At 35.2% G+C, this 220,517-nt stretch overlaps 31 protein-coding genes, 1 long non-coding RNA gene and 2 pseudogenes across 46 annotated transcripts in view; 24 read left to right on the forward strand and 10 right to left on the reverse strand.

Annotated features, from left to right (window-relative positions):
• Positions 1-93, forward strand: part of LOC114535883 (patched domain-containing protein 3-like) — a 10,416-nt gene extending 10,323 nt beyond the window's left edge. The window contains exon 24 of the mRNA XM_028557211.1: positions 1-93. This exon is cut by the window's left edge and continues 633 nt beyond it. The gene's annotated coding sequence lies outside the window, so the exon portion shown is untranslated.
• Positions 94-1,090: 997 nt separating this feature from the next.
• LOC114535891 lies at positions 1,091-7,801 on the forward strand. Its single transcript, XM_028557220.1, has 3 exons — positions 1,091-1,194; positions 2,826-3,805; positions 4,168-7,801. The coding sequence occupies exons 2-3, from the start codon at positions 2,842-2,844 to the stop codon at positions 7,503-7,505; spliced, it is 4,302 nt and encodes a 1,433-aa protein (XP_028413021.1). The 5' UTR covers positions 1,091-1,194; positions 2,826-2,841; the 3' UTR covers positions 7,506-7,801.
• Positions 7,802-8,104: 303 nt separating this feature from the next.
• Positions 8,105-9,994, reverse strand: LOC114535895 (tRNA (guanine-N(7)-)-methyltransferase-like). Of its 2 annotated transcripts, none has more exons than XM_028557230.1 (8): positions 9,909-9,994; positions 9,556-9,677; positions 9,411-9,469; positions 9,026-9,151; positions 8,871-8,941; positions 8,603-8,645; positions 8,386-8,487; positions 8,105-8,254 (listed from the first exon to the last, which is right to left on the reverse strand). In XM_028557230.1, exons 1-8 carry the CDS (start codon positions 9,986-9,988, stop codon positions 8,126-8,128), a joined length of 732 nt encoding a protein of 243 aa, XP_028413031.1. In that variant the 5' UTR covers positions 9,989-9,994; the 3' UTR covers positions 8,105-8,125. The 2 variants fall into 2 exon arrangements, with proteins under 2 accessions (XP_028413031.1, XP_028413032.1); XM_028557231.1 differs by having other exon boundaries at positions 8,120-8,214.
• A 180-nt stretch (positions 9,995-10,174) lies between these two features.
• LOC114535892 (DEP domain-containing protein 1A-like) lies at positions 10,175-13,918 on the forward strand. Its single transcript, XM_028557221.1, has 10 exons — positions 10,175-10,306; positions 10,419-11,338; positions 11,575-11,678; positions 11,779-11,832; positions 11,942-12,080; positions 12,240-12,406; positions 12,568-12,684; positions 12,852-12,914; positions 13,225-13,389; positions 13,512-13,918. Exons 1-5 carry the CDS (start codon positions 10,244-10,246, stop codon positions 12,070-12,072), a joined length of 1,272 nt encoding a protein of 423 aa, XP_028413022.1. The 5' UTR covers positions 10,175-10,243; the 3' UTR covers positions 12,073-12,080; positions 12,240-12,406; positions 12,568-12,684; positions 12,852-12,914; positions 13,225-13,389; positions 13,512-13,918.
• On the forward strand, positions 12,344-13,646 carry LOC114535884 (DEP domain-containing protein 1B-like). The gene is made up of 5 exons (XM_028557212.1): positions 12,344-12,406; positions 12,568-12,684; positions 12,852-12,914; positions 13,225-13,389; positions 13,512-13,646. Exons 1-5 carry the CDS (start codon positions 12,344-12,346, stop codon positions 13,644-13,646), a joined length of 543 nt encoding a protein of 180 aa, XP_028413013.1.
• A 109-nt stretch (positions 13,919-14,027) lies between the features above and the next one.
• Positions 14,028-19,280, reverse strand: LOC114535893 (deoxyribonuclease-1-like). Of its 8 annotated transcripts, XM_028557227.1 has the most exons (10): positions 18,400-18,939; positions 17,432-17,536; positions 17,107-17,320; positions 16,317-16,405; positions 16,062-16,151; positions 15,833-15,933; positions 15,250-15,517; positions 14,889-14,985; positions 14,727-14,778; positions 14,028-14,636 (listed from the first exon to the last, which is right to left on the reverse strand). In XM_028557227.1, exons 3-10 carry the CDS (start codon positions 17,260-17,262, stop codon positions 14,224-14,226), a joined length of 1,266 nt encoding a protein of 421 aa, XP_028413028.1. In that variant the 5' UTR covers positions 17,263-17,320; positions 17,432-17,536; positions 18,400-18,939; the 3' UTR covers positions 14,028-14,223. The 8 variants fall into 8 exon arrangements, with proteins under 8 accessions (XP_028413028.1, XP_028413026.1, XP_028413023.1 ...); XM_028557225.1 differs by lacking the exons at positions 17,432-17,536; positions 18,400-18,939 and adding an exon at positions 18,980-19,280; XM_028557222.1 differs by lacking the exons at positions 17,432-17,536; positions 18,400-18,939 and adding an exon at positions 18,980-19,280 and having other exon boundaries at positions 17,107-17,323.
• Positions 19,281-20,111: 831 nt separating this feature from the next.
• Positions 20,112-23,189, forward strand: LOC114535924 (glutamine synthetase-like). The gene is made up of 6 exons (XM_028557258.1): positions 20,112-20,245; positions 20,550-20,757; positions 21,203-21,380; positions 21,483-21,710; positions 21,867-22,033; positions 22,549-23,189. The coding sequence occupies exons 2-6, from the start codon at positions 20,570-20,572 to the stop codon at positions 22,871-22,873; spliced, it is 1,086 nt and encodes a 361-aa protein (XP_028413059.1). The 5' UTR covers positions 20,112-20,245; positions 20,550-20,569; the 3' UTR covers positions 22,874-23,189.
• A 2,342-nt stretch (positions 23,190-25,531) lies between these two features.
• LOC114535907 (interstitial collagenase-like) lies at positions 25,532-30,074 on the forward strand. The gene is made up of 4 exons (XM_028557244.1): positions 25,532-25,701; positions 26,891-27,398; positions 28,613-28,891; positions 29,084-30,074. Exons 1-4 carry the CDS (start codon positions 25,576-25,578, stop codon positions 29,779-29,781), a joined length of 1,611 nt encoding a protein of 536 aa, XP_028413045.1. The 5' UTR covers positions 25,532-25,575; the 3' UTR covers positions 29,782-30,074.
• A 3,724-nt stretch (positions 30,075-33,798) lies between these two features.
• Positions 33,799-37,920, forward strand: LOC114535885 (collagenase 3-like). The gene is made up of 5 exons (XM_028557214.1): positions 33,799-33,931; positions 35,581-36,103; positions 36,384-36,656; positions 36,759-36,974; positions 37,427-37,920. Exons 1-5 carry the CDS (start codon positions 33,806-33,808, stop codon positions 37,918-37,920), a joined length of 1,632 nt encoding a protein of 543 aa, XP_028413015.1. The 5' UTR covers positions 33,799-33,805.
• Positions 37,921-38,793: 873 nt separating this feature from the next.
• LOC114535901 (translation initiation factor eIF-2B subunit gamma-like) lies at positions 38,794-42,517 on the forward strand. Its single transcript, XM_028557238.1, has 11 exons — positions 38,794-39,087; positions 39,239-39,396; positions 39,607-39,778; positions 40,108-40,216; positions 40,387-40,476; positions 40,562-40,692; positions 41,017-41,183; positions 41,261-41,335; positions 41,609-41,760; positions 42,055-42,158; positions 42,380-42,517. Exons 1-11 carry the CDS (start codon positions 38,937-38,939, stop codon positions 42,424-42,426), a joined length of 1,356 nt encoding a protein of 451 aa, XP_028413039.1. The 5' UTR covers positions 38,794-38,936; the 3' UTR covers positions 42,427-42,517.
• Positions 42,518-42,797: 280 nt separating this feature from the next.
• Positions 42,798-43,952, reverse strand: LOC114535886 (1-acylglycerol-3-phosphate O-acyltransferase ABHD5-like). Its single transcript, XM_028557215.1, has one exon. It carries the CDS (start codon positions 43,950-43,952, stop codon positions 42,798-42,800), a length of 1,155 nt encoding a protein of 384 aa, XP_028413016.1.
• A 264-nt stretch (positions 43,953-44,216) lies between these two features.
• Positions 44,217-59,633, forward strand: LOC114535887 (annotated as a pseudogene).
• Positions 59,634-60,290: 657 nt separating this feature from the next.
• Positions 60,291-67,795, forward strand: LOC114535906 (transitional endoplasmic reticulum ATPase). Its single transcript, XM_028557241.1, has 26 exons — positions 60,291-60,414; positions 60,722-60,836; positions 60,915-60,986; positions 61,211-61,311; positions 61,827-61,907; positions 62,020-62,081; positions 62,322-62,452; positions 62,527-62,604; positions 62,690-62,743; positions 62,947-63,005; positions 63,237-63,280; positions 63,359-63,412; positions 63,659-63,738; positions 63,934-64,069; positions 64,298-64,410; positions 64,673-64,744; positions 64,997-65,089; positions 65,279-65,614; positions 66,009-66,093; positions 66,195-66,288; positions 66,497-66,575; positions 66,681-66,731; positions 66,866-66,940; positions 67,142-67,222; positions 67,331-67,500; positions 67,596-67,795. Exons 1-26 carry the CDS (start codon positions 60,398-60,400, stop codon positions 67,690-67,692), a joined length of 2,430 nt encoding a protein of 809 aa, XP_028413042.1. The 5' UTR covers positions 60,291-60,397; the 3' UTR covers positions 67,693-67,795.
• A 522-nt stretch (positions 67,796-68,317) lies between these two features.
• Positions 68,318-77,067, forward strand: LOC114535911 (cyclin-G-associated kinase-like). The gene is made up of 24 exons (XM_028557248.1): positions 68,318-68,587; positions 68,692-68,753; positions 68,829-68,888; positions 69,471-69,585; positions 69,707-69,849; positions 70,045-70,170; positions 70,276-70,365; positions 70,460-70,595; positions 70,744-70,850; positions 71,167-71,212; positions 71,322-71,430; positions 71,541-71,590; positions 71,726-71,865; positions 72,110-72,232; positions 72,475-72,620; positions 73,009-73,122; positions 73,403-73,483; positions 73,818-74,015; positions 74,132-74,328; positions 74,532-75,713; positions 75,920-76,059; positions 76,170-76,298; positions 76,419-76,466; positions 76,616-77,067. Exons 1-24 carry the CDS (start codon positions 68,464-68,466, stop codon positions 76,715-76,717), a joined length of 3,768 nt encoding a protein of 1,255 aa, XP_028413049.1. The 5' UTR covers positions 68,318-68,463; the 3' UTR covers positions 76,718-77,067.
• A 1,388-nt stretch (positions 77,068-78,455) lies between these two features.
• On the reverse strand, positions 78,456-80,253 carry LOC114535910 (growth arrest and DNA damage-inducible protein GADD45 alpha-like). Its single transcript, XM_028557247.1, has 4 exons — positions 80,071-80,253; positions 79,835-79,942; positions 79,106-79,298; positions 78,456-78,963 (listed from the first exon to the last, which is right to left on the reverse strand). The coding sequence occupies exons 1-4, from the start codon at positions 80,106-80,108 to the stop codon at positions 78,862-78,864; spliced, it is 441 nt and encodes a 146-aa protein (XP_028413048.1). The 5' UTR covers positions 80,109-80,253; the 3' UTR covers positions 78,456-78,861.
• Positions 80,254-81,260: 1,007 nt separating this feature from the next.
• LOC114535933 (UDP-N-acetylglucosamine transferase subunit ALG14 homolog) lies at positions 81,261-83,049 on the reverse strand. The gene is made up of 5 exons (XM_028557277.1): positions 82,872-83,049; positions 82,406-82,536; positions 81,955-82,077; positions 81,685-81,744; positions 81,261-81,568 (listed from the first exon to the last, which is right to left on the reverse strand). Exons 1-5 carry the CDS (start codon positions 83,008-83,010, stop codon positions 81,398-81,400), a joined length of 624 nt encoding a protein of 207 aa, XP_028413078.1. The 5' UTR covers positions 83,011-83,049; the 3' UTR covers positions 81,261-81,397.
• A 55-nt stretch (positions 83,050-83,104) lies between these two features.
• Positions 83,105-86,090, forward strand: LOC114535932 (transmembrane protein 56-like). Of its 2 annotated transcripts, none has more exons than XM_028557275.1 (7): positions 83,105-83,233; positions 83,870-84,034; positions 84,350-84,439; positions 84,531-84,589; positions 84,723-84,817; positions 84,919-84,992; positions 85,335-86,090. In XM_028557275.1, exons 2-7 carry the CDS (start codon positions 83,880-83,882, stop codon positions 85,627-85,629), a joined length of 768 nt encoding a protein of 255 aa, XP_028413076.1. In that variant the 5' UTR covers positions 83,105-83,233; positions 83,870-83,879; the 3' UTR covers positions 85,630-86,090. The 2 variants fall into 2 exon arrangements, with proteins under 2 accessions (XP_028413076.1, XP_028413077.1); XM_028557276.1 differs by lacking the exon at positions 83,105-83,233 and adding an exon at positions 83,323-83,379.
• Positions 86,091-86,309: 219 nt separating this feature from the next.
• On the forward strand, positions 86,310-90,270 carry LOC114535860 (BRISC and BRCA1-A complex member 1-like). The gene is made up of 9 exons (XM_028557179.1): positions 86,310-86,549; positions 86,705-86,980; positions 87,459-87,523; positions 87,945-88,056; positions 88,207-88,294; positions 88,691-88,715; positions 88,869-88,998; positions 89,434-89,520; positions 89,898-90,270. The coding sequence occupies exons 2-9, from the start codon at positions 86,744-86,746 to the stop codon at positions 90,096-90,098; spliced, it is 945 nt and encodes a 314-aa protein (XP_028412980.1). The 5' UTR covers positions 86,310-86,549; positions 86,705-86,743; the 3' UTR covers positions 90,099-90,270.
• A 613-nt stretch (positions 90,271-90,883) lies between these two features.
• Positions 90,884-94,058, reverse strand: LOC114535859 (transcription factor AP-1-like). Of its 2 annotated transcripts, XM_028557178.1 has the most exons (3): positions 94,041-94,058; positions 93,617-93,670; positions 90,884-92,833 (listed from the first exon to the last, which is right to left on the reverse strand). In XM_028557178.1, the coding sequence occupies exon 3, from the start codon at positions 92,796-92,798 to the stop codon at positions 91,812-91,814; it is 987 nt and encodes a 328-aa protein (XP_028412979.1). In that variant the 5' UTR covers positions 92,799-92,833; positions 93,617-93,670; positions 94,041-94,058; the 3' UTR covers positions 90,884-91,811. The 2 variants fall into 2 exon arrangements, with proteins under 2 accessions (XP_028412979.1, XP_028412978.1); XM_028557177.1 differs by lacking the exons at positions 93,617-93,670; positions 94,041-94,058 and having other exon boundaries at positions 90,884-92,963.
• On the forward strand, positions 93,706-104,645 carry LOC114535858 (mutS protein homolog 5-like). 2 transcript variants are annotated; one of them, XM_028557175.1, is made up of 28 exons: positions 93,706-93,808; positions 94,054-94,231; positions 94,508-94,631; positions 94,866-94,946; positions 96,211-96,276; positions 96,583-96,707; positions 96,891-97,000; positions 97,137-97,172; positions 97,337-97,419; positions 97,817-97,862; positions 97,948-98,086; positions 98,291-98,353; positions 98,431-98,499; positions 98,575-98,631; positions 98,742-98,814; positions 98,935-99,044; positions 99,238-99,318; positions 99,402-99,447; positions 99,529-99,570; positions 99,880-99,976; positions 100,160-100,249; positions 100,664-100,790; positions 100,872-101,021; positions 101,376-101,450; positions 101,688-101,831; positions 102,091-102,228; positions 102,548-102,621; positions 104,522-104,645. In XM_028557175.1, the coding sequence occupies exons 2-28, from the start codon at positions 94,067-94,069 to the stop codon at positions 104,634-104,636; spliced, it is 2,526 nt and encodes an 841-aa protein (XP_028412976.1). In that variant the 5' UTR covers positions 93,706-93,808; positions 94,054-94,066; the 3' UTR covers positions 104,637-104,645. The 2 variants fall into 2 exon arrangements, with proteins under 2 accessions (XP_028412976.1, XP_028412977.1); XM_028557176.1 differs by lacking the exons at positions 93,706-93,808; positions 94,054-94,231; positions 94,508-94,631; positions 94,866-94,946 and adding an exon at positions 95,759-96,091.
• A 340-nt stretch (positions 104,646-104,985) lies between these two features.
• Positions 104,986-106,109, forward strand: LOC114535861 (ras-related protein Rap1-like). The gene has a single exon (XM_028557180.1). The coding sequence runs from the start codon at positions 105,094-105,096 to the stop codon at positions 105,676-105,678; it is 585 nt and encodes a 194-aa protein (XP_028412981.1). The 5' UTR covers positions 104,986-105,093; the 3' UTR covers positions 105,679-106,109.
• A 1,934-nt stretch (positions 106,110-108,043) lies between these two features.
• Positions 108,044-111,413, forward strand: LOC114535908 (pre-mRNA-splicing factor 38A-like). The gene is made up of 9 exons (XM_028557245.1): positions 108,044-108,181; positions 108,425-108,584; positions 108,950-109,071; positions 109,450-109,535; positions 109,728-109,769; positions 109,920-109,997; positions 110,075-110,139; positions 110,248-110,301; positions 110,535-111,413. The coding sequence occupies exons 1-9, from the start codon at positions 108,052-108,054 to the stop codon at positions 110,764-110,766; spliced, it is 969 nt and encodes a 322-aa protein (XP_028413046.1). The 5' UTR covers positions 108,044-108,051; the 3' UTR covers positions 110,767-111,413.
• Positions 111,414-112,724: 1,311 nt separating this feature from the next.
• On the forward strand, positions 112,725-123,979 carry LOC114535870. Its single transcript, XM_028557197.1, has 20 exons — positions 112,725-112,990; positions 114,647-115,289; positions 115,718-115,861; positions 116,053-116,235; positions 116,754-116,855; positions 117,277-117,342; positions 117,456-117,647; positions 117,956-118,174; positions 118,607-118,673; positions 118,747-118,842; positions 118,919-119,066; positions 119,388-119,520; positions 119,605-119,712; positions 119,878-120,021; positions 120,116-120,451; positions 120,680-120,991; positions 121,437-121,679; positions 121,902-122,027; positions 122,367-122,468; positions 122,540-123,979. Exons 2-20 carry the CDS (start codon positions 114,672-114,674, stop codon positions 123,833-123,835), a joined length of 4,635 nt encoding a protein of 1,544 aa, XP_028412998.1. The 5' UTR covers positions 112,725-112,990; positions 114,647-114,671; the 3' UTR covers positions 123,836-123,979.
• A 268-nt stretch (positions 123,980-124,247) lies between these two features.
• Positions 124,248-130,541, reverse strand: LOC114535850. The gene is made up of 3 exons (XR_003688367.1): positions 130,250-130,541; positions 125,767-125,966; positions 124,248-125,478 (listed from the first exon to the last, which is right to left on the reverse strand). It is a non-coding gene; the product is annotated as an uncharacterized LOC114535850 (long non-coding RNA).
• A 19-nt stretch (positions 130,542-130,560) lies between these two features.
• LOC114535849 (tyrosine-protein kinase transmembrane receptor ROR2-like) lies at positions 130,561-144,856 on the forward strand. The gene is made up of 11 exons (XM_028557163.1): positions 130,561-130,938; positions 131,430-131,478; positions 139,841-140,229; positions 140,655-140,960; positions 141,058-141,085; positions 141,244-141,599; positions 141,924-141,948; positions 142,035-142,453; positions 142,629-142,859; positions 143,041-143,282; positions 143,649-144,856. Exons 1-11 carry the CDS (start codon positions 130,878-130,880, stop codon positions 144,507-144,509), a joined length of 2,967 nt encoding a protein of 988 aa, XP_028412964.1. The 5' UTR covers positions 130,561-130,877; the 3' UTR covers positions 144,510-144,856.
• A 2,387-nt stretch (positions 144,857-147,243) lies between these two features.
• On the forward strand, positions 147,244-159,033 carry LOC114535847 (tyrosine-protein kinase transmembrane receptor ROR2-like). The gene is made up of 15 exons (XM_028557160.1): positions 147,244-147,556; positions 147,904-147,946; positions 153,336-153,373; positions 153,598-153,739; positions 153,975-154,132; positions 154,298-154,322; positions 154,527-154,999; positions 155,210-155,231; positions 155,403-155,788; positions 155,960-155,975; positions 156,176-156,606; positions 156,836-157,051; positions 157,128-157,355; positions 157,591-157,763; positions 158,067-159,033. The coding sequence occupies exons 1-15, from the start codon at positions 147,388-147,390 to the stop codon at positions 158,940-158,942; spliced, it is 3,396 nt and encodes a 1,131-aa protein (XP_028412961.1). The 5' UTR covers positions 147,244-147,387; the 3' UTR covers positions 158,943-159,033.
• On the reverse strand, positions 159,022-160,723 carry LOC114535848 (protein Asterix-like). Its single transcript, XM_028557162.1, has 3 exons — positions 160,533-160,723; positions 159,984-160,081; positions 159,022-159,907 (listed from the first exon to the last, which is right to left on the reverse strand). The coding sequence occupies exons 1-3, from the start codon at positions 160,701-160,703 to the stop codon at positions 159,841-159,843; spliced, it is 336 nt and encodes a 111-aa protein (XP_028412963.1). The 5' UTR covers positions 160,704-160,723; the 3' UTR covers positions 159,022-159,840.
• Positions 160,724-164,722: 3,999 nt separating this feature from the next.
• Positions 164,723-165,846, reverse strand: LOC114535903 (iron-sulfur cluster assembly 1 homolog, mitochondrial-like). The gene is made up of 4 exons (XM_028557240.1): positions 165,732-165,846; positions 165,450-165,503; positions 165,224-165,329; positions 164,723-165,015 (listed from the first exon to the last, which is right to left on the reverse strand). The coding sequence occupies exons 1-4, from the start codon at positions 165,816-165,818 to the stop codon at positions 164,867-164,869; spliced, it is 396 nt and encodes a 131-aa protein (XP_028413041.1). The 5' UTR covers positions 165,819-165,846; the 3' UTR covers positions 164,723-164,866.
• A 60-nt stretch (positions 165,847-165,906) lies between these two features.
• On the forward strand, positions 165,907-172,166 carry LOC114535902 (DNA-directed RNA polymerases I, II, and III subunit RPABC1). Its single transcript, XM_028557239.1, has 9 exons — positions 165,907-166,114; positions 166,357-166,445; positions 166,654-166,715; positions 166,859-166,916; positions 167,184-167,265; positions 167,376-167,456; positions 167,652-167,710; positions 167,829-167,907; positions 168,192-172,166. The coding sequence occupies exons 1-9, from the start codon at positions 166,058-166,060 to the stop codon at positions 168,255-168,257; spliced, it is 633 nt and encodes a 210-aa protein (XP_028413040.1). The 5' UTR covers positions 165,907-166,057; the 3' UTR covers positions 168,258-172,166.
• A 3,357-nt stretch (positions 172,167-175,523) lies between these two features.
• LOC114535896 (zinc finger SWIM domain-containing protein 5-like) lies at positions 175,524-181,219 on the forward strand. Its single transcript, XM_028557232.1, has 4 exons — positions 175,524-176,132; positions 177,710-178,197; positions 178,567-178,945; positions 179,134-181,219. Exons 1-4 carry the CDS (start codon positions 175,784-175,786, stop codon positions 180,912-180,914), a joined length of 2,997 nt encoding a protein of 998 aa, XP_028413033.1. The 5' UTR covers positions 175,524-175,783; the 3' UTR covers positions 180,915-181,219.
• A 4,121-nt stretch (positions 181,220-185,340) lies between these two features.
• LOC114535922 lies at positions 185,341-190,312 on the reverse strand (annotated as a pseudogene).
• Positions 190,313-199,682: 9,370 nt separating this feature from the next.
• On the forward strand, positions 199,683-208,761 carry LOC114535920 (tubulin polyglutamylase TTLL7-like). Of its 2 annotated transcripts, none has more exons than XM_028557256.1 (26): positions 199,683-200,318; positions 200,750-200,807; positions 201,284-201,347; positions 201,451-201,518; positions 201,687-201,749; positions 202,087-202,182; positions 202,351-202,423; positions 202,787-202,882; positions 202,973-203,020; positions 203,136-203,227; positions 203,458-203,530; positions 203,707-203,865; positions 204,014-204,108; positions 204,317-204,410; positions 204,492-204,539; positions 204,616-204,678; positions 204,817-204,910; positions 205,265-205,320; positions 205,447-205,536; positions 205,889-206,164; positions 206,313-206,423; positions 206,507-206,587; positions 207,026-207,186; positions 207,711-207,759; positions 207,923-208,026; positions 208,089-208,761. In XM_028557256.1, exons 1-25 carry the CDS (start codon positions 199,949-199,951, stop codon positions 208,001-208,003), a joined length of 2,559 nt encoding a protein of 852 aa, XP_028413057.1. In that variant the 5' UTR covers positions 199,683-199,948; the 3' UTR covers positions 208,004-208,026; positions 208,089-208,761. The 2 variants fall into 2 exon arrangements, with proteins under 2 accessions (XP_028413057.1, XP_028413056.1); XM_028557255.1 differs by having other exon boundaries at positions 199,684-200,318; positions 207,923-208,021.
• Positions 208,762-210,113: 1,352 nt separating this feature from the next.
• Positions 210,114-215,179, forward strand: LOC114535931 (spermatogenesis-associated protein 6-like). Of its 3 annotated transcripts, XM_028557274.1 has the most exons (12): positions 210,114-210,249; positions 210,389-210,529; positions 210,936-210,984; positions 211,271-211,318; positions 211,436-211,557; positions 211,781-211,906; positions 212,188-212,554; positions 212,939-213,282; positions 213,632-213,699; positions 213,797-213,886; positions 214,395-214,448; positions 214,760-214,852. In XM_028557274.1, exons 1-11 carry the CDS (start codon positions 210,202-210,204, stop codon positions 214,408-214,410), a joined length of 1,419 nt encoding a protein of 472 aa, XP_028413075.1. In that variant the 5' UTR covers positions 210,114-210,201; the 3' UTR covers positions 214,411-214,448; positions 214,760-214,852. The 3 variants fall into 3 exon arrangements, with proteins under 3 accessions (XP_028413075.1, XP_028413073.1, XP_028413074.1); XM_028557272.1 differs by lacking the exon at positions 214,395-214,448 and having other exon boundaries at positions 214,760-215,179; XM_028557273.1 differs by lacking the exons at positions 210,114-210,249; positions 214,395-214,448 and adding an exon at positions 210,268-210,369 and having other exon boundaries at positions 210,442-210,529; positions 214,760-215,179.
• A 289-nt stretch (positions 215,180-215,468) lies between these two features.
• On the forward strand, positions 215,469-220,069 carry LOC114535921 (ER membrane protein complex subunit 1-like). The gene is made up of 7 exons (XM_028557257.1): positions 215,469-216,872; positions 217,203-217,415; positions 217,563-217,823; positions 217,916-218,146; positions 218,246-218,407; positions 218,892-219,338; positions 219,563-220,069. The coding sequence occupies exons 1-7, from the start codon at positions 215,480-215,482 to the stop codon at positions 219,796-219,798; spliced, it is 2,943 nt and encodes a 980-aa protein (XP_028413058.1). The 5' UTR covers positions 215,469-215,479; the 3' UTR covers positions 219,799-220,069.
• Positions 220,070-220,517: the final 448 nt, after the last annotated feature.

Here is a 220,517-nt window from a genome sequence, read left to right on the forward strand (position 1 = left end):
GCATTGTGTACATTATTTCAAACTTTTAATTTTTAATCCAGTGTTTTAGTTTGTGTGCTTCTATTCTGAACCGCTGTTTGTTTTAAAACTTCAGAAAATATAACTTCTATCGTCTTAAATATATTTATGAAAAAAGCATGTTCAATTTTGTAAACAAGCAATTAAAAAATAAATGTAAAGATTTGCTTTAACCAAGGGCTTTTGAACAACCGGAACCCGGGTGTGGCAGGAATAATCTGGGTTCAAGGATGATCCGGTGAACTGGGATGATCTAGAATGTCAAGACCATACTGAGGTCAAGACAATCGAAGCATTTTTGGCCTGCAGGTAAAAGACCCTGGATACGAGGTTGGCATGGCAGTACCACTGTACCAGTGGCCTGATGGATCCAGAGAAAGGCAGGATAAATTACTACGTACAATTGTACCGTTCTGACTTATAATCACATTTGCTAAGCAAAAACGGTGTTATTTAGGTATTTTAAATTTAAATCTTTTCATTCGAAAAGATATGGACTTTGCATAATCTTATCAATTTCCCCTGCCGTTTCAAACCAGAATTCGCTAGCAAGTACACGAAAGAGATCTCTCCAACAGATTTTAGCGACGACATCCTTAAAGGCCTTAATGTTTAAGTTCTCTAGATTGTGTAAGCAAGTCATACCTAATTTTAGTGTGCAGTGACAACCAATTTGTGGAGTAATAAAATGAGAAATGTGCAGAGATAAATGGTGTTTTCTCAAAAGACCTCCCTCTGCTAAGATGGATTCGTCAGTAATTATCCCCCAACATGCTGGAAATTAAGTCCATAGGGACTGAAAAATACAGAGAAATCTCTGCAGAACCCCTACAATTAGCCCATCTTTAAATTACCAATTTCCAGTTAGGACCATTTTTATCATGCCCCCCTCCCCTTGTGATGATATGTGCGGTAGTTCAGTTCTAGGTATAAGTTATGGTGATTCTGGGAAGAAATTTTGCCACTTCAATTCCGGTAAAATTAATTGAGTTATAAAATTTGCATAATTTGGGTTATTAATTTATGTTGTACCTGTGTGGTTTGGATTTTTAACGAAATTACAACGAAGTTTATGTTGCGGTGTTTACTCCTAGCTTCTCTTTATTGATGTGGTGGCATTAAAAAGTGTTCAATATAAGTTACGTTTTCGATTGCAATCTGCGACCATTAGATTAGGTAAGTAATCGACAGCTGTTAAATATTGCCACGTACTTAGTTTGGTCAAAATATTTAGTAGGCGATAAAGAAGGACTTTGAATACAATGACAATCATCATGACCTTGGTGATGTTGATATTTCATAAACGTAGACTGGATATGAGTACTTTTATGGCGTTTTTGATGGCGTCCGGCGGCCAAACTTGGACTGGGACAAGCCAGACGTATATATGAAGAGAAAGCCTACGTCTTGAGATACTAAAATTAGGCCTATATTCTAAAAGCTCACTCGCCCTCAAACTCACTGAGTGGAGATCTCAGTCTTCTCATAATCTTCCCACGGTGGTATTTTCAGTCGAATAAAAGCTTGATTTTCAGTGTTTTGCCCTAAATCCCCTCATTCATTAAGGCCTATTTAGACTACACGATAAGTTGTATGCAATTATCATTCTGACGGATGAAAAGAGGGCCTATGCCACAATCTTTATTCATATTGTGCAGGATGGAATTTAAAGTGTCTTGTTTTTACGTGTGTTCAGACGTTCGCATACTCCAGGGTACGAATCGTATACGACAAACGCGTAGTTTAAATGTGCCTTTAAAGGTGGGCTACCGTCGGTAATTTAAACACACGCTTTGTTTACATATTGAATCGCTATTATCTCTTAAAATATCCTGTCCTATCGGAATATTTATTACCATTTCAGTTCACTAAATTCCTAAATGAATAACAGATAAAGTTTATGTTCAAAAATATTAAAAACATGCGAAATTTGGGCAATTTCCAAATCGTGGACGTGGAACCGGCCAATGTTTATATGGGCAAAACGATCGAGGCATAAAAGCCGCTGTAACCCCTAATAAAGGCCCAAGTCTCGACATTATATAAATAAAACTCGGCCATGTATAGCACCCTGTTATCACATAATACATACTGCGCCTGTTAGCGAGCTACCTAGCTGTGCTGCTATGACAATCTGACCGTCTCATTAGCATCGTGTGGTTCATGCTAAACTAGTTTACTCTTTGCTATTTATTAAAAGTATTGCAAAGATTAGTGGGATACAAACATTTCACTAAACGAGTGGAATTTGACATGCCGAAAACAATTTAGGTTATCAACTTCGATTGCATGTTTGTCTTAGGCTATAGTATATAGGACGCTATAGCCTATATGCTAATATTTTCGTGTTTGTTGACTGTACGCGGTTTTATAACTTTTTTATTATAATTTTATATCCCGATCACTGCCAAATAAGGAAGTTCTGTTCGATTTCATAATTTAACTATTAATATCAACCTTATAAAAATTAAATAAATGCCAACACTGAGTTTTCCGACGAAATGAATATTACATAGCGGGACGTAAATTCTGGCTACGCCACTCCTATATCGGTTTTTTTTGAGAATTTGTATCTAATAATATTTCTATTTATATTGAGCTATGGAAAATTAGTATACAAAATGTATAAAAAAGCTCAACTAAACTTTAGCGCTCTACTTGTGTGAAAAGTAATGGAAAGATAGAGGCCTAATATAGGCCGCCTAATTAATAATTATTAAGATTTAGGCTTTTCGCTGTTGAACGACATTGTTTTTCGTGTCGTCTGGAGAAGAATAGCGATGATGACTTTTAACATCTTTATTTAGTTTGAGCTCGTGATAAATGATGGGATCAACAATGGAATATATAAAGGACTTGAGGAATGATCCGGATTACCTTAACTACATCGCTGTAGGTGAAGCACTGAGAATCCTGAGTGCTGGTTTGCGTCATTTTACCTCGCTGACGGCTGAAGAACTACAAGAACGCTTAGTGAATAAATTAGCAGGAGAGTGTAATTGCCTAGTTACACCTGGAGTAAAACCCTGTCGTCATACGTGTAAATGGGCAAGAGCATTGGAAAAAATGCATGCCAATAAAAAGAAAAAGTTCGTCCGGTTTTATCAAAGTGACAACACAGTATGGCATGATCCTAATGGTTACTGGGAATTAGCGAAGGTTTTTATGAACGATTTAGGAGGAAAGTGGAACGACGTTAAAAGTCCCGAGGACACAGATTTAACTGGACTCTTAAATTTCTTAATATTTTATAAACAGTCTAAAGTTCAGCAGCACTTGCTTATATCAGTCCGAGATTTGAGAAATGATTTAGCACATACAAAAAGTTATAAGATCAGTGCATCAGAAAAGCAAGCAGCATTTGACAGTATTGACCGCTTAATGAATGATTTTGAATTATTATCGTGTAAAGAAGTTCAAGATTGCCGTCAAGGAATCGAGGAAGTAAAAAATGGTGATGTTTCTTTTATACAAGAAAGAGATGTACTTGTTTTGAAAGAAATAACAAGACACCAAGAATTTGAAAAGGAAAGGATGGCAGAAAATAAACGAGAAAAATTGATGGGCATGATTGAAATGATCTTAGCTACTTCAAATACAAACAACCACTATAACGACGATAGTTCAGAAAATGCTAAACACTTTGGCATCAAAATCATCGAGATCGTTGCATTTCTCATAAAAATGTTAAAAGATTGCTGTTACAGAAAACGTTTAACATTTTTAATCCTCTTCATGATACTGTTATCCTCTGCGAGTGATAATTCCGTGTTTGTAGTTGAAAGTGGTAAGTTTATAGGAAACAGTCATATGACATATACATATATTTAGATATTGACATGCAGAGTATGTAACAATGCTACTTCAACTCTATAGTTACTTTGGCATGCAACTAGCGAAATTTTTGTAGTACATACATCCATTTGCAGAAAAAATGACCAAGGAGTAATTCTTAGATTGAGAGGGAAGGGGGCGAAACATTCCAGGGTGAATTTTGGACATTGTTGTGAGTTTATCATGCAGTCAGACCTGCCGGAAATGCCATTATAAATTTACCATGCAACTATAACTTAGAACGTTTTTACAGGTTGGTGCGAAACAAAAATTATTTTATCGCCTTGTATAAGTTTTTTTTAAATTTTGTCATAGGTTGTTATCGTCCCATTAAGCTTTCACCAACTGGCTTCAACGAATTCGATTTCACTACTCATTTGTCAAACAATCGGGAGAATTTTTTTGGAAGAAACTGGTTCTTCAGAGACTTGGATGACATCTTTCTAAGTAATTCTGCTCCTCAAGGCGTTCTTATTATTGGAGATCCAGGATCTGGAAAGTCAGCTCTCATGTCACAACTGATTTGTTCACCCTTTTCCAGCTTGGCAATCTACGATAACATCATTGGGTATCATGTCTGCGACTATTCCGAGAAAGGTAAACAAAATGGCGCTCGCTTTGTGCGTAATTTAGTCGGACAAATTGCAAGTAACTTTCCCGAATACAAGTCTATTATACTTAGTAAGCAACCCATACAAGCTGAGCTGAAACATTGTTATGAAGACCCAATTGCTTGTTTTTATACAACCATAATTGGACCTCTACAACATTTAGAAAACCAGCCCGACGTCTTTAAATATATTGTAATTGACGCACTTGATGAATGTGTCGGAGATACGTCGGCAATACTAGATATTATTCACTACAAAGTGTCTTACTTCCCATGGTGGTTAAAAATTATCATAAGTTCACGAAACTCGACCGACGTGACCTCCAAAGTACCTCGTGCGATAAAACGAATATCCTTAAATCCTGAAAACGACCAAAATATTGAAGATATTCGTTCCTACATTTTGCGATATTTGAGGGGAAGAACCTCTTTCATTAACAAGGTGTTCAATGCAATCTCACCATCGAAAAGTACTCACGAACAATTTCAACATGCAGAGGGAAATTTCTTGTTTGTTAAAACCATGTTGCAGAATAACGACGGGACGATCAATTTTAATTCCTTACCCAATAGTCTGCATGATATTTACGACCAGATATTTCAACGATATTTTAAAAAAGAAGAAGTTGAAAGCTGTGAGATCTTTTTCGAAGTTCTTTTAGCCAGTGGTTCAATGGTTAAAGAAGAATTTTTTGGTGTTTTGAAACGTCAGTATCAAGGTAAACGGGTGCAAGATCTTGTGAGCCACTTTTCGTCCTTGCTACATTTTGGACAAGACGACACTGTTAGCATTTATCATCAATCTTTTGCTGAGTGGTTGATTAATGGCACGAACTACGGTGGGAGAGGGTTTTCAATCCTTAAAAATAGAGGTCACGAATATATCAGTAACTTCCTTCTTGACCGTGTAATGAGCAATCCGAATATCACATTCAATGAACTATCACGATTATGCATGCATGTTTTGAAGGCTGGTGGCCCAAACGACGAACATAAAAAGCAGCTAAAATTTCTCAACATTACCAATATTCGTAATCAGGAAAATGATAAGTGTATCTTACATGAACTTGCTGGAACAGAAAACGGTTTTCGGTTGCTGGAAATATTCATTAAAACCTTTCCTTCAATCGATATTTTTGATCTGGACGGGAAAACACCGGCATTCTACGCAGCATCAGAAGGATTTGTTGAAAACCTAAAGCCTTTCCTAGTTAAAGGAACGTGTGCAAATTGCATTCTAAACGACATATCTGCATTGGATGAGGCTCGAACCTTTGTACAAATGAAAGGGTATGAAGAATTAAGCACAATGCATATAGCAACGTATCATGGTCACATAAAAGTGATCGATACTGTCCTAAAACATAATGCTTCGTTAATTGAATTCGACAAATATGTACCGACACTGCTACAACTCGCAGCAGAAAGAGGTCATTTAGATCTTGTCAGATTATTGCATAATTACAGTGCTAAAGCGGACACTCTTTCTCTTCATCATGCTGCCGCAAGAAACCATTTTGACGTCGTGAATTATCTTTTGGAGTTCGCTAGTGTAAAAGATGAATGTCTGCCTAACTCAGTTCAGGATAAAAGATCATTCTACCAACTCCACGAGATGTTTTGTGAAACAGCTTTACACGCTGCTGTGTCCAAACGTCATTTGAACATAACAAAACTTTTATTGCAGTACGATAACTTGGCTCTGAACTGTAAACATTATTCAGGAAAGACACCCTTGATGGATGCGATAGAACGAAACGACACGGAAATGGCCTTGTTGTTATTGGAAAACGGCGCTAATGTGGAAGAAAAATGTGGTAAGGAAATGTCACCGAGTCTTCTTCGACCAAAAACGACGAACAGTCGGTACTTTTTCGGCAAAAAATTCTTGTATACATTTTATCGAGAGCAAAAATCTTGCCCGTGTGGGAATAAAGCCCTTCATCTTAGTGCGAAGTATGGTTTGTGGCACATGGCGAAACTACTGCTCAACTGGAATGCTACTATGACTGACAAAAATTGTATTGGCGAGACAGTTTGGAAAATTGCAAATGTTTCGCACAATCAGGACTTCATTTATCACGTGAATCGAATGTTGTTGCATTTGGACGAAACTCCCACATCAGCGACGCAATTAAAGAGAACTACGTTTAAGAAATTATTGAGAAAATTCTTCGTACGAACAAAACCTTATCAATCCAGTTTTCAATGTGATTCAACATTTGAAGGAATGTCGCCACTGCATATCGCAGCACTTATGGGTGTGGACATGCTAAAACGTGTATATAAAAAAGCTCAAGAAATCGCCCCAAGTATACCTATGAACTGCACGAATAAACACTGGATTACTCCAAGATATTTAGCGTATTTTTATGATAATATTCATGCTTTGACCGATAAAAGTAGCCCAAAACAAACTACGCATAATAATAATGAATACAAGAAGACCATGTTGCAATATCCTGATCGCGAAGCCGAGTTTCACATGATTTATAACTATTTCTTTTATTCACCGTCACCAGAATCTAATGTTCTCGCTTACCGATCGCTTCCTAGACTTCCAAATTATGAACCTACAAACTGTCCTGGATTCTACGATCTTCTACCTGAAAGTCAATTTCTTAGACCAAAGCCATACTGTCCCCATGTAAAGGAAAGGGATGAAAAGTATCGCGACCCTGCTAATGCAGACTTGCAGAAAGTGCAATATTGTGAAGAAAATCAACCTCATTTTTGTTTCTGCATCGATGAACTGGAATTAAGAATGATGATTGAGCGATATGCGATAGATTGCTTTTGCCCACTTTTTATGTGGGAACTACAGAATTGGTTTACCAGACTTCCGAAACACAATCGTCGAGTCAACCAGTTTATTGCGGAAAGAATGGGATGGAAAGATTTTCCAAACGGAGTCGGAGATTATATAAAACGATGGCCTGTGTACTTCCTTTACAAGAAAATCAAGAATGAATATGAATCATACAAATACCTCGAAATTTTAAATGTAGGCTATAAAATTGCCGACATGGATGAATATGACTGATAATAATGCATGCATGTCAAACCATGTCATGTCAAACAAAATCAGTTTAATGAAATAATAATATATACATATTTATATTCCGTACGCACCTTACGCAAACACAGAAAATAGAGTATTAATTATTCATGAAAAATGGATTTACAGTCTAAGCGCTGCTTTCCACTGTCGCATTTTTTGCACCCACGTAAAAGCTTAAACTTTGCCTAAAATTGTTGTATAATTAATTTTATGCCAGAAAAAAAACACACCAAATCATCAACAGAATCCAACCCTATGCATCTATTCAATCGTTGATTTTATAAGTATCATTAAAATGATTTTAAACTGTTACGTGTGTGTACGTACGTACAAAAAACAGGACATTGGAAAACAGCCCTTTAGTGTGTGTTATAAAATAGCTGGATAAAATTGGATTTACCGACAAAACAGACATGAACGGATCCCTCCATAAGACTTTTCATTCTATTCATTCTATTCTGGTCGCTTAACCAGAATCGTAAAACAGATTTTACACTCTATAGTTGTGTTCATAATTTCTCATCTCCCAAAGAGTACTCAACGAAACATGTTCACTGCATGCAAGAAAGACAATATTATTTTATTTTTTTACTGGAGTTTAATCAGCTGCCACTCGAATATTTATCTTCAATCCTCCGGAAAATTGCAGTTAATTTTAGTCCACCATTTCTTGTAACCTTCTTCGCTTCTTCTGAAGAAATACCGAGTTTTGGAATAACTGGATCGTTTGCCTAGCAAAAAATTCACGTAACTCAACAATTCTGGGATGGATTTACAACTGATACCCCCTCCCAGTTTGTAATAGCCGTAGATCATGAAACAAGAGACATTTAAAATGCAAGGTTGCTCGTAATGTTCTTACTTGTTCTTCAACTGGAATTTCTTCAAACAAAGGGTGCTCTGAAAAGTGTTTTTTCATCCATTCGTGTAAATCAGGTACATCAGTGATTGTGTACACAATACCCTGAAAAGTAAAAAGATAAGTAAACATATTTTGTATGAACCACTGATGCTTCTGGGAAAAAATGAACAAATGTTGACACTATACGATGTTAACAATAAATTGAACGAATACTCACGCCAACTGCCATAACGTAGGCATACTCCGCGAGAAGAGTCGGACTGAAACAAAATAGACACGAATAATTTCATGACATATATCGCAATATAAGGCACAGAATAGGAAACAAACAATGGGAAATGCAAACGCCGAAAAGCAGGGAAACTCTGCGTCTTCCGCGGTCAATTAAATTTGGCTCTTTATCAGCACGAACGTTCAGCATAACTTGCTAAATTTAATTTGATTTTAAAAAAAATATTGTCTCTAAGAAACTCGAGGTAAATCACCTTATTATTCTCCATTTGTGTTTCTTCTGTTTAAAATGTGGATCAGGAAAAAGGAAAAACAACTTCTTTAACTAAATATAGAGACAGCAACGTCAATATCGCGAGTATCAAGTTTAGAGCTGTTCAGCCAAAACGTTATTATGATCAATACTTACCTGACCTTTATTGAAGTAGTTTGGCAAATATTTCATGGCATTTCCACGAAGAACATTTATATTTTGATATTTTCCTGGATTTGCTTCTCTTAAAGCAATCACTCTGTCTTTTACGTAGTCACTGACCTGTGCAAAAACAACTTCACATTATTGAACATTTGGCCACAGCTCCATGTTATTACAAAAAGTTGATAAATATAGACTCTTGCAAGATCATGATGAACATGGTGTATATACTTCATTCTCTCAAATACAGTTGGCCTGAGGTAGTAATGCTGGTGACTATAAACACATTGGTGATTTTTCCAAAAATGCTTTTTTAATCTTTACAATAACTTTGATTGATAATTTAACCATCTAACGTCACACAAATCTTCCCAATAACCTTGATTCGTATTTCTAATCCAAGCATCAATGTGTCTGGATATTCTGTGGCTAAAGAAACTAAAAAAAAATTTAAAACATCACGTTGCACTTTTTACCAGGAGATTTTAGGACTAGGAATCATTCTCTAGGTATACAAGTCTCACCAAGTAATCCTCCATAACCACATCCTATATCAGCATATTCCACCTTTGGACACGAATCATTTTTGTCTTCAAAAAATGCCGGGTATAACGACAACCAATCCATATCATCAGGTGTTGTTGGGCTGGGAAAATACGTTTGAAATTTCTGTTCAAAGGGTTAAAATTTTAAGGGGGCTGTTCTAAAGGCCATATCCATATTCACGTTCCCACAAGAACATCAAATCGACGGGTGGGGATTACCCTGTAAGTAGTGGGGGAAAGACCTGGGTTCCCTAACCCCTTGCGTTTCGCGGCGCCTGATATAACCTTGATTTCACAGTTTTTAAAATTCACGAACTTGTTGTTCTACTTACTAATCAAGAGCATGGTCTGCTATCGGATTAGAATGAGCTCTTTGTCGATAATATTTTTTTTGTGGCATACCTGACGGCATCGTTTCGTCCGCCATATTGTTTTTTTTGCAAAACGTCATGTAAGCTGTAATAAACTGATTATATTTCCGAGACGTCACGAGTTATCAGCCAATCAAATGTCTTCGTGCATGGGCGGGGAACTTTTAAAATGACATAATTGAAATTCTTTCATGAAATTAGAACTAACATTTTATTTAAACCTTGGCGACGTTCTCTATAAATTCACGTCGTTGTTTTGAAGATTCCAACGTATTGGATCAGACTTAATAGAGTAAATGGAATCAGGTCAAAACATTGCGTTATTTGCCGAGAATGAACCTTTTAGGGCAACCAAAATGGTGAGTATTTGTGTTTTTTAATTCATCAAAAAATCGGCAAAACAATGATGTCCGACAATCAAACGGCTTGAGCTAACAAACGCGATTTAATGCAATTTATCTGTTGATTTAGTGGAACGAGCTTGTAAGGAACTTCAAAACTGGCATTCGTTTAAAAAAGAAAAGATGGCGAATGAAATATTATGAAGATTGCTTTAGTGGCTCAGATGCCTTAGCATGGATTCACGATTTCCTAAAATTAAATCCTAATTTTAACCAAAATGATGTGTCACGCACCCAAGCAAAGCTTCTGTGTCAAAAACTTCTACAAAATAATGTGTTTGAAGACATTGTCAGCCAATTCAAATCAATAAAACCAGCATTTGAAGAGAATCACCTTTATACTTTTGAGAACAAGGCGTCTTGTGATGCGAAGGAAAATCCAAAATATAAAGTAGAGATACGTTCTAAGAAGGCAGCATCATCTCTGAAGAGACATTCTAGTTTTTCAGACAGGTTTGAGTTGACAAGAAAACCTTTAGCTGAGAGAAAAGCATTGCAGAATATTTCTAAAGAAGAGAATGATAAGAATAACCCTAAACCCACACATTTGAAACCAACAGGAATTAGAGTAAAACAAAGTTCACGCAATGAAACAGGTGGAATTATTCTTCAAGATTTAGGCACAGATAGTGCAAACTCAAAATTATCAAATAAGCATTCAAGAAAGAAGCATAATGGTAAGAGTCCAAGTATCTCAGGGTTGACTCGGAAATGGAGAAGCGAATATGATGTTACTTTAATGGAAATCCATGAAGATTGTGATGAAAGAGAAGGAGACACTGATGGACATGATGGAAAGATTGCAAATCATAATAAATCAGGTGCTCAACAATCAATGGCTGACAAGAATGAACAAACAAATGTTGATAGTAAGAACACAATGATAAGTTCTGATAATCCACCAGATAAAGATGAGAAAAGTTGCAATGGTGAAATGCATCTTCCACAAGCTGATGCAAATGAGTTCTGGATGACCATTTGTCTTGAAAGGTATTAAAGGTGTACTAATTGCCAGTTTATCTATATAGCCTCTAATATACAAAAATATGTATACTGTGTTGTATGAAGCACAGAAGAAGATTTTTGTGCAGTTGTAATTGCTACTGTACTTGAATGCTACTGCATATACACATACACAACATATCATTAGTATAACACCACTGTTTAGTTTATTTAGATTACATATATTTTTTAATGTAGGCTGACAATTTTTATAATTTTTTAAGGTTACAGCAGGCGCTCAATGTTAAAACCCTCGATGGTATTTTGGATGTTAGTTTGCTTTGTTGGAGGAACGTTATGGAGAATATTACATCTGACTTAAGATGTGGTATGTGGTAATCAATCTAAGAAGGGAAATATCAACTTTTCCTGTAGTTCCATATGCATGGAACCGCTTCTCACTAAGTCTACATTTTTCATCATTTTAGTCACAGATGCTGTACCAAAATGGTTGGTCTCTGCAATGAAATGTTTAATTCATTGTATGTATATAATTGATTATTTAAAATGCAATCATTACTGTTAGTGTTAGGGCTGATTGTTACGCTCGCTTCCCTTTGAAATGTTTAACCAGTGTTTCTTAAATCTTAGGGCCACAGAGTGTTGAAGCTCGTGCGTCAGATTATTTAGGGTTTGAAAAAGACGTTTTCAAGACAGTTCAAGAATATTTCCAATTACTTCCTGAACCAATGATTCACCCAAGTTTTATCGAGTTTTACTAAAATATCGGGTGAGATATATGTGTTTTATATTATATTATACCAGAATTTTTAACAGCTGTTGTATGTAGAAAAGCAAATTCATGATTACAATCAAATAGAGCCTGGTTAGAGGTCGGCTAAAGCAAGTGCAGGGTATTTACGAAATATATTTCTGTGTCATTGGAAAGGTCTTCTAACAAAATGCAAGCTGTCCGGGATTCGAGCTCTTCAACATGCATTACTCTTGTTGAAGAAAGAACAACGACAACAGTTACAACTTCTTCTAAGATTTATGATTAAAATCTCAAATAATCATCAGTTGAACCTTAACAGCCGTTTACCAACACGAGAACTGGTAAGATTTCATTTATTTTAATTGTTACACAATTCTCACAAAGCACCAACTAATTTTGACCTAAATTTAATCTCTCCGGTGTACTGTTAGTTTATGAAAGTTACGAATTCTAAATAGTTCACGTAGGACCCGCAATTTAGCGGTATAATGCTTTATTTCAGGTAATTCAGTCGTTTGTTCCAATTATTTTTGGAGGAAAGGAAAGCCAGAATGTACATGAAATTCTTGGAATTCGAATTACATCGTTTATTATGGAGAATTATGCTGAAATTTTCAAGGTTTGGTAAACGTAAAAAACTACAAATTTTCCATTTTCCATTCATTTTTGTCAAGAACTGCATGTATAGCTACGTGTGATGAAAGATACGGCTTATCAGAGTCGAAAGCCAAAGTACAGTATATTGGCGAAGTGTAATAACTAGACTGATCTTCCTTTTTATAATAGGTTCCAGATGGTTTAAAGTTCCAAGTGGAACAGCAAATTGCATTTCATAAAGGATTACAAAATGTACGTTTCTTTTCAACTATAGTTATCATGCCCGGCCTAATTCTTCATTCCATGCAGATCAGCTGTGCATGATCAGAGATCAGACTTACTTCAAAGGCAATTTTACTTGTATGATGACTACATGCATGATGAATATTTTTGGCAACTAAGAGTTAAACTATACACATATTAGCCAAATTATAAGCCGAAACATATTCGCTTTAAAACATTTTGTCGTTCACTTCGAACATGAGTCATCTAGCTCTTTCCAAGAATTTAACTGTATGAAACAGTAATGTTAATTACTGGGTATAATATACCGTACATTCAGGTCGAAAACCAAAGCAAAGATGTCACGTTTTGTTTTCGAGTAACCAAACAAGACTATGACGAACAAAAGCAATTCGGGACGCAAAGATTTCTTGAGGATCTTCTTGAAAATATTGTTCAGAATGAAGAAATCGGTGATAAAGAGCGCAAAAAAAAGTTGAAACAGGTTTGTGATGCATATAGATACATATGCACTTATCAGTCTGCCACCTCATATCCAAACAGGATACATATGCACTTATCAGGCTGCCACCTCATATCCAGCTTATTTAACTAATTTTATTTCAGTTTCAGAAGACGTATCCTGAGATATATTTCAGTCGTTATCCAGCAGATGGTCTATCATTAATGTCTCGACAACCTATAAAATTACGACGTGTCATAAAACCAATCTCTCGTAGACATGTAAAGAATTTCCGCTAAAAATTTCACCATATATTAATTACTTCCATGCAAAAACTTTGAAATATCAAGCATGAAGACAGCAGAAAGCCAAGTTAAATTTTTTATGCCACCATGCACGGGTTGTACGATGAGATATTTACCTAAAACGATCGATTTGTGAACCATACATTTCACACAGTTCCCCGCGTAGCTCTGGATAATATATGCTATATACGTTTCATTTTGCTATACTTTTTTCTTAGTTTAATTTTGAAAAATAAAGTTAGATTGTTAGTGAGTCGGATTTTAAATTAATCGTTGTATTTTTCTCATAATTAAAAGTTAGATTTTATCGAAATATTTTAAGGAATACGGCCAGAAAAAATTGTTGTCGATTGAAATTTTTTTATAAATGTATATCACTAAACAGTTTGCATTAATTCCGTATTTTTTGATATGAGTTCACACTGCAAGATTGCTTTTTTCCCCGTCTGACAATATGTTTTATTGTAAGATGATATTTAACTTACAACTTTCATGTATATTCCAAAAAGTATACCAGAGAATGATCCCCATCATGCATTGCTAATGTAACTCTATTCCTTATTTAGGGTTCTTAAATATACTTTGAAATCACCAACTGGCAAGTAGCCGGTGTTTTTTCTATGTTCCATATCAATTTAACACCAATTTTAACATCAACGATATTTCTATATTCTTTGAACGCTTGATAAGGGTATTTGTTTGCCCAAGATTGGAGCCTCATCAAGTCCTTTTCCACATGGTCAGTGCGAATATCTCCCATAATATTGCCAAAACGCTGTTTATGCATTTTAACGCGGGTTAGTGTGGATTCGATGCTGTTCTCTGTCGTTTGAAACATGATTTCAGCCATACCGCCAGTTCTTTTATAGGAGGTCGGGATCAGCTTTTTCCTATTTTTACGAAGGACAGCTTTAACTTTCGCTTTTCCACCATTCGACAGTTTACTGCTGAGAATGTAGTCAATGGTTTCCTGATCCTTCCAGCCTGTGTAAAGTCATGAAAAATATACGTTCTGAAACTATATACTGCATGGCATGCATGCATCCTTCAAATATTTCATCATTTTATTTTTACCTTTTTGTTTAAGTTCAAATTCAATGGGAAAATGGTCACTCACATCTGCTGCCTATGTTCCAATGGAATAGAATATATTAAAGTGATGATAGTGTGTTTGTAACTCGAAGTGAATCACTCCAGCTGGTTTCATCAGTTTAAGCATTGATATAATATGTTTACCTCTTGCATATTCAACTTATAAGCTACTTTGAAATTAAATAATCCTGGACTTTCGGCGACGATATTCTTGAGTAAATTATTTCCAGTTGCAACAAATCTATAAATTTTCGAAGTGAGTGATTTTGATATAAAAGGCTGGTCTTCCGATCATGATTAATTCTGACTTCCGATGGGTACAGTTGTGTATCTCAAATCATTTTATTTTTCAACTTTACCGACAAATACAGCAATGAGTCGACTGTGTAACTGCAGTCAACCGCGAAAATACAGACAATCAATTACGTTTAATGTACGATAGTGAAAACCAGTCTTTTTAAAGTTAACTTATCATATATAGATTTATTTTACTTTGAGATAATACCTGTCATAGGCGCATCTTGAACCTTGTACTGACGTATCCTCACAGTCATCAATTAACCACCAAAATCGTTTATCAGTCGCTAAACGTATATTTCCCCAGTCTGAATCGCCAACATAATCACATGCTGCGTTCAGATCACCCATAATAACGACGTCGCCTATATTCCACTTTTTAACTGCGTCTTCATAAACGTCAACCAGTTTGTCAATTTCATTCACTGCGTCATCTGGCTTCGTGTGTAGACCGATGAACACCATGTCGGTTACCGCTAGATTAATTTATAAATGCACTTTTACCGGCATTATATTACTAAAGCGTCCTTGGCTGATATGCATATATCTTGGTTTTGCGTTCAAAGAACTTTGACAGAACCATGCCGGACCATTCCCTACCAGGCGATTTGATTCGCAAAGGGAAAACTGAAACCCGTCAATAACGTGATTATATATAGACATAAAAAATGTCCGCAAACTGACAAGAAGAATTGTTTTTTTTTTACTCTGTTTTTGGCCTCGCAAATAAATTCGCGCAGAAGAAATGGTAATTTCTCGTATATTTCACTAGATAAAATTAATATTCAGACCTGCAGAAGGAACATTAAAGTAGACAACAAAAGGCTCTCTTTCAAAATCATCATTCTTGTCGTTGTAAGTATAATTTCCCTTCACCGTTGCAATATTTTTCCTAAACCAAATTTCGAGACGTTAGATACAAAGGCCTGACTAAGGAGTCCGAGTGTGGCTTTGACGGGTTTTATCCTGAATAACACTGCGTCTAGTCAGTGAAGTACTATAACCAACTGTGACTTATACCTGTATAAAAATGCATATTGTTCTTTGCTTGCAGATCGACCCAATCTTCCACTAATTATCATTTCATACTGGTTGGAACTGTTTGCAATCCTGCAATATTCAAACTGATTAGTGGATGAAGGGAGATGAGATATGGCAGAAAGAAATTATATTTTACAGCATTTTTGCCCCCTCAAAAATGTGGATGAGTTTTAAGAATATATTCATAGAATTACTCCGTGATAAATGTTTCGGTTCCTTCAACATTAACATTACCTGACGTTAACACTTTTCAAAAGTCTTTCCATCGCATCTTTTTTATCTCTTATTTCTTGAATCAATATAATATCATAGCTGCTGATAATCTATACAAGTCAAGAAAGAATTTAATTTCTTTTTAAACTTGGCGAGTTGATGTGATGTTGGAAAAAACGGTGCATTTTATTTTAAAATCTACTGCCTTTTCTATCCAACATGGCGGAATAGGTCATGTGGCCTCCTAGTTCAAGTCGCTCTTATTGCTCAGGAAATATACTAGATAATATAGGTCAGACTGGTCAGTGGTTCACAAGCACTCAGTCATCCACCGAAGCTTTGCGCGCGCACACGTAAGATGGCGTGTTTGTCGTATATAGTTCCATCTATATTTTAGACCTTTAATAAAGACCTAATTTGAGGCTGAGGTCATAACGCCAACTATACAAAGTCTAGTTCTTGCTCCTCATGTTATCTTTATAAAAGCCAGCTGCATGTTTGTCTCATTTTTAAGTGCGGATTTCCACTATCGCCCTTTTTTTTACAGCCTACACGCAAGTAGCAATAATAAACCAAAGATGTTCAAAAATTAATTTTCATTGAGAAAAACGCATCAAGAGAGCGCGATCTGATACATTTATGCATCAGTTGATCTTTCATATGCCAACCACACGCACGAAAACGTCAAATGAGATCCGTTCAAATGATTCTTCAAAATATTCGTTCAAAATATTTTTCGTGCATGCATGCACAAAAAAAGACGAGTAATTTGAAAACAGCCATAGCTCCTGAATGAATCATAGCAACAAACCTTGACAAGAATATCAGTAACATGATTCTTAGAAATCTTTGTCTGTCCAAAAACCTGCACGTTGAATGCGGCCACCTTTACCCCACTTGGAGCTGCTTCCACATTTAATATTGTCAAACTTATCACAAGTGCAAGTGTCGTAATAAAATATGCCATTATCGTATATCTTTAAAGCTCCAGTCGATTGATGAATTGCCGTCTCAGAAATAAAACCCTGCTGAGAAATGAAGATAAATATCTATTAATATATCCTACCTTGTAGACCTTGCTGCAGTTACGATAATAAAAAAACTATATAATTTGATGAATGCAAAAGACTGCCTACCCTAAAGCAATTAATAAAGGATCATCGTACATCTTCGACTGATTTTTCCCAATGAGCTATTTAGAACTGCATGATAAGGATTTTTTCGCTGACTTTAATCACCCGCTGTTCAATCCAATTATAAAATTGGTCTCAAATTATATGATTTTACGATTAAAATGCTCGCCGCTTTAATACTCTACTTGAATTGTTGCGCTGAATGCTCGCCTGTTTGAATTCTCTTCTTATTCTCTTCCCTCATATCATTGCTATTTTACCATATCCTGGACAAAGTCATTTTAATACCAGGTTTCCTCACAGTCACAAAGCTTAAACAAGACCTGACTCAGTATAGCGGTTTACATTTACAAATACTTTAGTATAAGATCTCATCTAGATTCTAACATGCAGACTAGATATCATGAACTATGTTCACAGTCTGGTTTACAATGGAAAATATTTATTGCTCCTATATTAAAATAAATTTCAGTGAAACTTAGAAGAAGTTATCCCAAAAGGTGTAACTGCGCAATGACAGTTAATCACCCGATATTACACCAGAAATGGTTAGCTTACCTTCGCCTTCACGGTCAGACCTGTGAAAAAGTGGCCATCTTGTCATAACTGACATAAGGCACTCAAATTATCTGTATATATATATATATATTGGCTAGCGTTTGATAAAGCCTTAGACGACTATGGCTATTCAATATTCCATTCGCACATACAAAATACTCAGTGACGATGTTTTAAGAATGGGACGAAGCTTCGTCAGATTTTGATCTGCTCTGGAATAGATACTCCCGAATGAATCATCGATGATACATAGTGAACCTATGCAGATACATGCTAGGTTTCAAAAACGATATATTGTAAATTTATAAATACATAGGTATCGTAATTAATTCAGTATATTTGCATGAAATATTATAGACTGAGTGCTTTAGGTAGTTTAGTTACTAGTTAGTTATATATAGTTGCTGACTTACTTGCTGACTCTTTTCAAGAAAACTAGTCGAATTAAATGAATTGCAATGACAATGGCTCAAACTAAGCAACACTTCTAGAATTCCAGCCTTGTGAGAAAGTATCTATGGTATTGATGAATGTACAGGTGTTTGTGTAATGACTATGTTATGATATCTTTATATCAATATCACAAGACAAAAGTGAACAAATAGACGTAAATAGATAATATTTCCTCCTCTGCACGATGCTGTCTCCTGGTGTAAGTTTACATGTTCATGATTTGCGCCGTAAATCGCAAATATTTTCTTTTGGGCGACTGAATCAAATTCAGTCTGATTGCACCAGCTAGCTTTAGTGCAATCAACAGTGAAAAATCCTCGACCCGGAAAATCAGCTCCAATAACACAACTGAACCTGCTTTGGTTGAGACTTGAGGCTGAGTAATTAATTTTTATTTCAACAGACACCTACTTTCAATTCTAAAAGTTGTGCGTGTATATATAAATATGAATGTCGTTTGGTTTACGAAATACCAGAGAGTGTTCAATACCATACAGATACTATACTATTATATAGAGCAGATATAAAAGTCTTGTTTACCAAAGGTCGTCCACTACCGTCTGTTTCTTCCGTAAGGAACCTCAGATGGTAGACAAATAACGAAAAGATCCCTCTTCATTTAGCTTCCTGAATCCCGATGATTAACTGGTTCATTAAGGTGCTCTTAAAGTACTAACTAGCAACTTGCTAAAACGGTAAAATCTAAGAAAAGCTGTTTATGACGATATAATGGCTTCAAATCGGAAAAGACAGTATTTTACCCAGAACTGTCACACCAAAAGGGTTCCGATTGCAATTTTCATTTTAGGCCCGCCTAACCTCAATAGCAACCTTGATATTGCCATTGCCAACTTGGGACAATGAAGATCTTGAAGATCACATGCGTTTTTCATGACTTTTTGTGGTGAATATAAATTATCACAAAGCTTTGCGTGTCGGTCACAAGATTCATTTCTGGGTAATTGACTGTCGAAGAACGAAACGTATCGGGTGTTTTAATTTCTCTGAAGGCGGATTTCCACTTACAATGAAATCGTTTGCTAGCAAAATGTTTGCATATTTTCTTTTGAATTCTTACAGCATAAATAAATTAGTGCGACTTGACAGTTCTCAATTCAAAAGAAAATATGCAAATATTTCGCTAGCAAATGATTTCGCTGTAAGTGGAATCCGCCTTCGGTGAAATTAAAACACCCGATACGTTTCGTTCTCGACAGTCAATTACCCAGAAATGAATCTTGTGACCGACACGCAAAGCTTTGTGATAATTTATATCCACCACAAAAAGTCACGAAAAACGCATGTGATGTTTAATACAAGATCTTCATTGTCCCAAGTTCGCAATGGCAATATCAAGGTTGCTATTTGAGGTTAGGCGGGCTTAAATGGAAAATTGCAATCGGAACCCTTTTGGTGTGACAGTTGAGTTCTGGGTAAAATGCTGTCTTTTCCGTTTGAAGCCATTATATCGTCATATACCCGATTCGGCTCCAAATCGCTTCATGTGCGCCTGGCTTTGTGAATATTACCAAGAAATGCGCTATTTGATTAACCCAAATTATTACTCCAGTAACCAATAGGGAATAAATAACGAAGTCATATGACATGTTTTTATTGATTTCCCGCGGTTTAATAGGTTCAAATCCCGCCAAAACAGTAATAAAGAGTCTGGGAACGAAGCTAATTGATTAGTTAGTGCCACGAACACAGTCAACACAGTCGGTAGTCGTTCTTGTGATTTGGCTGGTAAAGACTAAAGAATTAGGCCAGAATTGTACGTTATTTCTTCATTGATCGCTTTAAATTGTAAGTATCGCTTTTATGTTAACGATATATACGATCTATATACATATAGAGTGTGTAGAGGCGAAATTTGAAGCCCATAATGACATAACCCATCGATACCCAAAACAATTTTCCATTGCATAAAATATCTGCTATTCACGTTTTACACCCGAAACCATGCTTTTGTTAATATCAGGGACAACGTTTTAAATGATAAAATTCGAATACCATACGAGTTAATTGTATACGGGGGCTTGTCCTCTTCGAAATAAAAGCGAAACCAGTTGAAATCACGTACATAATTTCATGTTTTGGTTTTTAACAGATACAATTTTCCAATCAATTATGACTACGACAGGAGTTATGAAACCAGACGCAGGACGTTATCTAGATTTAGACCAATGTGGGTTTGTCCAAGTGATGTATATTTGGATAGATGGAAGCGGTGAATTCTTGAGATGTAAAACGAAGACGATGGACTTTGAACCACAAGTTCCAAGTGATTGCCCAATTTGGAATTTCGACGGCTCCAGGTTTAAAAATCTAAAATTTTGAACAGAAATTAGATTATTTACTTAAATAAAGAAAGCACTGTTTTTTATAAATGCATTTGAATTTATGTATTTTGGGAAATATGTCAAAACATATTTACATATAAACATGCATGTCAGGCATGCGTGATTCACGTGTGCATTGCATCAGATTTCGACACAGAATATTGAATTGCAACTATTTCACAAAAAATTCTTTGTTACCAGTTTTTGTTACCAGTTGCAATTTCATGAGCTTGCCTGTACATGAATTTTGTTGTGAATTCCACGAACTGCAATTATCAGCATTCCTTAAATATATGTGGCTTTCCCTTACAAAAAAAAAACAATGCAGGCATCCAAGCCAGCTCTGAGGGGTTGCTTTTAATTTTGTAAGGAAACATTTAGTTAGTCCTTTATGTTTTCTGACATATTTGCTATGTTATAGTACTGGTCAAGCAACTGGCGCCAATAGTGATGTTTATCTACATCCAGTAGCTTTGTTTCGAGATCCATTCCGCCGAGGACCAAACAAATTATTGCTGTGTGAGACCTATCATTATGATCACAAACCAACTGCAACAAACCTAAGAAAAACGTGCAAGGCAGTTATGGAACTAGCAAAGGTACTAAAATACTATTGTTTCAAAATTAAAGTCAATGTTGTATTTTCTATGATATTTCAGATACAAGTTATGGATGTATTGAACGCTTTCTCTGTTATTTAGGATGAGCATCCATGGTTTGGTATTGAACAAGAATATACTTTGCTTGATACTGATGGACATCCATTGGGTTGGCCAAAAGGAGGCTACCCAGAACCACAGGGAAAATATTATTGTTCCGTTGGTACTGGAAGAGTTTATGGTCGTGAAGTTGTTGAAGCCCATTACCGTGCATGTTTGTATGCAGGTGTTAAAATTGCAGGCACCAATGCTGAAGTTATGCCTTCTCAGGTAATATGTCAGCAGTTGAAACAATGTAGTATAGGTCCATATCATGCCAGACCTTAATATTTTATTCCTACTGTTAATGAGATTTTTTTATCTACAGCATGTTTTGAAAAGATAACCTAATTGATTCCAAAAATTTAAAAATACATTGTTTTCTAGTGGGAATTCCAAGTTGGTCCATGTGAAGGTATTGAGATGGGAGATCATTTATGGGTAGCAAGGTTTCTCCTTCATCGTGTTGCTGAAGACTTTGGTATTGTTGTAACATTGGATCCTAAACCAATGACTGGTGATTGGAATGGTGCTGGGGCTCACACTAACTTCAGGTAAAATAATATGCCTTGCAAACCACTGCCATCTTCTACAAGGTTACCAAGTTTCAATGTTGACACCAGGTTATTTACCTGACTAGTTTTTTGACATGCACCATTCACAACATTGCTTTTACAAATTCTACAATTTTTTGCCCCTTCAGCATAGTCATGGGGACAAAACGTCATGTAGTTCCAAATTCAATACTATTTAAATAGATACATGTGTTTACATCTCTTATGAGTATTAGTGTCCTCTAAAACTAATGTCTATTCTTTCTTGATTTCCTATTCTTTCATTTTGGTCTTACAAAGAATAACACCTTTATCTTCTCTAAACAAGGAAGGCATTTTAGTGATATATTATTCATGATCAATCTAAAACCACAACCAACACCAGAAAATGAATTCTCTTGAGCAGATTTTAATCTTAATTTTTGGGTGAACCAACTGTGTTAGTGGCACGTTTATTCATTTGTAAGGATTGTCCTATAGTTGATGTTGTTAAAGTTGTTTTTCTGCATCCCTAGCACTCTTGCAATGAGAGAAGAAGGAGGTTTGACGTATATTTATGAAGCTATTGAAAGGCTGTCTAAAGTACACGACCTACACATCAAAGCATATGACCCAAAAGAGGGAAAAGATAACCTTCGACGTTTAACTGGACGTCATGAAACTGCTGATATTCATACTTTCTCTCATGGTGTGGCTCATCGTGGTGCTAGCGTAAGAATACCACGTCAGTGTGCTGAGGATGGCAAGGGTTATTTGGAAGACCGCAGACCAGCTGCTAATGCAGACCCGTACGGGGTTACCGAGGTTGTCGTGCGTACAGTCTGCGAGATTAAGGATTAACTTGCGAGATTAAGGATTAACTTGCGAGATTAATGATTAACTTGGTTATTTTGCGCACATTCGAATGTTGTTTGACTTTCAACAACTCGTACTGGCACATAGTAACTAGAATTTAGACACAGCGACGAGCAAACTTATGTACATCTAATTAGCCATGTTCAAGCACGTGATATACAAAATGTAGATAAATGAGACTTCCTCTTGCATATGTATATATTTATAAATACTAGTTTGATTGTATTCCTTTGATACATTTTAATTTGTTGCACTCCAATAAATCAATTACCGTATCCAATAAACAAAATCCTTCATCTTTTACTTCAACACGGTAGATACAAGAAGGCAGGTCTGTCAATAAAAAAATCCTTTTAAAGCATTCCCTATAGGGATATAGAGATAATTCTATTGTAAGGCAACGATAGAACGACCTGAGCTGGACTTATTCACGTAACCAAAGGCATGCCAAATGATTGCAAAATTGATTGGTCTAATTATACGACCCACATACAAAACAAGAATAAGCACGCTCATCTGCTAAGTTTGTTGTCTTGAATTATTTGTTTAATTCTTTGCGTCGTCGAATGGACATGCAAATTACGTGATGTACAGACAGCTTTTTCATCAGATTCTTCTTCAATCTTCACGTCACCATGGAGAACAATTTGTGGATAGAAAACATGCCTACCGTGATGAATACAAAATTAAATTAGCTGAATAGCGGCTGTAATTTAACAGAAGTGCTTTAAACATCTCACGAACACACGAAGCATATCAAATAGATGAATCATAATACAAAACATAAACCTTGCCTTTAGAGTTCAAATGTATCCTAAAATGAAGCAAAGACTAAAGGCTGTTTTCCACTGTCGCGTTTTTCATACGCACGTACACGCACGTAAAAGTCTAAATACTTATATAAGTTATCTTTAAAAAAACGAAATGAATAAATCGAAAGAACTTAGTTTTCCGCGTAGCTTAGTATGCATTTGCTGACCTAGATGCTAAATAATAAAAATTTAAAAGCACTTAAACTTTTACGTGCGTGTACGTACGTGCTAAAAACGCGAAAGTGGAAAGCAGCCTTAAGTGTGAAAAGTTTCATACCACTCCACTAATTTATTCATTGAATTGCCTTTCACGTCTTGCGTTGGAGAGAGACACTGGAAGCACACAATAAAATATGCAGCTTTGTTTTTGAAATATTTACCCTATTATAACATCAAAGAATTAAATCATCTATCTCGCTGTCGAACAGAATATACCGGCAACATTCAGAACCTCATTAACTACTTTTCTATATTTTTCATAGTTGTTGGGAAGGTATTTTGGATACAAGCCTTGCCTGAAAGAGCTACACTATTGAATAAAATATTACAACTAACATCCCTGAGAACGTTTTATCAACTGCAATGAATGGAAGAGACAAATATTAGAATTGTTATTCTGACGAAATCATAGAATATCAGAGAGTTTAAACATTTCCGATAAAAGCCAGAATGACGCAGAAAATACAAATCTGTATCATGTACGTCAATTGTGACGCATCGGGAATTAATTCCTGTTTGCCAACACTCGATAAATATCACTCCAGGATTTTAGATTTTCTTCGAATTAAGTTTTTTTCGACTTGTAGCAAGTCTACTACTTTTCTTGTCATTCAGCTGGTAACATTTACACATAACCTACCTCACACTGACTCAACTATACCCGTGATAATTTGGAAATGTGCCATAATTAGAAGATTCAATTAATGTTATGATGTCACGAATTATAAAATAGCTTTCCAATTGACGAAAGGGAACTGATATCCATTAAAAATGAGCCATTAACGCAAATAGATGATACTGTGACGTCTGCGCTCGTCATCCGCGCTAGTGTGTACAAGCATTGCTCATTACTTTTTTATATCATATATTATTAAAATGGTGTGTGGGAAGCCTAGCTTCAATTTGACTGGACGCATGCTACGAGTCATGCTGTCAAAATAGAGTTAAAATTCAAGTATGTTATATACCGACTGCCTAAAATAGACAAAAAAAACCTTCTTGACGTTTCTACCTGAGTGCCATCGTTAAGATCGTAAATTCAACCACGGTCAACATAAACGTAGTTGGCTGACATGAAATGCAACTCCAAAATAACTCTTGACAAGGTTTGGACAGAAAAATTATTCCAGGCGGTTTCATTCAAATTAATTTTGTAAATTAATCGGAAGTTTCTTGACAGACCAGTAACTAACCCCGCCACATACCCACACATGCAAATTGCACGCACAAGAACGTATGACGTAACGGTTTTAATTACGCGATTTATTCAAAATTGTACATAATCTTTTAAAATCTAATAATCTAATAATAATAAATTCCGAAACGTCGTTTCATGTTTAACGAAAAACTTTTATACAGCCTTATTCTGGTCATAATTCGTTTCAGCAGAAATTCTACCAACCAATAACTATTACCTACGATTGATAATCTTTCGACAACTGTTTCTTCTACTATTTCAACTTTGCTAACACATATTTACGTTGCTACAGTATTACGTTTGATCCTGGAAATGATCAACGGTTGTGTCGGCATTCCAGTTAATTTGATATCAGTAAAATGCCAAAAATTTAAACAATTTGTTTATAGGTTTTTAGGGCTGGAGTGACACGCCATGACATTCACAAGACGATACCTGACGGTAAGAAGAACTTCAAAATGACAATGATACAAATGTATCTGGCGATTTTTCTGACAATGGTACCAATCGTAACTGCTTTACCAATACACTCTTTGACACGTGACAATGTCGCTAAACATAACAAGAACCATCTCAAGGTTGTGGTAAGTAATACAATATTTGCTGGTGAAAAATACAAATTTTAGAATATAAGTTTTAGAACAATAACACTATTGATATAGAAATCACCGCATAGGTTAGACGGTAGTAATAATTTCCTAAGTTCATTTGGATTATCAAGCAGCAATATTAAAGTCGCAATACAAACACTCTTTCGGATTATATGCAGATAATCTTAGGCGCCAGAGGCTAGTCATATTTACAAGATTATGTAAACATTTCTTCCATTGCTGTAACGAAAATATTATAATTCATCCGGTGGGTGCAAGCTGTATATTAATATCTCGCGTCATTTGATTCAACTATGCGCAATACGCCGGGTGCATGTTTGTCAGAACACAAATTTAGTACATCCATGAAAGACGTAAAAGATGGAAATATAACCAGAAGAACATGAAATTTAATAACGATGAATGCCATTAGGATATTCCCATGCACGCAAAGAATAGGAAATAAAAACAATTTAGCGACTCTAAGGAGGAGAGCGAAATGCTCTTTCTTCATGTCTGTATGTATACGACATCAACAGTATGCACGCAGTGTTGGTGCTAAAAATACGCGCCCAGCAGACCTTTACTGGTGGTCAAACACGCAGCATGTTTTACAGTAAAACATGTGTTAAGAGTGACTACAAGATTAAAGATTAGTTTAAGAGCCATTCTTAGTTTCGTTTCTTTGAAGTAGATTAATGTTAAGGAGGTTGGCAAACGACTAGGATCACCAGCAGAGTTGCAGACTGTCAATGGTGTCTTATTTTGGCATTCATCTTGTTTTGGCATATATGTTTTGGCTTTCGGTTCCGATGCCTTGACACACTCTGCGGTGCATGGCGCCAGCAAAAATCAGTAGGGGAAATTATCAAGTCATATTAAAGCCTTCCGTTGATAGTTTTTTATTACCCCCTACAGTAATTTAAACATTGCAATATTATGACTTTTATTAACATCGAAAAGCCTCAAAGTCTAAATCAATAACTTTTTTATTATCAGACAAAACTGATTTAGTATTGAGCATAAAATCACAAAAACAATATTTGGTATATAGCTAAGTCCTTATTTATTTCTAAAAAAATTCTACATATATCATAGTTCTTGCTGTGAATTGAAAGGTTAAAATAATAAGAAAGGATTTATTCTTGAATGAATCAAGGAATTTGTGATAAATGTTTTCTAGAAATACCTGCTGCGATATGGTTTTTTACACGCGAAACCCGACGTGAGAAATCTTTCTCAAAAACAAACATCAAACGTGGCTGCAACTATCAGCAAAAAGACTAAATATTCTTCCACTGATGACGAGATCTCAAATGGATTAAAAAATTTTCAAAATACACTTGGTTTAATAGACCCAGGAGAATTGAATGATGAGACGAAAAAACTTCATGTTCCTCGATGCGGCGGCGTATCTGACGATGGTTATGAGAAACAGTTTCAACTGAAAGTGCACCATCGCAGCAAAAGATACACGATTTATCACAAAAGCGTCAATGGTTATAAAATTTTTAAATGGTCTAAGAAACTCATCACATGGCAAATCTACAGACCCTGGTCGGGGGGAAGCATTTCAAAAACAAAACAAGAAGAAATATTTGATAAAGCGTTCAAGCTATGGGAATATGCATCGCCATTGAAATTTGAGAAACGAAGTAAATGGCCTGATATTATTATCGAGTTTCTCACGGGTGAGTATTTTCCCCCCGCTGTTTTAACTGCATTCATCCTTTTCACTGACAATCATGCGTGCATATGGTTTAATAAGATCTATGGCTTTAGTCTAAGGAAGAACGAGTTGGGGGAGTATTAGTGATTTGGCATCTTCATGGCGTCTAAATTATGGCCATGAAAGACGATTTTCTCTGAAAAGGGATTTTAATTGCAAATTATCTCACTCTCTCAAATCTCAGGATTTTGATTTTTTTTTTCATCCTCAATTCTTGGTATTTATATTACCAAATTGAGTACGAGGGCATTTAAACGATTCACTGAATACTGATAAGTCGGATTGATATACGTTTGTCATTTAATCCGTGTTGAAAAACGTACGTTTTTTTAATGAAAGCCAAGAAAAAAAAATGGGAGCGGTTAAGTATTGAACCCTAGGGAACTCTACTTTTTGTTTGCTGGACGTGAGACTGGTCATAAAATAGACTTGCTTATATCATAGGCGTTGATAGATTGACGGTTTTGATTGGCTTACTTTAGATAATCGTAAGCAGTCTACCCCAAAAAATGAAGTTTCACAGGGTTTAATGCCTAAGCGGCTAAGCCGTTATTGGTTGCCTTGGAGAAATGATATTTTTACACATGAAGATTTCCTATTCTATCGAAGATAATGATATTTCGAAATGTGCTAATAAGCCTTTAGAAATCCGGCATTTAAATTTGGTTCTTTATATCTCCTGCATGTAAGTTTATTTTCTTTTCATTTGCCCCTGAACACAGTAAACTAATCGGGTCCCCTTTGGTTTTTGCCCGAGGACAGCGATAGTTAACCCGCCTCCCTTTCTATGTTGCAAAATCTAACCACAATATGACTACTGACTTCTAATCTAACGTTATCATTAAAAAATAAACGAAGCTGAGTTAGTACTCGGGGTTTCAACAGGGGGCTATAACGGCAAACTATTATCAATTAGAGACTATGATGGTAAACTGATCCTGAAACCAAACATGGACTATATAATGGTTATCTTAAATGACCTCATTTGATTTCATCTATATGCGTTAGAATGAGTGTAGTGGAGTGAGGCATGTTTTATTTATCGATAGCCCATATTCATTGACAGAAATTTATAGCTCATGCATAGTTATATTTTTACTGTTAACGTTGTTATGCAATCCAAATCAAGCTAGTGTAACCTGACGATAAGAAGAAATATAATTTTGTTTTTATCAGGTTCTCACGGGGATCAAAACCCATTTAATGATGGTCCTGGGGGAGAATTAGCTCATGCATTTCTTCCTGGAAGCTCAAAAGATGGGGATATTCATATGGATTCCGCGGAAAAATGGACAGAAACAACCATGTATAATGTTGCTGTCCATGAAATAGGTCATAGCTTGGGCCTGGGGCATTCCTCGTACTATGACAGTATCATGTACAACAGATACTCAAGAAATGGTCTCATAACCAGTCTGCATGAGGATGATAAAAATGGATTGAACAAAATTTATGGTAAGAATGAGGTTTATTTTACATCGTCTCAAAAGAATACTTATTTCCAAACCTACATGCAGTGCATAGATGTATTTTGAACATTTTCTAACTATAATATTTCTTTTAATTTGCATGCTCAGCTGCTTAATACAGTGGTAAAAATTATACACAGCTTTTAAAAAAATTAATATAATTTTAAACGCTGTCTAGGTGACTGCCAAACAAGGATTGATGCTACAATGTCTCTGAAAAATGGCGACGTCTATTTCATGCGGAAAGACTTAGTATGGAAATTTGACAGCACAAGTGACCGTGTGCATGTTGGTTATCCTAAAAAGATTAATGACGAATTCCCGTCAGCCTCTGGACCAAAAATACCATCAAATCTTGATTGTGCATCACGCTATTTGGCAGAACAGTCTAACAAGGATTACTATCTCTTTGTCAAAGATGATAAAGTTTACATTTATGACATGATAGCAAAGAGAATTACGCTTAAAACGACCTCTGAATTCTGGCCTTCACATGGCCGAGTACCAGGGATACCAAAGAACGTTTCTGTAGTTGTGTCTATTGCCGAACACCCGTCATCCGGAACGTGGATTTTTCAAAATGGATTAGCTTGGGAATATGATAATTTTAAGATAGAAATACGTCAAGGAAATCCGATAAACGTAGCAAATTCACACTGGAATGGACTACCAAATGACGTTGATGATGGATATTATGATGAAGTGCGAGATAAATTTTACTTTTTTAAAGATACCCAGTACTTTGAAGGGCATATGGATAACTTTTTTCCAGAAACGCGCTCGAAAGCCAAGCCCTACATCATCTCACGCGGTTATATTCATAAAAAGTGGAAAGGAATTTGTTCCGCTAAATATAATAATGATAAAAAGAATTAATGACATGTGAAAAAGCGAATTAGCCATATCCAAGTCGCGCAAACCTTCGTCATAGAACAAAAAACATGAAAAACATTTAATTTTAATGGTATTGTCATATTTTTGTTCCTTGTTGTTTGTGTGGATACTATTTGTGTTAAAAAGGTTTCTGTTTACACAGGACATTGACCATACATGATGCGTTTCTACCCATGTAAGTTTTTTAGGCGTTGCAGACAGCTGTGTAACCATGACAATAAACACGAATATTTATCAGGACAATAACTTATGTCGTGCTGTGTTCAGTATTAAACGAAGAGTAACTTGGTTTTGTGTTATACACTTGCAATGAAATGTATAACGATGCATTTCCTAGATAAAAATAATAATAATAAATAATATAATATGACAATAGAATTGAGAATCGACAAATACTTCAGACAACCAATTAATGCTCTTTGCGCTATATTGAAAAGAGGAAATATACTCGAAGAAATTTTGAGTTTTATTAATGATGATCCTATCTAAAACCATCCAATCAATGCTTTATAATGATGATCCTATCTAAAACCATCCAATCAATGCTGATAATTGCTTATAGGCAATTTCCATGAACAACAAACTCATCACCATGAGAGCTGCTGGAATTTTCTGATCATGGTAAAACTACTCCAAATACAGACACCTATGCCATTTTTGCGAAATTGAAATTTTGTCTCCTTTTCTCTGGAATACAGCAGCATACGTATATTATTTTATCTTATTCAACATCACAAAAACATATGAGGTTGTTTTGACTGTATATGAAATTGCCAAAATTGCCGATAATTTCATCTTCATCGACATCGTTTGATTCCAAACTACGTAACAACCTCTTTTATTAGGGACCAAAAATTCGTGTAGTAAAATAACTTCCATTGAAAGTAACTTATCAAATGGTGGAAGTTTTCCGGCATACTTTTACACATACTGTATTTTCATATTTTTTTATCCATGCATGACCAGAGCCCCCCGGTCATATATAAGTAAAGTGATTTAGTTAGTCACTATCCTGTATCTTTTACCACAGTTAACTTAACCCCGATGTTTTGGATACATAATTCAATAACCTTTTACAGACGTTTATCAGAGCGAAATCGTTTTTATTACCCGAGATTCCCTTTATCTGCCTGGGAGTAACAGGAATGGTATATAATATCTTGAAAGGTATATACTGGTTACTCGAAACTATATCAATTGTTTAATGTTGTATAAAATTAATGTTGAGTATTGAGCAATTTAGCTTATTTGTTTCGTACAGTGGACTCCGGCGCTTGAAAGGGAATGTAACAATATAGAAACACTGAACGAATGATTGTCAGTCGGGTGAATAATCGGGTCATTATATAAACGGTAGGTTATTCAATAAATGTGCTGATCTCTATGGGTTAAATATTTCAAAAATGTCGAAAGACATCTTCTTGATAATGTTTCTTATCATGAAAATTAATAAATGAGTCTCCAAAACACTCTGTACTTGCTGAGAGAACTTTTTTATATTTGTAAATCCCTTTGGCTTTTGCCTGCTTTGAAGCGTGAATGTCGGGCAAATTCACGATCACCATTCAAAACCCGTGTTCAAAACAATATCGTTGAAGAGTTTATAGCATTGATAGTCTAATTTCTATGGTTTAATGCAATTAGGTAATTAGATCATTAACTTTGCCGACGATGCAATTAGAATTACGTCCGGTAAGTTAACAAATCAAATTATCAAAGTTATTTCCTATACGCACTTGCCAAAAAACGCTAATGGCGATGTCCTGATAATATATACCACATATGATCCAAATACTGGAATTTGGGTAAATCTAATAAGCTCAGTTATCTGACTTAGTTTAAGAACCTAATACAATAAACATAGGTTGGGGTCAGTAACCGAAATCTGTAGACTGTAGCCTGTAGCATGCTTGCTTGAGGTCGAGGACACTTCGTTGGTTTGAACTTCGCTAGTCACCACTCTGCAGGAATTCTATCTCTCTGGCTAGCTGGGTGGTATGTACCATTAAATTAATGGATATATGCGTCTACTACGGCTGTGACCTTGGCTTAATTAATAAAAACTTGGCCTTGCCCTTGGCCTTGTCTTTGGCCTTACACATTCATTTACAAACTAATAAATCAAAACTTAAGGTCAGCACACGGAGCAATGGAGAACAGCAATCGTAGTTGCCTTTCTTGCCCTTTACTAGCAGAGGTAGGAAAAAAGGAAAAGATTTCTTTCAATATAAATCCAGGAATGCAGTGCATGTCGTTAGTATTCAGCATTATAAGAGTAATAAGACAACGTTAGAAATTTGACGAACTTCAAAAACACATAATTCGGCTGGCGTTCCTGATCAGTGATGAGACACTCAGACACCTGGTTACAATTTCCAAGCTCTCCGTCGGGTTGATTTAAGCGTAAATACAGGAGAATGGCTTCAATATTTAACCATTCGGACCACTTAACAATTACGCAAAAAAGGTTTTGCCATTTATTAGCTTTCAACTTTTGGTGCTGGTCAAAGGTATAGCAAGGAACAAACTTGTCTGGCAAGCAGATAGGAATACTGATCATTTATATCTGCCATTAACACGCTAAAATGAGTTCACTTAAAACAAGGCCATTGGCAGAAAAAGTGTAATTGTTCGGTTGAAGAAAGCGGAAAATATGAAAAATTGGAAATTGCGTTTGTATTCGCGCGCTACTGTGGCCTTGAGCGACCTCTTGATGAAAACGTGCTCTTGAATGAACGTTCAAAACATGAAAATTGACACTCTAATTAACAATTATGTGCGTAGTTTTCACAATTATATCTCAGTAATAGATAGTAAACTAAATCAACAATCACAAAAGTCAATCGCCAGGCTTGTTGTATATTTAAAGGAAGAAAGTATTACAAAATATTAAAAAAATGCAAGTCGTATAAGATCCTAACAAGGTCAATACGATTTTATGACGAAATAGGGCCTATCATTTTAAATTCTTGGTCTAACGTTTAAAAATTAAATTCTAAAAGGAATATAATATACAGTATTTTTTAGGTAATCATATAAATCTTTCTCAGTGGATCTTCACAGTATAACTTTAAATGGTGCAACCCCCTGATGATAATTCCAACGACTTTCCTGCCTTCGTAGCAACTGGAATAAAATACATAAAAGGTATAATCTCACTGAACTCTTTCGTGCGTAATTCTCTAGTTATATTTCCTGATTTGGGTAATTCTAGTGTTTTGAACAACACTGTTTCTCAATGGAAGTCAGTTCTCAAATGCGCTAAGCAGGAAAAGAAATTAAATTTTTACCGAAATTTAAAGACGAACGTTTGTTGTGATCAATGAACATTTGCTTTCAGATTAACAAATGATAAAACAGTTAAGAGTATTCCTAAAATACTATCAGAGAGAGTATTCCTAAGATACTATTACTTGTTTAACATTTCTTACGTGTGGTAAAAGTGAACTGAAGCTAGTTACTGGTTATCATCAAAAATAGAAGTGTAGTTAAACAGTCAAAAAACGTAACAAAAAAACCCAAAAACAACTGTTCTTATCTTTTGAAAGCAAGAAAAACCGATATATTATATATAATCTGCAAGAGGAAAGATGTAGAATGTAGCAGATTTGTAAACCACGTTGACGGGGTGGGGGAACTCTGCCAATATACATTCCACGCGTTCTTTGAATACATACCGAACGTTTTTGGGAGCTTCAAATACCACAACTCATAGCTCACAGATCACGGATATCAAAATAAAATAAAATTTTTGATATCGGTATTAATATCAATGAGGAGGAAATTTTTTTGTAACATTATGTGCTAAATGAAAACTGAAAATAAAGTAAACTGAGAACAGCTTTCATTTCAATCAATGGTTTTTAAACGATTAAAATTCAGTTCCAATTAATTTAACTGATTCAGGAAGTATTCGCGTGACCTCTGTATACAATATTTATTAAATACGACGAACACGCACTACGACATTCACAAGACGATACCTGACGGTAAGAAGAACTTCAAAATGACAAGGATACAAATGTATCTGGCAATTTTTCTGACAATGTTACCATTGGTAACTGCTTCACCAATACACTCTTTGACACGTGACAATGTCGCTAAACATAACAAGAACCATCTCAAGGTTGTGGTAAGTCCTGATGTCTGCACATTAATTACTATAGGCACTCAGAAAGGGAGTAAAATGTTTTTGCTCTTAAATTAGATACTACTATTGGATTAAAAATATATAAAGAAAACAAAAACATTGCTTTCACTGTCGCAAACTGCGTTACCAAAACACTGAATGATGGGGCTATAGGGTTATGCGGAAAATTTCTCAATTCATTACTACGTGCATGCGTATGGTTATGCAATATTTCCTGTTTTTACATGAATGGTTATTTTATCTCCGTCATTAAATCCTTCAAAGTGTGTACGCCAGAGAACATATGAATTAGGGTAGCAAGCACAAAATTCCCCTAATACCCCTGTGGGCCAGTTCTCCCATTAATGATATCATCCCAGTCTGTTGGCTGTTCGTGGGATATTTCTAAATCTCACCAGGGCGTGATCTCACTCTGAATGTTTTTATTTTAGTATACAATAACAAGGATTGCTTTTATTTCATGAAACAATAAGAGAGATATCGGACTTTCATAATATTGAATTCACTTGTTTTCTGTCAGTTTTGTGTTTTCAACCAGCAATGAAAGTAATGCCTTATCTGGGTGGTCTTGCATGATTTATGATGAAAACTGTACGTCTAAAGAAAGCGGCGTCAAAATATATTGAACAAATATTATTACGCAAATATAATGTCTCTACCTCGCCTGGCACAATCCATAATACGTCACGTCACTTACATTGCTTAACGCACGTATCTTTAAGACTTCTCCGCTGCTGTTGAAGAAGAACAATTTTCTTTTAAAAATCATTTTCACTTTTGGCCTTGCGAAATCAAACATTCTAGATGTATTTTTTGAAATGTGTTATCTCCTCAACGAAGAGGCGATAAGTTATATATTAAACTGAAATAAAAGACCGAAATCACTTAAAATATTCATCATATTTTTTCTTACTTTACTATGGTAAGTGATTTGAACTCCACGCAAGACGTCGTGTGCGATACACTAATGGATACTAATCCTATAGAATATTGAGAGGACCAGAAGGGCCACTCAGCGTTGCTCGTTTCTTTAGGCAAAAAATAAACTCGCTAGAAGGCGGAACAGTCATCCATGACAGTAGCGTCGATTGGGTGGGAAGCGGGGTGATTACCCCGGGGCCGGGGGCCGGGGGCTAAAGGGAGCCCACGGGCACATGTACTTTGTTCAGCACATATACTGAAGAAAAATTTAAAATTAAAGTAAGAGCTAATTCCTAATTCATAGAGAAACTGCGCAATTATATATTGCGTTATTTACTCAATTCTTAGCCTCTGCGATGGTCTTCGTTTAGTTTCTACCCAGTGGCCTGCAAAGTGGCCTGCATATGTCGCACAGCTACAGTGGAACTTAAAATACCAATAAGTTCCGGACCAAAACTTTAAAAAATTGCCCCAGGGCCCATTCACTCGACGCCTTTGATGGCGGAACACAAGAGCGACATGCACGCTACATTCACATAAAAAGTTTCCGACTTAAGTGACCCAGAGGGGTTCATTATTCCATGCTAATGCCACGGCTAGTGTGATTTACGATGATATCTAATTCATGATATTCTAGATCACTAAAATTGTGCCACGAACGTACTGTGAGGTATAAACAGCGTGACTATATCCCTGAACTTTTTCTGTAGCAATACCTTGGGCGATACGGTCATCTAGATGATAAACCTGACGCGAGAAGTCTTATTCATTCTCAAAGAAACAAAAAGTTTATGGCAGACGAGACAAAACCAAAACTTGATGTTTTCCATCCTTATACTGATGACGAGATCACAAATGGAATTAAAAGTTTCCAAATTTCGTTTGGCTTAAAAATTTCAGGTGAATTAAATGAAGAAACAATGAAAGTGATGGAGTCTCCAAGATGTGGATTTTCCGACAAAGGCGCCAACAACGCGTTTCGAATGACAATTCACGTTCATCGCAGAAAACGATATTCTATAAAACATAAACTCCCAAACGGTCAAATGAAAGAATTTAAGTGGAGCAAAAAAAAAATAACGTGGAATATCTTGATCTATTACAAACATTTAACAAATAAAATACAAGATGAAACTTTGGAAAAAGCATTTAAATTATGGGAGTATTCAACACCTTTACTATTCACTAAAACATCTAGCAAAGTTCCTGATATAAGGATTGAGTTTGCACCTGGTAAGTACTGATTAAAAATATCCACTATCACGAGTAGATTATAAATTATGTGACGTAAAAAGAGGGCGATATTAAGTTCCGATTTCTTTTCATGTGATCCACTGGGCAAAAAATGATTAACTACGCCTTCTTGACAAATGCTTGCGCCAGTTATGCATGTTACTGGGCAAAAATGATAACTATGCCTGCATTAGGAAATGCTGACAGTGCCTAATTCTGCGCTGCGAATCAACGTGGTCATCAACACAATGTCTTCAACACACTAATTTTTTTAACGCAGCTGTTCATGGTGACAAGTTCAATTTCGATGGCCCAGGAGGTGTGTTAGCCCATGCATATCCTCCAGTTAACCATAACATAGCTGGTGATATCCATTTTGATGCAAGTGAAAAATGGGATAAAGATTATGATTTATTTTCTGTCGCTCTTCATGAGATTGGACATAGCATTGGTTTGGCTCATTCCAGTATTCCACCCAGTATAATGTACGGTACTTATAAAAAGAAACCTGGACTTCATTGGGATGACAGAGATGGGATAAATGCACTCTACGGTGAGTCGACACCAACACTAGCAAAAAGCAATACTATTTTCATCATGTATTCTGTATACCTACGGGTCCGACCGGTAGTAAGTATATTTTATATAACAATAGGTCCGTGTAAGACGAAGCTTGATGCGGCTATATATCTTTGGGGTGACGTTTATTTCTTACGCAAAGATCTGATTTGGAAAATAGACGAATTTGATATGCAAAATAGCTATGATACAGGATATCCTAAAAAGATTAAAGATGAATTCATTGCCACAATGCCAAATGATGTTGACGCTGCACTTGTATGGTCTGACCATTTTCTTTACGTTCTTAAAGGTAAGTAAGGTAAATTACTTTATTTTTGTACATTCGGAATGTATATATAACTTCAATGTGTTTTTTGGCGAGATATTTTTTCATTAAAAATTAGTAGTTGACAATCAGGATTATAGGCAGCCTAAAATTGCGCGTGCACCATCAAACTTTATCATCGAGCGTATAATTACTGTAGGATATAAAATAATCTGAAGGAAATGAGGGGAGTCCGGGCCCCCATCTCTATCCTTCCTTGGCAACGATACTGAACTAATCTTTTTAATAAACGGTGGAGCAATGCAGAAAGCTTGTTTGAGTAAATACTTCAGGTTGATCACGCAAGGTATACATACTTAGGTTAACATAGCTTGATCGGTTTTGATCAAAGCAATGTTATTGATCAAAAGGTAAAGGCCTTCTATTCCTTAAAATATAAAAACCGATTGATTGTTCTTTGCATTCGTTATGTTTAGGTTCTCGCTCATATGGATATGACAGGTTTGCAAAAAACTTGAAATATGACAGTGCTATTTCCTATGATTGGCCTAAAATACCTAACAGCCCAAACGCAAGCCTGTGCTACACAGACGACAAAATAACTTGGTTCTTCAAAGGAGATTCCTGTTGGAAAATGAATGATTGGAATTTGAACGTTTTCCAAGGGTATCCTAAAAAATCACGGATGTATGGCAAGGTGTTCCCGACAATATTGACGCGGCATATTATTCATCTTGGTCCAAGGAAACATATTTCTTTAAAGGCACCGAGTATTGGGTGGTTGACAATAGGAAATATAAGCAAGAACCGTATAAAGCTTACCCAGGAGGTCAAATCCATAAAAAATGGAAAGGCGTTTGTTCAGAGAAATACTGAAATCAACTCTAATTTTTCGTACGAAGACATTCAGCCTTCTCTGTTGGGGCCTGGCGACCAGGAGGGGGTTGGGGTGTCTTTGTCCACCTCATAAACTTCAAAATAACTTGCATTGTAATCTTATATTCCTAGAAAGCCCTAATTTTAAAATAATTTTGTATAGAATATTGTGACTGACTTGCGTGAACAATGGTTTTGTCTGCGTGAAAATAATTGTAATATTTTTATTGATGACGTATGCAAACATTTCGTTTGCATGAATTTGAATTATAGTTGATTTATTTAATTAATATTTATTTTAATGTGCTTGTTTTCATGACTCGTTATTATCTTCTTTTTTTCAAGAGCGTCAAAACACATCAAATAAAAAAATACGTCAAGTTATACTAAATGCTGGAGATGGTTTAGACGTTCGTGACGGCCTTAGCGCGGTTTATAGAGGCATTTCTTTCTATTTCTTGTGATAATAGAAATGTGAGAAATTGCTTGCAGCTAATGCTTGCGATTACAAATTCATATCAAAGAAAATTTGCTAAATAAAATGTGTTCTGAAAAGAGGTTTTTGTTGAGCATCACAGAAATTGCTGTTTATGACGTTTCAACCCAATAATCTAATCACATTGTGCATTTCTGTATTGCATTCTGTATGTATTATGTATGTATATTTGTATTATGTCTAAATGTGTGCTGTGATAAATGATAATTCATGAACAACATTCTAAAATTGTTGTATACCAAAATATACCATCAAAGAGACTGCCGTGGGTATAACCCCTAAACTCTGTAACGTCCAAATAACTTAGAAATAACTGAGCTATGGAAATGATTCAAATGAATGCAACTAAGGATATAATCATGAACACGGAACACTCCCAGGATCCAATGTTGGTTCAAGACTTCAAGTCACTCTAGTAATTAGTTATTACATGAAGTATTTCTCACAATCAAATATGGCGGTGGTACTTGATTAGTGACGGTGATTTCATCAGCTTTTTTATCGGTTAATAAAATGTTGTACATTGGTTAACTGGGGAAACAATATACATATTTATAACAGTACATACGAAAAGGACTGTAGTAGACGACGTCGGTATACAAACAGTACATAAAATGTGCGAATTTCAAGCAATTGTAATGGCAGCTGGTCGTGGTTCGAGAATGTACCCACTTACTGAAAACATTCCCAAATCTATTCTTCCTGTTGGTAATTTACCACTCATCTGGTATCCACTTAATCTTTTACAAACGTCGGGATTTGAAGGTACCAAGATTTGATGTAAATGGTTCATATGTTTGTCCACGTGTTTTTTACTATTAAGATTTCAATATAAATGATATAATTATTCAGCAAAAAAGTTAGAAATGTAATTGGTTTCTATTATAAGCATAAAATGAGGCCAATTTTCTTACAGAAGTCATAGTTGTTGTGTTGGAATCAGAGAGAGATTTAATCAGCAACTCTATTGAAAAATGTTTTGATGCAAAGATGAAAATTGAAATAATACCAATTCCTGATAATAGCGCTATGGGCACTGCTGACTCACTAAGACATATCAAGGAAAAAATAGAGGTGAAATGATGTACTTATATGACAAATAGCTAAAGAATATATATTATACTTTGTCTGCATCAGATGTAACTGGTGCCTGGACATCAGTGAGTGATATAAATATCATCTTAACATTTTTATTAATTTCCATGCAAAAAGTATATTCACACTTGTACTATCCTACAAAGTCAAAAGACGATTCAAAGAGCATTTATTCCTGGCATTATTTAGAGAGATATTCTTGTCGTGAGCTGTGATATTATCGCAGAAGTAAAGCTACATCAACTAGCAGATATTCATAGGACATATGATGCAACTATCACTGTACTATTGTCTTCAAATGAAAGAAATGAAGAGGAGAAAGAAGAAAATACAAAAAAGAAAACAAAGAAAAATCTATTAAGTGAGTAGGAACACCCATTTCATGTAAAAACTATCTACCAGAGCCTTTAACTTTGACTTCCATAAATGCCATGAAATTGCATTACCCTTTATAAAATCTGCAGTCATTCTTTATGTCATTCATAGCCTTATTTGTCTAAATAGCCTGGCATAAGGCAAATATTTAAACCAGTATTTCAAATTGGGCAATAAAACTTTTTCACTGACAGAGTGTAAAGAAAAACAGTATTTAGAGATGTTTCAACAATCATATCAGGAATACTTCACTTTGGAAACCTAATATCATTCATATAGAACATAACATTGTCAAATTATTAACAACATTTGTAGCCCAACGAGATATTATCGGTTTGGATGGGCAACAGAACAGATTGTTAATCTTTGATGCAGAAGATGACCTGGATGAAATATTAACTTTACACAAATCATTATTAAAAAGGTACTTTAGTTATTCTTACATCTCCAGCTATTGAGTTGTCTTGGGATGATTAATAACAGTATTAATCAATGACCAGTAAGGTACTGTGATAAGAAGACATGGCAAGATGTTGCAGCATTTCAAACATGGTTTATTCACATAAATGATTAATTTTAGTCACTTTGTTGTAGATTTCCATATGTAAATATCAAGAGTGACCTCTTGGATGGTCATCTCTATATCATAAAGAAATGGGTTGTTGATTTTCTTATCTCAAACAAGTAAGTTTTATTATGTGGGTCATTATGACTGTCATTGTCATGGTGATATGGTGAAATTAAATTGTATAATGTTGTCTATTTTTAGATCAATTAATTCAATAAAAGGAGAACTTATTCCATATTTAATAAAGAAACAATATAGAAAAAAAAAAAAACGTGTTGAACCACAAGATTTAGCTTCATCCAAGGAGGTAATGGAGGAAGATACAAAGAACGGTATGAAATTTTATTTTTATTACTTGATCAAACAATATGCTTGAGTGTAGGCCATATTTATATGTACATAGATAGAGGCAGAGGAAAACTGGAGGGTTTGACGCACAAGTCAGAATGAATTACCACAGCTCTCTTTTGCAATCATATTGGTAGATTTTTATGTCAATATATTCTTTACAAATAAATAACCAATAGCATTGTTATTAAGGTATTTTTAATTGGAAATTAGGCTGTGCAATTTATTCTGACTAACTTTAAATGCTCCACTGGTGTCTGGCACTCTTATCCCAAGTAAGACCTTGATGCTGGTTTGTTCTATTTTAGACATTTTTAATTATATTGAGAGAAATGAACTGGATGAATGGACACAAAGTTTATCAACGTCAGATCGTATATGTACAGAGAAGATGAGATGTCATTGTTATATAATGGATGATGGTCATTGTTTACGAATCAACACAGTTCCCACGTATATGGAATCGAATAGATTAGTAAGTACACTTCAAAATCAAATAGAACATCGCTATATCTTTCCTTTTTTGATGAATAGATTAATTTTGTTGTATAGATACCAAAGCTTTTACCAACATTATCCGCCAAGAAAGAACTTGTTCATCCATTAGCGAACGTTAAGAAATCTCAGGTACTCGATGGTCACGACCGAAACTAGAGCGATGATTGGACCGGGCCGCAGGGGAGAATTTCTGCCCGACGGATTTCTTTTGTAAACGCATTTACGTAGAACGCAGAACGAATATATGAATATTCACCCCCTCCCCAATTATCGCATCTAGTTTCTTATCGATGTTATTTCACCACGTAAAAAAACTGTTGTTCTTTTTGGCAGCAACCAAAAAGGCTTAAAATTAACTAATTTTCTCTTTTCATAACATCGTTGTAATGATGAACCCACCAGGTTGGTTCTGACAGCATGGTTGGTGAGGGTTGCAACATTTCGGAGAGTCAAGTATCAATTAAAAAATCAATTATTGGCAAACATGTAACAATTGGTGATAAAGTAAAAATAACAAACTCTGTTATAATGAATCATGTCACGATAAAAGACAGGTAAGTTACACAAGAAGGATCAAGATTTTTCTCCGAATAGATCGGAGTTGTTTTTATTTTTTCATTGTCAAATTTATTGTCATTATTGTGAATATCGTCATATGAGTGATAATATAAAAACGGGGTCATTAGGTAAAAGTGAATAAGCAACCGTAAGGTTTATTATAATTGCCATACTACGTCAGCAGATATATTGAAAAATAATTATACAAATATTTCCCCCTCACTGAAAAAGCGTTATACTAAACCGGCATGACTCTAAAACTAATTCGAAATTGTTTTTTTTTCTTTTAGTTGTAACATAACTGGTAGCGTGATATGTAATAATGTTCTTATTAATGAAAATAGTACATTGAAAGATTGCCAAGTCGGAGAATCACAAACTTTACCTGAGGGTTGTAAGTACAGTATTGCCTTTTTTAGAGGTCATTTTCTTAAACTTGGATCATTGCTCAAACTCATGTAAACAAGGTGCATGTCAATCCAGTCTATTTCTATGTCGAAGCTGACAACTATTGCTTATATAAATCTAAAACCTCGCACAAGAAGGATGTGATGATACGCTATCGCATGCATATGAGTTGTTTTGCCTTCACATTTCTACATCTTTACTTTGCAGCTGACGTGAAAGGGGAAGCATTTGGTAAAGGACATATGAATATTTAGAAGGTTATATATCAACTGTAAAGTTCTTTGCTTTCGTATAAAGAGCAAACATGTTGTCTCTCGTTGATAAAATTTTGTATGTTGAATTGTTCGGGAAATGAAAGGGTTTATCTACTTTTGCTAAATGCACAACCCACACGTAATCGTTTTTTCGCTCATCAATAAAGACAATATGCTGGGTTTTTATTAAATTTTATTCATGGCAGTATAAATATCAGTGGGTGAACTACCATTGGTACAACCAAACATATCTGCAACAACCAAAAGTAATTACATAAAGAAAAATTCTTCACTCTTAAATTCACATGTTATGTTACCTAACGAAGTAAGTTCGCAGCTTTATTCACAGCTGAATGTTCAACTATAGTAGTTTAGATGACATTATTAGTTTCATCGTCTGAGTAATCATACGAGATCCATTCATCTTCTATCCAACCTTCGTCTTGTTCGTCCTCGTACGACGATAACGTTTGCAAAATTATATTTTCAAAATCTCTGCGGCATTCTTCGTGTATGGGCCGTTTACACTGGCCTTCAATAATGTTAACATTGACTGAATTTTGATTTAATCTTGAACACTTCACTTCATAAGCTGAGCGGTGATCAAACCATGATTTTGAACCAAAAATGAATGTTATCTGCACCTTCTCATCTAGTGAATTGATTCGTTTTATCAGAGGATCTCTTGCCCAGATATTTAACACACTCAACTTGCTATAAGCGTTTTTACCAGACGAGTTTTGAACTTCTTGACATAACTTTTTATACTGAGACCATGCTTCTTGTTTTTTAAACAAATTTTGTACAAACGTACAAGGATGTCTAATCATTTGATATAAATATTTTAATTGACGACAGTAAAAGCACGCGATTGCGTAAATAAATTTGAGACGTTGTGCGCAGTGAAAAACAACATCTAGTTTAGTGAGCCACCGTGGGAAGAACTCGGATTGTTCAATGGATTTCCTGTTTGGACTGCGATCAGTCATACCAAATGGTAGTATTGGGAATCCCCATGGTTCATACAGTGTTAAGTGACAGACTCTCCAAGGGTACATGAGAGTGTACAAGGTCGCAATGTATCCACCAAAGTCATGACCAAGTAGAAAACATTTTTCAATGGCCAGATTTTGACGCCATAGCTCTAACCATCTTACATATTTGCGTTCAATTTCGTCCACAGTTCCTGATACCGAAGGCTTCGAGCTGCGTGCAAATCCCGGAAGATCAATGGCATAAACAGTACAATTTCTACTCAATCTTTTCGCGTTATAAAGGAATGAACACAGACCGGTGTTAAGACCATGTAACAGGACTAGTGCTGGTTTATTAGGCACCCCAGGATTGAATACAACGGTCCGTATTAACACGTTATCTTCAACAGTAATAAATTTCTCTTGGTAGAAGCGCCTACATGATTTCAATAATAGCAATTCTGTCCTTTCCAGTTTCGCTTCTACTGTTTCAAATTTGAACAGCAACTTGAGGAGACAGTTTATGATAAATATCAAAATGAACCTTATCATTTTATCGATTCCAAATAGCATTTGGACTTTTTATAGAGCTTGATTAGATAGCATGTAAAAGCTATGTTTTTAAATTTCAATATAGCGACCTTTGATCTTTATATGTCATCATACTATGCTAATATTTAAGGTATCAAATAGCTACAGGGAATTTTAAACTTTCTTTGTTCTCTATTTTCGTTTTCCTTTTCCGGTTTGGGATTTTTATTCTCCATCCCAGTCCTCAAAATTCAGGTTGTTGTCGTTGCTATGACAATATTCAACATGGCGGATTACACAGCAGTAATGACTGTGACTAAAGAGTGCAAAATAAAAGATCGCTAAGTTTATTAATTTGGTGATAAATTTTTCATTTTTAAGCAATGACGGATATTATATGTCGCTGGCTAAATGACGATGTTAAACTCAGTTTAAATATCGGTAGGTTGCTATGAAAACAAAGCATCTGAAATGTAAATGTCCCTATATATAAGAAGTCTAACGCCTTTTTAGCTACGCAATATTCGCCCAACTGACGCACTAGTACAATATTCAAACTATTTTATATAAAGAAGAGGTCGACAATGAACTGCAAATAGTTGAAATAGATTTCGTCCAACATTGCAAACTTGTCATTTACTTAAATCAGTTTTGGTCGTAGACCTGTTCGATCCTCGGCCTGCAGCATGTGTGACATACCCACAATGTAGGGTAAAATATATTTGCAGAAACTGGAAGAAATAACAAATTAAGAGTCGCTATGCCCATAGGCGTTAAATGTTACATTTTAATCCAATTACAACTGCAATTCAATCTCATTGCAATACTAGTCCATTTGCATGCAACTGTAGACTGTGAACCTTTTTTCGTGTTTGTTTACGTTTCAAATATTAACTAAAAAAACCCCTGGAGGCACGGCTTGCAAATGTGTTTGACTCGCATTTAAAACTGTTTGAAGGGCAGGTTCAAATTAACACATTTTCAACTGTAAACTTCTGTGTTTGAAACAGAAGCAAACACGGAAAAAGGTTGACAAATAATGAATTAACATTTATTTAGAGTAGAGAGATGGAGAAATATTCATTTCAATGAGATGTTTGCATTAGATAGTTGTTCATATTAGAGAGTTGTTCATATTTGAGTGACATATCCATATTAGAGAGATACTCATATTAGAGAGATTTTTCTAAGAGATGTCTGACTGTAAAATTTTTCCAATTTCCAGAAAAAGAAATGTGTCAAAACGTTTAGCAGTGGATATTTATTCGGTGAAATCTTATATAATATGGGTTGCAGGACGATTTCTCGTCTTTTTCTGAGGAAGGTGAGTGCATGTCTAGCATTTTGAATATGGTATACCAGAATAAAACTGAAAGCTTAATATCTTGTTTACATGCAGTGACTGAAACAATTTCAGAATATTACCTAATGTTTACACATGTTTAATTTTTAGAACTGCTGATTCTAAACTCAATAATTTTACAAGGATTGAATCTGTAATGAAGTTACTAGAGATTCCTTATGATACAAATGTGGTAAGTATTTTCAATATTCAATCAACACAGGCTTTTTAATCTGTGGGTACAACTATGTTGTAGTTACAATATACATATATAGTGTAAAAAAATTAATATTAAATTTCTTTGGGGCTAGGCAAAATCAATAATGAATGAAAACCATGGTGCTGCAACCAAGTTATTGTATCAGTTGTTTATTGCTTTGGGAAGAAAAGCTAAGAAAAATCTAACTGGTGTTGCTATGGAAACAATGCGACCGAGTGCACCAGTCAAGTTAGAGAGTATTGAAAGTTTGATGCATAAAGAGGTACACTATTGCCAATTACTCTTTATATCATTTGCGAAACCTGTCGTGACTATGTTTCATTTTCTTAGAGATTAAAGCAGCTGGTTCCTAGACAAGTTGATGTTAATTTGAGACTTTAGTTGAGAGATATCAGAGCAAGCAGAGACTTCAAGAAGAAATGGTTGTTAGAGCAAAGTATGTTTTTATGCTATTCTTCTAAATGCCTGCAAGACCTTGTTAAAACTCTGATGGCAACTGGTATGGAACTATTTTGTCTCCATACATATATAGTTGTCACGTTGTGTCCATAAATTCATGAACTATCATACTGCAAAACTTGCCTTAGACATGAGAAGAAAGAAAAGTTAGACAATATCAACAAGATTTGCGACAACGGAGTTTAGAAAAGGTGATCTTCCACTTACTATGATTAGTGTATAGTGTAAGTCTGTGGTAATAAAGAGATAGAATGATCACTACTAACTAGCGTGCATGGCAGGCGGTCCCTAATACTAACTGACGCAAATATCTTTCTAGTCTCGACAATACGAGATAAACAAAATGAGGTCATGCAGAAAATAAGGTGAGTTCAAATTTTTTTGGTCAATGTAAAGGATAGTATGGATTCATCTCGTTATTTGTGAGCTGTATGTATTTATTAATATAAACTTTGCTTATTTCATCGTTCACGCTGCTGGCAGTAATACGTGTGTGAAATTAACGTCGTGACATTTCAAATCATTTCAGAGACGCTCAAGTTCGGATTCCCAAGCCTCCTGAATCAAAGGTGAGTTAATGGAGAGGTTTGCATTTCAGTACCGCTACCGCCGTTACTGTTGAGAGACCATAAACTAATTTTGCCAAACATTTTTCATCGAGATTTGAACAGTTGTATATTCGTTGGTTCATTTATTTCAACAGAAATCAGCAAAGACCAAACAAGAAAGTAGAAAAGAAAGAGAGATACAGGTAAAGTACTGTAAAAAGCTAAGGAAATACGATCCCTGTAAGTGTTAATTGTGTGACCGTAATGTTCATTTCATGTAGGAAGTAAAAGATCACATCAGTTCATTTGAGGAAAGTATGAGGACAAATCTACCCCAACAAGGTTCTGTGCAGTTTGACAGGTTGGATATCTCATTATTTGTCAGGTTTTGTCAAAGGTTACCTTTATAGAAATACACCCTTTTTATTTTTAGTGAAATGGAAGGAAGGCAAGATCTGGAGTTTAGAACAACTCGAAAGCCTCTTGAGCCCATATCATTGGTACGAGGATTAATTCTCATGTTTGTTTATCATTTTTCCATAAATAAGTTTTTAAAGATCAATATACAGCCAGAGCTAGTCGAACTGACGTATTCTTCCATAGAAAACAGCTGGAGATGATTATGTGTCAAAGATAAAGAAAAGATTGAACGAAGATGCTGTTGCGAGGAAGGTAAATATCATTTTGTTTGTAGACCAGGCCAACGTTGTTGTGTGAGGTGTCATTTTTTTGTTCAATTGTTTATGTAAAGGAGCGGGAAAAACGAAGACGGAGAGTTTTGATTGAACAACTGAAAGCTCACGAATCCCAAGAGGTATTTTGTAATGCATGAAACATATATCATTTGAGCTTTGGAGAACCGTTTATAAGTCGGGCAACATTGTACATGTATAAACACATGTTACACATGTAAACAGCTTAATTCGAGTGTACTAATCATGATGTATCCCGTAGGAACAACGTCGTGAGGAAATGTTGGTAAAACGACTCATGAGACAATCTCAACAAGAAAAACGCATAGCAGTGCAGCTTATGCAGGTATCATTAGCCTACAGTGATTACTACCACGGGCGAAGTTGAAGTTTTTGGTATCAATCTCAGTAGAATGATAATTTGTGACTGCATGGATTAATCCACAATTGAATGCGAAGATGATGATTAATTGATGGACATTGTATTCTTTTAATTAGAATGCATTACTGTTGATGTTAATGCATTACAGCCTGGGCTGTACACCATCACTGATCATCTTTTTCAGCAAGCGATTTCCCTCCACATCCGGACGTCAAAAGTTAGACTTGGTTTAGAGAATGAATGAAACCATTGCTAACTTGTTATTTTTCATATTATCTTTGCAGATCAGACACGAGAAACAAGTCATTAAAGAAAACAGGTTTATCTCTTTTTCATTTCATGCTGTTAAATAAAATGTACACGGAATCAAAAGGATGATGGGCGAATAAAGCCGTGGAATCTCACAACCAACGAATTTTCCGATTCCTAGAATTTTCCGAGAGAAACAGTATGCAGAAAGACGTTTGAAAGATTTTGAAGATGCTCTCAATCAAGAAGCGGTTGGTTCTCTATTTTGTTTATGATTATAAAGATATAACTTTGTCGTAATCTCAATCGCAGTGGTATGTAATGATGACTTTGTATCGTAGGAAATGTGTCGCCTCGCTCAAATTGAGTATCGAGATCAGATTAAGAAAACGAAAGATGAAAGGGAACAATTATTGGAGGAAAGAAGAAAACAAAAATATGAAAAACATTATAACATATGTGAACAGGTGATCTTTCTCATTTTATACGTTTTTGGTTTAAACCTGCTGCCTTTTTACATCATTTTACTTTTGTCTTGTCCCATTGAACGATTCATTTAGATCCTGTCTGATGTTGTCGACCTTAGCTGTAAGATTGGCGAATATCGGGAACTCACTGAAGGGTTTGTACCAAAAATCTTTCTTTGATTGATTTATACACCCTCGTTTTCATGGCGTATTTCCCAATGAGAGAAAGAAAAATACTCTGGGACAAGGATTTGATTCATGCGTAGTGTTTGGTCCAGTTTATACTTTATAGTTTCTATGAGCTCAGTTGGAATGTATTGCATTGCTAAAACACAGGGCAGGAATGCACTTTGCGGGGCGCTTCACCACCACTGGGGGGCGGTGTGAATTCAGAATTCCCTCCAATGGTAAGATCCTACATCATTTTGACTGTCTTCCAACAAGCGTTTTCCTGTGTTTTCAACCTTAGAAATGTTCCTGAGAAATTGTTTCGTGAATGGAAAGGGTATTTCGACGCTTCTCTGCCACTTTACCCACACGAGGTAACCATCATTGAAATAATTGAATTTAAGAGCGTGATAATCCTCTAAACACAACAATATTGAATGGTTTGTTTCGTCTGGATTGGTTTTAACTACATGTACTCCGCTACGCCGTCCAGACCAATTGGGAAATCTTTATATATTGGATTGTTCATGCAGTAATTTTGTTTTTTTTTTATCAGATTTTAACAGAGGAAGAAATTAAAAGATCCCATGAACTTCTGGTTGAAGAAGAAAAAAACAAATTGACAGACGAGTCTGATTTTATTGAATATAGAGTGAGTATAGGTTTGTGTTCACCGTGAGCAAGCTGACGGCCATCTGGCTCTGGAACAGTGTACAGCGGAACTGAGGAACTTCATATAGTCACACTTGTATCGTCTTTAGTATGGGCTCGTTCATCGTCTTATATAATAACACTTTCTCTTTTTGCAGGGAGCTGTTGGTGAGTGGGAACCAAATGACGAGAGTCTTGATCATGTTCTGCCAAAAGATAATCCTATTCTTGGTCATATTGTTCAGAAGTTATTTAACATCATATCTCCTCCTGAGGTAATCATGCATTCATCAATATATAAGACATCAAAATAACTTTCTCCTAAAACAAAATATTTTATTCCAGCCTCCACCACCAACGCCAGAATTTCCTCCGTTTCCTGTAAAGGCGTGCTTTCTTGGAAAGTTTTTTAGTGGAAAAACAACCGCTGTACAACGTCTTGTTGCAAGTATGAATGAATATTGACTATTAGTGGCGATTGGGCATAATTTCCGAGTTCATTTTCACAGCTATAACATAGTTAAAAAATTATGGTCATATTGAAGACATAAGAATTTAGATGAGCACATCTATTATAAGAATTTATATAATTGTTCTCAGGGCAGACTAGGGTGGTAATATTTTCATCATCTTAAGAAATGTTTCATAATAAATTATGCAATGTTTGAATGTTTAGGTCACAGAGTGGTGAGGTTGTGTATTGATGATCTGGTTCAAGAGGCAATTGAAGCTTACCAGACTGGTGAAACGAGAGAAGAAATTATAGAAAACAACGAGGTGCGTCTGCTTGTGTTGTCAAAGTTTATATGATTATGCAGTGTTACGGTAACTTCGCATACTACAATAACTGATTACCAAAATTGCTTAAAATTAATTCCGTACTGCTGGGTGAGCTTTGATATGATGCGAACGTTGATCAACTTTCTCGTAGTCTGGAGCTCACCTGAATCCGCAATTCTTGTGACTAATGAGACAGTAAACGGTATTTCATAACGAGTTTATAGGAATGAACCCAAGACGTGTTTGTATTTTAGCCACAAAATGAGAGATGTCTTGAAGATAAACCTTCTGCACAAGCTCCAGAAACGACAACCTCGGATCAAGCTTATCAATCACGTGATGAAACAAAAGGTAGTTTTTGTCTCGTTTTTCGTTTTCACGCCCTTTTTTCGCGCGATCCATTGGGTAAAACTGTTACAATATATTAAATTATATGTATTGTATTCGTAACACGTTAACCTCCATTCCCTAATAATAATTTAGAAAATGAAGATCCAAATAATGCAACTGCTACAGAGAATGTGGAAGCCAAAGACTGCGGTGATGCTGAAGGGAATGAGAATGAGCTAGAAGAAGAAAATAAAAGATATTACGTTGTGAGAAAAGTTAGTGAAAAAAAATATCTTAAAGCTATTGAATTGTAGAAATCTCTTTGATTGATGAATTGCACTTGAATATTGAGGTGCTTGTTCAGAGATTTTATATGGTCAAAATTTGTAAAATTTGACCTTAATAAGATCATGATATTTTTCACTATATTATATATTTGAGTGTCGATGTTTTTGTCTGGTCTTTATAAAAAGCTGTATCTGAATGATTCATCTTATGTTTAGACCACGTCACGGGCAATACTCGGTGAAAAAGCGTATGAATATTTAAGGAAAGGAAAACAAATCCAGGATCAGTTGTTGGTTGATATTACTGTTGAAGCAATAAGGTAAAAACACTTCTGGTCTCCATTACCGGTGTACTTACTATAGCTATGAATTTCGTGGAGATATTTCAGACTATTCTTTGTGCGGCTGTGTAGGCAGATATCTGGCTAACCGTACCCGCTAGTCTCAGACCTAGGTTACAAGTTTTCTTTGGAGTGCAATTGCCAATAAGAATTTTATTAATGTTTGTAGACAAGTACCAGCTGGAACAGGATGGATTTTGGATGGTTTCCCTTCAACTATAAGTCAAGCAAAGGTAATGAATGCGTATATATTCGCATCACGCAACAAATATTGTCATTTTGCGAAGTATTTGAGCTGCAGAGGTTTCTGATGCCCTTTGTGTTTGTAGATTCTTGAGAAATCATTAACTGGTTATGATGCAACTAAAGATGTTAAAACCAAAGAAACTAAGGGAAAAGGAAAGAAGTCGCGTATTGCTCCAGATCCAAATCCTGCTGTTGAGGTATTTTAAATTACACTCCACATCTCTGTTTCGTCATTGGAAATTTATAGTTTATACTATCCGAGGATTGTGTGAGACATGCGTGTAGCCTCAATGTGCATTATAAGTGATTCTTGATGATTAAGAAGAGTACATAAGATGTCTAAACATTCCACGACACGAGTTTTCATTGTTTTACACCTCCACCTCCTAAAAGTGGTATTGACATTGTTGTATTATTCGATGTTTCTGATGATGTTGTTTTAACAAGAGCCGAAGGACGCACTTGTAAGTAAGAATGTCTTCCCAACACATCAACCTGCATTATACTTCATGAAGGATGTAGTCAAACACGATACGTTTCCGATTACTATTTTAGATGATCCAACAAACAGCGAAATATTTCATCAAGAGTTTAATCCTCCAGTAGATGGCAGTTATACAGGATTAGGAAAACAAGAGAAAGTTCGCCCGGTTATTGATCCATCCAATGATAGAGAGCAAGTACAACAAAGGTACAGAAATCTTCGCTGTCACAACTCTGTTTTCATGTAGATATCGTACGTAGCAGTATGGTGCTGTAAGGGTAATCACTGGCATTGTCTCTTCTCAGTTACAATGTTTAAGTAAAGCTAAATAAATAGAGTCTTCAATTGATAAAAGGAAAGCAAGTTCCAGGTAGAGCATTGCACATGTCCCTAGTTTTTCATTTTAGTTTTTCATCGCAGGATAACTGGTTTTGATGATTCGTGGTCAAAACTTGAAAAATGGTTTAACAAATTTGGAATTTTGAGCAAAGTTGATGTTGATAATTCTATCGGTAAGTAATTATTTTTGATCAATGAATTACGACAAGTGAATTTTAATTTCATCTGGTAAATTTATGGTCGTTCATGGTTATGGTAATCGCGTTGTTTTTCTAATGTCAGATAATGTGTATGAAAGTGTTGCATCACTTCTTGTCACGACGACAGAAAGAATTCAAGGACCTATAAAAGAAGTTAAAAGTGTAAGATTAACGTGTTTATGCATGTGAAGTTAGGCAAAGTGTGATATTTTCATTAGATTTTCAATTAGATGCAATATACCCATAGTTATATTTTTTATTTACGTCTCATGTGCATCAATATATCCTGTTCTTTGATTTAGGAAGAGGTGACAAACACTGCCATAGAAGGTAGAATTCTTAAACCTTATTCTTCTGCTTTAGTGAGAATCAAATATTAAATATTGGTGATGAAGTGCATAAAGGTGGACAGTATAACGACATATTCAACGAGAGATTTGATCTTGTAATCTACTGATGATCGGCGGATTTTACTGAGAAATCACCGAACTCTGTATTATTCTGTGTTTTAGTAATTGAATCAACCCCTGTTAATGATTCTGTGGATGTAGTCAACACAGATGAACCAAAAGACGCCACGAGCCACGAGGATGTCGAGGACACAAAGGAAACTCCAAACACAAAGACAGGTTTGTAATAATAAATGCGTTGGTTTCCTTTAGTTTCGTGATTCTTGAGTTTGCATGTTTATTAAGAAATTGGTGAGAACTAAGTATTGATGATCGTCAAGTTCGATATTCAAATATATAATGATTCAGGCGAGCATATTTCTAGAATTAATCAAGAATTTATTGTTGTATTTAGTATCTCCTAAAGCGTCAAAAAAAATGTCGAAGAAGGATCGGAGTCCATCACCCCCAAGTAAAGCTGTCTCTCCTAAGTCATCCAAGAAGAACCTACGACCCGGTTCTAAGAGGAGTTCACCATCTCCTTCCAGGAAGCCATCAAAGGTTAAGTCACCTACTGCATCACGCACTGACGCAAAAAGGGCAAAATCTCCCGGTAAATATCATATTTTGTTCCAATAAAAAAATTATTGAACTTATTTTCCTTTTTAAAACCGACAATTCTTTTTACGCTTTGACATAATAGCTATTCTATCAGTTTATATAATGTAAAAACCCATTTCATTATTGTCAATATTGATTTAGTAAAGAAACAAGACGTTCCCGAGGAGTTACCAGTCGAGCCTGTTGTACCACCAGGTCCGGAGCCTGGGTCCAAGGAATGGGAATACGTTGATCAACCTATTGAAATGGTCAGTGTTTTTATTGCATATACATGAAAGTCATGAAATCTGAGATAGACAACTCTCGCATCACTAGAATTATGTCTCGAACGCAAGAAAAGCGTCGTAATGAAATTGATCACATTTATTTTATCATCCAGCCGTTGGTTGAGGTTCTTGCAAGTCGCTGGGAAAACCTGGAGAAGACGTACATTGATACAGCTAAAAATGTATTTCGAGAAATTCGTCTTGAACGGGAGGTGATATGCAGATATTTTTATAGCACCAGGTAAAACAAGAATTAGGTTAAAATATATTTATTTTCGCCCAGGTTTTTGTCCAACACATTGTTACACCATTTAGCTAGTATAACTTAATTAATGACATGATTATATAATATCCTGAAGGAAAGAATTCTTGTCGTTTTTACGACGTCCGGATGAAAAAGAAGAATATGTACTTCAGTGGCAGTCTCATTATAATGACGTGCCTGAAGACATGCGCAGTGATGACGAAGTCAAAGCTGAGTTACATCAAAAAGTTGACGTAAGATTGCTTTCTCTAATTCCCTTGTTATTTCTTAAGAATGCCACTTTATACCATCATTTGTATTACCTTCATATATGATAGTCGCATTATACATGACTGGCTCATATCATGTACAAAATTTGTAGCTTATAATAATAAATAAGATAGATAGGGTGCGTTGTATGAATTAGTCACACACAAATCACCTTCAGGACCTTGTAAATAGTGCTACATGCATTCGTATTGAAAATGTTTTACTGTGTTTTCTCTCGCATTTCCTGCAGGACTTATGTGATAGATTGTACTCGATTTGTGACAACCGCAAAGAAATAGCGGAAAACGAACGAAAAATTGTAATGGAAGAGGGCTGGCTGCAGGATCGCTTGGGATTGTTAACAAATCATTATTTAACGTTGATGCAAGTTGAGGTTGATCGTTATCAAGATACATACAGGCTGCTGAAAGATTATTACAACTCTGCTGAAGGTATTATACTTTTCTTGCTTTTTTACCTTTTTTAATAACGAGGTATATCAGTAAGACACGAAGACTCTAAAACCTTCGTTTGAACTATTCTAGTGTCTGCTATTTCACATGTATCTGCTAAATATTTAGGTAAAAATCCAATTGAAGCATACTCTGATATCTGCCGTGTTCCTCTGGTTGATCTTCCGCCTATTGTTCCCACGATTCCATCATCGTCCAGTGAACATGGAAGTCAACACGAAGTGAAACAAACATCGAGTAAAAAAGATCGAGAAAATATAAAAACTCCAGAAGGTCCGACATCTGAAGGAGAAGATCATCGCAGCAGGTGAACATTTTGATACAGAAACCTAAAATGCCCTAATATTTGTTCAATTCGATTTTATTTCTACATGAAAGTCCATATTGTAGATTACCTGTAAGCCGAGACTGGAATAATAAACAACTAAATATTTTTCCAGAATTCCTCTTGTACCTCGAAGACCCAAGTCTGGTGATGTTGTCTCAACTAAGGAAAAGAAAGACAAAAGATCATCCAAAGAAAAACGTGATAAAGGTGACAACCAATCAGAAACTCCCGTTCTACCGTCAGATCCGGATGAAAGAGTACGTTGAGAATTCTTATGTGTGATATTCATTTTACAAGTTCGTCGTAATAATGACTAAATCATTCAGAATTTCTTGGTGTTAAGTACCGACTGCTTGTGAGAAATGATACACGTACTTGTCGTTCATAGTTTATCGTACCAGTTCTTTAGATAATATCACAATAGAAATGTTATTATTTTTGTTTACAGTTGGTGTTTGATGGTTACTATCACGCTCTTGGTATCATTGATACTTTGGTAAGATCGGTTGGGATAACTAAACGTTGCTGGATCGTTTGGGATAACTAAAATACCTTTGTAGAACTCAACGATTTGTAATCAATTTAAACAGATAACCAAAATTTCATGGTGATTTTAAACCGATCCACGCTTTTCAAATGCATTATTATATTCTTTGCGTTACGACGGTCCAGGTTTTTGTAAAAGGATAGAGAGCAGTTATATTTTGGAGGTTTTGTTTCCGTTCAGGCAAATCTGGATCAAGCGGAACAGGAGGAGGAAGCGAACAAAATGGCTGAAACATTAAAAGAAAAAGAAAAAGAGAAAGAAAAAGATACTGGGAAGAAAGGAGGGGGGAAGGATAAGAAAGTTGAAAAGAAAGGAAAGAAGAGTGCAAACAAATCAAAACAAGAATCTCCGCCACCAGGTTCAGATCGTTTTATTTATGTCATGTACAAGATAAACACGTGTTATTCATTTTATCTCCAATTCTTCCTAAAAAACTTATTATAAATCTTTAATCTTCAGTACCGCCAAGCAACGAAGGGGAAAATGAGGAGGAAAAGTTGAAGAAAGAAATAAAAGACAAAGCACGTAAAGAATTCCTTGCGTCTGTTCAATTTGAAGGTAATCTCAAATTGAATGTTATAAAAATTCTTGAAGGTTTTAGTTGAAGGGTTTTCGTACCTGCACGAACTGACGTGTTTATGTGGAAATAAGCGTTGCTGTACCGTGGACGTGTCTCATTTCAGATACTGCGTTACGAACACGTCTCGAGATGACAAGGAATCGTTCAGTTGCTGTTCTGCAGGAACTAAAGGTACGATGAAGAGTTTTCACTGGTTACTGTCATGTACGTGGAACAGAATTTCAACTATACTCGACCATGGTCGAATACGCCGTTTTTCGGCGAACTCGCCTATGGAATAAAAATGGAATAAAAGAAAAATACGCCAGAAAACGGTATACTCGACCATGGTCGAATGTAGCGGAAACTTTCTCAACGTTGATGACAACACAGAGACTTGCATGCTAATTCATCTGGAACAATTTATAGTTGCCTTATGGAGCAAATTATTATATTTATTTTAACATGGATTCATAATGCATATAGATGAAGGCTGATTTAACTTACAAAGATATGGATGATTGGCTTGGAGCCAGGTTTCTTCAAGAACTTGACAGGTGGAAAATGTTTTCTATTTTATTTAGAAATATTTCATGAAATGAGACAGGCTTTGTTCATCTTAATTTCAAATAAATGCTTTTTATTGCCTTCGATATTTACATGTTTATAATACCTCGCAAAAAACAAACTACCTCTCTTGATATTAGATCAAGTTTTCTGTTTTAGACAAAACGTCAAAAAGGAGATCTGTATAAATTCATATTTTTTTATCCTATAGTATCCGTGCTATGGCAGACTTGGCCAGAACTGGTATAGAAAATCAACAAAAACTCCAGCAACAGTTGATATTGGAAGATAAAGATTTTGTTGTAGATTTGGTATGAATTGTCTAAAATTTTCACTTTATTTTACAAAAACCACGCAGTGACACAAACTCAGTAACGCCTATGATTAGCCCTGCAATACCCCTGGAAGTTAATGTTTCTTTGCTGTTTTTCTTTTCATTTTAATTCCCTCGACTCAAAGTCCTCTTAAAAGTGACGCTGCGGCAAAAATCTTACGAGTGAATGAGTGATTATTTCTGTTGTTATTTACTTTTTTTATTCGCAGGATGTGAACGTATTTCGTACGCCAAGTCTAACTCCTCCGCCAAGTCCAAAAGAAAAAACAACAAGTGATCATTTTACGGTTGTTCAACTTGAGCATCTTTATAATCAGGTAGTTAATACACACAGTTGTTAAAACTAAGGTTTTCAAAAAAATTAGTATGTTTAAGAAGATAAATTACAGTATTATCACTTATAGTTACATGGGGTATCAGCTAATGTATATATGTATGTCATGTTTGCAATAATTCTAATTTCTTCTTTAGTTCGTTTATGCTGCGCCATCCGGTCTTATTTCATGCCGAGCATTTGTCGATATATTTTTGGATCTTATGACCACTAGTGTAAGTCTATCTATTTATTTTTACCACGTTAGCCCTGGCTAACTAAGTATTGTAATTAGTAGTTTTAAACTCGCCGATAAAATCATCGATACTCTGCTGGTTCATAGATCTTTCTCACGCGGCCCCCCTGGTTGAAATTTGTTGAAACTTTTTTAAAACGCATATATATACTGCAGATGTGACAAGGGTTAATTTTCAATAGTTTGGTATGGAGATGTTGCCTGACGTTTGGATCAGTCAAACAAGTGTTCAACTGCATTCGTTAACAACTGTTATATCTGAAGACTCCGAGTTTGTTGATTGGAAAAAATTTTTAGTATTAGCGTCCAGTCGTCTACCAATGCCTTCTCGGGATGAAATATTTGATACGTTGTCGAGGTTTATGGAAATTGATGTTGAGAAGACAGGCTTTGTCTCTGAGCAACAATTTTTACAGGTGTGGTTTATATATATTGTGTTTCTCATAGTTTGTGGAGGCCCATCTTGATCTTATTGTGCATGTAGTTAAACCTAAAAAAGACTAACGATATTATATTTCATTAGCTTCGTCTCTGGTTTTCCGAATATCCCCATCGTGAAGATGAAAGTGATTCGACGTATCCTCGTCTTAAGTATCTTAAACAGGTGCGGATCACAGATTACGAAATCCAAAAATTACTGCTACTATAATGCAGCCGCTGTTTTATGGCGCTTCAAACTTTTTCTTGTTATACTTTGAAATATATGCGCGAGCTCAGTAGTTTATAACTTGCCGTTCTACTTTCAGCTTCTTTTCAAGATATTCAGTGACTCAAGGGAAACATCTTCTGTTTTAAATTATGAAAACTTTGTAAGTGCTATATTGATTGATCATTCTGTTGCATTTTATGTATTCAGTTTTCTGCAAGCTACCCAATAAAAGAGTCGTTCTAGCTATCTTCAATAAAAGAGTTGGACCACATGCATGCATGCAGCATCTTCCTTTATCCATTATAAACTCGTCTTTCTCTCTCGTTAGCTGTTATACTTTGCAATGGATGAGAATCCAATTGAGGGGATCTTGCGGGCATTGACGGTGGTGTGTGGTCAACTAATGCCGCCATCATCATTATTTCACATTAAAGAAACTTTAACAGAAACAGGAACATCGCTTCAAGTTTCAAGTGTGAGTAGAATTTTCGGTAATACAGTGAATATAATGCATATAGATGACCCCTGTGTGCCAGTAAGATTCGTGTTTCCCTGTCAGCGAAAAATCCTTGAAGATGGTCTGCACCTTGTATTCTTGTGCTTTACGCGAGTTTCAATCTGATCAGATTCGGTATTGAAAGATAAATACGGAAGTTGTTAAATTCTCTGTTGGTTTCTATAGAATATATCTGATGAACCTGGTGGTGATGCACTTATAACATTGCAGGATTTAGTTAAGGTACGCAATTTAAATTTTTCTCTCTACTCCAGATAATATTTTATTATTATCTTTTGTCACCCTGTTTGAAAGTGAAAAACGTATTTTGATTTGATTTAAAGGTGTTTCATCATGGTGAAAATGAGTCTTGTGAAAAACAACGATTTCAAGAAGCAGAATTATATTCCGCCAAACCATATTCCAAGGTATATGTTCAATTATTATAAAACATGGGAAGAAATATTTTATTTCATATCTCTGTAATAATGACTGTTGACCCATGTAAAGACTCATGCAGACACACTCGGGCAAGGCACAGCCAGAAATTATTTGTCTGGAAATTATCCGTAAAAATGTGTATGAATACGTTTCTAGCGTTTTAGATAATTTTGTTCTTATTTCACAAAAATATTTTTATTTTGTTCTTCTAGGACCGTTTGAGTGGTGTTTTCAGTGAACTTGGTGCAAGTGAAACAGAATCTTTGCCGTTTTCTGTTCTCTATCAACATCCTATTATTGAAGATTGCATCCATATATGTCAGATATATAAATACCACGTAAGAGACTGCTATATCCACGCTGTGCACCGCGAAAGCATTTAAAACAGTGGATAATAGAAATGCCTCTGATTATCTATTGTTCTTATATAATGAGACGGGCGACGTTTGACCTTGGCCTTATGGGTATTTTCCTGGAATATTTTAAACAATCTTTCTCAGTCTAAGTCGTAGAGAAAAGTCATTATTTAGACGTTCAAAGAGTCAGAACAAAAGTGGTTTACATCACAAAATAGATATTTTAAGAATTTCATTTATTCCTTTTTAGAACATCACGAATCTTCTAAAGTCCGAAAGACTTGATATCTCAATAAACGAAGCACAACAGTGAAGCTGTCTGTGGTACACCAAGGATTCTATATTTTATTTTTTTTTCATAAAGTAATTTCAATAATTTTAAATTGTACATTTGAAATACAATCAGCTGTTAAATGTGTTTGGACATATTTCTCTCAAACTGTACATTGAATCATCCCCTCTTCTTTTATCGTTGTTATCATGATCCCATTTACCAGCTTAGCGAGACCTGAGACCGCCGTTGGAATTTTCTTTTTATGCATAAGAAATTATCGAGGTTTAGCGTGCACAGACTTACTGGGACAGCCACAAAAATGGTCGCACCAATATTGAATGTATAGACGTTTCTGTAATGTAGCTAGATGAAGAACCTGCAAGTCTGCAACCTCAATCGAATTCATCGTTTCACGCTAAACACTTTTGTTCATTGAAAAATGCAAAGAAAAGAGTGAACTGGATGATGAGAGGAACAATCCTTGATCTAAACGTGAACATAGGATGCTTCACAACTTGGAGTTATTTCATCAAACTATAAGGACATCGGAAGCTAGAAGCTGAAATGTAATAGTTTCGTAAAAGGTTTCGGAAAAGTGGTTCCCAGTAAAAAGACTTATTCCAAACTATACGGTGCCTATCGTGTGTGGAGTAAGATCTAAATTTACCCCTCAGGGCCCAGGGCTTTCCTAAATTTCACCCTCGATGCCCTCCTCTAGAAATAGTGCTAATTATAGTCTCTCATGCTTGAAATGACGTCATTCTAGCACGTGCGCAATGTTAACTGGTATATGTTAGTCAGCAGATATTATAGTGAAAGTTCACAATTGAGAAAAAGGAAAAGATTGTTGTAAATTTAAACTTTTTTCGCTTCAAATTGCTCACTATCATATAGAATAATGGCATCACAAACACCGTAAGTCTTTCAATGTTCAAATCTCGTAATATTCGGACAAATTATGTATCGTTAGGAAGATTGTATTGTACCATAAAGTTTGTACATCACTTTTATTTAGTAATGGTCGATAAATTAATTTGAAGGCACTCAGTTCACATATATTATCGTAGATTTATAATCTTTTGCCAATAAATTTTTTTATTCGTTACAAGGAAGAATAAATGTATAAATCTACTAGGGGAGAGAAGAGAGAAAGGGGGCGTAATTGTAAATTTCATGTAAAATTTCACAAGGCTTTGTTCTTTAATATCCTTTGCAACCATAGGCAAGAGAAACAAGAGGAATTAGCCACCGCTATTTTAAAACAGAAAGCTAAACCTAACAGATTAATCGTTGATGAAGCTGTGAATGATGATAACTCAGTTGTAACCCTATCCCAGGTAACTTTAATTTATTTGTAGTTAGGTTAAACTTCCTCACTAAGTATGCATTACATATATCTCCATTGTTTGGTTTAGGCAAAAATGGACGAGCTGCAATTATTCCGGGGAGATACTGTCCTTGTGAAAGGAAAGAAACGTCAGGATACTGTAGGTTTCAATAATGAAAATGATTTTTTGGGTCATGCTTTTATTTTCAGTGATTATGATTTTATGTTTTTCATTGTTATGAATGTTTGTTGAATAAACTTCTCATTATCTCACCAGGGAAAATTACCTTTTTAAAATCTGACTTTAAAAAGTTTGACATGACAAAAAGCCAATACTGATTAATTGGTCAATTAAAAAACACCTGTTAAATTGCATATCTGTAGGTTTGTATTGTATTAAGTGATGACACATGCCCTGATGAAAAAGTAAGGATGAACCGTGTCATTAGAAGAAACTTAAGAGTTCGACTTGGAGATATTATAAAGTAAGTTCATTCAGATAACCTGAAGGAACAATATTAAAGTAGTTTTGTCTACCTTGACTAAGTTGGTATTAGATACTTTTCACTGGGTCTGTAGTGTAAATTTGGTGCGGGTGCCCTCACCCGTCTACCTTGACAACCTCCTCCTCTAGTGTCTCAGAAAGGAGCTTTCAGGTCAGTCTTAGCAAAGCCTTTTCATGAAAATTTCAATCAGTTTTCGAACATATTTTTAAAACTATGTTCGCAAAAAACTGAGGCAGACCCTTGATGTGCACTTCTGTTGTCAAATAGTGTCTGCAGTATCTGCAGCTACAGTAATACAAATTGCATGCATCACAGTTTCAGTGTTATTCAAGTTTGCAAATGATGTTATGATATAATTTATTTCACAATATGATTTATGGATACTCATGGTATTACCCTGTATGCCTCATGTTATAATACCCAAACCTGTTCACTTCTTGCTGTTCTGTTGCTTGTTTTTATTTCTAAGAAAGTGCAATTGAAATTTTTTCTAGCCTTCAAGCTTGTCCTGATGTAAAATATGGCAAGAGAATTCATGTTCTCCCAGTTGATGATACTGTTGAAGGCCTCACAGGGTATATTGTGTTTGTATGATGTCATATCATTGTAAAACAACTCATTTACTATTAGTTGCACTTGAAGCTTAATCATATATTACATTTTACAAAACATTTCTTCACTATATAGAAATTTGTTTGATGTCTACTTGAAGCCATATTTCTTGGAAGCTTATCGACCTATAAGAAAAGGTATGTATATATATATATATATATATATTATATATTATATATATAATATATATAATATTATATATATATATATATACAGTAAATAATTTTGTATGTTATGTTATCAATATATAATGTTGTATTCTCAAACTCAATGGCAATTGCAAGTTTGCACTAGCTTCAATGATAAACTTTGGATAAAGTGTATTGATTGTAAATAGAATTTAATTATTACAATGATGATGTTTTGCCATAAATTAGGTGACATGTTCTTGGTTCGGGGTGGTATGCGTGCTGTGGAATTCAAAGTGATTGAAACTGATCCATCGCCATACTGTATTGTTGCTCCTGATACAGTTATCCATTGTGAGGGTGAACCAATCAAGCGCGAGGTAATTTACTGTTGTTCTTAGGTTGGCTTCTTCTGGTGAAATGAATAATATGTTTCATGAATGGTACATTGTAGGATGAAGAGGAATCATTGAATGAGGTTGGTTATGATGATGTTGGTGGCTGTAGAAAGCAACTGGCTCAAATCAAAGAGGTATGACATTCAGTGCATAGATTCCTGAGCCTGATTATATACCATCATGATTTCATTATAATTTTCACCTTTTTGGTTTATTTAGATGGTTGAATTGCCATTGAGACATCCACAACTTTTCAGAGCAATTGGGGTCAAAGTAAGACACAATCTGTATTCAGTTCTATCCAATTATAGTACCCCATCATACAACTCCATGATTTAATATAGTGGCCAGCAAAACTTGCCCCATGGTCGACTATTAGACTGATGTATCATAGTGCCTTAAATCTATCAATAGGGGTAGTTGATCATATATAAACAATCTTTATCTAACTAATTACACAACATCCTTCATCATAGCCTCCACGTGGAATTTTGTTGTATGGACCTCCTGGGACAGGCAAGACATTATTGGCAAGGTGATCATGAGTAATGAATAAAGAGTAGAATAATAGGACATGTAAATGATGTAATTATATAGCAGATGTAATGCCCTCCATTGGTTTCAGTTAAAAATCTAACTTGCATGTAGTCAGGACACACTGTTCTCTACTAAAATATCCAATGTATGAGTACTTACTTAATTGAGTAGTAAAGGTGTATTGCCACTTTTTAGAGAGATCTTCATAGTTCATACTATTTCTTCTCAGGGCTGTTGCTAATGAAACTGGTGCTTTCTTCTTCCTAATCAATGGTAAATGTTAATTTTTTATGCTGTTCCTATGTTATGTATCTTTCTTGATGATAATTTCTCGGGACCTTTGTGCTTTAGGTCCAGAAATAATGAGTAAACTTGCTGGAGAATCAGAGAGCAACTTAAGAAAAGGCAAGTTTGTCATTATCATTAGCATCACCTTGGAAACTATTGTTTAGCTTCCTAGTGCAGGCATTAAATTCTATCAGAAACATGTATTTTCATAGACATTATTTAAAATATTTTCTGCCCTGAAACAACCCACCCATGGCTTTCTGAGAAACAGTTAACTGATGTCCAAATTAAAGATCAATTATGTGGTGTACAAATACTGAACTAACAGTAGACTGATGAAAATTTCACTTGTAATATTTGCAGCGTTTGAAGAAGCTGAGAAGAATTCACCTGCAATCATATTTATTGATGAAATTGATGCCATTGCACCGAAGCGTGAGAAGGTAGGTTGAAAGTCTTGCTCAGTGACTGTGGCAATGTATAAAATGTGATCAATTGCAAAAAGGACAGTATCAAATTAAGAAATGAAAGAAAACGATGATTGTAGCCAGAACAAAATAAATTAGTTTGATTTTGAAGCAACTTTTATTGCTCAATAATAACTGCCAAGTTCCAAGCAATGATTTTCCATTCTTCAGACCCATGGCGAAGTTGAACGGCGTATTGTGTCTCAATTATTGACACTTATGGATGGTTTAAAACAACGTTCCCATGTAATTGTCATGGCTGCTACAAACAGACCAAATAGCGTTGATACTGCCTTGAGGAGATTTGGTAAGTCCTCAGTTGTAAACTATCTTTGACTTTGGGTTTCTCTGAAGTTAGCTGAGTGTTGTTTCCTTTATGTCAAAACTAAATTACCCTTACTTGCACATCATTAATCGACGGTAAACGTGTTTGAATTAACCAACGCTGACAGGATGGTTATGGAAATGACAGGGATTCTTCCATTCCTTCATTCATCTTATGCTATCATTCATGGATAGTTTTCCTAATTTTCAGGTCGATTTGATCGCGAGGTTGATATTGGAATTCCAGACGCAACTGGAAGACTGGAGATTTTAAGAATTCACACAAAAAACATGAAGTTAGCAGAAGATGTCGATCTGGAACAAGTACGATCATTTTATCTCATTCCCTGGAAACAAAAATGCTAACGTACTGTTGTTGAGACCATATGTAGCAAGCAGTTTCGGGAAATATAAAACCGTCTAGATGATGACGATAACTTTGCACAATCAAGTCAAATATTTTCGCCTTTCTTGCTTTAATTCAAGCTTTATAATTTTTTTTTCAAGCTTCATTCCTCAAATTTTACTTCTTTTTATGTTGTTGTCGTTTGACTACCCGTTTAAAATTGGTTCAATATGATTGCAGATTGCAGCCGAGAGTCATGGCTACGTTGGTGCTGATGTTGCATCATTGTGCAGTGAAGCTGCTTTACAGCAGGTTGGAAAAAACTCTTTTTCATTAACTTTTTCTGTAAAAACAGCATAAAACCTTTGGGTCAATGTTGTGTAGGCTATTACAACCTTCCGATGTTATTTTTGTCTTGTTTAACTGCATTTGCAACACAACATTGTATTATTAACAGTGGTAACACAAACAGTAACAAACTATTTGTTTCAAGCAATTTCTCATTTAGTTCTATATTGTATTGTCGAAGAAATTCGTGATTTTAACTTCGCTTCTTCTCCTAAGATTCGTGAGAAAATGGATCTTATTGATTTGGAAGACGAAACAATTGACGCAGAGGTTCTTGATTCACTTGCAGTCAACATGGATGACTTCAGAGTAAGTAATTGTTTGTTGCTACTGACGTTATTCGACGTTATTTAACGTCGTCAGGATCCCAGGTTTGTTATCGTGGATTTTGAAATATATCACGAATACATGCATATGCTGCTTATGTGTTTAAACACAAAGTTGTGAATGAATGAATTGGAGCAATGGTAAGTTTAACAATGATGTTATTTTCTTCAGTACGCAATGGGCGCCTCTAATCCGTCTGCTCTTCGTGAGACAGTGGTGGAAGTTCCAACAGTCACCTGGGATGATATCGGTGGTTTGGAAAGCGTTAAAAAAGAATTGCAAGAGTTGGTTCAATATCCAGTAGAACATCCCGAGAAGTTCCTGAAGTTTGGCATGACACCTTCCAAAGGTGTTTTGTTTTATGGGCCACCAGGTTGTGGTAAGACGCTGTTGGCCAAGGCCATTGCTAATGAATGCCAAGCGAATTTCATCTCAATCAAAGGACCAGAATTATTGACAATGTGGTTTGGTGAATCTGAGGCGAATGTTCGAGATGTCTTTGATAAGGTGTGTGCAAAATATTTATAAATAGTAATGGTTATTGTAATGTTCATTGGCCGGGAAAGTGGTTGTGGCGAGACTCGTATCTGCATGCTACCCTGAGACTTCGTATAATTAGAGTGAACGTTGACTACCGAGATTGTCAAAAATATCTTCAGATGCTCTCTTTCTTGCATGGCACATAGTTTCATGATATCCTCTCCTCCTTCGCCGAGGCTGCCTCAAGACTGTATTCTCGGCTTCCATATCGTGTGGGTATGGTGCCTAGCACGGCCACTACCAGAAGAGGTAGTACTCAATATTGGGCACCAGTTCCTACAGTTCTCTATGCCAAGCTGTCATAACCTGTAAAAAGTCTCGCATGATTTGGAAAATATAACATTATAACTGCCTTCTTCAGGCTCGAAGTGCTGCGCCATGTGTTCTGTTCTTTGATGAACTGGATTCAATTGCTAAACACAGAGGAGGGAACGTTGGTGATGGTGGTACGTCGTATTCAGACTGTTGTTGTAATATTGAAATATTGAATGTTTTTATGAAAATAACTTGCATGATTATAATTGGATTCAAAAACTTTTGATATCAGGCGGCGCAGCTGACCGGGTCATTAATCAGGTTCTTACTGAAATGGATGGAATGAATGCAAAGAAAAATGTTTTCATCATTGGAGCAACAAACAGGTATGATCATTATCGATCACCAAAAACGTTTTTGAATAGAATTTAGAATGAAACAGCTAGTTTAGAATTCATAAAACAATAGACTAAAATTGCGTTTGTTACCTGCACTAAAAGATCCCTTTTATTGAGTAGGGTATTTCATAAACCCGATTGTGAAATTTATCTAGTACAAATTCATTGAACTCACTACGATGTTTTTTTTCAACAGGCCAGACATTATCGATGGAGCCATATTACGTCCTGGACGTTTAGATCAGTTGATTTATATTCCATTACCTGATGAACCTGTGAGTATCATCGCTATTGAGACGACCATGGATTTGTTTACCATGGATTTGAAACAAATTGGGCGCAGTGTTTCATGTTGATTAATTATATTTACTTTATTGTAGTCTCGAGTCTCAATTCTAAAAGCTTGTTTAAGGAAATCACCAGTTGCTAAGGTAAATGAATCTTTACCAGAACGTTCACTTCATAGGACATCAGTGATTGAAAGAATTACGTTTAAAACTCTCATTTCTGTTCAAAACATTGTCTGGTTGAATGTTCATTTGATATGGGTATCTCTTTCTTTCAGAATGTCGATATGAGTTATATTGCTAAAGTTACACGTGGTTTTAGCGGCGCTGATTTGACTGAGATCTGTCAAAGGGTAATTATGCTGTTTGTTTAGTTATTGTCATATGGTAAAGGTTGGGAAGTGTGTATGGTTCATGTATGGGAGGATTAGTGCATGGACGGTTCTAAAAAGCGTTTTGAGCAAGGATTCAAGATGGAACCCCATACAGTCATCTAAAAACAAAACTCCGCTGCTTCAAACGTGTGTTGTATGATGTATATATTGTGCTTTTAGGCGTGTAAGCTTGCTATCCGTGAGTCGATCATGATGGACATTGAACGGGAGAAAAAGCGAAGTGAAAACGCAGATGGGATGGTGAGTGATCTAACATATTGTTAACTAGTGATAATAATGCGAGCATTATGCAGACATTCAACTAATATTTGCGTGTTGGCTGAAATCATAGTCGATTTGTATTTTTAGGATGTCGAAGACGACGAAGATGTTGATGCAGTGCCAGACATACGTCGAGATCATTTTGAAGAAGCGATGAAGTTTGCTCGTCGTTCGGTCACTGATAATGATATCCGTAAATATGAGATGTTCGCACAGACCTTACAACAAAGCCGGGGCCTCGGAGGATCAAACTTCAGGTAATTATTGTGTGTTCATCTAAGCTTGTAGTTGGCCTCAACCTTTACAACAGGAGAGAGGGACCATCTCGTTTACCAAAATTGCTTGCATTTAGGTTTCCAAGTACAGTGGACAGCGGTTCAACAAATGAGCCTGCAGGAGGTGCAGGTGGAAATCAATATGATGATGGTGATGATGATTTGTATAGCTAAATTATTATTCTGTTATAAATCATACATAGAAATATGATTCTTTTTCTGTATTCATTTAAATTCGGTTAAACATAGTTGAATATTAAAATATTTTCTCTTCGGATATTTTCTCTTTGATAAGTCGTTCGAAATTTTGCAGAAACATCAGAGGAAAAACGTCTCTTCTTGCGCAGTGTTCTGAGGCCGGTTACACGAAAGTGTTTTTTTTCAGTCGCTCTAAAATTGGCCGTTGTTTGGTATTCCAGGATATTTAACGAAGTCCTGGTAGGTTATTATGGTAAAGAATATCGCCGTCTCGGAGAATAATAGACCAATTTGACTCAAGATTTGGATCAGCCTAATTTTTTCCCTCCTCTTCAGTCCTGTTTTTTTGCGAAGGGACAGAGATGTGTGCGTGTGCATCTCTAGTTACACCTCTGATAATACGTATTCTTCGCAATATTCTTCGCTTGCACCGACAAACCGGACGAAATTGAGCATTGGGAGCATGGGCTGGGCAGTTTATAACAGGTCACAATATTAGGTCAGAACACACGTCACAGATGTGAATATATCCATTTATATCCATATTCCATACTCTCTGTGTCCTCATCAGTCATCTCCACTGTGATCACGTGACCCGGACATGTCTCATTTTGTGATGGTCGATTTATAAATATATATTATTTTTATGGATTTTAGTATACTATTTGTTCTCTAACTATTTATTTTTATCTTAAATAACTTAACTATTATGTAAAAATAGCTTGAGAATATTTCATTCGCATCAAAATGGCTGACATATTTCGTTCAGCATTCGGTATTTTTTCGGGCAACAAAACTGACAGTGATTTTGTTGGCCAACGTGTAGACATTGCCTCAACCCAACTGAGGGTAAAGAAGTTAATAGCAGAAGGTAAGGAAATATAGATGATCTCTTCTTAACTATATCAAATATCTTATGTGTTACGTCTATCATGTGTGTGTGTTACATATGTCGTATATTTATATCTAAACTAGGTGCTTACGGCTTCGTGTTTGTTGCTCAAGATGTTTCTTCCGGAAAGGAATATGCTTTAAAGGTAAAATGTTTACGAAAAGCTATATCTGTTTTAAACAGATGTAATTATAAATCAATAATTCTATGCTTTATATAGCGTCTCATGGCAGCAGATGAGGCAGCCAACAACGCAATTATTCAAGAAATAACATTTATGGTATCCTTTTGTCACTTTAAAATTTATATCCTACAGTAGAATATTTAACACAGGTGATCAGATAAATCATTACCATCTTGGGATACAAAAAACATTTGTATCATGGGTAATACGTTAATAATAATTTGTAAAAAACTGAAAATGAAGTAAAATTAATACTATTTCACAATGTGTTCATGTAGAACCACCCATTAAGAATTGGGATATGAAATTTCAGGTGTCTGTTAGGGTGAGATACATCAGCAAGAAGTGGAGGTCACAATAATGATTGTTCATACAAATTTTTCATCTTCATGTTTCATAAAATAGTTGCTGTGTTGCTGCTAGGATTAACCATATATCAAAAGATTTTACATGGTTGATATATTAAAGATTGCAAACTACGTATAGCTGAAGGCCTGCATAAAATATGAGATTGGAGGATGTCTAGTCTTTAATATTTTTCACATGTGTTTGCAAGTTTCCTTACTGACCCGTTATGAAAGAGACTCCATAGTCTTCTATGTAGTATAGAGCTTATATTTGTGAAGAGCAATTATTTTATGTAAATAGTCTTTAGTTGTTCCTTTACTGATATGTCAGAAACGTCTTCGAGGCCATCCAAACATTGTGCAATTTCAAAATGCTGCTTCCATTGGTGCAGATGAATCTGAAAATGGATTGGCAGAATTTTTAATTTTGACTGAATTGTGTACAGGTAGTATACAAAGAAAACATTGTGGATCTTGTTATTATTAGTACTATTTGGTACTAGTTCTAATTATTAGTGCTATTGTTATTGTTAGTTGTTTCAAATAATAATTATGTGTTTTTGTTAGGAGGTCAGTTGATAAAGTGGTTCAATGATCGTCAAGGCAAGAGAATACCTGCCAATCAAGTGCTCAAAATATTTCATCAGATTTGTCGAGCTGTTGTTCACATGCACAAACAGAATCCACCCATAATTCACCGTGACCTTAAGGTAACCATGTGAACGTATATGTTCATCATTATCCTAAGATAAATATCAATGGCAAGCAGAAAACACATAAAAAAGCTATTTGGCCATGTTAAATCCCTAAATTTTAAATTTTTTACATTTATTTTGTACTGGGCCCAAAATTACTAAATTAATGTTATTTCATGTGATTGTTTTAATATTTTGGGTTTTTTTAAGATTGAGAATTTGTTAGTGAGCTCTCGTGGTCAGATCAAACTGTGTGATTTTGGTAGTGCCACAACAAAATCCCTATATCCTAGTGATTCCTGGACATCTGTTGAAAGAAGTTTGGTTGAAGATGAGGTGAGAATGATTACTTGTAATTATCAATTTTCAAAAAAAAACATATAATTATCCAGTAAACATTAATGAATATACCTTATCATCCATACTTTTCTTTGTTATTAGATGCAACGGAATACTACACCAATGTATCGAGCACCAGAAATGGTTGATCTGTACAGCAATTATCCAATCACTATAAAATCAGATGTCTGGGTGAGTGGTGTTTAATTTGCTAAGTTTAGGAACTTAATTATAATCACACTTTCCTAGGAAGAACATTTTTTAATATTTTGTATTTTATTTCTAGGCCTTGGGATGTTTATTGTACATGCTTTGTTATATGGAGCATCCATTTGAAGATGGTGCTAAATTGAGGATATTGAATGCAAAGTTTACTTTACCAGAATTTGATAGAGAATATGATGTATTTCACAGTTTAATATGTATGTTTTATGTAACAAATAATTTCTTAAAATATTTGGTTTCCACTTTTACACATGACCCCTGTTGATAAGCCGTAGCTGGATTGAATCCTCAGACTTGCTATACAACATACAATAATTTTTATGTAATTATATATCATATTTTTAGATAAGATGTTGCAGGTAGACCCGGCAAAGCGTCCTGATGTTTCAGAAGTTGTCACTAGTTTAGAATCAATTGCATTGTCGAGATATGTTGAGTTAAAAGGGTCCATAGTAAGTTGTATTGTAATTATGTATCTCAGGAGGATACAGATAGTAACACACTATGGAATCCTGTTTCTTCATCTTCATGTGAATATTGTTTTTTGAAATTTATTTTTAAGGAACCTTTCTTGTAAACAATGTTGTTCTAACTGTTTCTTTCTCCTTTGTACCAAGATGAATCATATCTTAGCATTTTATTGCATCTGATCTTTCTGCATTTCAACTAACTAAATTTGCACTGTGTTGTTCAGCTGGAATATTAAGAATTAAGGTTCAATGTTGGTTATGACTTACATCTATTGCAACCTTATTGTACTCACTGTAGTTTCAAGAGGAAGAATCAATTATGTCCGCAAGGCAAGATGATACAGGTATTAAAAACCTGCAAAGTTATACTGAAGATGGCTTGATTGGAGAATTTGTTTTCTACAGAAGTATCAGCACATTGTAGTGAATAAAAAATTCAATAAACTTTTTCAGATCAAGCTGGTGGTAGCAGCGCTGTGTTTGGTGGTGTTGTGAAGGGTGCAGGAACATTCTTTTCTAATATCAAGGATATGTCAAACAAAGTTGTTCAGTCTGTTGCAGGGTAAGGTCATTCCTACTCTTTTATGTTTCTTGCGCATCTTATCCTGCTTGAAACAGACAATCTTTGTCAATAATATGTCTATATAGTAAAAATATTTTTTAATTTTCTAGATATGTCAAAAGTGATCTGGATATCTCTTATATAACTTCAAGAGTATTGGGTAGGAACTTTAGTAATTGTACAGACATATGTCTTACATAATATTACACCATTGTTAACATGATTTTACATCTTTGTATACAAGATTACTCTTCAATAGTATACTATGGTAATAAAATATTCAATTCTTTTATAGTTATGCGAATTCCTGGAGAAGGCATTGAGTCAACTTATAAAAATAGCGTAGATGATGTTCAAATATTTCTCGATACAAAACATCCTTCGAAGTTTGCTGTTGTTAATTTATCCCAAAGACCGGCAAAATTGAAAGGCAAGGTAAGAAAACTGACTTTAGACTGATGCAACATATTGTAAGAATCAGTTATACTTTTATGATGCGACTTCGTTAGTTTAACAAAGACTTTCTGATCCCCTCCATAATGGTAAAACACAATATACATACGAGTCAACCCAAAGAATTGAAGCCATGATCAATGTCTAAGCATTCGTTAATCTAATAGTTGACAGGTTTTGTATGGCTTCTTAACCTTCATTAAGAATAAATGTTTATTTGTGGCAGATTTTTGACTGTGATTGGCCGTCGAAACGAGCGCCATCTTTAGAGAAAATTTTCATGATTTGTAAAAAGATCGTATCTTGGTTGAAAGTGGATAAAAGAAATGTTGTAGTCATTCAATGCCAGGTACGATAAGATCATAATTATACAATAGTTAGTGTTTGTTTCTTATGGTTTTCGCTCTTCTTTTTCCTGCTGGATTTGCAGTATTATTCCTCACAACCTCACAAGTTCTTATTTACACTGTACTCGCGTGAATATGAAGATATTTTGCTGGGTTATTTTCAATGCAAATACTTTTATACTTCCATCTTTTTTACACTTCTATCTGCATCGTTCTTATATTTCTTCAATCTTATCGTTAACAGGATGGTAAACTTACGTCGGGCTTGCTGGTCACATCGTTATTTATATATTGTCATCTTTTTATGTCGCCTGAATGTGCTTTTGAAATGTTCAATGTTCGTCGTCAAAATATGTCCACAAGAATTGTACCTAGTCCTTCGCAGAAGCAGTAAGGAATTATTGGGGTTTTTATCAAGCTTTTTTCCTCCATGCAAGAGTTAGTTTTGAATCCATACTATAAGTATGGAAAGAAGCTTTAGTGATATTGTCCTGACAATATATACGATTTTCAGTGTATGTGAACGAATCCTCGCCTTCAAAATTCCGATAATTCGAATGTATATTGTGTAATATTCTTGTAATTTTGCAAGGTGATATCACAATAGAAATAAATTAGCTTGTGGGTACACTTGTTGCAACTGATGAAGGCCCATTATTAAATACTTACGTGGTGTTGTGCCTACTTTACTGATATTGTATATTGTGTACATTTTATGTGCAAACATTAATTTGTATCTCACGTTCATTCTACTGATTTCCTGCTTTTATTTTTATAGTTATTTCAATTACATAACGCAATTAATAAACGATCCAGATGTGAAGCCTCACAAATATTTTCTTACTATAAACACATTCACCATGGAACCAGTACCTCTCTTTAATCGAGCAAGGTTTGTCAGATACATGTATTGTACACTGTATTTTAGAATTTGTATTCTTGCGTGCAATTGTGACAGGATTCAGTATCCTTTTATTAAAGTTACTGCATAGTGCATGTCCTAACTTTAACGATGTGAAAGTTATATGCATGTTTCGTTCTAAATTTTGTTGAAGAAGCTCCATGTATTCTTCTCCCGCCTGTCGCACAATGCATTAGAAGGATATTTCAACTGCAGCATAATTAAAGTTGTTATAAAAAATCTGATTTTTTTAATAATATTTTGTGTTTAGAAAGGGCTGTAGACCGTTTCTAGAAGTTTATAATGGTGACAAAAGAGTATTGTCGACTGCTCAGGAAATAGAGCAGATGAGGTAGGTTTAGATATTGACCTTTATAAAATACGCGGTTTTTTAATAGAGCGAACAATGGCACTACCTCCAGAGATGGTGCATGTCTTTGCCAGAATCGTTATCGCTTGTCATGGAAGGGCTAAATAACGAGATTCGACGTTTGACTGTTATAAACTCTGCTTTGGAAAAAAACAATCAAATGCTATTAGATTAACCAATCACGTGTACCAATACATCAGCGAAGTCATTGTTGGCGGGATGTTCAACCCAGTAGTTCAAATAAAGTTTAAGGGGGATGGCTAAATGATGATTGTCAATCTATACTGTGACTTGAAATGTTGTTTTTCTTACGTAGAGAGTATACCATTTCTGATCATCAAATTGATTGGAAACTTCGTCTTGAAGTCCAAGGAGATATAACCATATGTGTTTATCATGGACGATCTACTCTCGGTGGCAAAGTACAAGGAAAACTAACTTCTATTCCAATGTTTCAAATACAGTTTCATACTGGCTTTGTTGGAGTTACAGCCAAAAAGATGGTCTTTATTAAGTAAGTGTGGTTCCAAAAAGATGGTTCCAAAACAGCAAGGTGCATGTATATTAATACAGTGTTTTTAGTGATAATTAGAGATTATTCATATCAACAATTTTATTTTTATAATCTAGAGAGGACGTCGATGTTGTTGATGCGAATAATATGAATAAGTTTGCCGAAAATTTCAATCTTTCACTCGACGTTTCAGTTGATGAGAATCGCTGTAATAATGTCACTTATGTTTGGGATTCTGGGCCCAACGAAAAAGCAACAAGACAATTATTATTTACGACGTCTGAAGAATATCTGCAGTGTCAGGAGGATTTTGGTAATGTTAAATGTGTCCTCAATGTCTACAATAACCGACCATATCTTACTCGCAGTCATCCTTAATCGTCGTTTAAACTATTCTAAACTATAGTTCACATGCTTATAAACATTTTTTACTACTTTTGGCATATAAAACTGTTAGCATATAGTGTTGTGCTAATGGCTCTTCTCAAAGCAATAAACGTTTTATTTTTTCACCAGTTTTAGGTGATGATCGTGAAATGAGTTACAGAGAACAGTTCGAGCTTGATAAGAAATTAAGAAATGACAACGGTGATACAGTGAAGAAAAGTTCAATAAAGACGGATAATAATGAACGCTCATTAAATAAAGAAAGAAAAACTAATCAAGGTTTACTTAATGAGAAAACTGAACAAAAAGCTGGCTCATTTTTCCAGAATCTGAATTGGCAAGGCGAAGAAGAACCCCTAAAAGAAAGTGACGAAAGTGACGAGGAATGGGACGCATTACGAAGTGGAAACAGAAAAAATGAAGCAATATCTGGCGCTCCAAAAACGTTTGATTTCTTTGGCGAACGTGAATCACAAGGCAACAATAATGAATCTAGCTTTGATTTGTTTACCCTCAGAGGGGAACAACCTGTTCCAGTAAAAAGTAATTCTAGCGAGGACTTGTTAGGACTTTCTGAAGATAATAATGGCGATGAAAAGGGAAGTGCGGGTGATCATAAATCTGGTCAAACATCACCGCGTCCCAGGAAAGGTACAAGGCATTCAAGTTTGGGTGAAGACCAATTACAGCCTGATTTTGATTTATTAAATCTGTCAAGTCATTCAAAAGAAGATCCCGTGGTTGATCTTCTTGGACTGAACAGTACTGGGATGAAAAGAAACAAGAGCGCTGATGATATATTTAACACATCTCCTACAGAAAATAAACCATCTGACGATATTTTTGCAGATCTGCGTTCATCTGCAGACAATTCCACTTCATCAACCACCAGCAAGCAACCAAATTCGTTTGACCCGTTTTCTGGAGGTCAAGCTAAGAATGTTGATCTTTTTGGTAGCTTTGACACCACAACACCTGAATCAAGCGGCACCATCTTAACACCTCAAGTTAATACTTCATGGAATCAAAATACTTCGGCTTCACAGAAATTGTCCAGTAATGATCCATTTGCAGATTTAGGAGGGCTGGGCACTAGCAATGGTTTTGCTGATAAAACTCAGACAGCGAAGAAGAAGTCTCCCACTACCACCCCCCCTCCGTCAAGACCTCCGCCAACACAGCAGAAGTATGGACAAACTTTTCAAACTGGCCCAGGTGTTAAACCAAAGGCAAAAGTACAAAAGCCAAATTATGCTCCAAGTTATTCACCTTCCTCTGTGTTTGGATCATATGGTCTACGGGATGGTTATGGTAAGTTCTTCCTTATCATTATCATTCGTATTCGATATTTGAACTACATCGCAGTCATGAATTATGAATGAATGATTGTCAAGGTGATAATCAAAAGTGAAATAACCTTTTCATGCTAGTTTATTTTGTTTTAATATTTCGTGTTTCTTCAAGTATTTCGTGTAGTTCATGTTGATGTTGATGTGACGTTCTTCCTGTCGTTTCAGTGAATAAACATGTGAAAAAGGACGAGTTTAGTGATATATTAAACTCGCATGGCTTTAAACCGTCAACAGAAACTGGGCCTAGCACAATAAATTCATTACGTAAGCAAGCAGACGCTGAGGATGATCCTGTTAAAGCCAAGGTTTGTGAAAAAGAAAGATGTGAATTAGGAACTACATCAATAACACACCGTCCAGAGGCTGTGATTGTGGCTGAAGACTGCATTGATTTACGAAGCTGTCCACTTTTCAGGTCCGTAGTTGGAGTGATGGTAAAAGAAAGAATATTCGTGCTTTGCTTTGTTCACTCGATACTGTTTTGTGGGAAGAGGAGAAAAGATGGAAGAAAGTTGGGATGCACGAGTTGGTCACGGCTGATCAGGTGAGGATAGGAATACATCCAACCGTTCGACAAACCATGAACTAAACATGTAGTTATTGAAAATACGACGATCATAATGTCACCTGCATTTTTTAATACTGAAGCGTCTTATTTTTCTAGGTTAAAAAATATTACAAACGAGCAGTTCTCTCTGTCCATCCAGACAAGGTAGATGCATGAAGGTTTTAATACACACATACGTGATACGATGATATCAAATATATTGTTCACGTTTGCAATTGCGAGAGCAATTGTCTTAGTTTTGCTCAATTCATGTATTTAGGCTTTTATTAAATGTTCTGTTAATTTTTCTTTAGCTTATTGGCACTCCACAAGAGCATTTAGCAAGAGCAATTTTTATTGAATTAAATGAATCATGGACAGCGTTTGAAGAAAGTGGCTCGAAGTCACTTTATTAAAAACAAAAATAATAACACGTGATATGAAATATTAGGAAATCAACGTGAGATATTTTAGTGTGTAATGTCTGGATATTGTTGAAATGGTCGTATCACATAATGAAAGGTCACACCATTTACAATATTTTCCAAAATAATTTTGGTTTCAATTTTTTGTTCATCCTTTTTTTTCAAAGTTCAGGTTTTTGGACAGTCGTCATTCTCGTTGAGGAGTGAAAGAATAAAATTCCAAAAATTTTGAAGCAAAAGTGTATGACGATGGGAAATATTTGTTTTTAGTAGAATGGCTTAATGTGAATATTGATGATTTAATATATAGTGCAAATAAATGAATTTTTGTATTTATCAAACCATAGTTATTAGTATTAGAAATAAGACCTACGCGAGCAATTCGTAGCAAGTTTGTCTCTCGCTCCGCCCTCTGGTATACACAAAATTAAAACACACAATGTTGGTTAAATTAGACTGAGGATTTTATAGATTAACTTTCAACGCCAAAGTTACTGAATGCTTTTTCAATTCTCAAATAAGGTATCGCCCCCACTTGAATCCATAATTGCTTTCTAATTTGATTTGAAACAAAAATGAAAATACGTAGATCCTGTTTCAGGTCTGTGAGAGTGACCATAGTGACTTATCTCCGGCAATTGCGTCTTGAAACGACGCGTTCACAGGGTGTGTTCTGTGATATTTCCGCACTTCACTCCACAGCCCACACAATGTTGTGATAGTCTGATAGATAGCTAATTGAACTGTTGAAATGAAGGACAAAGAATTAAATGTAATTGACGTCATCGAAACCGGAAACAATTCTTGACTTGCATGCGAATGATGCGATATTGCCATATTTGTGCGACCATCATGTTGGTGCCACGAAAGAGAATTTTTAGCTGTGAGTTTGAATCGTGAACCATTATCATTTTGGTATCTATTGTTTGAATTGCATTCGACGCGACCAAAATGCGACCCTTAATCTAGGCCTTGTTTCGTTTTCTTTTTGCATTTTGCTTCTGTGAGGTGACGTTTATTGAATTAAATATCTGCAGAGGAAACAGGAGGTGCCATTTAAATGTGGGTGGTTAGCTATAAAGCGTAGGATCAATCTACCTAACCAAATTCAGCAAACTGCAAAGCCCCAATTTGTGTTGCATTATCTACAATCCATCTCGAAGGCGTTGGTATAATTAGACTTGACCATAATATGATACACTGCACTTGAAGCCCACGAGTCTATGACTCTTCCCATTCTGTTAGGGTTAGGGTTGAACATCAAAGTAGGGGTATTCCTATCGGTGAATATTATATAAAAAAATATGATTCAAGAAGTTATCCAACAGATCTTGTCTGAAAAACTTTCTTGAGGGCTCCTTGATATCATGATAAAGAGCATTAGTCCCTGATCTTAACCCTCTAAATATTTTAACTTAACCGAGTAATACTAACTTTAATTTTGTAGCTTGATGACAGTGATGATAGCTCAGATTGAGCAGAAAACAATATTTCAAAAGTTTTTTTGTCTTTCCATGTACCTAACAAAAAATTTGCCAGTAGGCAGCAATTTGCAGCAGGCGAGGGAAATTTGACTGCTCATGAGTCTGATGCCCCACATCGATCTTCTTAGTTTCTATCCTATGTAATAATCTTTATCATTAAAAGGAGAGTACTTTTCAACATTGCAGTTGCTTAATATTCAGATAAAATCAATTATTAAACAAAAATGGATTTTTACATGAATTTTATTGTTGTAGAAAATATCAAATAAATACAGTGCTAAGGTATAGAGCATTACAAAATATTATTCCATAGGAACTACATTATACTAATGATAGTTCATTCAGTTAAACTTTGTGTACAGAAAGTTTCCTTGTATGAATGAGCAATAATTAGTTTTAAGTCTTAAAGATCATTCTATATCTCTGTCTATAAATTTCTTTGTACATGGTACATTTTTATCTTCGCTTGGTGCAAAGTCTTTTCAGTTATTAAACTAACATTATTTTTATTTTTTTTCTCTTTCAAATACACCTATTCATTTTTGTATAAATTAATTTTTTTGTGAGTTTAAATAAATCAATGTATCTTGAAAAGTCTCCAATCATAGCAAACTGCCGCAGTCTTCTGTTGTGTTGAAATTATGCGATCATTCAGCTTATTTTCAATACTGATTGAGTTTCCCTCTGTTTCATGTAGCTGGCTAGAGTTTGTTGTGCTAAACAGGACTGTTCTTCCAGCAGCTCTGTTGGTTTCTGAAAGCAATACATTGTAAAAGGTTAGTTAAGTGTTAGCTGAATAATCTTCGGTACACCATACTTTGAGGTCTAGGATAGTTTAGACAGCAACATGTTACAGTCAGAAACATTTACAATCAAAGATAATTTTGCCACATACCTGAACTAAGACACAATGATGTATTTCATCAAAGGATTCTTCAACCATTAATGTTAATGTCAAACCACAGTCAACTTTGATTACTTTAATTCTATTCTCACAACAATATGCTTCAATAAGACGACAAAACACTTGATTAGCAGGATCTTCTGACTTGACCAGTACACAAAATTGCACATTCTGAGCACCTCCTCTGAAAAAGTTAAGTGAATTTAAGATATAAAAATATAATTGTTTGATAGAACATATTACTCTCTTATCAACATATTTTTAATTAGGTAGGGAGGATAAATAATTCTATGGATACAGATTGGTTGTTAGGCAACATTGGGTGTGCCACAAATGTTCAACAAAGACAACAAACTATTTATTTTCAATTGATGTTTGTTAATGTTTCGGTGGAAGAGAATAATTAAATTTACAGGCAAAACTTGACATTAAAAGATGGTTAGTTTTAAAGTAGGATTTTATAGCAAAAATATTTAATCCATACAATGGTGTCTATGGCAGCTTCATACTGGTAAAATTTAGAGCACACAAACATATCAAGGAAAGAAATGTTCAACTATGTGTATCGCAATGTGTTCATTCTGATATTATCAGTTAGAAAAAGAGACTCAATTTTAAATGCGTGTAAATTAAATGTGTATTTGTTAGGAAACTTGTATTCTAACTATCTTATCTAATGTTCAACAAACGTGAATATTTCGAAGAAAAATATTTGCTTACCGTCGCAAAACTTGTGCTGCTTCGTAAACACCACACACAAGTTCCCCTCTCTTCTTTGCAGATACGACAACATCAACAAACGCTTTTTTTACAGCTTTCTTGCTGTACCTGATAAACAGAAAAACAAAATTTTATTTCCAGAGTTAGACGATGAAAGTTGGCTCAGTTCATAGCTCAGTTATCCTATATCAAAGCCCAACACTGTTCAAAATCAAACAAAATTCTTCGCTTTTCACCTTAACACAAAACCATCATCTTCCTCAATTCTCTTCATTTTCGTATTTGAGTGTCCTTCTTCTTTTTCTTCTAAGTTTTAAGCAGAGAAAATCAACGTTTAAAATCTTTTACATTACAGAAAGAAACACGTCTTCTCTCGCCCACGGCCTTTTGAGTTCTGACACAATTTAACCACACGATGGCGTAACATCACTTCGGAATGAAGACATAAGTACTTCCTTTCGGGAAAGTCCCTTCTCATTGCTCGCTCGCTGATTGGTTAATCCAAGCGTTGATGAGCTCTGATTAGTTGAATGCGACACAAATTTACATACCCAAGTAAATTCCCTCGAACTCGCGGGAAACTACCCAATTCGGGCAAGCACTGGGGAAACCCGATCATGTGGCATGATTGAACACGCGACGAATGTCATGTGGCCTTTGTGGCGTGATTAGACACGGTCATGAGATCTCACACCACAGATCAAAATTTACATATAATTAATAGCCGAAAATCGTCTGTCGCAGTTGATCGACTCTTTGAAATCGTCGAAGACGCTGCTACCAAACTTCGGAAATTACGGACAGCCACGACCTCGTAAAAAGCTCCCGTATTCGATCATATTGGTCTACTATTACTTGGTGTTGTTGGTGAGACCCTGGAACCTTTCATTTTCTTTCAAGGCACAGGATTTGAGAAACAAATGCACAGACGCGTGCAAAATAAAATGTCTCCACGGTCTTGTCGTATTTTTCCTGGAACTTCTCATCATCGTTCGGAATTGCGCGCTTCCCTATCCGGCATTTCCGTTCAAGCGCTGTTCCAGCGAGTTTGAGCGCGGTCACAAGACACAACATTCCGGAAATGTGTACATATATTAAATTGTTTACATTGCAGGCTTGCAGCAAATACATTACAAAAGTAACGAAACTCAACCGCTCTGACATTACTGCATTATCACCGCACGTCCACACCTTCATCTATTTGAGACGCAACGAGTGTAGTTGTGCGCCCTCGGTGAAATTAGTTCTTCAGAGTTGCTGCTCTGAGTAAGTAATGCCCCAAATATTGCAGATTTTTATCAGTTTCAGACTTTGAGCCAGGGGAACATATGTTCAGAGCAAGAATTCAAACTACGCGTTTACATGTTTACAAATAAAAAAATTGGTAATTACTGTACAACATCATTTATTCCAAAGCCTACAAGAACGAAAAGACTGAGTTCTAAACTCCAATACCAGTTCCAATAACAGTGTGTTGTAAAAATTGTATTTCAGTATAAATAGACAAGCATAAAGACAAAGATGATATTGATACACAGAATAATATTATTAAAGCACAGCGCATTAAACTAATCTTCCAAGATGCAGTGTTCTTGGGTATTTCTTTTCTAGTTGTCTCCACTGAACAAGAATCTTGTCAGCAAAATAGTACAAGATTTTTGCTGATAATGATAACGTTTCTACTCTGCAAATACTTTCAATATATATCACTGATGCTGTTTGTATTCCAAAAACCTTGAAAAAAATTTAAAAATAAAACAATTTGTACATGGTCATGAAAAAGGCATACACATGATCTATCTCCTCAACAGTTCAAGTCTTGTGTGGAGGGATAGAGATAAATCAATTACCTTTAGCATAAATGCTGCAAAACAAATTGGTATACATGTTCCAGGGCCATTGCACAAGATCTAAAAAATAGACAAGTTACACTAAATTCCACCACAATCATGCAATCAGTAATTTCCCTGTTATGATCATTGCATGAACTAATAAAAAAAGGTTATGCTTCTTCAGTCTGGCAACTTTCAGGCTGATAGATTGAACTGTATAACCACATATCAAACATCTCAGCCATATTCAGTGTGTAAATGTATAAAAACAAAAAAAAAGGAGCATACCAACTGAGGGTTATGTCTAAATACAAGTGGAAATGAAAATATGATGGATTTTAATGTAGTTATAACAGTTGAACTCCATGATTGGTGAACTTCACGACTTCGTGGGATCTTTTCAATTTTATACTAAAGATAATACAAATTTATTTGATATTGAATTTCATCAACATTGTATAAAGTGCAAAATCATTTATGAATTGATTATTATAATTTCATGCTCATGCAAGTCTTTAATAGTTGTGAAATGTAAAAATGAGTGCGGAGGATTGTTAAGTGGGGAGGGGGGCAAACATTCAAATATTTACGTTCAGCACTGTTAGTTTATTTTGAAATTGATTGTATTTATGGGCTGCTAACACTTAAAGATCTTCCACAGCCTCTGATGAAAGTATATATCTAGCCAGTACACCGTACCTTGCAAAAGATGTAAGCTAAATCCATAAGAGAAGTATACCTTATTTTTTTGTTCAAAATTCTCAATTTTCTCTGAACTCATAGTGTCAGTATCTGCCACAACATAAATTCTAGGATAATAAAATCTTGACAAGCCTTTTAATAACAACAGCATTTCTTTAGTGTGGCCACCTGAGAAGAAATATTTAAAAATGAGGCTTTTTATAAAAAATGCCAAATATAAAAATTTTTTTAGAAGAAAACAATCGAAATATAAAATCCACCAAGGATATAGTTAATATTCCTGTTGGATCAATAGCTGGCTGACGTTGCTCTTTATAAAAGGTAATAAGAGCTAGTTGGCTAACTGGGGGAGGAAGTTGGCTGGTCACCAATCAACTGACGCATAGCTGACAGTGAAAGCCTGACCATTGATCAACTATGCAACAGCAACACCGCCAAAACAGACGTTTTTACTGTAATTTAATATCCATTACCATTATAGTACATACAGTAACAGTGTATACCTGATCCAGCAACTATCATTGTTTTGACGAATCTATCAACCTTCTCTTTCTTTAATTCTCGTTTTCTAACTAACACCCAATAAATTCTAACAACAAATATACAAGTAATACTACAGAAAACTGAGAAAAGAACCAACATTTTGAGTAACTTCAATACATCGATACTCTCTCATTACATGAAGTAATACCCATAAAGTGCGCCGCTGCATCTAATCATGCGGGCGTAAGTCCAAACTCCAAATTTTACTGCAAGACATAAACAAGAAATAAATAAATCATTTTGTTTTTAAAAAGTGAAAATAAGTTTTGATGCTTTGTTGTTCTTTACGAGTTTCTTAATCCATTTTTTAGTCAAAATACAAGTAAGTTTGTTTCATTTTTCATCCCATTTTGAATTATTGACGTCGTATAAAAGTGACTGTGAATCGTATAACTTGTATTGGCATGTGACAGCTGTTATAGTTACAAGAGTTCACTGGTACTGCCAGTGATCACTGCTATACTGCCAGTAAGTCTTCAGAATTTGCACATGCCACAGATTGTGAAATATTTGCTATAAATTCTTTAATATTGAACCGAATTATTGTAAAATTAATTCTTTTTCAGTCTATTATTTTCATTTAATGATAAAATTGTTTAAAAAGAAACATTGCCAGTGTCAAACAATATAAACGTACCTGTCGATAGTGTCAGATCAAACAATTACTTGAAATGAACACATGGCAATTATGCCATTGTCCTTACCACAAAGCCTGACTTAGGATATTTATCCTTCAAACTATTGTACAAGTTTAGGAATTCATTGAGAAATATAGACTACTAGTATGAAATTTTTGGAGATGCAAAATATTTTGGAAACTTTTATCCATAAATTCACATCCATTAGCTTACAATTTACCTGGATGTACCTAACCTACTCTTTTCTGAAATTTACTACCAGGTCTTCAAACATGTCAATTTTAATCAATGTCAATTTTAATCCCTTAATTTTCTTTTAGGAGACAAAACATGACTGGTAATGATGTTGTATTTTACTCCTATATATCTGGTCTTAGTTTTGTAATTTTTCTTGGATTATTTTTATTTTGTCCTTGGATTTCAAAAATATTTTCATCCAAATATATGCACCTTGCTGCTAAAGATCAAGTAAATTGGGACACAAGGTATGTTTTATGTCATTATATCATATGAGTATATATAATTAATCCAATCAACAGGTATAATTATTCTAGTTTTGTCTAAATTTGCATGGTGATATCACAATAGAAATAAATTAGCTTGTAGGTACACCACATATAAGTATATATTTGCAAGTGATGAAGCCTCAGTTAACAGACCGAAAGGTTTGCAAAATTACTACCCCCTCATTTTATCTCCATCAACTAAATTAAACCAAAATAAATTGTAGCTTAGGAGGCCCTGGTAAGTTTTTGGACTTTAGATTTATTGCTTAGTGGTAATTTAAGCTTTTTATTTAGAATTGGATCAAATATTCATGCTGTTGTCGCCACTGCAATATCGTTATATGCATTTTTCTTTGATCAGTCAACATTGTTGGATCATTTTTGGTATTCTATTAATTTCTTTCTCTACAGTTCAACCCAATTGTTAGTAACCATGTTAAATATGGTACTAATGTTTATCAATAAATCTTTCCAGTACTGATTCTGTTATTGTGAGAAGTGGAATCTCAATTACCTTTGGTTATATATTGGCAGGTACTAGCTGGTTTCATATAACATCATACTGTGTGCATTATATGAGTTACAAATATCATTTTTCAAAGTACTAGGTAGATAAAATAGTGGTGTGTGATGATTAATTAACAGAATGGTTTTTGGCCTCTTCCAGATTTCCTGGTAATTGTCTGGTACTATCGTTATTTTCAAGATAAATTCATGGTTATTCATCACATAATGGCGCTGTTAGCTTATATTTTTGTAATAGTAAGTTTTTTAAAGATGTTTTTTAATATAGATATTTGCATTAGGAATATGCACAGAACAGTATTCCTTAAATGGAATTTGTAACATGTGAGTTTTTCTAGGTCGATGGCTACATTCTTTTCTTTGCCAATATTCGACAAATCGCAGAGTTATCAACGCCTTTTGTTAATCAAAGGTATATTAATACATACCAACAATAATACAATATGTACTTATTGACCTCTTTGTCAAATCTCTTTACATAGAGAGACTTTACTAAAGACGTCAAATTTATGATTGTACTGTGTCTGGTACAGTGTTAAAATTGAAATACGTAATTACGTACAAAAATTAGTCCTGGTGAACAATACCTACGCTCTTTACCGAGTCTTACATTGGCAAGTGGCACAGTAAAATCGCATATTCTAGGGTACTTAGACCGCACGTTGCATAATTTTAGCATTTTATTTGCGAGGTGGTAATTTTAACATTTCAAGACAAAATTACCAGATACTACAATTTTATTTTTCATTTGTAGGTGGTTTTATGACATAACTGGTCAGCCTCGTAGTTCAAAAGCGTTCATCAGAAATGGTTTGCTTATGATACTAGCTTTTTTTCTTGGTCGTATTATCTTCATTCCTTATTTTTACTACAAGACATTTAGCGTCTGGTTTTATCCCCAGAGACTTGCTCTAGGACCTTTGTTATCACTCATATGGATTCTTACTGCGGGAATTTTAGATATCATTAATGTGTATTGGTTTTCAAAAATGCTAAAAGGCGGAGCTAAACTGTTAATGAAATCAGGTGGAGAAAAGAAATCGGAGTAAACGCAGTGAAATATCGGCCGTGATAGTAGGTCTAAATGACATGTGTTTTTAATCAATGCATTGATCTCATATGGTGGTGCGCATCCAGACCTGAAAATACCTTCCAATCGTGCGGAAAATCCTTAAAGCAAAGCACTGTATACAACACACTTCATTTATCGGCGCGGCACAGATAAAATGGGTACCCGTACCAAAATCATCAGCCTTTTGTTAGCTTCAACACTAATGAAATTGGTTACCAATTTCAACTGTGCTGTGCCAATAAATTTAGTGTAGCGTAAATACGGCTCAAAATCAAACGTGTTGATCAAACGGCTAAATCTTGTTCATTATTTTAAGAGCAATATGTGATTCTTTTATAATAAGGCTGCAAGTACATAAATTATGATATTGATGTTGTCATTTTTTTGTCATTTCACAAAATTACGTCAGGTCAAGCTTACTATCCTCGGGTTCCAAAGATTTGAAGGAATAAGTCTACAAACTCATTTGTAGAATTTAAACCTAAATAGAACTGACATCAGAGATATTAAGTCTCATATTATTAAATATTATACGTTTTTAGTTTGGTCGCAAAACCCAGGCGAAAGATTCAAAAAATTTTCAATTTCCAAGCCAAACATAACCATCCATAACTACCTTAATTACTAATGCTAATGGTTAATTAAATCAGTGGCTGAATTCTCTCCCCAGTCTTTGTGGTCAAATTTAAAATGGCGGTTTAGTTCCCATATGCAGGGTTCGACGATTTGACAAGTTGAATCAAGTATAGTACACAGTGACACCGTCGTATGCTGAAAGAATACATACTCGTTCATAATTTATCTCACTGGAGTCCTTTTGACAAGCTTAGAAGTTAGAAATACACGCAAGTCAAGACTTGAATATGGCGTAGCAACTGGCCAGTCCCATCGAAAGAGGTTTCTTTTGTAGATGTAGAGGGAATGGTTACGATATCTACTTTGAATTAAGGCACTTTCTAATGCAAATTGCAAAAGCAATATAGACCAATTGATAGGGACAGTCTGCTTTAATATGTTCTATATATAAATTTATATATCCCTAATGTCTTTAGACAAAGATACCTACAGGTTTGATTAACTGAAAGCAAAGCATGAATAAGGAACAATCTGGATTGCCTGTTGCACAACATTCCGAAAATGTTCCACTTGCCCAGGAACACACAAGTGCAACCAATGAACAATCTGTTCAACTAACTGACAATGTTCACCATCAGTCTGCTGCTAGTGAGGAGAGACATCAAGAGCCAAAAGAACTGGAAAATGAACGAGAAGAAGAAGCTGAAAGTTATGTACAACATACTCCAAAGATAAATTGCCCTGAAAAAATTGTATGTTGTTTCTCTTTATGTAATTTTTTTATATGCTCTGTGTTGCCAAATATATAATATAATTAATTATATTAGATCTATGAAATCTAAAAATTTTTATCAATTGTGCATGTTACACAGAGCCAATCTTTCATTGAGATGCATGCTTAATATTATTCATCCATTACCTTTAAATATCATTGAGTCAATTAAAATTCTGAACACTTGAAACATCTGCAAAATAGAACTTAATTGCCCTTAAAATGGCTAAAATGAGGTGTATTATAGTTCTATGTTGTTTATGTGATTAATGCAGGACAATAGAAATTAAAACTGCAGGTTCTACACTGCCACAATTTTTGGAGCAAAATAGTTTTAATCTTTGCTTATCAATTTATAGAAATTCCAGTTGGTCAACATTACTGAATGTACAAAAAATGCATTTTCTAAGCTTTGTTTGCATATTGCCAAAATAATCTGTTTTTTCCTAATTTTGAAGGTTCTATGTTTTGATTTATCCTCTGAGATGAATGAGGTCATATCTCGACAGAACCAAAAAGACAGGTAAGGAACTCTCGAATAGGAGCTATTGCTTAATCTAAACAATGCAAAGTGATTTTTGTTTTCATAGAAAGCACACTAAAATCTTGCAACAATAGGGATTCACTTTTAGCAGATGACAAGAACAAATAGAGTTATCTTTCTATAATTTTGGTTCTTTATTTCATATTATATATAAGAAAAATCAAAGAGCCAGTAGTTCCAAACTTCCAGCACAGTTTGAAACAGTAAAACCTTTCATCCATTAATTAACCAGGTCTGTCAAAATATACGACATCTGGAAGAAAATTACGCTTGATTTATTAGTTTAGCTGGTATAACTAAATATAAGCAAGTACACTTTGCACTATGATTGTGTGGCCAGAACTTCAAGCAGATGCATGTATAAGCTAGATCAATTCACAGTTGCCTTCTCTCTGTGTAGAACAGTATTTGAACAGTTGAAAAAATCAGTGGAGATCTTTGCAAAACACAAGCTCAGATTCAATAAAAAACATAAAATGGCAATACTTACTTTCGAAAAGGAAGCTTTGTGGGTGAGTATGACACACGAAGTATTGAATCACCTGCTAGTTCATAATTTTTTACATTTCCCAGGTTTTAAAAATTCGCGTTAGAGAATTCTCGTGTTTCCTGATGAATTGGCGGTGAACAACATTTGTATATATTTTGTTTACTATTTTTAGGTTCAAGATTTTAGCAATGATTTGCATTTAATATCAGATACTATTGATAATATCCGGCCAAATCAAGAATTTTCACTTCCTCAATTTGGTATCCTTTTCTCTGTCTGCAAGAAAGCAGGGGCAGACCCAGCATTTTAGCTGACTGATGCGATGTTTTAAACTCCTGCTTCAACACCTCTGTGTGGTCTATATTTCGGTATATTCGACCATGATCGAGTATACCAATGTTCCGGTACATTCGACCTTACCTTAAATTCGGAATATAGCGGAATATGGTATACTCTACCATGATCGAACAAACCGAAAAACAGTATACTCGACTATGGTCGAATATGGCCGGAAAACGGTATACTCGACCATGTCCATGGTCGAATGGTTTAATTCAGTTTTGTGTTTGTGCATTCTGGATCCGCTCCTGCAAGAAGGACGCACCATTACCATTGGTTATTCTTCCCATATTACTTTCCTTAACATAGACTTATAGATATGGCGTCACTGTTAGAAACAATGTAAGTATGAAAGAATAATCTTAAATCATGACCTAATACTCTCCTGATTGACTCGGAGAAAGGTTCATTGGTTGAAGCTAAAAACAGCTTGAAAACACCGAAGAACGCTGTAATCCCATTGTCATAATAAGATTGAACATTACACTTCTGTAGAGAAAATCATGTGGAATTGCCACAAGTACCGAACGAAGTTGATATTCCTCCTGAATATGTTGTTCGAATTATTTTGATTTATGGAAGATCTCACAGTGAAATACCAACACTATCTCGTGAAGCCAGACGAGTAAGATCATCTTTTTATCCAATTACACAGATCTCTAGAATATTAATAGAAGCAATCATAGAAACCTGCGGAAAACCATTTTGTCGGATCAAATTCACTTCCTAAATATGTTTTATAGTCTGTTCACTTGCAAAGTTTGTGGCAACAAATCAACTAAAGCCAATGAAATATTGCTTTATCAATAACAGACAGTCTACATTTCGTATTTCAGAAGTGAATTGATTGATCGGACAAAATGTTATCCTGTGAACAGGCCTTGCACTGGCAGGAAGAGGGCGAGGCAAAAAGCCGGGGCCGATTGATATCTCAGTTAACACCAGTCAGGCCCTCCTCGTCTGGTGTAAAGGGAAGGCTTTTTAGACATCGCGACCTAGATTTCGACGTTCTATGCGTATGTCTCGATCGAAAAATGCTATAATTTTGTTTCATTTTTAGATATTTGACCGGTTCACGTCTTGTCGTCTTTTCTTTTTTGATGTTTTGTACATCCATCAAATTCCTGGTGGGGATAATAAATGTGAGGTAAACACAATATCGCGGTCGAACCGTTTTCAGTATCTTTCCATAAATTCTTCTGAACTGCCGTGTATCGTGATTGTTTTAAATAATTACTATTTTCAATTATGCTATATAACAAGCTTGTGAAATACGCTGAGTGAATATTTTATCCTAAACAGTGGTTTAGGATAGTGATCTCCACTAATGATTTCACTTCAGTTTCAAACCTTTACTTTCACATTTACCCTTCTGATTTATTCGTTTAGCTAACAACAAATTTGTTGATGCTACATTCATTTATAGTTTTATACAATCTAGCATTTAATTTTATACACTCAATCTAGCATGGTTAAACCATTGAATGGGTTAAACACTGAGAATCTTCTGTCTTTGAATTTTAGGAAATCTATGAAGCACTTTGTAAACTGGATGAAACTGAGGAATGTTTTGTATTGGAAGTTAGTACATATGCTGCTGTGAGGTTACATGATTGTACAGCTAGACTACTTGCTCATCCCCTACAGAGACCCAGGCAACAAGATATTGAATATAGAATTGTTAAAAGCGATGTTGAGAGCAGTGATGAGGAAAGTCAATCATAAATTTGACATGGGAAATGCTGGAATGTAAAACATTACAGTAACTTACAATAACATAATTATTAACATGCCTCATGATAGGTAAGTTAGCTGCCGCACACAAACCACAGAATGACTTCAAGATGTAGACAGTAAAAAGTTCGGGTTAAAGGATCAAATAAATAATCCAACCTCATATTTATGTACATTTTACTCAGCAACCCCTGCAATTTTTCTGCAGTATGTTTAACTGAAAAGGCAGATTGAAGTAAACTAGAATGCACTATGGCAATTGAAGTCATATTGATTGTCCAGTCATTCTGATTCATACAACAAATGTAAATTGTTACTGTGGTAACAGTAACACACAAGCTATTTTAAATAATTATGGACAATATTATATCAATTTTTGTGGGGGGTAAAATGTTGGAATTAACTAGTAAATTTACTTGGTGCCTATAGCCATAGGGGATTTTTAGTGATAAGTCATCTGTTTTAATTTATTGTGTTTACAAATAACAATATGAGCAGAGGATGAGTCAGCCGCTAAGAACACATGATGCCACTCGCATTGCCGCTCAGCCTTTGTACAAAAGGTTATCGAAACAATTAACCTTACTATTTAGCATTTAAACTTTCTACCAGATTGTTTATCTACAATGTTCTTTCATTTTCCAAGGTTCATACCTTGTTTCCCGTAATAAAAAAAGCTTACCCATTACTTTGAAATCAAAGTTCAAACAAATTGATAGTTTATATACGTACTTTTAATACATATCTTCAGCAATTCTCATATAATCATAAATTAATACAATCTATTTATCAATCAAATTAAACATGCATATACTGTGTAATAGCTAAATTTAGAGGCATGTAAACCAGAAATAAAAAACATTCACAGACATACAAATAATGGTCAATGTAGGTGCAGGAAATTATAAAATTCAATATAGGTATAAATTTGATGTTAACCTATTCTAATATGGTGGTTAATGCAAATTATTCTGCTTTTAAAGGGCTTTAGGTTGAATTGAGGGTTTTTGATTAATTAAAGACATATTTGTGAGATGCACGTATATAAAAAAAAAACAAAAAAAAACAGCACAGTTGTTGGAAATATGTCTCATTGACAGCACTGTTTAGTATAATGTTATACAATATCAGAATACTGTATCAGTTATTTAAGTGAAAACTTTAAGAAAAAGCACTGCCGCCTACATCTCGTTTGAAAATATTTTCAAATATTTTTAAAAAATATATTGACACCAGAAATTTCTCATACCAAACAGTCCTACTGTGTCCTCTTAATTCTTTTCAAACAATTCAATAACAAAACTAATTGATGAACACGCTTTGTGCAAAATGAAATAAACTTTTCATTAGTTCATTAGAAATTTTATAATTTACCCATTTAGTAAATTATTAGTAGACTGTAGTTCTAATAAGGAATTAGAATTTCTAATAGGACAGCTTGATACTTGGTACTACAGTTTGTGTTTCAGTAGGGAAGGCACAAATAAAACATTTTGATTCTGGTTTACACACCTAACTAAATAATAAAGTTACACTATAAAAGCATTATGAAACATGCTTTATACACATAGTAATATTATGCATAATTACCTTTTTATCTTAGATAAAATAAAATACAGTGGTCAACTAGATGCACCACTTTTATAACTACACTTGACGAAAATATATTGTTAAAATAATAACATATCTTTACTCACAATATTTTTAGGTTGCTGCTACTGGGAGTACTTCACAACCACTTTTCATGTGATCCATAACCTGAAGTTTTAAATCACAAACCTGCTGTCTCAAAATGGAAGCAATATTACTTAATTCGTTATGTCTTTCTTTTAACTCATTTACAGTATCTTGCAAGTTAGATTCCCTTTCTAGTTTACGTTTTCGACATTTTGATGCCGCCACACGATTTCTGTGTTTCTTTCGTTCTGTTTTAACTTCTTCCTGTTGATGCAAGTCGATAGGAACTGTAGAAAGTTGAGTAAAACTTGTCGTAGCAACCGAGGTAATTTGGCATTGTTCTGGCGCACTTTGAGAACTACCCTGTACTGGTTCCACCAATAATTGCGCTGCTGTTATATCATCCTGTTCATTGTTCCCTATTCCTGTTTTCACTCGAACAACCGAAGAATTTCCAACCGTTCTCATGTGATTTGTCGTTGTTACGGGCAAAGTTAGGCTGGCTGGAGTTTTTAGTTGAAAACCACTGCTTGTGTTGACAAAATTTGTACTTGGATACAAAGTGTTCGGTAGAGTGGAATTGCATTTTATAAACGGATATGATGACCCATTTACTGGTTGATGGTTTATCCCAATTTCATTTTCAAGAGCCGTTTTTGTGGTAGTGTTATTATTGTTAGAGATTATAGTATTTAGTGTCGAAGCAATGGGCTCGTTGTTCGACTGTGTTGTAGTTTCTTGTCTCATTTTATTGAGAGCATCTTCAAATCCTCGTACATATTGTTCTTGCTGTTCTTTCACAGTAAGATCTGAAGCTCCTTTTATTCGTCTGTACTGTTTTGGGGTCGGAGTAGCGCTGCCAGCAGTAGCTAGGATAATTCTTTCGAGTTCTGGCGAATCAAGCTTCAACTTTATCAAGTCAGGTGAAGTAAGAACCGCATTATTATTGTCTTGTTTTTTAACTTTGCTTGTTAAATCAAGCTTCAATCTTTTCTTGTCATATACTGACATCATGAAATTATCTTCGCTCCTAGTAAAATCTCGTCTTTCTGTATCAAAAAAGGATAAAATATCCATGAATGGCGAGCAACTTGCTGCCTGCTTTCGAGCAAACACCAAAATCGATATATCGTTTTACCTCCGACTTTTATCGGATGAAAGCGGAATTTACCGATTTCGCTCGGAATTCGCTTTAAGAAGCTCGTGTATTTTTAGAATGTGACTTACCTATTTTTGATTGGTTAGTTAAAATGGGCGGTGGTGTGCGTTCTGCAATATGATAGGCTTTGAACGGAATATAACGATTCTATTATCAAGGCTGACGACATCGTCTAAATATTGTCTGGGAAAATGTGATATTGTCATGGAAACATCGTTTGTTATTAATTTATTACCCGGAGTAGTTTCGATATATATTGCAGCATAACATAGTAAATGCATTTTGCGTCGTAAGGTAATACACACTGAGTGGTAATGCAGCAAACCGTTGATTATAGACTTAATACCTCTCCACTATTTAGAGTAACAGAAAGCAGTAGGATTATTTCCCTTTCGCGCATGAAAATTTTTATTACTTGCATGTCGATTAGGTGTTTGCCCGGTCAGCATGAGGTCCTGACGTATGCAAATTTCAGTTTCATACGGAAGTTTAAAATTGGATGGTAAAATATTATTTTTAAACAGCTAATTCCGCCTTCGTGGTCATGCTAAATGATTAAAAAAGCTGGGCATTGACTAATGAAAATCCTTTTTTCTGTTTGTATTCTATGAATATTTTTCGGTAATGGTTTTTCTGCAGTTATTACTCTTTTTTGTACCAATTTGTAACAAACCTTTCTAACTGCAACTTGGGTAAGATTCACGTCTTCCTATCGGGGTTCGTAAAACTAGAGAAAGGGAAACATGAAATGTTTCTCAACCTTTATTCCCCAACTTGGAAGTAAATACCATAAATACGTAAATATTCAAGTAAAATATACCAAGAGACGAAAAGATTGAAAGAGCTCGCAAAGCAGCAACCGCAGGTAAAAGCAGTTAAAGCACTGGGGAGTGTGGAGTGGGGGCGAGCGGCTGCCACTGGACGCTGCACTACGGCGGGAAATTTAATACTTCTTTCCTTTATTTTAACAACTATGTACGAAGACAGTACGAATGATAAGAAGCATTGTTTTATTATTTCTTAAAATATTGACTAAATAGGAAACGTACAAAATATTTCTCATAGCTCTAAAAAAATAACGTTCTTTATTAAATTACCGGTTTACCGAAGAAGGTGAAGGGCGATGATTTCTAACCCCTTGAAGTCCAGCACCAAGGTAACACCAAAAAGTTCAAGATGGCCTGGAGATAAAGCTAATATATCATCAGTTGATTTAAACGAGAGCGATGTGGGCCACAAACGAATGGTGAATTATCTGACGTCTGATTCTGAAGAGGAACAGGATGAGGTGCTTTTTGAATACTATGTTTTACTATGTTTTATACTATGCCAAATTCATGATTCACAATTATTTAAATATATGAGCACCTTCAATATGGGTGCATATGCAAAGTGTTAACACAGAGTTTGGGGGTATTCAGAAGAAATGTCCTTATTGCCAAGTTTTTTTTCAGGGTAACCTAGAGTACCAAAGTTTGGCTGTCCCTATCAACTAAAACTATCTGTGACTCTGACTAATTTTTTCCACCTATACAGTGCAACAAGATTAAACATTATTTTAAAGGTGATAATGAGTGCAATATGGTCTGGTGGAAAACTTGGTAGTGCTTATTATGATGCTGGTTCTGCACAATTGTTTATGCAGATGGACATTTTAGAAACACAAGATTTTCAGTTTCTAAAACGATGTAAGTATATTAGTCTCAAAGACATAAAGCTGACCTGACCCAGTCAATCAAATCAACAAGAAATCCGGCCATAGTCTGAGGTGGCAAACTTGACTAACCAGGTTTGCTCTGACCCATAGGTTCCTTATTAGAAATAGTTTTATTTTATGTATGTTATTGAACATACAAATTGTCATGTACAATGCCCAATTTACAATCAGATTAATTAAAATTCAAAGAACTTGCAATTTCTAGTAATTATGCAGGTGAAACCCACCACAGTTGTATCAAGTTCAAATCAAGATGAAAAATTCCTTAAAGTGTTACAAAGTGAAGGTAATTACTAGAAAATACCCAGTCTATTGTGGTATTGCCTCTGAAGACATTAACCTATAATCCCATGCAATATAATATGTGCCACCAAGACTTTTCAATCTTTATGACTTTATCCCCCATCCCCCTATTTCAATGTTGCATTTGGACAGTTAAAACTAAGGCCTCCAATAGTGGAAACTATCACTATCCAGTATCCAACATTGAAACAGTATACAGTAATATTAGACAGGTATCTGATACATATGCCAGTTGCACTAAAGTTTCATATGTTCCACATTATGACAAATTAACAATAAAACATTCAACAGATGTTGTTTAATGAATTAACACATGAAAGTATGTATGTAATTAACAGAACACAGAATTTGAAATATGTTGTGAAAGTTTCCTTTTTACCTTTGACACATTCGAATATCCGTCAACTCTCTAAATCAGGCAACATATTTGAGTACTGTTGCTGCAACCACTTTACGCTGGACTTTACCCCGTTTTATCATTCGTTTCACAAAATTTCTCTTCATTTTTGTTCCGCAGTCCTCGTACAATTTTTAACTCCAAAGTAAAACCGAAATTTCTTTACGTTAGTGCACCATATGGAATATTTAGTAACTGGGCAAACCCTATAATCAACATGCAAATTTAGATCAATGAATTAAGCACAGTTAATATTTTAGGGAAAAGCCTGCGCGAGGGTAACCCTCTGGCCGGGAATAACCCAGGTCATTGCAGTTATTTTACTGACTGTTGCATGACCTCAGCCGTATACGAATACTTGAACCTAGGTTGATTTGTGGGCTGTTCTCTTGTGCCAAAGTCGTATTACCCCTTGCATACGTACGTAAATGCTGCGCGTTATTCCATTATTACTATACTCTACCCACATACCAGCCGGGTTGTTTATTTCTCCACTGACCAGAATTGCTTCGTCATCACCGCAGATGATTATTTCAGTACCTGATTATTTCTAGCTACAGTATGGTTCATTGGTTTTGCTGAGTTTCAGTTATACGTATGGGCTCTGGCATTAAGGACTGCTTTCCACTGTCGTATTTTTTTACGCACGGAAAATTTTGAATTCTAGAACTAAGTTCCTTCGATTTATTCGCCCGGCTTCTTCAAATATGACAGAACGGCAGTGTATTCTGGTTTGGTTTATACCCTGTTTATTGAACGTCTGAATTTTGGCCATATTCCGTTTCGTATATCTTAATCAATCTGAATGATTTACTATATGACGGTACAATTAATATATCACTTTTTGTAGATGAAAACTCAGAAAAAACTACTGGAAATAATATACCAATGGAGATCCTACCAAGTATTGATTTTTGTAAGTTTTTGATATATGATGCGTCACCTGGGCTTAATCCAGTTCTCCACATTCATTTATTTAGGTAATGTAGCTACATATGTCATTTATTATTACTTTAGTCAGTAAAATATTAAGCTCGCATCATTCACTATATCGAACGCAATTGCCACCCAAATAATTCATGCAACATAAGAAATATCTCGGTTTCCAATTACCACCAGGCAAGTGATAAATGTACACATATGATATATCTCAGTTTCAGAATGAAGCATGGTAGTGTAATATTCCGTTTTGATGGTCGTCAACGGTAATATTTTTTCGTAGCGTTAGAAATCTGTAAAAGACGAATTTTGGCCCTGAATGTTCTACCAAGTTTGCCCCAACATTATACGGAAACTGAGCGAATGATGCACCTTGGATCAATCGTACCATTTGAAAATACTAATATGGTAAATTTTAATAAATGCGGCACTTCTCAGAAATTTGATTGCAACATTTAGGAGTAATCGGGGGTTGAACGTCTAATGATCACAGACTACTTCGGTGATAGAAGGAATGAAAAATAATCTTTAAATGATTATGAAATGAATATACATATAAACTCCTTACTCTTTATTTTGTTGATTTTGTAGGTAAAAGCAACAGGAGCATTGATCAAATATATCGACAAAAAAAGAATTGGAGTTGAATTAGAAGATATTGAGACCAAAGTTCCCATTCTCGCATTAAAGACGTTTTCATTGTAAGCAGTACAGGACTGTGATAAATAATATTGATGAGAGGCACGCCTGTATACATAGAATCTAAAGAGACCATAATGATAACTAGAGGCTAGAGCGCGGTTTTTCTGACCATTCTGTTTCTTTTAAACAATCTAGAGAGGACGCAATGATGATTGACGAGAACACTTACAGGTGAAAAATGTAGTTCTGATTATTATCAATATCATGCACAGCGTGATTTTATTTAGTTTCTTTTGAACCTTTCTGAATACAGTTAGTAGTATGATAGAATTGTTTGTTTAATATACGATTACTTCTCAAACTAAATGGTTCGCCCAATTTTTAATTGAATTCAGTGCGCTGCAAATCTTTCAAAAGGAATCCCATCCGTCAGCTTTTAAAGGCGGTTCAGGTGCTAAAGAAGGTCTCTCACTTTTTGGTAAGCCTACACTGATCAGTTGAAGTACATGTAGTCTGTCTTTCATCTTGCCAATCTTTCAATTCTGAAGATGTATACACAGTTGTGTCCTACAGATTATTTTCCCTTTCTAAACTTACATTTCTGGGGCCGGTTGTATCAAGCTCGTTTAGCTTAAACGGTGGATAAGCTCAAAATAGAAAGCAAGTTTATCGTTTTAATCAACAAGCAAACTAAATGTTTTTAACCATAATACAAAGATATTGTTTACAACTACATATTCAGTGCATAATATTCAAGTTCACTCATTCAAGAGAGATGTAAGAGTGTTATTTAATTTTGACTTATCCACCGTTTAAGCTAAACGGGCTTGATACAACCGGCTCCTGATATGGAATATTAATAATCATCTTTTTAGGCATGATGAATATGACCAAGTCTGTTATTGGTAGTCGCTTGTTAAGGTATAAACACTTCAACTTTCGACATGAATTTAATATAGCTACCGTATATATAGTGAAATTGTTAAGTTTGTTATCTTTCAACTAGAGTTTGGTTTCGTCGACCAACGACCAACATGGACGTTTTAAAGCAAAGACAAAAGGCTATAGCATTCTTTCAATCTCCACAGAATGCGGAAAACACAACGTCAATTCAAGAGTGTTTAAAACATATTAAATGTATTTCCGTAAGTTAGTTTGCTAATACTTTTTGATAGCTTTGATGACTGTTTTCGCGCGAACCGGAGCGAATGCGTGAATAACAAATAAAGATGGATATAGGGCAGATTACGGCTATAACATTACAATCTCATCCCTGACCTGAATCCTGCATGAGCTCGTATATTAGAAACGAAATACCTCACGTACAAAGCGTAAATATTTCTTTATAGCGAACGTTAGTCAGGATGGCTTCCGCACAAGCATCGATTGGTGATTGGCAATCCTTATATAAGGTTCTGACTCCATGAAATGTGTATCGATCATCATTGCACTTGCTTAATTCAGTTAGGAACATTTTATCTTTATACAGACAGTCTACAATGCAATATACATCTCCAACATGTGCAAAGCAATACCGGATGTACAAATTGCTCAGAAGGTAAACACTTTTATTGGAATCTAATTTAAAAATAAGGATTACAAGTAAAACATATCATTAATCTTATTCCTTCAGATTGCCCGAGACTTTTCTGAAGATCTTCACAGGATTGCTTCTTTGATTAACAAAATTGTAAGGGTGAAAAAAAGTTTTTTTAAAAACTGAACATCCTATTTGGGATCATACCGATCCCAAATACTGTAATCATGTTTATAATTTGTCCTTGTTTGCATCTTTGCAAGGTTGATTTCGATGATTCTACGTCCCAAAACAGATTTGTAGTTAAACCTGGAGTCGATGAAAACCTTGATGAAAGTAAGACACCTGTAATTTTGTTCTAATCTGTTCTTGAATCTGAAAAAATCTCTGTAGCTTGTGATTATCAATACTGCATGATGCATGATTGCAATTTGGTTGGTTTGTATAAACTTTTAGAGAAACGAACATACAATGGTCTGCCAGATTTCATGACGAAAGTTGCACAAGAAGAACTCAGCAAACTGGACGCATCAATTACAGAATGCAACATTTTATACCTGCCTCAGGTACGCATATTCGTGAACGTATCATTGGCATACTGTCACATGCAATAATTAGGCGCATAATGACAATCTCATGCAGTAATTGAAACATATTGAGCTCGTAGATATCTATTGCATGGCTTCTCTCTCTGTTTGGTTTTTCCCCTTTCACCATGACTTCTTTTAGTATCTATTATCTATTCTTACAATATTTTAGCTTGGTTATCTTTTGGCCATCCCTAGAACAGAACAAATGAAGGAAGAGAAAGATTTTGAGATGGAAGGATTAGATTTTGTTGTTAGTCTTTACTCTCTTAAGAACATACTTCACGTTTTGGCGTCGTGTTAACCAACATAAGAAATAACTTATTCTTGTTTTAGTTTTTCTCAGATAATACAGCACACTACAAGAGCGCTAACACCAGAGGTATAAAAAACTAAGAACTGTGAGATTTTGGATATCTCATTACAACATTGTAGTTAACCTTGCTTTCCTCATCATTTGTAGAACTGGACCGTCTCTTAGGCGACACCTTATGTGAAATAACAGGTATAACATATGGTTTACTGGAATAAAACTTTTTTTTCCTCCAAATGGGGATTGCATTTCTTACAATGGCAGAATCAGCTCGATAACTGGGAGGATTAATTAATCCATACTTCGTATTCCACAGTACGGTAAATACGTAACCTATAGTCCTATATATGTTCCAATTATCGTGCAGAGTCACAGTCCTGCTCTCAGACGCTGTTGATTTTGGGATTTAGCTGAAAAACTCATAGTTACACCTCAATGTGTCTCAATATTTTATTGCAATATGTGATCGAATATTTTTTGTGTTTTTATATTTCCCTATAGATCATGAAACTGCTATTATGCACAGATTACAAAGTATTGTGTTGGAACATACTGATTTACTTCTTAAAGTTATGGAGTACACAGCTGAGCTTGACTGGTAATGTAGTGTATGTCAGGATATTAATTATCATTATATCAGGGTGTATAATATATGGGTATAGAGGTAATTATCTCTACTAAATGACAACTATAAGGACAACTAAAGGACAACTATATAAAGGACAAGAAAAGTGATTTACAACACGTCTCGAGGAACCAATATATGTATTTTCAATTTTAGTTTAATTGCTCTATCTGTGCATGCTAAAGAGAACAACTATGCGTGTCCAGAAATGACTGAAGAAAATCTTTTGAGCATTAAAGCAGGAAGGTTTGTGAAATAGCTTTGCAGTCAATTGAAGACTTAAATATGCTATACTAAAAACTATGACCAGCCGAGAGTTTAAAAAAGTAAAATTAAAAATAAATTTCGAATAATAAGTAGGACATCTTGAGAGTCAAAATATGGACACGTGCGCGCTCTCTCTCTCTCTCTCTCTGTGTTGTATCATAGACAATCCAAAAGACAAAGATTGTATGCGTTGTAAAGTATTGTATATTTCATTCTGTATTGATTCATCTTTTTACTCTCAAGATGTCCTGTTTATTCGGAATTTGTTTTTTACTTTATATGCTCTACTATACAGGTGGAAATAATTAAGATGACCTGCACTGTCAAACAATGAAAGTTCTTTTGGATATATTTACCGTATTCCCGCACGAGGAAATTGATTTTTTTCATTAGACACCCTTTGCAAGAGATTTACGTCACTCCCTTTGTCGCAAATGACACTCAAGTCGATAAAGAAAAATCCCGGATGAAAATATTAACTGGACCAAATGCAAGCGGGAAAAGTGTGTATCTGAAACAGGTAATGCCCATGATGAAAAAATTGTGCTCCGAAAAGTTCGCTGAAATATTGCTACATATGTTGGATCTCATTTTATTATAGGTCGGTTTGATAGTATTTTTAGCACATATTGGTAGCTTTGTTCCTGCTGAGTCAGCAACTATTGGTATAACTGAGAGAATATTTACTAGAATTCATACTCGTGAGACGGTGTCAGTGGGATTGTCAACATTTATGATTGATCTAAACCAGGTATATTCAAGTCAATACAAGACTGCGGTCCTCAGTCAGTGCTTGTTCTATTCACTTGACTACTGAGCAGCTATGAAGTGCACAGCTGGTTAAGCGAACGTATGGACCAAAACGTTTACGACTGACCCACTGATTTTTTTTAACTAAACCTACGTCTGGTGGCGGTGCATCCTCGATTTCTGATTGCATAAGAGAATATCCCGAAGACCCCGAACTGATAAACTTAATTTGCATTGTATTTAAGCTTTGCATGCTGCTGAAGTTCTATTCACTGTGTTAAAAAACTTAAAAAGCTCGATCAGCTAACACAAGATGATTATTTTAATGTAGCTATCTACTTTCCGTACGTTTCAGATGGCTAGTGCTGTTCAATTCGCAAGTGAAAGATCTCTTATACTCATTGATGAGTTTGGAAAGGGGACAGCAACGGTCAGTCATTAATTTCCTATTAAACAGAACACATGCATGTGTCCGCAATCCACATGCATACACAAATTTATTTTATATTCCTGACATAATTGAAAGCGACTTATTTCCTTTCAAATATGAAGTTTGACATAGTTATTTCAGGTGAGAATACAACGGGATAAAACTAAATTTGATTATAATGATTTACCAGATACCTTTCTAAACTTTATTTCGCTGACTTGTTTAATACTATTTTAGGTTGACGGGCTATCGTTGTTAACAGCGTGTTTGAAATATTGGTTATCTGCTGGAAACCGTTGTCCTAAAGTCCTGGTGTCTACTCATTTCCACAGCATTATCCAGCAGAAACTATTGCCTCTTACTCCTCTCCTACGATTCCAGGTAAAAATTAATTTATATAAGTTTAATTAGAGGATTAGAAGAGTCTTTGTGGTATAGAGAGGATTTTTAGGACTGCGTTCAGTACGGCTAAATTCGGATGGCATACTTATAGGAAGCCTCAGTATATATAGACTGTTTTTCATTTACAATTGCGTATATAGAAACGCTCATAATGTGAGGCTTAACAAAGTTCACTGCTCTACACATAACATATATATCTTTTCAACGCTCAGATTTCACTACATAATTTCATATTCAGACGATGGAAACAATGCAGAATGGTGATGAGTTAGTTTTTTTATATCAACTTGTTGATGGATATACGAACACAAGTTACGCGTGTCATATAGCTGCTTTAGCTGGTATCTCAAGTGATTTAGTACAACGTGGTCATGAGGTGCGTGTTTATTGTTTTTGATCGGTTTAAATGTGCTTCAGAGTTCAGACTTGCTGACCAACACGTTTCCGAGGGAAATTTGGTTTCTAGCTCAAGTGGGCTAAATACATGGATTAGATTAATTATTCACCTTTCTTTTAACCATGCATGCATCCTGAAAGATAACGCCCTTTAGTTTGTCAAAAGCCTATATATTAACGAGAAAAAATGCGTTATAGTTATCATACGACTCAACGCATATATTTATTTGCATAATGCATGCATATAATGTGTTGAAAACTGATAAATGTGAATTATTCTCTATTTATCTTTTCTTAAGATCCTTGATCTAATTCGAAACAACAAGGCGGTAAAAAGGAAAGACAGTAAAAAGAACGAAGAAGAAATGCAGAGGTTTGAATATTAATTTGTGTATTTTGCCAGCATGCATGTTGCATGCGATAATCTCTGGAGATAGGTCCGGCTTATTGCAATCAAATTTAGGCTGCATGTTCATGTATTTATAGCAGATATTTGATATGAATATTTCAGTATTTCCTCCTAAGGTAACCGTGGTTGGTAAATATATTTGTTATAAAGGAGTATTAAGATGTAACAATTTACCGAAAAATACGCATTGCGACTTTCTTTAACTTCCACACTTTTCTCGAAACGTCGCACTGTTCTCTATAGCGTACTGTCTTCACCTTTCGTTGTTACTTGTTAATTAATTAAACACATCTGATAATTGATCTGATAATGCTTTCTAAAATAAGAGATATAAATGTTTCGGTTTTACATCGACCTGTTGCAATAAAACAAGCGCAATCTGCACTTATTTCATTCAATCAATTGTTTTTTTGCCGTAGGTAATAAAAGATCATAAAACAAAATTGACATCCTTATCCGGTTGTAGGCGTACATTATTACGTATTACTGTGGTTGCTAACTTCCTGGTTAAAGTGTTTGGTGCATGACTTAAGTGGAAGATTTCTGATAAAATTCCTTTGATAAAAAAGTATTTTACTGAAATTATACTTGGTTATATAGTAAAGCAAATTATACTTGCATGGTTATATGGTTATAGTAAACCAAGTAATTTGTTTATATGGTTTATAGGAAACCATATCTTCAGCAGAGTGTTTCTATTGCGCCACACGCATGGGACTAGACATGAGTACACGTTCATTTATAAATAACTCAAAAGATAAAATACAATTGTGAACAAAATGTCATCAATCCAAAGCTTTATAGTCCATAAGCGATGCTATTCATCATTGTCAATTGGTTAAGACATACCTTTGACTAAAAGAATTTGAAACATTTCTAACCTTATGACCCTCATAAGTAAAACTCAAGCTGTTTCCTTTGCCACAACTTCCTGGGAAGACCTAATGGCTATATAATATTGTGTTGAAATTTCATCGAAATTGGTCCTGAAATCTGAATAACATGCATGATATATATAATCGTATATATATATTTAATACTCCTCTGTATTTGGTTTATTTTATCTTTGAAGAAAATTGTTGTGTTCCCTTATTACGACAGTCGTACCAATAGGCAATAATATTGATCTTCCTGGAATTGATCATATGAATTGCTAGAAGTTAGCAAAAAAACTTTGAGATTTACGGGACGCTTCTGTTGACACGACTGCACTGCACACTCCCTTTTATTATGTTCCAGCATCGCATGGGAAATCAATACTTCAAAATTCGAATAGTTGTTATTATTATTATTTTAATATTATAGAGGATAGTGGTAGATATGTTTAGGATTATCTTTGAAAGGGAAAGTGATGGAATGGGGAACATCAGGGAAAATTCAGAAGAAATATCAGTCTGGGAATATCGGGGAATAACCATTTCCATATTACACATAATTAAAATTAAAGATTACATATAGCAGAAGGGTATCTTGACAAAGTTTACTTAGAGCTACAAAAACAACATTTCTTTTATTACAACATCATCGGTTTGATTTCCTCAAGAAGGTGTTGCTGACTGCATACCCAGCTAGCACAATCACGTTGTATTAACGTTCGTCGAACGTTTGGACAACGTTCATTTTTAACGTTGGGTCAACGTTTTTTTGTAAACTCGTAGGAACGTGGTATTAACGTTAGGATAACGACATAAGGTATATACATCAGCTACTTTGCCGTGTTCACGACAATTCTATATTCATACGACTAAATGGAAACCAGGATTTATCCATGTTCTAATTGTGTTTTATTGTTCTAATCGTTTTTTTACCGGTTGCACCATGCACCTTCCTCCGCAGAAATGTTCACCATTTATATTTTCTGCAGATACTGTGGAATCGTTAATGAATTCTTGGGACTAGATTTTGAAAGTGCAGATGTCACATTATTTATGAAAACACTTCTTACGTCACAAACTGGACAAGACCAAAACCGCAAGTAGCTTACTTTGTACTTGTTAAATAATTTATTGATATATTTTTTTACTCCTTTTGACGTTTTGGTGAACTTTTAATTTCAAAGCCCTTTGCTAGAGGAGGAACAGAAATGTCTGACACAAACAAAGTGATTTATTAACATGTAAATTTATCAATCCAATTGCGTTTAAAAATAAAACAGGATTACAGGATGGTGTTAAAACGTTAACAACATTTGAGTTTAAACAACGCTGGAAGAAAGCGGATGTGAATGATTTGTAATATTATATCAGTTCGTAACCATGAGGTCATTCCGGATATGAATTAGATATACACCCAGAATGATTATGTATAAGTACAAGTGATAAATATGTTTGTATTCAGTCTGCTCAGCGTTGCGTGAGGAAAACATATTAGTGTTAGTGTAGCCTAGCGTGGGGATTGTATTACATATCCAGTCATTAAGCGCGTGCCGCGTGCAAAATGAAAAAGAATGGTATACGATCAACAATTTTTAATTATAAGTTCGTCGTTTTTGGTTCCGCTGCTGTGGGCAAGTCGTCTCTTGTCAGAAGACTTGTTCATGATGAATTCAGAGCTAAATATACTCCAACAGTTGAGGATATTTACAGATACTTCTTGCAGTCAAATAATCGCCTTTGCAATTTAACCATCGTGGATACTGGAGGAACACACGATTTCCCAGCAATGAAAGAACTTTACATCAAAGATTGTGCTGCTTTTATACTTGTGTTATCTGTTGATGATCAGAAATCATTCGAACAATTTCGGAAAGACGTTCAAAGTATCCTGGTGTATCGGCCTACTGCGAAAATATTGACAGTGGTAAATAAAGTTGATATCCAAAATAGATCATTTTCATCTTTACAAGTGATAAGGTACATGGAGAAACAAAGAACAAGATATCCACAATTTCAGTATAAATATTTAGAGACATCTGCTGAGAGAAATATGAATGTTCGTGAGATATTTTATGAAGCTGTTGAAATAATAACACCTGGGTTCAAAGAACAAAAAAAATCCCGTCATACTTGTACAATCTTATGAAAACAATCACTTAAATGCAAAAATAGTGCCAGTGGCACTGTTCTGGCACTGTATATATACACGCAAATACATGACATGTACTGCTTCGTACAATTTGATTTAATTTACTCGTATAGTTCAGCATCAACGCAATTTTATTGGAGATTAAGATATACAGTGTAAAAGTAATAAAAAATATTGCCGTACAGTGTAGAGATCATTTTAAGTATGTTCTTCGTTAAAATGTGCTGTAAATCTGTAAATATGATGAATTGCTGATGTATTGGTATTTGTATGTTGTGCAGGTGTGGTGCAGAATAGTAATTTGATCTAATAACCCCATTAACATGCCTGAACATGGCTTCTATTGTGAAATATTGTATATTTTGTAAAATGATGTACATTTATGATTGTATATATAAAAAGGAATATCAAGTTTATTAAATGAACAAAGAAATGGTTATGTGCTCGTTGTCCACATTTTTCAGATCTACTTGTGAGGCATGTGTTTTTCATAATTTAGGCCCGCACAATGACATTCTCTTAATTATGGCGTTAACATCACGTTTTGAACAAAAAGTGAATATGTTTTGTACGATTCCTTGAGATCCCAGAGTGAATGCTTGATTAAGCCAGTTTCACCTACGCTGATCATTGTTTTGCACGATGTGAGGGGTCAAATAAAGTCCCCCACGTCTGCGACCACCCACTGCGAGTTTGCTGTTTTCACTAACTGAAAATCTCTTTACACTTTTTCGTGAAGGAAATTATCATTATTATGTCCATGAAAATCTGAAAAGACAAGTAAAGCTTTTTGATTTTGTACAGTTCAATGCAGCCAGCTCAGTTCAAATCTTGGAAAATTTATACACATGGCAATGATGGCATTCTTAGCGATTCGTGAATTCTTAGAGTTTTGAGGCTTAAAGTAATTAAAACACACGTCCAGACAAGATACTTATTGTTTTATAGAAAAAACTGCCACTTATAAGCTGGAACATGGGCGCGCGCGTGTATAGTTTGTTTCTGTTTGCAGAACATTGGTTCACATTAATGGGTAATTTTCTGCAATGTTTTATTGCCTACGATCAATGAGAAAACTTTAAACTAAGGATCAAAATAAGTGTGTCCCTGACTCCCTCGCCTGCTTCATGTTTGGCAAACGGTGATACTGAAGCGTGATCGTGTGCCAACGATGACGTCAAGGAAAGACTCGTGTTACTAATCCAACGGTAATCCTACACATACATCAAATAAAATTCTCGAAAGACAAAATATGTAACTTTTCCGTTCACACTTTGCAAAGACAATTGCAAAGATAACTTGTCTTTGCTATCATCATCACTGGGATACCTTTATTCTGCCCACACGTTATAGCCTCGTGGGTGGAGAACTCTACCTATCAGGCTCACGCTGAAACGAATTGTGACACATGAGATCGCTTTCATCGTGCTTTCATCGATAATTTTAAATAGTTTTCAAAGGTTTTCACGCACACTTTGTGTATCGCGTTTTAATCAAAACCCACAAATTTACCAATCACCAGTCTCTTTTGATAAACCAAGCAAAATTTTAGTTCGGAATGTAAATATGGGGTAAAATCCATCAAGTGTGTCCTGGTTGATGAAGACAGGACTAAGTAATATTGTGCTGCATCCCGTGCAAATATGGTTGTTAACAGTTGCAAGCTGAACCGCTTGAGGGAGAACTATTTTTTAAGTTTTAAAGTTCCGCAATAAATTTTCTACTCTTAGGGAAAAAGATTAGGTAAGATATATATTCTATAACTCAAGTGGTAAGAAATATATCTGTAAACTCAAGTGGTAAAAAATATATCTGTAATTCAAGAGGTAAAATATGTATCTATAACTCAAGAGGTTAAATATATATCTTTAACTCAAGAGGTAAAATATATATCTTTAACTCAAGAGGTAAAAAATATATCTGTAACTCAAGAGGTAAAATATATATATCTATAACTCAAGAGGTAAAATATATATCTATAACTCAAGAGGTAAAATATATATCTATAACTCAAGAGGTAAAATATATATCTATAACTCAAGAGGTAAAATATATATCTATAACTCAAGAGGTAAAATTTTTATCTACAACTCAAGTGGTTAACCCAGTTGTTGGTACTACCACTATCCGCCACTTTCGAAAATAGGAAAAATAAAAAATATAGCACGTAGCATTACGAACTCTGCAAGAGGAAAGGTTATAAGTGCATAGTATCAACCGTGAGAATAGCAGCTCAAATTTGCGTGGTAAATGGTAATTTAAACGCGAGAAATTTTTCGATAAAGTGTAATGACAAATTGGCGAAAATTTTTTTGCGTTCAAATTATCGCGACAATTTACGCTGCTTTTGAGTGAGGTTCAAGAATCAAGATGGCGAACAGAACAGTGACTGATGCTAAGTCAGTAAAAGGGACAAATCCGCAATATTTAGTTGAAAAGATTGTTAGAACTAGAATATACGAATCGAAGTATTGGAAGGAACAATGTTTTGCTCTAAGTGGTAAGTTAACACGCGAGAAATCTATTACGTCTATCTACTGCATCTATTTGATTGTATATAAATCATTATTATTTGTTATAAAATTATAGTATATGTTATTAAAATGTTGTGTATCTTTGTTGACTGGTGTATTCAAATAATTTTTATTCATTGCAAATATCAATAGAACAAATAGAATAGTGTTTTAAAAATCTTTGTTATCCATTGATTCTTAGCATAAAAATTTGATCTTATGTAATATAGCTGAACTCTTGGTTGACAAAGCAATGGGTCTGGAATTCATTGGTGGAACATATGGTGGAAATATTAAACCAACACCATTTCTTTGTCTTGTTTTGAAAATGTTGCAGATACAACCAGAAAAAGAAATTGTTGTGGAATTTATCAAAAATGATGATTACAAGTAAGAAAGTAATTATTATTATTATTTATTTAAAATGGATCATTGATTTAGCTAATAGCCATGTTTCAAATTGTCATGTCCTATGTGTGAGGTCATAACCTGTGAATCGACTTTTTTCTTGCAGAAGTGTTTTGTCTATTTTAGGCAGTTGTTATACCACATTTGATGCTCAATGATAAAACACTTATTGAATTCGGTTTTCACATGATATGAAGAATTATTGGTTTGTCATTATCAACCTCAGACTTCAGCTTCGGTTGATAACCACAAACTTTGGCTTGATAATTCTTCATATCATGTAATATCAATAAGTTTTGTGTTTATACCATGTAGAAGGTCTTCACTTTATACATATTCTACTCTAGATATGTTCGTGCTCTTGGTGCAATGTATATGAGGCTTGTTGGAACATCACTTGATGTCTATAACTATCTTGAACCTCTTCTTAATGATTACAGAAAGCTCAAAGTTCAAAATAAAATGGGAGGTAGGCAAATAAATAACACGGCAAATAATTAGATTTAATATACAAAAGCAGTATCTCATATGCATGGTAATTTTTTTGACAATGAAAAATACAGTTATATATAATATAAAATTTATTCAAGAATGTCTACAAGATGCATCAGTAGGTTTCAAGTTTCAACCTCTCACTGTGCATCAAAGGAAGCATGTTTCAGGACTGCCTTCAGATATTTTGAAGTCTAAAGTTTTGAACTAAAAATTAACAATGGGTGAATGTTGGTAAGACAGGGAATATATATTTATTACCCTTGTTCACTAAGTAGCATTTCAGAAAAACATGGAGCAAAAGGGAGCATTCATGCATGCTTCCAGCCATAACCTTCTAATTTAACATGTTTAGTTTTTGAGCTTACCCATATTGATGAATTTATTGATGAATTATTACGAGAAGACAGAGTTTGTGATGTTATATTACCAAGAATACAGGTAATGAATTTTTGTTTTAATTACAATTTTTTCATTAGTGGGCTTTCTACACACATTACAAAATTGCCTATGAATGTTGTTTTTTGTAAATATTTTTATGTGAATTTTTTCATTCACTGTTGATATACTGCATTTGGATGAGAAGAAGACACAGATTCTTTTTTCTTGACAAAATATTTATTCTACATTTAGAAACGTCATCTTTTAGAAAGTAGTAATCAGCTGGAACCAAGGGTAAATATTTGTGGATAAGTTAATAAGCGAAAGATTTCAAAGTTTATTGAGCAAAAGCAAATCTCAGGTTTTAATGAAAGTAAATGACTCGATTAAAAAAGGTGTGATGCATTTCAAGCCGTATAGTATATTATCTTTTACAATTTAAAGCGAAGTGCTTTAGAAGATGATTTGGATGATCTGGAATCAGAAGAAGAAGATGATGAAGAAGAAGAAGAAGAAGAAAGAGTAATTTTCATTTTGTTATTTGTAACACAAAATTAGAGTTTAACAGCTAACGTACAGTCAATTCGTGTTTGTTCTAGATACGACGTCACAGATCACCGACACCCGACAGACATCGTAAACGTCGTCGTTCACCAAGGTCAAGGTAAACTGAGAAAGAAATTATGAGAAAGAAAGATTATCCGAGTCACTAACATTTGTGAAGTGTTCAAAATGTCTGACTAAGAAGCTTGATATTGAATTTTTTTGTTAGACGAAGTCATTCACGTTCTCCTCGACGAAGATCAAGATCTCCTCGCAGAAGAAGGTGAAATATTTGAACACGAGTTGTTCCAATGTAGTTTTAAACTACGATATAACCGCCAGGACACGGACGTTCTCCGTGATCGTTTAACTGCAATAGATATTCCAGCTATAGAATCAAAACGATTGTGCATTATCAAAACGATGTGGGATTTTTTCTATTTTTTACTATCATTAGTAAAATAGCCGGGGTTTTTCATAATATTCTGTCTTTATCGTTCTCTGTGTTAATTTTAGTAATTCCCCTCGTCGTCACCGACATCGAAGTCGAAGTCGATCCCCAGCTCGCCGTCATCATTCGCCGTCACGTCGTCATCGTCGTCGTTCCCAGTCCCGTTCCCCGTCACCTCACAAGTCAAGGAAATCTAGCAGACGAGAAGGAAAGTCAGAAGTAAACCAAGAAAGTATGGAAATCGAGGAAGCCAACGCACTGAGAGCGAAACTTGGACTAAAGCCTTTAAAACCGTGACGATTATATTTTTCTGCGCCATCAACATTCCACTGTTTGTGTTAGTCTTAATGCGTTACTTTATGAAATGTTCGCACATTTTATGCAACTCTACAATTCAGTTAAAATACCAAATTCCCTTATTCAGTATCAGTAAGGTTTTTTGCGTGAGAAATGTTTATACATTGGGAATACATTTACTCTCGTAAGTCAAAATACTGAACCATAAGGCTAGACTTTGTTGGAGCAATAACTTTACTTTAGATGGACTCTGAATAAGAAATATAAATAGAAACCCAACCATTCAAGAAAAGTCATGTTGTCGTTCAAATCTCACGTTTCTTGTAGTGATGGGCGATTACCAATTACTTGGAAATAATCGATACTTCATAATGCGTTTTTATTACAGTCCTTGCACTGGTATTCTTTCTTTTCAACATTTATATTGTCATATAACCTCCTCAACCTTTTATATTGCAACCATGCAAATTTTGATGAGGGGTATTTGCATAGAGCGACCATACAAAACCATGCATCGATAATTCATTCAAATTCGCAAGTCAACAGGTCTGTTTGGAATGAGCTGCAATTTCTCATGCTGAGTTGGATGATATTTTCAGACTTTTGAAGGGCGATGGGCTTTAATGAAGGACTGGATTACGGAGGGTAAATTACGGTGAAGATGTGGGTGAGTTAGTGAGTGTGAGACTTGTAATTTTTTAATACTTCATAAAACAAAATATTATATAAAAATGTGTTTAAAAATATTATTGATGTATTGCATGGTCAAAATGTTTAAATGTTAGAATGTTTAACTGTTAGTTTTTCATGCAAGCAAGTAATACTGTAATGCTAATTGTCAGGTCACGCCGATGTTTTTTATTTTATTTTATTTGTTCCATGATAACAACCAGAATGCCAATATGTCAATAATCTTCATTAATAATTAGGTGTTAATTGCCAAACAATAACTTTTGCTCTACAATATTTTAGCTTTATGTTAATTTAAATGATGCGAACTTTCCTGGACCACGTTTTTTAAAACCTAGAACCTTGAAAACGACGAAATGCCCGAAATGTAACTTTATGATATGATTATCACAGTCAGTGACTGTCCTACATTCTAATAATACCCACCAGGGTCAGGTACGAGTGTTTAATACCACCTGCTATGGTTATTTTTTCTATAGAAATAGAGCCAAAAAGCCCAGAAACACTACTTTGCGAATTTTGAAGTTCAATCTATATCTCATCGCAAACTAGAGGTAAGCTTAGAATGATTTAAAAAAACACAATAAGTTGGCGTGGGATACACAGATCAAATATGACTGGTGAAAATAGGAACTTTGTTGGCTTCGACTCATTCAGAAAAGAGACATTGACCTTGATTTTTTAAATTAAAGCATTATCTTGGTATACTCGTTGCTAGGTTACAAAGACGTGTCTACGCCAACGGTGTCATTAATGACCCCCAACACTAGACATTATTTAGACCTAATTTTGGAATGCTTGAAAATTGTAATCTCTTTAATCCCCTTTCACCTGCCGTAGCCTTCGAAGATCATGCAAGTCTTTTCATTTTCCAATTGCTAAATATTACCAAACGTTACAGTAAAATATACTTTCAGGAAGAAAACAGAGTGTGATAAAAGTGGTTTGAAGTCTGTATTGCTTCTCTCTGACTCTGTTAATTAGTTTCAGTGATTGCCACTCTAGCGAGTTATGCACAATGACAATATTATTCCTGACTTCATAATGATGCTTTTAAAACCTGTGGAAATGCAACATCAAACTTCTACTAAGTCAACTTAGAAGCATCCACTAAATTCGCCCAAACATTATTTTTCATGGCGGCAAAATGATGGCAGTGCCATTCCTAGGACCTGTAACGATATATTCGACCTTGCAATGAATGCGACACAATGGAAGTTAAGCAAATAAGCTTTAATCACCACTTGTTAGGTATTCATATGTCAGATCTGACAGCTTTGTGATAATATTCAATAGTTATAGCGTGCGGTAGACAAAGTCCTTACCTAAAAACGTGTTTTCACATTACTTATTGATTTGCACCATATATATTATTCACTTATTCGTTTTAAGAGTGGCCTGTGAAGTTTGGAAAGAACCAGCTGTCTTCTGGTAAAGGACTTCACGTTAATAAGTAATCAGAAGATATCCAATCGCGAGACTCTTGTCAGTCTTGTGCTGGTCAATCCGATAATCCAAAGGCTCATCTTTTCAGGTATGGTACAATCATTCTTATGTCTTGGATTAGGGTTTAGTAAGTTAACGAGCAAGTGAACATTTATACTATCTTGTTCTTAGAAACTCTTGGACGTAAACTAACATGATTGAAATACTTAAATATAGTTCTTGGTTTAATGTAGTTCTTGACCAAATCAACGTCGAATCAAACTATTTGATTAGAAATTATTTGATTAGAATTGTTCCTAGCGTCATAAGCTTCGTACTCTTACAAATCCTTTCAGAGAACTAACAAAATACGTAAAACTAATCATGTCTTGATCTTTTAAACTGAGCGAATAAGGTTGCACTTAACCCTGATATAGGGTAATGCAAGCAACATCTGTATTTTTATTTTGTTGTACAAGCAAAATTGCATCACACCACATCTGCTTGAGGCATATCATTTATCACTGAATTGCATAAACTGTAAAGTCAGATCAAATGTCTGACGATTCAGAAAGAAGCGAAAAGTTTTTACTCGTAATTTGTACTCAAAGTTTGATTTTTCTCGATATTCAGATAGAGTCGCCTCCAGAGTCGGCCTGTTTTTAAGCATTTTTTATATGTTAAAATAAATTACATTTAATTAAAAAGAATTGGAAAAAAATAAATTCGATTCTAGTGTCGAACTTAACACCTCGAAGAGATGAAACTAAGATTTCTTAATTACGTAAATGCAAAATATGAAATGATGTTTTTTGTTCTATTTAAAAGTTAATTAAGGTAATCCATGGATAAAGATAATCAGGTTGCTATGGATGAGGCTGCCGAGTACGATTAACTGTTTAGTTGTCAAGGGAAAATCTTGCCGTAGACTTGAGATTTTGTTATTGAATGTCAAATCAAATGTATTATGACTATTGACTAATAATCTATAAATCGACATGACTTCTGAGTTCGTCATTGACAAGACTTCAATAATATTGCATGACTCATTGAAAAGTTTGGCTTGATGTTTCATATCTGCAGGAAGAATGGCCATCGACATAATCTATATTATAGATCTATCCATCGGAAATTGCCTTTGACATATATTTATACTAGGATTATTATAAAAATAAAAATTTAATGTTGTCTGCGATAGGTAATTGCCTAAACTATACGAACATTAATTATGATTTATGTCTTTTTGAAATATATTTTCATAATAAAAAAAGGTGATTGCCATGCGAATGTACGTCAATGCGTAATTCAAAGTCAAAGATATTAGTTGATATAAAAATCCAGCGAAATTGCTTTCATGTAACGCTGTATTTTTAGTAAAAACTAGAAGGATCTTTAGCCCGAAACACACATGGTTATATATATAATGCCTTTTACTGAGCATATACTGACTATGAGAAATCTATAGCAGTTTAGTTTCATCGATTTACCACCTTAAAGCGAACCGTGGGCTTTACAAAGTCAGTGTATGATAAAAAGAGTACCAAGACTTTTAATATTCTCTTGAAGTTACCGTAAGAAACACTTGCCCCAGTTAAAATCAAAGAAATTTTGAATATGGTTAAGCTAAACTGCCTTAATTACAGTGAAATCTTGTTAATAAAATTCCTGACTATATACGACGAGAAATTCGAGTGTTTCTTTAATTTCTCTTGCATCAGAGAGTGATGATATACACAATATTGTATTCCACCTTTTGTTTTTTTAGCCACATCTGGAAGAAATAAAAAAAAATGACTTGCAGTAAATTTCTCTCTGGTTTCCTTCTGTTTTTCATTCTCTCCACGTCGCGAGCTTCATCTCCGTTCTACGATACCACTACCAACCTCACACACACTTGTCAAATTAGTCCCATGGTTGTTTGTGTTGATGTGATTATCCGAAGTAAGACATGTGTTGATCCTGTATGCTTGATTTACTCTGGAGGAAGAAACATCAGCTCATGTATATCACCTCTAATTAAGGCTACAGAAAATACTGCTAACAGTAGTAATGTCACTAACATCAACAGTACTAGCAGTGCTAACATAACTAATATGAACAATACTTCAAACACAACGGTACAAACATGCAATGGAACCTGGATTTATCCATCCCAAAATACGAGTTTCTGCTTCAATGGCACATCTTGGAATAAAACAATTTGTAGTCAAAACAACGTAACATGCAAGATCAATTCAACCCAGTGCATATTAAATGCAGTTGTATATCTCGGTGGATTCTTCAACTTGAACGATAAAGATGGTTATGGTAATATACCTGCGGCCGAGTTAGCAATAAAACAGATAAATAATGACAACACGACGTTACAAAATCTAACTTTGTCTCTTGTGGTTAAACACTCTACACAGGTACACCCTATATGCATTTTTATCTATTGTATTGCATTGCACGGTAACGGCCACTTAATCGGGGAGTAAGCATGGGTAAAATCTCTGTTTCAACACATTATATTTGCACATATGCGACATTATTTTAGAAATCTGAATGATATTCGTGTGATAACATCCAAGTTTTGGATCGACCGTAATGCATACCATTATTGTGGTCCTGTTCTTTTCTATATTTGAAGTGAGAGATCAATTCCTAACCGACAGTACATGACAGTATTCCATTCAACCAGATCCTTGCATGGAAAGATTATTCTACTCAAAGTCCAATCATTGATTGAGGCATTGGCACATACGTATATAACCTGCATGATATTTGGAACAGACCTAGGCATAAGACGTATGACGTTCAAAGCAATCTATAATAACAAACAAAAAATTGTTTTCAGAGCTTGCTTAGCTATGGTACACAAGCCTTGTATAAATACCTTCATACTGGTCCAACAAAGTTAATGCTGCTTTTGCCGCAAGAAAATGACATTGCGAGAACAGTGGCTGCATACGCTGGTTTAAAGCAATGGGGAACTTTACAGGTCTGTATAACGCTTGTGGTAAATTATGCATGGGCTAAATATAAACTATGGCTAAATTACAACGTATAAGAACCTTGAAACCTTGAACCTTGAAAAATTATATAAATAATTACTAACCAACATGTTTGCCTGCCTGTGTTGGCCTATGACCACTACAATTAACCATTGAATACATCGTCTTTCTTTTTCAGTTTTCATATGGAACAACAGACAACAGTCTGGCATCAGATAAGAACCTATTCCCGCGTTTTTTTCGTCTTAACCCCCTAGCAATTACCTACAACCGTTTACGTGTAGCGTTCGTGAACTCTTACAACACCGACTGGGGTCGTGACGTTGGTCTCTTGTACTACGCTGACACGTACTATACAGAGGTAGGTCTGGAACGAGAACAATTTCTCTGACTGGTTGTTCAGAAGCCGATTAAAATCTTGAAAAAATCTTGTAATGAAAAAACAGCAGGTCAAGTTTGAATTAATTCAACACAAGATGAGCTTTTTGAGCATTGAACAACTGGCCCCAGCGGTTGTGAGATTTTTCCAAAGGAAACAAGGACGGCAAACAACACTTCGTTCATGCAGACTTGCTCTCTGTTAAAAAAAAAGTCACATTTCCCAACCTGTTTTAAGCTCTTGTACAGTGTGCAGTGAAGCAACCGAGTTCAGGGAGGGGGCTGTGTTCTAATAACGGTTTTTGTTCCGCGTTTGTAAACCATTTTCAGGAGTCTGAGGAACGTCCGAATCTTTTCTCGAAGCCTTCCCATGGGAAAGTGTTATAAGGATTCTCTGCAGTATTTCTTACGTTCCCTGACAGTTGACACTAACGTCAAACAGTCAATACCAAAAGAATGCGCTTGTCCCCAGGTTTCGTTAATTGCGTTCTCTCTTGTCAGGCTAATGAGGATCTCAACAAAAAGCTGAAGGCAAAAAGTATAAACGTTGTTGCAAATGTTGGCTTCAAATCAAACCCGGCTGAAGCTCTTTATATATTGAAGGTATAGTGATGTTTATGAAGTCATTTATCGCAAATCGTCTTTTCTCTTAAAAACTCAGTGTCTATATACATCACGATATACAGTTATATATATTGGACTGATTTAGAATAATTCTTTAATCCTTTTTTAACAAATATATTTAGTTCCTACTATACAATAATTCTTTAATATTAATTGGACGTTTTCTTTGTTTCCTGCTAATTGTCTGTTCACTGTCTGTTTGTCGGCTTTGTACTTTGTTGCAAATATGTGCATTTTCGTCTCTGTCATTTCAATCCTGCGTGCGACATAAACGTCGAAACCTTTAGGACTGTCCCCCCCCCCGGGGCCCCTACTTTCTCTAATCTTCCCCACTTCCCTTAACCTCCCCCACTTCCTCTGACTGAAATGCCTAATGAAACATTGCATTAAATCATTTCAGAAAAAAAATGCGCACATAATTTTGACCAGTTTTCCTTATTCGTATGGAAAGAGCATGTTTTGTAAGGTAAGGTAACTCCGTCATTTTAAGCACGGAAAACTTCATTTAAGCTAAACTACATGCAACTGCATGCAGCAATACCTGAAAAGTTAATATGAGTAATTATTTATTTGCCACAGGCATTTCAACTTGGTATGTATGGTCCACACTATGTCTGGATTACATTCGTTCTAATGCCTTTTAAATTTTGGGTTCCAAAACCAAATGATAATTTGGAGTGTACTGAGGAAGAAATGAACTGCATCGCTGAAAATCATTTCTCATTCTATGGAGCCACAATTTACAAACAAAGCAATCTTCTCATAAACAGCGTAAGTTAAAAGTACAGTAATGCAAGTAATGCCAAGTATAATATACGATCTACAGACTACAAACTGCAGCCTAATCTTCGAATTCTTGAATGAGAGTTACTATCTTTATAACTGACACTGTTTAAAAACACAATGAGACATGCGGTGAGCTTTGTCCAACATTTATTGTATGCAACATTTCAGTCGTTATGTTCCAACATTTGCAATATAAGACTTCACTTTAGTAAATTGTTGTTTAATTCCTGATAAAAAAATTAAGGAAATTTGTTCAAATGTTCATATAAACAATTTTTCATTTTAAATTTCAGAATGTAACGTTCTCTCATGCATACAATAATCTGGTTACCTCAACAAAGAATAGATCGAGTGTGGCACCTTACGTTTATGATGCATTATGGACCATGGCGAATATCTTAGAGCGAGCTCGGGCCATTCAAACGGGAAAGAGATTAAATAACTTGACTTATGGCGAGGAAACTAAACTGCTTGAAGACGAGGCTTATAAAACTGACTTCATGGGAGTCACAGTAAGACTGATCATAATTGAATCGTTTTCGCTGAACTTGACAAGTATTAGAATATTTATAAGCTTTGATTACCCAACCAAAGAAGGCGACCATTGTTTTTATTTCGTTATAAGGTCGTTGAATTCTTACCAGATCTATAAATCTCCTGCCAGATTGCTTCATTAGTCCACAGCTTTCATGCATATATAGTTGCTCTCGTGGACGATAGCAAGAAAATCATGTGCGGACTAAGACTGCAATCGAGGCTCACATGACTAGTTATTTTAAACCTAATTATCCTTATTGGTCCGTCTTATTCTAAGAGCGGTATTTTAGCCCTTTAGGTTATACATGCAGTTGCTTACTAGTTAGTAGCGCCTACTCCAGTATCTTAGGTAATAAACTAGTATGTTTCTTACATTGCATGGTCCTAATTTTTATAACGTTATTTAGGGTCGGATCAGGTTTTACGATAATGGTAACAGAAAATTTTCAATGAACCTTCTTCAAGTTCGTGCGAGTAAGTATATATTGCCTTGAATATGGTGTTTTAACCATTCGTTGTAGTAATCCTGAATCATTTTATTTTGCAGATGGCTATGGATACATTGTTGGAAATTATGATGTGGACAAAGAAAGTTTTAATGAAAATGACGAGATTTTGTGGCAAGGATTCAAAGTATCTGAGGGTCAGTAAAATACTGCATATATAATTAAAGGTAACCTAAATGCGATAATTGAAGATATACGACTGTATTTATTTAGGAGGATGGCGTTATAAACGAACAACAACAACACTCAAGTGGCGATTCATAGAACTCGTTCTGTTCATCGTTTGGTGCATCCTCGCTGCTCTAGGAATGATCTACGCAATTTTTTGTTTAGTTTTTATCATTATATACCGCAGACAAAGGTAATAAACTATACTCCCCCAGTTCCAGCATGATCACCTTGGAGTTCTTTATTTTGTTAACCATGCAGTGATTCGCTTGAATGTCATGTAAATTATTACTGAATAGATTTATTTCTCGGCCTGAATATTTCCCTATTTTTCCCTTGGAGACATCGCAGTTCCTCAAGGAGGGTCGACGTACATGCTGACTAAAAATTACTTAAGAATGTGCAAAGCCAGATTTGCCCTGATAACTGTGAATATCGAAAACAACAATATGGTCGCCAAACTTTATTCTATATACATAGCTATATCTAAATACCTTACTTTTGTATCTTAAAGGTCAATTAAGTACTCCTCTCCAACGATCAATGTGCTTATAATTCTTGGTTGTTTGCTCAACTTCATTGCTGTTGTGTTGTATGGAGTAGATTATCAACTAGCAAGTGAATCAAGAATGTCTGTGATATGCAAGGTACACTGAAAAATGCAGTACTAATATATTTTCAACTTATTCCTACATCTATTACTCACGAGATCACCTGAACATTTATCATAGGTGCGTCTTTGGATGTTTTCTCTCGGTTTTACGCTTTGTATTGGAGGTTTATGGGTCAAAGTATGGACTTTATATCAAATTTTGATCGAAAGAAAGGTGTATAAAAAGGTAACTAAGCTGTGATTTAATATGACAACTTAGGGTAATTTCAAATATAGTAGTGACTGTGAACATATATCAGCAATTTTCTCAGCTGACAGCTGCACATACAACCCGCAAACCAATACTGTAGTAAGTTCATGGTTGGGAATAGAATACGTTGTACCATTGTAGAGAAAGATGGAATATTGGATGTTTGCAATTGTCGTGATACTTCTGGTAGTTGATGTTATTTATTTGACAACATGGACAGCTAGAGATGGTTTGTATCGAAGTTTTGAGACAGTCACAGATCAACCGCAATACAAATGCTTTCAGGTGAGCCAGTAATCTGTGATGAAATTTTGGTGCCTAAAAACGCTTCCGTCTAAATTAATGTAAATTATTCAAATGTTTTGGTATTCCGCTTTAGAAGTTATCTGGTAACCCATTTATCGCTACGATCTGGTATATTGAGATTTGTGATTGTGACAATCTGTCGTTATGGTCAGCTATCTTCTTAACTTATAAATGTTTGTTGCTGTTATTTGGCGCCTTTATGTCGTGGAAAGTGCGGAAAGTTTACACACGAAAGTTGATCGATGCTCAATATTGCGCGACATTAATTCTTCTTGCGGTACCGTTTTGTGTGCTTGGTTTGATATTTGCATACACATTAAGGTTATATCCTACACCACATTATGGTTTGTTTGGGATCTTCATCATTCTTTACACTTACATTGTTCTTGGATTTTTATATGGACACAAGGTATGTTGTAGTTCTTGTGCTAATGAAGAAATGAGATGGGCAGAGAATATTATAGACTGCAAAACTCTGCTAGCGAATGATTTATCTATGTTACTATGTCCATATCGCACTACTACTACGTCTACACTTGATCTGTTCGCCTCATGTCCGAAAATGTCCACGCAATTTCAACTTGGTTGAAAATGGTTATTATCAAGCATTAATAGAATATTTCTGTGTTGTTTTAAGATAATAAATATCTTCTGTCGGTCTCGAAATACAATCAAAGTGCGCAGTAAAGATGAAACTGGAAGTGGCAAATGTTGCTCTGGTGTTATAAGAGCTTGCTTGGCTCCAATCGCTACTTGTTTGGCAACAGGATGCTGCTGCATCTGTTATCGTCTGAACTGCTGCAAGTCATTATGGGAGGCCTTGCTACATGGACCAAAGAAGAATCGAGGATCGTATGTGAAAGAGAATGAAAAGATTGATTATCAGATTGGAGATATGCCTAGTGATCGGGAGAAACAGATCATTATTCTGCAAAAGGAAATTGAGAAGGTTGGGCTGCTTAAAATTCATTAGATAATATAATAAATCCAGTCGACAATTTAATAAAAAAGATGAAAGGGGTCATATATATACCTGAAAAACATCTTGTTAATCTTGAGTTTCAAAACAAGACAACAAGTTTATGGTGATATTCAATTTAGTTTGACAACTACTTACCAAGCATAAAATTGTTGTTTTGGTTTTAAACTCATATCTTGGGTTTGAAAGATGTTGATATTTGTAGTATAGATAGGGCGTCAATCCGGGGGGGGGGGGCATTTGAGTGGGGCGATGAATATCTCATTATTCACCCACAATCAACCAAATTTGTTAAAATTAGGCTAAGTACGAATAAGATTGGTGTACGTGACAAGTTTAGCCGAGCCAGGCGAAGTTGGAGTGAAGTGTAACTGTGTAAGCGCACCTTTGAAATGAATTTGTTTTTTTATTGAAGCGAGACGGGGAGTTGTCCCGATTACGTCGTAATAATCGTGCGACGTTAGCTGTGAAAGAAACACAAACCGGGAACTACTTTCATACAAATGACAGTGGGGATGGTTGTCATGGCTCTGGTCATATAAATGAAGGATATAGCGACAATGAAGGAGAAAACAAACAGCGAGGTTCAGGACGACGTGATTACAATCGCTTTAAAGTTTATCACAGGAAGTTGGATTTTTCACATGTGGGAAGCAAGGTACTTTATCGTCAGTTGCGTAGCAACGTGGGGAATGATCCAAAACCCCGACTTTTCCAATTTGTTATGTGAATACAGCGCTTTACTATGGCGCCTGCATGTTTAACACATTCTCTTCTTAATCCAAGCCTTGACCACCATACAGCGGTCAATCTCAACCTTCTTAATCCAAGCCTCTGCGCGCACGTTTCATAATATCAAACTATGTTCTGATATTGGTAGGTCGACAGTGGATTAGACAACAAGAATTTTAACAAAAGTGGCAGCATTCCAATTTCTGAAAATGTTTATGAAGAGCCGTTATCTAATGATTCAGATATCCTAGCACTTCAGAAAATGCTATCTGAAGTGAGTATTCTGAAAGTGCTGCAATGCAGTGCAATGCAACACATTCTGTCGAATGATCGATATTAATGTTTATGTTATGATTATAATAATTGTTTTCAATTGAATTCACCTATATTGCAGGAAGAGCCTTTTTTAGGTCAATATTTGTAAATTTGGGATGGTTCTTTTTAAATACATGCCCGCAGCTGAAAACCACGCTATACTCTTAGTTAATCCTAATAGTTAGTTATATAGAAATTATTTTGGAGTTTAAAGAAGTAAAAAGGAATTCATTTTCAATCTTGTTGAAAAAACATTACCAGTTTAAAATGTGCTAAATTTTTGTAAATATTTTTATAGCGTGAGAAGGAACTGGCTCAACTTCGGGCATATCTTGGAGTGGATCCATCATCAAGTACTGACTTTTCAAGCAAAATAGGAAGCTTGGCAAGCATTGGAGAGGTAATTTTAGGCATTTTCTCTTACTCACGAAGTACATACAAACGTTGAAATATAAATTTGTTTTTGTTAAGGAGCACGACCCTGCAAAAACCTCTGGGGAGAGGGAAATAACAAACACAAATATTAGTTCTGTTGCCATAACTGTGTCAAGCAGTGATTCTGATGGAGAAAGCAGAAAAAACGGAAGTGACATCAGCAACGATGGGAATATTTCTGACGTCAACAACGAGCAAAGTGGGTTATTAAGAGGAAGAAAGACTGCATTGGATCAGGAGATTCAACAAGGAATATTACCGCACAAAAAAACAGCGGAGAGTGAAGTACAAGAAACTTCAAGCGACGACAACAACCAAGAAGACAGGAAGAGTTCGAAGTCTAAAGTTTTGAGTTCTGCTTATGGCAGTTCTTTTGCGTATATTTCACATTATAATGCTAAAAGAGATAGTGGAAAGTTCAAAAAGAAGGTTCGACAATTGAATTCGTTTGGTATCTTCGCAAGAAAATCTGCCGCGAGTGACGAAAATACACCTGAAGAACAAATTGATGTAAACAATGTCCCTAAAATAAACATAGATAAAACACCAGAAAAAAATGACGATTCTCAATCAAAAGAAAGTCCAGAGGATAAACCTGAATCTAAAGATGGAATAGATGAAAAAAATACAAGTAAAAACGATGTCAAATCTTCAAGTGGTAAGGATAATGCCCAGAAATCCAAAAGTAATGTTAAGATATTTAATGCACCATCAAACTGGTCTCATGTGAAGTCTCGTCTCTTTGACGCCAATGCAAACAGTCAGAGCTCCCTAAAATCATCACCAAGTCCAAGGCGAAGATCTAAAGTTGGGATTGAAGATGATGGTGATGTCAAAGATAAAGCTGGAGGAAGCGTTTCTGGTGAAGCCGGTGAAGCTAAGAAGAATCGAAATGGCGTCAAAATTTTTAATTCCTCGTCCGATTACTCTCATGTTAAATCACGTTTATTTGATCCAAATGTTAAACAAAGTAATTCTGAAAATTTACTAAGGCCATCGCCGACCATTCGCAGAAAATCCAAGGTTGGCATCGAAGATGATGGACATGTCAGTGCTGACGAAAAATCTCAAGGCAGCCCACAAGACAATGATAGCACAGGGCAAGGAAAAGAAAATCAAGTTTCAAAAAGCCGTTCTAACGTCAAGATTTTTAATGCTCCATCTGATTATTCTAATGTGAAATCTCGTCTTTTTAATTCTGCGAATAAAACTGACAATAAATTGAAAAAAGAAGCCAAGGAAATGGGTACAACTGGCGCGCTGAGAAGTAAAAATGCGAACGTCAGTGTGGAAGCGAATAAAAGGAAGAAAGAAGAGTCGTCTGTAGTTTAACCATTTGTGCACATAGTCGCATAGATGTTGTAGTGAACATGCAAGAACAAATCGATACAGTATAAATGCATTGTATACCCTTACAAAAAGTTGACAACGTTAGTTTTCTTCGCAATAAATTTTGTGCACATGACTGTATAATGAAAGATTTTAAAACATCCAAGACCTGGTCTTTCCTCTCGTATTTCTCTACTTCCAGTAACTCTTGCAGGGCAAGGATGCCAATACATTTCCCCTCATATTTGTTTACAAACCCCATAAAAACTTTATGCTGAAAATACCTTTTCTTAGAAGCAACAAGCACAAATATATATATATATATATATATATATATATATATATATATATATATTATATATATATATATATATATATATATATATATATATATATATACATACATAAGGCTGTTTACATGAGCCCGGTTACCCGATGTTCAACGATCCCCTAAATCTGACGTCAGAACCTTTGAAGTTTTACACAAGAAATATGGCGGAACTACAATAAAAATATTGGCGAACTTTATTAAATGAGTTATCGTTCCTATTCTATAATGGATGTCGTTGAAATTCTCAGAGCGATCTTATCAAAGTATATTATACATTTTAGTATAATAGAGCGTAAATAGTGATTATTTTTCTATAAAATTGTCAGAATTTCACGCACTCCTATGTATTTGGGGGAGCAATTATAGAATACCCTGCCAACTCTTAACAGTGAATGCCATATAGTCTTATAGATAAATGTACTTTGTTTTATGTTTCTTATTGCATTGGACCTCCAGAGAACAAGAATAAACACTATTTTTAAAGAACGGGGCAATTCAATACTCTAAAATTGTTCCTTAAACAGATCTTTAACATATAAATGCACTATTAGCAGGGTATTCTATAATTGTACCAGGCATAACTCAAAAATGAGGCTCTTGGCAAGACATGAGGTCTTATTCTCATGTTATGGCTTTCTTCCACAACCTTTTTCATGCATGTGTTTAAGAAGGATGTTTTGCATCTTTCCACATAGATCCTAATAGATAAGACTAGTAGTTTGCATCCCTGTTTGTCTATTTTTGTACTTTACAAAGGCAAACCTCTTACAATATACAATAGTCTCATTCAAGAAAAACAAAATTTGATGGACCCTAGCGAGGTATCTTCCCCTCTACTCTGTTCATCATGGCGTTACCTTAAATGTAAAGACAAAGACATAAAAGCTTATCCTGGAAGCTTAACTTTTGAAACTCTTAGGAGTTTTAATTTTAGAGCGCAATTTTCAATTTAAAGGCCACTACGGCACTACCTTGCAATTTCGGGCCTCACACCACATGGTCAAAATGAAAAATCTATCATTGTTAATCACAAGAGGGGTTTGATATAAATAGATGGCCAGATTTTGTATATTATTCTGCAATCAACTGCTTGAAAACAAACTGACCCGTGGACTGACCTATCGTGGTATGAACTTATGGTATAAACAAATACGTATAAATGTAAATTTTGTTGGTGACCAGGTTGTTTGGATATTGTTCGTAAGCAAAGGTTGTTCCTCTTCTTCTGCTACTTTTTTCCCACTTATTCCTGCAAGTCTTCATACCGCAGACAAGAATCTTTCCATTGCACCCTCTAATGACAGGATATACTGTACTGTGAAAGAACGATGTGTGCTGATTTAAAACTTATTTTGTTTGCCAATGACGAATAATTTAAGACATCAAAACATGGCTGCAGGCGTATGGCCTAAAACGTCTGAAAGGCTAGGAGGTTTCGACTCTCGGAAACGCGATTTGCCACACTTGGGCTATCTTTTATGAAGTATTTCTCTGCGGTATTATTCTTGGCCTACATTGTGTCTTAAATACTCATCAATGTATTTTACAGTCAGTAATTTTCTAACCATTTGCAGTTAAACTATTAGTGGTTTAGCCCTATTACCTTGTGACTTGATGTAGGAGTGGTGATGAAATCTGAGATAATTTTAAAAGAATTAAACACTCTTGAAAAAATTATTTCAGGAAATCTTGAAGTACTTCCCTTATTTTTCACACTGGATTGTCACCTCCCAGTCCCAGCCTCCGCAGTGACAGTGTGATTGATGGCAATTGGCACAAGCGCAATGAACTTCATCAGAATTCCTAAATTGGATTTAATTCAATGAAAAATCACGGTATAAATACAATGTATTATTGGAAAGTAATTCATGAAATAGCTGGTTTAAATATGTTGTTTAACTATAGTTATGGGGTTTCTGGCTACTATCAGTTCTACACTCCACATCTGTGAAGAAAAAGAAGTTCTCGAATTCTGGCCGTACAGTTCCTTTTTTATTCCTGACACGTCCAAATCCTATTTTCCATTGACAAGTACTCAAAATCGTAGACAAATCTTTAGCTCTTAATTGATCTCTGCAGGGGCCTTTTGGACAGTTTATTAATTAAAAAAGAGATGGATAACTTTTCAACCAAAGTCAAACCTGTAGAGCTATTCGTGCCTCATCGAACATATGTGACTCGACGTAGCTATATGAATCACATCAATCAAAAGTCGATTTGAAAACTTGTAACTTGCCCGTCATAATCACATCCTCGTTTGCTATATCAATTTTGTATCATATTTTTGTGTATTAAGACAATGCTAGCCTATTGTCAGCAGTTTGTTGATAAACCCGTTATTTAAGGTAAAAGCCGCAGACCTTTGTAGTCAACGTCTTCTCACAGTGATTTTGATCTCTTAAATAAATGAAATCAGGTTCATTTCAAGTAATTATCGGTCTATGAGCGAGTTCAACGAAGATTAATTACAGTAATTAAAAGTGATTTTTTACACATTTCCGAATCACGCACATCAATATAACCAATATGTTCATCTGTTAATGCTACTTTAAAAATATTTTAATTCAATTTTTTCAATTATGATTTGTGTTTTAGAAAGCATACCGACACAGTATGACGGTAAATCTCAGTATGCTAGCGTGGTTGCACTGACGATTGCAGTCAAATAAATAATGATGTATTTTGAAAGATCTTATAACTTTTGCCACAATGAAATGATTGAGGTCTATCAACAAGAAAACTAACATTCGGACATAATGGATTATGAGTGATGGTAAATTGAAGGAAATTTAGTGAAAAACACAGGATATTATCAAAGGCGCAAACATTGCTTTTTGAGTTTGACGGCTACTCGATCAAATGATCAAAAAATCGGTTACTTCAATAGTCAAACAGAACATAACAATTGACGCAGTAGTTATTTATTAATGTTGCGAAACATGCTGAAAATTAATTGTTTCATAAATCACTTCCCAAAAGGATGCATCTATAAAAAGAAGTCGCCGACTGTGTTCGGCTAATGTGAGAACACAACAAGTCATTTTTGCTTCTTTTATTATTTAAAATTAGTACAAATATGTGTTAATTAATCTTCTTGTATTGAAGTATGGCAGTGTCATATATTTTGCGACAATTTTCAAACTCGTCTGGTTATTATATTGTCATAACTTAGAAGAAATTATCTAAACAGTAAACACCATCACTCAGTTCTCAGCATCAGGAGGAGAGGGGCATTCACTGCGAACCCTAAACACCAAACTCATGAGGGAAGTCGCCAGAAAGACTAGATTAAAAAATTAATATGAAATTTCTTTCTCAGTGGTTCAATGTTGAATTACGAATGATTGTGATGTATCATCAAAACAAATATGAAAATTGATTCCAGCTTAATTAAATTTCAGGGTATACGTGCTCGTCGGTGCCGATGAAAAATTCTGTGTCCATTATATTGCCAATTTAGAAAAGGCTTATTATGCCATAAAATTAATAAGTGTACTTTACTTATCATATCGTGATTATCTTACAAGATAATCAAGCAGACTCGGAACATAAATATATTAGCTCGAGATATCAGCTGTTATTAAACCAGACACAAAATTCACTATGTTTCCACTCCGTCTCAAAGCCACTGGCATTGTATGTAATATATTATCTAACGCGATATTCATTTCGACTCTGTCAAGCTTGCATTAATGATAGATGTTAGGTCACATTAACGACTTTATTTTTACTGTTACCGGTTGTAATTAATTTGACACATATTCTGCTTAAATAACTGTGTCTGAATTTAGACTTGAAATTATAGTGATCTATGCACAATGCCTTATGCACTGATTTTGTAATTCAAACGTTAATCCTATAAGTGACGTCATCAAACTGTACAGTAAAATGTAATCCTAGATGGATAAAGTAAAATACACAATAAAAATGTTCAAAGTTATTTCAAATAAATGTTCTGTATTTCAAATTGGCAAACAGTTAATAGTCAAGATATTGAAGAACGAATCTTTAACAAACTCTAAGAGTTCTTCTAACAAACGTTTTTAAAGCTCTTTCTAAAAACTAACAATCATTCAGCTATTTTTTATTGTCCTTGACACGTAAAAGCTGACATTTTTCAAAATTCCTTGAGTTTATATTAATATCAACAACAGATTTTGAACTGCCTTGTATATTCACTTAACAAAGAGTGGCGTACTGTATGAGAACTGTGGCTTTTAGTTGAACTGTGGCTACGAGTTGTGAATGTAGTTTGTTGGGTACGAAAGGAGTGCAATAATATATTGTCTACTTCTATTCATTCATACAATATGAAGCACATTTAGAAACTTGTTTATTACGAAGGAGGCAATGTCAATCATTAGGCGGGAAAACGAATCATGTGATCACAAGTGTCTTGTTCTAAAGTGTTGAAAACTAAAGCAGAACACAAAACAAAACAAACTATTTGCATTTCCCGAATGCCTTTTTACACTCCTTTTGCGGTTTTTACACTCCTTTTGCGGCATTCTCTGTTATTTAATGAAATTGTCTACTGTCGCTAATGGCAGATGTTCCTTGATTCTGTGACAGAATTCTCAATTGTTGCTAATGTTTATACACAGACACTAAAATGCGAGAAAACGACAAAAAGGCCCAAACAGATATTGAAATGCCCTATATTTAGATGATGTAGTCGATATTAAAGATAGCAAGTCCTTATTTGACTATAGTTCTGTACTCTCACAATAAGACACTATAACTCCTCAAAGTTAAGTTGAGTGGTTCAATAGAGACTCTCACTTTCCACAAGGATTGTGGAATCTGGGTGATAGCGTGTTCAAGTTTGTTGGCTTTGCCAAAAAAGTTGTTTTCCATTCCGCTTGGCTGAGCTGAATATTGATATATGAAATATCGAGCGCCATAAATCAAAGTCAAGTCTTTTTACACCCATATTGACCGTGGTGAATGAGGAGTATATTGAGGGGGAAATCTGTCAACGCTTGTAAGGTTATAAAGCTTTTTTCCATTAGGAATCATTACGTTTAAGCACCATTCTATGGTTACCACTAAAAAATGTTTTGAGTTTTTTGTGTGAGAGTGTTCGTGTTATTTCGATTTAAGGTAGTGGCAAAGCAGCTTGGTATTTTCTCTTTGTCTTAGGAATACTTTCTGGTTTATGAATAAAAAAGGCAGCACTCGAGTAGAAACGAAATACTGATATGTCATCCTCAAGGGGTTTTCCTTCTGTGGCTTGAATCAATGTTGACCTTGTTAATCACTAAGTGACAGCAACATGTTTGACTTTCAGATTAAAATAACAAATACAATCTGCATGACTCATGAACGAACCATCAGCAAAATATTATAGCTTACAGACACAGATTTTTCGATCATAAATACTACCGTTCGTTTTTGCGAAACTAATGGATATCGCGATGGGCATTTTCTTAAAATCAAAACGTATGAAGATGATTTCCCTAATTATGGCGTTATATACGGTGAATGAAATGAGAGGCGGTATGGATATGACTGACTGACTGAGAGATGAATTGCTTTAAAGGAAATGTTATTATATCAATGGTATACCCCTTCAAACAATTTGTTTCTTTTAACAGTTGGAGAGCACAGGACGTGATCACATCAAAATCTCGCCATGATTAATTTGAAATGAAAGATATTTGAGGTGTACGGTTGCCAGTGCTAGCATGCGCAAATAACACGCACATACCATCTTTTAATAGAAAATCCAATTAATTTCAACTTCTCCACGCTGTCATTTTAATAATTATATAGTATTGTGCATTTTTTGTACATTTCGTCACAGCAAATTAACATGGTGACCACACTGTGTTTAAAAGTTTGTTTTGCTGCATGTGATTGATATTCCACCAAATGTATTATTATTGACCAAATGTATTGAAGCCTCTATCTTATTCAGTCATGAATAGTAATTCATCATTTTATAAAGTTTGGTATTCTTCGTGAATGCCAATGAAATTGCCTATATTATTGTGGAGTACATGTTGAAAGACGAATACTTAATGGCCGCCATTTTTGAGTGATTAGAACAAGACTCTCACCAGGGTGCAACGTGTTAGACTTACGATTTACTCCGTTTTGGTTCTTAATGGCCAATCATAAAGGGACGGAATGTACTTGATATCGTGTTTTTGTGCCTCCTGTTTTTCCAATGTTGTAATAATTCATGTCATTGATCACCCATGGATTGAAGTTACCGCCCGAGACGGTCAGTATTGGTCAGCATACCGACCTTTACTGAATCGAAATGAACGCGTAATGAGCATTATTATATGGCGTGAAAGATGACAGATCAGAAGCATTATCCTTATGTTTGCTTAGTACTGTATGTTAGCAAACATCCTATATACCACATGCTGGTACAATCTCAGCGTGAACTATATACCTCTCCCACTTTTACTACCAAACCACTTGTTAAGTAGAACGTGATATTTACAAATGCTTCCTACATTCAACATACGTGAGACATTTCAGGTTTTTACACTCTTACCGCATAAGAAGGACTTCGCTTGGAGCAATGAATAACGCCTTTAGAAATTCCTTGTTAATTTAATTTTATGTAAGATGAGAGGAGGAGCTTAATGACGTCATAAGAAGGAAAGTTGAGAGGTTCATGATCAGTGATGTGATGGTGTCGTAGAACATAGAAGGAACATAAAGTTATCTGTCTTTAATAGCTTGTGATCAATAATCATGTCTCGACTTACTTGCTTTGTTTTGCTGCAATTTCTTATTACTTACGCTGATCGTGCAGGTATGTTAGAAATGTTGTATGTCTACTGTTCTATCGTCTTGTCCTAGATCGTGGCAAAACAACGCAATATTAAGCGTGTCAAATAGCAGTGGATACCTACAGTTCGCGCTAGGAGTAAGGAAATCGCGCAAAGTTGAATAGAAAACGTAATAATATGTCTAGGACAGTCTATATATTATTTGTTCAATAAACATACATATTAGAACTCGATGGATTGTTTTCTTATTTAATTGATTTCCTTTTGGCATCTTGGTCGAACTTGCACAATTTGTCTCGATGTGCGTCGAATTTTGCGTTAAATACTCAACAACATTGCGCTAAATTCCAGTACAATTCGCTATAACTTCGTGCGTATTTCTTTCATAAGTTAGCAATTTCCTCTAATACTTGTGAAGTAAAGTAAAGGTCGTAATGATGACTAGAGTTTGATATCTCTCTATGTTATGGTATTTTCAACATTATATATAGTGAACCGTATTTATTTTGCATAGAATCACGGACACAAGATTATGTTTCATCGGGAGATGGCCGGCTACCCAGGTATGGGCCGAGAACGTAGGGTAGTGGTTTAGAATTCTAGTTAATATGCTAACTTTTCCGTTTACTGACACATAAGTACATTGCGTGGCTTGGAAGTAGAAAGTTTTGGTTTATAAACTGGCATTTACTGAGTTGCATGTATGTAACCTAATACTACACAATGGGCAACCAAGAATCTACAACTTAACTACAACCAGCTTGCGATCAATCCTGCATTCTCTTGTGTTTATCACATTTATATTGTGTCTTCCCTCGTTCCAGCCTTATGCAAATATTTAAATTGTGCTTTAAAGCAACACTTGCAGTCAGGATGTTCGTGCTAACTTTGATATACATGATATTGTTTGCGGCGTCTAGCATGACAAACCAGCTAACAACACCGTATGGCGCCTTCCGAATGCTTTTCTGTTATCATTCATTGACTTGAAACGAATATTCCTTTGCTTTATGGTAAAACATATTAGGTTATATACTTAACAAGCTTATCGTGGCCAACATAATGCAATGTTTACTGAGTTACGGGGAAACCAGTCTATTAATAGCGTACAATTACCACAAATTTTGTGTTTCCATGTGGCTCGCATATGGTCATAAACACAGAAATTGGATTTCAACAAAGACCAATATTGGTTTTCTTCAATGGTATTTTTGGTATTATAATTACAATATTCTATTGAGCGTGGATTTCAAACAGCAAGTGCTATCAATTACCCGCAGTTTTGTCAAAACAATCTTAGTAGATTGAAATTTCAGCTTTTCATGTAGCGGATCATTTGATTATCAGAGAAATGACCTTTCTCCATGTCATGTTTGCACTGGTCTTCTTCTCGCGTCATTACGCCAACACAATCCTTTAAGTGTGGGATACAAAGTGTCTTGATAAAGAATTTCTTACGATCCTACTTAAGTAAATCACTAGCTGGGTTAGTAAATTGCGATATTTCCAGGCGGACTTTTCATTCTGAAAAAAATTCGAAGCCAACTTATCAAAATATGAATTAGTTTCATGATGATTTGAAAATTGTCTTGTATTGTATCTTATTTCATTCGCCTCGACAATAAACCGACATTTAAGGTCTTAAGGTATTTATTGTGTTTACTCTTTAGCATATAAGCGCTGTTATTAGTACCGAAGACCATGCAGCAACCAACTTTTAGTAGCTTTGGCATTTAGCCTTTTGGCAGCTCTCCATTACTGAATTGTTCGCCAGAAATACAATCCATGCTAAAAGGTTGGATAGTGACAGTCAATCTAGACATGACTGAATACCAAGTATTTCAGGTTATGTTATGAAATGTTATTTGATTTCGTGATTACAGGGAACGCGTGACTGCCCACTAATTTTCATACTTCCAATGCTCTTAATACCTCTTAAATTTATGACATTGAAATAAGAACAATGTCCTGTCGCTTTGCCTTTAGATCTTCCATATAGTTTTGTGTTATGTTATACAGCCATTATAATTGTGATATTATTATTAGATAATAAATTTAACAATCAATGTATGGAATGAAAAATACACGACATAGAATTTGTCGCAACCAGAGGCACAAATTAGAGTATAACATCGTTGCTTGAAGTGCTCTAGAATGTTCATCAACACATTCACGTTGTTTGCGTTGTTTGCGCTGCTAAAATTAGAAAGCAAAAGCTTTTTGGGTTATACATAATCAATAAGTTCGAAGATTCCTCTGTCCTGGCTTCATAGTTCAGTTATTTAGTTTGGAGTAGAGCTAGACGTATTTTTAAGTCGTCTACAATAGAGTTACCTCATTGGTATAATGCTATCGTATCTTAAGTGTTGCAGTTGTTTGAGGATTATACTAATTTCGTGCTGGGTTGCAAATTCTTCATCGTTGACAACACTATATATGATAGATTGTTATCCCGACCAGCACTTATTGATATACGGCGCGCACAATAGTATAATATATCCAGTATTGTTTGCTTTTTGTCAAGGAACAATTACTTGCCGAGCTCAATTAAAAGAAAACATCTATTTTAATCGTCAATTATCTTTCTTTTGTGATGTATTTTCGATTACAGCATGTTTTCAACTTAGCACTTGTCGTTCAAATAACATAAAATCAAATTTCACCAAGATTAATGATTGTCGCTTTTTCTTAAGTATAGACTATAGTTCAAACATCTCTTTTTGAGACTCACACTCGGTGTAACAAACCGTATTCTTCCTTTCTAAGCACAGTTGTATATGTAATGTTCGATATAACCAACACATTTTTCAAAGGTTTCTGTAACTTTACTGAAATATTTGCACGGTTGGAATATTCTCTCAAAATAATCATGTTTGTATCAAACGCAACGGAAACTTTCAAAGCAGAAAGATTAATTATTGAGACAATTGCAAATTGATTAATCAATGACAGAAATAAAAGCCAACCCATCTATCTTCTCTTTTGTCTCATTTCTTAGGACTACAAATTTTTTAATTCGAATAAAAGACCAAAATAAAAACAATTAGTACATTGTCACGGTTATCGATCTTTGTATGATATTATTTAAAACATCAGCATTGTCATTCTTTGGGGAAATTTTGTAATGTTTATTGAGGATAAATATTTTATAACAAAATTAGATGTTTCAAAATGTATACGGTTAGATTACCCGTATCCTGGAACGTTGGATTGCCCGCGAAGTATTTTTCGATTCTTTTAAATCAGATGATTAATCGAAAACTGCGTGTTTTCATGAACGTCAAGCTTGAACCTTTAATCTACAAAACCTTTTTACGTCGGGAGCTACATTATGACTATGAAACGTCTTATAGGAATTTTATGAACTGATTTGTATAAGGTTGTCAAGAGTATATTACACCTTCGTCATGCACTGTCAGACGGTCCTAACCGTTCGGACCTATATAACCATATGTACCACATGCAGGCACAATTTCTTTTAGTTGTAGAAAGACTTTATATAAAACCTCTTTAAGTTGTTTTCATGTATAAAACACTCCTCAAAAAATGATTGCATTCTAATGTAACATCAAGTCTAAACGTCGTTCTATCACTTTCGTGCAGTTTCTAATTTGAAACATCATATTTCAAACATCGTCATCGACGGTTGCACCAATTATAACTGCCAAATGGGTTGCAGTTTTTATGTTTTTTAGCGTTCTAGGAAATCAATTGGAGCTACTTTGATTTTGTCTTTAAAATTGTGAGAAAACAAGAAAGACAAGCGAGTGGCGCTTGATTTTTAGGTTATCTGTAAAGGTTGTTATGACCATGCATGTATTAATTGACCATGCACATATATAGAATATTTCTTGGGATATTACCGAATTATTGTAATGGGAATTTTTTACGCTGTATAACAATTTACGTTGGTGAATTCTGTTATTCATTGAGTTGATCTAGAACGTGCTTCTGGTATAGCAATGAACCGATAAAATCTGATTGATTTTCCGCCTTTTGTTCCTATAAAAATGTCTTGTTTATTCTGTAGTTAACTTTTGACAGTTCACTTTTGACGATGATGATTAAAATATGTTTTAGATAAAATGTTCGTTATTGAACACATCGTTAGGTATAGTGTGGTTGAAGAATTTATAATCACCTTAAATCCATACCATTATCATCTTTATAATCGTAGCTATGTCACTTTAAACTTCTTGAGTGAAATGGGTATGATTTATGTACCAATCACCACACGACAATGATATGATTTGTTTTAAATGAGAGAAACCACGCCTTAATTTTTCGATATACACTGTAATTCGTTGATATAAACTGTGTAATCTTTGGTTGATATCAATATCATTACATCAGTGATGATAACTAATTGAAGTATAGTTATTTCTCCTGAAACATTAACCATATTGTTCTAAATCATAACGTTTGCTTGCAGTGACACTCTGCTTACTCACCCGAAGGTTGCTCGATTCATGCATTTTACTTCTCTTGTGTGATTAGATATGAACTACCTGAATATATAGAAATCACTTAGAAATTTAAACTACTGTTGTAAATATACTGGCGCCCCACGTTCGTGATACCACCTTCCCAATGAAGCCACGCGACAGATTCGTGCAAATTTAATCCAAGATGACTGCTGTGTCTGTCCTTTCAAATACATAAAATATATAAGAACAATTCAAAATAGAAGACATATTTATCATAAACGTCTCGATGCTTCTTCAAAGGACTGTTTACGAAGAGAGAGACATTTTAAGTTTTCATTCATACTTTTTCAAGTGCTCTGAAGTTCTCTTTTGCAGCACTGTATACCTGCTCGACTTCAAAAGACGAATTCAGTTCGATACATAATTGGTTTACTGAAATTACAGGATTGACGTGCATGGTAACGTTAATTCTGTCTCAAATCGGATTATACCATGTTTTTTGGAATTATTGGCCTCAATTTCTTGTCTAGAATATTAGCCCGATTTTAAAGTAAAGATAACTTCTAAGAAAGTGATATTAAATAATTTACATTTTAATTCTTTAGTTGCGGTGCTCTTTATGCAGATATAATTGTGTTTATATGAAACTTATTTCTGATGAATAAAGTTATGATATTTTTCAATACTGGGCGTCTTCAGGAGGAGTGTAAAATACTCTCAGGCCCCCTAAATCTCGAGCCTTGCTTGATAATAGAGATTCTCACAGTGCATGTGCGTTTTCCTTCACACGTATTGATTGCTTTCATTCATGTTGATTCTTGAAATGCTGCATTTAGTATTGAAAAATTCCAATGCAATGGTAATGAGTGACAATTCTCTGAGATGTGTTCCTCAGCTGGTATATTTTATCTATGTTATGTTATAAAGAACGCAACAATTGTATTGTGATAATTGCCATCAATTGTCAGCCTCTCAATAAATTGTTGAACTTGATTGGTTTAAAACTTAAGAAGATTCTGGTCTTTCAACTACAAAGGAGATTCTCACTGAACCGCTGAATACTTTCCTCAAATCTGACAATATGTCATCAAATTGGAAAAAAAACGTGTGGTTGTAGGCTATACTTATAAAAGGAATGTTAATTTTCGTAGATAGGTATGTTTAGTTAAAAATAAAAAAAATTAATAGATATTTTAGGGTGTTGTCTTTATTTCTTTTAAATTAGGCACCAATTGAAACAGTAACAAGATCTTTAGGAAAATAAAAAAGAAAATCATTTTATTTTTTTCAAATTTTGGAATCGGAATTAGGCATCATCACAAAAGGGTGATTCGGTAGGATTGGTTCTAAAAATTGAAATTTTGCCACCCATGAACGTCCCATTTCATAAACGATGACATTCCAAGTCCGCCGGAGTAATTTCGTTAGAACGAGATACAGTCTAGAACGTGGCATGACATTTTGGAAACTATTAAAAATATGTTCTGATTAAACGTTGTTCACCAACTGCTTGCAAAACACTTCTCGACGATTCGACCTAAGCCAAGGGCCTACGTAGAAATAACATAGAAATCTATTAGTCCATGTAGAAGAGGAGTGCTGATATCAGCATATCTTATAAACATCGGGCACGCCCCCCTCTTAGGGATGCGTAAACAGCATAAAATGTGCACGCTTTTTTGCTTGGAAATTAAAACACGAAAAAGATAATATAACGTACTAGCAGCCTGAAACGATTTGTTAAACCTGAGATAGGAATTCACAATTTTCAGTCTGTTTACGAATCCACAGTTTCTGCAATCGTTAATTGGCACCTGAATGGAAAGTTTTTAAAAATACACATTCAGACTTGTGTAGCGGTAGTAGTTGAATCTTCAAAACGTGATCTTACCACTGAGGGCAGAATAATTTTGAGCAAGTAAGAGACAGGGGTTTGACTTACGTGCTACTGATTGTTCTCCAGTGGAACATTTACTTCTTCTACAACAACTCTGAATTCTGGTAATCTAGAGGATCAAAATTCAAATTTTTTTAGGCGCCGAGCATTGTGGCGCCTCGTAAAGTTAAGGTTCATTCCATGCATGCGCGCGTATTATTCTAATATTTCAACATTTAGAAAATAACTTAATACTCAATTTTACGTTCGTAACAACAGAAACGTTGTAATCTCGCCCTATTGATTGTAATATAAATTTTCCCCAACATCTTGTTAGGTTAGTCTAGTTGTGTGGCCGACTGACCTAACAAATTTTTCATTTCTGCGTGCTTTTACCAACCAGGCTAAAACAATCAAATAAGATTAGAATCAAAGAGAATAGAAATAATCACAAAGAGCGATGAAATAATTGATAATATTGCCTAATATATATGTGTGAAAGTGTGCGGTCGCATTGTTAATAATTTAGATGGCCTGCAGCACTTTCCTTGTGGGGGTGTATCTTGTTTATCGCTAATAATGTGTATATTTAAAGCTATAGTCCAATTTCCTTGCCAGACAGTTCTTTGTTATAAATTACTCAGTCTGTGTTCACGTATTGAAAAACGTAATCCATACGGCAGTATTTCTGTCTCTTTAGTAATTTGTGTCTAATAATTATTATAAAGTGTTGATGAGACTAACCATCTGTGTATTCGACAGGTAATGCATGACGTCACCCGTTCACGATATTTATTCCTATTTTGCGCATGACAAATAAATGACAATACAGGAAGAATATTTATGTAGCCTTTTTAAGAACACGAAACCGCCATATGATCGGATTGTTTTAATTCCCTGACAAACACAAACCATTCATATTTACAGTCGGGTGGTCTCGCCAAGAGGCACAGGGTCACGGAGGTCAGAATAGAAATACTTGATAATTTAATTTGCTGTATAAAATGAAAACGATTTTTCTTAAATAAAGGTTTAATAAAGTGTACATCTTCATACAATTATATATATATTTATTAACTGCTAATTCGATTAATAAAGGGTTTTTCCAAATAAGTTTAATACTTAAATTCATCATATAGTATACCGGTTTCTTTGAAGATATAATCTCATTATGTTGTTATACGCTACAAAGAAGTGGACGCGTAGCTTTTGTTTTTGGTCGTTTTACAAAATTTGATTTAAACTGCAGATTTTCCTCATTTGTATGATTTGACCATACAAGGAAGTTGAGCATAATGCATAAGATGTTAATTAGTTCCACTATCATGCACACTTTTCACTAAAACTTATATCGAGGCTCAAATCTTGAACGTGGTTGTACTGAAGTCCAACTTGCGTCGTTTTTCTCGTGATCGCAATATTAGATTCTTATTTGGAATTTGCTAGTCGTGTTTGTCTAGTGTGCATGTGTATATGATCTAATGGCAAGGAGCCCCCTTGTATGTGATTGGCTGCATGTCATACCATAACTCATGTGGTATAGCGCATATTTTTGTTTAAGTGCTTTTTCAATGATACATTAATTGCATATGTTTTATGTCCATCACTTGAAAGATTCAGTCGATTTCATTGTAATATTTCAGCTCTCAGCAATGAATCTTATCTACGCAAATGGACAAAGGTGAAGCACGCGCGCGGTCAATGTCTTGCCGAGAATAATTGAACCCAGTCGGCTATTCACAAAAATATTAAAGTTTGCTTTAAATATTATTTAAAAGTTTTTCACAAATCTTCTATCCATCTTTTGATGTTATCATTGTGTTGTAAGACTTCAACATTTTTTTTAAAAAATATCAAGTTATGTATTCTCGTGTTCCATAATCGTTGATAACTGAGACCTCACACCTTGATTTTTCATAATGATTCTGCTTTAAATATATTCATTGTAGATATTAGTAACGTAGCGAGGCTGGAACGAATGCCAAAGTACGCCTAATCTGTTCAAATGCCTTTAGAGAAATACAACATATCTAAAAATTAGAAAACCACGAAGATCTTATTTTATGTTTAACAATGAAAATATACATTCTGTACGTAACAGACGTCATAGTTGCTGGGTCATAATTCAGTTAATGAAATGTTTTTAGGAACGACTGAAATAAAAAAAACAGTTCATGTGGAACCTTTCTTGTCTGCCTTTTAAATCAGATAATTATTTATACGCAAACATTTGATTAAAAGACATGCATCTCCCATGAGGAAGGTTAACACCAGAAATTTCCTTCGATTAACTGTGATTAACTAAACGTCGAAGTTCTCGTCTAGTTGTTTTTCGTCTATTTTTATACCCGCCTTTATTCGTGTTCTAACTGACCAGCCGTTATAACATATGTATAATACAAGCCTTGCTATGCATACTTCAGTTAAAAGGTGTTGTTCCGTTTTTTACTAAGATGGTTGAGTAGTTTTGTCAACATTTAAGCTCCACAGGGCAACTATATTCACACATATACAAGTCATAATACTATACTCAGTAAACAGTTATTGACCGAACAACTTTACCCTGGAGAGGTAACCATATTGCTCAGTTTTAAAATGTGTGTAATTTATCTCGTTGTGTAGCAAGTGTGAACTTTACGCTGGAAACATATGCTCAAAATTCGTTGGTCAACAGTCTGTGTTTGTCAAGCCGCTCGAAGCACAAACAGCGAAAGAGTTACAAATGACCGCGTTAGTCCGTGTTTTTCCTGATTACATATCATCGCAATGTCAGCCATACGCTTTCCAGGCCCTCTGTTTGTCAGCATTTCCGCCTTGTGATTTGACTGTGAACTATCCTAAACCTCGTATGCTCTGTCAGGATGAATGCAGAGCATTGGAACAATTTATCTGTGCAAATGAATTCCATGTCGGTAGAGCTAAATATATGACGTCATTCGTGCCACCATGTTCAAAATTACCCAGTGTTAACTCTCCAGAACACAAGAAATGTGTTCGTCTTAATTTAACAAGTAAGTTACTAGTTTATTTGTATTCAAATTGTTCAACATTCATATTTACCTCCTAGAATGGTAAAAATAAAAGGGGGTGTTCTAGGAAGCTGTTCTCCGGAATAACGAATCTCCGTCCCGATTTTCGCTACCAACTGGATATATATGCTTCTTCCACAGGGCCGTACTGAAGGGGACATTAGCAAAGACGCTGTAAAAATGGCGTGGATGTGACTTAAGCACAACCACATCTTAGACGCCACGTCAAATTTATTTATTTTGGGGATACTGCGCCCCAAAACTTTATCCCAATGTTGTGCCAACATAAAGCTTCTTTTTGACAGACATTTAATCTTCTCTTCCCCGCGGCATCCCAAACCTGTCAGAGCCAAGGTAAAGTGCTGTTCTTTCTTCGCATTTTGATGTATGTTTTCCTTCGATTTTAGTGGATAAACCTGAATTCAAATTGGAATTGAAGAACAAAACAGTGACAGTTGGTGACACAGTAGTTTTTAAATGTAAAGTAAAGCCAACAGACATACCTCCAACTATAACTTGGTATAAAGATGGAAAAAACATTCCAGCTGGCCATGCATTTTATAAAACCCACTGGTTTCGCTACAGCTCAAGAATGAAAATGCGACGTATTAGGACGCAGGATTTTGGAAAATATACATGTCATGCATCCAACTACATTACAAATGTTTCAACACACAGCTGGCTCACTGTTCTTCCTCGGGCTAATTTGTCAAGTAAGAAAGTCCGTGTTATATTGTTTAGCTGAAAAATTTCATCTTGATTTCTTGAATCCATATATTGAATCTAATTCAATTTTGTTAAACTTTTAAGAACATTCGAAGACTAACAGCAAGTCCAGGTAGGCATAATTCTGAATCAGAAATTATTTCGGATCGTTACAAAATATTTTTCGCCCATACACAGATATTTCATCTAACGATTGGTTTCTCTGCCTTATTTATTTTAAAACCAAATTTATTTTTTGGAAGTATGTATATTTTGTTGTATTTTGTGTAGTTGTGGTTATTTTGGAGCAAGCTCAGTGTGTGGAGAATATTTACGAGGAAAAAAAGTTTTTTTTCGTGATCCAACAAAAACCGACGAACATGAAATTCTGATTCAGAATACGCTGTCCAGGTCAAACATGTCAGCCGAATGTCACAAGTTAGCAACTGCTGCCTGGTGTTATTATATGTTTCCATCGTGTGTCAAAAATGACGTAATGAAGCACAGACTGTGCAGGGAAGATTGTCATAAAGTGAAAAGAAAATTTTGTAAAAACCAAGTTCCGGATATTTTCCCAGAATGTTCAACCTTGCCAAAACGAAATGGAAGACGAGGAAGACGCTGTGAAAAACCAAAACCAAAAAAAGGTGAAAATGATTATAAATAGGAGAAAAAACCCACAATGAAATGAAAGATCTGCGTGTCCTCGAAGTATTACGTGTGTGTTTCTGCAACCCATTAGTTCTCCTTAGTCATGAGGGCCAATAATCATACTACGTCTTTTGACCATTACCTCACGCAGTAAACTATATTCTTAATGATCTGAAGTATTCATAATTATTCATCACACAGAGAGAGTCTGTTTAAATAGGACCATTTTTCTTCCCATTTTTTATTCACGAGTATATTCCAGTACAACGGCTCGTATCGATTACGTAAGCTTCAAATAATTTCTTTTTTTGTTGATTTAGTGATTATTGAACTGAAGCCAAATATGTAAGTAGTACTTTGATGCGCATATATAAAAGCGTGAATAAGGATAGTTGTTGAATATATGGATAATAGTTTTCATTTTCTTTTAGGTGCGGCAAATACAAGGGGAATGGCTTCTGTAGCAAATATATCAAAAATGATACGATATATTTCTACAAGAAAGGTTATCAATATGAGTTGGAGGACAAAATTTCAACCAGGATCGAAAAATTTAAAATTTCCGAGAATTGCTCCCGATTTGGAATTCCTGCGATATGCTTCCATTTGTTCCCTATTTGTTCGCACAATGAGAGAAAATCGCGATTGTGTCAGGAAGATTGCACAAGGCTGAAGACTGATGTATGTCGTGATGTTGTGTCATATTTAGAAATGATTCTCCCAAAATGTCAAGAATTGCCACGTGCAAACACAGAGGAAGGGGCGTATTGTGTTGATCTTGGAATATTTAGCAAAGTTAAGGAAAAAACTTCTATCAAACCGAATAAAAGAGAAAATGCAACTTTATATGGTGAGTTTTGTATTATGATTTACTGCAGTTTCACCTAGTACGGCCATTATTTACGTGTCGTAAGCCTTTTAAGAATTGAAAAAAAACTTACTCTGATAAACAGTTCGCCTCTCCGTCATTCACTCTGAATCTCTACTTCCACTTGCTCGACTAACCAAGTAATTGCTACACATAGAACCAAGCCATGAATGCTACAATAACTCTGGCGCAGCGTATCTTGGAACAGTGAATGTTACTGTGTTTGGCAACTTTTGTATCCGTTGGAATGAACGACGCCCAAGCTATTCTTGGAAGCATAATTTTTGTCGCAATCCAGGAGGTAAAGCTGAGTCTCCATGGTGCTATGTCAGTAAAAAGGGAAGAAGAGAATACTGTGCTGTAAAAAGATGTGATAATCTATCTTCCGGTAATTAGAATGTTACTTTTTCAACCTCAATTATCAGTAGTGGCTCTGCGAAGCAGGGGGAAAATGTATTGTTGTAAAAAGTCAGATAAAGAAATTAAAGAAAATTCTCAATTCAAGAAAGCCTCAAAATTGTCTAAGAAATATAGCGTCCAGTCTTGTGAGAGACACTTTTATTTTTCAGCTTTCCATAAATCAGGAGTTGAAAGTACATCGTTGGGAAGAACAATCTACGTCGTAATTGCAATCGTCGCAGTAATCTTGCTGGGTTGTATTACAGTTATTGTGTATTGGAAAGTTCAAAACTCTAAAGAAAGTGTTGATAATTCCCCCCAGAATTCTGCCACACCGTTTGCAAAATGCAGCTCATCTCAGCTCATTGACGTCAGGGAAAGTACTTCAGTTCAATCCTTTGTTTTGAACGAGGTAAGTGACATATTTCTGTTACAATTTCTCTTAGTGTGTTACATCTGATATGATATGTCTTGGAAATATATTGATGTAGACGACTTCGTAAATATTACGACAATATTTTTTCACGTCAATATATTTCGACGTAGCCAGGCATCACCGTGCTTGCATATAAGCAAACAATTTTTCAGAAATGTGATTTGACACAAACGGCCTTTTCGGAAATTTGTGCTTACCTTTGATTATTTGGTGTGGCTTACCCTTACGTTTTGGCCAGCTGTTGGTACTATTGATAATCACAGATCATTTACTTTTATCGTGATCTGCTAAGGTTCTGAAACATTATTGTCCATTGCTCATAACGTAATTTTTTTGTATTAGAAATTGACTCGAGGTCGAGTGAAATACATCAGTGTGATAAGCGATGGAAAGTTCTTTAAAGTCTTCAAAGGTGTACTTATCAATGAAAATGGAAAACCAAACATGGATATTGTTATCAAGACTTTGTCAGACGATGCAAGTTCTGTCGAAAAAGAAACATTCCGTAGAGAGACAAGATTATTATGTCCCTTGCAACATATGAATATATTAGGCTTGCTTGGTTTATCCCCTGGGGAAGGCATGGAGTTCGTGGTCTTCGAATATCTGAGCGAAATGAATCTTCATCAGTTCTTGAAGCAGAGTGAAATTAATCCATCCGAGGATATTCTCGTGGATATTGCTTGCCAAATTGCTAACGGGATGAAATATTTATCTGAATTTAGTTATGTTCATGGTGATCTAGCTGCAAGGAATTGTTTTATCTCAGCGAATGAAGGTAATTTCAATGTGAAGATTTCCATGCTGGGTATTGGAACTCATAAATATCCATCAGACTATGATTGGTTGCATCAGGATAATTCGTTGTTCCCAATTCGTTGGATGTCACCTGAAGCACTCGATTCACTTGTTTTAACAAGCGAAAATGATATATGGTCATTCGGGGTGTTGTTATGGGAGATATTCTCTTACGGGCTACAACCATATCAGCAGTATAATAACGCTGAAGTCACGGACAAAATCCGATCTCTGGAACTTTTGCAATGCCCAGTTCACTTGTCACAGACTATCCGAAATTTGATGAACAATTGCTGGACAGTCGCGCCTTCGTCACGACCAAATTTTGTGACAATTTATGACGTACTAAATAGCCAAAGACGTTACGTTGTGCTTGATGACGTCATACAGGAAGTACAAGTATGACTTGTGAGAAATGTAGTATAGAGTTGCACTACATGAAAATGTATTCACAGGAGTTTACTGTTGCTGATATAATAGACACACCGCTGCTGCAAGTTGGGCCTGGTTTAGGCACAGAAAATTTGACAGTGTAAACCAGGTTTTAAGAATAAATTTTACTGGAAAATAATCTAAATCAATGCAGCCTAAAATACAAACTTGCACCTTTGAATACGTTATCATATTTTTAAATATATATTTCCTTTAATTTATAAGCCATGCACCATACAATATATCCGCACACAATGTAAATATTTTTTGTTCCTTTCGTTATTTTCGTACGTTATTTTGTGCGCTTCTCAATAAACGAACACTATAAGTGAAGTTGTGATTCAGTAGCTTCTTATGTCGTCGTTGTTGTCTGAAAAAAGAAATTTCTCCTGGAATCACAAACTATGTCTTCGCATGCAAGTTTTAATATTGTGAAAATCTCTACCCCGGAGTGAGGGAAACGCATCTTTAGTACCCTAATTGGGTCCCTAATGGGAATTTTAAATGCCCAGTGCTGTGGATCTTTGAAAATTCTATTCATTCCAGGAGCAATACTTCATTGTCGTGGTCTTTCCATAAAAAACTAACTCTCATTTTTAGAATGAATATTGTATTAAACACCCCAAAACCATAGAAAGCGATACGCAAATCTATTGGACTGTATTGCATGGCGGAATGATGTTAGCCTCTTGGATGACATTCCTTGGATGACATCTCTTTTTATAAGTTCAAATTGTGGGAGGTGGAAAAGTTTACGGTCAAAACCAAATACCATTAATAACATTTTTACCTTCACGCTCCTTTTCAGCCCTTTTAAACTCAATTAGAGCGCAAAAATTATCTAGATTTAGACAAATGCATTTTTATTACCATTCTCATTTTTCTACACCGGAAACAATTTCACGTAAGCAGTATTTGACAGGATCGACTAGGATAAAATTATGGAGCCACACCTTCAATGTTCGCCTTTAGATTGGCCCTACAGGGGGGTACAGAAAAAGCAATATTCCCCGTGCCGCAGGTTTTTGGAAGAAGGGGGGGGGGGTCAAAATAGTATGGAAACAACAATGCTAATAGTGAAAGCATATAGTCTTCTTTCCTAAACGTTTATAGAGATCAGGATAAGTTCTTGTTTTGAGGCGAAGTTAAGTTATGCAATATTTGATTACGTTAAATATTGTAAAACTGAAATATCACCCGACGAGAATCAAATATGCGCTACTCTAATTTTTTTTAGAAAGACACTATGTCTAAGACGTCTTGAAAATGGCGTGAATATGGCGTAGGCAAAACCATACATGGGCATATCTCCTTATATCCATCATTGACATTTTCACGACATCTCAGACTCGCGTCTTGTGTTCTAAATTTCACTATTAAAACCCTGGCAACGCCACTCGAGCATCCGACGATGCAGTATTTCATTGAAGTGGTGCAATATACACAAAATTACAAGAACTAATTATGCTATTTTTGTGACTAATTTTTCCCGGGACCTTGGCCCCATCCTCTCTCGATAGGTGGTGCCCGTAATAGGGCTCCTCGAAAATTTCTTCTAAGGAATGAAAACAGTCTGGTAAGCAGTAAATTCTCTAAGACCGTAGTGGGAATCGAACCCGCGAATTTTGGCCCTAATTTTTGTTAGCTGGTCAAAATTGGAAGAACGTGCGATTTGCCTAGCAAGCTCGCAATTGGATTCTTTAACTGTCTTCTACAGTTCTACTCACAGTAACACTAAATATTTTTTACCGAAACATACTAACCGCAGGCATTGAAGGTCTTTGCCCCTTGAAATGTCGTCTCAAAATTAATTAATCTGTCTCAAAATTTGGTAACATTTAAACGTACATTTTCTGAGTTGCGCGAGCTTAGCGTCTGGGTTATGCATGATAGGGGCCCTTGCAAACCTGGATCGGGTATCGCCCCTTCCCCCACCAAAGCGACGCTGGGGATAGGTAGAGTAAAACATTGTACTCGAGTTGTGAGTACAAAATCATTTGTCAAAATCATTCTGAAATCATTCGTCCGCCCCTTCCCCGAAAATTTAGGCATGCATGAAGTGAGGGCGTATATAAGATCTGATATCTTTTTATACACGCCCAGGTGAAGTCTAGTGTTTCTAAAACCACGAAACTGGCGAAAGGTAATATTTTAACACAGTTGACAAATGACTATGAATTCTTAGGGTATAATTTAGAAAACAAAACTGGTAAGGTTTCAGGAAAGAAATAATTTTTTCTTGGAGAACAGCTCAGATTTGTCTGATAGCATCTGCCAAACTGGAATATTGCCTGTTGAGGTCACTCTTAACTCCTTATAAATTGCATTATTCTGATTGGTAAATTCGGATCACATGACATTACATCGCTGCTATTGATTGGACCGTGCCATACAGCAGACTTGCTAATATATCATCTGTTTGACAGACACTGTTGGATTTTATTACTTGAAATTTGTAGATATAGATCTAGACGTTTTTAAAATCTTTATTCAGAACCCAGCTACTTCGTACGTTCTTGACTGTTCATCCCAATTCTAAGACTATTTCATAGTGCAAACTGTTAATATTCTCCGAAGGCCAGACACTGTAAACACCGGGCCTTTATATGGAATTGTTTTCATGTCAATAACGATTTATTTTAAACTCGTATAATTAATGGCAATAATAAAGAAGCCATTACTAAGAAAGGAAAAAGACTAAGAGATCGATAAGTTTGTATGGCGCTGAGCTTTTGTTTTTGTGAAGCGCTTGTTTGCGGACTTGCGAAACTTGCGTGTTTTTACGATAGTTTATGTGACACAGGGGGAGGGGCTAGTGTGTGTTTTTGAACAATTTGAGCTCGTGTAATTAATGCGAGGAATGCATCATGCGGGGTCTCATATTGTGTCGTTTGACATGAAGCGGCTGGATGTCAGGCAGAGAACACAGATTTTAGACACTCGCCAAGCGAGGAACAAGCTGTTTGTGATGGAGTACAATATTATCATCGTCTTACTCACATTAGTTTTAACTACAAACGGTAAGTAAGTTTGTATTATTGCTTATTCTTCTCGCTAAATGTTTGTTTGGTTTGCGACCATGCTCAATTTGCAGTATAATTATGGAATAGGAACGATTTCACCACCTAGCGTTAGACATGACATTTAGGAGCAAAACAGAGAAAATGCTGTTCGCTAGTTTAGCTAGACTAAAATACCACCTCTCTAGACAAGCTGTTTGTTTCGTTCAATCGCTTGAAACCAGTTGTACTCGAAGGAACATGGTTCTTTATGTCGCCACAGCTTGCTGTGAGCCTACAGCGAGCAGACGGCCTTGTTGAACGCGTAAGCAGCAATGATTTAATTTTAATCTTTATCCATTTGTTAGATGTGGTTAGCGGATCTTTAAAGTCAAAGAGCTCTGGTTCATTGTAAGTTTTTAACAAGATTTAGCCGATGTTTAGACTGTTCATTAATGCTTTTAGAAACTATGTTTGCTTGTTTAATGTAGCAAGTAATTGAATGTGACTGTATATTTGAATCTAACGCAACATCCCTACTGAACAGCCGTAAATATTCTTTATTCTTCTAAATTAAATCAATCGAATTCGACGAAGAGAAGAAGATATTCGAATGTAATGGCGGAGGCGGTTAATTGCGACATAAATTGGGTTCTAATATGGCGAGGGAGCACAAAGCGATATTTTTCGTCTAAAGACAAACTTCTAGATTGCAGTGATCATATTTCACAAGCGCCGTTTGTATTTATAGCTTGATTTCTGAACGTGTGAGCCATTAGACTAGCATACCTGCCAACTTGTAGACAGATCTGTATTATAAACGCATTATATCATTGGGGGTTACAGTCTTAATTATTTGCCATTATTTTACTATCACAAACGGCCTTGATAGATATGTGGTTCTAGTCAAAGAATTATCTTCATCCCTATTCTATACATCCCTCCACTTATTAGAGTGTGTAGTTTTTAATTTAGCAACGAAGCATACCAAACATATCTATTATTTCGTGACATTGACTTGTTGGATATTTGATCTGTTCCATATTTTTTCGTAGTCTACACTCGCAAAAGATTACTTGCTATGACTTTGCTACCATTACTTCACGTGTCTCCAAATATCTCCTAGAATTTTGCTGCTAAAAGAAAGCAAGTTTTGTAATTTAATTGAAAGCTTAGGAAGTGGCAAATATCTTGTTTTTCAATGTCAATACGCCTTTGAACTTGTAGCATTTCTCGTCTTTGGTTTTCTCGCGTTTCAATAATAATTGTATGCTGTTATTGCTGTATCAGTTATGAATTTTCCTGCGGTAATTGTAGGTTTTTTTGAAAAGATTTTGCCGAATTCTCGTGCTACGTAATTTGTTGAAATTTTGTGAAAATATTTCGCATCTATATGTTGTTTTTTTGATAGACCAAACATCGCGCGTTGCAGGTGTGACTAATTCAAACAATTTCATTTTGTCCGCTAATGGCGATTTCGTATTGATGTTTCGCGCAGTAAGAGTTCTTAGATGCATGTATTGCTTCCGTTTTTACGTGAGAAATTGCCAAATTGTTTGGGCGAAGGGATTGCGTTTGTTTTCGCATGTGAGAGTGGAACTACAAGAGTACATCATCACTCGCACATTCACGCAAAGTAAAACAAAGCCTTGTCCTCGGCCGCCTCTAGTCAGGGGTAAACTCGTTTATTTTGCTTCTCAGAGGGAATATACTACAGATGTAAATAGCTGTGCTTCTTAATGGATAGTCAATGGAGTTGAACGGACTATATATTGTGCCTTAACCTTGTACCCTGTAGTTGATTTTAATTTCTTTTGTCTTTTTCAATTTATATCAAAAGCGCTGCCACGTCTTTATTTACTTAGCAAGGTTTTAACTGCATTCCTCGCAGCAAGAAAGCAGCGTTATTAATAGAAGCGAAATATATTTCCACCACAAATATTGTCGGTTTGATTCAATTTAAAAGGTGGGAGGGCCGATAACAATTTGGGAACATGAGGCTTTACTTGTCTTACTATGGTACACAAAACCACCATGATAAATCACTGATTGTTTTACCCTTTCATTTGCTTTAGATTGTTTCTGCTTCAGTTCAAAACAAACTCAAAGATTTTATGTAAAACATGCTTTTGTCTATGAGGGTTGAAATCTGGGCATTGGCAAATTTTTTTCATCTTTCATCAGTATTTTGTTTTCTACCTGTATGATGACAGGTTGCAGAATAAACATATTATGTTGATTTCTTGCATACAAAATTTCTTTTTTAATGGAACAAAATACTGTAATGGTTTTGAAGTTTGTGCCCTCCCAGGAAATCATTATATTGCTAAGAAAAGCTCATTTCCTGAGGATTTATGCTTGATGGCTTAACAATATCCATCAAAAAGATTAATGCCAGTTGACACATTTACAAAATGGCAAAATAAATACATGTCTGTTAGCATTTGTTAAGAACAATTTAATCTCTTTAGAAAAAGACAGTAGTTTGGCATGCATTGCTTGCCATGTTAAACTTGACTTCATGACAATAATATCAAAACTTCACACACCAATAATATCAAAACTACATGTATAGGTAGCTAACCAACGACTTAAAGACTTTTGGTGCAAATGGCCCTATTATATTTTAGTTGCCTCAATGTTTAATTTTTCATAAATTCATGTCTCTTAGAAGTTAGAATTCTAACAAATGTAATATTCTAAACTTAGGAAGTGAGATGTACATGCCCCCTCCACAGGCATTGCAACTTGCCTAAATTGACAGCTTTGTTTCAAAGAAGACTTTGATTTTGGTGCCTAATTTTAGGATAAAACATACTGTCATTTTATTATGTATATAATTTTTTTTAGCTTTAATGCTATGTAGAAATAGTGAAATATTGTAGGACTCTAGTGATAGTCAAGTTGTTTATTGTTTCAAGGCTAGTTCATTTTAAGTGATCTGCCTCATTGTCAGCTAAGGCTTTGTTAGATGAGTTAGATGTTGACCTGGCACCACCACTTCTTATTCAGCATATTTGGGCTCATTGCCAGGTGATTGGATATTATTGCATTTTTTTGAAAATTTCTGTTGGTTGTATAACGTATATTGCCTTCATTAGGTTATGGTCGATTTTAGAAGTTTGTTTTTAGCTGTATAACATAGTATATACCAGTATAACACAGTATATACCAGTATAACATAGTATATACCAGTATAACATAGTATATACCATGTGCGCAATCCGCTAAGGTTTTCTAATTGACAGTGTATCTTAATATGTGAATTGATCTTAGAATCATATTTGGCTTTAAAGTAGTGTCATCATCCCCTGCACCTGCAGTACGTATTGATGCCCATAGCCCTACTTTAATCTCAACCATATATACTCTTAAGCTACAAGTCTATTGTGCTGATATGTGCTGATACTTTGTTTAAGAATGGGATGAAACCTGCTTCTATATTTTTGAGCCTACTTATAGTTCAAGCTGTCAACTGTTAATTTATTCTATAAATAGTGACTAGTATAAGTAGTATTGCTTTTTATGGGTAAGTTATTTGGCATTGATTAATGGTCTATATATGTGGTGTTTTGGGCAGGATTCTTTCTCCTAATTAGTATCTTTTTAAAATCAATGTACTGACTACTGTCCAGGCATGCAATTCATGTTTTTGTTTTGAGGTATATTTTGCCAGATAATTTGGTATGATATGCAGTTATAAAAGAATGGTGATGAATAGTTTATAGTAAATATTTTGTAGGAAAACTGCAAAAGAGGGCATTTCACTCAGGAGTTTATAGTTCATTTAGCTGTATCTACTCTCGCCTACCACTGAGCTAAATTTTTTTTGTGTGAATGCACTCCAACCAATTCTTGCTCTAAAGTCTTTTCAACCTGTTCTGATAGACTTTAGCTATCCTAGTCTCGTTGGATTTCTTTTACATGTACATTAAAAAAAATGAAGTTGAAGGCTATGTCTAGGGCAGGCCAAGGATCGAAGTGTAAAATGACTTATTTCAAGAAAATATGTTCTCGTAAGCTCTTTAATCCCGTCCATTAACAGATAAGCTAAATCTGAAAAAGAAAAGTTATAGGATTTGGGGGATCTTTCTCTTTTAAAACGTTAAAAAAACTTACATTAATAAAGAAAACTTACAATTTCTAAGTTAAAATCTAAAACAGCTCATTTTGATTTTGAACTTACTTTTGTAAAATCGCTGCAATTTCAATCAGTTGGAGACCAGACATTCCTTGCGGTGAAGACATTATTTCTGACAAGAAGATTGATAAGGACACACCTATGGATAAATTGCACCCTCCTAAATTGTGAACAATTTGTTTTTTAAGAAATGGATTGTATGAAGCTGATGACCGTCTGCATACCAAACTGCATGCATACAATTCTAAAGTTAGTTAGTAAACAGCTTATTTCAGCTCACCAGTCACGACGGTGCTTTTCATCCGACCGACTTTTCATCCAATTATTTCTTGTGGTATATAATATCATTCAAATTCGTGTCTGGTCGTAGTACGTGGATGACTCCCGATGTTTTTCAAAAGTGTTGTTTTTGCAAATAAAATGAGAACTATTTCTGTTGTTTTTTTTGAAGTATAAAACATGTGCCGTCTGTATAGAGTCCTACGTCGTAGAGTCAGATATATTTTATGTCTATACTGATCATTGTAAATCGTAAACGGTCTTGCTTAGATTATACTGAACGAGTATTATTAAGTATCTTGAATTATGGACACATAGAAGGATATTATTGGTTGGAACTATAGTTACCTGTTACGATGACGACGTGGAAAATAAGCCGGTCATGAAATTTCTAGATGCACTTAATCAAATTGTTTTTAAATTAGAAGTACTCGATAGGTTGATATATTTGCATGACTACTTTTAATTGCGAAATAATCATCCACAATCAGTGATACCCCACTATATAGACTATAGTATGTTAGCAAATTTGTATATTGAAAATTAATATTTTTCTAAATGGCCTAATGATTTATAAAACACCTATAATGAATTTATAAGGTTATAGTTAAGCCATGAAGGGCAAACACCCCTGCTGTGTTGAATGGATTACTACTGTGTTTAAAACAAAGTGTCTCACCGGCTTAATGGATTAATATATATGCATGAGTACAGGTAAATAGTGAATTATGCAATATCCACACTTATGCGTTTACAGCTGGAGAAAGATATTACATATTTTACAGCTGGAGAAAGATATTACATATTTTACAGCTGGAGTAAGATATTATATTTTACAGCTGGACATTTCATGCAGCAGCTAAAAATCAAGAACGCTCATTCGTAAATACAGGCATAAATTTAGGTTGTTATTTAACTTATTTTAGTTGGTAATTCACATTTTTATTAATCGCTGACACTGATGTGAAAGATTAATCTGCAGTTTAAAAAACGGTATTACAACTGAAATACAGTATTACTCTATACACTTTTCTTTGTTGATTCTATCGATCGCAACCTCTTCCTATAATGGCGACATACCTATTTTAGATTAAGGCCTTCCTGCGACTATTTAACCTGTGTAAATATTCAGTACCTCAACCAGTAATAGGTCAACCATGCAATGAAGATCCTGTCTCCCAAGTTATATTTGTGTTGTGATAAATGAAATTGATGAATGAAATAAAATGGAATGAAATGAAATTGTTGATTGAAAATAGATAAAATGAAATAAAATTGTTGAATGAAATGAAATAAAATTAAATGAAATTGTTGAATAAAAATAAAAAATGTCTTTAAATGAAACCATTTTGTGAGTGATATCTTGTTCTATATTTGTAGTTCCAAGAGTGCCAGGGCTCTTTGTACCACATGCAAAGGTAGGGCTCCTCATTCATGCATAAGTCAGTTACTGATGATGTATAAAGAAATAAGAATTGTTTCACTCAGTCTGCCTTATCAAATAAATTGATCAATTTAATTGGATTCTCGAGCATATTTTTAAAACCAAAATGTCCCTGTAGAGCCAAAGCCTCGCATCCCGTAAGTGTTCGCATTGACGCGTCCATCTCACTCCTATTAATTCCTTGTCAATTTTCTTCAGTGATACGGAGAGTGGGCAACCACTCAGTTGAACCTGGCGAAGCGGTGAATTTGAAATGTGCATTTCGAGGCGTTCATCCAAGCAACATTACTTGGCGTCGAAATGGAAAACGACTGAGGGAAACAAAAAATGTCATTATAAGGTAAAAAAAGACGAGTAAAAAAGAAGAGCGATGAATATTTTTCTTGTCTGTTAGTGAAAATCTTAAACCATTAACACAGAGGCATCTATAGACTATAGGGCTATTATGCGACCCTTATCATATATAAATTATTTTGCTATATAGAGAACTAAATTTTGCGTCGTTTACTGGGACTCTTACAGTGTTGAACTCTCGTCAAAAAATATTCTTTCGACCTTTAATCATTTTTTTGTAGTGAATGGTCGTCGAATGGACCTAATGGTCGACGGAATGGTTCGAAACTACGAATAAGAAGCCTGACTCAAAAAGAGACTGGTACATACGTTTGTGTCGGTCGTAATAATAAAGAGCAGTATATTAAATTAACAGGATATGTCAAGTTTGCCGCAAAACGTAAGTGCACATACAGCTGCTAGTGCAATAAAGTTTCAATCTTTTTGATAAGTCCCTCCGAGGTAGTAGTCTCTCAACATGCAAAAAGGCAAAGTAAAACTGAAGCAATGATATAGTTGTTGAAAACGTGAAATTACCTTAAATCTTTATACCTTTACTTCTTAGAAAAAGTGTCAAAAATCATTCAAAAGTAAGTACCTTACCTTTCATTAACTTGCCAATCTTATTGCTTTTGGAACTGAGAGTTAAATTTCATGGAAATCATATCAGTGGTTTTAGTTTAATTATATATAGAGCGGCCACTGACTGTATCCTAGTAATATTTTGGATATATCACATGGAATCCATGCAAAACAAATCCAACTTTTACATCAATTACTTTTGTCTTTTTAAGGTCTTCAAAACAGAAAACAGGCCGTTGTAGAATGTACAAGGGAACGATATGTGCGCCATATATTCAAGACAATGTTCATATATTCGTCGAAGACGGTTTTCACAAGAGTCAAGCATATATTGAAGAGAAATTAAGATTTGGATACCAATACATGAGCCCGAACTTAAGTAAATCGTGTAGTCCAGCAGCACTTCCACTTTGGTGCCACCATCATTTCCCCGCATGTACTATTGTGAATTCCAAAGCAGAACCAAAACCCATATGTAAAAGTGAATGTAATCGTATTGAAAGTCAAGATTGTAAACGAGAGTATGATGAGAAAAAGAAGGCAGAGAGTGCTGATAAAAAGAAAGCGTCTTCACAGAGCAGTGATGATGATCTGTTCCCGGATTGTACGCTGTTACCCAGTGAAAATCCTTTTCAGCCAACGACATGTGTTTCTATCAAACGACATGTTACCTCGTTACAGACAGGTATTAAATAATTCCCTTAATTGTAGTTCTCGCTTCTTTAGCGAAGATGCAAATAGCGAACAAAATAAGTTCAAAAAATATGTGCAACGGCCGTTAAAGTTAAAACGGCCGTTGAACCTCAAAATATTTCATTTGCAAAAATAGAGTCCGTTCTCTCCTCAATTCAGTATCTGTTGCGAATTAAACTATAGTTTATGCTTTTTATTATAGGTCCAGATATCAGTCCGGCAAGGTAATGCATTTTCCACCCTTTGATATATAGATCTTATTTCAATATATATATATATATATATATATATATATATATATATATATTTTTTTTTTTTTTTTTTTTTGAATCAGTTTCATTGCCAGTTTTCTCTAGTTTCATGCTATTTGACGCTAACGTTTTATTCATTTTTAGTGGTCAGTGCAAAGTTTACAATGGTGACGTGTGTAAAATGAAAAATGGCAATAAAGTATTTGTCAAAGATGGCATGGAAATATCAGATATTGAAAAAGTAATTAAGGAAGCATTGGAGAAACGAGGTTATCTTTCAAACCAATGTCAATCTTACATTAAACCATTGCTCTGTCAATTACATCTGCCTGATTGCGACGAGTCATCTTCCATTCCAAAAGGAAAACCAATCTGTAAAGATGAATGTCTAGTTCTCAAAACTAAGTTTTGTAAGGGCGAATATTCAGATCCAAACAAATTGCGCGCTCCAAGTATCTTCTTTGATTGTTCGTCCTTGGTATACTTGACCAGCAAAAGTGGAAAATGTTCATCGTTGGGAGTTCCTACAGGTAGGAAATTGCTTAGTCTGTGAAAAGATGTAGTTTGGTCCTGTCTAGGAATATATTGTGTGCACAAAAAATGGAAACCAGTGTGATTTCAAAACTGATGTTATGCGCGCTCTTTCCCCATCCATGAATCCATAACTTAAGGCTAACAATATGATTTTTTTCTTTTTCTAGCCAACCTTCCAAACGTGTAAGTAAGCTTAATGTAAAATAAATATAATACTGCTGTATCTTATTCATTTCCATATCGCAAATCATTAGTATTCACCTAGAAAGTACAGATGATCCATTCATTTCTAGCAATCAGTTCTCTCACTAAGCTGCAGAGAATCATTTTTGTCCAAATGTCCAGTGTAGCTTTAATGATTTACATCTTATACATTTCTCTAGTCCTGCAACAAAAAGACCAATGATTGGAACCTGTCAGCCTTACCGAGGAAATATCTGCAGAGAATATCTTCATAACAAAAACATTTTCATCGAAGATGGGAACCGTCAATCCAACATTGAAATAAAGTTAAAAATCGCTATGACTGATATTGAGAAATTCCCTATATCTGCAAAATGTGATCCATTTGTGTTACCTTTGCTGTGCCATCATTTGTTTCCATTTTGTGAGCCCGAAGTCGAGAGTCTTAGACCAAGCAAAATTTGCCGCCAGGATTGTGATCGTATTCGTCACGAGTTCTGTCCTTTTGAATACACGATTGCTGAAGAAGAATTTTTAACTGGATCTATTCTCTTTCCAAGTTGCCATGTTTTATCTGAGTCAAATAAAAAATGCATATCTTTACAAAGATATTTCATCACTAATACAACAGGTAGGCGTGTTAATTAGTTAAATGTTGGTAGCTTGATATTCATAGTGGGGTTACAGGTATCATTGGCATTGATAACAAGCTCTTGTGGACAAACGTGGCAAAAATCTGTGACAGTGTAAACTGCAAAATAATGAAGGCCTTGGTTTTAAATGTGACCCAGTCCCAAACAAAACTATGCCTTGATTGTTACCCTTGGAAGGGATTAACGGTATTTTTTCATTCCATATAGTATCTATCCCAGGTGATTGTTACCATGGTAACGGTATGTTGTACAGAGGTTTTACCAACACCACAGAATCTGGAGAAGCTTGCCAAAGATGGGATGAGACCGGTACATTGCACTCTAATCTGGAGAAGAATTTCTGTCGTAACCCAAGAGGAAAGAGAAGTAAACCGTGGTGTTTCGCAGACCAAAGGGTCCAACTTTGCAACATTCCTAAATGTGGTGAGTGTTCTCGTCATTGTTGACTTGTTGTATGTTCATAATAATACAGTTCTTAATTCTTAGAAATTCTCCCTAGATTCCAGTGACTCTCCTTTCAATGGCACTGGTGAAGACTACCTCGGCACATTAAACACGACAGTTAATGGGAACCATTGCCAACCTTGGAATAAACATGAACCAGAGCATAAATGGGCCCATAATTATTGTCGTAATCCAAAAGGAAGTGAGGAAACTCAACCCTGGTGTTACGTCGCGAAAGGCAAACGGGAGTCGTGTGATGTTCCTAAAGTTTCTGCCAGAAAATGTAAGTTTTCATGCGCGCTTTCTTTCATTTTGCAAAAGAAAATGGAGGGTTAATATGGTTTAATTGGGTTAACAGACTGGAAGTTCTTGATTGCAGTTCATTATATCAATGTCCCTTAACTGTTGTAAAAACATTAAAGAATCTTCATTTGACAATAGGAAGAAATGTTTTGATGCATTGACGAGAAATTGATCCAGAATACAGTAACTATAAATTTTTTCTTCTATTTGTATAGTTCCTGAAAGTGGTGGACATTTATCAAACCTCCTTTATACGGTAATACCATGTGTTGTATTCGGCTTGATAGTGGCTGTTGTAATTATTGCGGTATGTTGGAAACGACATAAACAAGGCCCAGATGCAATCAAGAAAAATACCAGAATGACCGTTACTGTTTTATTACCTGAGGTAAGCACTAGGGCGATTTATTTCTAATTCTGTTTTCTAATTCAATCGTAGCGTAGCGTATTTCATTCTTTGGAATTCATTAGTTCAACCCGAGTACTCAGGAAAGAATGGTATGCGCTACGACTGTAGTCGGGTAGAGATTTGAATCGAGAGGAAATACAACGATAAAGTGCTGCCGGAGTCTATTTAATAAATATCGAAATTGCAGCGTTATTGGTTTGCGTGTATTTACGCCATATAAAGTCAGTTTTTTTGAAGAGATACACAAAAGCTGTGTATTTATAAGTCACTTTTTCATTCTAGTTGCGTACTATCCCAGGCGAGAACATTCTGTTACCGAAATTTATGGGAAATGGAAAGTTTGGCTCAATGTACACTGGTGAGATCCATTCTGAAGATGGCAGTCACGTGAGCAGGCTAGTTAAAGTGGCCTCGAACGATTCTCGTGAAGAATTCATCGATCAAGCGAAGAGATGGTCACAATTCCATCATCCTAACCTGCTGATCATAGAGGCGATAACCTCAGGAAGTGAACCTATGACCTTGGTTTATGAACCAGCTGGGCATGGTAGCTTGCACCAATACTTGATCTATCATTCACCAAACAACCCCAACTTCTCTAAAGATCATGCGTTACTCGATAAAGCAGGTCTGTTGGACATCTCACGTCAAATCGCTGCGGGAATGGCGTATTTATCTTCTCATGATTATGTTCATGGTGAATTGATGACGAGAAACTGTCAAGTTGCCCATTCGTTGGTTATCAAAATAACTGACTTCACCATTGACCGTGATGCCTGTTACTTTCGCCGACCAAACAAACGACCTATTGCCCTTGGCTGGATGGCCCCGGAGACCATACAATCTGAGACGTATACAATTCATTCAGATGTCTGGGCATTCGGGATCGTATTGTGGGAAATCTTCACCTATGGTTTTCAACCATACTTCGGTTTTATCTTCCCAGAAGTGCGGGAAAAAATCTTGAATATGGTGCTTCTTGAACAACCACGAGACTGTATTCCAGTCGTTTATGAACTCATGAGAAATTGCTGGACGAAGAATCCAACACATCGTCCACAGTTTGTCGATCTTCATGAAGATTTGAACACTTTATGTAATGAATATCTTGAGGATGATGAACAAGATAGTCGTTATGTCACTGAAGTAAATTTATAATATAATATATTGACTTGTAAATATATAACCTACCATAGTGGTAAATGAATATAATATTATAATACCCTGTTCATATTAAACTGCACATATATATTTCTATTGCAAAGTTCTTATTATTTGTACATATTAGAATGTTGAATTTAGTAAATGTTCCAGTCAGTTTCGCGTTGTTGTGAAGATCCATTATGTGTACCGTAAAGTTAGTCCAAGATATGGTTCCAGACATTTTTTATTGTGTGAAAGTCAGGTAAATGGACAGCCAATCAGAACTGCACTTTTGTTTTTGAAAGAAAACTCATTTTGCACTGCAATCAATTTATTATTAGCATGAGCTAAAATTGGTGCCTGTGTTCCAATAATTTTTTCTGTGCTTATGTTTCTTATTGGCAATCAGTGCATGGTTCCAGTCAATAGCAAAACTTGCCTGACTACTTAATATCATTTATACTTGATATATACCATTATATTGACTAAAATCCATTTCCTGGTAGGACTAGATATTTCCTCAGGTGGGCTGTGCCACTGAATAAGTTCCAAAACTTGTTAAATTGATATTAGTGCATTTGCTGTTGTGTATGTCTGACCACAGATTCATGCATCATGCTGAAAACAGTGAATTCAACTCCTGTTAATTTATGATATTGTTTAATGTCATTCTTCAATATAAGGCAGACTTTTATATGGCACACATTGGAAAGTTTCTAATCTGCCATACGCCCAAATAAATAGATAAAAACTTTAGGTCCAAACAGAAAGTCCTTGATAAGTTAAGTCTCTCATATCTCCGGAGCACAGATATTTTCATTTCTTGGTATAGGAAGACAGGAAGTTGGGAAATACATAAGTATAAAAACACTGATTGATTTCTGAATTCTTTAAATATCATTGATAAAATATTTCACCATGGTGTAGTCATAGGCTGAGGATTTTGTAGATATGACATCACAACAGCTGAGACTGATAAACTACAAAAGAAAATTTGGTTCTATGAGTGCTTTGCCCCTTGAGCTGAAAAATAATTCAAGAATCACAAAAACTTACAGGAAGCTGCTAAACATTTGCTTTGTATCTTCTGATGCTTTGGAATTAGCAAAGCTTATGAAAGCACAATACACTGCAGCCCAAGCAGCCCATTTCATCTATGAACATAAAACAGATACACAATTACATCTAATTGTGAAACGACTCGCAATATTTTGAATTAAAAACTTTTTGTTAGAAGTAGTAACCCAAATTTTTCGGTAATTTGTCTATATAATGTAATCAAAAGAATTATACAAAATTCATTGCAAATTAAACTTGGTATAAAGATTTTACAATAATTTAATTTGGATGCTTGAAGCTGTTTCCTGTTAACACTAAAGGTATACCTGTCTAGTGTCTATTAAAATTGAAAGTCTGAACTCTGCACTGATGTGTGTGCTCAGCTGGACAGTATTTAAATACTTTCATTCCTATAGCCTACGTCTATCAATGAACAGGAGACTACAAACTACAAACGGCATATGTTTTACGTATAAAATCTTTTCCACGGACACAGACACGCATACTATATTTATTATTTTAAATATATTATATATATACACATACTCTCATCATTAAACCAAGCATACTAAATATCATTCCCAGCAAACTGACATAATCAGGTAAAGGGTCTTGATTTGGTTTATTTGTAACTGGAATATATCGATATACTCTGTTTTCCCGACGCGGGTCTTGGTTTGAAGAGAGATTTGTTCCTGCACTCATACGAGACGACATCTTGAATTTTTTCAATCAAATTCAAGTGATTGTGGAGAGCAACGGAGCTAGGCCCTGGGGATGAGGATCAGTAAACTGATTTGATTTAGATGGATCCCGGAATGGATCCAGGCGGCCTCGCCGTACATTTGCGTCGACGTCGTTGCTCCTAATTGCCGAAAATATGATAGTATGAGTCCACACTTAAAAGCGACCTTCTAACAGTTGGATGACTCGGATCCATGAGTTTGACAAATCGGATGGAGCTAAAACTTGCTCTATTTTCATTGGATCCGACGTGATCCGACCAATCGGATCGTGTGAACAGGCTTTAAAACAATAGTTAATTCAATGCCTCATTATCTATTGTTGTTTATGCGTTTGCACAGAAGAAGCACAACGTTTGAACAGGCCAAACTGTCGAGTGCTTTCGATGCATAAAGCGCATTGTCCGTTGGAATGTTTTTCAGGTTATAAAAGGTGGTTGAATTCGAGGGGAAAGTCATGATCACTCGAAGAAGTTGGAAGAATCTTTGCTCAGGTACATGATCATGGTTGGGTTAAACGAATGTGTGTTGGCTTGATCTTTGGCTTTGCCAATCAATTTACCGCCGTGCCAGTGTTGATTTGAATAGCAACAAGACATATCTTGTATCACTGCTATATCTTGTATATTTTGATTGAAAAAGTAAAATGCAAGTGAGCTATTAACTTGATTTTGTTTTTCCTTGCTTATTTCAATTTAGAACGAACTATGGCGCCGAAAGATGGGGAAGGAGAAACGTAAACGCTTGCTGGCAGCAAATAATAGGTATTGTTATATATTTGCATTTATGACTTGAAATAACACGTTTGTACACGGTGAGCGAAGCTAGAATAAAGTTTAATCGAACGTTTTAGGACTTTATTCTAAATTGCAATGCGTTTTTCAGACACGATTGTCGTATCGTGAACACTCAGTCAGAGCCTAATGTTAGTTTTGTACCATTTTGTACAGGGAAATACCGGTATAATTGGTATATGCATGTATGTACTTTATGCTGCATGGACATGACGATTGACGATGTTGAGTTATTTCAGCCCGGCTGTCTATTGTAGTTGTCTACTTCTAAATTAAAGGCAAAGTATCTTATCTTGCTGTAGTGGATTCCTTTGCTTGAACAGAAGTTTTCTGTTTTTAGAACGAAAGAATCGTCGGAGACGAGAGATGTTGGAGCTGCCTTGGGATATTTATGCACGCAAATACAAAACTCAATTTGATTTCGATGAAATATCCATGAGTAAAATTGCATGGGATTTGGCTTTTTTGGTTGAGATATGCTGGACACTCTTCTGTTTACCCCCTTGATTTCAATGTTTCGGCTTGCGGTTTTTGCATGGGTTAAGTAACGTGGTCGTATCAAGCGCATGCGGAGTAAATACAAGTGATTCTGGGGCCCCATCACTTGTATTTTCTCCATCTTGAACGACAATAGTCCGGAAAAAATATCGCTAACAGAGCGCCTAAAACATGAAAATGCATGGGGAATTGTATTTCTAGAAGGGGATAATAGTCGAGTGTTTTCATTTTCTCAGACCATTAAGAAAACGATGAATATTTCCTGCAAAACGTGCATGTCTGCATGACATTTTGTATTCGCGTGCGCAATGCGAAGGCCTTGGACGAGTGGCGTAGGAGATGTTGAAGGTCTACAGACTACAATCGGTTTTGAGTGATCATTTTATCCTGAATATTTTCTACAAAGGTGACATTTCTCTCTTGGGAATTAATATAATATTTTTGTACCTACGTTAAGGCATGAGATGATGAAGGATCGTCGCAGGATCAGATGAAGAATCGTCGCAGGATCAGATGATGAAGGATCGTCGCAGGATCAGATGATGAAGGATCGTCGCAGGATCAGATGATGATGGATCGTCGCAGGATCAGATGATGAAGGATCGTCGCAGGATCAGATGATGATGGATCGTCGCAGGATCAGATGATGAAGGATCGTCGCAGGATCAGATGATGGACGACGAGACGGCCGGACGGGTGTACAAGCAGAAGCTGGTTGAGGTATATACTATATGTATACTAATTAGAGTAATGCATGATTAATGTTAGTGCATGACTTATTTTCGGATTGATTCCTGCTGGTGGTCTAACCTAGTATATTCACACATCAAGTGATTACTCAAATTATAAAAAAGTTATCAAAATTATCTTTATATTTATTGTATAAGACCACCTTAACAGCTGCGGAAGATGCATAGATAGCTTTAAAACGTTGAAATGAAAGTAACAAAATGCAGTTAGCATGGTCGACGCGCACGCAACGAAAAAATATTCCAATTCGTATTGGCCTAATTTTAGATTAATACGAATGCAATCGCGAGTACTTATATGATTATATAAGTTCTCTGTTCAGCCTGTTATAATGCGACCGTTTTGAAGAACCGTCTGTCAGTGGCATAAAAAATTATACGTTAGTCTTTAAAGATCTAAACTTAAAGTTTTGTTTGAAATGAAGAAATAATAACTATTGGATGTTGAGACACTATCACTCTTCTGTTTCCCTTGTTGATTTTAATTTTTCGTATTGTAGTTTAAGCTCCCAAAAATACGGTTAGTCTCAAACATGAAGGAAATAAACGTAATCTAATAATTTTGACCGACTTGATGAAGTTTGTATAAGAAGGAAAATATATATACCTTCTTTATTACAGGATATATATATCACATTGCATGATAACTTTAATGACAAAGAATAGGTTAATATTGTATAGTACCCTCTTGCTTAGAAAGTAAACCTTTAAAGAAAACCCTTTTTATTTTGACACACTTACTATGTTGTTTAATTTCTTGCACGGCCACCGTCGAGATGTTGTTGAAGAAGAAGAACACAACTGTTTGGAATGGAGCAGTGAAGCAAGTGAAATTTGGTACACTGTTTTTCAAAGAGTAATTATACAATTCGAAAGGTAAGGGAAGATCATGGTTAGCCATTATTCAGTAAGTTGCATGTTGAGCCCGATCACGTTTATTTCCTTCGTTTTCGGCCAAATGAAATCCAGGAAGTATAAAAAAGATAAAAACGGTGCATGTCTTAAGAAGGGATAGCAGAAGAGTGTCGTTGTCTACATTGGTTTGATATGAAAAAGCATGCAAGTCGTGAATACGAAGCATTTCTTTATCGATTTAAGTAATTTTTGTTGCCACTGTCAGACAAAGCGCAGTTTAATTTCTAAGAGCATGGTGTTTTCCAACAGACGATATGCGCGCTGTGCACGTTAGACCACCAGCAGGATTAAATTGACGAAGCTCAAGAATTGCATGGCAATTCCTGGGACTCGATTCTGATGAGCGGAACTGAAACGATGAACTATATATAGCTAATAAAACCTGAACTGTCATTACGAACGATTTCTATTGAAAATACCAAATTCGGACCGCCGGTCATGTAACCTGAAATTCAGGTTACCTTTGGAGGGTTTTTCACCGGGTACTCCGGTTTCCCTCCTTTTCGTTTGGCTTTAAAAAACAGTGTCCATGCCTGGGGCCAAACCAAAACGTGTTCGTTGATAATGATAAAAACGTGTGTGTGGCTTCTGGGTTCAATCCCCAGAACACTGTCGGAAAAGATTAAAAATATGGTTGTGGAATCATTACGTAATTAGATTTAGTATGGCAATTAGATTTAGCCTGATGTAATAGGGTTAAAACTCGTGGTCCTCCTGCAAGAGCTTTGGTTTAACTAATTCTATCTTGTGTTAACGTTTTTTGTCAATGTAGGGGCTCTTTTCCAGCAATTCCCTTAAGTTAAGGGAAAGACATTTCTTAAATGAGTAAAATACTTAAAATCGAGTTCCCTTGCAGCCCTGATGATACCCAATGGTTTCATAATAAGGTAAATGACTTTGTACATTGGGTTTTTTATACCATTCCAGAGAAGTCAAAGATTTCAAGAGCATTGTTTTTTCTCTCTGCACTAATAAAAAGTTTGGTGAATATTAATTATACTTGTATTACAAGTGAATATAGTTTTTATTTACTACAGAGTCAATTTGAATATTGTACAAAATGCCCACACCATAATCACAATTAACACAGCAGAATTATTTTGAATAGCACAATTCTTTTAGCTTGCATATACTGTACATTGTAACCATGAAATAAAATACATAGCAGAAAAATTATATTTCTATATTGAAAAACTCTCACCACAACCACAAGTTCCTTTGATATTAGGATTATTAAAAACAAATTCACTAGATAATGTATCTTCAACAAAATCCATTTCTGTTCCAAGCAATGTCAACTGAGCTTTAGCATCAATAAATATTTTCACCCCTGTTATGAATATAAAATTTAAAAAATGAAATTTGTAGGCAACAAGGTGCATAGGATGAACATATATTTAGACTAGTGTTTCATAACATAAGATTGATAAGAAGAGCAAAAATCATAGAAATCTTAAACAATCTGCGACTCATTTACCCCTTGTTTAATTTGGTTTGGTAAAACCAATTCAAACAATATGATCATATTTCTTACTTACCATCTTGCTCAACCTCCTCATCAAATTTTTCTTTCTCCTTCACATAGTCTAATGTGTATGATAAACCATTGCATCCACGTTGTCTAACACCAACTTTCAATCCAATCTATTTAGTTAATACTTATTTAGTGCAAACAATTTTTAGTACAATATGTGTGACATGCAGTGTTGCAATTGTATGGTGTATTGTATTGTATTGAGTCATTTGGATGGTGTGCTTTCTTACCACATCTGACTTTCTTTTTAATATTTCTTTGATTTTGTTTACAGCACTTGGACTCTAGGAGAGAAGTGATACATTAAAACATTGACATTTAGAATATGGTGAATCAAATAGTCACATGTACGATGCGAATCGCCTGCTACAGGTAGCAAATAGGTTATAAATATTTTGTAAAGTTATACAGTGTCGTAATGGAAGTACTCTTCCTGTACTAAATTTGTTTTTATGCATTAATTTTTCCATGCATTGGAATTTATTTATAGATCAAAATAGATAACAACCTACCAGTGTAAGAGCAGCTCTCCTTGGTATAAAACGTCGTGGTTTACTGATAACTTTAGCTGTGGCAGAAATTGTAGCTCTTGCTGCCATAACACAACAAACGTTATTACGTTTATTACGTAATACGTATTACAATCTTCACTGTTTTCCATACCAGTAATAGCGAAGTCGGAGATATTCGGAAAACGGGAGGTTGACGAAGAGGAACCGAGTGCCAAACGCATGGCCAAGTTTAAATAAAAAAGTATCAAGGTTTTATTGGGGTGACTTTTGGTTAACTTTGAACCTTAATCGAGGTTAAAAGTGGTTTGTTTTGTGTGGCCACAACTATGGATGATGAGACTGAAACATACAGGTTTTGGAGGATAAGAAAAACTGTTATGCAGGTAAAAATGTTTTAATGGAGTATGATTGTTATACTGTATACTCTGAGAATCTCATTTCACAATACTCTCCAATACAACAACGAAGTCACCAAAACGTGTAAACTATTAATTTGCATGGTCTCTGCAACTTTAATTCTGAAACAGAGAGTTTTAAAAAGTCAATCAATGTACATGGTACAATTCTCTGAATACAAGCACAAACTACCTGTCCATCATTCAATTCTTTGTTAACATCTCCATAGATGTGTCATGATCGAGGTTACTTGGTTACTCAAGACGAATTGGATCAAACATTAGAGCAATTCAAAGAACAGTTTGGAGAAAGACCTAGGTTTGACTTGTCTGTAATATATTCTGAAAGATTTTGCATGGTGCATGTAATAATTGAATCATCATTGGTAGAAAACACCAGGTGCATTTGTTATATATGCAAGGCGTTTGGTCGGGTAACCAAGACCTTCAATTGCACTGATGAAGGCTTGGGTTAACAAACGTTTAGCTTGATAAATAATTTGTTGTGTATGTATTCTATTATGTAGTGAGGGTCATCCAAACAGAGCTGATTTATCTGTATTAGTAGAGCATAATGATGACCCTTCAGGTATTTGATGTTGGAATTCACATTAAATTTGTGAAAGTAAATAAATAATTTTCTGACTAATTCTGGTAGTGCATGGAAATTTGAATGGACATTTCTCTCAGTTTCTTTGATCTTGGCATTAAATAATTCTTTTTCTATTTCAGATAAGTTATTTGTGTTCTTTCCTGAAGATCCTAAAGTTGGGATTAAAACAATTAAAACGTATGCAGTGTTTTTAACTCTATCATTATTCTATTTATTACTTATGTCGAAAATTAGCAGTGATTTACTTGCGCATCACCTATTGGTCTTCTAAAATAAGGTTTCAATCAATGTAATCTTAGATAGCTATACTAAGCACAAATATGTTCTAATACTCCACATATAACAAGTGTAATTCTTTTTCCGTCTGAGGGGCGCCCTCTTCCTCACCAACTTTTCTAGTCAGTTCAACATCCTGAGTGACTTGTGTGTTTTACATTATGTTAGCTATTGTACAAGAATGCAAGAAGAAAGTATTACACGTGCGATCATTGTTGTTCAAATGGGCATGACCCCATCAGCAAAGCAGGTTCTCACTTCACTTTTTTTTTCAAAATAGGAAAGTAGTGAATTCCTTTGTTTTCTTCCTTTGCTGTGTTGTTGTTATTCTATATTAATCATTCATTCATTTGTTTTTAGGCCTTGGTAGACATGGCACCAAAATATATCTTAGAACATTTCATGGAAGCAGAATTATTGATTAACATAACAGAACATGAGGTATGTCTATGGTTAGTCAACCTAACCATTATAAAATATTTGTTTTAAATGCACTATCTGGTAGATGTTATGAGAGAGTGATCTTTAGGCCTGAATCATCATGGTTGACAGTATAGTGAGTCGTGTTCCAGCATTATTGTGTCATGAAGTTCTTCAGTACACAAGCTATTAATGTGTATGTTTTGTTCTTCTTAGCTTGTTCCAGAACATGTGCTTATGACACCAGAAGAAAAGAAAGAATTACTGACACGATAGTAAGTCAATTGTTGTTTCTATTGAGTCTCTTGTTTCTATAGTGTCTGTAGGTCGAAACTAAGCAAAATATGTTTAAATGAAATTGTTTATCTAAAGCTCTACTTTTGTTTGTTGCAGTAAATTAAAAGAACATCAGTTACCACGGATACAGGCTGGTGATCCAGTCGCAAGATATTTTGGTTTAAAGAGAGGACAGGTGGGTCTGTGCTCCAACAAAAAACAATTTGCATTTTTTAAAACCATAAAACCCCCATCAATATAGACTTTCTAGTATCTCTCTAGACTTTCTAAAAAACTTTTTAATGTGTATTTCTGAGATTGTGGGTCTCTTGCACTGAAAACTATCATGGTGACATGACATATTTGTTAAAAAAGATAATTTATGTGTAATTTGCGAATCAGAGAAGGTAGTTTTGTTGATCGTTCTTATTGTGAACTATACTAATACAACATCTTCTACTGAAATATTTCTTCCTCCAGGTTGTCAAGATCATCCGTCCAAGTGAGACCGCTGGCCGATATATTACGTACCGTCTTGTTGTATAACTGATCTCTGCATGGTAATTGGATTGTCATCACAACAGTTTTCTTAAGCAATTCAATTGTGAGTATTCAAACAAATTTAATGTTTCAGTAGACGGTGTTTCTAGTCATCACAGCGGCTGTGGCGTTTCATGTCGAAGCAATTAAGACAGCAGCGTATCAGGGTTTGATTTTTATAAAATCAAAAATAATTGATAGCTCATGTTATCTACACTGGAACAATTTCTAGACGTACTGCCTCGTATTATGAAAGTCAACTCCGTTAACCGATAAATATAATGTCTGCCTTAATTCATGTAAATATAATATCTAGTGAACGGCATGCAGGCCTCCGTTTTCTCTCTTCACTGGAATGACAAAAAAACAACATTGCCGGCGCTATTTTTATAAATGTTTTTCTCAAATTCTCCAATTGTGAACTCGACGATGATGTTAAATTGCTATGTTTAAAATCCGAATGTTTTTCAAACCAGAGTTTGCGGTTGGTTGAAAGACGAACGTGGTGAAAAAGTTTTGCAATTGATTTTTCGTAGGCGTGCATAGTTGGTATACTTGAATAATCTGTATTATATTGTTGCCGTTGGTTATTGACCCATTAACACTGGAAGGCCAGTGCTGACTCTCACGGCACAACACCCTCTCTGTTACAGTATTTTTAAAATTACGTACGTACAGCATATTCTGCTCATTCTGATACCCGTGCTCAAAATATTAGTTTTCTTGATTTACTTTAACAAATCTAAAATGCTGGATGTCGTACGTTTTTTGGTGATACCTAGCTACAGCTTATTGCCGAGAATTCTTGATATGATCCAAGTCTAAAACTTGGGTCCACTTTCAGAAGCAATATATTCTCCAAGTGGGTTCATGGTCTTTCATTAGCTTCAATTAATATTCGTTTCCTGATGTTATAATCTCAACGAGCCACGGTGTCTCACTTTAGCCTGTCATACAGCCTTAACTGCGTTTCCAGGGTGGTGGTACATTCCAATCTTCATTCTTCAGATGTTTTTACACCACCCAGGGTACTGAAAACTAAATGATAAAAATATAGGCCGTAATGAAATATAAGAGTATTCTCATTCTGTGACTTGGTTATTCGTATGCAAAATACGACTTTCTCAGGAATTTGCGCAAAATTCCTGAGATAATCAGCAAGTTGTTCGGAAAGCCAGGTCAATTTTTTGATAGAGTAACTTTGAGAAAGAAAGGCGGCGCTTCTGCGAAAACCCGCTGGAATGTTTGAGTTCAAATCATATTTACATGCGTCAAGAAGTTCTCGTAGATTTTTTTATTAATTCTGCCCACAGTGAAACTGTATTGTGGTAAGGTAATTTTGGCCCTCTTGAAGATGGCGCCATGTCGTATGTTTGTTTGACAGCGTGAGGTATCCTCTGTTTCCTTTTTAAGCTTCTTAAACTGACAATAATCATTTGAAATTAAAGCCACCCCCGCGTGAGTGGTTACTATGCAATACAGGGCTGAGAAATGCGGAATAAAGTTATGGTATGAACTATAGGTATAGTTAGCGGGTATATTAAACTATATTTAAGATTATTCGTAATGTAAAGTAAATGACCACCTTTTTAAAACGCTAACTGCTTTTTGTTGAAAAGAGTGGCGGGGTTATTTTGCATACTTGCCGTGAAGCTAATATATATACCCTATAATTAAATAGATTTAGAAAACTATAATAGTAAAGTAAAGTGTCTTAATTAGAAAGTTACTCCACCATTTGTATACTAATAAACCGTTTTTATCTGGTTGAAAAACGTACATTCTCCTGAAGATGACTAAAAGATAACTATTTACGAAGTGTTGTTTTGGGTTTCCTTTTTTGAAATTCCGGCTGCAATTTCTTCCAGTTTTTACGATAAACGTTTAGTGAATTGTATAGTTCCAGACCCCTTCCGTCGAGTTGTAGTTCGAAGCGCAGAACTCCAAACGTCGTTTATCTCATTTATAAACTAGCTATGCATGTAGCTATGTGTATATTGAACTATGTATGTTGCAATGCTTTTACAAGTTGCATTTTTTTTTGCAAAAAAGTCCGTCTCCAACAAGGTTTTTGCTTGAAGAGGAGGAGCCTTAATGGTTCGTTAAACACTGCCGTTGATTCATTAGATTATAATAAATATTCGTGCAGAAAGGTTTCCTGTTTACCTGGACCGCCCTATCCGTACACATTGTTAACCATATAAGGATTTCGTTTCGCGCAGGTTTACGAGCCTCATTTTGTAAAAGCAAGAATCAGCACGGATATTTATCAGCGCAAAAATGTATCTCGTGTCGTGTAAACGGAAGAAAGAAAAGTTAAAATTTCTGCCAGTGGCTGGTTCAGCTTTTTATCGAATTGTTAGTTTAATTTGTCAGCCTGAATTAGTTTTAGTATATGATGTATTATTTTGAAAATAATATAGTTTATTTTATGCATGTGGGGTTAGCGCATTCCGTTTGTTTTAACAATACTGAATTTAACTAAAATTTAGCCAGTTGGGGCTTGGAATTTTGTGCATTGTGTAGTTAACAAACGTGCTTGAAATCTCGAGATATTTTGGTTACAAACAGGCAGACACAGAGACGAGAACAGATGAATAGACCAACATAACTAAACTGAAAACATAACTCTTGCATGCCGTGGTACTGTAACATTTGTAAAAGTACAAAGTCCAGATTTACCTTTCTTCTGCTTGCTTTGACTGTTGTACGCGACACGACAATATTACGTGGTAAAAAGGGTGTTCATGCGTGAGATATCGATCTGAAAGTTCAAATTTCATACCAGTTTTTTTTCCTGGGTTTTAATTCTTCATCGGCCTTGCATATATAATCGCCTTGAGGTAATTCTGACCCTCTTGAAGATGGCGCCATGTCGTATGTTTGTTTGACAGCGTGAGGTATAGCAATCTTTGAGAATCAAAACTATTCCCGGTATTATGCATGTTTAACTTAAAAGAGCTTTACTATAGTGAACATTATACAAAGTTTATAGTGCATGTTAATAATATTGCAGCTGTAAGATACATGCAACTTAGGCGGAGAAAGGAAAATATTTTAAGTTTGGTCAATGAACATTGAACAACATATTTTAATCTATATGTTTGCAAACTACGCAATTCAAAAATTAAAAAAGAACTTATGAAAATATTCAGCAGACTCATGCAAGAGGGATCTTTAAGACTCGGTCGCACTTCCAATCTTTCCTGCAATTTTCGGTCCTATTTTCTTCTTTGATAGATGGGTTACGATAGTTTCCTCTTTAGCATCGATCAAAAGGAAGAAATCGCACCGAAATAAACGGGCTGTAGCTGTAACATAGCAAAACTCGAGCTTAAACGTCTTACTTGTTCTTATCATGTATACTGTACTATATATATGTCTATAAACTATCCGTAAAAGTGGTAAAACCACGCAGCTGCTATACCAGTAACATTCGGGGTGCCATGCAAGTTTGGATTGTAAAAATTAGTATATTTCGGATTGTTTATTTTGACCGTCAATATATGGAACTTATTGCTCATTGTTATTGATATACGTTTATTTTTTACTATGAACACAGATGATTGTGCAGGTTTTGTAATTGTTATAATGACTTCTAACAGTATGAAACTTCCTGTTTCCATTAGTGCAACCCAGCTGGTGCGTGCATGTCTCAAATCTCTCTCAAAGAACTTTAGATATTTCTTAAACAAAAGATTGACGTCGGCATGGAGGAAATTACGTTAACTAGGTTAAGTTGGGTTGGTAAATTAAGAATTAGGAATACACAAATATATACACAATTGAGAAAAATAACACGTGCTTATAGCAAGTTGTACCGGTGTGGAGTAATTTACATTTAGATTATTTTTCAACAATTGTATTTTTTTCAACTTCTTATTTAGCTATATATTAAAATATGTTCTTAAAATACGCGTTTGAGAGGTTGTGATAACAGTCTATGACGACACGTCGTTTCTATATACTCTACTACGTCGGTTTTTTAAGAAAATTTATGCAATCGATTATCTATAAACACAAGGATGAGAAGTAGAACTTCAACGCAGCTTTCGTTCGTGAAAAACAAAGTACAATTTCAACTAAAATTACAGCCCTGGCTTGAGTGACCTGTGGTTAGGCATAGATCCGTAGGCCCACTGCCCAGGCTTTATAGGGTCTCGATGTTTTTTAAAAAAATCCATGTAATCATTTCGCAATCTTATGATATCACCAGTGTTTGCAAGCCAGCGTCAAAAGTACAACACTCATTTCAGTCAAGATCTTGTTAAAAACTGAAGACTACCCACACACCGGGCGCGATTTTGCGACGCAACGCGATAATCCAGGCCTGACCGGCTGCGTCGCAGTGTACCTCAACTATCAACATTTTTTCCTCGTAGCCATCTGCAAATCTGCAATAAGTACGAAATTGCGCTAGAAGGTAACTAGTAAGGCACAACCGCTGAAAATTTATACCGGCTGATTAGTGAAACTTCTGGTTCATCTTTTTAAACTTCACAATATTCTCCACAATCAATATTTGTAGGCCTCAATTTCTAGACCCCAAATCATGCCGCTGCGAAATGTGACGAATTTTGTTCAAACAGCTATTTGGCTTAGAAAATCTGTTAACGATACAGCGTTGCTTGTTCCTCACACCTTCTTTGTCTTTGGTGTAACTGTTGCTTCACGTTATATAAAGTAGGTGTACTAGCAAATTTAGATGAAAACAATTTGTTAACTTTGTCTTGAGATTCAGCGGGGTCACCATGCACAACAGAGTCGTGTCATATTCTGATAGTATATGATGGCAAATAAAGGCTAAAGCAAGTGTCATATCGTAGCTATAAACTTATATAACGCAGACCATGCACAGACCAATATATAGTGAAACTGCTAGTATGACCTGTGACATAGTCTGTCATATATTGTTTACTTATACAAGATTAAAAAAGGGCTAAACTGAATGCACAATACGAAAATTTTGTCGGAAGTATGTAAGTCAACCAACGTCATGCTGCGTATTATAAGACGTCTTTATAATTGCAACAAGTTACAAATAAATCTTTATTTTCTTTTTTCAAATGTGTCTGCCTTTGTTACGTTTATTGAGTCACGTTTTTGGTACCCAACATTAAACAAACAAAATAATTTCTGAAGAACATTCAACCTGTAGAAATAATAAATAAGCTTTTAAATGCACGCTTTCCCATTAATACTCGTTTTGAACTGATTCAAACCTTTAAATAAACCTGGTCGGCCTTTGTTCGCTGCTTTTCAACGTATCTTAAATTAGAATATTGGCTCGGCAAATTGCCGAAAATGCCTCGGAATCGTGACCCGGCTTACCGATGACCGAACGTGGACTGGTATAGACAGTTTATAACCCGGAATATATTATAATGAAGTGACATATAGAGTCATAATAAGTTTGATCTTAATTTTCAAAAAAGGCTCTAGTTTTTACTGGACGGATTGAGGAGGGGGGCAGAAATTCTTGTGGAGTTTTGTAGGCGCACTCTGGACAAATAGTGTGTCTGACATACTGCAAGACTCGCTCTGGTAATACGATAAAACGCCGATAACCTATTAAACATATTTTTATCTCGTTGAATTCGAGCTTTATCGTACGTCGCTAGGTGCTCCTGCGAACTTGTTATCTGAGCCGTTATTACCGGCACGTCATTCAATCTTCCCAATCTACTCTACCTTCAAGACTTTCCTGAAGTAAAGTTTCTAGTGGCATTTTGTGTATTTATAATTTTATATATCAAATATAAGAATAATTTTGGAGTAAACTATAGACTGAAATATGATAATTTGAGAGGAAGACGTCGAGGAAGGCATGTGGTAAAAGATCTTTTGAACTTTTAGGAATCCAATCAATAAACACATAAAAATATGTCAAATGTAAAATACCGTCAAAGTCTTGGTAAGTGGATGTGGGCTTCCTCTGTATGTTTATGATTGGCAAAAACGCGAAGAGTTGGCAAAACTGTCATAATTTCAGCCCGATTTTATGTACAGTGTGTATAAATTAATTTGCTTTTCTGACGCCCCGACAAACATGATACCAATGAATTCAAAATTATTAAATGCGTAAAAAACCGCGTATTTTAATAAGATCCTTTCGCCGCATTGAAATTTGGGCAGATTATGCCAAGAGATGAAATTTCTCCCATTGGCATTTCATCGTAGTTGATCAGGTTCAGATTTATTAGGAGAAATATGAAAATCTCAGCAATTTTGCACTTTTCTCATTAAAAGCATTTCCCGCTCTCAATTTTGCAAGGTGTTGACTTTGTCTATATCAGACTTTATTGTTTGTATTTGACTATATTGAGTACATGCATAGGATACACTTTTGTGTCTTGCTCTAGTCTGAGCGTCTTTTGACCACAACGTACGCAAGTTTTCTCTTTCATATAAATCTTTAAAGCGAATATCACACAATAATAGCTGGATAAATATGCCAGGTAATATGAAAGAAGCGGACGGAAAATATAAGAGATTAATTTTTGACGGCTTGTCATTGGGTTAAGAGAGATGGAGACTGAATGTCTGAGAGTTCCGGGCCTCCTGACATGCGGATGATTGCTTTGGATATTTAAACACACAGTAAATGAATTAATACACGATATATGTGGTTGAAAATCGACAGGAGACCAGCTTAGACTGTGTTAGAAGGTGGTGTGGCCTTTGCCCTACGTTGTGAATGCGTTATTTCTAATGCTTAGTGTGAAGTATATTGTAGGTTGGAACCCGGCGCCATGTTGTCGCCCCTCTCCCGGAGTGTCTTAAATGGGAATAATTAAATAACTTCTTCGCTGGGCGCCCTCCTAGCTTCTTCTATTTATATCAACATAGCGTTTAGAAAACTGCAACTCGAATGTTCGTGAGAGATTTTACTAATAAATATATTTCATCTTCACATTTCGTGTTTCAGAAGAACGCCCAGCCACCCACAGTTTGTCACGTGATAAAACATGGTTGTAATTTGATTAGCCATTCTGACACGTGCCTTGTCCGCTTAAATACGCGGCTTAAAATATTGGGGCAATTTGCTACAATACATGATCGCGGATAAAAATTTAAAAGAAAAAGAAGGCGTATTTTCAGTTCTTTGTTGGTCGGATTTTAGCTGTAGTAAATTATTAAGCCAATCATTGATAAAGAAGGTGTCTTGTGTGTTATTCAGAAACAAATACAGCCACCAGTTTTGTTAGTTCAATGTTGACAAACATGTTCACGAGGTCTATACAAAGCTGAAACACATTACTACCTGCATTCACATTTTTTCCTCGATCATATATTTTGTGCTAAAATTTGGTATACGGTGTTTTTTTGTAATCCGCAAACGTTTATATGCTGGCTTCTAGGCGAGATTATTTTTAGTACGTCACACGGAGTCCCAGACATAGAGGCGAGCGAGCTGGCTTAATAGCTCTTAATATGTTAATGAGCCAGCGGGGAACCACATTTGTCTGCGCGTGCGCCTGTCTCTGTGTTTATATTAGCAAGGAAATGTACGCGAGGTTTAGTTAGTCGAAATGACGCGAGGTATAAAGAGGTCTCGGGCCAGCGCTCAATTGAGTGACTCTGAAGAACAAATTACAAAGGTTTCTAAAACCATGAGAAAACAAGAAATACAACAACCATTACCACTGCTGGATTGCTGTGCTAAAGCTGTTGCTAGTAAAATATCGTTTCAAGAGATAGAGGAGACATTCACTTGTATACCCGAGCCGGTTCAGCTACGAGTTATATACTGGTCATTTCCTTATGATGAACGAGAAATTCGTATGTATTCATCCTCGGCTATACAACATCAGAAGATGCCATTTCATCAAGGAATGAAATTACTTGAGAAAAATGCTGTAAATAATATTCTACAAGTTGGTAAGTTTATCAAGTTCTTCTATAATAATATTGTTCTATTGTTAGTAACTTTAAATTGCCAGGTTGAATTTATAAAGTTAGCAAAGATATAATAAATTCTCCGGGGCTGTAGATGAACTAGTCTCGAGATCTTAAGCATTTTCGTGATATTTTATATTATTTTTTCAGTGATGTTTGCATAGATAAAGCATGTCATATTTGTGAATATAAGTTTTTCCTCCCAACGGAGAGTTAGCGCCACAGTGTCTGCGGCTTTGTGCTCTATGCTAATGAGATCCTCTGAGGCTCAAGTGCTTGTAACTATCACTAAACATACACCTACATAACATACTAATCTTGTTTCATTTTTAATATAAAATTTGGCCGTTGAAATATTATTAAGTCTGGTTTTCCCTTATTTTAAATAAAACACCGGTAAGGGTTGTTGTGAAACAAGAGTAGGCCTGGGTTTCAGGGGGGTTATTTACTCAAACGCATTCGAAGTGCTACGAAGCGAGTGACATTTCTAACTCTGTTCTATATCGTGTCTAAGAAATAAATAATTTAACCAAAGTTAAAATTTTCGTGATATTTTTTATCAATATTGTGTCAGGTGTGCAATTATTTTACTTCAAGATGAGATATGAAACAGCAAAAGCAAGCAGTATAATATAAACAATATCAATATGACGTTTTCGGCTCTAGAGGGGAGCTCAATACACCGTGTCTGAGCCGCCAGCCTGGCGCCAGTCAAGGGATAGTCATTTGCATGCTTTATTACTATCGTTGCAGGAGCAAATACACTTGCGGTACCCAGCTATTATCAAACTTCCCCCGTCCGAGTTATACAATATATTTATTTCGTCGCTTTATTTTAGCTTTGGACAAGACTTTCCTAAAGTCCTAAACTATCATAACAATTAAAGGACGTTAAAAAGAGTTAATGATTTTCAATATAATTGTAGAAGATTAAAAGTCTATTGATTATTGCATTTGGCGTTCACAAATGATCTCCTAGCCAGTCAACTCTATAGCACTATCGCTGAGTTAAATACCCCCTTGGCTATATGTTATTAAGCTGGTGTTGGTCTTTTCATTAAATAAGAGTATTTTTGAGATGCTGAAAATGGGAGATTGCTCTGTTGTAGCTACCAAGGGACTTACTCAAACGTAAATTAATGACTTTTGCGAATTGCATGTGTATTCAGTCTTTTCTGAACTTTATCTGTCGCTTCCCTTTGATTTTGGTCCATTAATTCAATATATTCTCAAGTATGCTTTTTTCTATTCAATTCGGGCATAATTTAATCGATTTTTAGAACATTTTTACCATTTTAGCGCATATTCAGCAGTTAAGTGTATTGGCTTTGTACTAAAAAAAAGACAGGCCATAGCTCATACTATAGTCACAGCTAGCCTAATTACTGTATAATAATCTATTAGTTGTCTTGAGTATAGACTATAGATTAAGATTTTCTATAGCTTTTCACAAGAACTGTTTTGTTTAAAAATTAGAGCTTCTTTCTTAAAATGTTTGCATTATATGTATGACTAGTTGAAAGCATTTCTAACAAATTGTTTGTCGTTTTTTATTTAAGGTTTTCATCTGAGTGGCAGTGTCCAAGATGAAGGCGAGAATTTCAAAGTTTCTGTCAACTTTGATCGTTGTAAAATAACGAGCGTTTCCTGTAGTTGTGGAAGCAAGGACATATTATGGTGTTCCCATGTTGTAGCCTTATCATTATATCGTATTCGTTATCCTAATGCCGTCACTCTAAGAGTACCAATATCGGAAACATTACTCAAAATGAATCGAAACCAACTTCAAAAACTTGTTCAATACCTAATAACTGCGCATCATACCGAGGTTCTACCCACCGCACAACGCTTGGCTGATGAGATACTGCATGCAAAATCAGAAATTAATCTTCTGCAAGGAGCCCCAGATCCGACCGCTGGTGGGGCAGTTGAAGATGACAACAGATGGCATTTGGATGCCGAACAAGTTCAGGAACAAGTCAAAGCATATCTATCTCAAGGATCTTGCACAAATAATGGAAAGCAACTACATAGCATGTTTGCCAAGGTATGAATCTTATCAGGCTTGCGATGTTTAAAAGTCAAAAGGTGGCCTGTTAATTAAAGTGAGCACGCCCTGAATTCTATTTTCCTAAGATGTCTAATTCTGGGTAATTGTGAATTTTTACAATAATTTTAAATGTTCTGTGTGGAAAAAGTTTTGATTTCTAAACGTTTTGTAATTAAGTAAAAAGAGATGCTATAATCTTCATATATACGAAGAGCCGAGCGTGAAGATCTTATCTATTCGCAATAAAAGCGAACAATACAGAACTTAAAGCTGTATCCATATTTTCGCCTAATTTGATAAATTCTTTCAATTTTATTTTCCTCCATACTTTTCGCCTCATTATACCTTTATATTTCTTTTTGTTAGGTGCGAGAGTTACTCCGGGTTCAAGATTGTAATGGCCCTAGAATGTTGACTCTGATTACAGAACAATTTCTCGCCGATCCAAAACTGCAACAAAACGTTGCAATGACTGAAAAATGTCGACAACTCTGGGATCATCTTGGCGCTCTTTGGATGTGCATTGTATTGAACCCGAGCTGTGAATCTGACGAGAAGCAATCATTAAAAAAACAGTTACAAGAATGGAGTAGCCTTGAAGTTTGCCCTATCCTAGGTGAAATTTGCGAGAATTCAGGAAAGCAAACCGTATTCTCGCGTGCAATATCTGCGTGTGATCTCGACTGGAAAAGTCAAGTCCTTCAAACGATATTGAAGTCTGATGATCAAAATTTGACTTGGTCAGGTAAGAACATTTACTCGGGGATAATTCTATTTGTCAAAATTTAATTTATCTAAATTTTTATATACGTGCATGTAGAAGAAGGTGCGCATGCAGATATTGTAAAAACCTTTAAACATGCATTTTGGTTTGAATAACATTTTAGTTTATTTTCGTTGTATTTAACTTCATTGTCTATTTCTTAATTTCAGAGGAGCTATGTGTTGCGGCAGCAAGAATCGATGCGCTAAAAACTCACGGTTTTCAGACAGAGGCTCTACGTTTAGCTGTCGCTGTTGCCAACGGGATGAAGCAAAAACAAGATGAAACATTACGTAAAATACGTCAAGAAGGATTCACAGCTTCAGTCGCGCCTTCTGGATGGATTGGAAATGTCCTCGAGCCTATTCCAACACTTTATGACACGTTGATGGGTGATGGCGAAGATAATAATATTACAGAGAAACGTTACTTAAACTTAGCTTTAGAAGTTGCGTTAATTGGACTTAGTCAACATCGCAGAATGCCCAAATCATCCTTTGGTCAACAGAAATCAAGAAATGAAGAGGAACAACTCATCGCGCAATTGACTATGTTGAAACAGGATAATCAAACTTTGAACACAATTCATGAACAAGCGTGTAAAATCCTTGAAATGAAATCCTCGGGTGGTAGTGGTTTATGCGTAGATAAGACCAGCGTCCCACTTCAAACATTTGCGCGGTATTTATTTAACGTTTTATTACACGAAGACAGAGAACTTGCTTTCGAGATTGGAATGAGCGCATTACAAAGTGACTTTTTGAACAATGAGACGTCTAGTGAAACGAAATGGCACACATTTGCACATTTGGAAGCTCAACAATGTGAACTGGCTGCTTGTATGATAAAATCCTGCAAAGATGACAAAAATAAACTACAAAGTCTTTTGATTCTAATCAAGAAACATATACAAAATGCAACTTATTTATTCCGTTTGGCTCAAGACACTTTAAAACTGAAATCAGACGATGATCGTGATGTGTGCGAAAGTGCTTTAGATCTTGGCTTACACATTTTAACCTCATCACTCAATAAAACAACATGCAAACGACGTGACGTTATCCAGTGGTTGCTGGCGTGTTCCTTACAGTTAAATAAATCTGTTTTAGTGACTATCCTGCAAAACTGGCAGTCCCTTTTCACTCCAATCGAGGTAACAAACTGTGTCGCACCAATCGCTATGTCACAGTGTGCTTACCAAGAATTAAACCTCAGTCATACAGAACAAGATTCTCTTCGTGCCTACATCCAAGCAATAATACTCCAGTGCATCAATAAAGATCCTCAGTTCTGCGCATTGTCTGCACTAACACTCTGTGAATCTGAACCCAAGACCTTCGAGACCGCTTACCGTACCATTGTCGAGTGTGCTGGCTCAATTTCCCCCACACATTTGTTTGCTATTGCAAGGTACATGGACCACAAGAACCATCCAATCAAAGCGTTTAGACTGGCAGCACTAGCTATCAAACATTCAACTGTTGCTAACAATGAATCTGGTCCTTCTGTTGGTGATGTTCATTGGTCCTGTGGCCTTGCTCATGCTTTGGGAAGAGCTGAACTTGGTCATATGATTTTACTCATTGTCAATGCTGTGCAATGCCCATCTGTTCTCTCTGATCTACTACACCGCTGTATATTAACACCTGCTGGCGTGGCTCAGATTAATCCGCAGTCAGATGGTCCAACCCATTTGACCTATGACGACCCATGCCTGCAACCTCTGGTTGAAGCTGCCATCAATGCGTATGTGAACTGTGCACATAACAGACTGAATCAAATAAGTCCTAAACATTATACTGACTTTACTGACTTCCTCTTGAAGGCCAAAGAAATCTTTCTTCTGGCAAGTGATGGCGACAAAAGATTTAACGCACTCATTGAGAACATGAAAATCCTCTATCGTGGAAAGAGAAAACTAATGACTCTTGTTTCACAGCGACTTTGCTGAACTTGATAACTTGAGAAAACCGTGCGTCCGAGCATTGGTATGATTTTAATTGCAAATATTAGTCTTTTTATCACATAAGCAAAGAAACTTTTCATATATGCTTTGGGTAAAAGACGTAGTATATTTGCATTTAAAATGAAACCATTCATTTCAAATATATCAGTACATAAAGATGTTGAAATTATTCCCAGGAAAGTTTATTTGTAAATATTGCAAAGGTAATTAATGTACATAAAATATTTATTATTGTGGAAGAACAAAATTTACAGAAAGGAGTCTATGAATAAATGAGATTTTTATTTAAAGTTTTTTTGCGTCGGGTCTAATTTTTGGGACTCTCTGTCAGTATAGTTAATTGGTGTACTTTACAGAAAATGTGACGCGTTATTCTGCCAACTTTAGAGAGAAACGTAAAGGAGCTTTTGTATTTGTTTTAATTTCTTCTTAGTCATATTTGGAACTTGGAGGAGCGACAAATTTTTGTTTTGAGGCGCACCCGAGCCACGCCTACTTTGCCTGATGCTAAAACCCAATTATTTTGCCTTTTAGATGTTTCTATCAAATAACATAAGAAAAAATCATATCTTTTATTAAATTCCCGAGTCACAACTTCTTTTGTAAACTACTTCTTCAAAATTTAGAGGCTGTCTCCAAAACTAACTTCAAAAGTACGTCTATTTATTGTATTGAATATCCTCATATAATCTCTTTGTTAATGCAATGAAACGTCAGGCAAGTTTAGAAATTTGGTGTGAGGCGAGCATGTTTTGAGCATGGCCACGGCCCCACGAGATATTCCTGATGACATGATGATGAGAGATCCATGGATGTAAGGTGACACAGCCAAGTTTGTACCTTATCTGGGGCAATGGAAAAGATATTAGGATAATATATATTAATGTTGAGAACGAGTGAAGAGATTTGAAGAGATTTGCAGGAGGCGAAATAAAGTGATTTTGACCAAACAATGAAAAATGGATTCATGCCATGATATGGTTCTTACTTAACCCAGTGCAGATATTGAATTTTCAGTAAATAGTGTAACATCTTCTTGTATCAATGCAACAGTAAATAAACGCTTGATATTTGCTTGCACTATACCTTTGGAATCCGAGTTAGTATTACCAGAAACATGCAACGTTTGGAAAACCACAAAATTCAGGAAATTCTGTTTAATCTGAACTGGTCAGTTTGTCGCTTTGTGGTTATCGTTTATAGAATGAGGTTCCTCTAAAATTCAACTATGTTTATAGGCTATTTCATGGCCATTTCAAAAGTAAAAATCTCAATGTACAATATTGGTACACGTGATTTGCACTATGACACTCAAGGCTTCGTTATTTATTGGCATTATTAAATAAATCAAGACACGATTCACGAATTTAAAACAAATTGTCAAATCCTCAACTTTTTTAAGCGAGGAATAAATAAGATGTAGCTATATACTAGAAGTTCGTGCATCTCATACGGCTATTATACCTCTGAAGCAGTGACGTGCTCTTGTATATCAGAGTCATTGGAATATTCACAACGCCGGAGTTTCAATTATTTTTTTCACTCGCTGGACCGTTGTCGTTGAACTATTTCATAATGAAAACAATAATTTAATCACGCTGCGCTATATATATTACAACCAGCAGCGTATATGCCTGCACATGCATGAGTTTCCCACACAGAAAGCACGTGTTGAAGCGACTTTTCGGTGAGTATTTCATTTTTTGTTATTTGATTAGACAATGACAATGTGTTTATTTACATACGCCATAAATACACAACGGTGGTTGGCAAAGACGGTGGCTAAAACTGTGAAAATAGCTTTACACCTCGAAAAAATATTTTGCAGATGACGTTCAAATCTAGCCTAATATTATATTAGAGTTAATAGAATCACAGCGGTGTCATGTGCAACCACTGCATGGTGACTCATTGACGGAACTTGAACCTCTTTTTCTACTCTCCGGAAAATTATTCTTAGCGGTGTCACAAAGAATAGATCTATTGTCGCTGTATTTTCATAGTGTATTGTACTTGGAATTAAATTTGTGAAGTCGACAGGAAAGTCGTTAAATTTCCCGTTTCCAGCTTCGCCTTGGTCTATTTCGACTAATATCAAAACTATTGTTTTAGTTACTGAAATTAAGATTTCCGATATAACCGGTTTGATCACCCGGGTTTTAGTTTACATCCTACGACTACGAACACATTCCAACTTCTCAGAAATCACTCTTTACATGCATATATTCTACACTGTAGTATTAAAAATCACTAAATATTGCAATAATTAAGCTAAAAAGCAGCGTTCTATAGAATTTACTGTGGAGAACATAAAATATAAATAAAATATTTTGTTGTTGCTTCCCACATGCAGAGTTCTCGGTTGTTTTGCTGACTCTGCATATCACCTGTGAGCCCTTGGCTTGGACAATGCTATACAGAGGACAACTTTTCTGATTCATTTTGGCAGATTACATGCATCCATCAACCCGAGTTGTGAGTTAGCAACTCATGATCTTTATTTCACTTATAGTCTTAGCTTTTCAGCTTTCTATTTTTGTCTTAAGACTTTCTTTTTGAATCAAGACTGATAAGGAATTAAATCTCTAAACTACTGAAAAAAGTTGTTAAATAAACATGTTAACACAAACTGCATGAGTAAGTTTAGGGTGATCTTCTGCAATAATTTGGCACCGCGATACTTGCATTACAAAATATTAATAGATGGGCGATAATGCCTTGAAATTTAGGATCAACAAGAAACTAATTTAAAACAGATTCTTCAAAAGTCAAAAGTATTTAAACATGCAGTGTATATCTATTCGATCTATATATATATATAGTCGATCATTTCCAACATCAAAACTGGTTTGTTGCGTGCAGTTGTGTATCAACTGATCGACATTTCCGTCAATCTTATAATTGAACAATATTTACCCCACCCCCACTACATACCAAAATTTTACCCACACTGCGACTGCTTATATGGCCTGTGCGACATATTTTCAGTCTGTGATACGAACATCGTGGAAACAAGCCAACATTGGCAACAATAAATCATAACAACGCTGTTTATATTAATAGTCCTTTCCAGTATTCCGGGACATAAACATGGAATGACAGTAATTTCGAAAGAAATAATCTGTGAAACAAAAACTTAGTCAGTTTCTCGCAGCAGGGAACACGTGTTGGTGTTTGTTTTTTGAAAGAATAACCCTACTATAAAGCTGATATTCTAAACTTCTACGTGTGTAAGTAAGCCTATAAGCAAGCTCCATTTCCCTTTTTTATGTTTCCTACTACGTCTTGCGTTCGTCAGAGAGTAATAAGGATATAATCTAACACTCACTTTACGATAAAACTTCAATAAAACTTCTTTCACAGAACCATGCATGTCATTATATATGTTGAATTCTATACTTATGAAAACATTGACTTTCATCATCGTTCATTCCTCACTTACAGAGGATATTTTATGCATGTATGGGGAGATACATACATACTGCATCACCAAGTGCATGCCCATTGGCGATGTTAATGCAATATTCTTGCTCTCGTGAACACATGAATAATAAATATTAGTTAAGGTTGGTCGGATCGGACTTCCTTAAGTTTGTTCTTTAAAGTTCCCAATCATGCAAAACAAATGCAGGAAATTGCCCAACATTGATAAACCAAAATGAATGTCGAAACTGACTGTAAATAAAGTCGAACCAAAACCACCGGATCTAGACATGGCTATATATAGGAGTTTAAGAGATGATGAATAAGCCTCAAACCGTAAATGAATGTTCGTTACATTCTCTGACTTATCCTTACGCATGCACTAGCTGTTATATCTTTACCAGCACAAAAACGAATATAAATGGAGGCTTAATTTCTATCTATAAAACCATGTTTTAGCATTCGTAAATTAGGTACAGTCTTCTCCTCTTGTATCACATATTGCAAGCATAACGACCCACGGAATCTTCATCGCAGCTGTGCGCGGTGTCATATAAAAAAATGATATTGTATTCATTATTTTTTATTGTACTACGAGTGGGTATAGATTTCGAAATCATTAAAATTCTCATCTTGGGTATTGTCACCTCAAGTATATTTGTTCAATCAGCCATTGGGGGCAGCGTTGATATATCAGACCGCGTTTCTACTATATATATAGTTGTACCGACACATGCAGTAACACTTTAACATCATTTTTCGAAGTTTAGATTGCCTAAACTTGGAATAAAACTATACACCGTCCCCGTGTTGGTTGTATATGTCACTCTATATAGCTTGGATGCTCGCGACTATTTTCGATAATTTGTTGGAGTTAAAACGACTGGCTGTTTTTTGTTAATTAATCAGGCCTGTATTACTGAATCCGTAAAAATCCATAAAGCGGCATGTTTTATATGCCTATAAAAAGATGGATAATTATTTTGCTTATTTTTATTTAAAGATATTCATACATCATACATAGATACATCACCATATCCTGTTATCAGACTGACCAGACACATCTAACAAATCTCATCTGCAAAAGCAGTTTACAAGTTTGTTTTCATAAAGTCAAAATTGGCAGCAGAACATTTGATGTATATGACTGAGTCGATGCTCTCTCGCTGATGCATTTTCTTCCTCTGAAACACCGTCTGTCGTAGTTATAACAAAGCTTCAATGTCGGGAACAATATCCTAGAAATAAAAACGCTTCTTCAGAGTTTTCATATATGTTCAGAACAAATTATGTATGGTGTAATGGTAGTGATAGTGTAATGGTCTTTCTACTAACTTTCAGACAAAACGTCTTAGCTTAAACGTGAAAGTTTTTAGTAATACAATTTTCGAGTAGTCTATCTAATTCAATGCAGACAAATTAAGAGCAAGTGTCCCAGTTGTCAATATATTTTTAGTCGTTCTAGCCAAACCACATGTGTTACTTCTCGCATACCAGGTGCTACAATTGTTAGAATAAGATTTAAATCATTCTGAAAACAAGAATGAAACATCTTAACTTACAAGTGGCGGGGTGGTTGGAGAATATCGTTTAATTGGTTGTCCATCTCGATTACAAAGAAACTAGAAAGAATGCGATTTGATTGTAAAATGGTGGGTTTATAAAACGGAAGTAAGAAAACAACAGCAAGGGACCTACCTTGGCAAAATTCCACTTAATGAAGCTGAAATGAAAAAGTCACATAAATAGAATTCTTCGAGAAAAATCCTGTATATATATTGTTGACGTCATATATGTAACGAATGAGTAACAAATTCTACTTCTTCTGATGTGCATGGAGCTCTCAATTGAAACTGACAGACAACAAGTGGAACTTTACCTTCCCAGAGTGCCTTTCAATTGACTTTTTAAGTACTTATACAAAGGCAAAGCATTGGAACCGTTCACGTTAATTTTTGAAAACATATCAAACTTCACATGATAGCCAGCAGCAAATGTCTTGATGACGTCTTCAGAGTCCGGTTCCTGAAAATTATTTTGAAAATACATGCAGTTCTAATGACCGGGTAGACATTTTAAATATATAGCCTTACGTAGGTACTGACGAACGCGTTATACCTGGTTTCCAAACTGATTGCAAGGAAACCCAAGAATTCTCAAGCCTCGTTCTGAGAAACGTGAATCAAGCTCCACCAGCTGAGTGTAGTTCTTGGGGGTTAACCCTCAAAAGGATGCAACGTTGACGATTAGTGTCACAAAACCTCTAGAAATAAAGATTCGAAGTAAACAAATAGTCAGCATACACAATACTACATTGCAGAGTGCATATATACATGCACTACCTACAAAGACCATAAAGGAATCACGTACAGGAGAAAGCGAAAATATATTTTGCGTGTAGCAGCCAACACATTCTAACTCTTTCATCTCTTGACCTTCACTATACCATATCAACACATTAATACTTACTTAAATTTTGAAATTGAAACCATTGAACCATTAATATCTTTTGCTTGAAACTCGTAGATAGATCTCGCATTTTTAATTTTATCATCGATGGCCTAAAATGTTTTAAATATTAGTTCATCGTTGCTAACAATATATAGAAGAGATGAAGGTAAACAGAAATATGAATGTTGAGGAAAGTATATAGTGCTTTGTGGGTCAATGGAAGTTGTTTAGGAAAACGGACTTTAGGCCTGTCACGGCCGAACGAGAAGATTTTCAAGGGCCGCTTTGCCTGCGCGGGAAAACGAATGTGATGGCAGGAAAAAGAGACGTAAACTGACTCCACAAACTCAAAATTGGAAACAATTCATAATGGCAGTATATACCTCTTCTGTTTCCCCAGTAACAACTCCAGATCTCTCAAACTGTTTCAACCAAGAAAGCTGTTCATCATCTGAGTCAAACGATAATTTCAAGGCTGCAAGAATGAAAGCTATATCAAAGCTAGCTCAAATGCTGTGTATAGCAGTACTACATGCAGCATGTCACCCTCGATAACATAAAATGCATTTTAATTACTTTGACTGAGCTTTCAACAACTATATGTTTGCATGTCGGTATAGTGAAAAAAAACTGAGAATGGCATACTTCCCATCTGTAGATCAGCCAGTTTCAAAGCGATACAATATTTTGCACTGTTATCTACGGCCACAGTTGCATCTTTTAAATCGTAATTTTGATAAGGAGAGGAATCCTTGCACAAAAAAGTAGAGTTTCATTAAGATATAATAATGCACGCGTGTTCGAACACAATTTTCCAGTACTACATACCAACTATTCTCCAATACTACATACCAAATCAGTCTTGAATTCATAAAGTATCGTATCCTCACTTTTTAGTACAAAGTAGTGCTTGTACCAAAACACAAAACCTGGAGATTTCGCCCAAGAAAATTTCGCTCCACATTCTGCTTTTAATGAAGTCACATTTGGTCCTGCATTAATATTCATTTGTGGATCTATAAGCAACGAAGTAATTGTAATAGGTCAAATATATTGCTATTTATAATAATGAAAGGATTGCTTTGTCCTGTCGCAGAAATTCTATTTTTTTATTTATACGTCTCGTACGTAATGCTTTTGTAAGTCTGCTGGTTTACGAAGTTACAAGTTATCAGCAACGAGGATATCACCGCATCTAATGTGAATTTATATTCATTCTATACAATTCCTTATTTCGTGATTCCATGCATACTTATTCTTGGAGTATTTTACTTGGTCTGGCTAAAATAATATTAATATCTTATCTATAAGAGTTGATCACCCTTTATATATTCGAATATTATATATAGGTCTGCATGATTGAGTACACTGATATAATTATGTGGAGTATTATTTACCATCATCACGAAACCTGTAAAACAAATAATGGTCTCTAAAATGATGTCTATCCAACACGTGATGAATAAGGTTTGCATTTAAAAGATTCTGCAAAATGAAATAAAATTTAAGCCATCACGACCATGCACAGTAAACAAGATAATATCAAGAATTGAGGATTGAAGAAATTGTTACAAATTCCGGGGGATTTCTTAACGTGGATCATCAGACAAACCTCGCCCAGTTTCACAGCATCGTCACGTGATTTTGCATGACTATGACTTATTAACCAGTCAACCAAATCATAACCTACAACAGAAATCTTTGTATATAGTACTGATCATATAGTACTGATCATATAGTACTGATCATATAGTACTGATCATATAGTACTGATCATATAGTACTGATGAAGATACAAGAATAAATTTAAAACCGTAAATAGACATACAACTAATACAAACATTAAATTGTGATATTTATATGGCTTACCAATGAAACACGATTGATATGTTTTGAAGAGATATACTCGGTTCTTAATGGAGACTCCTCCTTCATTTCTTATTTCTTTTGATAAATCCTGCAGCTGTATAATGTTCAACAACAAATTAACTGATCATATCACTGCCATGCACATCGCCTATGGCGGCAGGAAATTTTTCTGAGAGGATAAATCATAAATATATAAGTCTGTTTTCTGTCATACTTGTAGTAGACTTATATTATAGGCTATGTTGTATGTCTATCATCACAACATTGATTTTATATTGCAAGACTGGATTTTTATTTTCGTTGTTAAGTTGAGTGATTCTTCTTAATCTTGATATTATAAGTATAAATTGTATTCCATTCATCTACCGATGAACGGATGAAGAGTGTTTTTTTAGTCGGTGAATTGAGTCCAACTATACAGCTAATAGGAGGTATATGTATCATGGCACTGATGGCAGATCCCCGCCGGGTGTCTCTATGTTTGGACGTTTCACGTTTCAACAAAAATACTGGAAATATAAACAGTCCACATTCGAGGACATGCAAGTAATCGAATGACGTTTGATTTCTGAATGATGTCGAGTTTGTGATTGAGCTTTATTTTGACATTACGGCTTCAGAATGCCATAGCATAAGCATATAGCGATGCAGTCATTGCAGTTGCACGATCTGCAGTGATTCGGATATAATCAGTTGAGAACCGCATGTCCGCATTTTACATGCATGATAATGCTAAGAAGAACGAGAAGAAGCTTTATAGTATATACCAGTCTGTTGCGTGTTAAAGCCGCTCCAATTTATGTACAGCAACTTTTGGAGAACAAAACACATGCACATAGGTCACTTTGTGACTGCATGAGAACAAAATACTATGTCCGACAATAGTAAGTATATAAATTAGTAATTTTAAATATATATAATCAATAAATAATTCAATCACTATAACTTCAAAACTATCACTTCACTCTACTCTATAGAATTTTGACAAATTGGTAATACCAATATTAATATGTGTCGATCGGCAAACTATCTATCCGTATACTTGTGTTAATTCATTCCGCCTGGTACGTTTATTGCTATAGCCAACATCTATTATTGTTTCATAAAACCTTAAAACGTATAGTTGTGAAATGCAGTTGTTTTATAGCCATTTAACAAATACATTTATGTCTATAATCACAGTCAAATCGGGAATTTCCATCTCAGCAGGTATGAAATTAAATACACAATTTTCGTTAAATACAAGTGTGTAATTCGAGGTGTAATTAACCCAACAATACCGACCATACAACATCATTCCATGTGCTTGTTACGTTCTGTGAGTGTAAAGTGAATACCTCTTGAAGATTTCTTTCACACATCTTCTTTGAGTATTACTGAATCATAATGTCTTCACGGCTTCACCAATCTGGGATTTGATAGCGTTGAAGACAAAGTTCTTCCGCTACAACATGGGAATGAAGAAATGTTGAATATTAAATAAAACGTCAAACCTGAGCAAAGAATTACGCAATTCTTGCTTGCGCAATCTCAAACCTAAGGTGACTAGGGATTTTTATTCAGTTTCATTATTACTTAAAAGAGAAACGTTTCCAATCCCAGTGATCTCAAACTAGAGCATAGAAGCGTTGAATAATTTCACAACGTGTTGAATCGTTTAAAATCATTTCACAACGCGTTGAATAATTTTACAACGCGTTGAATCATCTTACAACGTGTTCAATCATTTCACAACGCGTTGAATCATCATTTTAAACGCGTTGAATCCTCTCAGAACGCGTTGAATCATTTTACAACGTGTTCAATCATTTCACAACGCGTTGAATCATTTTACAACGCGTTGAATCATTTTACAACGTGTTCAATCATTTCACAACGCGTTGAATCATTTTAAACGCGTTGAATCCTTTCAAACGCATTGAATCATTTTAAACGCGTTGAATCATTTGACTTAAACGCGTTGAATCATTTCAAACGCGTTGAATCATTTTAAACGCGTTGAATCATTTCAAACGCATTGAATCATTTTAAACGCGTTGAATCATTTGAAACGCGTTGAATCATTTTAAACGCGTTGAATCATTTGACTTAAACGCGTTGAATCATGTGAAACGCGTTGAATCATTGGAAACGCGTTGAATCATGTGAAACGCTTTGAATCATTTGAAACGCGTTAAATCATTTGAAACGCGTTGAATCATTTGAAACGCGTTGAATCATTTGAAACGCGTTGAATCATTTGAAACGCGTTGAATCATTTGAAACGCGTTGAATCATTTGAAACGCTTTGAATAATTTGAAACGCGTCGAATCATTTGAAACGCGTTGAATCATTTGAAACGCTTTGAATCATTTGAAACGCGTTGAATCATTTGAAACGCTTTGACTCATTTGAAACGCTTTGAATCATTTGAAACGCGTTGAATCGTTTGAAACGCTTTGACTCATTTGAAACGCTTTGAATCATTTGAAACGCGTTGAATCATTTGAAACGCGTTGAATCATTTGAAACGCGTTGAATCATTTGAAACGCGTTGAATCATTTGAAACGCTTTGAATCATTTGAAACGCGTTGAATCGTTTGAAACGCTTTGACTCATTTGAAACGCTTTGAATCATTTGAAACGCGTTGAATCATTTGAAACGCTTTGAATCATTTGAAACGCTTTGAATCATTTGAAACGCGTTGAAACATTTGAAACGCTTTGAATCATTTGAAACGCTTTGAATCATTTGAAACGCGTTGAATCATTTGAAACGCGTTGAATCATTTGAAACGCTTTGAATCATTTGAAACGCGTTGAATCGTTTGAAACGCTTTGACTCATTTGAAACGCTTTGAATCATTTGAAACGCGTTGAATCATTTGAAACGCTTTGAATCATTTGAAACGCGTTGAAACATTTGAAACGCTTTGAATCATTTGAAACGCTTTGAATCATTTGAAACGCGTTGAATCATTTGAAACGCGTTGAATCATTTGAAACGCGTTGAATCGTTTGAAACGCTTTGAATCATTTGAAACGCTTTGAATCATTTTAAACGCGTTGAATCATTTGAAACGCGTTGAATCATTTGAAACGCGTTGAATCGTTTGAAACGCGTTGAAACATTTGAAACGCTTTGAATCATTTGAAACGCTTTGAATCATTTGAAACGCTTTGAATCATTTGAAACGCGTTGAATCATTTTAAACGCGTTGAATCATTTGAAACGCTTTGAATCATTTGAAACGCTTTGAATCATTTGAAACGCTTTGAATCATTTTAAACGCGTTGAATCATTTGAAACGCGTTGAATCATTTGAAACGCGTTGAATCGTTTGAAACGCGTTGAAACATTTGAAACGCTTTGAATCATTTGAAACGCTTTGAATCATTTTAAACGCGTTGAATCATTTGAAACGCGTTGAATCATTTGAAACGCGTTGAATCGTTTGAAACGCGTTGAAACATTTGAAACGCTTTGAATCATTTGAAACGCTTTGAATCATTTTAAACGCGTTGAATCATTTGAAACGCGTTGAATCATTTGAAACGCGTTGAATCATTTGAAACGCGTTGAATCATTTGAAACGCTTTGAATCATTTGAAACGCGTTGAATCGTTTGAAACGCTTTGACTCATTTGAAACGCTTTGAATCATTTGAAACGCGTTGAATCATTTGAAACGCTTTGAATCATTTGAAACGCTTTGAATCATTTGAAACGCGTTGAAACATTTGAAACGCTTTGAATCATTTGAAACGCTTTGAATCATTTGAAACGCGTTGAATCATTTGAAACGCGTTGAATCATTTGAAACGCTTTGAATCATTTGAAACGCGTTGAATCGTTTGAAACGCTTTGACTCATTTGAAACGCTTTGAATCATTTGAAACGCGTTGAATAATTTGAAACGCTTTGAATCATTTGAAACGCGTTGAAACATTTGAAACGCTTTGAATCATTTGAAACGCTTTGAATCATTTGAAACGCGTTGAATCATTTGAAAACGCGTTGAATCATTTGAAACGCGTTGAATCGTTTGAAACGCTTTGAATCATTTGAAACGCTTTGAATCATTTTAAACGCGTTGAATCATTTGAAACGCGTTGAATCATTTGAAACGCGTTGAATCGTTTGAAACGCGTTGAAACATTTGAAACGCTTTGAATCATTTGAAACGCTTTGAATCATTTGAAACGCTTTGAATCATTTGAAACGCGTTGAATCATTTTAAACGCGTTGAATCATTTGAAACGCTTTGAATCATTTGAAACGCTTTGAATCATTTGAAACGCTTTGAATCATTTTAAACGCGTTGAATCATTTGAAACGCGTTGAATCATTTGAAACGCGTTGAATCGTTTGAAACGCGTTGAAACATTTGAAACGCTTTGAATCATTTGAAACGCTTTGAATCATTTTAAACGCGTTGAATCATTTGAAACGCGTTGAATCATTTGAAACGCGTTGAATCGTTTGAAACGCGTTGAAACATTTGAAACGCTTTGAATCATTTGAAACGCTTTGAATCATTTGAAACGCGTTGAATCATTTGAAACGCGTTGAATCATTTGAAACGCGTTGAATCATTTGAAACGCGTTGAATCATTTGAAACGCTTTGAATCATTTGAAACGCGTTGAATCGTTTGAAACGCTTTGACTCATTTGAAACGCTTTGAATCATTTGAAACGCGTTGAATCATTTGAAACGCTTTGAATCATTTGAAACGCTTTGAATCATTTGAAACGCGTTGAAACATTTGAAACGCTTTGAATCATTTGAAACGCTTTGAATCATTTGAAACGCGTTGAATCATTTGAAACGCGTTGAATCATTTGAAACGCTTTGAATCATTTGAAACGCGTTGAATCGTTTGAAACGCTTTGACTCATTTGAAACGCTTTGAATCATTTGAAACGCGTTGAATCATTTGAAACGCTTTGAATCATTTGAAACGCGTTGAAACATTTGAAACGCTTTGAAGTTTCTTCACTTATATCTAGTGCTAAGAAAACGTATTATCAATCGAAAGCGGAAGATACACGTGTAACAAGCCCAGCAAAGTGGTATAAAATTATATATGAACTTGTGGCTGCTAATGATTGTAACTTCCAATCTTCAGCAGCCCCCACAGATGACCTAGCTGAACGCTTACAACAAAGTTTCACCAAGCCTTGGCAGAGCACCACTCCTAATGAAAAACCAAAACTAGAGGAAATTGAACATTTACTCAAAGATACCAAGCCGCTGTTACCTTCGATTGGACAAATTAAGGCAATTCTCAAACACCTAAACCCTAAGAAAGCAAGCGGTTCGGACGACATTCCTGCATGGCTACTGAAACGTTACAGTGAAGAGCTTGCCCCTATTATTCATAATATCATCTGCTCTAGCATTTCCCAGTCCAAATACCCGACTCTCTATAAGCACGCATTGGTCACCCCTGTGCCCAAAGTATACCCCCCGAATGATATTGACAATGATTTCCGGCAAATCTCTGTATTACCGCAAATGGCAAAAATCTTGGAAACCATACAACTTAAACTGAATAAAAATGACCTTAACATCAAAGACAATCAACATGCATTTACAAAAGGAAGATCAACAGTATCTGCGTTAGCGAGTATTACCCAAAATTGGTACAATAAGACCGAAAATTCACGGGATGGAAGAATGGGAATTCATGCCTTATTTATTGATTTTCGTAAAGCTTTCGATATGGTTGACCATGGTTTGCTCCTAAGAAAATTAGCTGAAATGAATGTATCTAAATGCTTTTGGTTATGGACGAAGAGTTTCTTAGAAGGAAGAAGCCAGCGAGTAAAAATAGGTGCGAGTTTATCATCTATTAGGTCCTGTCCTTCTGGAGTCCCCCAGGGTTCTGTCATCTCACCAACAATGTTTAATGTCTATGTTAACGATCTTGAAGATTGCATTCCCAACCATTTGCAGATTAATACATACAAATATGCAGATGATTGCACTCAGGATGAGGCAATCTCATATTGCTCCACTGGCAACATGCAAACGGTGTTAGATGCAACGAATGACTGGGCACTTAGAAACAAGATGGAACTTAATATAAAAAAGACTAAAGATATGTGGATTTGCTTCAAAGAAGGAATTCCTGCACCACCTTCACTTATGATTGGTAATGATACAATTGAAAGAGTAAAAACGTTCAAGCTGCTGGGCCTTTGGTGTAACGATACCCTTAAATGGAATACACACGTTGAAGAAATTACTAAAAAGGCAAACAAACGTTTATTCCACCTCCGGGAATGCCGCCGAGCAAACCTACCGACGGAAGTAGGTTTAACTTGTTACTTCACGAAAATTAGGCCGGTTTTGGAATATGCAGCCCCAATTTGGAGTGGTTTACCACAATATTTAATAGATGAGGTGGAGAACATTCAAACTCGAAGTCTAAAAATACTTGCTCTGCCATCTGATTCATTTCAGTCTCTTGAACAGCGTCGTGACATGCTCGCCATACGTGAATACAAGAAAATTATGGATAATGAAACGCACCCTTGCAGGAAATATATACCAGATATTGTGACGACAACATATAATCTAAGAACTCCAAGAACTCTACCGCAGTTCTTCTCTCATACCAATAGGCATAAACTTTCGTTTATTCCAAGGACTAATGCACTATTATAGACATAATCTTAAAATCGTAAATTTATTATATTTGTATATATACATACATTTTAATCATATTTAGTAATTGTAAATCCATTGTAATTTTATACCTAAGATGGATAAATAAATTATTATTATTATTTTTTTTTTAATCATTTGAAACGCTTTGAATCATTTGAAACGCGTTGAATCATTTGAAACGCGTTGAATCATTTGAAACGCGTTGAATCGTTTGAAACGCTTTGAATCATTTGAAACGCTTTGAATCATTTTAAACGCGTTGAATCATTTGAAACGCGTTGAATCATTTGAAACGCGTTGAATCGTTTGAAACGCGTTGAAACATTTGAAACGCTTTGAATCATTTGAAACGCTTTGAATCATTTGAAACGCTTTGAATCATTTGAAACGCGTTGAATCATTTTAAACGCGTTGAATCATTTGAAACGCTTTGAATCATTTGAAACGCTTTGAATCATTTGAAACGCTTTGAATCATTTTAAACGCGTTGAATCATTTGAAACGCGTTGAATCATTTGAAACGCGTTGAATCGTTTGAAACGCGTTGAAACATTTGAAACGCTTTGAATCATTTGAAACGCTTTGAATCATTTTAAACGCGTTGAATCATTTGAAACGCGTTGAATCATTTGAAACGCGTTGAATCGTTTGAAACGCGTTGAAACATTTGAAACGCTTTGAATCATTTGAAACGCTTTGAATCATTTTAAACGCGTTGAATCATTTGAAACGCGTTGAATCATTTGAAACGCGTTGAATCATTTGAAACGCTTTGAATCATTTGAAACGCGTTGAATCATTTGAAACGCGTTGAATCATTTGAAACGCGTTGAATCGTTTGAAACGCTTTGAATCATTTGAAACGCTTTGAATCATTTGAAACGCGTTGAAACATTTGAAACGCTTTGAATCATTTGAAACGCTTTGAATCATTTTAAACGCGTTGAATCATTTGAAACGCGTTGAATCATTTCAAACGCGTTGAATCATTTGAAACGCGTTGAATCATTTGAAACGCGTTGAATCATTTTAAACGCATTGAATCATTTGAAACGCGTTGAATCATTTGAAACGCGTTGAATCGTTTGAAACGCTTTGAATCATTTTAAACGCATTGAATCATTTGAAACGCATTGAATCATTTGAAACGCTTTGAATCATTTGAAACGCTTTGAATCATTTTAAACGCATTGAATCATTTTAAACGCGTTGAATCATTTGAAACGCGTTGAATCATTTGAAACGCATTGAATAATTTGAAACGCTTTGAATCATTTGAAACGCTTTGAATCATTTTAAACGCATTGAATCATTTTAAACGCATTGAATCATTTGAAACGCATTGAATCATTTGAAACGCATTGAATCATTTGAAACGCATTGAATCATTTGAAACGCTTTGAATCATTTTAAACGCATTGAATCATTTTAAACGCATTGAATCATTTGAAACGCATTGAATCATTTTAAACGCGTTGAATCATTTGAAACGCTTTGAATCATTTGAAACGCTTTGAATCATTTTAAACGCATTGAATCATTTGAAACGCTTTGAATCATTTTAAACGCATTGAATCATTTTAAACGCATTGAATCATTTGAAACGCATTGAATCATTTTAAACGCATTGAATCATTTGAAACGCATTGAATCATTTTAAACGCGTTGAATCATTTGAAACGCGTTGAATCATTTGAAACGCATTGAATCATTTGAAACGCTTTGAATCATTTGAAACGCGTTGAAACATTTGAAACGCTTTGAATCATTTGAAACGCTTTGAATCATTTTAAACGCGTTGAATCATTTGAAACGCGTTGAATCATTTCAAACGCGTTGAATCATTTGAAACGCGTTGAATCATTTTAAACGCGTTGAATCATTTTAAACGCGTTGAATCATTTCAAACGCGTTGAATAATTTCAAACGCGTTGAATCATTTGAAACGCATTGAATCATTTGAAACGCTTTGAATCATTTGAAACGCTTTGAATCATTTTAAACGCATTGAATCATTTGAAACGCATTGAATCATTTGAAACGCGTTGAATCATTTGAAACGCATTGAATCATTTGAAACGCTTTGAATCATTTGAAACGCATTGAATCATTTGAAACGCGTTGAAACATTTGAAACGCGTTGAATCATTTGAAACGCATTGAATCATTTGAAACGCATTGAATCATTTGAAACGCGTTGAAACATTTGAAACGCGTTGAATCATTTGAAACGCTTTGAATCATTTGAAACGCATTGAATCATTTGAAACGCATTGAATCATTTGAAACGCGTTGAATCATTTGAAACGCATTGAATCATTTGAAACGCATTGAATCATTTGAAACGCATTGAATCATTTGAAACGCGTTGAAACATTTGAAACGCTTTGAATCATTTGAAACGCTTTGAATCATTTGAAACGCGTTGAATCATTTGAAACGCGTTGAATCATTTGAAACGCTTTGAATCATTTGAAACGCGTTGAATCATTTTAAACGCGTTGAATCATTTAAAACGCGTTGAATCATTTAAAACGCGTTGAATCATTTGAAACGCGTTGAATCATTTGAAACGCTTTGAATCATTTGAAACGCTTTGAATCATTTGAAACGCTTTGAATCAGTTTTAAACGCGTTGAATCATTTGAAACGCGTTGAATCATTTCAAACGCGTTGAATCATTTGAAACGCGTTGAATCATTTTAAACGCGTTGAATCATTTTAAACGCGTTGAATCATTTCAAACGCGTTGAATAATTTCAAACGCGTTGAATCATTTTAAACGCGTTGAATAATTTCAAACGCGTTGAATCATTTGAAACGCGTTGAATCATTTTAAACGCTTTGAATCATTTGAAACGCGTTGAATCATTTGAAACGCGTCGAATCATTTGAAACGCATTGAATCATTTTAAACGCGTTGAATCATTTGAAACGCATTGAATCATTTGAAACGCGTTGAATCATTTTAAACGCGTTGAATCATTTTAAACGCATTGAATCATTTTAAACGCGTTGAATCATTTGAAACGCTTTGAATCATTTGAAACGCTTTGAATCATTTTAAACGCGTTGAATCATTTGAAACGCGTTGAATCATTTCAAACGCGTTGAATCATTTGAAACGCGTTGAATCATTTTAAACGCGTTGAATCATTTTAAACGCGTTGAATCATTTGAAACGCATTGAATCATTTGAAACGCGTTGAATCATTTTAAACGCGTTGAATCATTTTAAACGCATTGAATCATTTTAAACGCGTTGAATCATTTGAAACGCTTTGAATCATTTGAAACGCTTTGAATCATTTTAAACGCGTTGAATCATTTGAAACGCGTTGAATCATTTCAAACGCGTTGAATCATTTGAAACGCGTTGAATCATTTTAAACGCGTTGAATCATTTTAAACGCGTTGAATCATTTCAAACGCGTTGAATAATTTCAAACGCGTTGAATCATTTTAAACGCGTTGAATAATTTCAAACGCGTTGAATCATTTGAAACGCGTTGAATCATTTTAAACGCATTGAATCATTTGAAACGCGTTGAATCATTTTAAACGCATTGAATCACTTGAAACGCATTGAATCATTTGAAACGCATTGAATCATTTGAAACGCGTTGAATCATTTGAAACGCATTGAATCATTTTAAACGCGTTGAATCATTTGAAACGCATTGAATCACTTGAAACGCATTGAATCATTTGAAACGCGTTGAATCATTTGAAACGCATTGAATCATTTTAAACGCGTTGAATCATTTGAAATGCATTGAATCATTTGAAACGCGTTGAATCATTTGAAACGCATTGAATCACTTGAAACGCATTGAATCATTTGAAACGCGTTGAATCATTTGAAACGCATTGAATCATTTTAAACGCGTTGAATCATTTGAAACGCATTGAATCATTTGAAACGCGTTGAATCATTTTAAACGCCTTGAATCATTTGAAACGCGTTTATTAATTTGAAAGGCCTTGAATCATTTGAAACGCGTTGAATCATTTTAAACGCATTGAATCATTTGAAACCGGCGTTGAATCATTTAAAATGCGTTGAATCATTTTAAAGGCGTTGAATCATTTTAAACGCTTTGAATCATTTGAAACCGGCGTTGAATCATTTTAAACGCGTTGAATCATTTGAAACGCGTTGAATCATTTTAAACGCATTGAATCATTTGAAACCGGCGTTGAATCATTTTAAACGCGTTGAATCATTTTAAAGGCGTTGAATCATTTTAAACGCTTTGAATCATTTCACAACGCGTCAGAGTCATTTCACAACGACAACGCGTTTAATCTTTACTACACGTTGAACATTTCACAACACAATGGACCATGAGAGAACACTTATGAAATTACTTATAATCCGCTTTTTGACTTTCAACATTTCCATAGCAACGCGTCCTAGTTGTGTCAAATATAAATATAAAAGTTGCAGGATCAAGTTTCAAAATTTTGTAAGAAAATTGGCAGTCAAATGATATTTATAGATAATCGTTAAATTCATTTAAACACTTTATATTTTGAAATCATGAAGGCGCTGGTCGACATGTTATCGACGTGTTATCTTGCTAGAATGTAACAACGAATTCACAACAAACGACGAATGTTATCTCACACCGAGAAACCAGTCAAACCACTCTTTATAGATACATCCGAGGATACATCATACTTGGAACATGAATGTGAAAATATTGCTGTAAATAAAAATTTTTCAAATGCAAATGGTCGACAGAAACAAATGTCTAAAGACTCTTTAAGTATTCACACAATTGAAAATGATAAAGTATGTACTGGATTTAATGAATTAGACATTTTAGATTCACATACTGGTCCTCATGTTCCTCCTGCAAGTGAAAGGTCAGAAGAGCTTGGTAAATCTCAGATATCAAGTAGACCAAATGCAAAAACATCACAAAGAAGAAAGAGTGCAAAACGAATGCATGCGAATTTGTCTGGTACTAAATATACTGTAGGTATGTGATAATATGATTTATATTTTTATTATGATGCATGTATATAAAATTGCTATGGGAGATTGAACAAAAAAAATGAACAAGAATAATGGATTGAATCATTGAAGCCGAGATTGAAGCATGGATTTCACTGTCTTTTACATCAACATAGCATTTATATTCATGTGGGAAGAATGCTTAAATTACTTGCAGCATCACACATCTGTCCAATTCCGGAGATTATATAGACTGGGCCAAAACTTATAGGCTTACATGTAGGAACCCCACCTGGCTAGCTTTCATAATGTGTTGCTAGCTGGAGATCATGCTGCGGAGTTTTTACATCCAATTCTTTGAAAACTAGTCAATGCCTATAGTTATAGTTTTATGTTTTTCTCCGAATGTGATAAACTGCAGACAAGAAAGTAGATTTAAATATTTTTTATTCCTAGTTCATGAGATATGTTTATCAATGGGGTTCATTATTGTCAAAGAAACAGATCCCAACTGGTAAATTACAAAAGATATAATAAAATTAATGGTAGTTAGTCGATGATGTATGCATGCATATAGCCAGTGAGATCCTACTACAAGCCAAAACTAGTAAGTCATGACACTGTAGCTATCCCTGCAATCAACAAAGGCTGTTAAAAATCAAATTCTATATGAACTGTTTTTTAGGGCCTTACATGGCCTGTTCTTTAGTGCTATTGAGCTGCATGTGCATGCATGAAAATAGCCAATAAAGTTTGTGTCCATTGGCCATTTATTAATTGTGTTAATTAACCAAATTTCAATAAAATACTAATGGATTGTTTAATTTTGCTTGATATGAAATATTTCAAAAAGTTTGTTTAACATTTATATCATTAGTCAGCCTTAGTTGTTTAGCTTATATGGTTTACAATAATGTTTATTTATTTATACAATAATAATTATTCTCTTCTTTTTACAATATGATAACTTTCTCTTTTTAAATTAACCAGTTTCTTCATTTGGAATGACTCTTATGTACCTGCTGAAAGAATTGTTGAATTAAAATCATACCAGGTAGTTGCTAATTTGTTTTGCCTTTTGTTATGTGTATATGTAAATTAAGGGGCTATTCACAAAATGTGTAGTTTTTCATTTGGTTGTAAATGTTTAATTTCAGAGAATTAACCATTTTCCTGGAATGGGAGAAATCTGTAGAAAAGATGCTTTGGCTAGGAACATGACTCGGTAATTGTGCTTGATTTTAGAACATTGTGTATATAAGAACCTTATCTTTTTACATTTCTTTCATCAAATGTATGGGGACATTTACACACAGATTTTGTACTCCTGGTTCTGATGATATCTATGTATATATAAAGCTCAGGTGTCTGGTAATCATGCAAATATTTTTAGAATGGAGAAAGCTTTTCCTGGAGATTATAATTTTGTTCCACACACTTGGATTTTTCCTGCTGAGTATCCTTTTGTTGAACAAAATTGTTGAAGCTAATCATTGCTCAGTATGAGGTTTATCAGTCTAGGAACTCTCCCAACCAAAAAGAGCTTCTCTATTGTTCAGTACGCAGTTGTGTCTTCTCCTTGATTTTGTGTTGGTTGAAGGGGCATGAATTATGATGATTTTGTCACAAAGTCACAGAGTGGCATGAAAAGAAGAAAGAAACGAATGTCTGCAAATGAATGGAATTACGTACTAATCAGTAATTAGAACTAAAGGACATTAGTCAAGTATTACAAAATATGCTTGTACTATGGTACTGTCATTCTGCATGCATTTCCTTGACTAAGCCTGTAGATGTACACTATTTACAAATTATTGTAGAGATTTAAAAAAGAGGAGAAAAACTAGAACATTTATAGTTAAACCAGCTAATGGTGCCATGGGAAATGGGTGAGTAAAATTCAACCTTGACAGAAATTTTTTAACAACATTTTTTTCTCTTCTGGTAATTGCAACAACGTCCAGGCTCCTTGAAATCTTCAAGGTCAAGGTCTTCAGCAACTACGGTATATAAAGATATATGTGTTGATAACAATCTTTCTTTCTTGATTTTTTCAGGATATATTTAGTAAAAAATGCTGACCGTATTCGTACAAATGATCACATTGTTGTGCAAGAATATATTGACAAGGTTAATATGACGAAACTGCTGTTGTGTTTTTGGGTATCATTACACTCGTGTCTATATGTATTGCGGTTTACAATATTTTCTCCTTGTGTAATTATGCATGAAAAATCTAACTAAATCAAGGATTTTAACTAAAACTTTGTTTTAAAGCATTCATTTTTTTATCAATTATCTCGTGATGTATTTCTCAGAATCATTTTCATTTCTTCGCACGGCGGTTAATCCGTTGCATAGTGATCCGGCTTTTAAAGGATTCGTAAATTTCCCCCTTGTCCTTGATATCATTATAGTGTAGTTTAATAGCACTATCCTATATGACCTTCATGGGTCTTATTCTTAATACGACCAAACTTAATTTATTTTTAGCCAATGCTTCTAGATGGTTACAAATTCGACCTTAGAATTTATGTTTTGGTGACCAGTTGTGATCCATTACGTATTTTCCTTTATGATGATGGTTTGGTAGGGAAGATACTATTTTTTTACTAATTTCGTTAAAAATTTACTTTCGTAAACTTTATTTGGCAAATAATTTCATATCAATAATTTCAGGTCAGATTGGGTACGGAATGTTACGAGAATCCTAACGACGACAATTTGGTATGTTATGTTACTTTATTTATCTTGTTAACGACAATCGACTCAGTTTCTGAAAGTCTACTGAATTAATTAGTTACCTACTTGGAACTTAGCTGGAACTATATTTTATATTTAGAGCGATCTATTTATGCATTTGACGAATTATTCAGTGAACAAACACAATGAAAACTTTTCAAGAGACGATGACACAAGTAAAGGAAGTAAAAGGTCATTACTTGCATGTTACCTCATATTGATATACCTTTGAAATGAAAGAATTAGTATTGATTACACTATAATACTATACTTTGCTCATGCAGTCATGTCATGGGCCAGTCATACCATATTATATTCTCAGAGCCCAAAAGGCAAGAATTGCAGGGGTAAACCTGCAGTATTGTTGACTTTACTATAAGATGTAGCCAATTTCAAAAATAGTAAAATATCTTCATTTCTAGGTCTCTAGCATTCCTCAATCAGTGGTTAAGAAAGCACGATTATAATGTCGCCGCTGTATGGAGTAACATCACGGTTGGTGAATAAGGAAAAAATTGAAAATTGATTTAGTTGAAAATGATTTAGTTTAAGCTTAACAAAAAAAACAGATTCTCAACACGCCTTGGACAATGAAAACATGAAAACGGGATCATCGGTATTTGGTGATTTATTGCATTCTTAGTAAATACATATTACATTATTTCTTACAGGATATCATTATAAAAACATTGATAGTCTCACAACCTCATGTTCGTCACTCGTATCGCTTATGCCGTCCAGGATCTGACTCCAGTAATCCCAGTGTTTGCTTTGAGATCTTAGGATTTGATGTTTTGTTGGATCAAAAAATAAAACCATGGTTGTTAGAGGTGAAAACTGATGTCACATTTATATACTTCTACTCCGTTTAGGTAGTTGAATAACTTGGATTGAAACCATAGTCGTTACCAATCTTCTTCGACATAAGAATTCGGTTGAATTATTTTGTAAAGTTGCTAGAACTTGTGTATTTTACAGGTAAATCGTTCCCCAAGTTTTGGAACAGATTCGAAACTTGATTATGACATTAAAAGTGGATTAATTCGTGATGCAATGAAACTATTGAATATAAGGTTTGATGTTAAATATAACAAATGTTTTGATTGCTTTCCATGCATGAATTTATTTACAAAACAAGGGTTTGTATTAATACAGTATCAGCGCCCGGGTTAGTATAAGCCTATAAACAAGACTTGTGATAAAAATATCTTTGACTAATGCATGGAAGAATTTTATTAGAAGTGTTGAAAGTTAGTGATTTTACAAGTTTCCTTATTTCAGGCCAAGTGACAGAAAGCGTGGTATCGCCGTGGCTAAAGAACAGAGTCGGAGAAGATTAATGTTGCAGCCACGAAGAAGTGAACTTGAAATATCGGTATGTCTGAACACAGGATCTGACAAATACGGAGTTTTCAAATAAAATTTCCTTTTAATAGGCTTTCATTTGTTTTCTTAGGAAGATGCAGCAAGAAAAATGACCTTAGAGAAAAGAATAGTGCAACTGGTGAGCTGTTGACATATTGCATCCGGGTGATTTCAGAACTATTTTTAATTATGTTTTTGATAATTTTTTTTTTTAGAAGGAACAACTTTTCCGCATTCGTACTGATGCAGCTAAAGAAGATTATGAATTTAGAAACTCGGTTTGTAGTAATAATGTGTATTTTGTGTCGATAGAATGTACAAAATTTAAGGAAAATATGGCTCAAACGTTAAGTCCAAGGCCTGAATATTTGTTAAATCGGACGGGCTCGGACCTAGTTCTTATATTTCATTTTCAGGGTCACTATAGGAGAATATATCCACCTCGTGATAAAGAAAAATTACAATCTTACCTCAACTTACTTGATGGAGCATTGAAACTATTTTCTACAGGTAGCGATGTATTTCAAATTTTTATCCAAACGTGTTTACACTAAACTAACAATTAATTTTTGCCGATGGTCCATGTCAACACAACTGATTTTCACGAATGAAAAAATGTCCTACCTAAATCATTCCAAAAATTTGCCCTTGGTAGTGAGCGATGAGAAAACAGCAGTCGTTTTGAAAATGAATTGAGTTTGGCGAGAGATCTGCATGGTTGATTATGGAGTTTGCAAAGTGTTATACCGCGCCAATGGCGTAAATACAACAATATAGTTTATAGTTATAGTTTTACCAAAATGCCCAGATTATTTTATCATATATCATGATGGTACGTATTTTGAGCTATTTCATTATCTTTAGGAAAAACATCGACAGTTAATCAAAAGAAATCCTATTCTCCATTCAGCACATTAAAGGTATTTGCGATGAAAAACGTTTTTGGTATATTTATGCATATTTCATATATCTCGAATGATCAGCATGGTAAATGAATGTGGATAACTGTTTAGAGTACTTAATTACTCTACTTTACGCTATTTTAGGAAGAAGATATATTGGATCTCTTAGAACAATGTGAAGCTGACGAACTCGCGTTCTTGGAAAATGATCAACCATCTATGAAAGGGCCAAAGGTTTATATCTTAATTTAGCTATCCATAAAAAATATTCTCAGGTTACAATGTTCTTTACTATTTTGGTTTGGTAAGTTTAGGTTGGCTAAAAAACCAAAGGGCACTTATAATTATAAGATAAAGATAGTGAATACATGTTCCCATTCGAGCAAATATAGTATCATCAGAGAACAACAGAATTGATCCTAGGTCTTTGGTAAAGTACAGTATTCGTGCAGACAATGCAGTATAGTAAAAGTTGTCATAAGTAATAAAATGAACATAATATCTCGTCGTAAAAATATAGTATCAAGTTATGGCATGTTCCACACATGGATTGCCCAAGCAATGACGAAATATTGATATATTTTAGCCATTGTCATCAATGCCCTGCGCCAAACCTAGTGATGTCAATTATGACTCAGCAGATGACGAAGAGGAGGACTATAATAATTTCTCTCAGTCCCACTTACGCCCAAACATGAACAATTTACGCGATGATTCAAAACAAAGCAAGCCATTAAGACCAGCTACAGCCTGTCATTTTCAAAAAAGACCTTCATCGGCCACTTCATCTTCCACTTCACTGAGAAGATCAAGAATATCAAGATCTTCAATAAACCTGAGCAGATGTCGTCCAGGCTCACAAGTGTGTCATTTGCTTACAAACTATAGTTTCTCTAAGTTTTTAATATAATTGTATTACATAACATATGAAACAACTTGACATGCTTTACAGAAAAATATTTTTATGATATTTACTAATATTTTCTTTTGATTTATATATTATTCTTCAGAATGCGGAAAAAGACGAGGAGTTAACACGACGAACTTTGATGTTACTTGGCGAAATGAACATAAAATTTCCAGGAAAGACAGAGGAAGAAGCTGTGCTTATCATAAACCATGTAAGTCGTCTTGCCTAAACCAGAGACACGACAATAAAAGTGAGATGATGTTTTTTTAAAATATTATTTAATTATGTTTGAAGATAAATGAAAATTGGAAGTACCACAAGGAAAGAGTTGCGAATTATTGGTTAGTGAAGTTGGACTTCTCAAAGAGACGAAAGGTACTTTCTGATAGAGATGCCTGTCCGATAGAGTCAAACAAACGTAAATAACTATATTCTCGACCGGCATCGAATTTCATATTGCGGACGTCTTATAACTTATTAAAAATAAACTTTTTTCTCGTTTGGAAAAACTTATTATATTTAAACATTTTTGTCTAAAAAGCAATATGATTTGTGTGTTTTTCTCCTGAATTGCAAAACATCTACTGAGACTAGCATTGATATTTAATATCTTTTTAATTTTAATAATTTTGGTATTAACAATGAACCAACAGTGTCACCCGGCCCCAGTCCCGGAGCATCCTTACGATTGCTTTCTCGGAAACTTCCAGTATTTAAAGAAACCAGTTCAAATTTCAATTTGGATTTCTTGCAAATGCACTTCATGCATTATGAATAGTCCGGTAGGAAACAATTCTGCAGTTTTTTTTGTAGGTGATTGATATCGTCAAAGGAAATGTTAGGTCGATCTTGCAAAGAGTTTGGGGAGTTAGTGATCTGGATAAATTAAAACTGTCAAGATTGTTTACAAAAATATTTAATAGAATGTTATGGAGTCATGGACAGGGATTATGGAATTGCTTCTCAGTGTTTCCGTAAGTTATTCAGTTTTATTCCCAACGCAATGAAGGCCAGTTTTAGTCCTGCTCAAATTGGTATGAGTTGTATGTGAATTTTAGCTGCTCTCATGGTCTAATTACTGATGGTCTGATTAACAAACTTTGATATAGGATGGCCGTAATTTTATCAGTGGTCAAACACTGTATTGTTCAAACACTGTATTAGTAGTTGCCCACTAGTATGGGAAGTGATTTTTGGCCGCAATTGAGTCTCAGAATATGGTTGATTTTTGCATAAACTTGATGGTTGGGTGACCGCGCCAGCCAATTACAGCGGGTTTGTAGGTTGGGCACGAATGCGCGAATGACGGTAGAATTAAGGAACTATACTTGGTGATGATAACCGCTTGTTAAATTAAGATAGCGATACTAGCTCGATTTATACCGGAGGAGCCAAAGAAACACAATATTCCTGGTTTGGTTTAACTTGTTTAGTTGTAAATCCATGTTGTTGTTGTGAATAATTTAGGCCTAACTATAACATTTTAAATTTAATGTAGTGATTCTTGGGAGACCATGTTTATTAAAAGTACAGATACCCTTGCTCCTGTAAGTAAAATTAAAGTCTCTTATAAACACTGAAATTTTCTTAGTAAAGTTTTTTATGTCCAGCCCCATGCATGACTATATGCTATCGCTTGTCCACAACTCAAGATTTGCCGGTTAGTAATAATAATATGCATTTCATGAAATGAATTATCTTTCTTTGTAGCTAGAAATGTCTTGCTGTCGTCGAGTTGTTTCATTATGTAAAGAATGTCTTCTTGTGGTCTATGTTTTTGCGGCAACATAAATTCAACATATCGCAATGGTAATGTATGTATAACCCAATACAATAAGTTGCTTTGGTTTCTATGTAACCTCGTTTTAAATTTTAGCCAAACTCAAGTTATGTGACAAGAAGTGGACAGAATTCGTAAAGCTAATTATGCAGATGTGTAATGTCCAAAAGTGATCAGGCCTCTAAATCAAATGAAGTTATTTGAAGGTGCTACCAATATTACCTCCGCCAGAAGGTTATGTTTTCTCCCCTGTTCGTAATTGTTTTGTTTTTTTGTATCGCGAACAGAATATGTCAAAAAGTAGTGTAGAGGTTCCCACAAAATTACGACATGTTGAAGGATTACACATGCCCAGTTTTGGCAGTTGATGGACCTTCTAGGATTTTAAAATTTTGGTGTAAGTTTAACCACAATGTGGTTTGCTAACTCATTAATATAGTGAGAACGTAATCGACTGACGGAGGTGTGGAGTGTCCTCTACTAGTCTAGACTGACTGTATAGTTAAAATATAAACTCGCACAGCTCACACACAGTTCTGATGATCTCGGCTTTCACCGTACTAGATCAGTTACTAACATTTATATCCTCCAAACAAGATAGTCTTTGGAGGGAGTCTCCCTAATCTAATCGTAAATGCGAACAATGGCAACAATCTTTATGTAAATATTGTATCAAAGGTAGTTTAATAACTAATTTATACATTAGGGAGTATTTATTTAATCTGCGGATGATGTAGTATTTTCTATTCACGACCTTGAATTCAAAATGATGTAACATATAGAAAAACTTTTGTTCCATTATGAATGGGCACTGTTTTGGGTCTGGTTGTTACTATTATCAACTTCTAACTCTAGTTACTTGAGATAGAGATTCTTGTCTCTTTATGGAATTCCCTACCAAAAGCTAATCGAAGATTTAATAGTGACCTCTCTCTAAATTCTCTCCGATCTGGTACTACTGGGAGCAATTAAGCTTGAAAGCCGATACATTTATAAAACATTTATTACAAATCGCTTCACCACCATATTCACCAATATATTCACCACACCATCGAAATTTCTGCTACAAAGTGGAAGCAATGTCTTGCGCCTTTTTGGCTTTTTTGCTGACGCCACTGGGTGGTAAAAAACACAGACCATAGCACAGACGTACTTAAATATGTGCTTTTTTTCATAATTTTTTAAATTTTGCCGGTTCCATATTGACAGAAACCACAGAAATTTTCTCGAAAATATTTTGATTACAGAATGAGTGTTGGCTGTAATGTTGTTGGCGAAGAATTAATGGAGAAAACATTGTCTTTAGTCCGCTTTAATGAACCTCCATTTCAGGCGCTTCATTGCTTGGATGAAAACAGCCCAGTTGTCCTCGATAACAGGACAAATTGTCATCGTCCACTTGCATCAGATGCAAGCGATCATTTTCGACGAAGAAGAGAAAGAAATGTCGTTAGCAGTCGTTTGTACAGAAAAAGAAAACGTCAACGTATGGAAAGTCTTGAATTTGAAAATCAGCGCCTGCAGGAACACATCGCTCTAACTGAAAATGAACTGACTGAGTTAAGACGAACCTTTCAACTTTTTGTGCAGCATGCAGAAACCTGTCCTCATTGTGCAAATGCAGCTATGTTTTTTGCATAATTGGTCATCTGCGGTCAGTATTTAGAAAAGTTATGAATGGAGATTGGAGACTTTTGAATATATATATATATATATAATTATATACGCACTGGCGATTTTATAGTTTAGTTTTTATCATAACCTAGGAAGTATCAACTTTGAAAATTTTACTTCTGTTATATTTTATATGCATGTATTTATTACGTTTTAAGAGGTTTTTACAGTTTTAGTAACTAGACTTATTGTATTTCTTCTTATGGTTCCAATGTTTACGTGTGCATATAATTTAATAGTTGAAAAAGTTGAGAAACAGAAATTACTTGTGCTTTAATTTACGGGCGTTGATTTGAGGAAATATAAAAACATTTTCATTTTAATTTCTTTTTCAACCTTTGCTGATTGCAAAGTACTGAAAGTAGGTAACTGACTCCAGTCCCGGTAGTGCAAAGTTCCGGTGGTTTTGGTCAAGCTGAATCAGCCAATGAAATTCAACTTATGGCGTCCATAGAAGCAGCAGAGCAACATAAGTGTTGGTTTGTCGTTGATGAAAATTCAAATTTCTTCTAGAAGTTATTTACCTTTTTAATAGATGGATAGAAAAGGTTTTTCGTGTGAAGTTAAGCTTGATATTCACTTGGTCAGTGAAAATTCTTTTTCAAACATATTTAGTTTGCTGCAGATCAAGTTTAATAGAATCTAGACGAGTCTGACATGAGCTTCAGAGCTTGGTGTTATCAAAATGGATAAGTAGATCAATGTAGGTCTATATTTTTTAGGTCTCATGTCCTGGCACAAGACATCTCTCGAATAGAAATATGCTCTTCCTTAGGATATCGCTTCTTAACTCCTCTAAGCGGACAAAATCTGTTTATGCATCATTCCCTTTGATATTCAATGAGAGACTATACTATGAAAAGGTTAGTATATTTATGAATGTAAACGTTAAATGTACTCTTTGTGCAATACAGACAATAATCCATCGCATGGTATGATGTTGTACACCCTTTAGTTACTTGCAGACTAACCATGATAGGTTTATAAACCATTTTCATTTGCATTCTACCAGAGAACATTGAAACTATATTTATCAAGATTTATACCAATGCAGTCAGGGGGGAGGGGGTACATAGAATATTACTTTCTACAAAAGCTTAAAAATTATCACAAAAAATGTAAATTATATTTGTTGAAATCTAAATTTAACGATCTTAACCCCTAAAGTGTTTCACATCATCTTATGTAGTATGGTTCATTTTTAGAATTGACATTATTCTCTCAATAGTGTTGGTTTAATCAGCAAATGTCATTTGTATATTTTACCAGACATATGTGAATGCAAGAGAACCAGATCAAGTAATGGAAATGTTAGAAGGTAAGCATTTGATATTCAAATATTTAAATATCTGGCAAACTATAAAACATTGTACAAATATTTGTGCAATTGTTTGAAGTCTTCCATTGCCCTAATAAAACTACAAATTATATATAACCATGCACCCATGTATATTGTTTCTCACCTTGTGAATCTTCTCTGTATATGTGATTTTATTTAATTTTTATCTAATTAAATGCATGTAGGACTGATAGTTGACACATTTTTTGTTGCCTCAAAGCTTATAAAATATTGTACATGATTAGTGTTTATATATTTTTTTCAGATGAAAACGTTACCATTGAATTGTTACAATATTCTGAACGTCGTCAAGGTAACATCCAATCATAAGTAACAATGACACTTTATAAATTTTTTTATCAACATTACTATTCTACTTTTTCTATTATGCATTTAACCTTTACATACTAAATTTAAAATTTCAATGAAGGTGGTAAACTTCTGGCATTTTATGAAGAAAGTTCTAGGAAGTTTTTATTTCCTGATAAAACACTCACTAAAAAAGATGGTCTTGATCGGGAAATTCTTCTCAGTAGAACAGCAAAATTCCAGGTAAAAAAGTGGTATAAGATAATATGTCCTTATATGTGTTATTATTGTTTCATACTGTATGTATATACTGTAGATTTTGCTTGAATTAAATTTTGTGTATTGTATGCATGTGAATGACACCCACAAAACAGAAATTTCCAGAATGCCAGTAGCATCATTGCTATAGTATTATCTGTAAGACATATTTAATATATCATTTATGTATGACTGTGTTCTTGTCTAGGGTATCAATCCTAAATTAGAGTTTTCAACAAGTACAACTATGCAGGAAGCCAGAGTTTCAACATCTTTACATCGAACTTTGCTGGAAAATCCTCCTTTTTTGCCACCTGACAATGAAATACAACATGTGAGACACTTATCTTTAAATTATCGATTGACTCAACACGGGTCAAAAGCTAAACTATAATCCGTTCTAGCCAATGTGTATGTATACCAATCCTTTTATATAATAAAGCCAAGTTTTTAACCCAGGAGGCTGATAAATACAGCATAAACTTTTGTTATAACGGTGTCAGTCCGTAAATAGAATATTGCAAAATAATGTAAATCGCATTTAAACAAGATCCCAAAGACACAACTCCTCGGGCATTTCGTAATTGAATTATTTTTATGATTTTCAAAATATAGCAAAGTGATTCCTCCACCTCTGAACAGGAAGAAGAAACAGTTCCTATTATGCATTCAACACGTGTACAAACTCCCAAACCTGTTCATTCAAAAACCCCAAAGCGCACTCAAAAACACTGTGTTTGTGAATGCCCAAGACGACCTGAAAATAATGGTGAAGTTGTCGTAAAATCAAGATCATTATCTCCAAGATTAAAACGTTCTTTACGTCGGAGATCTGGTGATCCTAAGCCTCCATTCAAGACAGGAAAAGCTGATGAAAGTATAATATCACGTCGTGATTTCCCTCCTAGTCCCAGCATGAAACGTAGAGCTAAGATGAGAAGCAGTTTACCAAGTACACCATTACCTGCTGATGGTGATCCTTGTAAGTAATTCAATTTAGCTTGATACGAAATCTTAAACTGTAAAACGTTCCTCGTTTTTTGTACATTTTCACCAATCATGGAGTTTAATACAGTATTATTAGCCCTGGCTTGTACCCTTGAGGAGCATCGGGTGGGTCGTATTCTATGGTGCAATTTTTATAAGATAGCTAGTATTTTTCATTTTTATTGACGCTCTCAGGATTTCGTAAAACTTACTGCATATGTTTAGGCCCGTGTGGGGATCGGCCTTGGGTAATTATCACAGCCAATATTTACTGTAGTGTATTCAAGTACTTTTAATGTCTTCTTTCGTTTGGACATGGCTTTCTGTAACGCAGTAACGCAGTCAAGATTCACTCAACTAATAATTGATTTTTATTCAGTACCCTGTCAGGATTGCCGAGTACCTCACAAAGATTGTTTAGTCTGTCAAGCGTATTTCAAAGTGTATGGCAATGAATTTCTGCAATATCGCTTTGGACCAGACCGCCAACTACGCTCCGCTTCCACTCCATCTCTGGCAATGTATCAGACACCAGCTCGTGCTAGGCTCCCTGGCAGCGCGCCTACGTCGGATGACGTAGCATACAGTCGACCACTTTCTGAAAGAAAGAAAATCTTTCATGCGGAATCTGAAGGATACAGTTCTTATAAAGAGTCCTCATCGAATTCTGATGAAATGCATGAAAGAGTCAAGAAATTGTTGGCGAAAACCAAAGTATACTCAGTAAGTAATTCAATCTTACAGGCGATTGAGTAGCACAATAGACACTTTTTTAATAGCTTCGTAATTCACCTTATGCGTTTGGTCGTCTATAAAAAGATATCAACAGTATTGCTTTTTCGGCGTATTTCTAATGCAGGTGAAAGTTGTTTCCCAGATGGAGCTCCACATCATTTATTCTCAGTTGTACATGCGTTCATGATTGCTTGATCTCATAGATCATCCCATGTGTTAATTGATAATTTATATGTAGTTGTGTTATATATTTATGTTAGTGAACGTCAAAGCTCGTTATTTCTCCATTTCGGACCCTCACGCTCGGTTAACTTTTGCTATTTCTCTTTCTAATAAGAATGGCTATAGTAGTTCTTCAGACGTGGATTCAGATCAAGATAGCTTATTTTCTTTGCAGGAATTGAGGTTTGGGCGATGCTCTAATTCTTATAAAACGTAGTTAATAGTTTTTCCTAAACGTATTAAAACATTTATTAATAGTTTTCTGTTATATTTAACAAAGGTCTGAGATAGACGACGCAAGAGAAGAAGCCCTAAATCGTTCCTATGACGATCCGGAAAACCCATCTCTTGGTGTTAGACTTGATCGGAGGTAATTTTAAGTTTCTCTTTTATGGGCGGAAATGTAAACTGACAATGTACAGTGGTGTTGGAGTTTATTTGTACAATTTAATCATGGTAATTACCATTTAATTGACATTAACTAATTTATTAAATTTAACTTTAAACTAATTGTAACTGTTTGAACATAAGACTACGTAAAATGCTTAATGTCTCCAACCTTTCACCACACCAAAAGATCCTGGGTACGAGGTTGGCACCATACCCTTGCACCACACACATAAAGCGAATTGCGCGTCACTACACACCCTGCACACACCGGGACAACTCACCCCCGATAGTTATACTCTCCCCCGACAGTTATACTCTTCCCCGACACTGCATGCATACCTGCACCACACACACCCTTGTCACTTTCCTGCACACTCATCTGTAAACCCCGTCTGGTTCCGTTGTCTTGGAACTGGAAACAACTTGAATCATAGTAAAAAGTAAACATCAACAAAGATTGCAAAGTTTCCGTAATAATGTATTTTCAGCTTAAATAGACGTTGAGTCAGGTAATTTTCAATGGATATTCATCTAAATCAAAGGTAAATCTTTTGACCCCTACCATCCTTATCAAGAACTGAATTAATCGGGTTATGAATATATTAAGGTTAAACGAGTTAATCAACTTTGACTTTAATTTTTGTTCTTTAAATTATTTACGATTTATAATACCGAAATTAACAAAGTATATCGTTTTTATATATGTTTATTACCAGCTAACATTTTATAGTAGGATATCAGTAAACTGGTATACTGCATAGTTCCTAAATTTCACACAGTTGCTTGGACATGTTTCATTCCTATACCTGGGATGGCAAGGTTTCTTTTTCATTTTAGATTTTTTTATGTTTAGTATCACAGTTCCTCTAGATGACAACGAATATTGGTCCAATAAGAAATATTTGTACACTGGTCTTGACCATCGTCAAACATTTGATCAATCACTGCAGACAATCTATCATGATCTGTATAATAAAGCTACCCAAGTTAGACCCTAAACCCCCGAATTTGAAGTGTCCGGGTTATATGAATGAAGACTTTATGACCAGACTCGCAGCTTTTAGATAGCTGGAGAAATTTTTATCATCTTCGTATATTGGATAGACTGACAGTTGTATCTTAAAGATTGACCTTTTTATCGTTATATTATATATCGACCCTTTGTTTATTCGTGCCTGAGCATTAGCCAATAAACGGTGTCGGTGCTCTGCTAGGTAGTTATTAATATAGGCGATTATTGTTGATGTACAATAACCTGGTTGTGTTAATAACTTACTACATTCACACCGAAGCAAAAAAGTACGATTCTTACAGCCTGGATAGAATTATCTTCACTCAGCTTTGCCCCTAGGGATTTTCCTTTTACCTTATTTGATCGAAAACCTGCAGCTTTTCAAAACAAAAAAATAATCATCGTCGGAACAAGGGGCGGCTGCCCCCTTGCCTTTTTCCAGCAGGCAGCAGGGGCAAGGAAAGGAAGGGAAGGGGGGCAAAGATGCCCTTTCATTTTAATCACTGATTTTAATGAAGAACGGACTTCCGATCGGTATTTGTAGCCACGTGCTCTTCCAAGATGGCGGTGGTTTACTTGCAATTTTTACGATTAATTTTACTTTATCTTTTCTTGTCTATACTGCTTTTTTCGTTAACGTATTGCCTGTATGAAGATCAAATTGGATTTTTCGATTGGAGAAAAAGATTTGTAGGGAAACTAAATTACGTAAATTTTGATGGATCGGCTGCAAATAACAAGAGAATTATCGTATCTTCCGAAGAAAACGTTTTGGCTGCACTGAACTCAAGAACCGGTAATCTTATATGGCGTCGTGTACTAGAAAGAAGTAATAATACTATTGACAAACTGCTTTATTTTTCGGAAACCTTGATTAGTTTATCTGGACACGGAAAGTTTTTACGTTCTTGGGATCCGGCGAATGGAAATATCATTTGGGAAAACACATTTGGAGTTGATGAGAGTTTGATGAAGAAGCCATTGGCGCGTGGTTTAAAGTCTGTTGATGCGATTGTCTCTGATGAACATACGCAAAACGTCTTTGCTATGGCTGGGAATAATGTCAAGGCTTACTCTATTGCTTCCGGAAAAGAAATTTGGGTGAAGGAAGAAACGTTAGATAGATATTTATTTGGTTTAATGTTCAATGATGACAGTTTATTCACTCTTGGCAGTCAGAATGATGAAATATTCATGCAGAAACTGAATATTGAGACAGGGAAGGAAGAAAACGTCCACACAGTTGTTGTTCCATGGCTATTTCATAAAGAAACCTCTTGTATATTTATCTCTAATGTTCTCATGTGTGCTGACCCTGTTGAAAAAATTTTACATACATTACAATTACAGAGTGAAGGAATTTCAGTTCAGAGCACTCAAATTTCATCACTATCTTCAAAGGTTTTAAAAAATGTTGAAAAACTGACTCTATATCTCCCACACTCACTTTCAATAACTCAGAGTCGCAGAGAATGTGTTTTGCAATTGTCAGAAAAACATTCAATGTTGTTAAAGTTGAACGAAGACAATTCGATAGTATTACTGCAGGAATACAATGAAGAAATGTTGTTTCATACTTCATCTTTTGGTGCTGAGGTGTTGTTGATGACAGCAACATTGTCAACCAGTGGTATGGAGTTAAAATGTTATAATGGTGACACAATGTCTGAGATTGAAGATATGGTACAAACATTGTCTTTTCCATCGCACCATGGCAAGCCTGTCAACATATTCACTCATTTCTTTTTACGTAAAGATAATTCAATTGGTTACAGAGTCTTAACAATATTTGAAGACTACTCAGTCTCACTCTCACAGCATACTGGTCGTATATTTTGGACAAGAGAAGAATCCTTGGCTTCTATTACTGCTGTTGAAATGATAGAGTTGCCTGTTTCTCCACAACAAGCAAACTTTGAAGCCTTGCAGAGAGAGTTTGGTTACCATCATGATGGTAAGAGAAACATTTGTGATAGATGTTTGTTGATATTTAATCAACAATTTTTTTAGAAATAGTTATTTTTTACCCTAGTGTACACTAAAATGATAAGTTATACAACAGAAGTTACATGTGTGTGTAAATACGCTTTGACTTTGAGTCTCGCAAAATTTTGGGATCATCTAAACCAGTGTAGGTTACTGCATGGCACAGGTATAATTTACTTGTATCAAATGAATGAAAAATGTATCATGCTTTCTTAAATATTGCTATAAAATACCAGAACATGTATTGTTTCTGCCAGAATAATTTAGTGAAATAGTTGCTGCATAATTTCTCATGTAGGAAAAGTCTTTTCAATGTTCTCTCAACGAATCCAGGCCCAGTTCCAACAGTTTCAAGCATTTTTGGCAAGTTTGAATATTGAACGAGAGGAAAACCTTGGAGAGAGTGATGATCAGAAGAATGGGGAGGATCTAACAAGAGATCAGTTTGATTTACGGAAGATTATTGTTGTTGTTACTGCATCTGGAAAGTTATTTGGTTTGGATACAATAGGTAGATTTTTATATTTGCTAGTATTGACGATCCTTTGTATTAATCACTATATTTATCAGATTTTGTCTTAAGATGATTTTAATCTACAACCACAACCACAACTGCACTTCAGGAACAGTAAAATAAGTTTCAAATATTTCTCTTTAGATGGTTCTATTATTTGGCAACAATTTATTCCAGACATGGCACCATTTGTAACAAATGGAAAATCTCTGTTATATATGCAGAGAAGTGTCGCACATTTCCCCCTTGTACCACAATGTGTAGTTGTGGGAAGGTCGCAATCAGGACAAGGTTCTGTCATGTTTACATTCAATCCTTCAACTGGACAATCTATTGATCCAAGAACGCCTCATGGTGAGAGGTTACCCTACAATATACATCAGACTATGTTGTTACCATACCATGGTAAGTAAGCTAGTCAATGCTTTGTCTGAGGACACAGACAAGTTCCAATCAGGAGTATTCTGTACACTGAAATTATTGATATTCTGTTGCAGATGATAAATTCTCCAAACTCCTCCTAGTGGTTGACACATCCCTAAATGCTCATGTCTATCCAAATAACAAGAGAGCTCTGTCCATTATTAACGCCAAGTCTAAATCAATATTTATTCATATTGCTGATAAAATGGAACTGAAAGGGTATGTTGTAAATGCAGAGCAAATGGCACTTGAAGAAGTTTGGAAGATTCCTTTATCACCTTCTGAACACATCATTGATCAAATTGGTAAGAGGGTGAATTTACAATGCTCATACCTATGGCATGCAGCTTTTATCATGAATGGTAATCACTGAGGTATTTTTAAATAATTTTCTTTTTTTTCAGTTTTTAAGAGGCTTGGTGAGCATGTGCATTCTCCAGGTCGGGTGTTGGGTGATCGCAGAGTGTTGTATAAATATTTAAATCCAAACCTAATGGCCGTTGTAACAAGATCTCCTTCAATCTCAAAGCCAACAGTTCATATTTTCCTTATTGACTCAGTCACAGGTATTTTAGATGTTTTATTATCCCTGACTTTCATCCCTTGCCTTGAGCCAGATTGTCAGACGAACTTGCATCCGTGATCTGTGAATCCAGACGTCATTTTTCGCGTTTGTTTGGTCTAAACCGCTCGTGATTGTGAAGCATATATATCGTCTTTTCTATCTATCATATGCAAACGTGGAATTGGCTGCCGAAAATAAATGTTTCGGGCCGCGAAGGTTCACGACTTTACGAAGAATTGGAATTGTACAGTATTAAAAAGGAATGGATGCTAGAGAATAAGTTTACATGATAAGATTTTATATATATGTAATATATTAGTGGATGGTATTCAGGTATTGATGATAGGGATAACTTTTTATTTCTTGCTGTTTAGAAGGCACATTTTCGACAATTTTGACACCCCTATTCAAAAGTTATCAATTCTTTGATTTCATTCTGGCTCTACTACGTATTCCTGTAACTATAGTTCGGGTTTCATTTTAAGGAAATATAATTCATCATGGACGACACAGAAATGCTCAGGGGCCTCTTCATGTGGTTCATTCTGAGAACTGGATAATTTATAAATATTACAACACAAAGGCACGGCGTCATGAGTTAGCTGTACTTGAGTTATATGAGGGTTATCAAGAACGGAACAGTACTGCATTTTCCTCACTTGATCCTCCTGTTTCCCCTATGGTACTACAGCAATCGTACATCTTCCCCTTCAACGTAGATTCGATGACCACCACCATCACCAATGCTGGTATCACAAAGAAAACGTTGTTAGTCGGTGTGAGTCTGGGATATATTTATTCTTTACCGAAGATGTTTCTTGATCCGAGGAGAAATTTAACAGATTCCCCAAGATTACGAGAGGAAGGATTAATGCCCTACATACCGGAGTTGCCATTAATGACAACTTCTTTTATCAATTATAACCAAACTGGTAAGTTATTCCACTCCAGTTACAGAAATATTCCGAGAAACAAATTGTATTTTGTTGTCATGAAATTTGTCTTCAATAATATAAATATAATAGAAATTGTCTCAGATTTCCCCAGGCTATCCTGCAAAAACGCAAGTTTTGCTATCTGTATGGCAATTGACCAATTTTTCATGTTTTGAGACCAACATGTGATAAAAATTTAGTCTTTGTTTGTGTGTTTTTAGTGAGCAACATTGAAGGAATTTACACATCTCCCGCAGGACTTGAATCAACATGTTTGGTATTTACGTATGGTTTAGATCTTTATTTCACACGCGTTACCCCTTCACGTTTATTTGATGTTTTGAAGGAAGATTTTGATTATTGGTTTATTTCAGCCACGCTGATCCTTTTAGCAATCGTTACTTTAGTTTCTGCTAGGTTTGCTTCAGTAAAAGTTTTAAGACAGATGTGGCGCTAAGGTAGTAATTGTTTTATTTCATTGTTTATCTTGATTATACTAAAGTAATTAGATTCATGTATAACTGGTTTTGAGGAATATTCGTGCTGTATCATACAGTATAGGATGTGATGCGATTGTGAGAAAAAATAAACTTCCAAAAATCCATCCATATCATTCGTTTCATGTCCCATTTATCATATGTGGACTTACTCATAGTGACAAAAATACAATCGATTAAATTTAACCTTTTAGTGAATAGCGATCAAATAGAACACAATTTAAATTCTTACTGTAGATTGTTGTGAAAAAAAATCCTTTAAAGATCGTTGTATCGTAAATTACTCTTTTGGTCGTAATTTTTGCTTAGTTCCAACCCAAGCCCTCACCAGAGCTATTATTTTTGTCACTTGGCAATTAAAAATAGCTATCTATTTCCCCAACCCCCCCCCCCTATCTTTACCTCGTGCTGTGCAGGTTACTTTTAGCAGTCAGGATTTCACCGGATGATTAATTAATAATAACTCACAATAATCTTTATGGCAATCATAATCCAGTTTTTAAAACTGTGCGAACCCAGTGTACCTTTGTTGTCTTCATGTTGCAAAGGAATATTTCTCAAACGTGATCATCGTTTACCATAGAGGGAAAGGGAAACTAGGATGCTTTGAGAAATGGACACAAAACGTTTTCAAAAATGTTCTCATTGGCGTTTCCGTTGAATGGCATATTATGTGTAT

The sequence above is a fragment of the Dendronephthya gigantea genome, unplaced genomic scaffold, assembly GCF_004324835.1.
Source record: "Dendronephthya gigantea isolate DGI-Jeju-01 unplaced genomic scaffold, DenGig_1.0 000127F, whole genome shotgun sequence".
In the NCBI taxonomy this organism is placed as follows: Eukaryota; Metazoa; Cnidaria; class Anthozoa; order Malacalcyonacea; family Nephtheidae; genus Dendronephthya; species Dendronephthya gigantea.

Bases quoted from the DNA above. Each gene is read 5' to 3' on its own strand.
- LOC114535891 (XM_028557220.1), top strand. From the start codon at position 2,842: ATGATGGGATCAACAATGGAATATATAAAGGACTTGAGGAATGATCCG. The intron at 3,806-4,167 runs GTAAGTTTATAG...ATTTTGTCATAG, and splicing joins CGTGTTTGTAGTTGAAAGTG to GTTGTTATCGTCCCATTAAG.
- LOC114535895 (XM_028557230.1), bottom strand. From the start codon at position 9,988: ATGCCGTCAGGTATGCCACAAAAAAAATATTATCGACAAAGAGCTCAT. The intron at 9,678-9,908 runs GTAAGTAGAACA...GTATTTTCCCAG, and splicing joins GCAGACCATGCTCTTGATTA to CCCAACAACACCTGATGATA. The intron at 8,942-9,025 runs GTAAGTATTGAT...CTCTATATTTAG, and splicing joins ACTACTTCAATAAAGGTCAG to TTAAAGAAGTTGTTTTTCCT.
- LOC114535892 (XM_028557221.1), top strand. From the start codon at position 10,244: ATGGAATCAGGTCAAAACATTGCGTTATTTGCCGAGAATGAACCTTTT. The intron at 10,307-10,418 runs GTGAGTATTTGT...CTGTTGATTTAG, and splicing joins CTTTTAGGGCAACCAAAATG to TGGAACGAGCTTGTAAGGAA. The intron at 11,679-11,778 runs GTATGTGGTAAT...TCATCATTTTAG, and splicing joins TACATCTGACTTAAGATGTG to TCACAGATGCTGTACCAAAA.
- LOC114535884 (XM_028557212.1), top strand. From the start codon at position 12,344: ATGATTAAAATCTCAAATAATCATCAGTTGAACCTTAACAGCCGTTTA. The intron at 12,407-12,567 runs GTAAGATTTCAT...GCTTTATTTCAG, and splicing joins GTTTACCAACACGAGAACTG to GTAATTCAGTCGTTTGTTCC. The intron at 12,685-12,851 runs GTTTGGTAAACG...TTTTTATAATAG, and splicing joins ATTATGCTGAAATTTTCAAG to GTTCCAGATGGTTTAAAGTT.
- LOC114535893 (XM_028557225.1), bottom strand. From the start codon at position 17,262: ATGGCATATTTTATTACGACACTTGCACTTGTGATAAGTTTGACAATA. The intron at 16,406-17,106 runs GTTTGTTGCTAT...TGACTTGTATAG, and splicing joins TTACTGATATTCTTGTCAAG to ATTATCAGCAGCTATGATAT. The intron at 14,986-15,249 runs GTATTATCTCAA...GAAAATTTATAG, and splicing joins TCAAGATGCGCCTATGACAG to ATTTGTTGCAACTGGAAATA.
- LOC114535924 (XM_028557258.1), top strand. From the start codon at position 20,570: ATGACTACGACAGGAGTTATGAAACCAGACGCAGGACGTTATCTAGAT. The intron at 20,758-21,202 runs GTTTAAAAATCT...GCTATGTTATAG, and splicing joins TGGAATTTCGACGGCTCCAG to TACTGGTCAAGCAACTGGCG. The intron at 21,381-21,482 runs GTACTAAAATAC...TCTGTTATTTAG, and splicing joins CAGTTATGGAACTAGCAAAG to GATGAGCATCCATGGTTTGG.
- LOC114535907 (XM_028557244.1), top strand. From the start codon at position 25,576: ATGACAATGATACAAATGTATCTGGCGATTTTTCTGACAATGGTACCA. The intron at 25,702-26,890 runs GTAAGTAATACA...AATGTTTTCTAG, and splicing joins AGAACCATCTCAAGGTTGTG to AAATACCTGCTGCGATATGG. The intron at 28,892-29,083 runs GTAAGAATGAGG...AACGCTGTCTAG, and splicing joins TGGATTGAACAAAATTTATG to GTGACTGCCAAACAAGGATT.
- LOC114535885 (XM_028557214.1), top strand. From the start codon at position 33,806: ATGACAAGGATACAAATGTATCTGGCAATTTTTCTGACAATGTTACCA. The intron at 36,104-36,383 runs GTAAGTACTGAT...TTTTTAACGCAG, and splicing joins AAGGATTGAGTTTGCACCTG to CTGTTCATGGTGACAAGTTC. The intron at 36,975-37,426 runs GTAAGTAAGGTA...CGTTATGTTTAG, and splicing joins TTTTCTTTACGTTCTTAAAG to GTTCTCGCTCATATGGATAT.
- LOC114535901 (XM_028557238.1), top strand. From the start codon at position 38,937: ATGTGCGAATTTCAAGCAATTGTAATGGCAGCTGGTCGTGGTTCGAGA. The intron at 39,088-39,238 runs GTACCAAGATTT...ATTTTCTTACAG, and splicing joins ACAAACGTCGGGATTTGAAG to AAGTCATAGTTGTTGTGTTG. The intron at 40,693-41,016 runs GTATGAAATTTT...GTTCTATTTTAG, and splicing joins GGAGGAAGATACAAAGAACG to ACATTTTTAATTATATTGAG.
- LOC114535886 (XM_028557215.1), bottom strand. From the start codon at position 43,952: ATGATAAGGTTCATTTTGATATTTATCATAAACTGTCTCCTCAAGTTG.
- LOC114535906 (XM_028557241.1), top strand. The intron at 60,987-61,210 runs GTAGGTTTCAAT...GCATATCTGTAG, and splicing joins GAAAGAAACGTCAGGATACT to GTTTGTATTGTATTAAGTGA. The intron at 64,411-64,672 runs GTACGATCATTT...ATATGATTGCAG, and splicing joins AAGATGTCGATCTGGAACAA to ATTGCAGCCGAGAGTCATGG.
- LOC114535911 (XM_028557248.1), top strand. From the start codon at position 68,464: ATGGCTGACATATTTCGTTCAGCATTCGGTATTTTTTCGGGCAACAAA. The intron at 71,431-71,540 runs GTAAGGTCATTC...TTAATTTTCTAG, and splicing joins GTTGTTCAGTCTGTTGCAGG to ATATGTCAAAAGTGATCTGG. The intron at 76,467-76,615 runs GTAGATGCATGA...ATTTTTCTTTAG, and splicing joins TCTCTGTCCATCCAGACAAG to CTTATTGGCACTCCACAAGA.
- LOC114535910 (XM_028557247.1), bottom strand. From the start codon at position 80,108: ATGAAGAGAATTGAGGAAGATGATGGTTTTGTGTTAAG. The intron at 79,299-79,834 runs GTAAGCAAATAT...TAACTTTTTCAG, and splicing joins GCAGCACAAGTTTTGCGACG to AGGAGGTGCTCAGAATGTGC. The intron at 78,964-79,105 runs GTATGTGGCAAA...TATTGCTTTCAG, and splicing joins ATCATTGTGTCTTAGTTCAG to AAACCAACAGAGCTGCTGGA.
- LOC114535933 (XM_028557277.1), bottom strand. From the start codon at position 83,010: ATGTTGGTTCTTTTCTCAGTTTTCTGTAGTATTACTTGTATATTTGTT. The intron at 81,745-81,954 runs GTATGCTCCTTT...TCTATTTTTTAG, and splicing joins TTAGACATAACCCTCAGTTG to ATCTTGTGCAATGGCCCTGG. The intron at 81,569-81,684 runs GTAATTGATTTA...ATTTTTTTCAAG, and splicing joins TTGCAGCATTTATGCTAAAG to GTTTTTGGAATACAAACAGC.
- LOC114535932 (XM_028557275.1), top strand. From the start codon at position 83,880: ATGACTGGTAATGATGTTGTATTTTACTCCTATATATCTGGTCTTAGT. The intron at 84,590-84,722 runs GTACTAGCTGGT...GGCCTCTTCCAG, and splicing joins CTTTGGTTATATATTGGCAG to ATTTCCTGGTAATTGTCTGG. The intron at 84,993-85,334 runs GTATATTAATAC...TTTCATTTGTAG, and splicing joins ACGCCTTTTGTTAATCAAAG to GTGGTTTTATGACATAACTG.
- LOC114535860 (XM_028557179.1), top strand. From the start codon at position 86,744: ATGAATAAGGAACAATCTGGATTGCCTGTTGCACAACATTCCGAAAAT. The intron at 88,057-88,206 runs GTGAGTATGACA...TACTATTTTTAG, and splicing joins TCGAAAAGGAAGCTTTGTGG to GTTCAAGATTTTAGCAATGA. The intron at 88,999-89,433 runs GTAAGATCATCT...TTTCATTTTTAG, and splicing joins TATCTCGTGAAGCCAGACGA to ATATTTGACCGGTTCACGTC.
- LOC114535859 (XM_028557177.1), bottom strand. From the start codon at position 92,861: ATGGATATTTTATCCTTTTTTGATACAGAAAGACGAGATTTTACTAGG.
- LOC114535858 (XM_028557175.1), top strand. From the start codon at position 94,067: ATGATTTCTAACCCCTTGAAGTCCAGCACCAAGGTAACACCAAAAAGT. The intron at 97,001-97,136 runs GTAAGCAGTACA...TAAACAATCTAG, and splicing joins GCATTAAAGACGTTTTCATT to AGAGGACGCAATGATGATTG. The intron at 102,622-104,521 runs GTTTGAATATTA...TATTTTCTGCAG, and splicing joins AACGAAGAAGAAATGCAGAG to ATACTGTGGAATCGTTAATG.
- LOC114535861 (XM_028557180.1), top strand. From the start codon at position 105,094: ATGAAAAAGAATGGTATACGATCAACAATTTTTAATTATAAGTTCGTC.
- LOC114535908 (XM_028557245.1), top strand. From the start codon at position 108,052: ATGGCGAACAGAACAGTGACTGATGCTAAGTCAGTAAAAGGGACAAAT. The intron at 109,536-109,727 runs GTAATGAATTTT...TTCTACATTTAG, and splicing joins TTATATTACCAAGAATACAG to AAACGTCATCTTTTAGAAAG. The intron at 109,770-109,919 runs GTAAATATTTGT...TACAATTTAAAG, and splicing joins GTAATCAGCTGGAACCAAGG to CGAAGTGCTTTAGAAGATGA.
- LOC114535870 (XM_028557197.1), top strand. From the start codon at position 114,672: ATGACTTGCAGTAAATTTCTCTCTGGTTTCCTTCTGTTTTTCATTCTC. The intron at 116,856-117,276 runs GTATAGTGATGT...AAATCATTTCAG, and splicing joins AAGCTCTTTATATATTGAAG to AAAAAAAATGCGCACATAAT. The intron at 119,713-119,877 runs GTAACTAAGCTG...GTACCATTGTAG, and splicing joins AAAGAAAGGTGTATAAAAAG to AGAAAGATGGAATATTGGAT.
- LOC114535849 (XM_028557163.1), top strand. From the start codon at position 130,878: ATGTCTCGACTTACTTGCTTTGTTTTGCTGCAATTTCTTATTACTTAC. The intron at 130,939-131,429 runs GTATGTTAGAAA...TATTTTGCATAG, and splicing joins TACTTACGCTGATCGTGCAG to AATCACGGACACAAGATTAT. The intron at 140,230-140,654 runs GTAAGTTACTAG...CTTCGATTTTAG, and splicing joins TGTTCGTCTTAATTTAACAA to TGGATAAACCTGAATTCAAA.
- LOC114535847 (XM_028557160.1), top strand. From the start codon at position 147,388: ATGCGAGGAATGCATCATGCGGGGTCTCATATTGTGTCGTTTGACATG. The intron at 154,133-154,297 runs GTAAGTGCACAT...TTTACTTCTTAG, and splicing joins TGTCAAGTTTGCCGCAAAAC to AAAAAGTGTCAAAAATCATT. The intron at 157,764-158,066 runs GTAAGCACTAGG...TTTTCATTCTAG, and splicing joins TTACTGTTTTATTACCTGAG to TTGCGTACTATCCCAGGCGA.
- LOC114535848 (XM_028557162.1), bottom strand. From the start codon at position 160,703: ATGTCGTCTCGTATGAGTGCAGGAACAAATCTCTCTTCAAACCAAGAC. The intron at 160,082-160,532 runs GTATGTGTATAT...TTATGTTCATAG, and splicing joins TGCTTGGTTTAATGATGAGA to ATGAAATGGGCTGCTTGGGC. The intron at 159,908-159,983 runs GTAAGTTTTTGT...TTTCTTTTGTAG, and splicing joins CAAATGTTTAGCAGCTTCCT to TTTATCAGTCTCAGCTGTTG.
- LOC114535903 (XM_028557240.1), bottom strand. From the start codon at position 165,818: ATGGCAGCAAGAGCTACAATTTCTGCCACAGCTAAAGTTATCAGTAAA. The intron at 165,330-165,449 runs GTAAGAAAGCAC...TTAACTAAATAG, and splicing joins TAAAAAGAAAGTCAGATGTG to ATTGGATTGAAAGTTGGTGT. The intron at 165,016-165,223 runs GTAAGTAAGAAA...TATTCATAACAG, and splicing joins TGAGGAGGTTGAGCAAGATG to GGGTGAAAATATTTATTGAT.
- LOC114535902 (XM_028557239.1), top strand. From the start codon at position 166,058: ATGGATGATGAGACTGAAACATACAGGTTTTGGAGGATAAGAAAAACT. The intron at 166,115-166,356 runs GTAAAAATGTTT...ACATCTCCATAG, and splicing joins TAAGAAAAACTGTTATGCAG to ATGTGTCATGATCGAGGTTA. The intron at 166,446-166,653 runs GTTTGACTTGTC...TCTATTATGTAG, and splicing joins CAGTTTGGAGAAAGACCTAG to TGAGGGTCATCCAAACAGAG.
- LOC114535896 (XM_028557232.1), top strand. From the start codon at position 175,784: ATGACGCGAGGTATAAAGAGGTCTCGGGCCAGCGCTCAATTGAGTGAC. The intron at 176,133-177,709 runs GTAAGTTTATCA...TTTTTATTTAAG, and splicing joins AAATAATATTCTACAAGTTG to GTTTTCATCTGAGTGGCAGT. The intron at 178,946-179,133 runs GTAAGAACATTT...TCTTAATTTCAG, and splicing joins TCAAAATTTGACTTGGTCAG to AGGAGCTATGTGTTGCGGCA.
- LOC114535920 (XM_028557256.1), top strand. From the start codon at position 199,949: ATGTTATCTCACACCGAGAAACCAGTCAAACCACTCTTTATAGATACA. The intron at 203,866-204,013 runs GTGAAAACTGAT...TGTATTTTACAG, and splicing joins TAAAACCATGGTTGTTAGAG to GTAAATCGTTCCCCAAGTTT. The intron at 205,321-205,446 runs GTATTTGCGATG...ACGCTATTTTAG, and splicing joins CTCCATTCAGCACATTAAAG to GAAGAAGATATATTGGATCT.
- LOC114535931 (XM_028557272.1), top strand. From the start codon at position 210,202: ATGGATAGAAAAGGTTTTTCGTGTGAAGTTAAGCTTGATATTCACTTG. The intron at 210,250-210,388 runs GTCAGTGAAAAT...TATATTTTTTAG, and splicing joins TTAAGCTTGATATTCACTTG to GTCTCATGTCCTGGCACAAG. The intron at 213,887-214,759 runs GTAATTTTAAGT...TTTTATGTTTAG, and splicing joins GGTGTTAGACTTGATCGGAG to TATCACAGTTCCTCTAGATG.
- LOC114535921 (XM_028557257.1), top strand. From the start codon at position 215,480: ATGGCGGTGGTTTACTTGCAATTTTTACGATTAATTTTACTTTATCTT. The intron at 217,416-217,562 runs GTAGATTTTTAT...ATTTCTCTTTAG, and splicing joins ATTTGGTTTGGATACAATAG to ATGGTTCTATTATTTGGCAA. The intron at 219,339-219,562 runs GTAAGTTATTCC...GTGTGTTTTTAG, and splicing joins TATCAATTATAACCAAACTG to TGAGCAACATTGAAGGAATT.